This window comes from Lutra lutra, chromosome 2, assembly GCF_902655055.1.
Source record: "Lutra lutra chromosome 2, mLutLut1.2, whole genome shotgun sequence".
In the NCBI taxonomy this organism is placed as follows: domain Eukaryota; kingdom Metazoa; phylum Chordata; class Mammalia; order Carnivora; family Mustelidae; genus Lutra; species Lutra lutra.
The window spans coordinates 46,317,651-46,606,008 of NC_062279.1; the positions used below are offsets into that span (position 1 = coordinate 46,317,651).

The window sequence follows — 288,358 nt, forward strand, 5'->3', positions numbered from 1 at the left end:
AACCCACTGAGCCACCCAGGCGCCCCGCTTTCACCAGATTTTTAACAGTCACATAACATGGAAAGGTTAGGAACCAGAAAGGTTTTCACCAACGCTCACATTTATACAGCAAGAAACTATAGCCAAGTGAGGTTGAATGTAAATGCTCGGCATGCAAGTTTTCAGGGGGAATGTTTGCTGCTTACTATCCAATTTTTTTTTCATATATTTTTTAAAGATTTTTATTTATTTGTTTGACAGAGAGAGATCACAAGTAGGCAGAAAGGCAGGCACAGAGAGAGAGAGGGAAGCAGTTTCCCTGCCGAGGAGACAGCCTGATGCGGGGCTCGATCCCAGGATCCTGAGATCATGACCCGAGCTGAAGGCAGAGGTTTAACCCACTGAGCCACCCAGGTGCCCCCTTACTATCCAATTTAAGTTCCCTTATTTTCTTTTTTTAAAGACTTTTATTTATTTATTAGAGAGAGAGAGAAAACACAAGGGGCCACGTGGGGCAGGGGAGAGAGAAGCAGACTCCCCGATGAGCAGGGAGCCTGATGCAGAGCTCCATTCCTCAGGTTCCAGGATCATGACCTGAGTCGAAGGCAGCCGTTTAATGACTGAGCCACCCAGGTGCCCCGCCCCTAAGTTCCCTTATTGAAGGCACCATTATTATTAATCTTACTGAAGGTAAGTGACACCACATTGACTGTCTGTATCTTTTCTTCTGCAGGGAGCCGGGGGAGCTTGCCCTGCTGGGCTGGGGTTCCTGGTTGGGTGGGAGTGGGGAGCTGGTGGGAGCCGTGGTTCTTACAAAATAGCAACACTGAAGCTTACATGGAAGTGACGTGTCGATTAAGCAATCTGTTGGAGAGACGGGTTGAGAAACTCAAAGCAAAGAGTCGAAATGAGTTGTCAGACCATGCAGAAGGGTTGAAAGCAGATATTAATAGTTTCTATATTTTCTATTATATTAATAGAGCACTTTGCATGTGTTAAGCTACATAACCTTCACACGACCTTGGGAGGGAGGAATTGCAGTGTCCAGTCATGCAAATGAAGAACTCAAGGTTCAGAGAGGACACATAATTTGCCCAAATCCCAAACCAGAACGAAGATTCGAGCTGACATAGTCCTGTCCCAGGGTTGGCATTTCCGGTCACTATCTCAGCCACTATCTCAACAATTGCCTCGTAAGAGTTGGGGTGTAGCGCCCGGGAATGAAGAGCGAGGAAGGGCAGGTGTACATGGGGGAGACTGAGAGATGCCTCCATCAGGAGCTGCTGCCCATGGCTGGCTTTTGTGTGACCCGGTGTGGGGATGCTGGCGGCAGTGGGGCAGGCACAATCTCTTGAGAGTGTGAAAGCAACTCATGTTATGATATTTATTCATCCACGTATGCCCTGTGCCTGGTACTGGGGACCCAAGATACATCTACTGCCTGGTGTTGAAGAAACTTGTAGTTCTTTCCTTTCTGAGTCTGTCCTGCCCCTTGATACCATTCTCCTTTCTCTCCTCCAGGGTCTGGTGCCCTCGTCCTAGGAAAGGGAAACACTTTCAGCCTGAGGTGCCCATCGCCTGGGCGGGCATAAACTATTACCTTTCATGGACGTCCTTTTAAGCTTGTTCTGTCTAGCTGCTCACCTTGAAGCCCTAGGCCTTCCTGAAGAGCCGTGTAGTCAGCACCACGACCACTAAGCCCCAAACACTCCTGCCTTAGTCTCAGCCCGAGTGTGGAGCCTCACCAGCACTGGCCTCTGACTTTTCCTCCTTTTCATGCCCCTACTCCTTTTGGATCTGATGACAGTATTTACCTCCTTGCCACCCCACTACCAGCACTGCCTGGCTGCTCTCCTGTGCCTCCGCTCTCAGCTGGGTCTGGACGAGGCTGGCTGGTTGGGAAGGCAGCTGGGCTGGGCTTGGACAGCTGCTCGGGACTGGGAACAGCCAGGGGTTGAGTGTGACCATTCCTGACGTCCTACCAGCCTCTGGCCTTCACATCCTTTATCTTATTTAATCTTCTCAATAATCCTATGTGGCTGGTATTAGTGACCTCATCTGACAGATGAAGAAACCGAAGATTAGGGAAGTTTAAAATAACTCGCTCATGCACATTTGGCTCGTGAAAGGCAGAGCGGGAGCTCAGCCCTTGTCTGTCTGACAGGCTCTATCTGCAAAACCTCTTGGTGATAGTTCCTTGTCCTAGTGCCATGAAAGCAGAAGCCCACTGTCGATCCAAGGCTGCAAGGAAGGTACTAGAAACGAGATGAAAACTAAAAGGGCATTGAGTGGGCATTGAAATAGAGAAGCCAGAGAAAAACCCCAGCAAGGGTGAGGAAAGAACTAGAAAGTGAGACAATCACAGTGAGTGAAGCTGGAGTGCCTGAAGTGTTTTATGTATTGGCCCTGGGTCTTGTGGTTTACGGAAGGGGTGTGCATGGGCACCCCTCAGCTATGCTTTGACCCTTACTCTCGGACCTGTTCTGCTCATAGTGACCACGTCTGCTCCGGCTCCCAGGACAGTACGCCAGCCTCAGCCGGCAGCCCATGGCTTATCTCAGCCGGTGCAACGTGGTCAGACAAAATGGGACCAAAGACTTGTAAGCCCAGGAGCTGAGCTGGCAGCCGGAGGTTTTAGGCATTCACAGGTTTGTGGGGGAAGGCAGTCTTTTTCCTTCAGGAGGTGATGTCTCAGCATCGCTAAAATCCTGCCGCCTGGTAGGCATCTGCCTATTTTCCATCAGCTTGGGGCTGGCCTCAGAGAGTTATGTAGGTGCTCCTGGCCCCGTGGATGCTCACATTTGGCTTTTCCCTTTTCTTCAGTTCCGTTCTGGGGAGAATGGTATGGCTTCCCTCCCATTCCCTCCCCATCATTATATGCTTCCTGGCTGAGGCGGAATATGGAGTCCACAGGTGGTGTGGAGGAGCCCCAGTGGCTCTGGGCTTGGCTCTTGAGACTGGGAATGGAAGAGTCCAGCGCCGTCCTGAATGGCTGACTAAACTCAGCTCCACTCGTAGGGCTCAGGGTTGCGTTCTTCTCTGTTTCTGGGCTTTAGGCAATGTCTTGAGAACTGCATGACGGAGAGAGGAAACAGGTGGACACCATGTGGGCTGGAGGAAGCCCAGGGTCACCAACTCCCCTTGGGGCCAGGAGGTGATTGCTCCCTTCGCAGGATGGCGTGTTAATCATCGGATGGCTGAGATGTCAGGCTGCAGAGAGAGGGAAGTCAGAGTCGGGCTTGCTGGGTTTGTGATGAGGAGCCCTTTGAGCATCACCTAGAGCCGCTTTCACTTCTTCCCAGCCAGCAGTGAGGCATGGGAAAGGATTGAACACTGTCATTTCTGCGGGCAAATGCACTATTAATGCACGCTTCCGAGGGGCCCTGCTAGCTGGAAGGGGCCGTTGGGCCAGTGCCTGGTGCTTGACTGGCCCTGTCAGTGTTGTCTGAATTGTACTGGGTTTTCCTGAGAGCAAATCTGACCTGCCCAAAGCTGTAGGGACATGGGGCTGGAGGAGGCTGGATTCCCAGGCAAGAGTTGCCCTTTTCCAAGGGCGATGGTATTTGGGACCCCTAAAAACCGGCATAAATCTGATTACCAGAATTAACTGAGTGGAAGGGCAAGTGCCAATAAGAATTTCCTACATTTTGTGTTATTTATTCTCCTCTGGATTTATCTAATTTTAGGGATAATTTATCATAGGTATTGTCTTTAGCACTAAAGAGCATTTAGATTTCTAAGCTTTGCCACGTAGCAGCTCTGCCAGGTTTCATTTATGTTTTGTGTTTTTACCAGTTAATATTCTACAAACTTTACATGCTCTAGGGGTCTCTATATGTGTCGGGGATGCAGCTGGTTTAATGGAAAGACAAGTAAGAAGCAGAGCAGTTCTGGGGTTCGAATCTTGTCTCCACCACTGATTAGATCTGTGATTGCTTGCCGGTTACTTAATCTGGAGGAATTTCTGTTTTCTTATCTGTGAAATGGGAGATACTAAGAACGTATCCAATGGATTACTATGAGGATTAATTGAGATAATATATGCTTAAGATGGCACCCAGCACATCATAAGCCTTCAGTGAAGTTTGTTGATATTAAAAATGTTAAACTGAGTACCCAACATCAATTTTCTTCCACTTACAGGATATTCCATTTTCTGCGCATGGACCTCCCTGCCCCCTATCCCCTAACCATTTTTTGGAATCACCAACTAACCATTGCTCTGTAAAGTTGAGTGTTCTTATATTGGCTCATATAAATGGAAATACACATCTGTATTTTAAATTAGATCACCTGGCGTTTATAGCATCTCTAGGGCATACAAAGGACTTTTATATCAGTTTTGTTCAGTTTTTTATAAGCTCATTAATTCTCACAGCATTCTTATGAGACAGGGATTAGACATATTGCTCATGAATTAATGAAAGGACAGAGAAGTTTTGGCACTTGTCCAACACCACAGAGGGAAATCAGTGACAGCAGGAATAATGTGGACATCTCTAGGCTGCAAACTCGGGGCCAGCTTACTCTCAGTTATGCGTGTCTCCCGTTGTCTGTAGCTGCATGTGGGGGGTGCAGGTGGACAGGGAGCGTCTGTCAGATGCCGGCCCCTGACCATTCCTGCCACCCACCCCCGGGCCAGTTTTACTCATGTGAGAAGGAGGGGGCATCTGGATCTGTGCTGATGAAGGTCTAATGGAGACTATGAAGTGCCTGACTTCTTTTTTTCCCACTTTGCCGTCTACAATGTCTGAGTTTTCTGCCTTTCTGGAGCCAAGTTCTTCCTTTTCACACTCTGATTCTGCGGAAGGAGTTCTCGATTCCTCCCTTCCAGTTGATAGCACTTCAAGGCTCCTCCTTCATAAAAGCCATTAAGTTCTGTTTCACAACCAATGACGTTTCAGGCATTCGTGTGGTGGTTAATACGGAGACCATCAGTGCCATTTCCTGTGTCCTTAAAATCATGCTGTGAGCCAGGGAAACACTCTATCTCTGGTTGAGGGGTGTGGGTTGAAACTGTGGTGTCAGATTCTGGGTTTCCGTTGCCTTGGTCTGAAGGTGGACACAATCCCCTCTGCCTCACTGTAGCAAAAGAGGTCTGGCGCTCAAGGCAACTTTGAGATTGACTCTGTAATGACCAGGTCATCACTGCTCCCATACTTGGTCTCCCTGCTAGCACTGGCCATCTCAAACCCTGGGGTTGACTCATGGACTTTTCCTCCTCAATGTTTTCTGCAAAGCTTTATGACTTTTGTTGCCTTGCCTGCTACTTAGACTTAGAACCAGCCATAGCTCTGTTTTGGCTGCTTTCACTCTGTTTTAATTCCCTTTTTCTAGTTTCCTAGCCTTGTGCCATCTCTGATTTTGCCCTTAAACACCTGTCTTGGTGCTGACTGCTTAGTCTGTCCCTTCTGGCCATAAAGTGACCAGAAAGGGGGTAGCACAGGCTGATGGCCCATACAAGGTCTTCTGTAGAAGGTAGGAACTCAAACTGGGTCTTGAAGTTTGGGTCACATCCCCATAAGTGGGCAGAGTTGGGGAGGGGGCAGAAGGAACAAGGAGTGTAACGATGCAGCATGGTGTTATAGGAAAAAGCATTGTTGGGTGTTGGACAGAACTGGGTTCAAAGTGTGAGTGGACTCTGGTACTTCTGGAACATGGATGCAGGCTTTATGCATGTTGTAATCCCGGGGGTTTTCTTGTAGAATTTGGGTTGAACAAGAGATGGGCACTTAAGAAAATCCACAGGAAATTCTTTTCTCTTTCCCCAAACTCAATACAAGGTGGAGGTTGTGGTGGTGCATGTTTATATATGTACGTATGTGTCCAACTTCTAAAGCCCCTTTTCGTGATCAAAGTAATGGAATTGCCATGTGATTTGTTTTTTACTATGAGAGAAGCAGCTTCTGAAAATGTTGAGCATGAGAATTTGTCAGAGCGCTTGCTTTGGCAGCATGTATACTAAAACTGGAACGATACGGAGATGAGCATGGCCCCTGTGCAAGAGTGACACACAAATTCGTGAAGTGTTCCATATTTTTTCAAAGGCAAAAAAAAAAAAAAAAAAAGAAAAAGAAAAAAAAAAGAGAGAGAGAAAGAAAGAAAAAAAGAAAGAAAGAAAAAACTTGTCACAAATGTTCTTGAACAAATCCTTCATCTTCTCTTGGCTTTCTTATCTGTAAAATGGAGATAACATGACTTATTTCCTAGTGTAATGGGGTCTATTAAGTAGTATGGTAGTGTGGTGCCCTGCTAGGGTCTCAGAGAATGTGGATTTTATGTCATTTCATGCTACCTGCAATGCTGGTTTACTTAATAACGGGCTGGAGAAAGCCACAGAGAGGGAAGAGCTCCGGCGTCTCCTCTCACCTCTTGCCTGGCCATTTGCTCAGCACTGAGCCATGAGAGTACTTCCTCTACTGATGCGTCTGTTCTCCTGGGCTCAGGCTTGAGTATTCTGGTTGCCGGAACTTTCACACACCGGGCTAATGATGAGTTACCTTGCCCTTGTTAAAACTCGGCCTGGGGATATAATGTGATGTCAGCTCCTTCCCCTCCCAAATGTCTGTGTCCCTGTCCTCTTCCCCTGGGATGATGAATTGTGACCATTGGTGGCATTGCACATTGAACACAAAGCCTTGTTATGGAACTCCCGTATGACGCTGAGTTCAGGGAGAAGTGATGTTGGGAGTAGCTTGGGCTCTTAGCGTGTATTCGTCTGTTCTTGTTAATCAGATGTGCTTGTGAGCTTATACGAGCACATCTTGACACAGCTCAAGGACAAGCTGCCTCGGACAAGCCCCTTCCTCAGAAGACCTTGGCACATCACCGTGTCCATCTTGACGCTAAGTACAGTTCTTTCTATATATTTTTTCTTTTTTGCCTGGGTTTTGATCTTTGTTTCAGGATTTCTGTCTTTGGACTTGAACCTTTGCTAAGAAGAGGCAGTCATTGTCTCTGGTCTTTAATTCCTAACTTCTTCCCTTACATTTGATCTAAAAGGCTTGTTGGGCTCCATAGTTTCTCTTTAGGAAGTGGAAGTGCTGATGGTCATATCCAGGTATCAATAGCTAGTAGTGGATATCCTTGGATAGAAGTCTTTTATAGGCCAAATTCAGTCTGATGACATTTATCCATCCATGCTGCCAGAAATGCCTTCCTGGAAGGGCTTCTAGACTCCAGACTAAATCTTAGAAGAGATTCTGGTTCTGGGGGTCAGGAAAGGAGTGGGGATGATGGAGACTAAGGGAGAATGGGGCCTAGACCTGCCTAGGACTCCAGGTGTTTCTTTTCTATACAGGTGGTTCATGGATCATTCACTCTGAGCAACACTGACCAATGTTGAAGTTTCTGGAAGTCTGGCTTTCACATAAAGGGAGATGTTGTCACGTTGGCCAACAGAGGCTTAAAGCCACAGTTTAAACACAGGTACAATTGTTTTTTAAATCAAAGCTTCTTTGGGGACTGAAAACAATTTAAATTTCTAAATAAGTTAAACACTCTCTCCCTAAGTTTGTCTGTCGTAAGCATTTTGCTTGATTAGCTCTTTCTTCAGAAGAAATTCAGCGGTGAATTTCAGGCCACGCTTTGTTCAAATAACTTTAATATTTGAATGTCTTCAAGTCTGTGCTTATAAATGTTGCCTGGCCTTACAAAGTAGACAATGTATTCTCATCAAGTACCATTGTCACTTCCCCCCTCTAGTCCTTGCCCTCAATCTGCCCCATACTCCAGCTGGCTCCCCCCGATGTTAGTTAATGTCTTTCCTATAAGTGCTTCATGGGTGATCTTGCTCTCAGCCATATTTTTGGAGGACGAGATGAAAGGAGACTGAAAAATTAAAATCAAGATAAGCGGTCTCTCCCTTGGAATGTTATTAAGAGGATGTGGTCATTTAAGAGTACTTTTCCCTCTTCTCCTCAGTGTTTGACATCTGAAGTCATGGAAGATGCTATCACACCTTGCTTTATTAACATAGCTAGAGTCACCTGTTTTGAAAAGCCCAGCCACATTAACCTTAAATGAAAAGAAAGTGGAACAAAAGGAAAGATAAAGGGAAACTAGGTTTTGGCAGCAGGAGATGCCAGCTCTCAGCCGGGCCCCTGCAGCGACTTTGTTAAATGGCCCCATGAATTTATTTTACGGGGAGATCATTTCTACTATCTGAGTCTGCCATGGTCCAGATAAGATTCAGGACCCAGTTAAGTTATATAACGAGCTGATCTGCAGGAGAACAAAGAAAGGGGCAGAACGTTAGGGAAGGGACTAGACAGTGGAGATGGTGCGGACTGGCTTCCTTTGGAGCCCAGGGAGACTTGCTGAGAAGGGTCAGAGGGTTCAAGAGAAGCTGAACTGAGGATTATACACTAATGCCACAGCCATTGAGCCCGAGGCCAAGGGCATGTGCTGGCAATGCTGGGCTCTTGCTGGCAAGGTGAGGTGAGGGGGAGCTGGGAATGCTGGCTTGACTGCAGCGGGCAGAAGCTTTGGAGCAAGGCACTGTCTCTAATTCCATTTCTTTGCACTGAGCCCCAGGCTTCTTATTTCTTGTTGTTGGAGATGAAATGTTCCTAAAAGGTGGATGGAGTGGGGGTGGTTGGAGTAGGAGTGGTCTTTTTGGGTGTGGTGAACTTCTAGTCCAGATTTTATGAGACCCGCAGCCTCCCAACGTCTTTCTTCATGGACCTCTTACGTCGATTGTCAAAGCATATGTTCTGCTTTGGGGGTTGAAGACCTCCATATTTGCTTCTCTGACAGTCTGTCACTGAGTGATTGTGCGTCCTGTAAAACTTTACTTCTGGTCTACTACTTCCGTTCTAGAGACCAACGGGACAAGTGATCTTAGTTCATTAGAATAGTAAGATATTTTGTTATTCAATAGAATAATGAGGACTGAGGTATGGGTTTGATAAAAAATGAGACAGTTGATTTTGCTCTGGTTCCTGAACACAGGTAGAAGCTCTCCCCTACAGCAAGCTATGTTGCAAATGGTTGCCTTTGGTCACACAGCCAAGAGAGTGAGGAGGGGGCAAAGATCGGGTATGAATTTATTTTTCCACTTGGGAAAACAGCTCAAACTATTTGTCACCCCAATGGCTTCATCACTGTATAGAAAGGAACCACAAATTTGTAAGCTGGTAGGAAGTGTTTTTTACTCATTAAAAATACCGGAAATGGGGCATCTGGGTGACTCAGTTGGTCAAGCATCTGCCTTTGGCTAAGGTCATGATCCCAGGGTCCTGGGACGGAGCCCTGAATTGGGCTCCCTGCTCAGCGGGGAGTCTGCTCGTCCTCTCCCTCAGCCCCCCTCCCCTGCTTTCTCTCTCTCTCAAATACATAAAGTCTTTAATAAACTTAAAAAAAACACACTGGAACAAATTTTGAGTTATTATTTTATAGGAGTGAAGGGGAATATTAGCCCTGGACCATGATGAATACAGAGCCTGGCACTTAGTAGGAGCTGGGTAATGATGTTGCAGGATATATGAATTGCCTTGACCTTGAGTTGTGTGATTCAGCAGTTTTCTTGGAACAGACATGTATCTCTTAAATACAAAATCATTGGATGTATATACGAACAGCTGTCAGTTAAATATGACAAGGGCATTTGCTACTTTGAAGAGGACATTTATATAAATATATATGGTGAGACCATGTTGTTAATATTTTGGATGCCTTAAGATCAAAATAAATTAGTTTTACAGCAGTAAGTGACTGATTTATTGGAGGTCTGCTTTTTGATTTTGATTCTTTAAAACTTTATTTTTGTCTTATTATAAAAATAACACATTGTAGAAATAAGATAAATAAATAAGTAAATAAAAACCCCACACTGCAAGAGACAAAGCCAAAATGGCAAGCAACTCTTTAAACAAAAACAATTACTGTCAACATTTTATTATTTAATCTTCTATACATATATATGTATATGTATGTATATGTATGTATATATGTATATATACACATACATATACTCATACAAAAATGAGATTACATCTTGGATACATGAGATTACAAATGGATTACATTTGCTAAGCTTTTTATCATTTATATATTTTGAACCTTTTTCTATATCTGTAAATATGCTTTTTATCCTTTTCAATGACTAAATATTATTTCATTACAGTTCTCTTAGTCTATTATTGCATATAGAGATTATTTTTATTTGGTGACAGAAAAGTTTTTGTGGTTATTATCTCCATAGTAAAGTGCTACATATGTATATTTTCTCATGATACATTTTCTTTTACTACATTTCTATCTGTGGAGTTTCTAGATTAAAGGTATAAACTTTTTTAAGACACTGTACAGTTATTGAAAAAATATACCCCAAAAGGTAATGTATTTTGCATTCCCATCAGTAGTATTTGAGAGTTTTGTTTTCTTCAAACACTAACAGCATTGGAACTTATTATTAAAAAAATCTTTTCTAGGGGCACCTGGGTGGCTCAGTCGTTGGGCGTCAGCCTTCGGCTCAGGTCATGATCCCAGGGTCCTGGGATCGAGCCCCGAATCGGGTTCCAACCCCTCGTTGGGCACCCTGCTGTGGAAAGGCTGCTTCTCCATCTTCCACTCCCTCTGCTTGTGTTCCCTCTCTCACTGTGTCTCTCTCTGTCAAATAATAAATTAAAAAAATAATCTTTTCTAGGTATATAGGTGCTAAGTTACAGATCTTGAACTTTTTCATCTTTAAAGGCTAACTGTCTTTGTTCTTTTGGAATTTGCTTTCATTTTTTTGCCACTTTTCCTATCAGAGTGTTTATGATTATAGATGCTAAAAGCAATTTGTATGTCTCATATGTGTCTTGCTATTGTCCAAGAACAAAATCTTCTGGAAAGAGAATGATCATTTTTTAATTAATTTAATTATGCCACAGTCTCATTTCAGTAAATTCAACAAGAGTACCTGTTATATGCCAGATACTGTGCTGGACATAGGCATACAATTTTGAAAAAAAGATACAGACCTGGTTCTCAAATAACATATAGCTAATGAGGGAGGCAAAACAAGTCCATAGGCAATTTAAATTCTCCAATAAGGGGCGCCTGGGTGGCTCAGTGGGTTAAGCCGCTGCCTTCGGCTCAGGTCATGATCTCAGGGTCCTGGGATCGAGTCCCGCATCGGGCTCCCTGATGAGCAGAGAGCCTGCTTCCCTCTCTCTCTCTCTGCCTGCCTCTCTGCCTACTTGTGATCTCTCTCTGTCAAATAAATAAATAAAATCTTTAAAAAAAAAAATTCTCCAATAAGGAAGTAAGCATAAGAAGCTTTGGAAGGAACAGAAAGAGTAGCTGACTCTGTCTTGGTAGTCATACATAAGTTTTCTTGGAGTGAAGGATGATTTCACTGAATTCCAGAGGATGAATAGCAGTTAGCTTGGTATGGAAATGTGTGTGTGTGTGTGTGTGTGTGTGTGTGCGTGTGCGTGCGCGCTGTGTGTGTGTGTAAGATGGAATAGTACTAATTAACATTAACATTGTATTGTTAATACAATGGTATTAACAAAGATCAAGGTGAACTCATGAAACTGCGCATACTACATACATGGCTGGAACTCACAACGAGAAAAGTACAGTGGGTTTGAACTGATTGGCAAGAGATAGTCTGAAAAGCAAGAAGTGGCCCAATTATGTACCATTTTATGTTACAGTCAGTGGGTGCAGTGTGCATCTTTTTCTGATGTTTTAGAGTTGTCATGGATGGTTTCTAAGCAGTGGAGTGACAGACCCAGATTGATTCCCTGCAAAGAGTCTGCTGTCCCCGAAGGAGGAAATGCATTTGGGGGCAAAGGCAGGGCATTCCTGAAAGCTGAGAGAGAATTTAGGAGGCTTCTGAGGATGAAGCCTAAGTCAAGATAGTAGCAATGTGAATGTGGATATGTGGACAGATTAGAAAGACAATTAGAGGGAAATCTATTTGCTAAGGTGGGAAGGGGACAAGAGTCCAAGACAGTATTCAGGTGGATGGAGATGCCATTCAGTCAGTTTGGGAAAACAGATAAGGAGCAAGTCTCTCACAATGAAGGAAGTTTGGAGAATTCAGTTTTGGATATGTTATGTTTTGAGTGCCTATTGTATGTCAGAGAGGAAATATCCGGTTGGATATGTGTTGGATATTGGATCATGTTCAAGGGAAATACTGTTTTGGAGTTATTAACATATAAACAGGAACTGAAATATATGAGTAGATATAGTACCAAAGGAGCATATGTAGGATGAAAAGAGAAGAAGGGCCCGTACAGAAGTCTGAACAACTCCATCATCTCAGAAATGGGAAGAGGAAGTAGAGACTGAGAAGTGTTGTCATGGAGGGCCTTTTACGGAGGACAGAATGTTTATCAGTTCCAGAAGGAGCAGATGAATCACGTAAGATAAGGGTTTTGGATTTAGCAACAGGAGATATTTTGACCTAGTTTAGAGTCATTTCAGGGGACGTATGATGCCAGATTCTAAAGAATCAAAGAGCGAATAGGTGAGGAAATGGAAATGAATGGTGTGGTTATGAGAGACAGAGAGAGAGGGAGGAGGAGGAGGAGGAGAGAGAGGCAGCTGAAAGAAAAGACAGCACTGAGTGGAAGGACGCATAAAGGGAGAGCGGTACCTGAAGGGGGATCTTGCATAACAGGGAAATGGGGTTGGGATCTAGACCTCAGGTGGATTCATTATTCTGGGACAGGAAGAGAGATTCGGTACCTTTCATGTCAGGAAATATATGAAAGGATAGATGTGGATGGCTATGGTGGCAGGGAATTGAGGGACTTCTGTGGTGGTTTCTGTTTTGTCTGTTCAGTGGAAGGCAAGATTTTCTGCTAGGCATTAGTAGAGAGGTGGCTGGGAGGGACTGGAGAAGGTTTCAATCATTGCTATGGAGAGTGGAAAAGGGAGCTGAACAAGGATGGATAAGAAGATTCCCAGGCAGCCCTGAGGGCCCTGTTAAGCTGGAAGCTGATCAGTTTTAAGTGACATCAAATCTGTGCATGGCTTTATGATCTTCTCTAGCCAGGGTTGGGATTTTTCCAGTTGAGTGTGGCAGAGATCGGTGGGGCAAGCTATTGGAGGGCAATACTATAGTGTGGTTGAAGTGATTAACCATGTGTAGAAGGCTGAGCAGGAAGCAGATGGGGATAGGACAGGGGTTAAGGGATCCGGAGAATGTAGAAAGGGAAAGGACCTGAGGTCAGAGCAAGGTTAAAGAATTGATATGGTGCAAATGAATGAAGGGAATGTTGTTGCAGTCAGGAGGGAGAGAATCTGGATTTAAGATTTCTGAATTATACCATTGTCAGGAAAGGGTAATATTCAATAATTAATTAATTTTGGTATGATAAGACCAATCCAAGTAAACCACAGTGATACTTGGGTGAACCTCCTGATTCCAGAGTTTGGATATGAGGTGGAGCTGAGGAAGCACTAAGAATTTGAGCACTGGATGAAGTATTCTCAAGATTATTGAATTTGTTCAGACTGATGATGCGCCTTGAGAGTGAAAAAGACAATCAGGAGCCTGTTACCAATATCATCCATAAATCAGAGGCCGTTCCTCTCAATATCATTCCAGGGTATACTTGGCTTGGGTAATAGTGACAAAGAGAGGAGGAAAGTGGGTTACCCAGATAGCCTATCTCAGTTCTTTGGGACTGCTATAACAGAATCCCATGGACTGGGTGACTTTCAAACACCAGATATTTATTTCTCATAGTTCTAGAGGCTGGAGGTCCAAGATTGAGGCAATGGCAGATGTAATGTCTGGTAAGGGGTCACTTCCTGTGCATGGATGACTGTCTTCCCACTGTGTGCTTACATGGTGGAAGGGCTGAGCAAACTCTTTCAGGTCTCTTTTATCAGGATACTGATCCCATTCATGGGGTTCTACCCTAGTTATCTCTCAAAGGCTCTGCCTCCTAATACCATCACCTTAGGGGTTAAGATTTCAGCTATGAATTTTCAGGGAGACACAAATATTCAGCAGTCTGTCAGCAGTTTTATGGAACAGTGGCAAAATCAGTCTGGAACCACATTGGGACAAAGTGGCCTTTGGGTCCTACTCATCTGTCTTGAGATTTGGAAGAATAACTATTTGGGAAGATGACAAGGGACAGTGGTTTTTGAGGAACCAGGTTTCAGATGAGAAAATGAAGGTGATATTAAAAGAGAAGGTGAAGAATAGTTACCCTGGAAAGGGGAGATTTTAGAAGGAGGACAGTAGTAGGAGGTTGATTCAGGAGAAGGGGAATAAAGCATTAAAAAACATGCAGATATTCAATGGGAAGTTATATGTATTTTTTAAAAGTTGATTTGAGCATTTTTTTAAAACTGAAATTCATCTGTATCCTATACTATTAAGCAATTTGAAAAAAAAAAAGAAAACATGTGGACAGGGGTGCTAAACACTGGGGAGGTTAGATCTTGAGTGGTGACTTTGGATGACCAGGTATAAGGCATGAAGGGATTAGCAAGGTACAGTCTTTTCAAATAGTCCTAGAAGTCTCCTAATGGATAGGGGATGGTGAAGAGACGAACTCAGGCCTGTGTGGAGGGAGTGAGCCATGGCCTGGAGTGATTGTTTTTCTAGGAAATCCCAAGACAAATGAGCAGATTGTCACTGGAATTGGTTCCAAGACTTTGACCAAATGTTGGAAACCCTGATGGTCTCTGTGGACATATACTGTATCTGGCTTAACTAAAGCGGAGTACACTTGCAGTGTGACTTATCTGTGGTAGAGTTGAGAACAGCATCCTGTCCTCAACTGGAAGCCACAAACCCCTTATTACAGAGTGTGGAGCAGAGATGCATTTCATTGGCAAGCAGGGGTCTGAATTAGTGAGTTCTCAGCTTAGTCCACTGCATGCTGCCTCTAGGTACAACATCAAGTAGCACAGAACTGATTACTTATTCAATAATTGGGCATCAGTTAGTTATTTGAAAAGTAGAGTGATGCGCACTGCTCTTCAGACTTTATAGTAGAGTGGTAGGGTGGCCTTAGCCAATGTCTCACTCTGATGGTCAAGTTCTTCTTGGGGTAAGATATCACAGGGACATGGGGAATTCAGTTCCTGGTAGAGTTTGAGTATAGGGCAGAAGAATTAGTGAACTGAGGGGTGCCTGGGTGGCTCAGTGGGTTAAAGCCTCTGCCTTCGGCCCAGGTCATGATCCCAGGGTCCAGGGATCAAGCCCCACATCGGGCTGTCTGCTCTGTGGGGAGCCTGCTTCCTCTTCTCTCTCTCTCTGCCTACTTGTGATCTCTGTCTGTCAAATAAATAAATAAAATCTTTAAAAAAAAGAATTAGTGAACTGAGGGATATGATGAGAATAACTGTATGACAAAATAACTAAAGATATAAGAAAACATGGTGTAGTTTGCCTTGCCAATGGTCATATTCCTCCTGTGTTCTAGTTCTTTAGTATGATGCCTTGCACAAAGTTAGCAAATACCTAAACACGTTTGTTGACGCATCTTTTGGTGCCCAGGTTACTGGGAGAAAGTAACAGTAAGTGTAAACTTTTATCAGGGTTAGTGCTGGAAAGAAAGAAGGGTTACACAATGTTGTTATAAGCTGGCAGACTTAAAGATACCCAAATGGCACCTGGAATTAATTTCTCTACTCACCATGGCAACGTGCCTTGTGTACTCTAGCATATCCTACTATTGCTGCTAAGGCTCAGCATTCTACTGGAGGAAAAGTCATAGATTAGTTGGTGGGTAATGGGATCCTTTCCTTCCTTCCTCTCTCTCTTTCGCTCCTTCCTTCCTTCCTTCCTTCCTTCCTTCCTTCCTTCCTTCCTTCCTTCCTTCTTCTAGTCACAGATGCTTAGCTCATGCCTGCTTTGTGTTAAGCACCAGAACACAAGGATAACTTTTGCAAGCACTCTGCAGTGCAGTTGGCTACAAGCTTGGCCATGCTGGGGAAGACTTCCCAGGTGACACGGGCTTTGGCCGATGCAAAGGAGTTCGGGGAGAGGAATATTTCTTAGAGGGAATGATACATGTGAAGTAATATGTGAAGGTGATGAGGTAGAAAAGGTAATGGTGTCTCTGGGGGAAGAATGAGAAGTTAGCACTAGGAGACTCTAGGGTGCATGTTGAAAAGAGGGGCCCAGATTTTGAGGGGCTTTCGTTTGAAGTCACGATGTTCAGTTGTCCTCTAGGCAATGGGGAGCTGCGAAAGCAAGGATGGGAAATGGTCCCGCTTGCACTTTGGTGACTTCCCTGTAGCAGCCGTGTGGAGGTTTCTCGGACTGAGGAACGACTCCGGTATATTGGGACAGCTGGGAAACTTGCCGTTCAAGGCATCCTTCTGGGAACATCAGTGTCACCTGGGAGCATGTAAGAAATGCAGGCTCTAGGGCATCACTCGGTGGGACTGAATCATCTTAATGAGATTCCCAGGTGACTGGTATGCACCATAAGTCGGAGAAACACTGTTTCAAGACCAACGCTTATGGCTCTCTCGGTGCTCATGCAGGTGCCCTGGGAGGACAACTGGCTCTGTTCTTTCTCTTATTCCACAAATTTCCAGACAGTTCCATGATCTTTTCAACTCCATTTTTAAAAGGCTGATTGGAATTCAAGAAAAAAAAAATTTTTTTTTTTTTTTTGGAATTCAACAAAAATTTTAAGTGTACTTCAATGATTGGAGAAACTCTATTGCTTTAAGCCATGGCTTCTCAAAGCATTTTAGTCATGGACTCTTTTCTTTCTTTTTTTTTTAAAATTTTTTTTTCCTTTTAAAGATTTTATTTTTTAAAGTAATCTCCACATCCATCATGGGACTTGAACTCACAATCCCGAGAACAAGAGTTGTCTGCTCTGCCGACCGAGGCAGCTGGGCACCGCTTGGGCTCTTTATGTGTGAATGGGTTCAGGGGGGCCCACATAAGAGAATATCCTATCTATACTATTCTGTTTCTTAAGCTTGGTGATGGGATACAGATGTTCGTGTATAATCTGCCATTTTGGGTTAAGATCTTGATTAAACAGTAATGTTTAGTGATCTACAAAAGAAAAAGAGTAAGAAACCCAAGTGGTACGTCAAGACTCATGTCAGGGGTGGGTGTAGAGTCTAAATGATGGTGAGAGTATGCACGTAAACAGTGATAGTCCATTTGTTGTGTGAGCAATAAATAGTGTTTGTAGGGGAGCTTGCTATGTGCTCGACACTTTAAGTACTTTATATATAACTCATTTAATGCTCATGGATGACTCTAGGAGGTAAGGCCTACTACTTATCTCTATTTCATAGGGAGATTTTCATAGCTGAAAAAACCCAGGTGTGAAGCTGTCAGACACAAGGGCACAGAGATAGTCGGGGAACTTGGGTTTGCACTTGGATTAAGGGAATCTCAGGTCTCAGTTCTTTCTTTCTTTCTTTTTTTTTTTTAAAGATTTTATTTATTGATTTGACAGACAGAGATCACAAGTAGGCAGAGAGGCAGGCAGAGAGAGAGGGGGAAGCAGGCTGCTGAGCAGAGAGCCCTACGCCGGGCTTTATCCCAGGACTCTGGGATCATGACCTGAGCCGAAGGCAGAGGCTTTAACCCACTGAGCCACCCAGGCGCCCCTCAGGTCTCAGTTCTTAAACACCAATGGATAGTAATCAGAGTCTCTGTATACATGGACGTTGACAGAAGACTGAGGATGAAGGCCCAGAATGAATTCAATGTATTCTTTATCCTGGGCCTGGTCAGAGAAAAGCAAGTGCAATACAAGTTCTAAATATTTGTTAGTTGTCCTGGACCCCTCTGAACATGGGAAAATGCAGTCTGGAGGCAGAAATAATGATACTGAGAAAAAGGTCCCCATGTGAATTTACAATGTAGAGAAAATCCACTAATTAAAATAGAAACAAAAACTATATAAGAACTCTCCTTGAGAAAACTACACCCTGAAGCCCTTCCCTGCTTTTCTGTGATTGCACTTGTAACCATCCTTCGAGACTCCGATAAACGTCACTCTGTTGTGAATCCTCTCCTCGTTTTTTCGAGCAGGGACGTTTCTTCCTTTTGATCTCATCCCCTCACCCTGTCTCCTGGGTGACAATAGGGGTCACTTAGCAAGCAATCCAGTTTGCTGGACACGTAAGCACTTATTTTATCTTCTTGGGAATAGCCCTATGGATAGTTATCACTATCCTCTTGAACAGAGGAAGAAACGGCTGCCTCACGAGATGAAGTCATCTGACATCATGCGGTTAATAAGTGGCCGGGCCAGATCTCAAATCCCAGAAGTCCGACCCTGGATCCAGGTTCTCATCACCAGAGCCCTCTGCCTCCCTTGTCACACTGATTGCCTTTTTTCCCCTCTCTTGAACTCCTTCTAAATCATGCATTAATTTAAAGTATCAAGGATACCCTGCGTCTGGGTGCTTTTGCAGTGCTGAGAGCACATCGGTGACTGAACATGGGTGCTTCCGGTCTGAGCCCAGGGTTGGGGGCAAGGTCTGCTAGAAAGTGAGAACAGTGGAAGTAAAGGCCTGCGAGGGAGAGAGGGCGCAGGCCTTAGCAGAACCCCTGCTTCTAGAGCATGGGGTTCACTGCTTGGAAGGAAAGGGGAGTCCTGAGGCGGGACAGCCGAGTGGTGTCCCAACTGTACAGCTTCTTTGAACTTTGTGAGGAGTTTGGGTTGTGATTTTATCGTGAGGCTAACGGGAGCCACCAAATGGTCTTGAAAGGAAATTTGGAAAGTGTTGACTTAAACTACCTTTGTTTGCATATCAGCACTTAATCTGTGACATTCAAGAAATTGATCCGCCGCTAACTTCATGTTCAGAAAGTCTCATTCAAGAAGTTTTCAAAGAATAACAATGAAAGACATTGGGGAGAAAAAAAAAAACCAATAAAATGTAACACTTTATTTTTATTATTATTATTATTATTTTTATCTTAGAAGGAATTCACCAAAGGCTTCATATTATGCTATGGCATCTTTAATTATAAAAATAAGCAAATAAAATAACTTGCATCTGTCATTACCATGATATGTTTCATAACCTTTATATGCACATGGAGCTTAAAAATGTAATTTAACAATAAATAATGACATATACCAGATATGCTCACTGTTTATTCCAGTACTCAGCCAAAAACCTAAATATCATTTAAATTATAAATACATAATGCAAATATAATGGCACAAAAATGTCTAAAGTGCAACCAAATCACAATAGAAGAATCATGCAAACTGGTCTAGGTCAGCCCCCGAATCACTCTGTGCAGCAAACACAAGACGAAGCTTTGGAAGTTTAGCGGGGAGTTGGAGGGAGTGAGATGGGATGGGGAAAAGAGAAGCAAAAAACTAGCAACATCGTGAGAACTGCTTCTTTCCATATGTGTAGATATATGTATTATAGATACATTTAGAAGTATCATTGTGGGGGAAAAAAGGGGGGTACCACGGTTTGAAGAGGTCACAGCAAAAAAAGAGATTCTACTGGACTGAAGTAAGAGAGAATTTTGCTAGGAATACTCGTGAACTACTTGTCGCATTGGGGTCCTGGCTTCGTGGGTTTGCGAAATGGACACGACACACAAACTTGAATAGCTTTTCTGGTTCGAGAAGTCAGCCTTGCCTGGGGGTGGGGGGCTGGGAAGGGGAGGGAGGGGGAAGGGTCAACTTAGCGTATGATCTACCTGATTTCCAAGAGGCTAAGGCAGTGTCCGTATGTTTGGGGACCTGGGGATGGGACAGTTCTGAGTATAAAAATGCTCGTAACAATCTGATGTCAGCACGCTTAGAGGCTGTGTGGGGACAAAGGCAGCAGCGCGTGTGCTGCCGCTGGGTCTGCTGTGATTGCTGTTGGTCCTTGAGCAGCACATTACTGCTTTTAAAGGCTTTATGGTAAAGTTGTATTGCTTTTCATTTTTTCTGGAGATGTGCCCTCCCTCCTCCCACCAGGATCCCTATCATTCGGTTTGGTCAAATCTTGAGTTTAACCTAGTGAGAGTCAAGCACCAATAGTTTCTACCTAAGCGAGTTTGGAGTGGCCCCTGCAGTCCTACCCCTCCCCCCTTCTCCTCCCTCGACATTGACCTTTGGTGGGCAGTGACACTCTTAAGGGACTGTTGGGTTCAAGGACAGTGACCCTGAGAAACTACTGTTGTTCATAGATAGGTTAATCATTTGGCTTTGGTGGTTGCCATCTTGTAAACATCACGGCAGAAATAATCAAACCACCAGCTCTGTTTCCCTCTTTCTTTCTTTTTTTTTTTTCTTTTTTTTCTTTTTTCGTTTTTTTTCCCCCATTTTTTTTATTTTTTATTTTTTTTTTGTTTTTTATTTTTATTTATTTTATTTTATTTTTTTTTTGTGATCCTACAGAGATGGCCCAGCTGCCAGGACTACTTTGGCAGACAGTGTGCTACAGGACGAAAATGTAAGAGGAGTCTATTAAGGCTGGACAGCCCAGGGTTCTTTACACCACCTCAGCCCCAAGTCCCCGGAACTGAAGACCCAAAGGCTGACTGACTCGTTCCTGACTGATTTAAGGGAAAGTCTCCCACACCATCATTGGTTCACCGATGAAAGATGGCGGGCGAGTCAGGAACTGCCACTTCCCAAGGTAGAGTAAGGACTTATCGAACTGTAAGTGGTCCGAGCCCAAAGGGATGCTCTTTTGGGTTCCTGTAACTCTCGGTTGGACGTGACAGAGCCGTTTCAGGAGAGATCAAAGTCAAGAGTAGCCTCTGGGTTGAGGTGGGCTAGGAGATTAACATTTTACCTGGGGTCCTTCAGACAAACCTGTTGGTTTTTCCTATCTCATACAGGCCCATCTTAAGTTTTGATGTTGAATAAAACTACTTCTACCCCCTTAGTTATAAAAAAGGCCACAAGGAGCATTTATGTGGATATCTGGAAGTGAGATAGTTATTCCATTCCCAGGAAAAGAAAAATAAAGCTAAGTTACAAAACTAAATCTATATGCAATAAAGTTATTATATACTGCTTTGTTTAAGCAGAGTCCTCTGGAATTTATGTACAGTACATTAGTTTTCAGCTATTTATATTCCACAGTTAGACCTTAAGATTCTCTGGTTTTTAAGACAATTGTTAAAGATACTTTTAAAGCTCTGAGCAGTTACAGTACATAAAGATGTTAGCTTTTTGTTTTTCATTAGATGCAAGAAGATGCAGGCTCACACCCCGGTTGAAGAGCCAGGCTTGAGCCATTTGGTAAATGTGTTGGAAAGGAAATTACACACTGAAGGGTCAAGACCATAAGACACTAGCTCATGAGAGATCAAGAATTCAAACACGACATTCATATTCGTCCGTGGCCAGCACAGATTCATCACACGAATTCCGTTGAACACCTTTATGGGCATTTAAGACATGCATTTAAATTAAGTCGCTTCTCATCAGCTAACTCTACTGGGGCAACCATCCTCAAAGGGCTCCACAGCTTCCAATGACAATGACTGGACCTTACGTGAATGCTTTGTATTTGAGAGGAGTTTGAGGGGGGCCTGGGGAAGGAACGTGATCAAAGAGGGTACTTTCTCCTGCCAAGGGGCAGAAAGAGCACACGTGTTCTGTCTGTGGGAATGCTGCCATCGCAGAATGTTGGGATATTGATTACAGAAGCCTCGTTTCATGCAATTTTCTGGAAGGGGAATAGAAAATAGGAACTACTTAAAAAAAAATCAAACCAGGCACAGTACACTCCAAGTCGGTGTGTGAACACCTTTCAAACGAAGCTAGTCTGGAGAGGCTGTGAAGGCCTCTCCCTGCTCACGCGCTCTCATGGGAGGTGCGCTTGATGTGGGAGGGAGAGGCCGCCTCACCTCGGAGGTTCCGGAGGAGGACTTTCAGCTTCTGTGGCTCGCTGGTGCGCCTCCTGTTGAAGTCAGCTCGCTGGTGTGTTTGGGCACAGTGATCTGTCTGCAGGATGTGAAAGAGGCTGGCCATGTTGGGCCCAATTTTCTCCATCAGGCTGTCTCTGATGGTGCTGACTGTGTCTTCGTCACATTCCAGGAGGCTTCGGACAAGCCTGTTATAGTATCTGCATTGGGGAAGGAGAGCACATGCCACAGTTCATCAGGGAGGGCAAGGCAAGGCCGGGCCTTTCATCTGGGCCGCAGCCAACACCCATCCCAAACGGCCCGACCATGCAAATCTGGACCAGTCATCAGCTGAAGATGGCCCTCACCTCTAACTTCTGTGCAGGGACTTCTTAGTTTGAGTGTATATGCGTTTAATGCTCAGGACACTTAGGTCACACTTGGAGAAGAACTGGCTGCCAGGGATTTCTAACAGTTCTAGAAACACCCCAGTCACAGAGCTGGAGGGGATCGCAGAGATCATTCAGTGGCTACATTGCATCACCTCATTTTATAGAGAAGAGACGAAGGTGGGAGAGCTGCAGTGACTTGTCTAAGGTCATACGAAGGGTTAGTGGTAGAAACAGGACTTAGTTAAATATACCAGGAGGTGAGCCCAGCCCTGGCGGGACTGTTAGATGAGCAGTCACTCGCGTGCATTTGCAGGTATTTTGATGGATCTTTGCAATCTGTCTTTTGCTCGGTGGTGTGTGTGCAGGGGTACGGGCACACGAAGGTTTTGGATCAAACTTCTATTTTTAAAGGAGGCTTCTGCCTTCAGTGTCTAGTGCATTTTTCTATTCAATTTAACTTCCCTGCCGTACACTCCGTTAGCCTTGCTAATGGTCATTGACCCATTCTCAGTCTTTCTTCCAAGGGACACTGTAGTCAGAAGGCCAGATGCCAGGCAATGAGAACCCTGAAATGGAAGGACTGGGAGGTTTCTTCTTCAATAATTCCAAAGCCCACTGCTCTAGCTTTTGCTGGCCTCTTCCTCTTTTGAGCATTTTGCGGACAACTGGTTAGGATTCCCTGCTTGACTGTTAACTTACTGAAGGCGGGATTTGTGTCCTTATTCTTTGTAACCCACATATGCCGACATCCCAGGGTTCTGTTGCCTGCTCACTGTCCATCTGATGATTTATTTTGTGGCCACGAAGGAAATGGGGAGTTTGAGAAATAATAATCCTCTTCACTAAGTCAGGATTCCAGGAAGAGAAATTAGAGGTAGGTGTGCTTAAGCTTTACCCAAAAGCCTTGTGTTTGGTATCAATCACATTCATCCAAGGGGCAAGTGCTTTAGGCACACAGAATGCTATGGCTAAGCATTATGGCTCGGGCACAGACTGTCCGACAGCTTACGCATTACTTGTCCTGCTCATCGGGGGGATGGTTCAGGTAATTTTCCAATTTGAGCTGGGATGTGTTTGCTCCATTTTGAGGTGGCATTTGTAAAAACCCATTAGCTCCGTGTTCACTAATAAGAGACTCCTCCGATGACAGTGACCTACGTATTTATGTGGAGAGACTCTCTCCCCAGAGGAGCTTGCGGGTCGCTGGGGCCACAAGCTCTTGCATGAAAAGAAGCCTGTTTATTTTTAACTCACCTCACAGAGCCCAGGATCAAACATCCTTCCAGAATAACTTAACCCCCCAGAGAGGTCCTTTCAAGGATGTACGGTAAACAGAGTGGAACACGGGTAATGAGGCAAAGCCGCCACCCTCCCGTGAGTGAGCAGAAGGAAGGTGGGGGCCACAAGCGAAGAGCTGTTGTCTGGGTCTCGGACACAGTCCTGGCCCTACCCCTCCCACGAGGGAGGATTATATCCAGCTGTTGTTAAAATTGGGATTCTCTGGCACAGAAACACATTTTCCAACCCTTTGGAATTATAAAGCACATGAGTCAAAGCAGATCTCACTTGGATGGGCAAATGGGGAGAAAAATGGTTTTGGAAAAACTGAGAATAAACTACTTTGTACCAACAGCTTCAGATATCCACACACCCACATAGATCCCCAGGCACCTCTTTCCTCTTGGCTCTGCGAGGATATGGGTCCCCTTGATCTCTGTGTCTATTTCACAGGATGATTAGATCTTACAGAATAAGGTTTCTGATCTCTCACCCTCCTGACCCCCAACCAGGACTTTAGAACTTAGAAGTTAACCCTTCCACTTCTAGAAAGAACCATCCACAACAGATTACACCGCTCCCTGCTCCCCGAGGTGAACTGCAGAAGATGGTCTCTCCTTCGCTCAACATTGAAAGTTCTTGCCTGGATGAAGACGTCTAATACTAGTCACGATACTAAGCCTTGACTCTTTAAGGCCACATGTGTCCCTTGGGCCCCACTTTGTCAAAGTGCCTGCTCTCCCTGTCTGAAGGCTTCTATCTTCCCTATTGCTTTCTCTGCTAGCCCAGATAGAACACCTGTTCTTGGTATTTCTGGATGATGGTCTTGCCAGCCTGAGCACCCTAGTGACTCTCCCCAAATCTACCCTTAGCTTCTCTCGTGGAGCTTTGTGAACCCGGCAATGGCAGGCTAAGAGTGCTTGTTGGAATAGAAGATGACCATAGCTCCATTAGCAGCTCCTCCAAGTCTGGGAAACCTGTCAGCCTGTCCAGCTGCCTTGATGTCTGCCTCATTGGCCAGAGCGAGTGACAGTTTAATCCTCCACCTCTCCATTAAGGGCTGGAATACACAGGAAGAGCGCCGACCTCCTGGATTGTGTAGATTAAAAATGAAACAGACCTTTCCTATCTAGAAGTCACCAAGTGAGATTATTTAAGAGACTGTGTCTCCAGCAGAAGTTGACTTGGCAGTTGTCACATATTTAATTGAGAACCATCTTGTACCAACTGTTAATGTCACTGTAGCTGTTGGTAAGATGTGCCTTCTCTTTGAGAAGAGAACGTACACAGATGTAATCTTTGATCACTAAGGGGCACATTTACTCGGTTCTCCTTGGTATTCTTTTTTTTTTTTTTTTCTATTTGTAGTCTACTTGGACTGTGCATATTTCCTATAGGTTCTACTTGTCGCCACTTTTGAAGTAGAAGTCAAATGGCTTGGCTCAAGGCCACCTGTGTTCTAGGCCCATCTCTGTCATTCAATAGCTGCGTGACCTTTAGCGTGTCACTTTCCTCTCTGGGCCTCTGTTCTTTAAATCAGCACAAGGAGGCATTTAGTCTAGATAACCTCTGTGATCATCTCCAGCTATGACATTCTCTGTTTCTAGGGATTTGATATCTATTTTCTCTCTTAATTTAACAAAGATGGGGCGGGTTGCTTCAGGACCATCTTCTGGAGGAAGACTTAGGACTAGTTAAGGAGGTTCTTTCCTTCACCTTTACAGGGGATGGCGGGATGTGCGGCGCGGGACTCAGTAGGTTAAGTGTTCTGACCACCCAGCCTGAAAGGACCTTTTAAAGCACGTTTCTTTTTCCCACTTTGAAAATTCCCTCACGGACTTTTTTTTTCCTGGTAAAGAATACAATCAGATATTCTCCATAGCTACTGCTTCAGCCATGCCTACCCAAATACACACATACTGCTTAGGAACGTTCTGTGTGAGGGTTTATAAATAGTCCTTTGTTTCCCTTGATCAATATTATTCTTCTGTTTCCTGTTCCCTATCCATGCCCTAGAGAGCTGGAAGCTTCGTCAGTTTTCCCACTCTGGATCTGGATTGGTCTGATTTCTTCCCAGGCTTCACACTGCTCCGCTTGCCTGATCCATTTTTGCCTGCTCTCCCTCATGGTTGAGAGAGCGGTTTGCAAATTCAGCCGGGGGGACCTCCAGCTCACCCTTCTCTTTCGAGCGCGCTTCTCTCACGGAAAACATCCCTGTTCTGGCTCCTGGTCCAGTCACAGGCTTTTGGATTCTCCCAGGCCAAATCTCATGCTAGATAAGTCACAGGAAGGTGGAATGAACCTGTAACTACTTCCCTTCACAGTTCTGTGCCAACTGGCACAACTTAGTGTGTATCTGTGGTGGGGCAGAGGCTGGGAAAGCAGGATGTTTCAGAAGAGTGAGGAGCTTAAATAGAGCAAATCAAGCCCAGCAGGGAACCGGAAATCTCTACAGTTCTGAGCAGGAATAATATTAGCCAGTGGGAGTGAAATACTTGAGTAAAGAGCTGCATGGAAGATTCTGGTCTTCAAGCGATGGCCACTTTCTCCCACTTTCCTAATAAGTGTGATTTCCCTGTGACGGAAAAGGAAGATAACAAGACTCCATGCGACCATTTGCTCAAAGAGGTAAAAAGGAGACCCTCCTTAAAAGGGATAGTGGCCTGGATTCAAAACTCCTATTACTGACCTCTTCTTAGATACTTAGGATCACATAGGGCAGATCTATATCGTCTTTTCTGTAAGACCTCTCCCTTCGTAATGGAAGATACGACCTCAGTTGAAACAGAGAGGTTCATAATGCCTTCAGATTGATTATATGCTGTATTATAAGTCACAAATTGTCACGGGATCCTTAAAGTTCTAAACTCATCACAGTGGCGTTGCCAACATTCGCCTGCCCCCCAGTTGTCACACAAATACATACTGATCCTAGCCCCTGTCTACTAAAAATTCCCCCCCACCCCCCATGGTGAAGGGAGTCTCCAACAATTAGCCAGGGTTGGTTTTTTTTTTGTTTGTTGGTTTTTTTTTTTTTTTTTTTTTTTTCAGTCTTCAGATGTAACTTGATTCTTCTTAGGAGAATATTAAGACCAAGGTCAATATCAAGAGATAGGTCATTTGAGATAAATGTTGGATTTGATTTTCTTGTTCTGAGAAAATCAGGTAGGGCCCGTTGTCACTTCCAAGTACCGAACCAACAAACTTATAAATTGACATGAGGTTCTGAAGAGCACTTAATGTGTAGGTAAGTGTGGGTCAGAAATTTTACAAAGTTTTAATGTCAGGAGCCTTAGCGTTTCCCTGAGGAAGAGCTACTTTTCCCGTCCTCCAGTTGCATATACGTGCCTGACTCAATCACTGGTCAGCCCCGGGAGCAGTAGGCTGTTGCCACTGTCAGAAGAAGGGTGGCAGCACCCGGCTAGGAAAGCAATCAGGGAAGTCTGTGTTAGCCCTCAGGTGGTCCAGGTAACATGCAGTAGGACTCATTTTTGTCAGTCTGTGCAGATTTGCCTGGAGTGTCAAAGGATCCTAGTGCGTCAAGACTGGGAGTCAAGTTTTAGGCTGCAAGGCATCATAGTAGGCTGAACTTGTCCTGCCCTCACTGTCCTTGTCCTGCCTCCATGCCAGCCCTATGGACACCTCTCTCAACTTCATCACAGATGGGAACGCCCAGGTCTTGCTGGGAAACCTTGTAGGCCATGGAATGAGGATGTCAGCTTCTCCCAGCTGGTAAAGACAGAGAGCCAGCGGCACAGAGAGGCAGGTGCTCAGATGTGTCTAGTTCAGTGGCTTTGGGTCATGGGACAATATTGAGATGAGAATGTGACTGAGTATTCACCTGAACACCATTCCAGGAAATCTTGGACTACAGAAAGGAATAATATAGACCTAGGAGGGAACATGGGAGTCATCTTGTCCAGCCATTTCACTTTTCACAAAGGAAATCTGAATCCCAGTGAAGTGACATGGCTTACTCTGGGCCATCTGCTGAAATACCAGCTTGGGCTTGGGGCCGACTCAGAACACAGGCAGATTTAAAAGTCTGCATTATGACATTTGATCAGGGTCTTAATAATGGTCAATTTTATGGTGCATAGCCATAATTTCAGTCAAATTTGAGGTCTCACAAGCTTGTTTCCATGAACTTCCCAAATCCCTTCCTGCTTATGGTGAGAAACTGACAAGGAAAATGTACCCAGGGAGGATGCAGATGAAGCTTTCTATTAGCTGCATGGAAAGACTTTTCCTATAATAGTGAGGAAAAAAAAAAATCCAGGCTGCTTAAGCTGTCACAACCAATCGCAAACATATTTTTTCCTGCAAAAGCTGGGAAGGCTGCAAGCTAAAATAAGATCCTGACTGTGGCAATTAACCCCCTTCTATGTCTGGTTCTGCCAACGCCCCGCCTCCCCCTCCCCCAGGCTCCCCCTGCCCCATTGCAAAAAAGCGGACTCATTCAGTACCTATTGGAGAAGTGGTTGGGGAAGCTGGACGACCTCGGTGATGGCTTCAGGGTTCCGCTTGGCGATGCTGCACACGTTTAGCTTGCTGTAGCATTCCTCTTGCACCTCAGCAATCATCCTCTGGAAAGTGGAGCACCTCCGAATGGCAAGGAAGACCTTGGAGGTGACCCCATTGGCGATGCACTTTAAGCTCTCTTTGACAAATGCTTTTCCCTGCCAGGCAAGGGATAGAGGGAGAAGTTTAGCTCAAGCTGGCCAGAGAAGACAGGGCATACCAATGTGGAACTTAAGGGGGTTTGCCATGGCCGCGTCTTGTAGCCATCAATATGTCCTCGCAGTGAGAAAACTGTACACCGTGACCAGGATAAAAAAAAAATGTCCCCATTCTCTTTGCCTACCGACAGAATTGGGCTCCACAGAAATAATGAGACAGGGGAGAAAAAGAGATGAGCCCTAATCCACCACCCTGCAGCTTAACAATAGCCATAAAATGGCTTTGTCTTCTTGGGATTGAGACTTTGATAACCCACAAACTGGTATGCCAGGTCCTACAGTGAAGAGAACTTCTTTGTTCGAAGAACGTTTTTATTTCCTCTTGAAGAGGCAAAGGTTTTTCTGCTCCTCACCTGTCCCTTATAAGACAGCCTCTCTCAGCGAGGTACATTCGTGCATTAGAGTGGGTGGGGAGTGTCATGTACAGAACCGACTTTCTGGCCAAAAACGCGCGTGCGTGTGTGTGCGCACGCTGGAGTTGAGAATTTAGGCTGAGGAGGCTGAGAAGCCGAGCAAGTTGAACACGGTGTTAAAGACAAGCAGCCCGCGGGAGGCATGGGTCAAGGTCTTATTACCTGAGTGTCAAATTTGGCAGCGCTGTACAAGAAGGATTTACAGATGTCATACATCCCATCTGTATCACAGGTGGAGTTTTCCAGGCAGGCAAAGGCCCCGCAGCCGACCTGCAGAGCACTGTTGAGGCAGCGAACCACTTCAGCTGAAAGAGACAAATCCACCCAATCTGGGTCAAACGTGACGGTGACTCAGAGGGGTCGAGGTGGCAAGATTCAAGGACGAGGGGTCGGAAGAACGCCTCTTAGACGTCTGCGATGGGGCCAGTGGAGGGCCCCCTTCAGAGGGGGGTAGGAGTGGGAAGAGTGGGGCGGACAGATCCTTTGGCTTAGGAGACCAAGACCACGTGGAAGGAGAGGGAGGGCGTGAGTGTTCCCTCTTGGTCTCATCATTACATACAGTTTGGGTAGCTGGAGAAGTAAGGTCAGAGTCTGCGGAATGCAGGTGCTTGAAGAGCTCTGCAGCATCAAAGGGCATCCCCTCAGAGCCCGAAAGCACTGGAAGGCAGGAGGCGATGGCTGGCGGTCAGGTTTACGAAGTGGAAGGGCCAGGGAGTCCATTCGGCTCCCGAAAAATGCACTCCAGAGTAATGAGAATGGAATTTTAGCCTAAGTGGCAGAGAAGAATTTGCCAGGAGTTCATCTGGAGACCCTTCCCATCGAGGGCTTTTAATTTACCTTCCTATTGGCAGAAAGGGATCTGGCCCATTCATGTTTGATCCCAACCCCCACCCAGGACAGTGCTTAGAGGTATGCATAATCTCTCTCATATTAAAAGCCATTTCTTTTTTAAAAGAGAAACACAGGTGTGGAATAACAAGGCCAAGGCACCCCTTGTGCAAGACTGGAAGAAAAACCGCAAAGAACTTGCATGAGGCTTTCTACATTTTGGATAAGATCTCCCATAAAAGTAATTTCTCTCCTACAGAAGGGGGGTGTTCTGGCAAGCAGCTCGGCAAGAAATGATCTGCAGCCTTCATACCATAGGATTCTCCTCTGAGATCAAAAGCATGGTTCGGTTAGGCTTCCCCTCCCCCTCCCACCACCCGCAGCCTCTGGGATGTTACAAGTCATTTCCCTAATTATATATTTCCACGGGTTCAAATTATAACTTTGCTTTAAGCAGTTTTAATATGCATTAGGGTTGCTATTGTTTTAGGCAAGCTTGAATTGTGAATCACTGCATTTCTATAGCAACTAAGTACAAAAGGAAGTGAAGCAAAGCCCTCCTCTAGGCAGGGACCTGTGCTCTTCGGAGGGGAGCGTTGTCTGCAGCATTTGGACACCTGCGAGCCCATCTCTGCTGACAGTTGGGGGAGAGGGGCCGGCAATGTTGGAGGAGGAAGCTGGACAAGTGAAGTCAAAAGGCAGAGGTGTTAGTACCGGCTTCCAAAGGATTCTTGTCCTCTAGAGCCAAGATAATACACAATTAACTGCTCTGGGCGTCAGAACCAGAGTGAGACCTTCCCCCTTTAAGAAACTGCTGCTATGTTTCACAAATACTCGCCCTCTGGCCCTGGGCTGCACCGGCAGCTCAATGAAGCACAAGAAAGCCGGGAGGAAGAGAAGGAGCAGTGTCAGGGGTGGGAGTGTAGGGTTTTCTCTGCATCTGCCCGGGATTTGTCAGACTTGAGGGCTTCGGTTCCATAAATCTGTCTGCAGAGGGAGCTTCCCGTGTGCTCTCTGAAGGGGCAAGGAAGTCCAGTTATGGGGTCTAAAGGGTGAAGGAACGGGTGGGGGGCATGGGACAAATCATGTCTCACCTTAAGATCAGCTTCGGCCTCTGGAAAGTATAGAGAGCTCTTTGAAGCATGCCAACATTCAAGCCTTTCCCCGCCCCCTTTCCCCCCCTCCCCCAAGAGGGTACGTGCCAGATTTCAGGCAATCAGGCTAGGCTTATGCAATGAAATACCCTCAGCAGAGCGCCCAGCTTCTTCGTTAGTTGCATGCAATTTATTAAACAAAGGAGCTCCACTTCCTAAGGCTATTGGATTACACTGGCAGTTTATTGCCATCAGGCATGAAGCACATTTATTATCAAGATCAGCCGTCACAGACACAGTTGCAAAAGCGAGAGGCAAATGAGGACAGCTCTTTGGGGGAGAAACCGGTCCTGGGTTTGCCGCTTACCTGAGTTCTGAGCTGCCACCCGGGATTTCCTGGGACTCACAGAATCATTCTGCTCCACCTCATGGGTTGCAGAAGCACTGATCACCAGCACCAGAAGCACTGCTGAGTTTTGGAGCATTCTCTGAGAAGTTTCCGCTAAGTTGCTGGTTTTTTTTTTTTTTTTTTTCCTCTCCTCCCCCCCCCCTTTCCTCTTTCCCTCTCCTGGCTTGAGTGAAGATGTGGATCTGGATACACTGAGGGCCTAGGTGAGGATTTGATCAGGATTTTTTTGTTGCTGCTGATGCTGTTCCTGCTGACGCTTTGCTGCTGCTGCTGCTTGCTGGCTGCTGCTGCTGCAGTGGCGGCTCCTTGCACCTCTGGCTTTTGCAAACTGGGGGCCCAAGAGCTGCACCCAGGGATTTTATAGCCGTTCTTATCGGTCCTTAGGATCAGGGACCAATCAGGTCCCTCAACTGGTCTGGCTAGCCAATCCGAGGGCACGCTCATTGGGCTGGAGCTGTTTGACTTCTTAGAAATATTTTCCAGCAAATTAAAAGTACCTGCTGCCAGTGTTGTACGTGTGTGTGACAATGTGTGCATAGATGTGTGAAAAGCTATTTTTGTGGAATTAAGGGATGACGGTGTATTGATTGAACTAGGGGAAAATCATATGAAAATCTCAACAAGGTGCTTTTGGAAATCCATCTTTTTTTTTTTTTTTTTTTAATGAGCTACTGGTGGGGGTGGGGAAGGGAGGAGTGGGCATCATCAGCAGGATGGGGAATGTGGTCTCTTTGGATTCTAATTTAACCTCTTGATAGCAGTTTTGGTCTGATTTTACCAGCTCGTAGTCTCTGTTGTAAGCTACATGAACAGTGTTGTCCCCATCTCGCTGGTACATATATGTAGGTCTGTGATGCTCTCTGGATGCATCTGGGTGTCCGGAGCTCTCACTCACATATACGAGTCCCCGAGGAGGGACAGATGTGAGTGGAAGGGCTCTGATGGACTGGGATAAGACGGCTCTGAGCTGTGGTCCCAATCGCTCTCTTGACTAGCTCTATGACCGTGGTCAAGTCCTTTTACCTTGTTCTGCCTCTGTTTTCAAATCTGTGAAATCCCCACACTGGAGTCTGGCATTACTTATATCTCTAAAACTATGATTCTCCAGTAACCCATATTAACCTCGAGTCCATCTTTTAAGTCACCAGCATGACTGCAAACAGCGGGAGTGTTGGTAACCCTAGGTACACACATGCACACCTCCACGGCTCAACAGGGAGACCTGGGGAATGCCTGGAAATTAACAAACTGTGTTTTCAAGCCCGGGGACTTCATAATCACATTGAAACAATAAGCTGGCCAAAGCAAGACTAAACCTGTTAGGTAAACCAGTTCATTTCTTGGGGGCAGGTAGGACAGGGAAGGCGTAGGAAAAGACCAGAATGTGTAGGAGAGAAGACTGATAAGCTCTAGGCTTAATGGGGAAATTACAGTGGCATCAGAAATCATGCCCAGTGTAGAAGCTCATATTTCCTTATAAGCTAGCAACACTGAGACATATCCCCAGCTTGTGAAGAAGGATGATGATCCAGGAGAGGATTTATTGGGGTAAAAACAAAACAAAACACCCCCCCAAAAACAAACAAAAAAACCCCTAAAACGTGGGCATTGGATTAAGGGCTGGGGTGAAGTGAAGGGATTAAGCAAGAAAACCTTCACAAAATTTTAGGACATAAATGAGAAAGGGCCCCTGGAGAGTCATAGAGACAGAGTCAAGATGATCTTGCAAAGAAATAGAGCCAGTGGTTTGAGTTTAGATCCTAAAATCTTCAAAGGTTGAAGAAAGGGTGCCAACTCTACTAACCACAAACCAAGACTCAGCTCTGTATGTGTGAGGGGAGTGGGCGTGCCGAGTGAGTCTAGCCCCGCCCTGCTTGCACAAAAGGATTGTTTGGGAAGCATGAAATTTGTTAGAAAAGGGATGGAGGAAATAAAGGATAAAGGAAATACTAAAGGCAAGGGAGGGAATTTTTACATTTTCATTAAGAAATAAGTACATTTCAATTTAGATTAACTGACAGTATCGGCATTTCTCAAGTCCCTTCCCGGCTGGGTGCTGGGGACTGAGCGGGGGAAGGTAACAGAGAAGAGATACACGAGAAGGAAAAATAAGGATTCTTGTTGTTGACCTTGCAGTTGGAAAGGGGGTCAACCTCATCATGTTTCCTGAAGGGTCAGGATGTCAGGACCTTACACAGTAAGAGAAGGGCCTGGTCAAGACTGGGTAGAGATGTGGGGAAGGCTTCATGAAAGGGGCTTCAAGGAAGGGTCTGTCTGGTAAAGATGTGAACTGCTGTTCTCTCTTTATAAGAATTTAGGGAAAAGCTATGACTGTTTCATTTTTTAAAAAAGCTCACATCTGTGAAGCTCAGAGATTGTCTTTTTTTGCTTTAAGCAGGAGAGGTAGATGGATGGAAATGCAATGTGATAGTTCAGTGTTGTGTTCTAGAAGGAGAACAAGAGAACAGATGTGTGTATTTCCTTCCTGAGGATCTTGCTTTCTCTTCCTCAGCATTCTCTACCTCCTTAGGCATTTCCCCCTGTTAAAGGCAGTGCAGTTTGTTTCCCTTGTTGGCTTTCCCCCATGTTGGCCTACTGGCTTTGTAGGCTGTAGAGTGATGATTTCTCCCATCTACATTCTTTCCCCCATTATCTGGTGCTCCCACCAGAACACAATGTCCGACAAGTGCCCGGATGTGTTTTGCATTTTCTCTGATGTTGATTTATTATTGTTCCTTCTTATTTCACTCATTGACTATCACGTGCCTGCAGGCTCATTGCCGGGTGTGCGAAGTGTTTCACAGAGACAGATAAACTGTCCTCTGAAGAAATCCAACACCGGCCAGCCACTTCAGTGTGAACATAATTAGCATGAGCCTCGGTGCACTTGGGAACATCAAAGAAGGGAACTGCGTTCTAAGGAGAAATGCCCGATGAAACCTTTCTTCTGAAAGGAGAAAACTTGTAAAGTTTACGCTGGGCGCTTGTACCTAGACCGCAAGGCAATGCTATCTGAATGTTCACGGTCACTGTGCTCTTAGCTTGGCCTTTGATATAGCAATGATGGAGGAGTCTTGGGAACTCTGGAGGTGATGTCTGGTTCTTTTGCAACTCCCCTGGGTGGTATAAGAGAATATGGAGGAGTCCGAATAGCAGATTTCCAAATTCGAATTGTATCCTGCAAGCAACAGGGAGTCATTAAGCACTCTTGAATAAGAATTCTTAAAGGACTCATTGAAGTTAGTGTTTGGAGAAGATCTTTTGTTCAGACTTATGCTGGTTTAGAGGAAGAAAAGAATGGAGGTTAAAAAAAAAAAAGAACAGAATGAGGTTTTAAGACTAGTAACATCGGTTTGTGACGATAAGGTCCTGGACAATGATGGTAGCAGTAGGAAAGGAAGAGAAGAAAAATATGAGAGCTATTTAAATACAATGGAAATTATCAAGTATTCTAAGAACTACCTTGGGAAAAAAAACAACAAAAACAAAAAAACCTCTTTCTTCTAGTTTTTTTTTTTTTAAAATTTTATTTATTTATTTGACAGACAGAGATCACAAGCAGGCAGAGAAGCAGGCAGAGAGAGGGGGGGAAGCAGGCTCCCCGCTGAGCAGAGAGCCCGATGTGGGGCTCGATCCCAGGACCCTGAGATCACGACCCGAGCCAAAGGCAGAGGCTTAAACCACTGAGCCACCCAGGTGCCCCCCTCTTTCTCCTAGTTTAATGATAATGGAGACATACATATCAGAGCTTTTCTCGCCCCATGTATATGACTTTTATGGTTGACAAGATTAACTGGCATGTCCGTTGGGCAGGCACTTTCTGGCTTCTGTGAAAGTAGTAGGCTTACTTCGCGAAAGGACTTGACTGTACTTCCAGTAGAGGAAGCACCTTCCCCAGCCTAACTGTGTGAGTTGGAGGTGTCCCAGGTGTAGTGGGTGGGAGGGGAGGAGAGGCTTGGCCACTGCCCTGAGCAGGGAAAGTGCAAAGAAGTGGGTGGGAGAATCTGCCAACACCTAAGGCTGGGCGATGGTGCCCTGGCCATGCCCGTGCAAGGCTGGCATGCGTTCAGTGAGAAGATTAAGCCAAAATCTCTGGAGCTTTGTTGGATTTGGCTAGCTTAAAGCTAAGCAGTGAATGGCTCCTTGGCTTTTTGTTGAGAGGAGCCCGGGGAGAATGGTTTCTTGATAAATGTTTCTTTTGTTAACAGAGTACAAGGCCCATCAAGGCTGGTCTGCCATAGTGACCAAGGTTGGAGTGTCACTGATACTCTTCTTTGGGGGTTCTGGGCCTGACTCAACTGTTGATCTGTTGAGTCATGCCTTCGGAACCTCAAGAAAAAGAAGGAGAAAGAAAAGGAGGAAAAAGTATGTTTGGGTGTGTGGGGGGGTTATTTTCGTCCTATAGAAAGATACCAGGTTTTCTGTGTGGACAGTCTCTAATTCCTGAGTGAATCTTTGCCTCTTTATTTGTCTTTGATTGCTTTAAACTCTGCCAAACGGAGAGAGAGAAAGAAAATACATGAAGAGGTCAAACTCTTCTACCCCCAACCCCCCAGTTTATGGAGGGTTACTGAGTGCCTGGCACTAGGTCAGGTGCTGTGGGAAATGCAGAGAAATGTTTGACCTTTTTCTGTTCTTCATGAATTCCCAAGCTAGTTCTTAACGCATGAACGTTGTATTTGAAGAAGAATATCTGTTTTCTGGAAATGTAATACGTCAAGTGGGTTGGAATAGAGTTTATAAGTTTGCATTCAATTAACATTTACTGGGCGCCTATCTACTCTCTGCCAGGCATTTCTGCAGACGCTTCTTATCTGTGAGAAAAGAGCCACTCACTCTCCTCTCTTCCCAGAGAAAGGGCCCAGGACCCAGAGAGAAGAATGGCTTGCCCATGGTCATAGGACGATGGAGCTAGGTCTTCTGAGATTTGCTCATTGTAGGGGTAGCTCTGGGTTCTTCAGATATGTCAGCACCAGCTTGGAGGAGGGGTTTGTGCAGGCTTAGAGCGCCCCCCAGACTGGGTGGGGAGAGGAAAAAGAAATAGGCAGGATGATCTAACCTGTTTAAACTAGAGCAGGCAAGTTGAAATTAGTCTCCACTTCTGTGAACATTGGCTCCCCATTCTTTCAGGTGTAAGTTACGATGTCACTTTATATCCGAGAGGACAGGTTCATAGTCTTAGGGGCAACCTGCAAATCTGCAGTTTCACAAGAGGCACCCGAAACAAGGTGAAACAAGGACGGAGAGGGTATACGTGTCCTTGAATCTGTTACCTGTAGCCTTTGGGAAAGCCTAAAGTGACATTACTCTGTTGAGACACACGAGGGCGCTCGAACCAACCAACAATGAGATTGTTCTTTTAAAATTAAAAAAAAAAAAAAAGAAGTTGTGAATCTTGGTTCTGTTAGATTGGCCATTGTTTCAGACCATCGGGATGTTTTTAAGGGACATAAGTTTATTTTTTTGGTCAATAAGAAAAGCTCACTCTCCTGTAATTTAGTTAATGAGCTTGCAGACTGGCATGGTTGTACATATTTGGAAGTTTTGCAGTTTACACTGTTCTGAATACAATCCTTTCATTGCCTAGCACGGAAATAGGTTGCAGGGAAGTTTTTAAAAAGTGTTCTGCCCCAGTGCTAAGGAAAGGATAATGCCTGTAGCTAACTGTTAAGGGCAGGTGGTAACACACATGAGTTACTTTGAATTCTTTGCTTTAAAAAAGGAAAAAAAAAAAAAAAGAATTCTGTTTCCAGGTGGTAGTGAGCATTGCTCCTTGTCACTGAAGAAAATGTAACTTCTTTGACCCATTTTTCTACTTTGACCCATTTTTCTACTTAGTCTTCTTTCTTCCAGTGGTCTTTAGACAAAGGTCAAGGCTGAATAACTTCACGTTTTTGGTGCCTAGCCTACAGCGGAAATCTTCTAGGGGAACTATGAGAGGTTGATGTGGGGGTCTGAGTGCTCTCCTGCTTCTTGGTCCTGTCCCCAGGCGCCTTGGTAAAGAAGACGTTTGCAGTCTGTTACCTGCAGGGATTGGGGCAGACCTGTCCCACCACATATGTCTGAGAAAGCTTTCTGCCAGGAGCTTAACGCAGACCCCTCCAATTAGAGGTCTTATCACTTCCAGCCAACCAATCCGGCTGTCGGTGCATGTTCTTTAAGGTCTGTGTGTCTGGAACAGTGTTAGCACCGTGAAAGAACAGACAGTGCAGTACGGGGCAAGGCATGGAGGCACGGACCTGGACACATGGCAGTAAATACATGGTGTTAAACCCTGAGCTCCAGAGTGAGATTGTTAGAGGACGCCAATGAGTTTGTGAAGTATAAATTTTAAAAAATCCTCTTCCACAACCTGTGCTGAAGCATCATTCTGACATATTTAGCCTAAAGCCAGCTTGCCATTCGCCAAATGCCATCCTTGTATAAAGAAGTGTCTTGCAGTCATTCCTGAGTGCTAGACAAATCTATCATTACTAGTTTATTGGCTGAAAAAAGGGGATGTGGGGAGGGAGCAGCCTTTATACAAAGTTACCTGGCAAGTCAGCAAAGGGGCCAGACTAGGAGATTATAGATTTCTTTACTTGATGTTTGGAAACCTTGCCAAGAAATTTATTGTGGCAATTCAAATGCATTTTATAATCAAGTTGCATTTAATATGCTTTCAGCTAAGGCACAATTAAGATAAGCCAGTTCCTGGCTCTGGGTGGGTGTCATGGGAGTATCAACATATTCCGACTACTCTATCAGGGTAATAAAGTGCAGAATGCAGAGTGAGAATTTATACTGTAAGGGTTTTATAATGGTAGCAAAAATGGTCACTAAGCGCCATTTCGTTGGCTTTCATGGAACATGGTTTTTGTCAGCTGTTTGGGAAATGAACTCTCTCAGCCCATTTAAAAATTAATTGTAAGGAAATTTAGTGGAATAAATGGAAATCCAAGTGCAAAGGAAACACACTCTGGCCTCAAGGCAAGCATTTTCTTGAACTTGTCATTCCCCACTCTCTAGTGACAATAATAGGAAGGGGGGAGAAAGAGAGAGAGGAAAAAAGTTACAGCTTCGGAGGAAGTGGTGAAATTCTTAAGGGCAAAAATGTCATCAGGGGAGTCCCCGTGCTAAGACAGGGAAATTCAGCTCAAAATAGCATGGAGCAATGGAATATTATTCTTTTCATACAGCAAATTTTAATTATATTCTCACTGCTTGTTCTCATATTTGTATTTATAATGATTTCTTCACATAGTTGTGACTCTTGTCTGTATTGGTCTCTTTGTAGATTAACAAAGGAAGGGAAGTTTCCTGTGTGTGGGGGGGGCACTTTATCCTCCATTTGGTGTTTAAACCACTCACAGCAGAATTTAGAATACAGAAAATAAGGAGAATGAGCTACACTGTTAGAAAAAACTTTGGAAATGAGAAAATATCCTAACATGATATTAAACAGACCTTGAAAAACAGATTGATTCAATGGAAAAGTCAGTATTTTGGGATTTTTAAGTCCTTACTTCTCTCTCTCTCTCTCTTTTTTTTTTTTTTTTTGCCTCCAAAAAAGGTAGAGGAATGGATGGATAGTTTAGATTTATCCCTTGACTCCGGATGTCTTTCCAGATCACAATGCATGGCTGTGGAGTGACTTCTCTCGGGCATGAACTCCTCATGTTAACCCAGGCTGACTGAACGGATTGTGAGGAGACGTCATCACTCCTGCTAACAAGACTCAGAATTTGTGCTTCTTCTTGTGTGTCTCCTTTCAAACAAATGCAGTCTCTTTAGCAAAGATTTAGAAACCATGTTTGTCTTTCAGCTCCTCTCCGACCTCCTCCCCAACTCACTCCTTAAAATGTTGCCCTTTGCCATGAATTGGAAGGAGCCACTGGAAAGCTCCATGTCGCTTTAGAAGCAGTGAGTGCAAAGCCCTCCGCTGTAACATAGGTGCCCCAAAGTGCTTTTCATGGGGAGGGGCTGGTTTCCTGGGAAAGAGCTGTGCCTCGCTGCAGGGTTCTGTGGCTTGTGCCAAAAAGGCTTTGCTCCCCAGTTAAGAACCCAAACCCTACTGAGTATGCTTGGGCATTGTGGGCTGGTAGAAGGTGTGGGGCGGGAGCCTGCCACCTACCTCGCCATGAAGTGACTGAATCCAGCTCCTGTTGTCATGCTAGGAGCTTGGCTTATAATTTTGGTTCTTAATTGGTTGGAACTTCTCCAACTCCTGTGTGTATGTGTGTGTGTGTGTGTGTACAACAGACACTATAATACATGTTTTAAAGGTGTGGGTCTTATTAATGTAACTAATGGCCTTTTAAACTCCAGGCTCTTGTTTGAACAGAGCCCCTGAATCACAACATGGCATGTGTGCTATAATGTACCTCTATTCCATCAAAAGTCGGTTTATATTACATATGATGTGTTAAATAGCAACTGACTAGTGGTGAGATATTGTATTTTATAGATGTTTACTTAAAAATCTGTTTCAAATTTTTGTAGTTTTTTTAAAGATTTTATTTAAAAAAATTTTTTTTTAAAGATTTTATTTATTCATCAACAGAGAGGGAGAGAGAGAGAGAGAAAGAGAGGAAAAATGCACAAGCAGAGGGAGCAGCAGGTGGAGGGAGAAGCAGGCTCCCCCCTGAGCTGAAGGCAGGTGCTTAACCGAATGAGCCACCCAGGCGCCCTCCTGCAATTTTCTTATTGTATTTTTTTTTCCTTTGGAACCAGCAGATTTTCTCTTCAGTAGTTAGTGATCTGTAAGCTTTGAAGAGCTCATAGACACAAGGTACCATCCTCTAGTTCCTAATGAAAAAGTTGCTTCTAAGCCTTTGGTTTAAGAAGAAGTTATCAGACAGGACCCAGACACTCATTAGTGTAAACTGACATTTCTAGAATGTGTTCCCAGAGGTAATGTTCCTATGGAATGCACCAGGGGTTTGCCATGAGAGTCAGCATGTTGCAGTCACCCAGAAATCCTGCAGTAAGAAAGCTTCTACACTGTTTAGTCCAATGTACCCCAAAGGTATTATTCAGAAAGTTTTTACTAGTGAGTAAGACTTACTAACAACTGGCAGGACTGGTGTTCCTTGGAACCAACTTTGGGGAATGTTGGTTGTAAGCCAACCAGCTCCCATTCATCTCCTCTGAGTTTCCCTTGGTCCTGCTCTGGACCAGCTTTGATCCTTGCAGCCTCAAGCTCCTCCTTTACAGCTATACTCTTAATTAGACCTATCTCTCCTTGAGGGTCTACAGGGCTTCAAGATCTCATTTTATCTTCAAAAAATGGCAGAACGCAGGTGTTATTATGCATTACCTACAGGGAAAGTGAAGCTCAAAGAAGCACAGTTATTAAGAAGTAGTGTCTTGATTCAACATTGGGTCTGACTTGAGAGTACATGATTCTAACCAATGGTATGCTACAGGGGAAAACTAAAACAAACAGCTAGAAGTGTGTTTAGGAAGATGGTGAGTGCATTTCCCTTTAGGGCCCTGAACACTGTACGTGCAGCTGAACAAAACTCTTCCCGACCGCCTGTTGGAGCAGAGCAGAGAAGGAACGAGCACAGGCACTCCAGAATGATCTTTCTCTTTCATCTTAAAAAGTCATCTGCTTTTACCAGGGAGTCCGGGGCGTCAGGCCAGGCTGTACCCAGATGTTTAGGAGTCCTGCTCCTTGTGGAATTTCTCTGCTGGGTCTTGCTCCTCACTGGCTGTCTCCCTACTCTGCTTCTTCTAGTGATCACCGCTGAGTTTGCTGCTGGCTACCCGAAATGCTGCAGCAAGACAAAACTCTCTGGGCTACGCTTGTCTGTTTCTTTCACTGTCCCAGTGAAACTGCTCTTGCCTCTTGCTGGGGAATGGCTCAGTCTGATTGAGGGTTATTTTCTTGTCTTGAGAAAAGGGGAGGAGGAACACAATGGCTGCTTTGATGAGTTTGGGAGAGGGCAGTGGTTTCTCGGCTTGCTCTCTACTTAAAGACCTTCAGAGTTACAGCCATTACTGCTTGAGGGGTTCCAAGCTCTCACTCCTCGAAACTGCTGGGGAAACTCTAAGCTTACACCTTACCCCATTCATATGTAGTAGAGTGGGTGTATGCCTGGTAAAGTTTCCAAAGTCTTTTTAAAGCACCCCTTCGGTAGAGGGGCCATCCAAAGAGTTGATTTTCCATTGGCGAGGTCTTTTGTCCATGCCTCTTTGGGAGGAATGAGTATAGAGGGGACAGATGTTTGTACATATCTATTCTCTAGGCTTCATAACTGTATGAAAATGACAAATTTAAAAGGCAATTTATTGGCATAGAAAGCATTATCTGTGTTATTTTATTTTTTCTTTCCCACTATTTCTAAGCCAAGAACATCAGCAGGAATAGAAAGAAAATATGTGTTGTTAAATATTACTTAGGCATTTGACGTGTTATGAGGGGAAAAATCCAATCATGTTCTTATGTATAACATTATGTTCAGTCCTTTATTAATATTACTAGTTTGGCTAAGTGGCAGCTATGGGCTAACATAAACAAATAGTCACGAATGTGCTGAGCCTTCTAGTTCAAACATTCGAGGCAGTAATCAGACTGAACCTGGGTGAGTGGTCAGGGAAGTTTCCTAGAAGAGGAGGTGTTTGAACTGAAATCTGGATAATAACAAGATGTAGTTAGGCAATGGTGGGGACCAGGGGGTTGGGTTGCTCAATCCTAGGGATCACCAACTACAGCCTACCTACTCTGAATATGATGCCCTCTAGTTATTCAACCCTGAAGTGGAAGTGTATGACATTGGAGAGGTGGAGAGGCTTCTTGTAACAAGATGCATGGCCATCCTGAGATGCATTCAGGGTGCATTCAAGGACCTGAAAGATGGAGGGAGAGGAAGAGCAATATTTGATGGGACCAAAGTGACTGGATGGGGCTAGATCAAGCACAATTTTATAGTTTGTGTTAAGATTTGTCAACTCTTGCCTATAGGCAGTGAAAGACCATTAAAGGGGTTTAAGCAATCATCATTGATAAGATTTGCGTTTTAAAAGTATGTATTTCAGGGCACCTGGGTGGCTCAGTGGGTTAAGCCGCTGCCTTCGGCTCGGGTCATGATCTCAGGGTCCTGGGATCGAGTCCCGCATCGGGTTCTCTGCTCGGCAGAGATCCTGCTTCCCTCTCTCTCTCTCTGCCTGCCTCTCCATCTACTTGTGATATCTCTCCGTCAAATAAATAAATAAAAAATCTAAAAAAAAAATAAAAGTATGTATTTCATATCACAGGATAAAGAATGGATTGGTCGAGCACTAAGGTTGGACAGGTGCACTAATAGGAGATGAGTGATGATGAATGGTGTTTGGACTGCAGGGATAGTGGGTTTGGAGAAAAGTGAGAGGATCCAAGAGACACATGGGATATTGGATCGATGGAATCAGGTGATAACGTATGGGATGGGGAACAGTGAAGAGAGAAAAAGAGGGTAGATTCAAAGATAATTTCTGGGTTTCTCTCTTGAACTGGATGGATGGGCTAATATTTACTGAGCTATAGAACACCATGAGGAGAGAGTTTCTCATGTGTTTAAATGCAAAATGATGACCCCACTTTTGAACTGAGTTAAGATGCTAAGCTGCTTCATAGAGATTTTGAGTAAGTGGTTGGGTATATGGATGTGTTGGTCAAGAGGGGAATTAGAGCTAAGGTTACAAATTGGGTGGTAGTTGTCAGGATTTAGAAAACATGGAAGTTGAGATTGTTTAGGAGAATGTATTGGGTTAGAATTAAGGAAGCGCCCACCACTGAAGAGGTTTATGGAAACCAAATATTACGTGGCTGGGTAGAGGAAGGGGAGGTTGCAAGGAAACCTAAAATGCAGGTCCAATGAGATAAGAGGGTGCAATCCCCCAATTAGGGGAAGATGATGTTCCACAAAGAAGGAAATAGTGAAGTGTTACCTGCTGTTGAGGCATCGAGGGTATAAAGTAAGATATCTTCACCTGCAAATAATAGAATCTGACTCAAACTTGCTTAAACAACTGGGGTATGTATTGACTCTTCTACCTTAATGTAAGAAATTTGCAAGCCTTCAGGTTCATCTTGGTCTAATGGGTTTGCCTTCATCACTCTGGATCCCCTTAGGTGTGCACCCTCCTTTGTGGCTTCCCTCTTTAGACTACTTCCCTCATGCAGCCAAGATGGTTGCCTTTGCTTCTGGCTTCACATCAGTACTTCCTGGTGTTCTGAAGTGATCGTTTGACTTCCTCTTGCTCTCCGTTGAGAGCGGATCAACTTATTTTATAGAAGCCCTCACCACGCTCCTTCTGGCTTGTTGCACTGAACCCAGTCACAGGCTTATTCCTGAACTAACCCCTGACCTGAAAACCACCTTGCATTTAATGACTTAAATGTGATTTGCTGACACCATTACTGCGGAGAGCATGGGGATAAATAGACCAATGAGATTCACTGCAGGAAATATGGATGGAGTTGTCTTCTCTTGAGGCACAAAACCGGAGTTGTTTTGGGCATGATCAAGAAGAGAATGATAAAGAAGAGGAGGTTGGGCAACCAGAAAAGACCACTACGTTAACATAAGCAAGAGCTGAGAACTGTTAAGAGTTTGGTGAATGGTCTGCTAGATACGACATCCTATATGATGTTCTCATTCTTTTAAAATTCAAATGGGATTATGTCACGCACATTGCTCCGTATTTTGCTTTTTTTCCTTTAAAAATATTTTTAAATGAAACTTTCACTGAAGCGTAACAAAGATAGACATTATTTTAAAGCTGTTAATGTGCAAAATAGACAGGCAACCCCATAACGGGGGACATTGAGCTTGTTCCAATATTTTCAATATTACAAATGATTCTATGTCATTTGTAAATGCCTTTTGGGGCACAGATAAGCCTTTCTGTAGAATACATTCCTTGCAGTGAAATTTCTGGGCCAAAAGCTAAGCATGTAACACTTTATAGAGCTGAAAAGCATCCTCTTTTATACTACTTTTTTGAGTAGTCTATGAGAATGAGTATTTCATCCGTACACTTACCAATGCTGAATACCAGTAATTGGGAAATACTTGGTGAAATCAAATTGTCATTTTAATTTATTTCCTAGATTAATATGTCTTTCAAAGTGGATCCTCTTCTCTATTTTTTCATTTATTTTCATTTTAGTGTTCTATTTGGATTTTCTCTCTTTTTTGAGTATATATGGCAATTTATGTTTTTCCAAGAAAAAAATTATGCAACAATGTTTTCATTACTTTGGTAATGAATGGTATTCCCATTGAATTGGTAAAAGCTCTTCTGTACCTGTGATTAAGACTTCTTGTTGGAAAAAAAAAAAAAGACTTCTTGTTGGCTTTTAATGTTATTTATACCTTTTTTCTGTTTTGTTTTTTTTTTTTAATCCGACTTGGTAAAGATTTGTTTATTATATTGTTTTCAAAGCACCATTTTTTTTCATTTTATGAAGTCTTCTAGTATTTTATTCTAGATAATTAATTTCCATTTTTAGTTTTATCAACTTATTCTTTCTACTTTTATTTTGCTGTTGGTTTTATCACTTTTTGGATTGGAAGTTTAATCTATTTAAAAAATTTCTTGTTAGATAATACATTAGGCATGCATATTTTTCCTGAAAGATATTTTGACCATATTGTAAAAATTTTGTCATCTAGTACACTTGCACTGGATATTTTTTCCTGCCTTGTTGAAGATTATTTGACCATAGAGTTGCGGATGCATATCTGGGCTCTCTACTCTGTTCCACTGGTCTATGTGTCTGTTTTTATGCCAGTACCATGCAGTCTTGGTGATCACAGCTTTGTAGTAAAGCTTGAAATAAGGCAACGTGATGTCCCCAGTTTTGTTTTTCTTTTGTAACAAAATCTGAAGTAATTCTAAGTAATTTTTTTCTTATATCATGGAGATATATCTCTACTCCTTTTTAGTATCTTGTGTTGCAGGTGAGAATTTTGATGCCTATTTGATTTTCAGTCCAATGATTATAAGCTACTTTTTTCCCACTTTCTGCAAATTTCAGCTTTTTCATTTTTTTAAGAGATATGAAATTTCGTTAAATTTGTCCAGTTGTCAGTTTTTTGTTTTGATTTATTTTGAGTTTAATTTTTTTGTAAAGATAAAACATTAGCATGAGTAAAAATTTAAAAGATATTGAGGGCTATTTGGTAAAAAGTGTCCCTTCCATTCCATTTCTTTTTTTCCATTCCTTCCCCTTTCCTTTCTGGAAGCAACTGATATAATCAATATCTTGTGTATCCTTCCAGAGTTTCCCCCTCCGTCCCCCACCCAGTAGGTAACATATTATACACATTGTTCCATGGTTTTTTCCTTCTTTCATTTAACACCCTGGAGAACAACATATTAGAATATATATAGCATTCACTCTTAACCACGTTCCTCTGCATAAAAATGATCCTTTTTCTCTGGATGATTTTAAGGCACTATCTTTGATACAATTTTATAATGATCTTCCTAAGATTGGTTCTTATCCTGTTCAGAGTTTACTGAGCTTTTTGAATCTGAAAGTCAGTGTTCTTCCTCAAATTTGGGAAAATTTCAGCTGTTACTTCTTCGAAAAAAATTTTTTTTTTGGCCTCCTCTGATTCTATTTTCCTCCTGAAATTCTTACTACACATATGTTAGAACATTTTATGTTTATCTACAGGTCCCTAAGGATGTGTTCACTTTTCTTCAATCTTTTTGTCCTTCAGTCCCATAGATTGACTAATTTCTAGTACTCAGTCTTCAGACAGACTAGGCTAACCATTTTCCAATATGACACATTCTTATGACTAATAGTTGATGCTGGTTGTCAGCTGGAAACTCACTTGGAGTTGTCAAACACAGCACCTACATGTGATCTCTCTATGTATGTTGAACTCCTACCATAGCAGCTACACGAGTGTTCCCACAGACACAGATGGAAGCTGTAGGGCTTCTTATAACCTTGCCCAGGAAGTCCCATGATGTTACTTCTACTGCATTCTGTTGGTCACAGAGTTTTTGTTTTTTTTTTTCCAAATATTTTATTTATTTATTTTACAGAGAGAGATCACAAGTAGGCAGAGAGTCAGGCAGAGAGAGAGGAGGAAGCAGGCTCCTCGTGGAACAGAGAGCCTGATGCGGGGCTCCATCCCAGGACCCCGGAACCATGACCTGAGCCAAAGGCAGAGGCTTAACCCACTGAGCCACCCAGGTGCCCCAGAAGTTCTGGAGTCTTACTCTAGGGTGTCATCCTAACTTCTAAGGCAAGCTTTTGTGCTTATTCAGCCTGATGTTGGGGTATGAATTAGGACTCTCCACCCCATCAGGGTCAGAACTTTCTGGTACTGCTCTTAACTGAGCACAGCCCAAACTCTAGAATCTTGGTTCCATTCTCAACTTTGTAGTACTTGCTATCTGGTAAGTCTTGAATGGAATTGTCCTGGTACAGGTACAGGCTAGGGCTCATCATGGAGGTACCCAACACAGATTTTTAGAGTTCCTCCCTCTGCATATCTTCCCCTCTCTCCTGTGTTTTTCCCTGAAGAATCTGTCATTCCAGCTGCTCTTAACTGATATCTGCCTCTCCACCTTGGCAGGACCGACTGAAGTCTGCTCACCTTCTGAGTTTCCCTTGTCTTAGAAATGGCAGCCTTGTCCTGCCTGTTATCTGAAGACGTTATGAAAGGCTTGCTTTGTCTATGTTGTTCAGGTTTGTAGTTGTTCCTAGTAAAGAGGCTAATGTGGTACCCGTTACTCTATCATGGCCAGAAGCAGAGGTTTTACCCATCTTCTTATTTATGACTTCTCAGTTTTAAGTTATAGTTAGAAAAACTGTGTTTTGAGATTGCAATAAAAAATCCTGTCATTTTTTTTCTAGTACTATTTATGGTTTTAATTTTTAAAGATATTAATCCCTGATCTAAGATTTATTTTGATGATGTATGTTATGAAATATAGAGCCAATTTCATTTTTACCCTCAAGATGGTAGTCTCAAAACCATTATTTAAAGAAATCCTTAATTTTTAACCACTTACTTGAAATGCTTCTTATATAATTTGATGTATTTTAATTCTTCTTGCGGTATGCTTCTTGATTTTCTGGTCTTGTTATATAGGACTCTCTGTTCACAGACTGGTATATCACTGTTTAATTGTAACTTTATGATGCATTTTAATGTATGATAAAGCTATGTCCTCCTCATTAATCTTCTTTTGCACAATTGTGGTAACTCTTCTTGATTATTTTTTCTTTTTTTTTTTTTTAAGATTTTATTTATTTATTTGACAGAGAGATCACAAGCAGGCAGAGAGGCAGGCAGAGAGAGAGGAGGAAGCAGGCTCCCTGCTGAGCAGGGAGCCCGATGTGGGGCTCAATCCCAGGACTCTGAGATCATGACCTGAGCCGAAGGCAGCGGCTTAACCCACTGAGCCACCCAGGCGCCCCAATTCTTGATTATTTTTTCATATCAACTTTAGCATCAACTTATTTTGTTGAAAAGTCTCATTTTGTTCATTCAGTTAGTAAATTAATTTAGGGACAGTTGTTATTTTGTAGTCATTTTATTCTAGAATGCATATCACTGTTTTATTTAGTTAAGTATTCCTTTGTATCCCATAGTAGGACATTTCTTGTTAAATTCACGTCTAGGTACATCTTTATTGGTATTTTTTTGTTTCTCTACTTTTTTTTTTTTAAATTTTATTTTTTATAAACATATATTTTTATCCCCAGGGGTACAGGTCTGCGAATCGCCAGGTTTACACACTTCACAGCACTCACCATAGCACATACCCTCCCCAATGTCCATAACCCCACCCCCTCTCCCAACCCCCTCCCCACATCAACCCTCAGTTTGTTTTGTGATATTAAGAGTCACTTATGGTTTGTCTCCCTCCCAATCCCATCTTGTTTCATTTACTCTTCTCCTACCCCCTTAACCCCCCATGTTGCATCTCCTCTCCCTCATATCAGGGAGATCATATGATAGTTGTCTTTCTCCAATTGACTTATTTCGCTAAGCATGATACCCTCTAGTTCCATCCACGTCGTCGCAAATGGCAAGATTTCATTTCTTTTGATGGCTGCATAGTATTCCATTGTGTATATATACCACATCTTCTTTATCCATTCATCTGTTGATGGACATCTAGGTTCTTTCCATAGTTTGACTATTGTAGACATTGCTGCTATAAACATTCGGGTGCACGTGCCCCTTCGCATCACTACATTTGTATCTTTGGGTAAATACCCAGTAGTGCAATTGCTGGGTCATAGGGTAGTTCTATTTTCAACATTTTGAGGAACCTCCATGCTGTTTTCCAGAGTGGTTGCACCAGCTTGCATTCCCACCAACAGTGTAGGAGGGTTCCCCTTTCTCCGCATCCTCGCCAGCATCTGTCATTTCCTGACTTGTTAATTTTAGCCATTCTGACTGGTGTGAGGTGATATCTCATTGTGGTTTTGATTTGTATTTCCCTGATGCCGAGTGATATGGAGCACTTTTTCATGTGTGTGTTGGCCATCTGGATGTCTTCATTGCAGAAATGTCTGTTCATGTCCTCTGCCCATTACTTGATTGGATTCTTTGTTCTTTGGGTGTTGAATTTGCTAAGTTCTTTATAGATTTTGGACACTAGCCCTTTATCTGATATGTTGTTTGCAAATATCTTCTCCCATTCTGTCAGTTGTCTTTTGGTTTTGTTCACTGTTTCCTTTGCTGTGCAAAAGCTTTTGATCTTGATAAAATCCCAGTAGTTCATTTTTGCCCTTGCTTCCCTTGCCTTTGGTGATGTTCCTAGGAAGATGTTGCTGTGGCTGAGGTCGAAGAGGTTGCTGCCTGTGTTCTCCTCGAGGATTTTGATGGATTCCTTTCTCACATTGAGATCCTTCATCCATTTTGAGTCTATTTTCGTGTGTGATGTAAGGAAATGATCCAATTTCATTTTTCTGCATGTGGCTGTCCAATTTTCCCAACACCATTTATTGAAGAGGCTGTCTTTTTTCCATTGGACATTCTTTCCTGCTTTGTCGAAGATGAGTTGACCATAGAGTTGAGGGTCTATTTCTGGGCTCTCTATTCTGTTCCATTGATCTATGTGTCTGTTTCTGTGCCAGTACCATGCTGTCTTGATGATGACAGCTTTGTAATAGAGCTTGAAGTCCGGAATTGTGATGCCACCAACTTTGGCTTTCTTTTTCAATATTCCTTTGGCTATTCAAGATCTTTTCTGGTTCCATATAAATTTTAGGATTATTTGTTCCATTTCTTTGAAAAAAATGGATGGTACTTTGATAGGAATTGCATTAAATGTGTAGATTGCTTTAGGTAGCATAGACATTTTCACAATATTTATTCTTCCAATGCAAGAGCATGGAACATTTTTCCATTTCTTTGTGTCTTCCTCAAATTCTTTCATGAGTACTTTATAGTTTTCTGTGTATAGATTCTTAGTCTCTTTGGTTAGGTTTATTCCTAGGTATCTTATAGTTTTGGGTGCAATTGTAAAAGGGATTGACTCCTTAATTTCTCTTTCTTCTGTCTTGTTGTTGGTGTAGAGAAATGCAACTGATTTCTGTGCATTGATTTTATATCCTGACACTTTACTGAATTCCTGTACAAGTTCAAGCAGTTTTGGAGTGGAGTCTTTTGGGTTTTCCACATATAGTATCATATCATCTGCGAAGAGTGATAGTTTGACTTCTTCTTTGCCGATTTGGGTGCCTTTAATTTCCTTTTGTTGTCTGATTGCTGAGGCTAGGACTTCTAGTACTATGTTGAATAGCAGTGGTGATAACGGACATCCCTGTCGTGTTCCTGACCTTAGCAGAAAAGCTTTCAGTTTTTCTCCATTGAGAATGATATTTGCGGTGGGTTTTTCATAGATGGCTTTGATAATATTGAGGTATGTGCCGTCTATCCCTACACTTTGAAGAGTTTTGATCAGGAAGGGATGCTGTACTTTGTCAAATGCTTTTTCAGCATCTATGGAGAGTATCATATGGTTCTTGTTCTTTCTTTTATTAATGTGTTGTATCACATTGATTGATTTGTGGATGGTGAACCAACCTTGCAGCCCTGGAATAAATCCCACTTGGTCGTGGTGAATAATCCTTTTAATGTACTGTTGAATCCTATTGGCTAGTATTTTGGCGAGAATTTTTGCATCTGTGTTCATCAAGGATATTGGTCTGTAGTTCTCTTTTTTGATGGGATCCTTGTCTGGTTTTGGGATCAAGGTGATGCTGGTCTCATAAAATGAGTTTGGAAGTTTTCCTTCTATTGCTATTTTTTGGAACAGTTTCAGGAGAATAGGAATTAGTTCTTCTTTAAATGTTTGGTAGAATTCCCCCGGGAAGCCATCTGGCCCTGGGCTTTTGTTTGTTTGGAGATTTTTGATGACTGTTTCAATCTCCTTACTGGTTATGGGTCTGTTCAGGCTTTCCATTTCTTCCTGGTTCAGTTGTGGTAGTTTATATGTCTCTAGGAATGCATCCATTTCTTCCAGATTGTCAAATTTGTTGGCGTAGAGTTGCTCATAGTATGTTCTTATAATTGTCTGTATTTCTTTGGGATTAGTTGTGATCTCTCCTCTTTCATTCATGATTTTATTTATTCAGGTCCTTTCTCTTTTCTTTTTGATAAGTCTGGCCAGGGGTTTATCAATCTTATTAATTCTTTCAAAGAACCAGCTCCTAGTTTCGTTGATTTGTTCTATTGTTTTTTTTGGTTTCTATTTCATTGATTTCTGCTCTGATCTTTATGATTTCTCTTCTCGTGCTGGGTTTAGGGTTCTTTCTTGTTCTTTCTCCAGCTCCTTTAGGTGTAGGGTTAGGTTGTGTACCTGAGACCTTTCTTGTTTCTTGAGAAAGGCTTGTACTGCTATATATTTTCCTCTCAGGACTGCCTTTTTTGTGTCCCACAGATTCTGAACCGTTGTGTTTTCATTATCATTTGTTTCCATAAGTTTTTTTCAATTCTTCTTTAATTTCCTGGTTGACCCATTCATTCTTTAGAAGGATGCTGTTTAGTCTCCATGTATTTGGGTTCTTTCCAAATTTCCTGTTATGATTGAGTTCTAGCTTCAGAGCATTGTGGTCTGAAAATATGCAGGGAATGATCCCAATCTTTTGATACCGGTTGAGACCTGATTTAGGACCGAGGATGTGATCTATTCTGGAGAATGTTCCATGTGCACTAGAGAAGAATGTGTATTCTGTTGCTTTGGGATGAAATGTTCTGAATAGATCTGTGATGTCCATCTGGTCCAGTGTGTCATTTAAGGCCTTTATTTCCTTGTTGATCTTTTGCTTGAATGATCTTTCCATTTCAGTGAGGGGAGTGTTAAAGTCCCCTACTATTATTGTATTATTGTTGATGTGTTTCTTTGATTTTGTTATTAATTGGTTTATATAGTTGGCTGCTCCCACGTTAGGGGCATAAATATTTAAAATTGTTAGATCTGGGGCACCTGGGTGGCTCAGTGGGTTGAGCCTCTGCCTTCGGCTCAGGTCATGATCTCAGGGTCCTGGGATTGAGCCCCGCGTCGGGCTCTCTGCTCAGAAGTGAGCCTGCTTCCTCCTCTCTCTGTCTGCCTCTTTGCCTACTTGTGATCTCTCTCTCTCTCTGTCAAATAAATAAAAAATAAAAAAAAATTGTTAGATCTTCTTGTTGGGCAGATCCTTTGAGTATGATATAGTGTCCTTCCTCATCTCTTATTATAGTCTTTGGCTTAAAATCTAATTGATCTGATATAAGGATTGCCACTCCTGCTTTCTTCTGATGTCCATTAGCATGGTAAATTCTTTTCCACCCCTTCACTTTAAACCTGGAGGTGTCTTCGGGTTTAAGATGAGTTTCTTGTAGGCAACATATAGAAGGGTTTTGTTTTTTTATCCATTCTGATACACTGTGTCTTTTGATTGGGGCATTTAGCCCATTAACATTCAGGGTAACTATCGAGAGATATGAATTTAGTGCCATTGTATTGCCTGTAAGGTGACTGTTCCTGTATATTGTCTCTGTTCCTTTCTGATCTACTACTTTTAGGCTCTCTCTCTGCTTAGAGGACCCCTTTCAATATTTCCTGTAGAGCTGGTTTGGTATTTGCAAATTCTTTCAGTTTTTGTTTGTCCTGGAAGCTTTTAATCTCTCCTTCTATTTTCAATGATAGCCTAGCTGGATATAGTATTCTTGGCTGCATGGTTTTCTCATTTAGTACTCTGAATATATCATGCCAGTTCTTTCTGGCCTGCCAGGTCTCTGTGGATAAGTCTGCTGCCAATCTAATATTTTTACCATTGTACGTTACAGACTTCTTTTCCCGGGCTGCTTTCAGGATCTTTTCTTTGTCACTAAGACTTGTAAATTTTACTATTAGGTGACGGGGTGTGGACCTATTCTTATTGATTTTGAGGGGGGTTCTCTGAACCTCCTGGATTTTGATGCTTGTTCCCTTTGCCATATTGGGGAAATTATCTCCAATAATTCTCTCCAACATACCTTCTGCTTCCCTCTCTGTTTCCTCTTCTTCTGGAATCCCAATTATTCTAATGTTGTTTCGTCTTATGGTGTCACTTATCTCTCGAATTCTCCCCTCGTGGTCCAGTAGCTGTTTGTCCCTCTTTTGCTCAGCTTCTTTATTCTCTGTCATTTGGTCTTCTATATCGCTAATTCTTTCTTCTGCCTCATTTATCCTAGCCGTCAGAGCCTCCATTTTTGATTGCACCTTATTAATAGCTTTTTTTATTTCAACTTGGTTCGATTTTAGTTCTTTTATTTCTCCAGAAAGGGCTTTTATATCTCCCGAGAGGGTTGCTTTAATATCTTCCATGCCTTTTTCAAGCCCGGCTAGAACCTTGAGAATCGTCATTCTGAACTCTATATCAGACATGTTACCAATGTCTGTATTGATTAGGTCCCTAGCCTTTGGTACTGCTTCTTGTTCTTTTTTTTGTTGTGAATTTTTCCGCCTTGTCATTTTGTCCAGATAAGAGTATATGAAGGAGCAAGTAAAATACTAAAAGTGTGGCAACAACCCCAGGAAAATATGCTTTAGCCAAATCAGAAGAGATCCCAAATAGTGAGGGGGGAGAAAGGGGATAAAAAGGGGTTCAGAAAGAAAAGAAAAAAAAAAGAAACTATTAAAAAAAGAAAGCCGATAAAGAAAAAATATAAAAAGGAAAAAAAAAAATATATATATTAGATAAACTATTTAAAAAACGTTAAAAAAGAAAACGGTAAAAGTTAAAAAAATTTAGCAGAAGAAGAGAAAAAAAATTGAAGAAGAAAAAAAAAATTAAATTAACTGCAAGGCTAAAGAATCATGGGGAGAAAGCCATGAGTTCCGTGCTTTGCTTTCTTCTCCTCTGGAATTCCGCTGCTCTCCTTGGTATTGAAACTGCACTCCTGGGTAGGTGAACTTGGTCCTGGCTGGGTTTCTCGTTGATCTTCTGGGGGAGGGGCCTGTTGTAGTGATTCTCAAGCGTCTTTGCCCCAGGCAGAGTTGCACCGCCCTTACCCGGCGCCTGGCTGAGTAATCTGCTCGGGTTTGCTGGGTTTGCTTTCGGGAGCTTTTGTTCCCTGAGCACTTTCTGTAGAGTTCTGGAAGACCGGAATGAAGATGGCGGCCTCCCGGTCTCCGGCCCGGAGGAGCCGAGAGCCGGGGGCCCCACTCCTCAGTGCGCCCTTAGAGAACAGCGCCCAATTACTCCCGTCACCCTGGCCTCCGGCTGCGCTCCAAGCTGACCGAGCCTGCGACCGGTTCAAGGTAACCGCGAGCTGAGACCTCACTCCTCGGCTCTGTCTCTGTAGCTGGCTTCCCTGTTCTAATACCTGTAAGCTCTGCGACACTCAGACACCCCCGATCCTTCTGTGACCTTGTGGGACCTGAGGCCGCACTGACCCCGCCTGGTCTTCACCCCAGTTAAGCCTCTGGAGTGATGTCCCTCAGCGGAACAGACTTTTAAAAGTCCTGATTTTGTGCTCTGTTGCTCCACCGCTCGCCGGAAGCCGGCCCCTCCCCCCGCGGTCTATCTTCCCCTCGCTTTGGATTCACTTCTCCGCCAGTCCTACCTTGCAGAAAGTGGTTGATTTTCTGTTTCTAGAGTTGCTGTTCTTCTTCTCTTCGATCTCCCGTTGGATTTGTAGGTGTTTGCAATCTTTAGATAAGCTATTTAGCTGATCTCCCGCTACCTGAAGTAGTCTCAGCCTGCTACTTCTCCGCCATCTTGACTCCTCCCCCCCCGTTTCTCTACTTTTAACAATAAAATCTGTTTGTTTATCTTTATTGGTATTTGTTTGTTTTCAAAGATTTTATTTATTTGGGAGAGGGAGAGATCATAAGCAGGGGGGGCAAAGAGAGTAGGAGAAGCAGGCTCCCCACTGAGCAGGGAGCCTGATGTGGGGCTTCATGCCAGGACCCATGAATCGTGACCTGAGCTGAAAGCAGATGTTTAACTGACTGAGCCACACAGCTCCCCTGTTGTTATTTTTTTAATATAAGTCATTTTTTCCAAGGTACCTTCTAATCAGTTGCTGTTTGTTTATATGAAAGCCTTTGGCTAAATAAAATCCCATTGTATGTATCACCTTCTTTATCCGGTCATATGTTGAAGAATATTTAGATTATTTGCACATCTTGGCTATAGTGAATAGTGTTACAGTGAACATGGGAGTGCTAATATCTCTTTGAGGTCCTGATTTTTTAAATTCTTTTGGATAAATACCCAAAAGTGGGATTTCCGGATTATACAGTAGTTTATTTTAAACTTTTTGAGGAACCTCACTGCTTTTTATGGTGGCTGTACCATTTTGCACTTCCATCAGCCATGCACAAAGGTTACAATGTGTCCATATCCTTGCCAGTACTTGTATGAAGTTTCAGTTAAGCAAGATGAGTAAGTTCTAGAGACCCGCTGTATGGCATTATACCTATAGCCACCAATATTACATTAAAAAATTAAAATTGTGTTAAGAGGGTAGATCTCATGTTAAGAGTTCTTAACACAATAAAATACAGTTAAAAAAAGAGAAACCTTTTAAAATATGGGTATTGGTATCTCATTTTCAACCACTTTTTAACAGCTCCCTGTGATGTTATAGATGTTATCCTTTTAATCCAGCAATATCACATTTGCAAAAATTAAAAGGAAATCCCAAAACAATAACACATGATATTAATCATAATGTAATCCCTCCACCTACAAATCCCTTCTTAGCTCTTGACACAGAATTTGTGGATGCTTTTCCTCCAAACTTCTCAGTTGATGAGATTGTTGTCATTTGGTTTTTCACCTTTTCTTTCTGGACAATATTCTTTTAAGGGGATTCAAACCAAGAACCTGTTATTTGGAGCTCCAGTCACATGAATAGGTCATCAAGCATTCCAAGATCACGGTGATCTGCCCAGAGATGGAGCGCAGATGGAGGGCATCCAGAATGGTGGGTGTATTTCTTCCATCACGTAACTACATCTGGATCTCTGCGAAATGGCCTATTTGCTTTCATCCTCTCTTTCCTACTCTTCAGTGGAATTGGACCCAGATAGTTCCTATTTCCTCTAGCTACCTGGTCAGCTTAGTAGTGGCCATGATAGTTGAGCTCCCTACACTCCCACCTCTGAGGTCTGGTTTCCTGGGGCTCCCCCCACTTTTATTTCTATCCAGGGAAGGTTAAGGATCTGGTTGCCAGCATTTCTGGAAATACTGAGGAAAAAGGGTTAGAATCTCAGCTTCCTTTCTTTTGTGGGAAATTCTCTAGGGCCCTGTGTCTCTATACAGTCCATTGGGCAGAGAAAAGAGATGATGGTAGGCTTTCCTGTAAGCACTGAGGGTGGTTGGCTGTGGCAATATTATTCCAGGGAGCAAGCTCCTTGTCCCCTAGCCTCTCTGAAGCTAATGATATCAGTGACATAACCTTCTTTAACTACTATACCATTACTGTCATTCTTTTGTCTTCAGATCTGAGAACATGGTGGGTGCTGGGCTGTAGGTTCAGGACCTCGAGTAATTCATGTCCCCGAAGGGAGGAAGTCATCCTGCTGCAGGTCTGGGTGCACTGATCTTCTCCATGTGCTTTGGGCCATCCTCTCTGCTGCCACTGCCAAGTAGTCCATCCCACCCTATGGTCTTCCATATTGCCACCCCACAGTCTCCCACCACTGGGAATGGTGCTTTCTTTCCCCAGTGCTTTTGAAAGGATTTGTGCAGAATTCAAGTGTGAGAAATGGTGGAAGAAAAACATCGTCTCTGGACAGTCCTAGTGAAAATGCTAATATGTTCCTTGGAGGGACCAAAGTTTAATTTTAATTCCCTCCAGTATTCACTAATGAATCTGTAGGTTGCATCAGATTAGCTAGTAATTTTGCATCATGGTATCCGAGTAGATTAACATGGGGCCAGCTGCAGAGTGATGGAGAAGAAAGCTTAGGGTTTATTTAGAATTTATTAATCCTAACAATGAGGTGCTTGTCTTAGTCCATTTGGGTTACTGTAACACAGAGTGGGTGGCTTATCAACAAGAGAAATTTATTTCTCACAAGTCTGGAGGCTGGAAGTCCAAGATCAAGGTGCCAGCACAGCTATGTTTTTGTGAGGGCCCCATTTCTGGTTCCTAACTGGCTCCTTCGGACTGTGTCCTCAATGTGGTAGGGGCTGGGCATCTATCTGGAGCCTCTTTTATGAAGCACTAAACCCACTCATGAGGATTCCATGCTCATGACTTGAGTGCCTCCCAAAGGCTGCACTATTAATACCATCGCTTTGGGTATTAGGAATTCAACATTTCCATTTTGGGGGACAGAAAAACATTGAGACCATGGCACTGTTTAAGAAGGAACTAAGAGAATAGTGGAAGGAAGGGGGCAATCGTCTCTTAATCGACATTTTGCCTTGGGATGGACCTAATTGGAAAAAGATTTCACGACTCTAAGCGTTTACTGTGACTCTAGATAGCCCTTTGCTGGTGAGGCTTGTTTTTATCTCTCCTATCCACTCCTTTCCCCATCTGATTCTCAGGTGGACACGGTGAGCATCAATGTCACTCTCTACTTTTTATTCCTCACAGTGTCCTGTTGGGAACACTGAGTGGGTTCAATCCTGTCATTTCATATTAGAAACTGATTCTATTTATCTCACAGTGACTTTACCAAGATCTCTTCTCTTGCATTGTATGATAGTCATGGCCTCCCTCAGAAGTGTGAAACTCCAGCTTCCTCCCCACGCATGGCAGTGGAGGACAAAGCCCCAGTGTGGGGCTTTTTCTTCTGAGACCAACCTCTGGGAATGGAAACACAATGTTACAAAGGGTGCTGGTGAGCTTCCTTACATGCAGTTTGTTTCTCTTGAACTTGTGGAATTAACTTGAAATAGAACCACAGTAATAGTGACAGCTTTTGGCAGTGACAACCTTGGGTCTAAGTGGACTCAAATTATGTAAAAAGAGAGCTGTTAATGGAAAATGTGAGAAACTGGGCGGTAGTGCCCACAATTTGATGCCAGGCGTGTATGCAAGGGATAGAGGTTATTTGTTTACCTAATATCTCAGAGTGACTCTTGTCTTGAGAAGACGGGTGAGGGGAAGCATACTCTGGAAGGAAGAAGTAGATCTCCGGAGACCGCAACTTAAGAAAGAACTAGAAGTTGGAGTCATGACTTGTTTTCTTCCCCATGACTATTTCTTCTTTCTTCTTTGAATACTAGAAGTCGGTTTAATTTTCCTCTCTCTTTAACAGAGGTCATTTCTGAAGAATTTATGTATGTAGCTATCTACCTATCTGTCTATCCATCATCTAGTATCACACTTGGGGTTGCCAGGAAATTTTTTGCAGGTTTACTTGTTTTGTACATTGTATTGTAATTGTCTCATTATATGTATTTAAAAAAAAAAAAAAAAAAAAAAACTTTAAACACCAGACTGAATTCCTTGAGGAGAGAGTCCATGTCTTATTTGAAATCTGTATCCCTGGGGTCTAGCATCCCATGAGATGAATGAATGAGCTTGTAATATAGAGAATAGAGACTAGACATACTGCCTTTATTTTAAATGAGTGTGTGTGTGCGTGTGTGTGTGTGTGTGTGTGAGTAACAAGTGGTACCGATATAAACTAATTGAAGAATTGAGAAAAGTCATAGTGCAAGAAGGCATTATAGGGATTAGCACTCAGCTGGTCCTCAGAGTGTGCGGAAGAATTGGATTGACAACTACGATGCCAAAGGAAGTTTGAGGAAGGAAAATGAGCTAAGGAGAAGAGTCAGGGAAGTGTAAGGGGCGTGTGGAGAACAGTTTCCGTTGGCATGTTTCCAGTTGTTGCTTTGTGTTGGGGAATGATAGGCAGAAGGTCTAAAATTTGATCTGGCTTGCGAGCATCTTGAATATCTGTAAGAAATTTGTATTTTAACCTTCAAGCACAGATGAGAATATTGGGGTAGGGAGTGGGATGGAAGCGTCCAGCTGCTTTGATGAGAGAACTGTCACAGTGAAAGCAGAGGGGTAAGAAAAAGCTTAAAGTTACCTGATTCACTTAGTCTATTCCTCTAGGCCAGGAACAATGTTAGCTGCTGGGGAAACAATGTTGAACGAGAATCTGTAAGTATACACCGTCAAGAGCTAAAGAAGAGGCCAACAGACATTTCCAACACCTGTGAGAAGTAGGGGATCCATAAGAGATAGTTAGAAGGGGCATCTGACACCTCCTTGGAGGATGGGCAGGGAAGGTTTCTCAGAACTGACATCTCAACAGTTGTAAAGGGTAGTACCAAGTGGCCAAGTAAAGGAAGGTTTTGAAAAGGAAGATCCAGAGTGCTTCTAGAAAGAGCAAGGACACTTTCAGGACATGCCAAATAGTTTGGGCTGGATCAACATGGAGGAAATGAGGATGAAGGGGGAGATACAGTGACCAGGAGGTGGTGACCGAGGCAGTTGGAAAGGTGAGCCCGAAGGGCCTGGATTGCAACCCTAACTTAGAGATTGCATTATTAATATCTAAAGTAGTCTTCTTCCTTCTACCCCTTCTGAGATGTTTATCAGGTCACTCTTGTTTTCATACTGTCTCATCTAAATCCATTGCCCTAAGAGTGAGGGCTTTATTTAGAAATACCCCAAGTCAAAATTAGTGGACTTCTGTCCACCATGTACAGACTCTAGTTTTCTCCATTGATAGTCTAAATTCTATGAATAGATTTCTTTTTTTTTTTAAAGGAAGGTATGCCTTTTTTTGAAAAGATTTTATTTATTTATTGGACAGGAGACAGTGTGTGTGTGTGTGAGAGAGAGAGAGAGAGAGAGTGAGGGAGAGAACACATGCAGGGGGAGCAGCAGAGGGAGAGAGAGAAGCAGGCTCCCCGCTGAGCAGAGAGCCTGATGTGGGTCTCGATCCCAGGACTCTGGGATCATGACCTGAGCTGAAGGCAGACGGTTAACCAGCAGAGCCACCCAGGCGTCCCTATTAATAGATTTCTAATATTATTATTATTCCTGAGTTTGTGGGATAAACTTACGTTATTAAAAACAGATTTTTTCTTGATAATTGGTGGATTCATTTACTGCTACTCTCTTCCAGATTTCTGCTTTTGTATTTTGCTGAAGAGGTTGTTTTGCAGCCCTGTTTTTGAGGGGCCAGATGTTAGAGAGGGTGCGTGTGACATGACCAAATGAATCATCAAGTCACTTCATTGTTCTCTATGGTCTAGTCAATTTTAAACAGTACGGATGTGATCTTTCTCTGACATTTTGAAAGCTTTTTATTGTTTAGTAAGAAAAGTTCCTAATGAAGTATTTAGGATTTTTTTTAATGTATAAAATCATGTCATGTACCATAGAGACTGTTGTAGTTCTTCCTTTCCAGTTCTGATGCCTTTTATTCTTTTTCTGGCTTGACTGAGCTGGTTAGGATTTTCAGTACTCTGTTGAATAGGAGAGATGAGGGTGGGCTCCTTGTTCTGTTTCTCAACTTACAGGAAGAGCTTTCAGCCTTTTACCATGGAGGATGATGTTAGCTGTAGGCTCCTATATGGCCTTTATTATATTGAGGTACACATTCTTTCTATATCTAATTTGTTGAGAACTTTTTCTTTTTATGACCGGATGTTGAATTTTTTCCAAATGTTTTTTCTGTTCTATTGAGATGGTAATATGATTTCTAAATTTTATTCCATTAATGTGATGTATCCCATTTATTAATTTGTGTTTGTGCAGTGTAAGTGTCGACAGTTGGCTTTCTTGATTGTAATGCAAGGGCATAATACAAAGCCTTTTCTTTCCCCAGTTTTATTAAAAAATACTTGACAAACAGCACTGTATAAGTTTAAGGCACAGCATGATGGTTTGATTTGCATATATTGTGAAATGATTACCATAATAGGTTTAGCTAACATCCATCTTCTCATTTGGTTATAATAAAAATAAAGAAAAAGAGAGAAAAAAGGAAAAAAGTGTCCTTGGGATGAGGACTTTTGACATTTACTCTCTTAACTTTTCTATACAGACAGTCCCCGCCTTATGATGATTCACCTTAGGAATTTTTGATCTTACCATGGTGCAAAACAAATACACACTCAATAGAAATGATACCTTTTTGAATTTTGATCTTTTCCTAGTTGGCAATATGCAGTTTGTCACTCTCTCATGATGCAAGGCTGTGAGCCGCAGCTCCCAGTCAGCCAGTCATGACTAACCCATAGGCTTCCAACCGTTCTGTTGCTCACTTTTGGAATGTTATTCAATAAGCAACATGAGATATTCAACACTTTATTATCCAATAGGCTTTGTATTACGTGATTTTGCCCAGCTCTAGGCTAATTTAAGTGTTCTGAGCATGTGTATGGTAGATTAGGCTAAGCTATGATGCTTGGTAGGTTAGGTGTATTAAATGCATTTGGATTTATGCTAGGTTGGTTGATATTTTACCCCATCGCAAGTGGAGGAAGATCTGTATGTCATACAACACAGTTAGCTAGAGTCATCATGTTATACAGTACATCCCCAGCACTGATCTTATAACCAGAAGTTTGTCCCTTTTGACTACCTTCCTCCGATTCCCCATCCTCCCCCCTGAGGCTTTTGATCTTTGAGGCATCCTTTTCTTTTCTTTCTTTTTTTTTTTTTTTAAAGATTATTTATTTATTTATTTGACAGAGATCATAAGTAGGCAGAGAGGCAGGCAGAGAGAGAGAGGAGGAAGCAGGCTCCCTGCTGTGCAGAGAGCCCGATGCCGGGCTCCATCCCAGGACCCTGGGATCATGACCTGAGCCAAAGGCAGAGGCTTTAACCCACTGAGCCACCCAGGCGCCCCGAGGCATCCTTTTCAAAGATAGCTAACTACCTTCAACAAGCCTGTTTCCAGCCACCAGACTAGATAAAGCACTGGCTGCCCCACTCCTGAAGTTTCCTTTGTTTTACAGACTTCTGGTTGGCTTAGATAACTGACCATTTGATTTTTGTTTTTCCTTGTTTTTCCCTTCCTGCACTTTAATTCCTGCTTTTCTATTTCAAATTCAACAATAAACAGTGAACCTGCAATGAGCTAGACACCCCACCCTTGGGCCCAATAAAAGCATAACTCCAAGCACATTCTCTCTCTCTGTGTAGTCTCACTGTGTGGGACCCAGGCATGCCATGTGTCTTCCAAGCTATGTGAGTAATAGACCTTATTTTCCCCCACAAATTTCCCTTATGGTTATTGCTGAAGTGCATCTTACAATCAGTAAGTATCATGTCATTGGTTCTGAAAGGAGAAATGTCTGCATGGGCTTACTGTAGGCCCAGATAAGTACCCCTAGGCATTTCTACTACCCACTACTGATAGGCTGAAACCAGCATGAATGAATATTGAACTATCCTTGCATCCCAGGGATAAATCTCACTTAATCATAGTGAATGATCTTTGTAATGTGATGTTGAATTTGGTTTCCTAGTACTTTACAAAGAATGTTTGCAACTATATTCATCAGGGATATGGCCTGTAGTTTTGCTTTGTGGTTTTTTTTTTTTTTTTTTTTTTTTTTTTTTTAGAGAGAGAGAGAGTGAGCATGAGTAGCAGAGAGAGACAGGGAGAGAGGGAAAGAGAATCTTACCTGACACCGGGCTCAATCTCATGACCCCGAGATCATGATCTGAGCTGAAATCAACAGTCTGATGCTTAACCAACTGAGCCACCCAGGTTCCCCATCTTATAATATCCATATCTGGCTTTTGTATCAGGGTAAGGCTAGCTTTGCAAAATGAATTTGGGAGTATTCTCTTTTCTTTGATTTTTTTTGGAGTTTGAGAAGGATAGACATTAATTCCCCTTTAAATATTTAATAAAATTCACTGGTGAAGCCATCTAGTTATGGGCTTTTCTTTGTTGGGAGATTTTTTTTTTTAAGATTTTATTCATTTATTTGACAGAGAGAGAGAGAGAGAGAGAGATCACAAGTAGGCAGAGAGCTAGGCAGAGAGAGAGGGGAAGCAGGCTCCCTGCTGGCAGAGAGCCCAATGCGGGGCTCGATCCTAGGACCCTAAGATCATGACCTGAGCCGAAGGCAGAGGCTTAACCCACTGAGCCACCCAGGCGCCCCTGTTGGGAGATTTTTGATCACCAATTCAGTTTCCTTACTGGCAATTAACTGGTCTGTTCAGATTTTCAGTTTCTTCATGATTCAGTCTTGATAGGTTGTATGTTTCTAAGAATTTACTCATTTCTTCTAGGTTGTCCAGTTTGTTGGTGAATAATTAATTGTTCATAGTAGTCTCTCATGGTCCTTTGTATTTCTGTGGTATTAGTTGTAATGTTACCTCTTTCATTCATAACTTTGTTGATTTGGGTCCTTACAGAAAATCTTCTAATGGTATGAATTCTCCTCAGAATAACTCTGGCCCCCAAGTTTTGTTGCATTATATAGTACTTGTATTTTATCATTTTTCCAAATAATTTGAGGCTATGGTTTATATTTCCAATTTTATTTAAAAAATTGCTTAAGTCTGTTTTCTACTTTGTAAATTGGTTTCCTTCAGTGAATTAAAATGGTTGGTATGATTATCTTTCTTTTTTAGAAATCCATTGTGACAATAGACTTTGGTTTAGATCGGAAGTCAGCAAATTTCTGTAAAGGCCAGGTAGTATCCTTTATAGGTATATACAGTGTTTGTTTCATCTACTCAACTCTGTCTACTCATCTGTCATTGTAGCTGGAAAGTAGTGATAGATATATTAAAAAAAAAAAAAAAGCTGTGTTCCAATTGGTTATATTCCAGTAAAACTTTACTTACAAAGGCAGGTGGTGGGCTGAATTTTGCCTGTCAGTCATAGTTTGCTGACCCCTAATCTAGATAGCTTTTGATTTCTGCAATTTAGTCACTTAAAAAGATCTTAATGTAAAATTAACCTCCCCCCCACCAATTATTTATTTATTTATTTTAGAGAGGGAGAGAGAGAGCACATCCGGGCAGGGTGGGGGTAAAGAGAGAGAGAATCTCAAGCAGACTCCCTGCAGAGTGCAGAGCTGGACTTGGGACTCGATCCCACAACCCATGAGATCAGGACCTGAGCCAAAACCACGAGTCAGACACCCAGCCACCCCTAAGATTAAATTTTACCAATGTTTTCTGATCTCTTGACAAGAAGGTGTATTTTATATATATATACATATATATATACACATATAAGTAGGTATATTTATACATATACAAATATATAAAAATATAATTTATATAAATTAAATAGAAATATAAATAAAGGTATATTATATATATGATAAAATTTTGATCTCATATCTTATTTGTATATAATTTAGGTCATGTTAGCCTTTTTGGGTTTCACGTTTCTCAGTCTTTGACAAATCAGGTCATTTCTATCAATTACAACAATTTTATTTGACACAAATAAAATTTGTACAAATTGTCTTACAAAAACTTCCAGGACTGTACCAAGATATCTTTCTACAGAAGACTGTGAGCTGGTAACTTGTCCATCCAGCCTACAGTTCTTTTTGATTGGCCTCCACAGTGTGATTGATTGATTGATGTAGCTTGAATTACTCATCTACAGATTGTATATCCCACACTCTATAAAATCTAAGATGCCAAGATTGATTTTAATATGTGCCATTACTTTATATAGCACCAAGGAAGAAAAAAATTCCTGCTGATTAAAATTATCAGATATGTAAAACATATCTCAATTTTACAAACGTAAAATGTGGGAAAAAAAGGTGTGTCTTAGAATCAGTGAATTAGTGTAAAAATCTAAATCTGTGGCTTTCTCTATACACGGACAGTCTAAGATCAGTGGGACTGCATTGTCATTTCACAGTAATGAGGCTGGAGTTGAGTACTAGCTGCTCCTTTTGAAGGCTTGAGCTTTGCATCTTCAACAGTCCCTTCTCACCCACTAATTTATGTAAGTTACATTCAGGTGTGACTCCTGCTCTTAGGTGATAGACCCACTCCTGAGGCACATTCTCCATTCCTCATGGAAACAGAGGGCTCCTTGCAGCCCTGAAGAGGATATCTGAGATCTCATTCTGCTGCATTTGAATTGCAGTGACTTCACCAACATCTGGAGCTTCCTTGACTAAATAAAAAGCACTTTAATAAAGTACATCTATATGACGAAGGAGCACCTCCTGGAACCAAAAGTGTCTTCCCTTTATCTTTCTATAGCACCAACCTTTCAAACAAAGGATCACAGAAAGCACGGTTTTTGGTGTCTCAGGATAGTCGCTTTGTCCCTATTTCCTGCTACTAAATGATGAGAAACATTGAGATCCTTTTTCAGCATAAGGCTGGGAAGATTTCTTTGAGTGATTAAAGAAATTTTTGTCCAGTAGGCTTTATTATTATTTTTTTTTAATTTTTTTTTAAAGATTTTTTATTTATTTATTTGACAGAGAGAGATCACAAGTAGACGGAGAGGCAGGCAGAGAGAAAGAGAGAGGGAAGCAGGCTTCTTGCCGAGCAGAGAGCCCGATGTGGGACTCGATCCCAGGACCCTGAGATCATGACCTGAGCCGAAGGCAGTGGCTTAACCCACTGAGCCACCCAGGCGCCCCCCAGTAGGCTTTATTTTTAAGCTAAAGACAAAAGGCTAAAATATTTTACTGTTCAGTTTAATACAAACACCTCACATGCCATTTACATCTTCATTGTGAACCCTGCCCTTAGCACCGTCACATAGCCCTCTTTGCAATATTCTATGCTTTTGGCTACAAATCCTAATTTGTCTTTCATAAACATAGCTAACCCTAGTTTATTGCTTGCCACTTCCCTGACATATCTTTGCTTATTCTTTTATTTTATTTATTTTATTTTTTTATTCTTTTATTTTAGAACTTTCTGGATACCATTTTAAGTGTGTGCCAGAAACTGACAGAGGGTGGGAGGAAGCAGGACATTTCCCGGCTTACATTGTTTATAGCATTTCTTTGGTCTTTCCCCAGCATATGGTGCTTTAGGCTCAGTCTTGGAAGGCAGTGAACTGTTGCTTTCCTTCTTTCCGCTCACTTATTTCTGTAAGATATCTTTTCCTCCTTGTTTCCAAGAGGGAAGCCTGGTTTTGCCATGAGGAGAAGTCTTGCCTGGGTGTTTCCAGTCTACCCTTCTTTAGTGGAAATTACTAACAGAATGTGATATTACATTGTCCTTAAATCTGAAGCTTTGGGGTAGTAAGTTTTTATAGTTCTCTGTACCCTCCGTGATGTTTTAGTGTAAATTTGGTGGAGATGGCTCCATTTTAATTAAGAAGTTCTAAGGGTTGTTTTTCATCACGAATCCCTCCCCAACTAGAAAGGGAGTTACCAGCTGTGGGTTAGTGTATCTGACTTCAATGTTTTCAATTTTTTTTTTCCGTTCAGCTTGAATAATTTGGGAGAAAACAATTTTTTTTATTTATTTTTTATTTTTTTGCTTAGTATTTCCCTTTCAAGAAACATCAAGTACATTATGACCATTACTTGGAAACAATGCATAGTTTGTTTGGGTCTTGTGTGTTTGGTATGTGTGTGTTTTTTCTAAACAGATGTTGAATAAAATCTTCAGGTCATGTGTGAGGCAGAATACTTAGAAGAATGTTTCAGAGCCCAGCCGACTTTAAACAAATTGTTAAATCCATTGTTTATTAAAGTGAAACAATGGAAAAGAGGAAGTGGTGGAAAGCTGCTTGGTTAATATTAAATGAAAGTCATCCCTCTCCCCCACATAAGACATGTCAAACCACAGTGAATTATAAGCTAAATGAAGTTTTGAGAGCGGGTTTAGAAATCATTGAATCAAACCAAAGCAAAACACAGCTCTAACGGCATGAGTTTCGTGTGAAATGTTTTGCCAGGTTGTTTTCTGCAGACTGGCCGTGAGTCTGTAAGAGGTGGATTCTCAGGGTCAACCTTGGGGCTGCTCAACCAGACAGAAGAGAAGCCATACAAGCCTCAAAAAAGGATGCATTTAGGAAGATGGAAGATTTTCCTGCTGAGACAGAAGATCTGGCCCCCCCTTTTCACTGACTGCTTGTTTTTTTGATGTTTCATCAAGTGAGATCAATCATCCCCTCCAAGCGGGCTGCAGACTCCCCAGGAAGCTGAGCCAGCAGGCAGAGAAGACAGGGTTGGAAGGATAAGAATGATTCCTGGTTTCCCTACTGTGATGGTTAATTTTATGTGTCAACTTCCTTAGGCCACCCACTTGGGTACCAGACTAAATGTCACTGTGAAGGGTATTTTTTAGAGAAGATTCGCATTTAAATTAACAGACCTTGAGTAAAGTAGATCATCCTCCATAATATGGGTGGGCCTTGACTAGTTAGTTGAAGGTCTCAATGGAAAAAAGATTGTGGTCTCCTGAGGAAGAGAGTCTTCAGCCTTCCTGATTGCCTTTGGATTATAGTTGCAACATTAGCTTTTCTCTGGGTCTCCAGCTTGCTGTTCTTCTGTCTTTCTTCTTCAATCCTTCCATTCCTTCAAAGCACAGCTCTAATTCCAATCTCTTCTGACCTTTTCTGTCTGTCAGCTCCACTTGTATCTCATGTCTGCCTCCCTTTTGTTCTCCAATATTGGATACAAGTATGTAGTGTTAACTCAACTCTGGGATCCTGGGAAGAAGTATTTTACTCATTCTGTTCATCCCGTGATGCCACCTAGAGTGCTCAGCACATGAAGGCATCATATAGTACTTGATAATCGATGACTGAGACAATGTCACCTGGGGTTATATAACTTGACCTTATGCTTTCTAGACCCATAGCTACATTGCTAGATTGCAGCCTGCCACATACTTTCTATAAAGAAGAAATGGTCCTGTTCCGATGTGGTTTCAATGTGAATAATGGCTTTCTAGCAGCTAGTGTCCCTGTCACCCATTAATAAATTGCCACTTACTGCCTTGCGAAGATTCCTGGTATAATTCTGTTTTGAGGTGTTGTTTGCTTATCCTGTGCTTTGGTATTTCATCAGTTTATGTTTCAGAGTTAAGGACTTAGTATGCCCCGCAGTGTCTGATGCATAGTAGGCCCTCCATCAACCAAGCTGTGGCATGAAGAGTATGGGGACATGTCCCACACTTTGCTGCAGTGTTCTGCCATTTCATATCTTTATGCTTTTATTTCTATAGCTTCTTTTCCTGGAACATTATTCTTTCTCTTCTCTGTCCACATAATGCATCATATCCTTCAAAGCTCAGCTTGAATTTCACTCTTCTGTGAGGCTCTTTTCACTCAGGCTATGTTAGTTGCTTCTTTCTAGAGGTTCGTAGCTCATAACTCTGTTGTTGAACTTGAATTGTGGTTATCTGCTTCTTTGGATTTCTGTGTCCCAGCCCTCTGTAGGACATCAGGTTCTCGAGGGCAGAACCTGTATCTTATTCATCTCTGAATTCCCAGTCCTTGGCATATAAAAAATAATAAATTCTTGGTGAATGAATGCAGAATGAATGCTAGTTAAAATAGTTGAATAGGCGTGTTTTTGGAGTCTTGGGCATAAAGTGAAATTTCATATGATACAGTTTAAGGAGGTCTTTCTGATTTTCTATATACTTTTTCCAGCTGTCCTATGATTCTTTTTTCGTTGATGGAAGATCATATTTTCCTTTAGGAGAGGGTGTGCAATGACCTTCAGTTTGCTCTTGTAAGAAGACAATATATAATTACTCTCGGGAAAGGTCACTAACTCTTTTTCACCGTGAATGGTTGTATGATTAATACCAGAACTCTTCAGAGAGGAGACTGGTGAATGATGGTGAGGGAACTGGGGTGTAGCATGCTTGAGGATTTGGGTAAGATTCCAAGATGGCCTCATTCAGCCATGCTACGAACTCCTCTGTGGTACTCCACCATCGCTGGGGGAAAGATCTCAGAGCCCCTTGCACATATGGGCTGACTTTTCTTAGTTATACCAGCTCTGCTACATTGTGCTCACAGAATTTCATACAGAGTTTTTAGACCTCACTTTATATATAAACGGGGATTATAATATACAACTCGGAAATGGGATCATGTATAAAAGAAATGATACAACTCTTTGCAAATGGAACATATTAGCGTGTTATTTTGTATTTTTTTCCCCCTAATAACCTAGTATAACCTAGTACCATGCCTGGCATATAATAGGTATAGTTTTTATTTAAAAAATTTTAAAAAGATTTTATTTATGTATTTTAAAGAGAGAGAGAATGAGAGGGAGAAGGAGAGAGAATCCGAAGCAGATTTCTCACGGAGTACGGAGCCCGACGTGGGGCTCAATCCCCAAACCTTGAGATCATGACCTGAGCCAAAACCAAGAGCTGGATGCTTAACCGATTGAGCCACAGGCACCTGGCATAGTTTTTAAATGTCACGTATGTCACATATGCAGTACACAGCTTGTGGCCTTCATTGGGATTCCTGCAGGCCACTTCAGGGTTGAATGGGGACTAACATTTGCAAGCAGAATACCTGAGCCACCTTTTTTTCTCTTCTCCCAATGAGTATATATTTTCCACTTCTGATGACCAACTCAACCCAGGGACCTCCTTTTGTCCTTTTGCACATTAGTATATACACCTTATTTTCTAGAACCCTCTATTGTTACCTGTTGGTTGCAGGAAACTTGGCAATTCTTTTCTCAAGGCCTCTGCCTGATGATAGACCAGGGTGAACTGTGGTTGGGAAGGGCTACTGGGAGCGCGTCCAGCGTATATTTCCATCAGTCTTTAGGAACTGGCGATCTCTTACCACATTGGAGATTCCCCTGACCTGGGGTTGAGCCTGCTTCTGGAGTTCCTTTCCCATTCAGAGGCTGCTCCACTACTCCTGAGCCCATATCATTCATTTTTTAAATACACATCTGATTTTTGAGAAATTGTACCTCATTCTCTGAGCTACAGGAAGAGGGCAGAGTTGAGTATAGGGATAAAGGACTAGTGTTCAAGGATAACAGTGGATTGGGGATGAGGTCAACTTCATCCTTTGCATGAGTCCTTGAACACAACAGAAAGGCTTCCACACTGAAATCAGCCATTGGGTGGTGGGTGTGTGCCATTCTACCTCACCTCCCTGCCGGCCACTCAGAGCTAGTATCTTCTGAATATGTCTTGGGCAATGATAGCTAACAGGCCCATAGTCTGTTGCTGGATCACGCTGAGAAAATTTCTTCAGGTAGGAGGGGAACCTACAAAACAGAAAATGGATTTGTGGTATATATCAGAATGTGTTGGAGTTTTGGTACTTTTTCTCTGTAATGGGACAGTGTGTGAATGTGGTTGGTACCCCTGACGGATGGTTACCTGTCAACTCGGCAAGGCCATGGGATGGCTCAATATTTGGTCAAACATGATTCTGGGTGCTTCTGTGAGAGTGTTTAAACTAACATTTAAATTGGTAGTGAAATAAAAGAGCTTGCCCTCCCTAATGGTCTCATCCAATCAGTTGAGGGCCTACATAGAACAAAAGGGCTGATCATCCTCTGAGTAAGAGAGAAGCCATTCTGTCTGACTGCTTGCAAACTGAGAGAGCAGTTTTTTCCTGCCTTTGCACTCTAACTGAAACATCAGCTCTCATGGATGGTGAGCCTCCTGGCCTTTGACTGGAACTTCATCGTCAGCTTTTCTGGTTCTCAGGCTTTCTAACTGAGATTAGAACTTAACCATTAACTCTCCCTGGTCTCCAGCTTGCCAACTCACCCTGCAGATTCTGGGACTTAACCAGCTTCCAAAACCGTGTGAGCCAGTTCCTCACAATAAATCTCTCTCTCTATGTATGTCCTGTTTCTTCTGTTTCTCTGCAGAGCCCCGGCAGATACACAGCCCAGAGCTCTGCCTGAGCTCTGCGAATTGGCCAGCATGACTGATAAAGACATAAAGGTCACAGAGAGGTTATTGAACCAGCGCTTGTGGCCCTTTCTGGTGCCTGATTACTAATTCCTGTCTTGTGTTTCCAGTTTGGCAAGATCAGAATTTCTGGCACTCAAGCATGGCCTGGCATAGGGCCAGATCCTGCTCTGTCTGTGTTGCCCAGAAGGGGATTTTCCTAGACCACCAGGGAATTGGGGGTCTCTCTGACGAAAGAGCTGGAGAGAGCCTTTGCCTAAAAGACCTGCAATGTGGCATGTAAGGATAAAACCAATAGAATAGCAGGATTTGAAGGGAACCACTACAACAGGTGTAACAGGAGCCTAACCAGATTTTCTGAAGTGCAGTTTTCACCCAGGTACACTTCTTGGTGTATGTTCTTAAAAGACAATAAAATGTTTTTTTTTTTTGGGGGGGGGGGTTTGGTTTGTTTGTTTGTCTGTTTTTAGACTCTAAGACTTGGTATTTTAAGTGTGAAAGTTTCAGAAACTTTTGCTCACTGTGAGTGGGATGAGAATAAGTGGGGAAATAGTGTCATGTTGCCATTTTACTGACTCATGAGGGTACATATTGAGACCAAGACGATGGGAGAATGAGGGTCAGTGGAAGAGTTCCTAATTCTGTTCTACTTTTAACTTGGTGGCTGAACTTGGGAAAGTCATTTAATTGCTCTTGGTCTCTTATGCCCACTTGCCTCTCAAGAAGTGGTCCTTTTAGCAGCTCTTCAGTATACAATACAGTGTTGTTGGCTCTTGTCACCATGCCGTCCATTAGATGCCCTGAACGTATTCATCTTCTAACAGCCTTATTGTAGTTGTCATTTCATGGCATATGTTGTCTTTCTAACCATCGTGTTTATACCTTAAACTTAAACTTACATGATGTTATATGTCAATTATATCTCAATAAGTCTTGAGGGAAAAAAAGAAAAGTGAAAAAGAAAAGGAACAAAAGCGCCAAAAAAAAAAAAAAAAAAAAAAGTAGTCCTCAACCCAGCAGCCTCCACATCACCTGAAAGGTAGTTAGAAATTTAGAATCTCATGCCCTATTCTAGACCTACTGAAACAAGTTTACATTTTAATAAGGCTGCCAAATAATCTGTTTACATTTTAAAGTTTGGCAAGCACTGGTGTGGAGGAGAGAACATAACATGTTCAGCTTACCTAGAAACTACTGTTTGCACGGTCTGGACGCTTGTATGTGACTTTGTTCACGTCACGGAAAATCTGAGCCTCGACCTCCCTATCTGAAAACTGGGTATAAAAATATTTGCCAGGTGCCTGGGTGCCTCAGTGGGTTAGGCCTCTGCCTTCGGCTCGGGTGGTGATCTCAGGGTCCTGGGATCGAGCCCCACATCGGGCTCTCTGCTCAGTGGGGCATCTGCTTCCCCCCCCCCCTCTGCCTGCCTCTCTGCCTACTTATGATCTCTGTCAAATAAATAAATAAAATCTTTAAAAAAAATATTTGCCTACTGACCTAATACAGTTTTCACGAGGATGAAGCTAATTTAAAATGTCCTAGACGCGTATTGAGTGACTTCTCTGTGCCTGGGTCTCTGCGAACCACTGCAGGGTAAGGAAATGAATGAGACACAGTTCTGGTGTCCAGGAACTCAGCCTCTAGCACAATGGGAAAATATGTATGAAAGCACTTTGTAAATGCAAAGGGCTACCTAAATGTTAGCTATTATTAGTATTAATGGAGGTAATAATACTTGCCCTACTTACACTGCATGGTTATTATTAAGCTCAAGTGAGATAAAGCATGTCAGAGCCATTTGAAAAGCTGAAAAGTACTGACGTAAGAACTTATTATTAGTATTATTATTGGCATCACAGAGGGAATGATAATGAAGGCTAGTAGGGGAAAACCTAGATTTAATTATGTTAACTCGGGCCACAGAAGACCTTGGAGTTGAAATACCAAACCTGGGACTCTTAGTTGAACATGCCAGGAGATTCTGGCTTGCTTTTGGCTCCATAAGGGAGTGAAAAATAAGAGTCTGTTAATACTTCTGCTATTTCAGACTATCTGATCCTGGAAGCAAGGATTTCTTTGCAGTTTATTGGCGACTCACTGAAATGCATCGACCTGTGAGGTGGAATGTTCTATCTGATAGGCAGCTGGACAATAGCACCGCCCTGCCGATTAGGACGTGGTCAGGTGGAAAAAAATAGAGGAGGCTCATGGTCTGTAAGGTCCTCTATCTGGGCACACGTGCAGGGGCAATCTTCTGCTCTGTGTGTGACTGTCCTTGGAGCCCAGGCCATCTGGCTCCAGCCCTGGGTGCTCAGTGTCAGGCAAAGGCACGTGGAAATCACCCAGCCTTCTGCAGACGGAGACAATGGCCTACAGAGATGGCCTGCCGTGTGGACCTCACCCTGGAGCACACTCTGTGTTGATGGAGAAGGAACTTGAAAGATCAATTCTCCCAGCTTCGGGTCCAGCGTCCTCTCCCTACATCTTAAAGCCCTGGAGTATGCTTTGTCCTTGTTCTTGGGACTTTGAGTAATACACACGCCAGCAGGGAGACAGGTCTCCTTGGCAGTTCTGTTAGGAATGTGTTTCAGTTCTCTGCCCTTTGTCTTCTCTTCTTAACAGTGGCAATGCACTCTCTGCTTTTCTTCCTTACTGCCTGTCTGCCTGTCGATGTTCTCTCTTAATGCTGCCAGTGACATGACCCGCAGAGATTTTAAAGAGGCAGAGGAAGGGCAGGATTAACATTTCCCTGCCCTGGGGCCCTCGTTGATGTCATTTATTCTTTGGTTAGGTTCCTACAAGGGTCAGCTCTGCTCTTGAGTCATGCCTGTCTGCAGCTACCTTCTCTGTCATTTCATGAGGTCCTGGGGCTCTGGGGGTGGGCAGCCCCACTGCTGAAATCCAGTGTTGTCACTTGGGAGCCCTGTGATCTTGACCAAGTGATGTCTTCACTCCAAGCCTCTGGAAATTGAGAAGCCATTGTGAATGCCGTGCAGAGGGGGAAAATGAAATGGTCCGGGTAAAGTCACTCACCTGCTGTGGTTAGTGCTAACTCCTTCTTTGCTGCCTTCAGGTGGGGTTTGGGGGTGGGTAAGGAGCTGTACCTGATTAACCCCAGCCATCCACTCCCCCCCTCTCCCTCCCACCTACACACTACTCTCATCCAAATAGACTCTCAAAGCAGAAATGGCCTGAGCTCCCAGATTTCCAGATCTTTCAGCTGCTGATGGGGTCACATATTCCGATTATTGGTTCTTTCCCAGGGAGGCTGGGTTGGCTTCTTTACCCAGCCTTACTTATCACTTCCTTTGGTCTTTTGTGACTGACTTTCAGCTCTGATGTCTCTTATCCTTTCCCTGCCAAGCTCACTCCCACTTTGTTTTGAAGGGTGGTGATGATTCATTAAGGAGAAGAATACCGTTTGCTTACCTATGCGTGGAGTAATATGTGCCGAACTGAGAATCACTGGATGGCGCCTGGCTTGGGATGCTTCCCTGGGCCTTGGCTCTTTATTCGTGGTGTGTTTGCAATCATAGTCTTTCTCATCCTGAAGATCACAGCAGGAAGTGAGCTTTTCCTCCTTTGACCTTGCCCAACTAGACTCGATGCATCTAGGCCGGGCCTGCCTTGTATAGCTGGGCGCGCCCCCCCCCCCCCCCCCCCCCGCCATTCCACTGCCATCTCCCTGTCCCGTAAAGCACTTTGCATCTAGCAGAAATGCAATAGAGCTCAGTGGGTTAAGTATCTGCCCTTGGCTCAGGTCCTGATCTCAGGGTCTTGGGATGGGGCAAATGGGTAGGGCTCCTTGCTCAGCGGGGAGCCTGCTGTCCCCTCTCCCTCTGCTTCTGCTCCTGTGCTCTCTCTTGCTCACTCTCTCTCAGATAAATAAATAAAATCTTTAAAAAATCTAAAAAAAAAAAAATGCAATAGAGTTGTTTGGTTCCTGCTTCTTAAACCTGACGCTCCTCCTTAATTAAAAGATATTTCCCCATAGCAGCAGGCATCAGAATTCTTCTGGACTCCCTTCCTAGGAGAATGCTTTCTTAGCCTACTTGGATAGAAATTGAGGCTCCAGGGTCTGGAGGAGCTGTGGGTGCTGAGGTTTCTGAAGGAGAAAGACATTTATATAACAGAGGGAGAAGAGACTCTGCTGGAGAACGAGGCATTCAGGAACGAGGTGGTGAGGAACGAAGAGAGAGAGAATATAGCAGACAGGATGGGCATGATCGGCAGAATGCTGTGTTCTTTGATACCATGACCTTTACCCAGATCCCAAATAACTGGAATAGGAGGCTGGTTCTGCCTGTGAGTGGATGCGATGGCAGACCTCAAGACTGGACAGCTCTGTGGTCTCTAGACCTTAGAAAAGGAGGTCCGATGCCCTGTGTGTAGCGTGTAAGAATTCCAAGTAATCGAAGTCTAGAATACAAGGGGCAGATGACCCCCAGTTGACCTCTGGATTATACTCACGTAAAGCCTGGCACAAAGTCATGCATTTAGAATGATATCCTGCCAGGGTTTTTGTTTCCTTAGAAAGGGATATGGCAGAATTTCAAGGGGAAAGTGTTGATACCAGAAGGCCGCTTTGAGTCACGGACCTCTGCTGTTCTCCTTCCTGCCCTCTGTTTCAGTATATATGGCGGCAGCTACCACTGGGTGTCAGGCAGGTGGCGGATCTTCGTCTCGCTTCTGAACCCCACCACCCCATCTTCCATGGAGAGCTGGGGATCGAGGCTGGCAACAGATCGTGCAAACCGGAAAAGGAGTCGCTAGAGCCTAGAGTTGCTGCTCGATTTTCTTACTTGCATGATCAGGAAGAGAAATGTGGAGCACTTGGGTGGCTCAGTTGGTTGGGTGACTGCCTCCAGCTCAGATCATGATCCTGGAGTCTTGTGATGGAGTCCTGCATCGGGGTGGTGGTGGGGTTTCCCAGCTCAGCAGGGAGTCTTCTTCTCCTTCTGACCCCCCCCCCCTCATGCTCTCATTCTTTCTCTCTCTCAAATAAATAAATAAGATCTTAAAAAAAAGAGAGAGAGAAAAAGAAAGAAGAGAAATATGGTCAAACCTGTGTGTATATTTTAAGAATGAAGGGATGAGGGCGACTGAGTGGCTCAAAGGATTAAGCCTCTGACTTCAGCTCAGGTCATGATCTCAGAGTCCTGGGATCGAGCAACACATCGGGCTCTCTGCTCAGCAGGGAGCCTGCTTCCCCCTCTCCTTCTGCCTGCCTCTCTGCCTACTTGTGATCTCTCTCTGTCAAATAAATAAAATCTTAAAAGAAAAAAAATAATGAAGGGATGAAATTTTTTGATTCTTCCAAATGATCCTTTTCAAGAGCACCTCAGCAGTCTTTCCCATGCTTTTCTGGGGCTGCAGGGAGACAAGACTCTAAGAGATGGATCGATTTTTTTTTCCTTCCAATATGTCTTATCCACAGCTGTTCACATATTTGGTTTCTGCTAATGTTCCTTCTTCAGGACTTAGCCAGACGAGGAGTTTTTGTGAACCATAATGTGGTGTAAATTAAAATGAACCAAAGTTTTACATTAAAATATGACCTTTGAAATACATCTTGGGTTGACAGAGAAATCAAAACTGCAATAATAGACCATTGAGGAAAGCACTAACAGGGAGAATACTATCTGTTACACGCACCCCAGTGTTGTTCTCAAAGGACACTGAATTCTTAAAAGAAGAATTAAACTGAGAAATGAAGAAGTTAGAGAAAAATACACACCCAAGGAGAGCACGGAGAAAAAAATGGGAATTTGATATTATTAAATGAGAATACCTGAAGGTAATCTAATGGATTAATAAATCTAATAATATCTCTTTAAATATACCAAGATAGGACAGACTCTGGCTAATGTAAGTTACAAAGGTAGGAGAGATACAAATATGTAATATGAGAAATAAGAATGGGATTTATATCCTAAAGAAAAAGGCGAGTGAAACCATCAAAGAGATATTATAGACTACTTTGTTAGTCATTCAGAAAATACTACATAAATGAATGATTTCCTTATACCTATATATACATCACCAAGTTGATTCAAGAAAAAATACAAAACCAGAACAGAACAGTGGCCATAAAATAATTAAAAAAAAATTTAAAGAACTATTACTAAAAACAGGTCCTCGTATGTATAGTTCTACTACGTTCTTTTTTCAAATGTTTAAGGAAACCTAGCAATTATAAAATAAAAATGGACAGATTTAGGGACGCCTGGGTAGCTCGGTCAATTAAGTGGCTGCCTTGGGCTCAGGTCGTGATCTCAGGGTCCTGGGATTGAGGCCCACATCAGGCTCCCCGCTCAACGGGGCCTGCTTCTCCCTCTCCTGCTCCCCCTGCTTGTGTTCCCTCTGTGTGTCTCTCTCTGTCAAATGAATAAACAAAATCTTAAAAAGAAATGGATAGATTTGATCTTATAAAACCCAAAAGTTTATTAGGGTACAGGCTAAGAATGAAGTTCCAAGTAAACTATTAATTGAAGAGGAAATATGTGCAAATGTGCAAAAAAGGAATTACTAGTCTTTGTATGCCAAGGGCTCTCAAATATGAATAAGAAAAAAATCATGTCACAAATTAGGTAGAATTTATGAGCCAAACAGGAGAAAAGGAGAGACAATGTGTCGATGATAAGCTGAATGATACATAACCCTACTTGGGGTCAGGGAAAAACAAAACAATAATGAAATACTCTGTTTCAGCCATCAGACGGGCAAACTGAAAGACTTAACCTAAACTATTAAAACGTCCTTTGCTGACAGGGAAGGGACTAGTACTCTAATGCATAGCTGCTGGGATTATAGACAATTACATACTCTCTAAAGAGTACTTGGCAGTGTTTTTTAAAAATGCAAAGTGTGGAGGCACTTGAGTGGCTCAGTTGGTTAAGCATCTTCCTTCGGCTCAGGTCATGATCTCAGGGTCCTGGGATGAGTCCTACACCGGGCTCTCTGCTCAGCAGGGAGCCTGCTTCTCCCTCTGCCTGCTGCTCTATCTGCTTGTGCTCCTCTATCTCTCTGTCAAAAATAAAATCTTAAAAAAAAAAAATACAAAATATGCTTACCTATTGATCCAGAAGCCTATTCTAGGAAACTATTTCTTATAAATAGTTACTAGTTTTTAAAGACAAGTGAGTAAGCATGTTTATTTCACCATTGTCTTAAAATTACCAAACATTCTGGAAACCACCTGAATGTTCAGTAGAGGGGGGATGATTGTACGAATTACAAACATAATTAAACCCAATTAATTTCCCAGGCTCAAATCCCTGGAATCATTTTTTGTGTTGGTTTTTATGTATGTACCATATCCAATTCACCAACAAATTCTGTCTGCTCTCCCTTAAGAGTGATTCCAAATCCGAATGCACTTCTCATTCCATGAACATTCCATGGCATTCCATGGCTACCCCTTGGTCCCAAGCCCTACCGTCTCTGCCCTCAGACTCAACTGTCTACCCTCTGCCACACGGCTGTCTATTACGTACATAGATGCCAGAGCGAGGAGTTGAAGATATAAAATAGGTGTGCCCTTCTGCTCGGAACCTTCTAGTGTCTGCTCCCCACGGCACTTACGGTAATGACCTGAGTCTGACCATGGCTTACAAGGTGTTACTTGATCCTGTACTCAGCCATTGCTCACCCTGATTTCCTCCCCTTTCCCTTTTGCTCACGTCTCTGCCAACAATGGCTTCTTGCTCTTCCTCGAACATCTAATAAGGACCATTGGATTTGATGTTCTGTCTGCTTGGAACCCTTTCCCCCGAGTTATTGGCATAACTTTCTCCTTCACCTCCTTTGTGTCTTTGACTTTACCCTTCTCAGACCATCCTGTTGAAAACAGTAACTCTCCTATGATCTTATCTGTGTGATGGCACATTCTGGGGAAACTCAAGTCCCAAACCTAAAAAAACATTGAAGTATCGTTTGAATCCTTGCTCAGTTCTGTTGAACAGCTCCTCAGGGTGGGTGGCGGTAGTGCTCCCCACACCAGTTTAAGTGCTTAAATGCCAAACACTGTATACAGATTGTCTCCTTCATTTTCTTTGTATTCGTATTACTTATTCACAGAGGATGAGTGAGGTTATACAACTAGCTCATGATTTCCTGAAGATTAAGTGGGGTGGGAGGCAGGATTTGAACCTCAGCCGTGAGGCTGAACACGACCATGCTGTACCACCTCACAAGGCACTAGGCATTTCTTTGCTTCTCGCTCTTGAACTGTCTCATAGGCACAGCAGCTGCCTTTAATCTCATGTTTCACTCTCAAAATTGCCCCAGACTTCTTCCCAAAACCCAACCCACACTGACTTGTTGATTCCCCCTTTTGTCTTCCTTTTGTCCTGCGTCTCTTCCTCCTTGGCCATGTCCAGTGTAAAGCCGTTTGGAATCCTGGTTTCCTGAGCTCTGTAACACAAGCCCCTTTGTCCTCATTTGCACACACACACACACACACACACACACACACACACAGAGCCCAAGAGGGCACCCAGGCATGCCACATTCCCCTACAAACAAGGAAGGATGGTGACATGATCCTTGTCCCACTTATTTTCCAGCTGTTGGGAGATGGCTCTGTAATGATGAATCGGGCACACATTGGCTGGATAACAATCCAAGGGACACAGTTTCACCTCCTTCTCAGTTTCTATAGGACATATTACCAATGCCCTTCATTTCATCCTTGTATTTGACCATATGAGGCAACTGGCAGCTGTGTTGCCTCGATCAAGTTACTTCACCACTTTGTATCTCTGTTTCCTCCTCTGTAAAATGGGTGAAATAATCTCCCCATTTCATGTGCACTGTAGGGTTCAAATAACAAAAGCTACTCAGTGCTACCAGACACACAGCTGACACTTACTAGACGTGAGGGGTTGTGAGTCAGAATCTGGGGGCCGAATAGACATCTTGTCTCACTCTTGCAGTGTTGTGTCATTGTGTTAGTCCTGAGGAAATCTGGAAAAGCAGCCTCACTTTCACAGCAAAGAAAATGATTTGATCAAGATTACGCAGTATATGAAAAACAAAACAGGCAAACGAACAAAATGCACGTAAACATGCTTCTCACTCTCCCGTGCATGACTTCCGGGTCAGACATTTTTTTTTTTTTTTGAAGATTTTATTTATTTATTTGAAAGACAGAGATCACAAGTAGGCAGCGAGGCAGGCAGAGAGAGAGGTGGAGGCAGGCTCCCTGTGGAGCAGAGAGCCTGATGCGGGGCTCGATCCCAGGACCCTGAGATCATGACCTGAGCTGAAGGCAGAGGCTTAACCCACTGAGCCACCCAGGCGCCCCCGGGTCAGACATTTCTAAATGTAGCCTTCCTTTGAGCCTCAGATGCGTATGTGTAGTGATGGGTAAAGCAATGGACCAGACAGGACAGTTGAGTCCTGGTGCCACCTGTCTTTAACCAGCTGTGTGATCCTTCTCCAGGCCCTTCTTTCCTTCGGGTTTTTTTTTTTTTCTTTCTAATAAGAAATACCCCTGAACTGATGAGTCCCACAGCAACGGAAGCCTTCTTTGCTTCACGGGGTGGCTGGGTCAAAACAGATTCTCTATACTAAGATGCTTTGTCTCTCGTATCATACAATAAAATACGAGAGATTATGAGAATAGTTTCAAAGTCTTTCAATTGAAAAAAAAAAATTTAGTTGTAAGTGTTTGCTCCGGAGCTGGGCTGCCAAGCACAGTAGGTGTGAATAACCTCCACTCCTCCTCCTGGGGAGATGCCGCTCTAGGGTCACTGTGCCAGCACCGGGGTTAGGAAGGGCCTGCTCAACAAGTGGATCTTGACCCGCAGCTGATCTCCGTAGGTCATTCGATTGTTCCCTCTGCCTCTGATAGAACTGTGACTCGGCTCTGGGGCCAGGGAGGGGGACAGTGCCTGTTGGCCATGGATTGATCTTTCTCTCTCTCATCTATCCATATCTGTCTGCCCGCTTGTCTGTGTATCATCTCATCTTTTTTTTTTAACCATGCCAGAGTTTCTTGATCCAAATTCCTCTTTTTGCTCTAAAAGCTAAGTTTACTCATTGCCATAAAGTAGGAATGCTCCAGAATGACTGCTGGCCACACAAATATGGACACACATCTCTCTATTGTATCTGTTTCCTTCTGTCTGTCTGTCCATACTCCATCCGCCTCTCCATCTCTCATTCCAGACTTTTGTTCAATCCATCCATCCACTCCTACCCGCTAGAGTTTATCCTTTTTTTCTTTACCTTTTGCCTCTCGTTGGGTCCAACCTGGAATCAGAGCTCTGGCTTCCATCCAGGCAAACTTCATTCAACCTGTTCTCAGCCAAGTGATGGTCTAAATTTGGAACCTCACAAAGTTTTGAGAATGTCTTTCAACCTGTGGGTGATTATCTGAACTTGAGCCAAACCTTCATGCTTGAAGGCTCTGCTATTGTTAATCATGGCTCCCGTTCACTGCTGGTCAATCACCTGGTTATTTTCCTTTTGCCTGGGAACTGACCTTGTACAAATTCTCTGGATTGCTTAAAGCCAGCTGCCTGGCAGAGGCTGGCTGATGATGGGTGAGACGAAGAAGGTTGATAGCATTCAGCTCAGCCTTCCCTGGATCAGGGCCCAAATCTCCAAGCTTTGTATAAACTCAAATGCAATTCACCTGAAGAGCAGCTTTCCCTAACAATTGTTTATGGTACAGACTGAGCCTCAAAAGCCTTATGAGAACCCTGGACTAGAAGGCACGGGGATAGATGGCCAGGGCAGCAGTGGGGGAGGGTAGCTGATTATGGTGTGCAGCCCACCTCCCCCATCACTGGGCTAGCTTTGATTGGACAGTTTGATTTTAGTACATCCCAAATTAGTCCTCTCTACAATGAATTCTAGTTGAGGACTTGAGAAGGAGCTTTTATTTCATTCTTGGCTTAAAAAAAAAAAAAAGGGCAATATGTTCTTTTAAAAGAGAAAACAACAAAACAGGTTTTACAAGGGTTGGATTTTCGGTTCCGGAGTTTCCCACACTATCTATGAAAAGCCTTGGCAAGGGCTATTTAGGGTGAAAAAGATAAAAATAATATCTTACAGTCACGTTAAGCTTTATACTTTAAACGTCTTTTCAAAAATCGTTGATTGCATACCTCATCTCTGCTAGGCCAGGCGCTAGGGGAATAAAGAAAGAAAGCAAGGTCCCTACTCTCAAGGAGCTTGCGGCCTCATAGAAGGAGAGCAACACTGATGTAAACAGATGAAAGAAACCCTGTTCATGCTACCGTACCTTGCCTCTCTGCAGGGGAGAGAGGAGGGAGGAGACGGTTCTGCTGTGTTGAGCATAGGGCCATTTGAAGAGTAAGACAAAAATATTGTAAAATATTGCAGGTTGAGGGGACTTTAGATTTTCTTTAGTCTTACCACTCATTTTAAAGATGAAAGAAATTCCTCCAGCTGTGAGGTGAGATGACTTGCCCGAGGCCATGCTGCTAGGTTCCTGGTGCGGTGTGGGGTGGGGTGAGGAGCTCCCCTTTCAGTTCCCAGGCAGTACTGTTCTTCTCCCCGCCAATATCCTGCAAACTCTGGAAGGGACTAGCATACGATGGCAGACACTGAACTGTACTGGTGGGGACCCACTTCCTCTTCTGTCCTGTTTGCAGAATCAAAGATTCAAGGCCAACAGCAGCCTCCAGGCCCCATTCTCTGCCGGGACTCTTAGCTCTCCCCTGGGCCACCAGAGCTTTGGTGGTCAGGGTCTCTCCAGGAATCACGCACTCCAAGGTGTGTTAACGATTTCATCTTGGAACCTCTCAGAGTACAGCATTCAGTAGAAGGTCTCAGGAAGAGTAGCTAATAGTAGATATTCAGGAATTTACTACTGATATATGTAGGCGGGAGGGGAGTTCACCTGGATCCTCTTAGTCACACCTCACCGAACACCATTTTAGCTTGAGGGGCAGTGAAATTGTTGGGGGGTTGAGTGGGGAACCCTGTCTGTTGTCAGAACCCTCCTTAGCTCAGCCCAGTACGCAGAGAAGACATCACTGTTGCTCACAGGGGGAGCTAGGATGGGGACTGACTGGTAGTTTACAGGAGAAGACCTAAGATGTGAAATGAATGTCAAGGTCGCAGCTGGTACGGGATCTCAGTGCTCACACTGCCTGATGGAATGACGCTTCCTTCTTCCCAGCCCCTGGCTCAGTGCGGACACCCTTGGGTGCCAGGGAGAATGGTGCCCGAGAACCAGATTTGGAGGCACAGGCTCTCTGTGTGACCGTGTGGATCCCTCATTCTGTGAGCTTGCTGTTGTCTCACCGTACTCCCCTGAACTCTGGTCTTGAAACGATAATATTTTATCTTGCCCTGTATTCGACAAACACTTTATGTTGTGGGCCTGTGTTTTGTTGCTTAAGTCCTGGCTGTTTTTTGGCTCTATGTGCAGAATACTAGTTCCTGGGACAGTGGTGTATGTGTGTGGTTTAATCTCTATTTGTGAACACATTAAAACAATGAAGTTCCACAGCTGGATGGGCATCTGAGTCCGGCAGTCTCTGGGTTCTGAAGGTCTGGATCACAGACTACGTAGACTGCAAGTTTTTCAAGTTGTTTAAAGTCATAAAATATTTATGTTAAAAAAAATCCCAGAATTGTGGCTAAGAATTTGTCTATATCTATATCTCTGTCTCTATCCATCATGCTGTCTACACTACTACCGAGTGTAGATAATGCGAGAAAGGAGCCAAGGATGGGGAGTAGGTATTAGCAAGGGGGTAAAGGAGGAAGATATACGTTATAATTTTCCAGGATAGCATGATGGACTTTTTATCTTTTTCTAAATAAAATATTTATTGTATCTAACACAAATATGAACAAACATATACACATATTTAAATATATATATACCTTAAATATATTATGTATATATTTGTAATGTATGTATACATAATGTAATGTAATGTATACATATACATTAAATATATGTATATATTAAATATACCTATACACATATTTAAAAAATCAGCTAATAAAGCAGAATTTATATCCATTTTATGGCAGAGATCCCTGGTCTCTAATGACCAGGTGCTTCAGGGAAGAAGCCCGGCCTCCTGCGCGAGAGTCTGGTTGCCTGCTAAAGCTTCAAGCCAAGTGTTTGGCTTACCAGCCCTGTCAACCTGGGACTATTACTTCCTGTGGGCCTCAGTTTCCTGCTCTTTAAAATCAGGGGAAATGCTGCTATCTCAGATGATTGTGAGAATGAGACAGAATATTAAATTGCTTGGTACATGGCCAGCATTCAATAAATCTTAGTGCCCTGGTAATCTGATAAACCTGTCTGTTTATAAAGCACTTGCATGTTATTATGAACTGAATGCTTCTGTCCCCCCAGAATTCATATGTGGAAGCTCTAAGTCCTCATGTGATGGGATTTGGAGGCTTGGCCTTGGGATATAATTAGGTTTCTATAAGGTCATGAGAGTTGGGCCTCCACGATGAGATTAGTGTCCTTACAAGAATAGATACTGGGGCGCCTGGGTGGCTCAGTAGGTTGGGCCTCTGCCTTTGGCTTGGGTCATGATCCCGGAGTCCTGGGATTGGGCCCGGCGTCAGGCTTTTTGCACGGTGGGGAGCCTGCTTCCCCCCCTCTCTGCCTGCCTCTCTGCCTACTTGTGATTTCTGTCTGTCAAATAAATAAAATCTTTAAAAAAAAAAAAAGGATACCAAAGCTCTCTCTCTGTCCTGTGAGTATTCAGCAAGAAGGCAGCCATCTGCAAGGCAAGGAAAGAGTTCTCACCAGGAACCGAAGTAGTTAGCGTTTCAATCTTGGACTTCACAGCCTCCAGAACTGTGAGAAATAAATGTCTCTTGTTTAAACCACCCAGTCTGTGGTATTTTGTTATAGCATCCCGGGCTGATGAACACACACGATGGTATTTCATTTGTATAACCTTCAATTCTGGGAGGGGGTAGGGTTGGCTCGATACCTACTTTATAGATGGGGAACTAGAAAACTTGGCAAAGTCGTGAAGCCCAATGTTCACAAGAAAGAATCTGATTCAGGATTAGAGCGCACGTCTCTTACTGTCTAATTCGGCATCCTTCAGCGATGCCATGCTGCCTTTCTCTATGATGACGGGGCTGTAATGTCAGAACCAGAACCAGAACCAGGGAGGAGGGCATGGGTTTTAATTTTATTTTGTCGTTTCTGATTCGATTCCTCATTTGGATGGCAGCAGTGCTTCTCAGCCTGGGGTGATTTTAATCCCTCAGGGAATATATGGCAATGTCTACAGGCATGTCTCTTTGTCTCCTTTTCGATTGGACTGAAAGGTGCTACTAGCATCTAGAAGTTAGAGATCAGGAATGTTGACCCTCCCAGTGCCCTGGGCAGCCCTCACAGTGGAGAAGCCCCGGATTCCGGTAGTATATTGGCATGTGTCCTTCATTTAAAGATGACCGTACTTGGACTGTTTTCCTTCTGCCATGGACTTTGCTGAGTTTGGGCACAAAATGTCTTGCTGTAAAGTACAGTATAAAGCTACAAGAGGAAAATACAACCAGTTCTCAGAAATAAAAGTCCACGAACATGTTTAAACAATGTTATGGCATGGACAAAATCATATTAAAATAGTAGGAAATACCTCAGATAAATGATTTCTCAATCCCATTATCTAATTAAATCATCCTCATACATTCCAAGAATTTGAGACATCCAAATCCTAAGCTTATTAGTAAAGATTTACAAGAGTCTAGAAGATGACTCTGTGATCCTGGGGAAATGATAAAACATGTTCTAGAACAGTCCTCCCAAGTCTCTTATCTTTTAAAATTTTCTAAGCATTTTATTTAGTTTTCAGAGAAAGAGAGAGCAAGCAAAATCATGGGAAGCAGCAGGCAGAGGGAGAAGCAGGCTCCTGCTGAGCAAGGAGCTAGATGCAGGACTCAATCCCAGGACCCTGGGATCATGACCTGAGCTGAAGGTAGCCGCCTAACCAAATGAGCCACCCAGGCATCCCCCAAGTCCATTATTAAAGAACTGAAACTTGGGTTAATTGTATCCCTGGGTAAGTGCAACGGCTATCATCTTGGTTAACAGGAAAGATAATAGTGGCAGGGAAAAGGAATTCACGAAGGGATTTAATTGTGCCATTTTCTGAGGTCAGTATAAACTCCCATCCTCCCACCCCACCCGACCCCCATAGCAACGAGCAAAATTTGGTATATGATAGAAATGATACTAAGGCCTTGCAGCACTGGGTTAGCTTGAGCTGATCTAGCCTGACTTTGTCAAGACAAGAAAATAAAATTTGGAGAACACAGAGGAAAGAGGGAGAAATGTTTCAAAATGTTTTCCAGGGGTTCTAAATCAATTGCCTGGAAAATTCAATATACCAGGTGCTCTAGTTAATAGGGTTTTATTGCAAAACACCCTACATACGTGCACGATTGAGCGGTGGGCTTGACAAGGGTGCGATGGGTGTACACTTCAGCACATACATTTTACTAGAGTAAAGTAAAATATTTGGCTAGTGTTAACTGCAAGGAACGCAGACACTGCATCCTCTGCCCAGCATCCTAGGAGGCATTAGACCGGGGGATGTTTGATGACCTTCATGATTTCTTCCCCAAAGCACACACAGATTGTGGCAAAGGAGTTCTGCCTTTTGAGGAGGGGGTCCAGGGAAGTCACGGAAAGTTCTGAGTGGTGGTTTGGCAAATCTCTTGTTTTTAATAATTTTTTTCTTTTAGAAAAATTTGAAATCCGCAGTGGGCGGGGGAAAGAACCATGATAGTGTTTTGAAAACTGTAATGAACACTGTGTACTTTTTACCTAGATTTTCCAACTGCTATCACCACCTCCGTTGTCACTTTCTCTATATAAACCCACTGCCTTTGTGCCAAACCATTCAAACCATCCATAACTAGGCTACACACATCATCTCACTTTACTCCTTAATACTTCAGCCTGTGTCTCCCAGGAAAAAGACAACTCGCGTGCACAATCCCATTATTAACAAACCTAAGGAAATTAACATAAACTTAGTATTATCGCCCTATTGTCCATACTCAAACATTCTTAATTGTCCCAATGGTGCCCTCTCTAACTTTTCGCTGTTTATTGCATGATATGTCCCTTTAGTTTCTTCTATTTTAGAACAACCTTCAAGTGTTTCTCTGTTCTGGATAACACTGAAGCTTTTGAAGGGTATAAGATCGGTTATACCATTTCCTCATGACCTGAATCTTCAGGTCCACCAATTCTGGCAAGAACATCACACACATGATGGTGTGAGTACTCATTGTATCCATAAGGAGGTGTAAGATGTCAGCTGTCTCACTACTGAGGCTGTGAAGCTTGACTATTTGGGGAAGGTGGTGACCACCATATTTCTCCATTTAAAAGCAAATTTATTCTCCACCCCACCTTCCCAATGAATCAGTCACCTGTGGGGTGATACCTTGGGATTTTTTTTTTTAACACACATTGATGATCTTTGCTTGAATCAATTATTACTATTTAACTCTATATGACTTCACAAACAAAATAGTTTTAAAATTACAATGCAGGGCACCTGGCTGGCTCAGTTGGAAGAGCCTGCAACTGGATCTCGGGGCTGTGGGTTTGAGCTCCACGTTGGGTGTAGAGATTACTAAAAAATTAAACTTTAAGACAAACTACAATGCCAATACCACTAAGAAAAGCAAGTCTAATGGGAAATTTCACCCTTTTTTTTCAATCCTTCTTAGACTATATCCCCTTATGTTTAAATTACTTGAAATGATTATTTTTCTGCCTACACATTTGTTTTGGATTTGACATAGTTACGGTCTTTTGTTACTATTTGTATTTTAGAGTTTGCTTTTTACATCATTTGTGAACTTTATCTTTTGGCAATGTAAACCTTAATTATGGTTCTAAAGTCAAAGCTATATAAAAAGACAGATTCCAAGAAATCTCATTCTGTATTCCCTCTACCCCAGTCCCACTACCTTCTACAGGTAAGCATTTTCATTAGTTTCTGATTTCTCATACCAATTTTTCCTGTTCATAAAAAGTAAATGAACATGTAGATATATTCCTATTTTCTCATATTTCTTTTATAGAAGATAGAACACCCTATAACCTCATAAACAGCTTAACGTAATGCATAGCATGTAAAATGCAAGTTACCTTTCTTTTTTTCTCGATGGTGCTCCTACTTTCCCAGAGCTCCTCACTGCCCCCAGTTTGCCATTTGTTTTTCCTCGAAGAGGCATTCTAAGTGTGACAGGCTCTGTTTGGAGAGCGTCTCCAAGCCACGTGATCTGACCCCTCTGGTGCCCTGTAATGCTTAGAGTGCTTTCAGTATTGTCTAAATATTTGGAAGCCTCTGGTGCCTGCGCGGTCCCACATTCAGAAGCCTAGACTGATCCTTAATTTTGACACAGCTTTCCGTTATCTTGCAAATTCAAGACTGATCGGTTAGGGATGCTGGATGAGAGGAAAGTTTGTTAACATGATATTCTCAGTTAGGATGATTTATATACCGTTCCTTCTAGCATGATGGTGGTGGGAAATCACAGAAATTGTGTTTCTCTTCTAACAATGCATGGCTTCCAAGGAGGCTTGTGAGAGTTAATTTTATGGGTCAGTTTAACTGGTGGAGGTGGTGCCCAGATTAAATATTCTATTTGGGTGTGTTTGTGAGAGCGGCCCTCGAGTCGGTGGACTCAGAAGGTAGATGGCCCTCCTGGGTGTGGATGGATCCTCCTCTCCACTGAGGAGATGAATCGAACAAAAGGGAAAGGAATGAGGCACTCACCCCTTTTGCTTCCTACCTGCCTGACTGAGCTGTGATTTCAGTCTACTGCCCTTGGACTGGCATTTATACCTTTGGCTTCCCTGGTCCTCAGGCCTTTGGACTCTTTTCAGCTGAGCTGTGGCAAGAGTGGCTTCCTTAACGCATGGTTTGCTAATGCCTTGGAGAGAAGTACAGGGTCAGGATGACCGCAAAAGGAAGGGGCTGCTTTGTTAGGTTGGAAAATGCCGCATGAAAACATGGCCCTCTCCCCAAGGAGCTCTTAGAGAGGAAATCATAAACACAAGTCTTTGAAGCAGACTCTCCTGGAAAACCATTTATTGCTATAGCTTCATGGGCTTGGCTTTTGGAATCCTGTCTCCAGCACAGCTCTAGTTTCAATTTGTTCTGCCGGACCCAAGCACTTGGATCACACCCCCATCACTGTCTTGGCCACTCAGCTCACATGTAGAGACCAAAACAAGTTACTAGCACATGCCTTTCTTGGTGTCCTTTGTAGAAAATCCATGTCATTTTGAAACACATCTGGATGTCGGCCAGAGTCACCGCATGCCCATCTCAGAATTGTTATTTTGTTCAACAAGGAACCAATTTAACTCTGGGCCCCAGGCTGAATGAAAGCCAGAGGCTTTTTTCCCATAGCATGAATGTTGACCTGAAGACTGAAGATCTCTTGGGGCATCACTTTTATCATCTTCTTCCTCCAAAAAACCAAAAAACAAAAACAGAATTACTTGATGATTATGAAAGGTATGACATAGGGAAAGAGTTTATCTTTTCCCAGGCTCCCTTGTACAGAGGCTAGATATGGTGGCAAGAATTACACTTCCCATTGTAAATGGGGGTTATGGGTCTTCTGTAGACCATGTCCCTATCTTTTCCCAAATCTCTTTGACTTTCTCAGTGCTCTGGAAAGTGGGAATGTGATTCAGGAACATAGATAGTGGGAGAAAGAAGGAGAGGAACTAAAATTTGTTGAGTTGCCCTCTATGTTCTACAATATACTTTCTTTGTAAAAACCTAGCAATAACCCTAGCAATAATTCTTCTCTGTGTTCTGTAGAAGAGGCAACTGAGTCTCTCTTATACTGGATGGCTTGCTCAACGGTAGTGAAGGGTGGAGCCAGACTTTGAACCTCGGTTTGCCAGTGCTTTCCAGTAAACCACACTACCTCTCCACCCTGGTATTACAATAAAAGACCCTTATAGAAGTGAAAACGTTGGGAAAGACAATGCTCAACACTGGGAACAGGAGCAATGAGAGGTACTCCTTTCCTGTCCATTTTGTCTTTCCATTATCACAGGATTAGAGGTGGAGTGTGGGTGGTGGAAGGGGGTACGTCTGCAGCCAGAAGTAAAAGGGAAGCAAATGAAGGACAGTTGAAGGATACATTTGAGACTCTGGGGAGAAGGTCAAAGGGAGTGAGTCCTCCTCTCTCTTCTTTATCTTTTATTAAGACTTAAACCCAGGGTACCTACAGCTCCTAAGACATTTTTGACAGTTGATAGCTAAGAATAGTAGTTCTCAAACTTCTTGGTCTCAAGGTCCTCTTACTTCATAAAAATTAGAAGGAACCCTCCGTGGGTTTGTTTATGCAGGTTACATCATGGATATTTACTAAGGCAGAAATTAAAGTTGAAAAAAGTTTACACTATTTACTAGTTCACTTACTAGTAACAATAGTACAGCTAATACATGTTAACTTAAATAACATAGTAATAAAAAAAGACTATTTAAAAAAACAATGGGGCGTCTTTCAGAGTGGCTTTTTTTTTTTCTTTTTGCAAATCTCTGTCATGTATAGCTTAGAAGATAGTGGCATTCTCATATTTTCTCTTGTATTCAGTCTGTTGCCACATGCTTGAAGTATATAAAGTACACTTGGTGGGAGCTTCAGACAGATAATGTAGTTGGGAAAATAAAGGAATATTTTAATAGCTGTTTCAGATAATTGTTACTATTCTTTGATACTTCACCACAGCTTAACAAGTGGTGGTTTCTTAAAGGTTAGTGCAATGTGGAATGTGAAAGCTTATCAATGAACTTTTTGTGCTTAGTGAAATTGAAATCTATGGTCTACCTTGCGCTCTCAATATATCTTTATTCAGGCATGATTTTGTAATTTTCCTACATTGACTATTTGGAAGATATGAGCTCATTGAGTCATACAAATCTTACAAATGTTGATTGGTTTCATTTTTAAAAATCACATTAATTAATCACTAACCTCATCAGCAAAGTCTCTAAGTACTGGAAAGCTATCAAGCTGATAGTAGCAGATGCAAGTTTTCCAATATTCTTAGTTTTTCTTGAAAGTTCAAATGTTACCATTGGCAACAAATGCTGATGACTGTTTCTTTTCAAATGACAGGCTCACTTTGTTCATGTTCAAGAAAATGTCTGCCAAACACGCAAATCTAACCAACCCTAGTATTGTGGCTAGTCATTCTTTCTGTGAAACAAACAGGTAGTTCAGCTCAAGCCCAAACAATCACACAAGTGGTTTTTCCTGAGACAGCCATTTTGGTTTGTGCCAGAAGGGCTTTACACATACCTGATTTTGTCACACTGAATTCTAACCAAAACAACAACAACAACAACAGCAAAAACCAACATGTGATGATGGATGGTTTCAGCTCAGGTCGTGATCTCAGGGTCTTGGGATTGAGTCCCTCGATGGCTCTGCGTTCAGTGGGGACTCTGCTTGAGGATTCTCTCCCTCTGCCCCTCCCCCAGTTCTCTCTCTCTCTCTCTCCCCCTGTAAAATAAACGGATAAATCTTCAAAAAAAAAAAAAAAAGACAGGCACTTGGAAGTCAAAATTTAATAACATGACTACTTTTTTTCATGCTCTATCAAGGACATCCTAAGGAGAAACTGCCATTTTTGTGTGTGGGGTGAGGAATGAGACTACTAGCAGAGTTCGGTGCCGCTTCCTTGGTTTATGTTAGTCATTAGCAGCTCTCTTCACCATTGCTGTTGTGCCATGACTGAAAATGTCAACATAATTGGTTCAGAATAAAACATGAGACATTTAAAAATTATTCAACACTTTGAGTATTTCAGTACCCCTTGTGTTTGCTGCCAAGCACTCATATAAAACATCTTTGATCATTAGTGGATGCTAATATCAGAAGAATTCAAGCAAAACAAATCTAGCCACACCTATAGGTTCATCAATAACAAAACAAAAATGCAATTTTGCAAATGAGATACTATCTCAATTTTCATGTTTACAGCTAAGCAGTTTGTCAAGTTGCCGCACTTTTGGAAAGTGGTAGTGTCGTGATTTCGTTAACCAACTTTTTATCCAGCAGGCATTCGGCAAGTGTCAAATGTAGAAGCTTTATTAAGGTCTTAGTTATTATGTTTCCTTCTCCAGCCAGGGCTTTAGACACTGAATCTTAAAATGACATCACAATTTAACTAATACCAAAATGGTACTCCACATGTTCTACTGCTTAAGACACAACAGTTTAGGTGGTAAATTACTATCATCTATCAAACTGATGAAAAGATAGCTGTTGTTATATTTTTATTTTTTATTTACAGTTTTCCCCAGTTTCTTTGGAGTAGTTTCTTTTCTTCCTTGAGTCAAAGAAGTTTCTGACTTGAAGTATTATCTTTTTTTAACATTTTTGAGTAGACCTTATGCACAGCTGTGGGTTAATAAGTAGTTCTTCAATCTCCCTTTTTAAGCCAAAAATTGATCCTAAAATATGAGGAAAACACGTTTCAGAAAAATTTTTATTTTAGAATAAATTTTATTAAATTTCAAAATAATATTTTGATAAAACTCAGAAAGTTAAAACAATTTTTTAAAAGTTAATGCAGAGGAAGGCAAAAATGATATTCTTTTTGTTGTTGTGCTTCCATATGGGTGTGAAGAAAAGTTGGGGATTTTAAGATAATGACTTATTGGATGGGAAGGAGGTAACATGGATTTTAGATGGTGTACCTGAAGGCAGCTAGGAATATCTCAGTAGAAGTCTTGAGAACCAACTGAACTAATCTCATATGTTTATATCTTAAAACTACAACTTTAAAAAATTCTGAAAACCCGAAGAATACACAAACACAGATTCATGAGCCATCAGAGCAGTGGCATCAGGATACACCGTGTGGCTGGAGGAGTTACCTCTATGTGTTCATGACAGAATAAAAGTGAAAAGGGTGAAGAACCTCTTAGTGATACAAAAAAAGAGCGTTGACCTTATGGACCCCCAGAAAGAACAGGGGCAGCTGCTTGTTTGAGAACAGCTACATAAGAGGGAACTCATCGAGGATCAGAGAAAAGAAAGAAAAGGTTAATTATTTAGGACAATTTTTGTGATCTAAAGGGACGTGGACTTCTACATGGTTGGCCCAAGTTGGCAAGCAGAGAGGAACTTGGATACAGTGGTCCTGTCAGGAACAGAGGATAATTCAGCTGGAATATAGTTTGTTGCGTGATTCTCAGCTGAGTCTTGTAGAAGATTGGTGGCCTGAGTACGAGTTTCGTGGAGTGTCAGAAACTTGTGACAGTCATCAGTTCGCATGAGAACCTATGTTAAAGGTGAAAAGGGGAGAAAGAAATAGGAAAAAACCTGCATTTGAAAGAGAATGGTCTTCCCCCTCCAGGATCTTTAAATCTCTAGTTCTGACTTGTCTTTTTGAAATAATATTTTTTTAAAAATTGACTATTTATTTCCTTACCAGTGCTCTCTCATCATAGTTTCTGGTTCTCATCCCCACATATCCATTTTATTGTTTAGGGTTTGGAATAGGATTGGCAAGTGGCACAGAAACCATGCTGACCTGAAGTTCAGTAAGGGGAATCTTAGGCCATTTGGGCTGCTATAAGAAAATGCCATAAATTGGGTGACTTACAAATATTTCTCATGGTTCTGGACACTAGGAAGTCCAGGATCATGGAGCCAGTATATTCGGTGTTTGGTGAAGAAGTCATTTTGCTGTGTCCTCATATGGTAGAAGAGGCAAGCTAGCTCTCTGGGGTTTCCTTTATAAGGGCACTAATTCCATTCCTGAGGCTGCACCCTCATGACCTAACCCCCTTCTCAAAGGCCCCACCTTCTAATACTCCTAATACTAATACTCCTAATACTTTGGGGGGTAGGATTTCAACATATGAATTTGGTTGGGGACATAAAACATTTCATCCTGGTCCCCCCAAATCCATATCCTTTCACACACAAAATGCATTCATTCTATCCCAATAGCCCCTAAAGTCTTAACTCGATCTGGCATCAACTTGAAAGCTGAAGTTCACAGTCTGACCTACATATCATCTAAATCAGATATGGATGAGATGACTCATCCTGAGGCAAATTACTGTCCAACTATGAACATGTTTCTGTGCTTCCAAAATATAATAGAGGAATGATAGGCATTCTCATTCCAAAAGGAGGAAATGTAAAGAAGGGAGGCATAACAGGTTCTGAGCAAGTCCAAAAATCTTAAGACCCATTGAGGTGGAGTCTGCTGTCACAGCTCCATTGGGTCTTGCCTTAGTGGGGACTCCCCGCCTGGATGGTGCCTTCCAGCCTCCAGGATTTCCATCCTTTGAAATCTCGGTGGAACGAGTCATGCCCCCTGGTTTCGGTCAACTTAGTGCAGCGGAGATGACTCCTTAAGGATGCTGCTTTGGTTTATCAAAGTGGTGCTACCATGGTTTACCACGTGTGCCCCCAGAGGGGGTGACATCTCAGTCCTTGCTGAATCCTGGGGCAGCCTGGGAGCAAGGCACCAGAATGTAGGGAGCAGAGCCTTGAAATTGTTCTGTCCCATGGGCTCTTGCACTCTGGGCTGGTGATGAGAGGAACAGCTCCGGGAGAGCTGTAAAATGCTTTCAGGGTCATTCTTCTAGTATCTTGAATACTAGGTCCTGGTTTCTGTTTCGAAGTTCCCACTGTCTTGACGAATACCTTCTAGCTTCTGCTGAAGAGGTCGGTCTGTATTACTTTATTAAATTTGGCCACATCCTTTGTGCTGTCTCCCAGATAAACTTGCCAATTTTTTGCAAGACAGATAAACTGAGAATTTTTCCAATTTTTAATTCTGCTTCCCTTTTGGTTAACAGTTACATCTTTAAGGCATTTTTCTATGCCTGTTTTTTACTGTGAGTGTTCATGAGAAACCAAGCCGCTTCTTCAATACTTTGCTTGGAAAATTCCTCAGCCAAATACTCGATTTCATTGCTCAAAAGTTGTACTTTTCACAGAACACAAGGACATGAACACAATTCAGCCAAGCTCTTTGCCACTTTATAGTAAGGATCGCCTTTCCTCTAGTTTCCAATAACACATTCCTCATTTCCATCCAAGACCTCTCAGAATAGCCTTTAACATCCATACGTCTACCAACATTCTGTTCATGACTACTGAGGTATTCCTTAAGAAGACTGAGGGTCTCCCTACAGTTCTCCAGATTTGCCTTCCATAGTCTGTTCATGGCAATTCAGGCTTTTTTTAATGCGCACCTCCGGATTCTTACAGACTATGCCCATTAGCGAGTTCCAAAACTCTTCCAAATTTTTAGACTATTATCACAGTGGCACCCTCATTTCTTAGCACGAGTTTTTTTTGTCTTAGTCCTTTTAAGATGCTATTACAAAATGCTATTGCTTACACTGGTTAGCTTATAAATAGCCAACACTGATTTCTCACAGTCATGGAGGCTACAGTTCACGATTGGAATGCCTGCATGGCTGGGTTCTGGTGAAGACCCCCTTTTGGGCTTTAGATTGTCTTCTCTTTGTGTCTTTATGTGGTTGAAGGGGCAAGCCAGCACTTTAGGGTATTAATTCCAACCATGAAAGTTCTGCCCTCTGACTTAATCACATCCCATATTAGGGACTGCCTCCTAATATCATCGTATTGAGGATTATATTTCAATATGTACATTTTGGGGGTCACGCAGCAGTCAGACCATAGCTAGGTGTGCTGCTGAGTCTTTAGCAGCAGTGATACTGCCCAGAAAGGAATGGTATTGTTTAGAAAGAGCAGGTGCCTTTTTGAATCATTCTTACCCCATCAAATTCTAACTGACCTATTCACAGTTTCCACTGCTTTTTACTTCTTTCTTTTTACACCCTTCATTCCATCAGAGGATTTAAAAAATTTTTTTTATTTAATTATTTGACAGAGTGAGTGAGCAAGCAAGCAAGCAAGCAAGCACAAGCAGGGGGAGCAGTGGGGGAGAGGGAGAAGCAGGCTCCTTGATGAGTAGGGACTCCAATTTGGGGCTTGATCCCAGGATCCCAGGATTGTGACCTGAGCTGAAGGCAAACGCTTAACCAACTGAGACATCCAGGTACCCCTCCATTGGAAGATTTAAGATGAATTAAAAACAAAACAAAAATATGAACAAACAGCAATAAAACTCTACAGCCAGCACAGTTCATTAGAAATTTCTGCCATGGGGCACCTGGGTGGCTCAGTGGGTTAAGCCTCTGCCCTCAGCTCAGGTCATGATCTCAGAGTCCTAAGATCGAGCCCCGCATCGGGCTCTCTGCTCGGTGGGGAGCCTGCTTCCCTCTCTCTCTCTCTGCCTGCCTCTCTGCTTACTTGTGATCTCTGTCTGCCAAATAAATAAATAAAATCTTAAAAAAAAAAGAAAGAAAAAGAAATTTTTGCCATGATGGAAATGTTCAGTATCTGCATTGTCCAATATGGTAGCCACTAGCCACAGTGTCTATTGATTCCATGAAATGGCTAGCACAACTGATTAATTGAATATTTTAATTTAATTTGACTTAAATAGCCACACGTCCTGAATGCCTAACATATCTGATAGCATATTTCTAGAAACCTTTGGCCTCAACCAGTCTTTCCAGTTTTATTTCTTATCTCTGTACTTCTAAGCTTCTTGGTTTTTGTGATATTGTGATTTACCATCGGGTTGAGGAACATGATGGTATTACTTCTTCCCCACATCATCTTCACTTTTCCACCCCCTACCTGATGCAGTGGTCACATGACCAGGGATGCAACTTCAAGGGTCTGGTAGCAGGGATGATTCTTAAGGGTGTGATGGGGCAGGATGGACATTTACCTCATCTGACAAAATTGGGATTAGCAATGAATGCAGCTATATAGCCTGGAAGTAAAGATATCCCACCAGTTCTATACCCCTTTAACTTTACCCTGTGTGAACAGGAGTGGACTGAGGGGGAAGGACTTGCTAGACTAGTATTCCTGCCTGCAATCTAGACTAGCACAGTGCCCCAACCTAATGGTCCTTCTAAAGGTAGAAACATTTGCGTGTAAGTGGAGAGAAGGAAACACAGTAGCTGGATAAATGGCTTATGGAATAGGGAAATCCAGTATTATATCAACACCTTGAAAGAGGCTCAGAACAAGAGATGATATTGTCTTAGTCTGGGTCTATCAGGTGCCTGAAGGGGTGAAACCATATGTTGCTGATATTACTTCTGTTTTTAGAACTTGATAAGACCGAATGGAAGCCTACAAATCTGAGTGATCTTGCCTTGGGAGACATTTTTAGAGGGTGTGAGGATGGAATGAATAATTATTAATGACTGAATGGGATTTTCATAATGTGGCAATATTTTCTTTTTTAGGAGATTTTCCTCTAAAAGACTGTTCAAAGACCAGGGGGTAGACTGTGAAATTATGGTTTACAGTGTTAAAAAAAGAAACAGCAGTCCCCAAATAGAGTCCCTTGTGCTAAGTCCCATGGCCTCAAACTGACTTAATATATAACCTGATTATAGTTTCAACTTCCAGGATTGTAATGTTTTCTTTCCTTCTGTTTCTGTCTTTCTAGATTTATTTATTTATTTGAGAGAGAGAGAGAGAGCGAGAGTGCAAATAGGGGAAGGGGAAGAAGGGGGGGGGGGACAGAATCTCAAGCAGTCTTCCTGCTGAGTGCTGAGCCGAAAGCCGGGCTCGATCTTATGACCCTGACATCATGACCTGAACCGAAATCATGAGGCAGATGTTTCACCTGACTGAGCCACCCAGCTGCCCCTCCCAGGATTGTAATCTTAAACCAGTCAGTCTGGAATTTCCTGGTCAGCAGTGGTGAGGTAATCCACCTGGCAGATCCCTTCTATCCCCCATAGAAAGAGGAGGTAATCTGCTCTTTGTCTCTGCCTTCTCCTGCCTACAGCTCTTTGGAGGTCCTTTCTGTGTACTAGACGGAATGCTGTCTGATTCATGAATTGTTGAATAAAGCCTATTAGAGATTCAAATTTACCCAGTTGAATTTTTTAAAAACAATAATAAGAAATACATACTTAGGCTTTATTCCTGTTTCTGACACATAGCTCTTAAAACACATGGCATTTCCTGAGTGATAAAGGTGTCTTGTTATGTTAGTGAAGTGACTTTAGGACTGCACCTAAAAATGGGACTCATTGTCAGTAGAGCCAGCCATATTATTAAGAGATTGGGTAGAACTTTCAGTCCCAACATCTACCCCTGATCTCTCAGGAGGGAGGGATAGGAGATTAAGTTCAATTCCCAATGCCAATGATTTAATCAGTCATGGCTTTGTAATGAAGCTTCCCTAAAAACCCCAAAGGCCTGGGTTTGGGAAGTTTCTGGTTGGTAAACATATGGAGATTTAGGGAGAGTTGTGCCCTCAGAGAGGGCATGGAAGCTCTGTGCCCTTTCTCCACACCTTGTCCTATGCATCTCTTCCATCTGGCTTTTCTTGAGTCATATCTTTTTATAATTAGTCAGTAATCTGGTAGGTAAATGTTTTTCTGAGTTCTGTAGACCACTCTAGCAAATTAATTGACCCAAGGAGGAAGTGGTGGGAACCTCCAATCTGTAGCCGGTAGATCAGAAACACAGTGGTGGAAGGGGTGGTCTTGAGGGACTGAGATCCTAGCCTATGAGATCTGATGCTCTCTCCAGATAGATAGTCACAGAATTGTTTCGAGTTGTAGGACACCCAGCTCGTGTCGCAGAATTGCTTGACGGTATGGGAACCCATCCCCCAAAACAAACATTGTAATTGGGTGTTAGAATCTTAGAAATAACTTATATTTCCTCTAGCATTTATTCAGCTTGTGTCCTCCATCTGAAATGCCTTTCTGAACTTTTTTGTTTGGTGAAATCTTATTTGTTGCTTAGATTACAATTTTAATGCCATATATTTTGCTAAATTTCTCCAGCCTTTTGAGACATAATTAGTTGTTCCTTACTCTGTCCTCACAGAGTATTTTGTTCATGCTCCCAATATAACACCCGCTAAGTTGTCTTTTTTTTGCAGTTGAAATGTGTTTGTTTCTCTCCCACATATCCACTACAGATGTCAGTGGCTACTTGCGACGACTTACATTTTTTTAATATTTCAAGTTTTTATTTAAATTTTAGTTAGTTAACATATAATGTCATGTTGGTTTCAGCAGTAGAATGTAGTGATTCATCACTTACATATAACACCCGTGATCATCACAACAGTTTTCCTCATAATGCCCATCACCCGTTTAGCTCATTCCCCCCCACCTCTCCTCTAGCAACCCTGTTTGTTCTCTGTAGTTAAGAGTCTCTTATGGGGGAAAAAAAAAGAGTCTCTTGTGGTTTGCCTCCCCCCCCCTCTTTTTTTTTTCCTTTCCTCTATGGTCATCAGTTTTGTTTCTTAAGTTCCACATATGAGTGAAATCATATAGTATTTGTCTTTCTTTGAGTGACTTATTTCCCTCAGCATAATATTCTCTAGCTCCATCCATATCACTGCAAATGGAAAGATTTCATTCTTTTTGATAGCTGAATAATATTCCATTAAATGTATGTGCCTCCTCTTCTCCTCTTCCTCCTCCCTTCTCTTCTCCTTCTCCTTTGCCTCCTCTTCCTTTTTCTTCTTCTTCTCCTCAAGATTTTATTGGGGCACCTGGGTGGCTCAGTCATTAAGTGTCTGCCTTCAGCTCAGGTCATGATCCCAGGGTCCTGGGATTGAACCCTGCATTGGGCTCTCTGCTTGCCGGGAAGCCTGCTTCTCCCTCTCCCACTCCCCCTGCTTGTGTTCCCTCTCTCACTGTGTTTCTCTCTGTCAAATAAATAAAATCTTAAAAAAAAAGATTTTATCTATTTATTTGACAGAGAGAGAGAGCACACACACAACAAAGGGGAGGGTGCCACATCTTCTTGATCCACTTATCAGTTGATGGACATTTGGGCTTTTCCATAGTTTGACTATTGTTGATAATACCACTACAAACATCTACTTAAATTTAAGTTAACTAAAATGAAATGAGATTAAGAATTCATTTAATTAATTGTACCTGCCATTCCAGGTATTTGGTAGCCACATGTTGCTACCTTATTGGATAACACAGATACAGAATTTCATCATTGCAGAGAGACGAATAGTTCTTTGTCCTGAAATAGCTTAGAATTTGAAGAATAATAATGCACTTAAAAACTTACCGCCGAATTAATAGAGTACAAGTTAAATATCAGATGAATGGTATGGACATTAAGTATTAGTATAGTACTAGTGACAATGAGTGATAATAGAGATACTCATCTTTGTATCACTGGGTTGTCACTGTTTAATAAAAGGGAAGAAACGGGTGCCTGGGTGGCTCAGAGTGTTAAGCCTCTGTCTTTTGCTCAGGTCATGATCTCAGGGTCCTGGAATCAAGCCCCGCGTTGGGCTCTCTGCTCAGCAGGGAGCCTGCTTCACCCCCTCTCTGCCTTCTTCTCTGTCAAATAAAGTCTTAAAAAAAAAAAAAGGAAAAAACACTCATCCTATCATGGCTCATATCATGGTGATAAGGCTCATGTGCACATTCAAAGCCAGTATGTGAAAGGTGGAACCAAAAACCGGTTGGTGGGTTGACAAATCAGGGTGTTGGGAAGAGACTGTTCACCAGAGCCTCTTGGGATGGTAATGACTAGGGCCATGACTAAGGAGTTAGATACTGGATGAATTGGCAATTCAGAACCAAAAATTAGAGAAGATTTTTCAGGTAAAATGTGGGCACTAAGGATTTTCTTGGAGTAGTTTCTGCACCTCTGTTAAACATTTAGGAAATTAAAAGTAATTAATTAATTAATTTAAGAGAGAGAGAGCATGCGAGTGAGTGGTGGCGGAGGGGAGAAGCAGAGGGAGAGGGACAAGCGGACGGCACTGAGTGCAGAGACGGACATGAGGCTCAATCCCACACCCCCGAGACCAGATCTGAGCTGAAATCAAGAGTCAGACGCTGAACTGACTGAGCCACCCAGGCGCCCCAGTGATTAGGAATCTTAGAATGGCGTTAAAGGCGTGGTTTCTATCAGATGGCAGACAATGCTCACTAATTGTGAACTAAAACTAAACAAAATGTAAATGTAAGTTACATGTATTTACATATAAAATGGGTAAGTTATAAACCACATATACACTAGGGAGAAATATATAGGGAGAAAGTTCTGGAGTGAACTTTCTGCCAACAGGAAGTTCTCATTATTGATGGTGGAAGTAACAAATAGGCAACCAGATAAAACAATAAAGCCATATTAATATGAATAAAAGATGGAGTCCACTGATGAGTGTCTAATTCTGCTCTTTTTTTTATGGGCACATCCTTCCACATCTGAATCCACCATTTGTACAATGCTGGGAGGGTGCAGAGATATTTGTTGGATAGGGGAATGGGTGACCTCTTAACGAATGAACTTCACTTCTGGTTTTTGTAATCTGAGCCTCACTTCATTACAGCTCAGAAAGATGCTTCCAGCTACTAATTCTAGACCAGTTTCACCCCCGAATCCTGGGAGAACTTTCTTTTCCTCAGCAGAAAATCGTTCAACCGCTGTTTAACGGAGCATCTTTTGGGCACCTTGCCAACTTTTGGGGGCTTTGGGAGGTGACCTGTAGGGCCTTGTCCTCAAATAGCTTAGAATTTGATTAAGAACAACATGCTTAAAATATGGCCGCCAGTCTAATAGAGTGTACATTAAATACCAGATGAACGGTATAGAGATTAAGTACTGGGCCCATTCTGAGGAGCAAGGGATATTTTCCAGCTGGTGTGATCCAGCTGTTGTGATTAATCAGCATGAGGATGCCTAGGGGGATGGTAGCTGGGTCTGTTTTCTGAGACCTTTACTGCTGATTTAGCCATTTCAGGAATAAGGAAACTGACTCCAGTGAAAAAGTCGCAGCCTGGCTGCTGCTGCTTTTCTAGAAAACTGTTGGCAAATGGACTCTCTATTGTAATTCAACGACCAGCAGCTTGACACAACTGTCACAGATTGTCTTTTTTTTTTTTTTTTAAGCTTCTCCTGGATATGAATTAGATCTTTGGGAAGCTGCAAAAATTCCCTTAAGGTCACAAAAGTGCCATTCTGCTGCCTAATTCTTGCATATTACAAAAGGTCCCTTTATTAATTGCGTACTTGGGAAAAACACAGATTCCTATCATTTATTTGTAATTTGTGGTGATGTGAGGCAAGATCTGAATTTGAGTTGTGGTTTTGTCAGTTGCCAGCTGTATGACCTTAGCAAAGTCAATCTCTCTGGTCCTTTCTCATTTTTCTCCCCACAGGTTTCTGCTTTTAATCGTGACTATGTCAGTGTTACGTGACATCACACATGCTTTATCTGGTAGTTACTGGATATAAACACACATGTTTATCTAGTAGGTACCTGACATCACACATGCTTTATCTGGTAGTTACTGGATATAAACACACATGTTTATCTAGTAGGTACCTTTCAGCTTAATAAGGTCCAGGTTCTCTTGTTTATCTATGTTTCTTCTTTTTTTAAATAAGGGGATTTTCTGTTTCTAGCTTCTCTTTGGATATAGATTTCATTATACTATGTCCAATATAATTACCTCTGGAAGGGAGATAATTGGACCTCTGTCAGGAGCCCTACAAATAGGATCTGCACTTTTAAATACTCAGAGGGAAACACCCCTCTTAAGTTTAATGTCTACCATGAATGTGGTATGGCATAGAGACACAGGTTTCGTGAAACTGAAAGATTATCCAAACGAGGGTGGGAAGACTCCTCATTTCTTTCTTCTCCACACTCTTCCTTTTTAGTTACATCAATCTTAGTTTCTCACCAGTGTTATTTCTCGTCTTTCTGAAAATTTTTTTTAAAAACTGTTTTTGTTTTAGAGCAGATTTAGGGTTACAGCAAAATTGAAAGGAGGGTCACCCCCACATCTGCATAGCCTTTCCCACTATCAACATTCCCCAACAAAGGGGCCCATTTTTGGAACTGATAAATCCACACTGACACAACCTTATCACACAAAATCCATAGTTTACATGATTAGGGTTTACTGTTGGTGTTGAACGTTTTGTGGGTTTGGACAAATGTATAATGTTATGTGTCCCTTATTACAGTATCACACAGAATAGTTTCACTGCCTTAAAAATCCTCTGTGCTCTTTACCTGTTGATCCTTCCCCCTGCATCTAGCCTCTGGCACCCACTGATCTTTTTACGGTCTCCATAGTTTTGCTTTTTCCAGAATGTCATCTGGTTGGAATCATACAGTATGTAACCTTTTCAGATGGGCTTCTTTCTCTTAGAAATGTGCATTTAAAATTTCTCCATGTCTTTTCATGACTTGATAGTATATTTCTTTTCAGCACTGAATAATATTCCATTGTCTGGTTATACCACAGTTCATCTCTTCACCCACTGGTGGACATTTCGTTTGCTTCGAAGTTTTGGCAGATATGAATTTGTGTGCAAGGTTTTGTGTGTTCATAACTTTTGAGCTTCTTTGGATAAATAGCAAAGAGTGTGATTGCTGGATCATAGGTAAGAGTATGTTTAGTTTTATAAGAAACTGCCAAACTGTCAAACTGCTTCCGCAAATTGCTGTACCATTTTGCACTCCCACACATTTGTGTTGCCTCACATCCTAGCCCGTATTTGATGTCAGGGTTCTGGTTTTGGTTATTCTAATAGGTGTGTAGTGACATCTTATTGTTCCTTTAATTTACATTTTCCCAATGACAAATGATGTAGAGAACTTCCTTTAATACTTCTTGCAGTGCTAGTCTGCTTGCAATAAATTTCTTCAGCTTTTATCTGAGAAGGTCCTTCTTTCTCCTTCACATTTCAAGGATAATTTTCCTGAGTATAGAATGTCAGGTGGGTCGGATTTTTCTTTCAACACTTATATATTTTACCCAACTTCTTCTTGCTTGCATGGTTTCTGATGAGAATTCTGTCCATTGTAATTCTTATCCTTGTTACTTTATAAGGTAAGGTGTTTTCCTTCACTCTGCTTCTTTAAAGATTTTGGTTTTGTCTTTGGTTTTCTGCAGTTTGAATATAGTATGTCTAGGTATAGATATTACAGATATTTATCCTGCTTGATGTTTTCTGAACTTTCTGGAGCTGCGGTTTGATATATATCATTCATTTTGGAAAACTTTTAGCCAGTATTATTTCAAGCATTTCTTCTGCTCCTGTCTATTTTCTCCCTCTGGTATTCTAATTATCTGTATATTATACTTTTGATACTGTCCCACAGTTTCGGATGTTCTGGTCTTATGTTTTTAATACTTTTTTCTCTTGGATAAAGAGAAAGTTTGAAAGGTTTCTATTTGACCTATCTTCAGGTTCATAGATTCTTTCCTTGGCGATGTCCATCTACCAATGAGCCCGCTGAAGGCATTCTTCGTTTCTGTTACAGTTATTTTTGATTTCTAGCATTTTTCTTTAGATACTTTAGAGTTTCCATCTCTCTGTTTATATTATCCATCTGCTGTTGTATTTTTTTCCCCCCATTGGAGGCCTTAACATATTAATCATAGTTCTTTTAAACTCCTTGCCTGGTAAATCCGAGATTGATGTCACATCTGAGTTTAATTCTGATGCTTACTTTGTCTCTTCAGACTGTTTTTCTTGCTGCTTAGCATGACTTCTAATTATTTTGTTGAAATCTAGACATGATGTATTGGGTAATAGAAGCTGAGGTAAGTTGGCCGTCAGTGTGATATTCTGTTTTAATCTCACCAAGAGTTGGGCTACATATAGCTTTACTGTGGCTCTAGGTTCTGGAGGGTTAAACTCCTCTAATGTCCTTATTTTTGGTCCCCTCCACCCCAAGTTGTCAGTGGGCTTCCCTAAGAACTCCTCAGATAATCTCCATCTCAAAGTTTGTACAGCTATATTCCATTGTTATTCTAATGGAGGCCTACTGGTATTGTGGAAAGGTATGGGGGAGGAGAAGCATTCTATAATCTTATGACTGCCTTTCAGTCTCTTAGTGGACCTAAGAGACTGGGCTGTGAACTTCACCTTCACTAGTGTTTCTTAGCCTTTTTTTTTTTTTTTTCCCACTCCTTAGGTGACACAGGAAAGTGAGGCAGGGGTTAGGTTTGAGAAATGCAGTTTACCCAGGTGGGATAAAGCTGTAAAACAGTATTTCCCCCTGGAGAGTAGGTCTTTGTTATGAAGATTGGTCAGGGTCTATTTCATAATGGTTACTTTTCCTCTCTTCCCACTGGAAACTGGAGGGGATCTTTCTTGGCTCTTAACAGTAAGAACCTAGTGGAATCCCTAAAGATGCAAGTGTATGAACCCCTTTAAAGGTTCATACACTCCCAAGAGTTTCTCACTCTCAAGGTGGTGCATACTCTGCCTTGCACAAGTCATCAAAATTACCATGTAAGTGTTCTTACAAGTATATGGCTCCAACAGCTTCCCCTCCAGATAGGTAGATCTCGGCCATGAGTCTGAATTTGCCTGTCTTTTCAGATTTCAGATGTTAAAGAGTTACACTTTAAATAAAAAAAAATTACTTAGTTAACATATAGTGCAGTATTATTTTCTGGAGTAGAATTCGGTGATTCATCACTTAGGTACAAAACCCAATGCCCATCACAAGTACCCCTTTATTTATTTATTTATTTATTTATTTTTACAGATTTTATTTATATGACACAGAGAGAGGGAACACAAGCAAGGTCAGAGGGAGAGGGAGAAGCAGTCTTTCTGCTGAGCAGGGAGCCCAATGCGACTCTATCCCAGGAGCACAAGGGAGGTCCACCGCAGGACCCCAGGATCACTACCTGAGCCGAAGGAAGACGCTTAACTACTGAACCACGCAGGTGCCCCAAATGCCCTCTTTAATACCCATCACCCACTCAGCCCATCTCCCACTCACCTCCCTTTATCAACCCTCAGTTTTTTCTCTATCATTAAGAGTCTCTTATGGTTTGTTTCCCTCTCTCCTTTTTTTCTTTTCCCCCTTCCCATATGTTCATCTGTTTTCTTTCCTAAATTCCGCATATGAGTGGGATCATATGGTATTTGTCTTTCTCTGACTGACTTATTTCACTTATTTCACTCTAGTTCTGTCCACATCATTGCATGGATAAAGATTTACACTTTGACTTTTGTATTTGAATGGACTCTTGAAGTTAGCTGGGTTTTGCATATGTGTCCTTCTCACATGCAAATCAACCTTGGCTCTAAAATTGCACTTGGTTTTCACGCCTTTTGTTTAGGTTTATTCTAGGGAGACTTTGGGAACAGAAGGAAGGATGTGCTTTGCGTTGTAATTTGCATTTGATGAATTCTTCAGTTTCTGTTTTATTTCTTAGGCTTATGGCAACAAGTTTTTGTAATTACAAAGGGACACCCTGAAAAACGTTACAATTCCTTATGCCTGTAATTCTTAGTTTATGGTTGAGATTAAGAAAATAGGAAGGAAGCTTATGTCGTTTTCTTCCAATAGAAGAGTAGAACCTTTGGCAGTAAAAACTCTCCATTTATTCTGCTGTTTTCCCCATTTTTTTCTGTGGGATGGATTTATTCCAGAGACAGGTAAGTGACTGGCCTATTATCAAATCAGGGTGGAAGGAAGTGAATTGGCTCTCTCTGCTCCGGTCAGTGCCGGCTCCTGAGACTTGCAGGATTTCCTGTCCTTTTCCTCAGGCCATGCAGGTGTTTGCATTGTAGATATTTGTGCTGCCGTTGAATTTGTTAAACTGGATGGTTGTCCTAACTAGTAAAGCCACCCAACCTACAACCAACTGCCACCGTGTATGGTACATCTTAGAAAGTAAATTATTTAAGAATACTTTAAGGATATAAATGATATTTTAATTACTTTCTATTACAAAAAGAGAAAAATAACAAGCCAACTTATTTTGCAATTTCCCCTTTTCCCTTATATTCATTGTACTGCCTTCTTTCTTCCTTTTCTCTCTATTTTTCATATAACTGCATAGTGTAGTTAATGTGACTGATAACAAAGTAAAATTCTGGTCACACTTTGGATGTGTTGCTTTTTTCCCTATACCACCAAGAAATTCTCAGACGCCAGCTGAGTGTCCTGCCATTCAACTAGATTCTGATACTATCTTCCTGGAAAGAGCATCAGATTCTACAAGTGGAGGGCTCAGTCTTGCAAGACTGCCCTCTGCATCGGATTCCAATCCCAAGTCCAGGTTGTTACTTACGCATCTAACAGCTTGGGTATAAATCAGAGCTTCCCACAGCCCCCTCCTTGGGTTTGACCAATTTGCTAGAGTGGCTCACAGAACTCAGGAGATTGGTTACTCACTAGATTATTGGTTTATTACAAAGGATATCAAGGGATATGCATCAACAGCTGAATGAAGAAATAGTATGCTATTCCCCACCGCGTGTGGGGACCCAGCTGTGGTACATGGAAGAGTTCTGGTTCAGCAACTTGGAAGCTCTGGACCCCCTCCTTTTGGATTTTTATGGAGGCTTCGTTACAAAGGCATGACTGATTAAATCGTTGGTCATTGGTGATTGTTTCAACCTCCAGGCCCTCTCCTCTGCCTGGAAGTCAGAGGGTGGGACGGAAAGCCCTAACCATCTATTCAGGTTTGATCTCCCTGACAACCAGCAACCCCATCTTTAGAAAATTTCCTAGAGTCATCTCATTAATATAGACTCAGTTGTAGTTGTGTTCCCCACAAATTTGTATGTTGAAACCCTAAACCCCAACGTGACTATATTTGGAAATAAGACCTTAAAGGAAGCAATTAAGGCTAAACGAGGTTATAAGGCTGACCCTTGATCCAATCAACCTCGTGTCCTTATAGAAGAGGAAGACCTCCAGATCTATCTTTCTTTCTCTCTGTTTCTAGCATGTTCACAGGGGAATGGCCATGTGAAAACATAGTGATCATCTGCAAGCTAGAAAGAGAGGCCTCATTATAAACCAAAACTGATACTGGACTTCTAACCTCTAGAACCATGAGAGAATAAATATCTGTTACTTAAGCCATCTCGTCACTGGTATTTTGTTATGGCAGCCCTAGTTGACTAATACATCTAAGTTGGTGCATAGTCTTTATAATCAATATTTCAATAGCTGTAATATTGGTCACTATATCGGAGTTTCCCAGGAGATTATTGTATAGAATGCTCCTCATGGGAAATGAGATCATGAAATAAACAAAGGAACACATAAATTGTGTTCTGTGGTCAAATAAGTTAAGGAATCACTGGGCTAAACAAAATTAAGTAGTCTTCGTTTTATTATGACATTCTGGAACCTTTACTATACTAATATTCATTGTCGATCTTCAAAAATCTACATTACGTGTAGGATATTTTTTGAGCTAGTGTTCCATGGCACATGTTTCTAAAATTTTGCATTTTGTACATAGCTATTGAATTATTTTTTTATTTGGCATCCAAATTGCTTTTATTAACACATTTATAAAAGAATCAATAGATAAATTCCTTTGATCTCTTTGCAGTGTAAATTTAGGTTGGGCCTGCACTTTAAGTAAGTAAGCTATATGGAGCCCATCTAAAGGTATTTACCCTTAACTGAACTTTGCAAGCTCATCATTGATCGAATTCCCTTTTTTTTTTTTCGAATTTTTTCCCTTCTGATTGTCCATGACCTTAGAAAAGGGCCCAAATAGGGTAAGAAATAAATTTTTAAAACTTCCATGACATAATTTAAAGGCTGGGACAATGTGATTTAGATATGCTGTTTGGGGATCATAAGTCAGAGTAGTATGGGTGTGACCATAGATGGAGAAAACTAGAGTTACTCAACAATCTGAGTCCAAGAGTATGATTGTGCATGTATTTTTTTTTTTTTTTTTGAGAACTTTTGAATGTTTGGAGGTGGATAATGAGGGGTAGAGAAAGGATTATTGTGAGGTCTCTGGGGGTGGTTAAAGTGTTACAGACTTCACTGCCTCTTCCTTAGTCCTCTGTTAGGTGATGGGGCTTAGTAATATCCATACCTTTGAAACTCACAGCACACACGGACCCCAAAAGCTTTCTAAAGTCAGTAATGCACAAGGTACTCTTCTTTTCTAGTTTACCACGTTAGGGTGTTGACCACAGGAGGTGAGTCAGACATCTGCATGATCTGTATCATTTATTTCTGTATCTACAGCTGCATCTAGGTCTTTATCTAGTGCTTTCATTTGGAAGATCATGAAGGAAGCCATGCGATTAACCAAGATGATTCAAGCCACACCATGAAATGAGAACTATAAATATTCTGGTGTACAAGTAGCTTAAACATCACAATACTGTACACATACTAACAATGAGGGGAATGGGTTCTGTTCCTTTTCATTAGGAAACTTTTAATTATAAGTGGCTAAAATATAGTTTCTGTTTTAGTTCTATTCAGTTTCTTATCTTGCATTGCCAAGATTTTGATAATCCTCATTAATGTGAAGAAAATGATCAATAATTAATATGCACAATCAATCAAATTTAACTTTCACTGCCAAGTCTTTTTAATTGACTCCTTCAAGAACACTCTCCATATACCTCGGCTTCTTGTTCATTACTGGGGGGCAGCTCCTTTAATTTTCTCTCCACACACTCCATACTGAACACTTTGTATTGGGGTGTGTATTTGTGACCATCCCCATTCCTTTTATTTCACTGTCTTTGGCAGGAAGAATAACTTCATGGGGATTCTAGCTGGGCAGAAATATGAATCCTATGATTTCTAGCCATATTTTGTAATACTTATCCACCAACACTCTGTTCTAAATGATGCTGATTCATCCCAGACCTGAGGGGCAATGGTCATATTTTGTCCCATTTACACACTTCCAATTACATCTGATTGGGAACATGGCCCAAAGCAACCTGGTGTTTGGTTAGGGTAGAGAAATAATGTGTCCTGAAATTAATTTAAAAATGGGTAATTTACTGAGTGGGTTTTTGTAATGACCTGGCACCCAATAGGAAAAGGGATAAGGCTCATCTGGCTTGCAGACTCAGGGCAGTGGGATTTTTTTCTTTTTTTAAGATTATTTATTTATTTATTTGACAGAGAGAAAGATCACAAGTAGGCAGAGAGAGGTGGGGAAGTAGGCTCCCCGTTGACCAGATAGCCCGATGCGGGGCTTGATCCCAGGACCCGAGATCATGACCTGAGCCAAAGACAGAGGCTTTAACCCACTGAGCCACCCAGGCACCCTGAGTGCAGTGGGATTTTGACAGAATTCTGGGTTAGGTACTTTGCTTCTTTAGCAGTATTTGATATTGTTTGATAATTTCCTTAATGACACCTGAATGCTTTTTATTTTTTAACTTATGGCTGTTATTATGACATTATAAAAGGGTTTACTGAGATGGACTGAACCTACATTCCCTACACAATTAACATATTAACAATAGCATAAAGAGATGTAGATACGACCACAAATAATGTACTACATGAGAATGAAGAAACTTTTCTTTAAGTGTGGCAAAAATAAAAAAAAAAAGGGTCTTTATCCTGGTTCTATATGTATCTTCTTTTTTTCCTTTGCTTCTAGAACATTCTCTTTTCCCTTTCTGGAGCCCATCATAGTCTGGGTCCCAGGTTTACCTGGGGATATTTGTTGCTTTAAATTAGAATTTTTAAAAAAAGATTTTATTTATTAATTTGAGAGAGACAGAGAGAGAAAGAGAGAGAGCATGGGGGGAGGGATAGAGGGAGAAGCAGACTCCCTGCTGAGCAGGGAGCCTGATGTGGGGCTTGATCCCAGAACCCTGCCTGGGATCATGACCCGAGCCAAAGGCAGACACTTAACTGACTGAACCACCCATGTGCCCCAAATTAGAATTTTTATTCAGATCACTTCCTGATATGCAGTTGTTCTAAATTCAAAATTTAAGTGCAAAGATAATTTAAGTTGCAACTTTGACAGACAATCTGACTTTGAATTTTGGACTCTATCATATACAAACTCCATGACCTCGGATATGTTCTATCTTGACATACAAAAAGCTAAACATATTTAATGTACACAATTTAATGAGTTTTGAGATAAATACATATCCATGAAACCATCACCACCGTCTATCCCATAAACATATTCACCAGTTCCAAAAGTTTTTTGCTGTCCACTCTACTATTCTTCTTCTTCGTCTTCGTCTTCGTCTTCGTCTCTGTCTCTGTCTCCTCCTTCTCCTTCTTCTTGGTGATAAGAACACTTAACTGTTGAATGCAGTCATTGAGAGGACATTACCACTGGTTGACCCCTGAGCTAGAACAGGGCAATGGGAGGCTCCTCATCATCTACCCAGTCCTTGGAATGTACACTTTGCCCATTGTTCCCACAATGGGAGCTGTTTCAAGGACATAGCCTTGAAAGCGTAAAGTGGTGCCCAGTTAAGGCCTCTGTACTAACATTTAAGATTCTGGAAATTCATTCGTCTTGCAGCCGCCTAAGACAAGCTTTGTATGTGAGTTCCCTTGTTTATTAAACTTGCCACCTCTGAATCTGAGGTAGCCTGCTTCTGTCTTCGGTCTCTCCTCGTTCTTGGTGTATGGGGGCCTGTTTCACATTTTACCTGGGAAGCTCCCCAGAAGTTTGAGTTTGAGTTTGAGTTTTCCAACCAACATTAACATATAATCTAGTAGAAAGTTTCCTGCCGGGGCTGGGGGAGGTGGAAATGGGGAGGTACAAATCAAAGGGTACAAATTTTAGTGATAGACAATGAGTAAGTCCTATAGATCAACGGTATAGCTCAGTGTCTGTAGCTAACAGTACTGTGTGGTAAACTTACAAATATCCCTAGTGGTCGTGTTTCTCTGGATACATCAGTTTCTTCATTTCTAAAAGGGCCATAAGGATGGTGTAAGAGTGAAGATTCAACAAGACCACCCCATGTTCACCCTCAGTATGATCTCAATAAATGTTGGCTCTTAACACTAATAATGCTAATAGGACTTGTAGACGCTGTGGCCACGCTAAGGCATCTCCCTTGCTCTGGGCAATGGCAGACTCAGAGCTGCTCATTCCTTCTCTAATCTCTGCCAAGTACCTGGTCCGGCTGCCTACACCCAGGAGAAGCTTCTTTCTATATTGTGTTGCATTCTGTGGCATCTCAGCAGGATAATTCTTTTATTCTTCTTGCTTTGGTAGAAAGAAGACATTTTCCGGGTTGAGTAGGAAATGAGAAAGATCCTTTCTCTCCTGCCCTGCCCCATGACCTCACACTGCCATAAGTCGCATTGTTTCCACTCCGTATCGCACCGTCATAAACTCCCGCTTGGATGAGGTAGTGGGATTTCGTTTCCTTGCTGCTTCATGCTATGTTCAGTCTGCAAACAACTATTCATTTTTAAAAATCAAACAGTCCATGTCTCTGTTGAATGACTTGTCTTTTAGCTACCTGCCCCAGGGTTTTTGCAATGAGCCGTATCCAGGCAAAATTATGGAGATGATAAAGCTTGTATGTATCCTTTTCCAGATCCTTTGTCTGAATTTTCCTCTATCCTGCTACATTTCTCCTGAACAGTTTCTAATACATGAGTGTCATTAAAAGGACACACATTTATTTTGGCGGGTATTCTCAAGTTCATCTAAGCTTCTCCAGGTAGACAGTATCCTGGCCAAGGAGAGGAACTGAGTGGTGGGATCATTTACGTCTGAGAGTTAACAGGTTTCTCTTCTTCTTTTTCAGGCCAAATTTCCACAAAATTGAAAGGAAATGGTAATGCTTCATCTGAACAGGAAAGTGACCAAAGAAAGAAGGAAAGCAGGTATCCAGCAGGTGCCCCCTGTGGGAGGGTCAAAGCGCTCGGTAGGCCACCTACATGGTCTCCTTAAGTCTTCTCAGGGAGAAGTGTGATCTGATTGCTTTACAGTCAGGTAGACTAGACTCAGAGAGATGCGGAGACGTGTCCAAGGTTGGCCAGCTAGTGAGGGCTACAGCAGGAATTTTATTTTATTTTATTTTTTTAAAATATTTTTTTAAGATTTTATTTATTTATTTGACAGAGATCACAAGTAGGCAGAGAGGCAGGCAGAGAGAGAGGAGGAAGCAGGGTCCCCGCTGAGCAGAGAACCCGATGTGGGGCTCGATCCCAGGACCCTGGGATCATGACCTGAGCCGAAAGCAGAGGCTTTAACCCACTGTGTCACCCAGGCGCCCCCTACAGCAGGAATTTTAGAAGGAACTTGCCTTTACTGAGAAGTTTGCCCACACCTGACATTCTACCAGCTGGCCAACTGATCCCCTCTGAATACGCACTTGCGTTGGAGCTGGCCATTTCAGGGGGTGTGATCGAAAGGTACCTCTTTGATGTGAAGCTGTGTTTTCTGATGGCAGCTATGTGAGGTGAGATCGGGAAGGGTTAACAGATAGTTTGCAGTTCCTTCAAGAACCCTGCTGACTTTTGTACAGTCAAATAATAAAGTTCCAATTTGGGAGCGAGTTTGCTACTGTGACACCAATACAGCTCCAGGCTATTAGAGGATGAGATGAGCACAAAGCTTTATGAGCCGTCAGCTGTGGCTCTGGAGGGTGATTCAGCATGTCGCTTGCTGGGAGCATAGCTGTTAATTGGGAATGGGGGAGAGAGAAGGAGCCCTGGCTTGGCAGATCAAGTTTAAATGGGTGGATTGTCTGATGGAGACTTTTTCTGTTCTCTTTTGGCTTTGGTTCAATGCTTATAGCCAGACTGTCTTGCTCCCAGCTGGACTTTGCTTGCCTTGAAATGCCTTTTTTTTTTTTTTTTTTTTTTTTTTTTTTTTGGTCAGTTTGTAGCTCTGGATTTTGTAAGGACTCGGGTAAGTGAGAGGCCATGGCAATAGAAGCAGCCTTCATTGTTTGACTCTGAATTCTCCGGCACCCTACTACCTCCTGTGTTGTTCTGTGCTCCTCCCCCGGAATTGTATAGAGCAGGCATTACTGCACGTTTATTTTCAGTGTAGGTAAATTCAGCCACCGTTGCTCAGGTGCTCGTGGGATGGGAGGAGAAGTGGATGTGGTAATCGAAGACCCGAGTTCAAGAACTGCTTTTATCACCCGGATAACTTGATCACACACAGCCTTACCTTTCTCTTTTGCAAAATGGAGATGAGGAAAAAAAATGTTTATCCAGCACGTTGGTCTTTAGTATTTAAGAGACTCCTATGGAACCAAGTAGTGAAAATTCCAAGAAACCGATATTCTCTCCATATGGATGAAACTCCGCCACAACGTCCATAAAGCCTTTTATGTGCCATCAGGCAGAAAGAGTCTCCTCCTGCCGTGAGTTCTTTGCCAAGAGATCTGTTCTGTCTGCACAGTGTAGATAGGTAGAGAGCAGAGCAAAGGCTCTGGGGGCAGACAGACCAAGCAGGGTGCTCTTGGGGAAAGTGATTTCATTTCTCTGAGACTCACTGTCTTTATCTGTCAATTCATACCTGTCTCATAGGTCATCGTGAGGAGTAGAGGGGTCTTCGTGTGATGCTTTCTACAGAGATTTGCTCCTAGAATGGCCCACAATAAATGGCTTCCTCTCTCTTCCCCTCCTTGATTTTTACTCTCCTCACAGTATCCCTCTCTGCTCTGTCCAGAAAGAGAGGTTGACAAAATAACTTCTTGAAAATGGGATGAATTGATCAAGTTTCTTCTCCTTAAGTTTCATAAGTTAATACAGTTTACATTTCATATAGTTCACAGAGCCAGATAGTACTGTAAGTCTTCTAACAAACAGTCCTCTCTGCCTCTCGTTTCCAGTCCCTAAATCAACTTTAGTAACTCTGTCTTCTGATGCACACCCCTTGCATTCATTACAGTTTCCTGATTTTTCCATTTTAAACTAAATCTATTTCTGCTTTTTCCATTTTAGACTAAATCCATTTAGACTAAATCTTCCGACTCTAGGACGTGGGAGTTTATCCTTATTTCATCTCTTTTATTACACTGCATACCCCCTGTATTAGTTTCCTGGGGGTGCTGTAACAAATGACCACAAACTTTGTGGCTTGAACAACAGAAGACATGGATTCTTCCATACCTCGGCAGGCGAAGAGCCTAAAATCAATATTGCTGGGCCCAAATCCAGGTGTTGCCAGCTGAAAAAGTGAAAGGCAGACACTGAGGTAACACAAAGATAGTAACTTAAGAAGCTAACGAGACCAAGAGAGAGAAGGGGCTTAGGAGACTTAGAACCCAGAAACTCCAAGGAGGAGCCTTGTGTTACTGAGCGCCAGACCTCAGAGGAAGACCTGTTACCGGCCAGTGCTGAGATCTCTGAAGGGCAGCTGGAGGTTGGCTCTGGAATGTTCTAGAAAAATAAAATTCTCAAAGCCTGGAGATTGATCTGCTCTCACAGCTAGGGGAAGGGCTGTGATAGAGATGATGTGGAAAGGTCTAGAAGGAAACGGGAGCAAGTGTGTGCTTGTTTCTTGTGCAGACTTCCTATCTCCCTCCGGCCCACCTATTGACGTGTGTGGACTCTGTTCTTTGATCGCTGGGTCTTTCTAGAGGATACACAAAGAAGAATCTGGATAATTCATTGGTCATACAACATCAGTATCTGTAGGTATTTTTGGTCCTCCCCCTCCTTGGGCCTGTCAGGTTCCTCAGAAAGGAGCTTGTTAGTCCTAGGCTGTAAGCCTTGGTGCCACTTTCTGGGAGTTAATGAGGGCGAGGCGGGGGTGTGGTTGCAGTGTGAAGGATTTATGCTGTAAGCACTTCAGAGGCCCCTTCCTGGCTCCCCTTTTTTCACCAAATCTGGACGACAGGCCCGATCCTTGAGCAAGTATGATTTACCTACCTTGTCCTCTCTGGCTTGCTTTAAAGACCTGGCGACTTTCCATCCTCCAGGACGGCCTCCTGACTGTTGGAGTGCATGATTCTGTCTTGCTTTCTGGTCCTAAATGCAGTCCAGCAGAAGTTTTTGCACCTTGTTCTCTGTGGTCATTTATTCATCTTTTAATGTGTTCACCACTTTTGCCCCATGTAAGTGAAGGGTCCTGTGGGGATGGGGCACCGAATCACGCTTGTTCATTTTGCCCTGCACCATGCAGTGTCTTTCTGTGCACACACACTTGCATGCACACTCACACTCATACACCCAACAAAGCTCCTCCCTTTACCTCTGACCTTTCACCTTTACCTTTGGATTGTGGATGAATGCAATTGATGGGAATATTAATATTGCATGTAGAGGGTTCTTTATAATTTATAAAACACCTTCACATACTTTATGCCGCTTAATTTTCACGACTGTTGGAGAGGGGGACGTGTTGCTCCTTTTTGGTAGCTGAGGGCAGTGACTCTGAGAGAGATAAGAAAGCGCGTGGGACTTGCGGCTTACTTGCTGAAGGTCAAATACTCTTTATTTTGCACACAGATATTCATAGCAGCTTTATTTGTAATAGACCCAGACTGGAAGTGACCAAAATATCCATCCATGTCCAGGTGAATGGACCAGCACGTTGTGCTATATCCATCCATACAATGGGAGTTCTAAAATATTAAAATAATTATGCCGAAGGCAAAAAGCCAGACCAAAACAAACAAACAAAAAAGAACTCATACCTTAGGGCTCCACTTGCATAAAATTCGTGGAAATGCAAACTTGTGCAGAGTGACGACATCACGAGGTGGCGGGGGATGGGGGAATGAGAATGAGAGTGCAGTAATCTTAGTGACACACTCTAGCTGACTTTCACAGCAAGGCTGGCTGGTGTGGCGCATGCTCAGACCTGCTCCCAGAGGAGGGGTCTTGCCCACCTCCCCTTCCCAGCAGCACTTACCCTGTAAGTGAGCAGAGCTGTGTGGCAGGGCTGGCCTGGCAGAGGCCAGGTGTCCATTCTCCCAGGCTACTCAGACCCCACTTCCTCTCAGACGAATGTGGGATTGTTTTGTCATAAAAATACAAGTGTAGTCATAAAACATGTCTTTGTGGGGGAAGAAAGTTCCCAGGCCTAAGAATGTGTGTGTGTATATGTAAGACAAGCTAAGACAGGTGTCCCTCCCCCCATCCCTGTTCCCGAGGCCCCATGGCCAGGTGTGATCTCATGCTAACCTACAACATGGGGGGAGCCCTGAAAGGCCAGTGGCATCTGATACCCTCCATATCAGGCTTAGAAGAGTTTTCCAAAAGGCTTTGCATTCCCTGGGTCAAGAGCTCATTTTTTTCCCCAAGAAACATGTGTATTTCAGCAGAAACTTAATCCCTGGGGCTCTAACTCCTTCACACTTACATCAGTTAAAATGGCATTTCTGAAGAGACATGTGATCCTTCGGAAGCCTCCCGAGACTAAGCTTGGCTTGGTATCCCTTCTCATTGCTTGACCTTAAACAAAAAAAAGAGGAAGTCACGTTTCGTTTTTAAAATGATCTTGACAAAGTCTTTTCTTCAAATTGGCCTGGACTGAATCTTTTTCTCTCACGGATTCTTTTGCCACAGTGTCCTGTTGATTTGCATGACGGAAGCAGCTGTCAGAGCTCAGGTTGTGGCCCTGTCCCTGGGTTCAAGCTGGCAGGCTCCACGAAAGAGCTGACCGGAGCGAGGCTGGTCCTCTCCACGGGTCTCAGACCAGTCTTTTGTTCTGGGAAGACCCTAGAAGTTCTCTCTCAATTCCTTGCTCCTCCTTCTAGAGATGGGGAAACAGATGTCCAGGGAGGAGGTGCCTTTGTAGAAGTGTACATATAATGAACAGAATTTTGAGGACCTAAACTGCCGGACATCATGCTAAATGTTCTACATTTATTACCTTATTTATCTGTTCGGCAATTCATGGGTAAGTCATTGTTATCCCCATTTTGCTGAGGAGGCAAATGAGGCCTGGTGGGATTGGGCAACTTGTCTCAGGTCTCGAAGCTTCCATGGCAGGGTGATTAAAACCACAGGCCCATGTTTGTTGCTTTTAATAAGTGTGTTCTTCAGCTTCCGCTGGACATGGAGAGGGTAGCCAGGGGCAAGGGCCCCGGGCTTCCAATGCCCATCCTCTAATACCTTTTGTGATTTTGACCTTAGGGATATTTCATAAAATCACTAGACTTCAGTAGGTATGTCTAGTTCCTAAAAACTCAAATCTTTCTGCCTGATTTTGGTGTTCTGAGAACTAATAGTAGGTGATGTCGTTGCCTTAGCTTTCAACATACTGTTTTCTTTCCGGGTCATCCTAGCCCCTCCACAGTTCTGCTCTCTCTGTCTTCTGTCTCCTGCCAGCACCCAGTTCTCTCTTCCTTTTACAATCAATCGATCGATCATCAAGAAAGGATCTAGATTGGTGATTGATAACTCAGTGTGAACTCAAGCCAGTCGGGAACTTTTGTAGAGATATTTGCCTTATCTCTGAAGATGGAATGGAAGATTTTTAAGAAGAAAAGAAAAAGGCAAGGAAACTACATTCACTGGCATTTTGTGCCCAATATCGTGCTGGATCCTATCACATAACTTTACTTATTAAACGCTCCCCTTATCTGCTCCCCCGTTTCATAGATAAAGACTCTGAAGTTTAGAAAGGCTAAATAACTTGCCCTCAGTTATCGTGTAATGGCTTTAATCTGTGGGATTCTTTCTGCTGTACCATCAAGTTGAAGGGGAGGATTTTGAGGATGATAAGGTCGGGAGGGAGGGGCTTCTTCATGTCTTGAATCAATTGTGAGAGACTGACCTCTACTGGAGCATAGGCACTTGAGTATCAAAAAGAAGAAATCACTTCCTTAGCATCAAATGATCTTTTCTCAAGTTTCGGAGAGGTATCTATTTAACGTAGGTATACCGTGTGCCCACAACCTATGAAATAGCGGACTGAAGGCAAAAGTAAAGTGAATACGCATTGATTGGCCCCTGGACGTCCCAGTAAGGATACCATGCAAGGATCCTGCCCCCTGGGTGGTCAGCTCCATCTGGGAGCTATTTCCAAATAGCAGTAGACAATATCCTAGAAGGACTGGAAGACTCAAGTCTAGCCAAGGGGCAACCCTCCTCCAGGTATTTTCTCCTTATAGCCTATTCCATGTTTGATGATATGCATATCTGCATCGTGTGTCATTATTTTGTCCCATTGCCCATTTTTTTCATGCACCACTGATTCTTTAAACTGCAACCACCGAGAGGCACAAAAAATGGGTCTGACACATAGAGAACCTACTCTTATGAATGTTTTATTTACTTACGTATCATTCTTATCAGCCTTCTCCTCCTGTCTCTGGTTACCTTTTTCACTTTGCTGGCCAACTGACAATTAGATGAAGGATGGAAATAAACTGGCAGATTGCCTCTAGCTGCTAGACAAGGGTTCTTTCTTTCTGTGGTTTAGTTTCACAAAGGGTTCTGTAGGCACTGGAAGTTATAGTACAAAGCAGTTTGGTCTAAAGGTTGTAGCCCAGAAAGGTGAATGTCCCCAAAGGTCAGTGTCCTTGACATCCCACTGATAGTTTTTGATATGACGGAGTCACTTCTGTTGCATATCATCCCTTTCCTGTTCTTGGAAAAATTATTTTGCAATGTAGTAGATTGTTATTTTACATTTTATCTGGAAATAAGTCCCAGCATCCCAGATAATGTGCCTATTGGAGTCATATAGCACACAGCCTGGATGGTACAGTTTAGCAGCTCAGAAACAGGTACAAAATCACTCTGCATATAAGGGAAGCAGTTTTCTATTAATTCACAATGTTTTATTGTGCTTTTCTTATTATAAAAGTATTTCATGCAGAAAATTTGAAAAATATAGATAAGCAACAAAGGAATACATAAAAACCACTTGAATCTTGTCACCCAAAGATACCCACTGATAACATTTGATGTTACTCTTTAGCTTTATAAATGCATATTTTAAGATAAGCAGTATTGTGCCCTTCACAGTATTTTTTTAAATTTCTTTTTCTTTCAGCAGTATATTCAAGCATCTTTTCACGTCATAACAATCTTCTAGAATATCACATTTCATGGTTGCAGAGTATTTTGTCGTAAAGGTATATCACAATTTATTTAATTATTTTGTTTTTTAGGGATATTAATTTATCTCCAACATTCTGTCATTTTTAACTCTTCTGCCCTAAACATTGTTGTTGCTAAGTCTCTGTGCACATTCATAACATTTTTTAGGATTAAAGTTTAAGGGTTTTGATATTTCTTGCCCAACCAACTCTAAGAAGTTGTATTAGTGTACACTTCTGACCATTAAATCATACTGGGGACAAATAGTAGGGTGATAGATTATTTTATAACTTTGCCAATTTGATAGATGGAAATAGTGTCACATATGCATCTAAATTTATTACTAAAATTAAGTAGTTTTTGGAATTTTACAATATACTTATTGATTTTTGTAACTTTTTAAAAAAAGATTTTATTTACTTATTTGACAGAGAGAGATCACAAGAGGCAGAGAGGCAGGCAGAGAGAGGGGGGGAAGTAGGCTCCCTGCTGAGCAGAGAGCCCAGACAGGAGCCTTCATCCCAGGACCCTGGCAGGGGCTTAACTCACTGAGTTAAGGCAGAGGCTTAACTCACTGAGCCATCCAGGCACCCTTCACTTTTGTAACCTTTTAAACTCCTTTGTTTTAATTTATATACACACACACATAAAGGGTGGGCTCTGGAGACAAGCTGCCTGGGGTCTAGCCCAAACTCTGCCGTTTTAGAAAGGCCAACCCCCAAACTACAAGAATATTAACTCCTTTTTTTTTAAACCCCCCCCCCCCCAGGGACTTTTGGGTGTGATTTTCTACATTTAAAAACTTATGTTAGTGGCTGTGTTGTCTACTTCTATTTTCTCCTCCAGGTCCACTCCCTCTCCTTTTACAGCTGCTCTGGACCACAAGAGGCTGCCAGAAAGAGCTCATAGTGGGCTGCTGGCTTCTGGGTTTTGGCTGGATCCAGCCAGTGGGCAGCAGTGAAAGGGAGGAAGGGGAAATTGGAATGATGGATTGCGGAGAGCAGCATGTGCTAGGTCGAAGTTTGGATTGAATTCCATACCTACTGGGAGACTGAAAAAGATTTTAAGTGGGGGAGGAAGATGATTACAGATCCAAGTGGCAAATTAAGACAGTTAATTTGACAGCACTGGACAGGCTAGAGGAGGGCTGAAGGCAGGCAGAGTCCAGTGGGGACGGCTAGAACAGCTGCGATCCCACTGCATTGTGTTGACCACGAAAGAGGATAAGGATCACTGATTTAAGAACCATTTCCAAATAAAGTGGACTGATCTTGGGGATGGATATTTTAAAAAACTGAATATTAGCACTGTTAGTATATAATATTGGCTGCTGCCTTTCTAGAGTGACACCCCATAGGGGTCTTTGCAGGGGGATCCTGCCTGTGGCAAAGTTATCCTGTTACTAAAGCCAAACACTACTGTATTTTCTCTTTGGCTTGATTTCCAGGCCTTAGAATATTAGTGTCTTAAAAATGTATACTTAAAACAAAATGACTAATGTCTTTTTTTTTTCCTTAGCACTTACATATTATCTCATTTAATATTTTTATTCCTGGTTGGCCTAAATGTCATCACGTGATCAGTTGAAAATCCTAGCGGGAGGCAACCTGGAACAGGGGGAAACGTGGGCCACGGGGGCCGGGGATCTTGTTCCAAGCAAAGTGGGGCAGCTATGTGTGTTCTCCTCTTACAGACAACACACAAGTCTGCTTGTGTGTTGTCCTTTGCTAACTTCTTTATCCTCAAAATGGTTTCCTGGGAAATATGATTTCATCTGGGGAAAGCATATAAGAAAGTGGAGGGGAGAGAGAATTAAGCTGGCTTGAGATTTGTGGTAGATTCAGCCTCCTTTCCCATTAGTGCTACTTTTTCTTAGGCATTTACCAAGATAATAGCTTTGGTCTAATAATTTAGCGATGTTAACTGGTATTGACTACTCACCTTGGAAGTGACTTTAGATATTGTAATCCAGTCTCTTTATTCTGCCCACGAGGGAAACAAAACTCACATCCCCTTTCTCTGTCCCCTTGGTCTCCTCAGATGGGAAATTTGGTTTCTGTGAATCAGCTCCATTAAATACTAATGGGAAAACTTGGAGGTGCCTGGTAAAGTGTGACAACTTTTATCATGCGCTCTGGAGCTCTCCTCCAGTCCGTTGGGGATTTCTCCACATTGACAACACCTATTCAGATCTTATATTTGTTTTTATTTCTGAAGGTGTTGATTTTGGTGAGGACTAGAGCGTGTTGGCTCCATGCAGGGAGGCAGTGATCTTTGCTCAGCAGGATTCAATAGGGGAAATGGAGGGGGAAGTTCAACTGTGACCTGTGGGACAAGAAGGCAAGATTTTATCTGGGAAGGCCCCTTTAAGTAACAGAAAGACAGTAGGATTACCTCATTTTCAACAGAAAAAACCTGCAGGACAGCAACGCTTTTCATGTTACTGTGCTTTTAGATTTTATTTGTATAGTTCTTCATTCTCCAAATTTTCAATCATGAATGTCTTACTTTGGTATTCAGAGAAATTGACTTTATCTGCTTGTATCAATATGTATATCACAATTTCTAAAAGAGGAAATGCTTGGGGGGTGTAGCTCTGAAACCCTTGTGGGGGAATTTTCAAGAAGATTGAAAGGAAAACCCTAAAGAGCATTTCCTAACGTGTTCTGTGGGAAGCAATCTTGGAAAAACCATTCCCTGGCCAAATACATTTGGAGTGATGTGCTCCAGCCTCTTCTTGGAGGCCTGTAATGCCCATTACGAGCTCTGGAACTTTCTTCAGGAAAATGAAAACACAAAATTCTGTCTCAATTCTTTGAACTCAGTGTTTCTAAACATATTTGACTGGAAACTGCTTTTTGTGTCTTAATAGTCCAACAAGACCACTATTTTTTGAAACATACTTTGGGAGAGTGCCTGTGAGTTCCACAGAAATCCCCTGGGTCTCAGGATAGGCTTCTGGTGCCTGAGGCAAACAGAACTGTGGTATCTCCTCTGCTTTGTTGGTGTCCAGGTGAATACCAGCTCAAGTGGATATTATTGTGTGCCTCGAAGGAGAAAAGTCCTGAAAGCACGCACGTTGGAGTAGGAAGGGAGGCCTGTCCATGAGGAAGGTTAGACTAATGGCCTGTTGGCAGGAGCTGCCCTTGTATTAGCAGAGCTTGGAGGGCTTTCTCTTCCCTTCTCCTTGGCTGACTTCCTGAGTCGCCGCCCAGGAGCGTGGTTGCAGCCGCTTCCTCAGCCAGGAGGGGGCGCCTCCCTTCTCCGCTGGAAGCCCAGAGAGCGGGAATCTGCAGGAGCTGAGTCCATTCGACCTGTTCCGCACTCTTCTAGGTGTGGTGGGGCTGCGGAAGAGACCACTTCTCTGTTCCCTTACGAAACCAACAATCCGGTTGAGGACATGAGGCCTATATACATATGAGGTGTCGGAACATATCTGATTATGATTGTGTGCTTTGTCGTGTGATCGGATTTTAAGGCATTGTATGCATTTAGAGAAGAAGAGGACCTCAGTGAGCCTGGGGTAATGAGGAAAGACTTCACCCGTGGGGCAGGAAGTAGATCCTGAGAAATGAATAGAACTTGAGAAGGTAGAGAAGAGAGAGAGGGGAAGGCAGTCATGCAGGGGAAAAACCTGGGAGAAACAAGATTTGTCTAGAGGCAACATTACCGAGCACATCAGGAAGCCTCAGGCCACTCTGAAGGGTGCTACACTCAGCAGGATTTTTAATTCGGTTATAGGGGTGACTGTAGAGCTGAGTATACCCTGAGTCTCCCCGAGTTCCTCTGTGACCACCCTTGTCTCTTCTCTGGTGTGGCAGTTAAGCCCAAGTAGCCCATTTGTTATTTCCACTTACTAGCTTGCTCTTAAGTACTGTGAGCGTATCTTGTTTCCCGGGAGGGGGACTATGAGCTCTTTGAAGGCATAAGCAAAATGATCTCATTCTCTGCTTCCCCTTTCCCTTCTACCTGCATATCACACAATGTTTAGCATAGAGTATGCATGGTAAGTGTCTGCCGGTAGACCAGCTGGATTCTGAATAAAACTGGTTGCTTAGATGTATATCTGTGACTCCATTAGGTCATCACTGACTGTTGGTGTCCCCATTCCATTGGAGGTGAAAAGGGAGGAAGGGGAATCAAGACACACTCCAAGGCTGTACAGCGTCAGAGAGCTAGGGAGCCTCACTGAGAATCTAATTCTTTCTCGATTGTCTGCTCAAGTCAGTGTCTTGTCTGAGTCCTGAGTGTGAGTTCAGTCAAGTTTGGTGTGTGTGTGTGTGTATGTGTGTGTGTGTGTACATGTGTGCATGCACGTGTGTGTGTGTGTGTGTGTGTGTGTGTGTAGGCAGGACTGGACGGGCAAGAAGGTGCGAAAACAATTAAGACATAGTCCTACCCTCAAAAGGCTTACACTTTGGTAAGAAGAACCAGGGTGAGAACTATCATCTATAAAGGAATTGCCAGCCAGCCTTTTGGGGTGTAAGGGCAGAAGGGGCCAATTCAGCTACTTGTAGGTAGTGACATGTTCAAGAAAGATGAGTTGGAATCTCTTGTGTTGCTTTCTGTAGAACAACATTTCTCACTGACGCTGACTAGCCCGCAGCCACCTGGGCCTTATGGTTCCTTCCCCTCGTGCCCTGGGACAGTGACAGGAAGGTTCTGCCACTCTGCTTGGCAATTCCAGAGCAGACTGTGTACCTCCAGGCACAGTCCACCAGATGGTGCAAAACAAATGAAACAGATGTCGTTGAGGTCTCTTCAGCTTATCAGACCCAAAATTGGACAGCTGTGGAGAGGACTTTCTGGGAATTTTCCACTTCTGAGTTCATCCAGAATGGTATGAAAATGCACCCTTGAGGCCTGAATAGAAAGTTTAGAGTAGATTTAGGGATTAAAAACTCGTGTATGTGTGTGTGTGTGTGTTTTCTATGTAGGCAGAAAGTACTTCCCTGCATGAGGAGACTAGGAAACTTCTTGTCCTCATCCCAACTCTTCTTACCCTTCCTGGCTCAGGGCTAAACTTCAATGTTGCAAAATTGTAAAACTGTTTAACTGGTAATACCCTAGGGAGAAATAATACTGCCTTATATTATTTAAAGCCTTGCATGTACTTTCTAATTTCTCTCCATCCTTCCTTTCCTTTCTTCCTTCCTCCATCCCACCCTCCCTTCCTTTCCTTTTTCTCCCTCCCTCCCTCCCTCCCTCCCTTCCTTCCTTTTTTTTTTTTTAAAGATTTTATTTATTTATTTGACAGACAGAGATCACAAGTAGGTAGAGAGGCAGGCAGAGAGAGAGGAAGGGAAGCAGGCTCCCTGCTGAGCAGAGAGCCTGACGCGGGACTCGATCCCAGGACCCTGAGATCATGACCTGAGCCGAAGGCAGCGGCTCAACCCACTGAGCCACCCAGGCGCCCTCCTTCCTTATTTTTAATTTTAATTCCAGTGTTGTTAACATACAGTGTTATGTTCATTTCAGGTATATAGAATAATGATTCAGTAATTATTCATATGACTCAATGCTTACCATGATAAGTGTATTCCTTAATCCCCATCACCTATTTCACCCATCCCTCACCCACCCCCCCTTTTGGTAAGCCTCTGTTTGATCTCTATAGTTAAGAGTCTATTTTCTGGTTTGTCTCTCTTTTATTTTAAATTTTCCTTTGTTTGTGTGTTTTATTTCTTAACTTTCACATATAAGTGAAATCATATGTTATTTGTCTTTCTCTGACTGACTTAGTTTGCTTAGCATTATATCCTCTAAATCCATCCATGTTGTTGCAAATGGCAAGATTTCATTTTTTAATGGCTGAGTAATATTCCATTGTATATGTATACCATATCTTCTTTATCCATTCATCTATCAATGGGCAGTTGGGTTGCGTCCATATTTTGGTTATTATAAACAATGTTATAATAAACATAGGGAATGCATATATCTTTACAAATTAGTGTTTTCATATTCTTTGGGTAAATACCCAGTAGTAGAATTACCAGATCATATGGCAATTCTATTTTTAAAATTTTCAGGAATTGGGGCACCTGGGTGGCTCAGTGGGTTAAAGCCTCTGCCTTCAGCTCAGGTCATGATTTCAGAGTCCTGGGATAGAGCCCCACATTGGGCTCTCTGCTCTGTGGGGAGCCTGCTTCCCCTTCTCTCTCTCTGCCTGCCTCTCTGCCTACTTGTGATCTCTGTCAAATAAATAAATAAAATCTAAATTTTTGAGGAATCTCCATACTGTTTTCCACAGTGGCGGTACCAGTTTGTATTCCCACCAATAGTACATGAGGATTCCTATTTTTTCCACATCCTTGCCATCACTGTTGTTTCTTATGGTATTGATTTTAGCCATTCTGCCAGGTGTGAGGTGACATCTCATTGTGGTTTTGATGTGCATTTCCCTGATCACCAGTGATGATGAACATCTTTTCATGAGTCTGTGGCCATCTTTATGTCTTTTTTGGAGACATGTCTGTTCATGTCTTCTGCCCATTTTTAACTGGACTGTTTGTGGTATTTTGGGTGTTGAGTTGTATAAGTTCTTTACATACTTTGGATACTAACTTTTATCAGATATGTCATTGGCAAATATTTTTTCTCATTCTGTAGGTTGCCTTTCAGTTTTGTTGATAGTTTCCTTTGCTGTGCAGAGCCTTTTATTTTGATGTATTAGTCCAAACATACCTCTGATTTCATTAGAACTTCCCAACAACCCTGTGAAGCAGGTGATGCTATAGTCATTTTTTAGATGAGGAAACCAAAGGGTCAGAGATAGATGAGAGTCCCAAGATGATATACTTGGTTAGTGATGGAGCTGCTGGACAAAATGGAGATCTTTAAGTGTTGAATCTCTGCTTCTTTGGACTGAATTCGCTCTTTAAATGATTGGAATCCAATTTTTTAAAAAAAGTAAATGGAGAAGGGAGAAGGAAGAGAAGGCTGGAGGGGGTCAAGCTCTTGATAGAGGAGAGAAAGGATGGTATAAAGAAAGACTAGGGGCCCAGAGACAAATGTGCTTCTACAAGTGTTCTTGGAATGAATGTGTGTGTGTGTGTGTGTGTGTGTGTGTGTGTGTGTGTGAAAGAGAGAGAGAGAAGCATAGTTACATATGTATCCATGAACACAGAATAAGCATTACCTTATGTAGATACCTTTTTACCCAACTTGGTTGTACTGGACTTTGACCATAGCAGTGAAATATACCAAAAAATCAAGTTTCAAACAAGAAATAAAAGAAAATAAACAGATAAAAGCTCCTTCCATGTTAAATCAAGGCTGTACCAATTTCCCAGTGCAGTACAGGGCCAGGCCCAGAAACATGCTTCCCATGCCCTTCCCTATTCTTCTCCCTGAACTGTCTGTGTCCCTCCCTACCAATGCCCCCATGGGGAGCCTGTTGTAAGCCCCTCCTCATACGTGCTCTGCACTTCTCATTCTTGCCTACACCTTGGCAGTACCTGCCAGACGGTCACAGCCCTCAGGGCCAACCAAGTGACCAACAGATCCTTTGGAATAATCTGTGGTAAATACATTAGTGAATGGTAATGATTTAATGAGCCACTCCTTCTGAGTAACACAGAAAAGAAGAATTTATTTCATTCAAAGCATTATGCACAGTTTAAAACAAAGCAATATGGAAATTTTGGGCAGATATTGGCCAGGACTTCAAGGCTCCTGGAGACTTCTCAGAATCCTGCACACCACTCCAACTGTCTGTGCGGCCTGTCCATGGGCTCAGCCTGTGGCCTGCCCACAGAGATGTTTTCTGGCAGGGGGCTGCATTTAACCAGGCAAAAATCCACTCTTGTCTTCCCCTTTCTTAATTGTTTTAGTGCCCTTGGTCTAGTTAAGACTTCCAGGACATCCAGTCTGGATTATTGTAATCTCTGTATTGTGCATTTTATCTCCAGCCTCCTTGTCCTTTTATCCTAGATGTGGCTTCCAGAAAATTTATTGTAAAACAGATAGGATCATTTTACTTTCCCTCTTGGAAATCTTAAATGCCTCCCCATTTCCCTTTTTATTTTTTTAAAGATTTATTTATTCATTTTAGAGAGAGCGAATGTGAGCACAGGGTGGGGGAGGGGCAGAAGGAAAGGAAGAGAAAGTCAAGTGGACTCTGTGCTCAGTGTGCAGCTGGCATGGGGCTCGATCTCACAACCCTGAGATCAGGACCTGAGCTGAAACCAAGAGTCAGATGCTTAACCAACTGCGTGATCCGGGTGTAGCCCATTTCCCCTTTTAAGCAAAAGCTATAATGAGATATAATTCATATGCCAAAAATTCACCCATTTAAATTACACAATTCAGTGGTTTTTAGTATATTCGATGCATCCATCATCACCATTATGGGCTCAACTGTGTGCCCCAAAAACTCATATGTTGATGTCTCAACCTTAGTGATTATATTTGGAGATAGGTCTTTTAATAGTTAATTAAGAAAAGATGAATTCATATGATGGTCCATAATCCAATATGACTGGTGCCCTTATAGGAGGAGGAAATTAGACACAGACCACCCACACACTGAGGGGCCAACAAATGTAGGCACAGAGGCCAAGAAAGTTCTCAGAATAAACCAAACCTGATGACACCTTGATCTTGGACTTCCAGCCTTTAGAACTGCAAAACAATAAATGTGTTGCTTAAGTGCCCCAAGTCTGTGTATTTTGTTATGGCAGCCCTAAAAGACTAATACAACCATATTTAAGTTTAGGATATTTTCCTCATCCCCAAAAGGAAACATACCCCGTGTTGTCCATTCCTCACTTTTCTCTCTCTCTCCTATGCCTAGGTAACCACTGATCTACTTTCTGTCCTATAGATTTGTCTATTCTGGACATTTCACATAAATAAAACCGTACATTGTGTGGTTTTTAAAACAACTGGCTTCTTTCACTTAGCATAAAGTTTTTAGTATTTATCCATGTTGTAGCATGTGTCTATATTCATTTCTTTTTGTTGCTGAATGACATTCCATAGGTACACATACTGTATCTTATGTATCCACTCATCAATTGAGAGGCATTTGGGTTACCTCCACTTTGGGGCTGTGAATAAATCTGTTATAGAACATTCATGTACAGATTTTTTCTTATATGTGGACATATGTTTTAATTTTTCTTCTGAATATATGTTGAGGTAGAAATGCTGGGTCATATGGTAACTTTATGTTTAACATTTTGAGAAACAGCCAAACTGTTTCTTGAAGTGGCCGTACTATTTTGCATTCTTATTAGTCACAAATGAGGTTTCTAATTTCTCCATGTGCCTGACACTATAGCCCTAGTGGGTATGAAGTGATGTCTCTTGGGGTTTTGCTTTATATTTGCCTAATGGCTAATTTTATTTTGAACATTTTTTCATATGTTCATTAGCCATTTTTGTATCTTCTTTGGGGTAATGTCTATTTAGTTCTTAATGGGCTTGTCTTTTTATTATTGAGTAGTAAAGTTTTGTTGTAAATTCTGGAAATATGTACCTTATCAGATACATGATTTACAAATGTTTTTTCCCATCTTGTGGATTTTCTTAGTTTCTTAATGGTATCTCTTGCAGTACAAATGTTTTTAATTTTAATGAGAAAAAATTTTCTTACTTATTTTCTTTCTTTCTTTTTTTCTTTTTTGTTTTGTGTGTGTGTGTATGTGCTTTTGGTGTTCTGTCTTCTAAGAAACCATTGTCTGATCCAAGATCATGAAGATTTACTCCCATGATTTCTCCTAAGAATTTCATAGTTTTATCTTACATTTAGGTTTATGACTTATTTTGAGTTGATACTTCTGTATGGTTTTAGGCAAAGGGTTCTACTTCATTCTGTTGCTTTTAGATATCTATCTATTCCAGAATCATTTGTTGAAAAGACTTTTCTTTCTCCATTGAAATTTTCTGGCATGCTTATTGAAAATAAATGGACTATTTAGTGTAAAAATTTATTTCTGGGTTCTCATTTCCATTCTGTTGATCTATATTTATGCCAGTATCTATCTTTATGCCAGTACCATGCTGTCTTGAGTACTATAATTTTATTTTATTTTTAAAGATTTATGTATTTATTTTAGAGAGAAGTAGAGAAAGAGTATGTGCACACAGGTTTGGGGGTGGAGGGGAGTGGCAGAGAGAGAGAGAGAGAGAGAATCTCAAGCAGACTCTTCACTGAGCACAGAGCCCAAAATGGGGATCCATCTCACAACACTTGAGATCCTAACCTGAGCTGAAATCAAGAGCTGGATGTTTAACTGACTGAGCCACTGAGGTGCCCTTTGATTACTACAACATTAGAGTAAATTTTGAAATAAGGAAGTATAAGTCCTCCAACTTTGTTCTTTTTTTTTTTTTTTAAAGATTTTATTTATTTACCTGACAGAGATCACAAGTAGGCAGAGAGGCAGGCAGAGAGAGAGAGAAGGGGAAGCAGGCTCCCCGCTGCGCAGAGAGCCCGATGTGGGGCTCGATCCCAGGACCCTAGGATCACGACCTGAGCCGAAGGCAGAGGCTTTAACCCACTGAGCCACCCAGGTGCCCCTGTTCTTATTTTTTTTAATATGGTTTTAGCTATTCTAGGTCCTTGTATTTCCACATAAATTTTAGGATCAGTTTGTCACTTTCTACAAAGAAACACCTGGAATTTTGATAGATTTATATTGAATCTGTACAACAGTCTGGGGAGTTCTGCCACTGTAACAATATTGTCTTCTGATCCATGAACATGGGATGCCTTTCCACTTGTTTAGAACTTTTCTAGTTTTTTTCCAGCAATATTATTCTATAGTTTTCAGTGTAAAAGACTTCCATTTCTTTTGTTAACTTTCCCCCCAGTGTTCTATTTTTTTATTCTATCGTATAGGGAATTTAAAAAAAATTTCATTTTTGGATTATTTATGTTAGTTCAGAAGTACAATTGATTTTTGTATATTAATTTGTATCCTGCAGCTTTGCTGAACTTGTTTATTCAAATCATGTTTTTAGTGGATTCCCTAGTGTACAAGATCATGCTATATGTGAATAGAAAAGAGTTTTATTTCTTTTCCTACTGGGATGCTTTATCTTCCTTCCATCCTCCCTCCTTTCCTTTCTTCATTCCTCCCTCCCTCCTTCCCTTCCTTCCTTCCTCCCTTCTTTCCTTCCTTCCTTCCTTCCTTCCTCACTCTTTCTTTCTTCCTTCCTTTTCTCTCCTCTCCTCTCCTGTTCTCTCCTCTCCTCTCCTTTCCTTTCCTCCCTCCCTCCCTCCCTTCCTTCCTTCCCTCCTTCCTCTCTTTTTTTCTTCCTTCCTCTCCTCTCCATCTTCCTCCCTCCCTCCCTCTTCCTTTCTTTCTTTCTTGCTTGCTTGCTTTCTTCCCACTTCCCTTCTTCCTTCCTTCCTTCCTTCCTTCCTCCCTCCCTTCCTTCTTTTTCTTCTTTCTTTTTGTCTAAATACCCAGTATGGATTTGTGTGCATCTGGAAAGTGAATAAGGGTAATACAAAACCCAAAGGAGAAGAAAAGGAGGGATGGCTATTTAACATTTTCTTGGAAAATAGCTTATAAGAGATGGGCCCTTTGAGTTTTCCTTCTAAATCACCCAGCATAGGAAGCTAGAAGGATAGGTAAGGCACTTTTTAAAGAGAAAAATTGCTACTCACTAGGAAGGGTTTGAATTTGACTGGGTTGTGTCTACGTGTTGCTTTGGTCTGCCAACATCTTTTACTTTATTTTCTAATAAAAATACCCCTTTCATTTGGGGGAATATCTCCTCCTCCATTTTTCATGTTCAAGAGAAGCAGTTAATCATAGTACTTACACACCCATCCTCACAGATGTGGGCCTGTTCAGCTCTTCCTTCATAGGCTGTGAATTTTACTGTGTTCATATGGTAAACATCTTTTTCCCTTCCTTAGGTCAAGGTTTGTTTCTGTTGATTGCAATTAAAAAATCCCTAGATACCCAGACACATGTGGTAGGTGTCTCTTTAAAACTTCATCATAGCTGATGGACCACCCTAACATGTTATAGCATTACGAATCAAACACCATTGATAATAAAGCAAAATCTATTTTAAATTCAAGGATAGAAAAAAGAGAAAGATTCTAAATTGAATATAAGAGAGCTTGATACTATTGATCTTTTAAATCCTTAGTATAGAGGAAATATTGAAAGGACACCAGGATGCTAGAATGACTAAATTTAAATTTAACAGGAGACTGGAAGGAGAGTAGAAAGAGGCTAAGCTATTCCTTTAGAGGAAAACAAAGTGCTGACTATAAAGAAGAATTAACTGTATAGAAGAAATCAGTATAAGAAAACCCTGCACACACCACCAAAGCACCTTCTGTGCCCCACTGTTTCTTCTTCAAATCATACCCTGCTGGGATTACAGGTCTTTCCCCCATGCTGTCCGTCCCCCTGCACCCCCTGGCACAATCTGTGCCAGGCCCGATACTACACTTTGTTTGCATCAGGGCCGCAATCTGCCAGTTGGAGCACCTGCTGCTGGTAGGTTCCCCAATGTGCCGTTTCCCCCCACTCCTCAGGGTTTTTCCTTCCCTGACTTTCCTCCTGACCCATCTTTGGGGCCCAGTCTCCCTCTCCAGCCACTGTCTGTCCTCTGTGCTCTGTTTCTGGGCCCTCTGCTGATATGCCAGGGCTCTTCTGTTACTGTCCCCCTTCTGTTCTGTCCCTACTCTAGTCTCTCAGATATGGCAGGACTCTGGATTCCCCTCTGGCAGAAAAGGTAAGTCTTTCAGTACCTCTTCCCACAACCTTCTTCCAACAAAACCAACCTGACCTCCATTCACAAACATGAGTTCTGTTGGTTAGCATTTCCATTCAGTGCCTCTCAGGGCTCAGAAAGCAGAAGATCTCTGGATCAAACACAGGGTCTAATTTTCTAATATCAGGATGAGAAGGGACATACTGAGTAGTCTAACCTTCCATGCAGCAGCTTTGCTGAAGTCCTGTACACTTTCTCATTCCCAGACATCTCAATGGAGGACTCTAACCGACTTCATGCTCTTATGGCTCTAGCTCCATAATATGCTACCACCACCGGAGCATGTGTTCTTCCACCCTCTCTTCCCATTCCTTTTACCCCAATAGCTCCACCTGCCTTAGGTGGAAAATTCCCCTTCCACCTTCAGTAAATTTGCTCTATGGCTCCAGCTGCCCTATCTCCCCATTCTCACCACCCAGATACATGCAGTAACTTGCAGTGACATTGTGGTGGTCTCTCTCATGAGCAACTCTAGGTCATCAGGCTTCCCTATGACAGTATATTTTTTGGGATTTCACATGCTGAGAAGATATATTGACCCTTTTGTGCAGAGTAACTTTGACACATCCCCAACAAATAAATCTATTCATATCAGCAGATTCCTTCAGCTCTAAAGGTAAGTGAGCACAGCAATGCATGACTGATTCCCGGTACCCTTCCTTCAAATATCTACTGCCTGAACTTTGAGAATGACGATCTGTGCACTTCACAAATTCCTCAGAGAAAAGGGGAAGGAGAGAGAGGGCACATGAGTCTGAGAGAATTTAGAAAGGCATCCCAGAGTTTGGGAAATGAATTCCTCATACTTCATTTCATTACTTTAAAAAAATTTTTTTTAAAGATTTTTTTCATTTTATTACTTTTAAACAAAAGATGGAATTCAAGATGACAATGGAAGAAGATGGATATGGACAAAATATGACCAGTTTTAAGAAAGTTTTTTTAATACTGTGAGGCTATCTAAAAGTCCCAACAAAACATGTCACCTTTTTGTCAAGTGAGGGAGGGATTTTTAAACAAAGTGAATAAGGAACATCTTTAAACAAATCAGAATGACTGACACATATATCTTTCATAAGACAAACTGATTCAAGTTTGGAAAGATTCAAGTAGTTTAGATTAAGGTTCAGTTGGTATTTATTAAAAGCTTATTATACGGGCGCCTGGGTGGCTCAGTGGGTTAAGCCGCTGCCTTCGGTTCAGGTCATGATCTCAGGGTCCTGGGATCGAGTCCCGCGTCGGGCTCTCTGCTCAGCAGGGAGCCTGCTTCCCCCTCTCTCTCTCTCTCTCTCTCTGCCTGCCTCTCCATTTACTTGTGATCTCTCTGTCAAATAAAAAAATAAAATCTTTAAAAAAAAAAGCTTATTATACATAAAAGTTTATATCTGAGGATTTCACACATATATAATCTTACTGAATGCCCCAAATAATCTTATAAAATTGTCATCATTATTCCCACTTTACAAATGAGCAAATTGAAGCTTGAGCCAATTAAATTCTTTCTGGCCAAAGTTGAGAGTCAGATGAAATCCTTTCTAATACTTTCTGCCCCTCCCCCCAACTATAATTAGGTTATCATTGACAAATAAAATTGGAAGACATTTAAAGTGTACAAAATGATGATTTGAGGTACATGTACATTGTGACAGAATCCCCCCCCCATCAAATTATTTAACACATCCATCACCCCACATATTTAACTTATTATTTTTTTGGTGAGAATATTTCGATTTTACTCTCTAAGTAAATTTTATTGAAGGATTTATTAATTTATTTTAGAGAGAGAGAGAGTGAGCTTGAGCAGGGGCAGGGACAGTGGGAGGGGGAGACAGAGAATCTCAAGGGGACTCCCTGCTGATCCTAGAGACTGACCCAGGGCTCGATCCCATGATGCTGAAAGCATGACCTGAGCCGAACCAAGAGCTGGTCACTTAACAACCTGAGTCACCCAGGCGCCCCTCTGAGCAAATTTCAATTACAAGTACAAAATACAGTGTTATTAATTATAGTCACTATGTTACACACTAGATCCTCAGCCTTATTCATCCTATTACTGAAATCTGGATCTTTTTACCAATCTCTCCCTATTGCTCCCACCAGCGCCCAGCAACCACCGTTCTACTCTCTATGTCTGAGTGGAACATTTTCTTTCTTCTTTTTTTTTTTTTAGATTCCACATGTAAGTGATACCATCTTCCTAATGTTCATGAGCTGTTGCAAAGCCAGTACAATTACTAAGATCCAACAGAAGCCAAAGGAAGTAACTGACAATGAAAAATGAGCAGAACCCTTTCTCCAGCGAGGAGGAGTACTTGCAGGAAGGCAATTATACCGTTGCCTAGGGGAAAACAGAAACTTTCCTTCAAGGATGGTGCACAGCACTCATTTGCCAAAGCCCTGGGGTTTCAGAGGGGCACTAGATCTAGGCCTGAGCTCATGACCATCCATCAGGCAGAGGCGAGGGCCCTGGGAGAAGGGTGCACGCCCACTCCCTTACAGAGAATGGAATCCATACCTATTGGAAATGTGACAGAACGATTCGTAACACATGAACTCAGCTCATAAATTGTCATGTCTTTCGGTGACCTTGTAAAAGGTACAAAGTTTTTTTTTTTTTTGTCATGTGGAAAATGAAAACAAAGTAAAATTATGCACACTTGTATAACTTGTCTGTGTCTGCCCACCCTGGGGCCTGAACTGAGGTGCTTCAGCCTGTGCTGCAGAGCTCACCTGGATTGGCAGGCAGGGGCCCCCCTCCTCTTTGCTGGCTATCCCTGTCTGGTAAAGTCACCTCAGGGAGATACCCCTCTCTCCACCACACCCTACTCCTTACCACATTAAACTACTTTGAGTGCAGCCCATCCCGAGCCAGACAATTTCTTTATGCTCTGCTTATGCCCCATTCCCGTCCATGGGGGGATGAATCTCTTTACTTCAAAGTAAAGGACACTGCTTTAAAACAATTGTTTTATTAGGGTGCCTCAGTGGCTCAGTCAGTTAAATGTGTGCTTCGGCTCAGGTCATGATCTTGGGGTCCCGGGATCAAGACCCGTGTGGGGCTCTCTGCTCAGCAGGGAGTCTGCTTCTCCCTCTCCCTTTGCCCCTCCCATCACCCCCACTTGTGCTCTCTATCTCTCTCTCAAATAAATAAATAAAATCTTTAAAAAACCCCCCAAGCCCCAATTGTCTTATAGAATGCAGACAGTATAATATCTCAGATTAGAATGAAAATAACTGATGTGCAAGCTCTTTTGATTTGGTCGGAGCCGAGGAAGGTGATCATGATGTACTTTAGTGTAAGAGAACTCTGTGGCCTAGAAGACAGGAGATGGAGATGTCTGGCATTCAGGATTAATGGGTAATTTAGATGAGAGGTGAGTAAAGTCAATCTGTCTGATAGTATTTAATGAGAAGATAGGTAAGATCAAGTGTGTGGAAGCCTTAGGTATGGTGCCAGGCACAAAGAACCTGGAGACACTGGGAAGCTGGGAAGTGGCAGAAAGGGAGGAAGTAGTGAAAAGGGAAGCCACATAGCTGGTGAACCCTCTCACATAATTGGTGGATTTTTCAAGGGTGCCCCGCAGGGGCTCAGAGAAATGGAGACTCTCAATGTGGACTAGTTTCCTTAGTGTTCTTCTTTTGTCAGTTGAGTGGGCTTGATGGCTGTGGATGACACTGATTGTTCCAATGACACAAATGCTTGATTTTTCCAAATGAAAAAATCAGGTAAAGACTGGTTTCTTGCGAAAGTCCCCCTGATAAGGACAGGGGCACCATGCTGTTTCCTTTCAGGCAATGTAGGGTCTTCCTCCAGGCCCCTGGAAGATGGCAGATTACATGGCCTGACTGTCCCAACTGCAGACTTAGGAAAATGTGGTCATCCTCGAGATTACTCAGGTGGAATTTTGGACACATCTAGGAATATCAGGTCAACAGCTGTTACTTGTTGAGCTGTCACTTTCCCTTCTTTAGGACCATCCAGAGGAAGAGAATCCAGTAGTAGAGAAGAATTGCCCAACTGTTAATTCTCTTCATATCAGGCTGTTGGACAGAGTTTTCAAGAAGGAAACGTTTTGTTGTACTCTGTAACATTACTCTGGAAAGTTTAGTTTCTGAGATGATGCACAATTGACTTTTGAAGTAGTGATTGGTTTTACAGCTGCAGGTGTGCTCTTGGACCTTAATTTTGGCAGAGCAAGAGGGCACCTGAAGACTGCAGTCTTGACTCTAGAATTTCTACATTGGCGAGGCCTTGGGTAGCAACCTGCTTGCAAGCATGGTTTAGGGTAAGACAGAAGCTTACCTTGGCTGGGCTTGGGGTGAGTTAGGTTGAGTAGATACACTGCTTTCAGAGAGTATATTTCACTGGGATGGCTTGGAGATCATATTCTTTCTGATTATGCAGGAGGGCACACAGCTCTGTCAGCACTCTCATGGTGTGAACTGTTACAAGATGATGGGATGGAGAAGGGGCAATTGCTTGTTGAAGTGTAATGGACAGTACATTGATCAAGGGAGTTAGGAGATGTGGGTTTCAGTCCTTGCTCTGCTAACAGTCCCCCTTAGACAAATCAGACTCTCCTCTCTTTAAGTGGTAGGTTAGTTATGTTTGAAAGGAGGGAAGTAATCTAGGTCAGCACTGTCACATAGAAATATAATGTGAGAAACATGGAATTAAAAATTTTCTAGCAGGCACAATTTAAAAATCAAAAGAAACAAGTAAATTGATAATCACTTTGACCCCATATATCCAAATTATTACTGTTTCAACAGGTAATCAGTGTAAACATTATTAGTGAGACATTTTACATCCAATTATGTATTAGTTTTTCAAAGTCTGGTGTGTAGTTTACACTTATGACAGGTTGCAATTGGACCAGCATGGTTTGAGTGCATAGTGATCCCATATGGTCAAGGGTTGCCATATTGGACAGCATGAATTTAGATGATGTCTGGGGGTCTATCCAGTTCTAACATTCTATGATTCCATGACAGGCCACCCCTGGACTGCTTTGCCTTTTTCTAAACCATCTTTCTTTTGGGTTCTCATCTCTGAAAGACTCCAGTGTCAACCTGAACAGGAAGAATCATTTGTGACTAGACCCTTCTGCCCCAGAGATGCTGTAGACCTCCCAGGAACAAAGCAATTAACTCTTCTGCTTACCTTGGGAAATCACTTTGAGATCCCGTGTGAAAGAAGATGATACATACAAATGCAAAGTAATTAGTCCTTGAGCATTTCTTCTGACATAGTCATGGACGTAAGTGCAGTCTGTGATGCATGTTCCTGCCCGAAGCCTCAGGAAGTGTAATTAACTATCTCCTGTAAAGAGCTAGGAGATGCTCCAGATGAAAGGTGGCCAGTGAGAGCCAAACATCACCCGGAGCAACATCTGATCATGCCCATCCCCAGTCAGCACCATTACAAGCCCGACTGACGTCATTTCTGCAGTTAGCAGCTCTTCCACCTGTGGAAAGATGTAATAGGGGTGTTGAGGCCCCACCAGGTGATCTTTTGCATTGTTGTAGATTCTAAGAAGCAGACTCCATTTCCCTGAAATTGTTCACATGCTGCCTAATTGAGCTTGCCTCTCCTCAAGCTGAAGTCACTTCTGGTAGTAGATGAGTCAGAAATAGCTATGTGATTTCATTTGCACTTGATACTGGAGACTGGGTGAATTCTTGTACCCCGAGACCGCAATCACCAGCTGGTGCCAGGTCCTTGACTTCCCTGTGAGAAAGAATTCAAGAATGAGTCAGAGTAAAGTATAGCAGAAGAAGCTTCATTGCAAAATGAAAGTACACACTTGAGAGAAGGGAGTCTGGGCACACTCAGATAGAGGATGTTAGTTGCCCCGGGTAGGTGTGGGTCTCTGATCTTTATGGGCAGTTATAATAAAGGGGTGGAATCTTTTTGCAGAGTTGTGAAAACAGGCAGGTCTTCCAAGAACTGTGGATGTTATTACGCATGCTCTATGCTAGTTACTATGCCAAGTGCAGTCTTTTTTTTTTTTTTTTTTTTTTGCATATACTCTGATTGCACAATTAGTCCTCTGGCTCCCTGAATGGAAGGGTGGTCATTTGCAGGCTAACTGGGTCTTTGTGCCCATCTGTGGCATGGGTTGGAGCAACAGGGTTTTTGTAGCCATGAGAAATCACAGGGCTATCACAGGATTTACTCAGTTGTCCCAAATACCCTGTCAGGTTCACCCTGTTCCTGTCCTTTTTCCTCTTGCAGTTACCCTACCTTTCCCTGTTCTACCTGCCTCATCTTCCTCCTTCTGAGAATTCCATTCCTTAATTCTTTAAAAGGTATAGAAAGGAACAGATCTGTCACCTGTAGCTGCTTCCTACTGACTTAGGGGCATTGGCCCCGCCTGATATGGGAATGAAATTTTCTGGCCATCTCTCTCAGGGTTTCATTGGTGTGTCTGCAGGAGGGTCTGTGGTGGAGATGGGTTGACATTCTTGCATGACCATCATCGTAACATGGAACTGTTGTGATCTAGAAGGGACAAACTTTGACAGCTGATTGAATATGCATGGGAAAATGTGCATCAATATGCATCAGTATTAAGATAGTCAAGGGTCCTAGAAAAGGTAAGATGTAAACAAAGATGCTGTGTAAGTAACACCTGAGTGTATTTAATAGCAGATTAGGCTGTATCTAGGATTTTCTGAGAAATGGTGGAGCTTGGGGTGAAGTTGTGAAGCCAGGTAGTTTGTTCCAAGATTTTAGTTGCTCCCATTTCCACCTATCCAGAGACATTAATGTAAAAACAGCAAGAAATATTAGCCAAAGCACATACTATTATGTGCTTTGGCTAATACTATTTGGCACATACTATTATGTGCTTTGGCTAATACTCCTCCTTGTGCAGCCAATAATCAGAGGCAATTCTGTAGTTCATCACCATTGCTACCAAGAAATCTATTGATTGCCCTAAAGGTTTAAAATTTTGTCCTGACTGTTGGGCAATAATGACATAGATCTTGTGATGTTTTTGGCTGTCACACTATTGTAGACTATTTCTCATTGTGCAATGAGGCTTCCTGTGTGTGCCACTGCTTGCAGAACTATTAACACTATCCCCCTCTTTTTTCTGGTTTTAGATGTTTTTGAGGATTTAATGACTCATGGGTTATTGGTAGATATTTGAGTGTGTTCATGTGGGGGGACAGACATATCAAATTGTCCAGCAGTTTGATGATATGTGATTTATGTCTGAACATTGAAAATGTATGTCCAAGCATTGAACTGCTTATCCCTGATTGTTGTGCATACATGAGCTGAAGGAATCCATTTTTTATAGAGGTCAAGGGATCCTCTTGTATGACTTTACCTCCATTCTTGTAATCCCAATAGTCATTATCCTCCTTGTCATCCTGTCACCTGACGACATCCTGGGTAGTCATGTCCCTACTGTAATTTCATATTTAACTTTAGAATTTTCTTCCAGTCTGCACCTGAGTATCTATTGTAGGCCAATCTTAGTTGTCTAGGATCACATCCTGGTAGACAGAAATCAGGGGAATTACATTTGCATGGGACAGGGCCCAGGATGCTGTCTCCTCTAGCAGTGAATAGCATCAGAGCAGTCCATAGGGAGGACAAAGAGTATTTTGTGGCTTATTCATCTGAGGATCTAAATTGGTGTACCAGACAAGTGAGTGCAGGCTCAGACATTTGTGGGTGGGTGTATTAACTAGGTGGGCTGATATTTTTCGGATAGGATTTGGTCCCCATTTAAGTCTTCTGTAAACTGGGTAATTTTGGATTGCTTCCCATGGGCTGGTTGTCCAATGAGTGGGATTTGTTTCATGTCACTGGAGAGTTTAGGGTGACATACCCAACAGTTATTTAAGGAGGTGTTCCAAATGAGGTTTGGAGTAAACTGGACCCAAATATTATTTTCCCATTCAGAGCCCAAAGAAGTTGACACCCTGAAAGCATGATAAGGAGCGTAAGCATATTGGGTATGGCTATACCCAGCAAAGAGGAGAGTTCTTTTCCCCAAGGCACACTAAGACTGTAATAGCACAGTAACATGAAAGAAATAATAAGGCGACTAGGATTCCCAGCAGAAATAGTCACATTACTTATTTTTTAGCTTTGCTTGCAGAACAATAGCTTGAGATCCTTCAGGGTTTCACACGTGTCCTGTTTTGTGTCCTGTGTTGACTGAGAAGGAATGGATTTAACCCTAGATAGGTGAACCCAGGGGGCTATTTCCTGGAGTTGGACTGCAGTTGGTGTCCTCAAGATGACCTGGTATGGGCCCATCCATTTGCACTGGAGTTGATCTATGAAGGAGCCCTCTTTCCAGGTCTTTGAGAAAGACCATATCTCCTGGGAGGAATGAGGAGGTTAAATTTTGGGGGTTGGGAGCCAGGAGGATTTTACTTCCATATTCTGTAAGGCTTTTTTTTTTTTTTTTTTTTTTTAAATTGTCTCAGGTTTATGGTATGTCTGGTTTTTTCTTGAACCTCAGTTTCAATTAGATAAGTTGAGGTAGGTACAGTTCTTTCATACAACATCTCATAGGGACTAAATTGAAGTTTGGATTTGGGGACAGTTTTGACCTGAAGGAGAGCAATGGACAGTAATTTTATCCATGATTCACAAGTTTCTTGGCATAGTTTGGCTGTTGTCTTTTTGAGGTAATGACTAGCTTCTTTCCCTTTTCCAGAGGATTGAGGTCTCCAGGAAGCAGAGAATGATAATTGATTCCAAGGGCTTTAACTAATTTTTGCATGACTTTGGCTGTAGAGGTCAGGGAAGACCAAATTGTGGGATAACTTCCTTAAGTATTACTTTGGAACCTCTGAAGCCCTTCTGTCCTACATGGGAATGCTTCTATTCATCCTGTGAAGGTATCAGTTAGTACTAGGAGCTATTTATAACTTCATGCCTGTGGCATCTGGGTAAAGTCTATTTTTCAGTTTTCACTGGGATACATTCCTCAATGTTGGGCTGCTCTTGGAAGTGGAGGTGGTTTCATTCTGCCTCCTGGTTTATTATGGTGGCCTGAGGACACAGCTTACTAATATCTTTAACTGTTGGATCCACTTTTTGAGAAGGAGATGGGTAACCTGTGATGTTACAGTGTCACTTCCTTTGTGGGTGGGGTCAAGTATTTGGTTAATGACTTTCCATTGGCACTATGTGGGGGGAGTAGTACTTTGTCTTCCCTTATCGACCATCCAATAGGGTCTTCATTAAATCCTTTTTGTTTAGCCCAATCTGTCTCTATTGGAGTATATTTTGGGTTAGTTAGGGGCAGAGAGGCCTGGGGTCATAAGGCCAAGGTATTGGCTTTAATGGTCTTTGTAGCAGCTGCTTTTTTTGTTGTTGTTGCTTGTTTGTTTGTTTGTTTTTGTTTTTGTTGCCTCTAGAGTGTGGCCACTTCTAGAGATTTTTCAATTGCCTTTAGGTGCTGTCTTATCTCAGGTCCATCACGTTTTATAGGAGAGATTTTTTTTTTGCATATAAAAGTCCTCCTTCTCTCCAGATGGTCACATGGGCATGTGGAACCAAAAAGATATTTAGAGTCATAATAAATGTTAATCCTTTTGTCTTTGCCCAGTTGGAGAACTCCATCGAGAGTCACTATTTCAGCTTTTGAGCTGAGGTGTTAGGTGGTAGCGATATGGCCTCTATAATTTGATGGAGGCTAACAATGACATATCCAGTTCTCCTAATTCCATTGTCTACAAAGCTGCTCCCATCTGTAAACCAAACCTTGTCTGCATTTTCTAGGGGTTTGTCCTTTCAATCAGGTCTACTAGAATAGGTTTGTTCAATAGTTTTAGTGCAAGAGTGGGTCAGATTTTTTTTTTCTGCCCCAACAAGTTGTTTGCTTTAGGGTTTAGTGTCTTTAAGGGTTATATCTGGGAAATCCAACAGAAAGACTTGGTACTTATTTAAGCATCTTCCTGTCAACTATTGGTGTCCTCCCTTTATTTCTGGAATTCCTTGTACCTGATAGGATATTAGGACTTTCAGGGATGAGAAAGTGAGGTTAGTAGCTTCCTCAACTAGGATGGCCATGGCTGCTACCACATAGAGGCAGCCTGGCCATCCACTGGTGTTGTTTAGAGAAGCAGATCTCAGGTCTGGGGATTTCTCCTAGTTTTGAGTGAGGATGCCCAGGGCTATTGCATTCTTCAGCTACATATAAGGAGAAAGTCTTTTCTAGGTCTGGAATCCTGAGGGCAGGAGCAGTGGCTAAAAGGTCTTTGATGGCTTGAACAGACTTTTGCTGTTCCCCTGTGCACTTGACAAGCTCATTCTCTGTTTTCTTTAAGGGCCTCATAAAGGTGCTATGTTATGAGCCCCAAATCTGGGATCCAGATGTAGCAAAATCCTGCCATCCTAAGAAAGTCCAGAGTTGTTGTTGTTGTTTTACCTGTCTGTGGAGGGCCTATCTCAGGGACCATGGGCCTGAAAGTGCCTGCCTTTCATTTGTTACTTCCCTCAGTGGGCATAGTTCAGAAGGGTCTGGGTGGTAGAGGTTCCCCTATGTGTCAGCCCGGCAAGACTGCCCTTCCCAGGGAGGAGCAGATATCGGGGTTGACAAGGTGCTGGTGTTGGAGGAGCTGAAGAGATAGAGGCTTTTTGAGCAATATTATCTCTGGAGGAGGAGGTGCAGGTGACAGAGGTGTAGGTACCCTAGGTGGAGGGGAACCTCCCAATAGGGGTTTGTCTACAATGTCAGGTTCTTGGCTAGGAGGACCAGGAGGGATGTGTGCATAATAGATATGGCATTTCCCCCAGAGGTTAGGATTTTTGTGTAATGCCATAAATGTCTATACATAAGGGATTTCTGTCCATTGTTGCTGTTTAAAAGTCGGCCTCATTGTAGTATAGTATTGTAATTTAGGGTTCCCCATTCTTAGGCTAAAATTCTCTTCCCTCTGATTTATATCGAGGCCAGGTGATATTGCAGAAGAAGATCAGTTTCCTTTTCTTTAGGACATCTAGTTTAAAGGTTTACCAACTTTTAGGAATGTAGCCCAGGAGAGAGTCACTGGGCACTGAGAAAGAGTTACCCATAATTCTGTCCTTCATCCTGGAAGAAAGAGGAGAAGGAAAAAGACTAAGTAACTCCAGGTTCACTTTAGGGAGAGGACCCATTTGGCCTGCTGATGCAATCAGGCATCTCTGGCCTCTGGCTAATTCCTGACACCTAGGCATCCCTGGGATCCTCTAGGCTCCCAGGGTGTCCACTCTAGTCAGAAGACCTGTAGCCCACAGCCAAGCATTCACCCTGCCTACTCCAGGGAGTGGATCTTCAACCAGCTGTGTGTCCAAGTGTCTGCAGCCCTTGGGACTTTGGAAAGAAGGGGAAGGCTTTCAGATCCAAGGATTCTACATTGTGGGCTGAATTCTATGAGAGCAGGCAAAATGAGGATCCTAATATCAGCCATATCCAGCTGGATAGTAGTCAGAGTGCTACCCAGCAAACTTTACCTAACTGTAAAGTTAGGCCTTGAAGGGAATGGGTAAAAAGAGACTTCCTTCCATAACCCCTAAAAAGCCTATATAGAAACTTTCCCTTGGATGAGGAGTTGGCCTGTTGCCAGAACCAATGCCAAGAGAGGCCCAGTTTTGCAAAGTGATCCTGATTAAGGAAAAAAGAAGGATTACAAGTAAGACCATGTTTTAAGAAGCAAAGAGAAGAGCAATATGAGTCCCATGGATCCATGAAGTGTCAGTCCATTGACCTTGACTAATCAAGGAAACAACACAGAGACAGTGAGTCCAGTATGATGGGACAGGTGAAGGCCAGCAAGGCAGAAGACTAGTTTTGGAGTGGTTGGCTGAAAGATAGGCACAAGAACCTCTGTCCAGTAGCCACTGATACTGGCTTTCATAGACCAAATAAAGTGGGGGAGGGTGGAGATTATAAAGAGAGTCTCCAGAGATAGCATTAAAGGCAGAGTGAATTGTGGTCCCCAACAATCTGGTGTAGCAGGGGCCAAGGGTTCTATTGATTGCTCAACAGTCTGATGAAAAACCTGAAACCAATAAGACAAGCAATAGTCCCCTTAACCACAATAGCAATGGAGAAATTTTCCAGAACCTAGGCTCAAGTCAGAGTAAAAAAGTAGTCCTCAAGGTAAAAGAAATGGTTATTCAGGATTGCCACAGGGCTGGATATGCATGATTTCAGCGTGCCTTGGTTCATGGACATGCTTAAGGTTAGTGGGTGATCTAAAAGCCATCTAGCTCATTCCATAATCAACTTATCCTCACATGGGAGACTTCTAGAGGGTGGCAATTGCTCTAATGGCTTTTAACTGCTTGACCTGTGCCTGCCATTTGGAGTGGCAATTCCCTAGGACTGTCAAGAATAAGAGAGTCAAAGTCAAGATACAGAAAGTGTGTAATTTTTAAGGTTTTGGGGTGTTAGGATTTGGGAGAGAAGTTTGAAGTGTTTCTGAAAGGGACGGAAGAAATGTCCAATCCTATGGAGGATGGAGAAAATAGGTAGGACTCCAAGAAGAACAATTAGGAGGGTTATCAGTAGCAAAGATCCAAAGGTTTCCATCAGGACAATTTGTTGAGTAGAATAGCCTGTGTGTGGAGGCCAGGTGGCATTTGGAGACACAATGGAAGGGAAAGGGAGATCAGTTAGTATCAGAGTAGGGCGAGTAAAACACCTAAGTATCTCCTGGCTGATTTGCCAAAAATATGATACCAGAGTTTGGGTGAGTTCTCAGGTCCTGAGATCTCAACTACTGGCTGGTGCCAGGTTCTTCTTCTTCTTCTTCTTTTTTTTTTTTAATTTTATTTATTTATTTGATAGAGATCACAAGTAGGCAGAGAGGCAGGCAGAGAGAGAGGGGGAAGCAGGCTGCCGAGCAGAGAGCCCTACGTCGGGCTTTATCCCAGGACTCTGGGATCATGACCTGAGCTGAAGGCAGAGGCTTTAACCCACGGAGCCACCCAGGTACCCCTGGTGCCAGGTTCTCGATTTCCCCCAGAGAAGGAATTCAAGGACAAGTCAGTATAAAGTATAACAGAAGATGCTTTATTGCAAAGCGAAGTACACACTTGAGAGAAGGGAGTGTGGGCACACTCAGATAGAGGACCTGAGTTGCAGTGGGTATATGTGGGTCTCTGATTTTTATGGGCAGTTATAATGCAGGGGTGGAATATTTTTGCAGGGTTCTGGGAATGGGTGGGACTTCCAAGAACTGTGCATATCATGGCACAAGTTCTGTGCTAGTTATATGGACAAGCACCAGCTGCCTTTTCTTGTATATACTCCAAATATACTCTAAATGTACAATTGGTCCTCAAGCTTCCTGAGTGGAGGGATGGAAGCATTATTTTCTGTCATTTGCAGGCTAACTGGGCCTTTGTGCACTGTTAGGCAAAGGCACTGGGCCTTTGCACTGTGGATTTGTGCAACAACAAGATGCTTATGGCCATGAGAAACCCCACAGCTATCATAGGACTTACTCAGTTGTCAGAAACACCCTGTCAGGTGTCATGTTCACCCTGATTCCTGTCCTTTTTCCTCCTACAGACACAATATTTTCCTATCCTACCTGCCTCACTTTCAATACATTTTTTTGTTTTTTGTTTGTTTGTTTTTTCTCTTTTTATCAAGTTGAGTTGGTCTTCAGGACAAATATGAGAACAGTGGAGTCTATCTCTCATACTCACCTGTTTTCTCTTTTCAAGGCCTGTTGCTCTTCCTAAGGACCTGGCCATCTGGCTGGTCACCCCAGCCCTTTTTCCTGTTTCTCATCCCCTCCTGTCATTCTATCATCAAACCGGGTCCTGGACTCATTTTTACTCTCTCTCATCTTTAAAACTGGCTTCTTAAAATTGGTATCTTGTAAAAATTTTACCATGTTCTTCTCTCAGATGTGAAATCCGTGGTGGTTTGTCTCATTTGTTCATTCCTGTATCTATCTATTCATTAACTCAACATTTCTACCTCTGCTTGGTAGACAGAGGACCAGGCTTGTGAGGTAAGATGTGCCTCTTTTGATGATTCCTTTTTTCCCACCTGTCCCTTACATGTTGATGATCCCCTGGCATCCTTCCTCCTCTTTTGCTCACAGAATGTTCTCCATATTCCTCATGCTCTCCTAAGGGCTGCTGCGCTTGGCTGTGAATGTTGTGAATTGCACAACTCCAGGGAACACCAACAAGGGGCTGAGTTCCACAGCAACTGGTCCTGCTTTCCCCGAGAAGGCTCATCAGGTTCTATGCCAGTGAGCCCAGAATCTATATCTCCAAGACCCACTTTACTGTTGAACCCCAGGCCTAGATTTATTTTTCTTCTTTTAATTGAGTTAACATATCCCTATGCTCAAGTGTGCCAAGGGTGCTTTCTTAGTCATTCTGGGCTGTTGTAACAAAAATGCCATTGACTGGGTGGCTTAAACAACAGAAATTTACTTCTCACAGTTCTGGAAGCTTGGCAGCCCGAGATCAAAGTGCTGGCCAACTTGAATTTGGTGGTATGCAGATGGTGCTGTGCTGCCTGTTTGCCTGCAGAGAATGGAGAGGGGGAGAGAGACAGAGAGACACAGAGAAACACAGACAGAGGGAGAGCGAGTTCTTAAATGTCTCTTCTTACAAGGGCACTAATCCCATCATGAGGGCTCTACCCTCCTGACCTAATCACCTCCTGAAGGCCCCACCTCCGAATAGAATCACACCAAGGTTGAGTTCCAGCATAGGAATTTTGAGGAAACACAAAAGTTCACTCCTTAGCAGGCACTAGTCTTAAGTGTCCAGTTAATGGATTTCCATATGTATGTTCTCTATCCAGGTCAAGATACAGAACACGTCCAGCACCCTAGAAGATCCCATTGGACTCCTTCTTAGTACTATTCTTTAGACGGAAACATTTTTTAAACTTTTTGACCATGGATCAGTTTGGCTTGTCCTTGAATATATATACATATATTATATATATATGTATTATATATATAATATAAATTAAATATTTTAAAACATAGAAATACATTTTAATACATTTTATAAAATATAAAATATATTATATTCATATATAATATAAAACATTTAAATAATTTATTATCAATATTAATTTTAATTAATATTTAATAAATATTAAATACTTAAATAAATAAAATATATAAAACATAATTTAATACAAATATATAATACAATGTATATTGTATATTTATACTTAAATATATATATGTATGTATATGTGTGTGTGGGTATATATATATATATATATATCCATATATATATATATAAAACATAGAGTTTGTATTCCTTTCTTGGTCTGGTTTCTTTTATTCAAAAAATATCTGAGATATTTATCCTTGTTATTATATAAATCAACATTCAGTCCCATATTTCTCATAGGATATTCCTACTTGTATATCCTGCTGGGAAATCCAGCGGTATATAAGCACAACCAAATACATTATTTTATATTTTATTTATTTTAATTTTAAAAATTGCTTTATTTTTTTATTTTTATTTTTTAAAGATTTTTTTCATTTATTTGGTAGAGAGAGAGAGCACCAGTAGTGGAGCAGCAGGCAGAGGGAGAAGCAGGCTCCTCGCTGAGTGAAAGCCCGATGTGAGGCTTGAATCCAGGACTCCGGGATCATGACCTGATCTGAAGGCAGACGCATAACTGACTGAGCCACCCAGGCACCTCTTAAAAAGTGTTTTATTTATCACTAACTAGGTTCTACCCCTGAAACATTATTATATATTTTAAAAAAAGGTTGAGTGGCACCCTATCACCAAAAGAATTAATACTGATTGCTGGGAAATTTCAATGAGACAATGTATAGAAAACATACAGTGTAGTTCTCAAGTAGTTAAAAAAAGTTATTTAGAATTGGGAGAGGCGTGACATCCTCGTTGGTCTACTCGTTGGACATCCTTGTTGGACATCTTGTTGGGGAGATGGGCCCTGAGCTATCTGGTATTCATATTGTCTTAAATAAAATTTTAGTCATTAATAGGACTATCTAAAATGATATTTTTGCTCTGGGGATTTAGAAATACATTGAGGTCTACTTATTTGTTCTTTTGAATGTGAGTCAATTTGTTAGGAACTACCGATCAGGCTTTGGGAGTGACTTAATTGACACCTCCATGTAAGAAAAACAATCTAGATGTTTTGTCACCTTTAATCATGGAATGACACTTTTAATCACAGAGAGGATCTTAAGACACATAAAGAAAAATATGAATAAAATAGTAATACCCTTAGAGGTAGCCTTCATTTCCAAGTAAATGTCAGACCCACTGTAATGCAATAGAGTGGTAAATTATTCATTTTGCATAACCTTAAACTTTAAACATAGTGTGAGCCTCAGTGAAGTTCTATCAAACATTATAAATATCTAGACAAAGGAAAGAAGGAAACAAAATTCTGGGAATTTGGAGTACAGACTCAGGGAATCTCCCACCCTGGGAACAAATTCGAGGGACTGGGAAAGCGAATGAACCTCAGATGTCCGGAGTCAGGAAAGAGTTGGGAGTTGCTAAGAATTGCACAAAAGAAGGTTAACGGTTGAGCAGGAACCCGATTTCCACAATTCTCTGAGGCTGTAGTTTTAGTCATTGTGGCTCTATTGCTGTAATACACACTTAACATGTCACAGAATGGGCAAAATTCGAACCCCGTCCACACCAAACATTGTCAGTTTTGGCAAACGGGAAATGTTCATGGTCATAACACATTTTAAAAATAGAATGAAGAGAGAAATAAGATTTCCTTCACACAGATAGCTTCCCAGCCCATTCTTTGGTTACAATTTGAGTCTATAATACAGAAGATGACTACAGTGAAAAAAAAGCAACTGATCTTTTCCTCCCCAAATTCCTTTATTTCTCCATGTCTTCTTTTCATGGTAAAGACAACGCTGGAGAGACACCATGACGGAAATGGAGAGTCTTTAGGTGGCCTTCTGTGCTGCTGAGAATTTGGGGCGGCATCAGACCAGCTGAGCGAGCAGCCACAGGCAGGGGAGGCAGAGCTCCTTCTGAGCAGAGGCTGTGAGGACCCTCAGGATGAAGAGGTAGAACTACCTCTCAGCGAGGCAGTGACTAAGTGTGGGGTAAGCAATTGCCCTAATCTGTCCGGACTTCTGTTCTCACCTCCAAGTTGATGATAGCAGCGGTACCTAGCTCACTAGCTATATTCATGCATTCTTCATTCACTCAGTGGGTATCCTACTTGCTCTGCATGGGACATTGTGCTACGTGTAGAGTAACACAGACCTGAGAAAAACATGGCGACTTCCATGTTATTGCTGCTCCTTCTTTGCCATGAAGATGACTGATTTCATGAGACCAGTTGTTGGGCTGGAGATGGAAGAACCGAGCTTAAGAGCTTTGGGTCATGACTCTGTGGGCAAAAGTCAAGGAGAAAGAACGTGTGATGGAAGAAACACAGCATAGGGGAATCCCAGAAGTGTGACCAGTCGATTAGGGTTTAAATCTCGCTTCTCTACCTTACTAGTATGTGACCTTGGACAAATTACCTGCACTCTTGGGAGCTTCTTTTGAAGAATGGAGATGGTAATACCTACTTCCCAGGACTGAAGGGAAGATTAATGAGGTAATACATGAGCAAGCTGAAAGAGAGGGAAAAAAACCCCTCATAATAATAATTCTATATTATGCAGCCATCAAAACCCCCAAAATCTTGCCATTTGCAATGACATGGATGGAACTAGAGGCTACTATGGTAAACAAAATAAGTCAGTTAGAGAAAGACAATTATCATATGATCTCATTGATATGAGGAATTTGAGGAACAAGACAGAGGATCATAGGGGAAGGGAAGGAAAAATGAAACAAGACAAAACCAGAGAGGGAGACAAACCATAAGAGAACCTTAATCTCAGGAAACAAACTGAGGGTTGCTGGGAAGCAAACTGAGGGGCATGGGAGGGATGGAGTGGCTGGGTAATGGACATTGTGGGGGGTATGTGTTGTTGTAAGCGCTGTGAATTGTGTAAAACTGATGAATCACAGGCCTGGACCCCTGAAACAAATAATACATTATATATTAATAATAATAATAAAACAAGAAACAAACTGAGGAAAAAATAATAATTCTACATCCGTTTACTAAGCAACTACTCAGTGATTTGCTTTTTTCACTTGCTTTGTGTGAGGGCCCAGTGATTCAGCAGAGCTTGGGACAACCCCCTGCAGCACAGAGAAGGTCAAGTCTGCTGTTGTATACGTGGGGGTGGCATGTGGCTCTCCTGGGCCTTGGGTTATAGCTACTTTCCACCTTGATGACCTGTGGTCAGATCTGTGTTGGATTAAAAAATAAGGGCCACCACAAGAATTATCTCTATTCGAATCTCATAAGTTGGCTTATGTATTCCATCATATATCTTTCTTCACCATCAAGAGTATTTTTGGGATGAGTAGTATAAAACAGGGAGGGAGGAAATAACTACTATGTCAGCTTGTACATATCTGTTTAGTTGGCCCTGATATCCTATAAGATCCCATTAGCTTTCAGGGAGGTCTGTATCTCTGCATAAACTTCCAGTGTACAGAGGTCTCATTTTGCACAGCACTGGTTTCCTAAGAAGTAACGTGTAAATTGAGAAAAAGAAGAAAAAAAAAATCTCATTAAACCCACTAGGACAATTGTAGGTTTTATATATGCTTGGGCAGTTCTAAACACATAAAAGTAATCAGTCCCTAATTTATATTAATCTGGTAAAGTTAGAAGATCGAGGCTTGACTTTTCTCAAAGTGAGAGATATCCTTGTATTTAGTAACAAAAGTTAACAGAGACCACGTGGCCTTGCTGGGGGCAGTTAAAAGCAGGTTACTCAGCTCCTGCTTTAGATAAACATGGGATAAGAATGTCAAGTCCCTACGCACCCCTCCCCCCTGTTCCGGGCTCCCCACACACCACCCCAGCTCTCCCAGATGTTTCGGATTCCAAGAACGTTTGCATTGATTAAACACTCTATTTTTTGCTTATTTCCCCATTCCAGACCTTGGAAATGTTGTCTTTACTTTTATTGCTATTTCTGGGCTATTTCTGGAAGGTGTGGGGTTCAGGGAAAAGATCACAGTATGTGCTCCTCCCTCCCCTGGCTCTTTTCTTTCATACAGGTGGAAGCAGACATGACTCAAGGACGGCTGAGAGACTATCCAAAGTCTATCCTTGAAGGATTCTGCTGGAATGTTCCCCAAGTGATGGATAAAGGAGTGTTTATTGTCTTGTTGCAAGTGCACAATTCAGCCATCGTTTTCAGAACCCTGCAATCTTTGCTTAGCAACTTGTGTGTAGACTGGGGCGGGATGTATGCGGGAGGAAGAAGATGGTCACATGCCTGTGTCCTGGGGAGGGAGGTGAAAGGCAACAGTGCTGGGAGGTGTACTTTGGAAAATAAGCCACCATCTCTGGGGATTAGCCTATCAGTCATCTAGCCGTTTCGTTTCAACTGTCATTCACTTCAGTGATTTGGTCCCTAGGTCACTGCCTTTAAGCTATGCTCAGGCCAGAGATTAGAGGCAGCTCTGGGATATAGCACAACACGTTGGACACTTCAAGTCAGGAGACTGGGATAAAATGGGATGCTGCCACTTCCTGATGCTGTAGATGTGGGCAAGTCAGTGAATCCCTCTGAACCTTAGTTTCTTTATCTCTTGAAATGTGGACAACAATATCACAGGATTGGCATTTCAGTGAGATTGGCATTTTTGTGAGAATTAGATGGAGTAATGTCTTAGTCAATTCCAGTCCAGCATTTGACACACAGCGGGTGATTCGAACTTTCAGGACTTTTGAAGTTAATAGGGTTCCTTTCCTGAGGAGGGGTTGCCTTTACTGGGGTGTCTCTGCTCTGGCATCTCCTTAAAATGTCCCTTACCTGTCTGAAAGTGAAACTGGTATGGAGAATTCTGGGTCAAGGTGCTGTCAAAATAAAAGTTTTGTCATGTTTTCTTGTGGTTGTTTTGTGTTGTTTCCTTCACTCCCCATTTTGTGAAATAGGTGGGGTCCTGCATTTAGGAATGATGGGAAGCTTTATTTTCCCCAGTCTGGAGCTTTGGGGGGGGTGGTCCATGGGGTTTGCCTAGGGAACGTGCAGCTGCTCAGGCCTACCACAGACTCGCCACGTATCTGAGGGCAGCATCCGGGAATCCGCATTGAAAGTCAAGTAATTTGGAGGATTCCTGTGCACAGCACGGTGGAGAGCCATTGCTTTAAAGTGGTTATTTAGTACGTAGGCTGACTGTGGAATCTGAGTGCAGATTTGACTGGTGTGAAAGAGCCAGGGAGGAGAGTCAGCACAAGGTCACGTCACTTGAGAGGTGGAAAGTCGCTGTAGGGAATAGCTGAAGGCCAGTTTTGCTGACTTTGTTGACTTGAAGCTAGTTCCTTGCTTCATGAGGAAGGATCACATTCTGGGGACAGAAAGCAGGGCTGATTCCCAAGAATTCAAGCCTGGAGTGAATCAGTAAATTCACTTGGGTTTTTTTTCCTCGAATTTTTGGTTTTGCCGAAAGTTCTGACAGGGTTTGGGTTGCACTTACAGGTACATGCTAGGAGGACTAGGGCACGTACTCTTACCGTGGATTGTGCTGGTGGGAACTTTTCTTCGTCTCTGGTAACTGTTTTGAACCTGAATCTCATGTTTGCTGGCAGCATAAGAAATAGGCATGAATCAGGTTATTGTATTTCCTGAATTTAACTCTGCCTTTGTAAGGCTCAGCCCACATGAATAAGGGATATGTTTTCCTCCCAGTGACACGTCTGCGGTTCCTCCTTCCACCTCCCACCCAAACATCCTTCAAGAAGAGGAAGAGAGCTTTCGTACGAACAGCAATGAGATTTTAGACAATTTAGCAGGCTGTGCTAGGGTTCCTGGAATGGAGTGGAAGGCCCAAAATAGATATCCGGGAAGAAAAGAGGAAATGGCAACAAAGAACTTACTTTAAAATTGCAGGACCCCGCAGGACCTTTTATTGCTACAATTGAGTCACATGAATTTTTGGTCTCTGCCATCAAGAGAGGTGTTCCCACGAACTGACTCATGGTCCTTGTTTCCTTCCTGAAGAAAAGAAAAGAAAACCATTCTGATGAGCTGAGCAATCCCAGCTATTAAAGTAGTAAGAACTCACGGATCTTAGGTTCACACAGAAGTTTCAGTGAAATAATGCAGGCCTTAGAGATTCTGTTCCTGTGAAAATTCATTCACTCAGCAAATGTTCACTGAATGCCTACCTATGTGCCAGGCACCGTGTTAACACTGGGACACAGAGACTGAGAAGACATTGCCCTACCCATTAAGGAGCTCTTTCTCTCTAAGAAAAGACACAAATAAGGAATGCTATAAAATATGAAACTAAAGGACAGACTGCTCTGATTTGTTCTGTGGTTCTTCATCTGGCTCTACTGAGTAGAATTTAACAAGAAGAACTTAACAATTTACTTGCTCTAGTGGATTGCAGAGTGCCCTCCTTACACTCCTGTTCTCCTAGAATCTCAGAATGTGATATTACATGGAAATAGGGTCTTTGTAGGTTTAATTAGGGTAAGATGAGGTTACACAGGATTAGAGAAGGCCTTAAGTCCAGTGCCTGGTGTCCTCATGAAAAGGGGAAAGGGTACACAGAGACACACAGGGAAGAAGGACATGTGAAGATGGAGCAGAGATGGGAATGATATGTCCACAAGCCAATGGACACCGGAGATTGCTGGCAGCTACCAGAAGTTAAGAGAAAGGCATGGAACAAATTGTCCCCCTGAGCCGCCAGAAGGAATCAGCCCTGAATTCAGATTTGTGGCCTTTAGAACTGTGAAAGCACAATTTTCTGTTCCTTTAAAGCACCCAGTTTGTGGTGGGTTTTCATGGCAGCCCAAGGAGAGCGGTAGAGTTGCTTTCTAGAAACTGCGTGTTGTTGTTCATTTCCTTCTTTTGTGCTTGAATCTACTAAACATCACATGCAATGTTCCTCTTGATGTTGGGAAACCGATGGCTACTGATAAAAGGGAGAACTGGTCATGAGACAGATCAGCAATGCAAAAGCTCCCGTGGTTACTTCTTTGCCTCATACTTTGGTATCTTCTGATCAAGTTATTCTGGCTGGTTCTTAACACCTCAGTACTAGTCATTTTCCTTCGCTGTGGTCATCTTCCTCTCCATTCTTACCTGCTGATTTCCCCCACTTGAGCTAGCTCCAACATATTTTCTAGAAAAGTCTTAGTTCCTTATAACACTAGTTAGTACCTAACCACATGGACCTGCTAACTCATGGTCCAGCTGTGATTCCTGGCCTTATCTTGTTAACAAAATCTAGTAAGAAGGTAATGGCTGTGTGAATCAATGAAAATTTTAGCCCTATAGCCTTCTGGTTGTACTTAGAAATGTAAGAATGTTCTTGTTGGGAGAAGTAAATGTAATTACATTTTTTTATCATATTAGTACAGCAGTTGAGGTGAGTGTTGGTGGTTTGTCCAATATCTCATAACTGATCAATGCCAGAGTGGAGATGGAACAAAAGATCCTTGTGTTCCCCTCCCCACTGTGTCAGGCAGGGATGGACTGGCTGTTATTCCACAGATTCCAGTGGCATAGATGCCAGCAAGAAGGATTTCTTGATCAGGTTGGCTTCTCTGGGAAGATTTTAAGAATTCTACTTCTCTTTCCTTTCCCCAGCCTCGTTATTAAGTAGATGCCAGATGGTGAATTGCAGATTGTATTTCAGTTTCTCCATTCACTCCAAAATTTAATGACCTTGGTTTCACTTCCACAGGGAAAAATGTTTCCAAAGAAGCTTGGAAATTATTGAGGGGATTGAATGTCCCTCCAGTAGCCCCCTGGGACACATGTAGGGGTAAACATATCTTTTTAATCTATTCATTTTTCTCATCCATGGGGACTACTGGGTAGACCATTTGGAAAGAAAAAAGTAGGTTAATTTAGTTAAAAAAAAAAAAAAAAGCAGGCCTGAATGATCCCTACTCTCCCTTCTCTCTCCCAAATATGACTGATCATGAACTTTGTTCTAGAAGAGAACCCAGGATTGTTAAAAGGCCAGACCAGCCACCTACCATACTTTTGTTTTACAACCTGAGCATCCATATCACTCTGTTGAATAAAGAATAAGCCAACCAGGGGCGCCCAGGTGGCTCAGTAGTTAAGTGTCTGCCTTTGGCTCAGGTCATGATCCCAGGGTCCTGGGATTGAGCCCCGCATTGTGCTCCCTGCTCACCCGGGAAACCAGCTTCTCTCTCTCCTACTTCCCCTGCTTGTGTTCCTTCTCTTGCTGTTTGTCTCTTTGTCAAATAAATAAATAAAATCTTTGGGGGAAAAAATAAAGAATAGGCCAACTATTTCCCAGCAGCCAGAAGTGGCCATTCTCACCTCCAACCACAGGACAGGCTTCTGAGTGGCATGACTACTTGTCAGAGGTCACTTTGGGAAAGTAAACCAAACTCTCTTGCTTTGGTTTCCTCATTTGTAAAATGGTGATCACGCTCTCCATTTCTCAGGATTATTATGAGGACTAGAGATAAGATACATAAAGCAGCTCTTGGCAAAGAATAAGTGCTTCATAACTGGGAACTATCCTTTTTATTTTTTAAGTTACTATGATCATTTGTGTATTTTTGTGCGCAGCCTGGATCACCCTGAAATCTGAAATAGAAGAAACCTCCCTTAGGCTTATTAATTTATTTAAGAGATAAAATGTTTTTTGAGTCACCTTCAGCCACGTTTTGGCTGGTTCATTTGCTTATTAACGTGTCTGAACTTTCTCAAGGCTTTTGGGAAACTGGCCAGCCTCAGGTGTCCTAGTGCAGGGACTATGTAGGGGAAGTAGGAAGAGGCAGTGAAGGGTGTCCTCTTCATGGGTTATTGTACACCTGGTTGAGTTGCTCCAGCCCCAAAGGGCCCTCACCTTACAGGGGACGTCTCAGAGATGACTGAGAAGAGGAGTTTATATTAAAATAATGGTGGCATCTCATTATGTGGTCTGTCCCCTCGGGGAGAGACAGTGTCTCTGCCCTGCAGCAATCACATCCATTTTTTCTGCAGCCATTTTAGATGCTGCTTGGTCTCCTGCCCTCTCTCTCTGTATCTTCCTGATAAATGAAGGCACTATTTCCCTTCTCATCTGGGAGGAATTATAGTTAGTATCTCTCTGTGCCTAAAGGAAAGTACACAACTGGTGTGCTATTAAGCATGCTGGATCTGAGCATATCTAAGGTTAAAGGAGCGCCTGTTTTAATATCTTCCTTAGGAAATTAGTTTGGACAAAACACAAGGCATCCAACTATCAAAAATTGGGACCAGTGGAGAAGATGGAGGGTTCTAGCCAAACAAATGAAGAACTATCAGTGAAATGGTCATGTCGTCTGCAGGCATATGAATTTCAATCTTAACTTCTGGGCAAGTGTGTTCTACTACACTGGAAATGATCTTGAGTTGTGTTTCAGCTCTGCATCGTAGTGGTGTTCTGACATGGGGCAAAACTTGAGTCTTAGGTCCTCACCAGATATGGGGATAACAATATGTATTCTACCTGACAGACTTGGTTGTGATAATCAAATGAGTTTAATGTCTGTAAAGATGCCCTGTAAAATACAAAAGGCCACATAAGTATTACTATCTTGTTATGGCTCAACAAAAATGGGCTTCACATCTGTTTATATATACTCAGAGTCCAAGCTGATCTTGGTCTCCAAGGAAATTGGGATCAGCTAATGACTTCATATGGAAAAGTAAAGAAAAGTGTCTGCAAAACTGAAATTGCCATGTATGGCAGCTTTTTGTCATTTCCAAATGGATCCAGGAAGAATTAAGCAGCTGAAGCAGTTTCACTGCTTCATTTGGTTTCAAAACCTCAAGTCATTTGGAAAATTACAGGGTTGGAGTGGCTGAGAACGTGAAGCCACCAAGGAGGGCCTTTGTGAAGGGCCCTGTGGCCTGGTGCCCCCAAGGTCTGCTGCAGACACCATGGAGATATCAGCTATTTTCAACGAGAGAGAGGGGCTAGAGAAACTAAATTTTCTGTGTTCAGTCCCAAAAAGCCTGAGGAGAAAGTTAATTTGCTCAAGCTTGCTTAGGGCCTTTCTGGTGCAGTGGGGAAAAAGAAAAAAAAATTTTTCATGAATAGAAGCAGTTGGAAAGTTAGAATTTTCAAGACTCTGCCTGAACTGCAGAAACAAGAAGAATCCAGCAGGAGACATGGAAAAATCAAATGTGTCCCTCCCCTGACTCTTTTCCTTGATCTCCTTCTTGGCAGGATATGCAGAATTTGTCTCACTAATAGAGCTCTTGAAAGATTTCAGCCAACACATGGGCTCATGTAGGAAACACATTTTGAGTGGTTTTCGTTCATTACATGATGGTGGTGGATTTATGTTAGGACAATGAGGTATGTCTTTCTTAGTGTGCCCAGTTGAAGGATGAATGCTAACATGAGTTGTTAAGCTCATAATGGTTCCTAGCCTGGGCTTCAGTGTTGGGGGAGCCAAGAAGTGTTCTCAGTCCTCAAAATTCTTTAAGATTAGGCCTACTTCTTGGAGCAAGAGGAAGGGGGTGACTGGCTCATGGTGAAGAGATAACACGTCCAAAATAATAATAGCTTGATTTATTCATCTCATTTATTCATTGGATTCTGTGCTTTACTCACTGTGTTTTGTCTGTATTTCTTTTCTTTTCTTTTTTAAAGATTTTATTTATTTATCTGACAGACAGAGACCACAAGTAGGCAGAGAGGCAGGCAGAGAGAGAGGAGGAAGCAGGCTTCCTGTGGAGCAGAGAGCCCAATGTGGGGCTCAATCCCAGGACTCTGGGATCATGACCTGAGCCAAAGGCAGAGGCTTTAAACCACTGAGCCACCCAGGCACCCCTATTTCTTTTCTTAATTAATCATCACAACAAATTTATGAGGGAGATTTTACCCCATTTTTTCAGAGGAGAAAAACTAGTGCTGACAGATGTGACATAACTAGCCCAAAGTCACACAGTGCTAGAGAGATGTTAGAACTAGGATTCGAACTCATGTCTGGCTATAGTTGACTGTATTGTCTGAAGTAGACAAAGATTTGTTATGATAATTCCTCAATTCGCAGGGCACCATTGAAGATGCTGTGCTGTCTAACTTTCTGCCTTCAGTGGACTTTTCATCCAGTAAGATAAGCAGGGAACACAAATGGCCAGACATAAGACTCAACAGGGTAGGTGTCTAAGGGATGGGTCATATTCACCAGATTGTAACAATTGGTGGCTGATAAATCAGAACAGGTCTGGCATGAAACAATTGTCCTTCTATACCAGTGAGTACGGGCTGATAAATAATCCTCATATTATTGAATAAATGGTTTGAAAGCCATGTTCACTATCAATAGTCAAAGAGTGATAAGGTGAATCATGGTTATGAGGCCACATCTACAATATAAGTTAAACCTTTTGTAACTCCAATTACAATTTGACAAACATCCACGGCATTAGTATGAGAACTTAGCTCCCCATTCTACCCCAAGTGTCCCCCAAATACTTCTGAGAGTTCCATAGGGTCTTGTTCTCTGGACTCCTAGTCTGGTAGGCACAGCTGTATTTTGGTGACTGTCCCAACTTCTCCCCACCATGGACTCCACAGAGGCACTGCTACTCTTTCTTCACCTGCAATAGACCCCCACCCCCTGCCATCTTAGTTGTAGTTCTTCTCACAAATCATTTAGATGTTTAAATTCTATTTTATTCAATTTTCAGGGATACTTATTCTTTCTTTACTCTTTGGGAGAATGCTAAGAACATGGTTTAACCCTAGTACTGTTCCCTTTGACCAATTTTATAGCTGGCCTGAAGGAGAATTTCACATGATACCATGTGTATCATGGTACACATTGAGCTCTTACTGTTTATCCTGCTGGGTGACGTCAGAGACAAAAAGAGAAAGTATTTTTAACTTTCAAAGAGGTTTTTGTCACGCCCCCTCCCCCAGAAGAAACAAGAAACGAGACTGATGAACACATGGTCTTTGATGGGGACAGAGCATTGAAGAAGGAGAGAAGGTGCTTGGAGATCAGCTCAGCCCTTTCACCCTAGTGTGACCATGCTCAGCCTCCTGTTGAGCCTTCATATCCTCATCTGGAAACAAAAGAATTGGCTTAGAAGATACCTCATTGCCATTCCTGCTCTGCTTTTTTTTTCTTTTTTTTTTTTTTGGACCCCATTAAAACATATGACAACAATGCTAAACAATCTGTAACATACCCTGAAATTAAGAGATGGACTATATGTATATGTTGCAAGAAAAAGAAGAATCATAGTGAGGTAAGGGGGTCCCTGGGAAGACTTCATGGATGAGAGGGTTCTCCTTAGGTATTGAAGAATAATTAGGTTTAGATTAGCAATAAAAAGAAGAATTTTGTCCATTTCTACTGAGGCTATAAATGGATTGAGAAGTTACTATCTAGAGGGAAATTTTAGTCAGCAGAGGTGGTATGTGGATGGGTTCATCAGATATGAACCTTGGATGAATTTGTTATATTTCTGTCCCCAATTTGTTCTCCTAAAACTTAGTTGAATTTCTTGTGCTTCTTTCTTGCCCTCTTACCTAAAAAAGGAGTAGCAGCACATTTTTTTATACATTTCACTACTTCTTGCTCCTGAATCCTAAGGACAAGAAAAGTTTATGTATGTATAATGACTGTCCATTGTCTGTCTTGTTTTTCAAATCTCCTTAGCAATATCTTCAAATTATCCTAGGGGTTCCCCCAGGTAAAAAGAGTACAATGACAATTAGTTTTCAAAGGTGACCCATCCCCGATTCTTTGGTGTCAAAGAATGACACCTAAACTCTTTTTTTTTTTTTTAAAAAGATTTATTTATTTATTTGAGAGGGAAAGCATGAGTGAGCATGAGCAGGACAGGCAGAGGGGAGGGAGAGAATCTCAAGCTGACTTCCTGCTGAGTGAGGACCCCAATGCAGTGCTCGGTCTCACCACCCTGAGATCAGGACCTGCACTGAAACCAAGAGTCAGACTCTAACCAACTCTGCCACCCGGGTGACCCAAATGACAACTAAACTTAATCACACTCTTGTAAAGCCTTCTGTTCTTGAATCTTGACTGTCCCTGAAATTTATTCAGTAGGGAAGTGATGCTGCTTGACTCCCAAGAATAAGTCATAAGAAGCCTGAGTCACTTAGAATGTTCAGTCTTAGAAAACTCCCTGAGGGAAACTAGCCACTGAGGCCATCAGTAAGTTCCCAAAGTCATCTTGAGAAGGTGACATGTCATGTGGAGGCACCAAGATGACTGGCGAATAGGTGAAGAAGCCACCTTGGAAGTAGATTTCTCCAGCCTGGTTGATGCTGTGTGGATCAGAGATAAACCAACAAAATCTTGCTGAAATTTCTGACCCAAAGCCAAGTGGTTGTTTAAGTCACTAAGTATGGGACACAGTATTTAAGTGGCAGTGGATAGCTGGAACAAGTAGCAGCAAACCAAAATACTATTCCAGAAATATTTGTTGCATGAGCTTGGGATATCTGAAAAATGGTGTTAAGGAGTAACGTTGGAAAGAGGATTCAGGCCAGGTTGTATCATTCTAAGATATTTTCATTTTTTCCATTAATAATGGAGATCTATTAAAGTTTCTGATTATGAAAATGACCTATTTGAATAAAAATTTATCTAGAAGTCTGGCCGATGAGGAAAAAAGTCAGAGCTGGAGGACTGAGTTAGGAGGCTCAGGAGCAGAGTAGGTAGGGTGTGAAGTGGGAAGACAGCAAAGGGAATGGAGAGGAGGGAATGAGCAGTGTATGTTGTGGTATTGGTCTCAGGTCTGTACTATCAACTCAATAGGGAATGCAAGGAAGCACAGAGGAGCTCCAAAGAGCCTCAGTGACTTGAAAGGCTTGAGCCATTAATAGAATCAGGGTATTTCAGAGGTGGATTCAGTTTGGAAGTGAGGAAAGAGGGGGAGAAGGAAGGATGATAATTATTTCAGTTTTAAGGTGTTTTATTAGTTATCACTTGTTGTGTAGTAAAGTATCTCAAACCCTACTTAGTCTTAAAACAAAAAGCTTTGTTATATCACATAGTTTCTTAGGTGAGGAACCAGGGAGTGGCTTAGGTGGGAGTTTCCGACACAGGATGTCTCCTGGGTTTCAGTCAAGCTGCCAGTGCAGGGGGCTGCTATCTAGAGATTTGACTGGGTCTGGAGGATCTCCTTCCAAACTCACTCACGTGGCTATTGGCAGTTGTGGTTGCTTGTCACGTAGACTTTTCCACAAAACTGTCACAACATGGGTTCCTTTGAAGCCAGCGATGCCAGAGGCAGGCAGAATGGTGGGCAAGAGGAGATAAGAGAGGGAGAAGGAAGGAGGGAGGAAGGTAGAGACTGAGCCCATAAGAAGTCATAGTCTTTGGTGTGGCCTGAAGCTGTCCCCTCAAAATTCACATATTGAAACTTAACCTCCAAGAGATTAGGAAGTAAGATTAAGCCACGGGATGAAGCCTTCGTGAATGGGGTTAACTGATGCCCTTATAGAAGAGGCTTCAGAGAGTTCCCTCACCCCTTCCACTCTGTGAAGATACAAGTCTGTGACCTAGGAGAGGGCCCTCACCAGACCATGCTTTCACCTTGATCTTGAACTTAGAGGCTCTAGAACTGTGAGCAATTAATTCTGTTGTTTGTAAGATACCCAGTCTGTAGGATTCTGTTGTAGCAGCCCAAATGCACTAAGGCAGTCTTTCCATAATCTAATCTTGGAAGTGGCATCCAACACTCCTGCTGCATTCTGTTGTTAGAAGCAGCAGCTAAATCCAGCCTTTATTCAAAGGAAGGAAAATTAAGCTCCTCCTCTTTTGAAGGGAGGATTTATGGACATATTTTTAAAACCACCGCCGATGTGGTAAATTTTAGCTTCTGAGAGTCTATCCAGGTGAAGACAGAACTTCGGAAATATGCACATGGATCTCATCGTTGAGATTAGAAGGCAAAGCAAGGGTTGATGCATCATTTTTTTTATTCTTTTTAACATGATTTTTCGAGAATCCCCAATGTGCCAGGCACTTTGCCGAGCGAGGGGACTATTGTGGGGAATAGGACAAGAACTTGCCAGGCTTTCTCATACTTACAGCCTAGAGGAGTATCCAGATAAGTCAATAGGAAGTTAAAAAGAGGAAATTATTATACTGTAGCAATAGGAAATGGGGAGCTGAGGGGGTGATGTTTGCAATTAGGTCTGGGGGATGTGTAAGAACCTCCAGGATGAAAGCAGGAGTTGGAAGAGAGACCTAGAGGACAGTGCAGAGAGGATGTGGAGCTCGGGAGAAAAGGATGCTGCAGAGGAGACAGAGGGAGCTGAGGCATTGTTTTCAACGTGGATGCCCAGGAGCAGAATCTGGCCCATAGACTTATTTTATTTGGCCTGCAATCTGTTTTTTTTTTTCTTTTTTTTAAAGCTGAAATAGTTGCCAACATTGAAGAATCTAGGATTTCTATTTTCTCTAGAAATTTGCATTCTCATGTGGCATATCCTGCTGGTGCTGAGATGGGGCTTCAGTCTCTAGCTTGCCCCTCCCTGCCCTCCTCTCCTTTAATGGTGATGCCATTGCTGCTGTGTGCTATCTCATTACACTGTGAGGTTGGCTTGTTTTGTTCACCCCTATTCCCTGCTTTGCTCATCTTGACACTGAAGTTTGCAATCCTAGATTTGATGTTTGTATGCACCATCATTCATGTAAATGCTTAAATCGCCCAGATGAAGGCAGATGTAGGATGGGTAGACCAATTATCCCGTAGAAGAGGGGTTCAGAGGGCAGGACGGAAAGGTCTGGAAGGGGAGCGAGACTTAGCAGAGAGGTCAGAGGAGCAGAAGCTCTTGGCCCTATGAGGATGAAATGCTGGAGAGGACAGAAATCAAGGATGTCTCTGGGGCTGTCATCAAAGATGACGGGAACAGAGCTGAGTACAGTGGGACTCGGTCTCGTTAAAAGAGTACGTCCCAGTGGCCTCCTGAAAGATGATGCAAATAGGAATAGCCAGTTGTTGGGAGCACTTTCTATCTGCCCAGCCATGTTCCAGGGCTTCCCAGGCCTTATCTCAGTTCACCCTCACAACAGCTCTGCAAGGAGGTGGTGGTACTGTAGCAACTTTTTGTAGATGGGGAAACAGAGACAGAAGGGAATAAATTCATAACTAGCAGCCGAACCAGGACTTTATCACTGGCCAGGTGACTCTAGAGCCTGAGTTCTCAAAAGCCAAACTAGGGCAGAGGACTGGTGAAGACCAGGGTGAATCCCATTTATGAGCTATTCCTTGTCTCTGGAGGATGACGGGACACCAGTGTCTCTGGAGCGTGGTAACTTTGTTCTGGATTAATTATCTTGTTCTTGGTTTTAGTTTATTTTTTATTTTGGGACAGGCCCCCCGGGAAGAGGCCTGTTGCTGGCAAGGAGATTCTCAAGACAGGGCAAGGGCACTGGTCTTGTGGGCAAAGGCAGTCCCCGATAGCACCTCGGTGGTCAGATACCTAGTTTCTCAAGGCTGACCTAAGTGCACAACTCAAGCCAGGATTTGTTCAAATCCACATTTATTGTCAGTCACAAGCCTTTCTCAGTGGTGGACCCAACCTTGAACGTAGTCTGTTGGGGTCTTGCATAGTCATATGTGGCTCGGGTATATAGCCAGCAGTGGGGTGCTCGGTGGATGTACGAGCCTCAGAGCGTGCAGCGGGCTCGGTCTTGCCAAAACTACCGGAAATACAATCCTTTCAGCCTACAGAGCTCTGCTTCTGGCTCCAGCTTAGTCATAACTTCCCTCCAGAATGGAAATCTTAACATTCTTATGGCTAAAGCTTCCTCTTTCCTAGACCAGGTTTCTCATAGAAGGGATAATTGAATTAACAGTAACCAATAACTTTAACTATAAACACAGTTTATCAATACGGATCTTTGTAATACAGTTTGGTTTATCTCTTGGCCTGTCTTGAGTCCTGGGGACCTTTTGAAGAACAAACAGGAACTCTCCCAGCTTCTGGTTTTGATAATTACCCTTAGCCCTGGCTGCCAAGATTTCTTTCTAGTCCTGTGGTGCCAGTTTTCTTTCTCATTTTTCCTTCTTCTGCTGAATCAGAATAAGGCTCAGTACAGAGACTTTCTCTGTTGCAACATTTGCCCAACATATGCATCCCAGACTAACTGACAGCAATATTGCTGAGAGATTTGGACTTCCTGGAAATAGCTTTTTCATAGTTAGAGATGTGTTTAAATAATAAAAGTAGGCTGTCAGCCATGGGTTATGGGTGAAGGAGCTATTTATAGATGAGCAAAAAAATCCCCAATGTGATAACTTACATTATTGTACAAGGACAATGGAAAATTCTCCAGAAGACAGATAGCATAAAAGGGATTTAAAATTAACCTCATCATGTTTTATTCATCAAGACCTTAAGTTGACTTTTTTTTTTTTATGAAGGCCAGGCAATTTTGATTCCTTTTACTTCTTTTTTAAAAAATAAAACCACAAGCCATTTAAAATAATTATGCCAGGTCACAAACTGTGGTCCTGTGGGCTTATCTTGCTTGGAGATCTCTTTGTTTTGCTCATTCAATATTTTATAAAATTCCCAGCAAAGTCCTTAGGCTGAGCCCAGGCTCCCTGGTTCACTATAGTCTGCACCACTCCTTACTGTGGGTCTTCTTCAGCTGCCCCCAGGGTGCCATTGGGGTGTGTGACTCTTGCTCTGAGTCTTCCTGGGCCCGTGCAGACCATGTGTATGGTAGGTCCTGGCCTTTGTACATACTGTAGTCCCAACTAACATATCTTCCTTAATCCTTACTTTCAATCCAAATCCTACATTATTTCTAGACAATGCTTTTGAGAAGCCGTTTCAAGCTATTGTGGTCCATACTGACCTCTCTCTTTCCTATCTTCCCAACACATGTAATTCACAAATATGGGGGTGGGCTACTGAGGAAATGTGATCATCAGAAGGTGTTCTAACAATGCTATTAGAAGAGGTAAGATCCAGGAGGGCAGGTACCATGCCAGAAATGCACCCCTCATGTCAAGCTCAGTTTGTGCACCTTGGGGTTCATTTGGGCTGCACTGGATTTCTGGCTTACTTGGCTCATGTGTTTTAACACTTAAAATAATGAACAACCAGGGATTGAGAAAAAGGGAGAGAAAGAAGGGAAGGAAGTGAGGGAGGGAGGGAGGATGGAAGAAAGAAAAGAAAGAAAGAAAAGGGAAGGGAAGGAAAAGAAAGAGAAAAAAAGAAAGGAAAGGAAAGGAAAGGAAAGGAAAGGAAGAAAGAATGAAAGAAGGAAAGAAAGAAAAAAAATAGAAAGAAAAAGAGGGAGGAGAAAGGAATTTGGAGTAATAAAATTCTTAATCACTGACACTGATATTTGACCTTAAAGAACATCTAATGATCCTCTCTCATTTTAGCACTGAGTTGAGGTGACTAATTCAAGGTCACACTGCTCGTTAATGGAAGGGTGGAAGTAGCAATGCAGTCTGCTAATTCCTGTCACAATGTCACTTTTCCCTCTCTCTCCCTCTCCCCCTCCCTCTCCCTAAGCCTGTGTATGAATGAGTGGGTGCATGCGTGTGTGTATGTGTGTGTGTGTCTATGTGTGTGCACACACAGTGATATACATGGAGAATGCTTTGGAAGCTTCTTTATAACAACAGACGGCTGATACATTATAAATCTTTTCATGTCGATGGATGCTAGATGAATTCAAAGCGTAACATTAGGAATTTCTGGCCGATTTGAATGGAGAAAGTCAGAGAATCCAATGATATGTTAGGTAAGTTTTCGCCCGTAAGGGTTAAACAAAAGTTGGTGCTTCGGTGTGTCAAAACCCTTCAGCTAAATGGGAAAAGTGGGACTGTCTAGACCGTCTCCTTCCCCAAAGTTTACAGAGAGTTAAGCTTTCATTGCGTTACCGTTAGTTAGCAAATGTGATGCCTCGGCCCTTCCGAGTCCTTGGAGCCAAGGAGGGAGGCTCTAGGTGGAAGGGGCAGCCTTGTAGCCGGCTGCTCTTGCCTTCCTGCTCCATGTGTTCCTGGGATTGCTGTGCAGCTGTTCTCCAGATGCCCGCTCTTCCCCAGAAGCAGCTGCGTCTCAGCAGGGGCCCTTTCTATCAATGTGACAACCTGCTGAGGGCTTTGGAACGCTTCCAGATGTAAGGCGTGTTGAGGCTATAAAACATAATCATTAGCATTATCTCCATTTTCATTTTCGAGTCTCAGCTGTTAAAGTTTCGTGTACAGATTTAGGGCTTAATTGTTCTCATTTTTCATCATAGGTAGCTTCTTTGAGACAGCCTGGGATCTTCCCTTGGAGCCGGATTTCCTAAAAAGAAAGGAAGGATAGCTCTGAGTGATGTTCCTTACTTCTGGCAGGCTGTGGAGGCTGAGATTAGGGGAGCAGCCTTTTCCCAGCGGCAGTGATATGCACGCCCGGGAGCTGAACAAAATCGTCCATGGCTTTCTTTTGCTGAATCACAGGCTTTCTTTGGCTGAATTTACTGGGAATCAATTTCTTCTTGTTTTTTTTTTTTTTTTTTTTTTTTTCCTCTTCTCCAGTCCCCTCCCTTTGTTAACACAACCCCTGTTTTACAGATTGCCTGGAGAGGATCTCTTGCTACTTCATTCTTCTTGGGATCTACCTATTCAAGAGGGGAAATATATATATATATGTATATATATACACATATATACATACATACATACATACATACATACATATATATGTGTATACACACACACACACACACACACATTTTGGGGGGATGTTACTTGAAAATTAAAAAGCCAGTGTTTCTTTGCGAAAAATAAAGAGATTTCATACTGAAGGTGCCACAAATTAGAAACATGGGGCTTTGAAGGTCTGTGAAAATACTAAGAAAGCATTTGAGAAAATAAGGACTTTGAATAAATTTCCCCTTGGAAATTGATCTTGTTGGTTTCTACTGGAGTCATTTGTCTTGGAAATCCAATTCCTCAGCGCATAATCTCAGAGCCGTACTGAGTTTTGATGACAGGATTAGAAACACTCACTCACCTCCACCCTGATCTTCGCAGGCAAACCATTATGGCACCAGCAGCAGGAAGCTGATGCCAGGAGCTGCTGCGAAGCATTTGTTCACACAGGGAGCTCGGTAACTGGCCAGAAGACGGAGGCTTATGCATATTGATATCTAAATTTCCTGCAACGTTTTACAAGTTTTGAATTCGACATTTGGAAGGTTCCTGTCAGTTTTCCAGACAATTTGCAAAATGCTGAACAGGCTCACAAGGGGTTCTTCTGGCGGACTTCTCAGGTGAGGCTGGGTCCAGGTGGCCTTGAGATCCACCATAAGCCTGTCTTCTCTAGGAAGCGACAGTCTCTGCAAAGAGAGATGTATAGTGGGCACAGTGGGTGCTGAACTTCAAGTCAGAAACCCCTTTTTTACCCACCAACATAAAACTGTATGCATAGTAAGAGCCCACTTAAAAAAAAAGTACACAGATATTTATATCTGTCAACCATGAATTTGGAAGAAAATTGTAAGATATAAAAATCAATCAAATCAAATCAATCAAAAGTATTGATTTTGTCTGTGTAGTGAGATTATAGGTGATCTTTTCCTTTTATTGCAAAGGCAGAGTGCTTTTATATTTGTAAAGTAGCCTTTGGTATTTTCTTTTTAGGATTTTTTTGGTGTTTTCTGATTTTTTTGTTTTTGCAACAAACATGAATTACCTTTGTAATGAGAAAATATCTAAGAATGCATAAAAATGTATGAAATATTTGACATGCAAATAAGCACTAGATTTGGACAGGCTCCAAAATGAGATTCTTGTCTCTACAAATCGCACTGGAATCACATTTACTCAGGAAATCTACTGTGTGTGCCATTAAGGCCAGCCCAAGGAGAAGCTGTATAAAAACCAGATTTACCATTTTGTCCGTAGTGCTGCTGATGGGGGTGTCTGAGGCCCATACTTTTATATCTTGCTTCAGCTGGTACATTCAATTGTTCAAACTGAACATTCTGAAGATGTACATGTCTCAGTGTACGCTAATCAGATATTAATAAAAAAGAAATAAAAATAAAAGAATCAATGTAAGGTAGAATGACATTTTTTTCCAGATCTTTGTGATGTCTCTGAGATTATGCCACAAATTGAGTGAAAGAAAAATCCTGATGGGAACAGAGTATTAGTCTGTTGCTTATATTCTGCCAGACCAAAGTGTGAGATGTTGTTAATTTCCCAAGATGGGAAAATGTGATAATAGCAATATTAGCAAAAACCACTGGGCCATCTCTTCCCCAAGAAACCAAAGTCTAAGAAGTGCTGTCTCCACTCCTGGAAAGACATCAGTGTCAGGGAAGGAGGGCACTGAGCGAAGTCCTTTAGCTTTTGTAATTGGGAGAGTGACAAATGAGAGCAGACCGAGAGATCAAGTGATATGGAAATATTTATAGGATATACAGCATTGTCTGGAATTAAAACACTGAAGAGGATAAAGGAACAAGATGATTTACCTGGGATATCTTTTATTTCATAAGTAAGGAGATAACCTACAAACTGTGATTTTTCTCCTGTGTTTGCTGAGACGCTCATGCTGTGTGGGACATCTCAATAATGAATAACGGGACTTAAATATTCAGTGATGCAAGATGAATAGGAAAATCCATCAATTACATTTGGTTACAAATATTTAGCTAATGAGGTAAATTCAGAAAAAAATTTAAATCATTCCAGTAGTTGTCTTAATCCTCAATCTAGGGTTATGTGTATGGGTACATTACTACATGAATAACAATATTTTGTCATTGAAGGGGGTCTGGAACTTTTTTTCATGGGATCCAAATTTGCTTTTGGTAACCTTTATCTGCCCTGAGCCTCCCTGCTAGACTTGAGATCCTAAGGAGCAGGCCACATGCTAGTTTCACCTGTTCTCTGCTTCTTTTCAGCATGGAGACATTAAAGCAGAACAGCTTAGCTCCCTGGATTTAAGACTTGCCCCCCACCCCCAAATTCCTCAGATATCCTCTCTATTGAGCTCAGACCTGAATCCACAGGTTGAGCAGGGAATTAATATCTGAAGTCAGACACCACACCCTCCCCAGTCCCTGATCTTTCCCTCACCCACCCTGGAAGTCACCTCCACATGCTCAAAATATTCTGACGCAAAAACTTTATATGCAAATAACTTATGGTGGTCACACCTTTCAGTAATCACATAGGCCAGACCTCAGACATATCCAAATCCTACTTTTGGCTCCAGCCAAGAACTCTGCCTCATTATCTAGCTGGAACAACAAGATTAAAATTCATGAAAAGATTAGCAGGAAATACGAGACAGAATGAAATCAAATGCTAGATCAGCTATATGTACTATAAGTTCTGTAGGGCTTCTAGGCCAGAAGATCCCCCTACAGTGTTGTTGAGAAAGACTGAGTGTAAGGAGAAGTTTATTGAACCTTGGAGCAATGGTAGGATTTTCATAGGCAGGACTCTGTGTCACATTAATTCTATTTGAGGGATGTTTGACACACACGTCCTGATAGAGGTCATTTCATGAGTTTTCTCATTTTGGGTTTTAATGGAAACCAACTTACTAGTTCCCCCTGCCCCAGGCATCTGGCACTAGAAAGATAAGCATTTGAGCTCCAAGTCCATGCTTTGATGTATTGAAGTGACCCAGACAAAAGAGATGTGGTTCTTTAGACCAAAGCAGAAGCTACCAAGACAGTAGAGAAGTTACTGGATTTTGGTATTTGCTGATGAATTGGATGTGAATGTAAGGGAAAGAAAGGAGGTGAAGATGATGGCAAAAATTTTTGCCTGATCAGTTGGAAGGATGAAAGTCCCATCAACTGGGATAAGGAAGGCTGTAGGTTGAAGCTGTTTTTGAGGGGAAAAGATTAGGAGTTCCGTTTCAGACACATTTGAATTTGTAATTCAAATGGAGATTAAACCCAGTAGACAGTTATGTGACTCTGGAGTGGAGTAAAAAGGTTTGGGATGGTGACACAAAATTGAAGTCATTGGTTTTCAACCCACCTAGAAAATGGGAGGAGACAAAGAAAAGGCACGGTCCCAGGCTATGGAGCCCTGGGTGAAGGAGGCAATCCAGCATTCTCCATAATCTATATGTATTCTAGAACCTTGAGCTTCCCTCCCCTCCCGGCACCTTCAACCCAGGCTCTGGAGTCCAGTAGCTGCCATGTGGTGTCTGCTGGGCACTGAACAATTTTCTTCTGCAGGACATTCACAAACTCTGGGCCAGGCACCACTGCCATCTGCTGGGCACTTACGGGGCTTCTCCTAAGTACAGCTGCACCCGCTGGATGACACAGTCCTGTGTCCTGCAGCTGTTGATATGCTGGGTGCAGGAGGTCCCAGGGGTGTGTGAAACGATGGTGGTGGGTAAGTGGGGGTTTAGAGGTTGACCAGAGCAGTGCAGCTTATGGCCCCAAATTTAATAGCTAAAAACTCCAAATTCTTCCTCCTGTAGCCACCTACCCCCACTACAACCACAGGATTCAAATTCTAGTGGCAAACACCAGGCAGACCTTAGGATTGTCCCTTCCCCGACCCCATAGGGCATGCTTATCTGTTTGACCTTCTCTTCCCTTGGAATGAATTCTCCTCTGGGAGGTTTCTCCATCCCTCATTCAAATAGGCATTTGGCAAATCTAGTGCACTGGTTTGCCAGACGAGTCTAGATATGTATGCATCGGTCCTAGCAGTGGGGCTTTTAGGAATTTACAGGACCTAAATTCACTTTTTAAGCATCATTTGAGAACACATGTGACCCATTAGTTACACGGAAGTCCAGTGTGGTATAACCGATGTATTGTAACGTGCAGAAAATGGTATCTTTTGATGTGCGAGTATCTCTTCTGTAGCCTCTTTGATCATTAACCTGAAGGAAGCAAACTTCAGTTGGCATGAGCAAAGACAAGGCACTTTTGTGGTGGTTGACAGTCATTTGCTCTTGAGTCAGTTTAGAGGTGAAAGTACTCAGAAGTCTTCTAAATGCTTCAGAGTGTGCGAAAATGGGACTATTCCAGTCAGGTTTGACGTCATTCTATTGTTTTATTATTCTAGTGTTTTATTATGATCATGCTTTCTCTAAATTTAAAGTTTCAGTTTTTAGAAATCATATTACTATTAGGAATTTATGGGTACCTTAGTAAGTACTTATTTTTAAACAGTGGCCGTTCCCATAGAAGACTTTGTGTGCCTACTTTGCTGGTTATACCATTCTCTTCGTCCCCAGACTGTATGGAAATCTGCTGAGACTGACTGGCATTCTGATGGTAAGCACCAGTGTTTATTTTCGGGGCCAGGTGTCCTCTTTGATTAGTCCATACCAACACACATTAGTCAGTAAGTATTTTGAGTATCACCCCTGGTTGTATATAGCTATTAACCCATTGATTATTGGCATTTCATTTTATTTTATTTTATTTATTTTTTAATTTGATAGACAGAGATCACAAGTAGTCAAAGAGGCAGTCAGGGAGAGAGAGGAGGAAGCAGGTTCCCTGCTGAGCAGAGCGCCTGATGCGGGGCTCGATCTCAGGACCCTGGGATCATGACCTGAGCCGAAGGCAGAGGCTTTAACCCACTGAGCCACCCAGGTGCCCCGATTATTGGCATTTTATAGAATGATTCGAAGTATCACATATTATATGGCAAAATTATAATAACCTTATAAGTTAGATGAGGGAGATGTAATATTCTTTGCTTTCATTGGAAAGATAAGAAAGATAAGAAAACTCAAAGTTGCAGATGTCCCAAATATATACCATTAGAAAATATTAACATCATGTTTCAAACTCGGGCCCTCTGATGCCCTCTGATGCCCAGGAAGGTACCCTCTTAGTAGGTAACTCTCCCTTCTCAAGGTTGTTCTGCCCTTTGGGTCATTATCTACGCGGACTTTGATTTGTCTTCAGAGTTATGATAAAAGAGGAAAAGTTGGAAATTTCTTGCTGCTGCATATTTTCCGTGATTTTTTAAAGAGTGACATCTCCTCATTCTGGGTTTGCATGTTTGGGAGGGGTGGCCTACGTAAGTGGGAAAATTCAGTTGTGTATTTATAGGCTGATGTATAGTTTAGAGGAAGGGAGTGTTTTGTTGGTGATGACAGGTGTGTGAGGGATGTGAGGTTGTGAGCAGGTGTGTGAGAGGGTGTGATAGAGTCCAGTGATGTCAGACTGAGTAACATTTCCTCTCCACAGGGTAATTTACTACGGGACACTTGACACAGCAGGAAATGGGGGAGTACATAGTGTAAGAACAGCTGGAACACCTGGAGAAATGTTATACTTGCACAGGACTGTGGATGCAACATCTTCATTTCGTTTGCTACCTGGTATTATTGTTTGTTATCTCTATTTGAACGTGTTAGTTTTCTGTTTCTGTTTTGTTTTGTTTATCCCCCAATGACATGCTCAACTTCCAGAGGGAAGCAATGATATTTGGCCTCATTTTATCCCTTCAATGTCTGGCCAGTGCTAGGAACTGTGTATGTGTTTGGAACCCATTGTTAACTGACTGATTTCTGCCATTCCCTGTGATCATATATCTTATTGCTCTGTAAGCAGTAATTAAAAAAAAATTCACAGGCCACAATAAGGGAAATCAGTTAACAATCAACTGCTTCTCTTAACTCTTCAGGAATTCAAACACAGTAATGCTGTCATGAGGGTTTGCCAATAGTTTTTTTTTTTTTAAGGCAAAAATTTAACACAAATCTGAATAAACATTTTGGGAAGTCTGGTCAGAATAGTCTCTCCGAAGAAGGTTTTGTTTAACTAATGTTAATAATTGGATAGACTTAATAATTTCTTTTCTGAAATTTGCCCTATGATCCATCTCACCCCAAATTTTCATAACTATTATCTGCTTGCAGTAGAAACTCAGTGGCAGGAAGGATAAAAATGTATGCTCCATGAAGGTAAGGACTTGGCATAACAAAGACGCTTGTGGTAGATTTAAAAAATGGCCACAGATTCTTCTTCTCTCTCTTCCATAGCATAGCACCTTGCAATTGACTGCATAGTTTGGAGTATCTTTTTACACTCCTTCCATCTGGCCTGGACTTGATGTTGTCAATGGGACTTGAAAAGAGGTGTTCTTAGGGCCCCTGTGTGTCACAGCTGGTTAAATATCTGACTCTCGATTTCAGCTCAGGTGGTAATCTCAGGGTCATGAGATTGAGCTCCACATAGTGCTCCATGCCCCGCAGGGAGCCTGCTGGAGATTCTCTCTCTCCCTGACCTCTAAAAACAAACAAACAAACAAATAAATAAAATAATATAAAATAAAAAGAAAAGTGTTTTTTCAGTGGGACTTGGCCCCCTTGCTACTCTGGCAATCCCAAGCCCTCATGTGAACAAATGTAGGCTGGCTGACCACATGAGAGCCATGCTCTTTGAGCTGATAGCCAGCCAAGGCCCGGAAGCAGAGACACCTTAGCTGACAGAGACGTAGCTGGCCCCAGGCACATAAGTGAGCCCAAGTGAGACTAGAAGAACCACTCTGCTGAGCCCTTCCCAAGTTGCCACTCTGCCAAATTATGAGCTAAATACATGGTTGGCATTTTAAGGGATGAAGTCTCCACTGAAAAGTCAATCTCTCTCCCACCCCTTTGCATTAAACCACCCAATTTTCCTCCCTAGAGGTACCCACTGTCGAAAGTTTTTTGTTTGCTTGTTGGTTTCGATTTGTTTTATACTTGTATACTTGAGGGCTGCCATGCATTTGGTATTGATGATGGTGAGTGAACTTCAGGGCTTGTTTTTTCCTCCAAATCAGAGAATAGTCAGGCGCCATAAACAAAAAAACCCCAGCATCAAGCCTCCCTCCTAGTCATCTGCTATACTATCTACAAAGCCACACCATTTTGGGAAATGAAAGTTGAGATAGAAGAGAATACTCAAGAATAAACATATATTCTGGGTTATCATAAACCATATCTATTCTAGAAACACTAAGGCAAACTACAGCAACATAAAAACATAAGGGTTTCCCTGGACACTGGCCAAGATGCTTGCCCTCAAATTGTGGGAGAGAAGTCAGTCTTGGATAAGGGGGACAAAGTCAGTGCAATAATAATAACTATAACATTATTTTGTCAAAGTACTTTATCTCACTTTATCTTTCCTATCATAAAAACATGTATATGCCATACAGATTTGAAGTTATTTTTCTCTGTCCAGTAAGCCAAACATTTTTACAAGAACATTTTAGCTTCTTATAAAGATAAAAAAATTTTCTTCATCCTTTCTTTCCCTTTTCTCTGTTTCTCTCTCTCTTTCTTGCTTGCTTGCTTTTCCTTAATACGCTCTCCTCTTATAGCCACCCCTCCACACATGCCTGTTTGTTTGGGCATTTCCTGCCAGAGATCATAAAGGGTCATCCCCCTGACCTGTCTACCACTTTCTTTCATTTAACTTTTTTGTTTGTTTCTGACCTTGTCCACAAAGTTGTTCTATCCTACATTCTTACTCTGCTCCACTAAGCTTTTCACCATCAAAATTCTACAGTTCACCTCTTTTCTGTAAGTGTACTTTAGGTAGGCACTTTTCTCCTCCTTCACAGTGCTGCAAATTTTCATCTGCTGTCGATGCACAGGACACTTGGCCTGCTGTCTAGCATTTCATTATGATAGCCATCATTCAGGACAGGACAGGCTGACTTGGCTCTTGGCAGAGTGCTTTTTCTACCACTAGAACATCTTAGTTTTTTGTGTGGTGGGAGTTTTCTAGGTTCCAGTGAACTTTTCAGGTGTGCCAGGATTTTCTGAAGACAAGAGAGCTGAATTTCTTTCTGTAGGTGTGCCATGGAAACATTTCCATGCATTTGCTCATTCTTGTCTACCCTTTGTCTTGCACAGATATGTCTTCTCGGATGCTAACCAAAGGCATGACATAAGAAATTTCTCCACAACAGAATTGTACTGTAGCACAAAACCAGAAGATCCCTTAGATAGTACATTCTGGAAATTCCACAGGCCTTGGAAGTTAGGGAAGTGGGTAATTTGTTTTCAGTTCTCCCAATAGCTTTTTTCTCAAGATTCTGTTGTGTCTCCTTCCACTTCTCTCGCCAAAGTGCTTTTACTGGTAAAACTGGGACAAACATAGTCAGGAGAAGGTATTAGTATCTTTAGGGATATGATCTTCCAATGATGATTTCTTGGACACAATGGAAGCCAGAAAGGGAGGTATATTTGGGCTGGAAAGGGGCTCCCAGGTGTTCTCCAGCCTTTCTAGTTCATTCTCAACTTCTCTACTTGCTCACAAGATAGTTTGATGGTAATGTTTGTATTTATGCACAGGCTTGAAGGCTGCCTTTGAGCCAGTGCTTCTGTTTAATGATGTCTTCCCTTACCCTCAGCACCACCCCCAGGCTCCACAAGGCTCTGCCATGTTGGCCACCTGCATACAAAGGTTGGGTACCTTGTCTGCATGTTTTTTTCTCTTGCAACCTTGGCTTTCAACTTCCCTGAACTGGAAGAAGAGGAAAGAGAAGAAGAAAAAGCCCCTCCTCATTGAGAATTCATTCCAACAGAATTCCCCAGCACAGAGTGGTGCCTTCCAGGTTCTCTCCCACGCATGCCTCAGGCTTCCAGCCCCCTATCTGCCCAGCCTGGACCCTGTGTCAGCTTTGATAAGAGCCTGGCTGTAATCAGTGTGGCTGCAGTTTTCTGGCTCTGATTTCCCCTTGTGGCTTCTTCATTCCTGTTGATAATTAAAGGAAGCTTTTCTTGCCATGCTGAAGGCTATATAAAATAAGTTAATAAGTAATAAAGCAGCTGGCACAGAACCAGGAACTTGTTCCTTCTGGTATTCTTCCCATCCTTGTGGTATAGTTACTGAGGGGGAAGCTTGGCTCTCAGACTCAGACTTTGGATTTGGATGGGAGAGTAAACTTTGCTTGGCACTCTGTTAAAAATGTAAGATGCATGGAGAACATTCTGTAAGAGTGTTTATAGGGCCTTAGACTTTGAAGGAGAAAGGCCATTATTGTTCTTCTATCTTCCCATCTAGTCTTTTCTTTCAAATCCTAGATTTCTTAATTCTCTCTGTCATTCCTATGCCTGCATCACTGTACAGTCTACTTTTATTTCATTAAGTTTAAAATAAATGCACTGGGGACTTACTCTCCAAATAGTATGTGTACTCAGCCGTCAGCTTCTCTGCCTTTTCAACGTACCTGTACACAGCATTACAGATGAATGCCTCGAAAGAGTGCTGTTTCTGGGGTGCCTGGGTGGCTCAGTGGGTTAATAAGCCTCTGCCTTCGGCTCAGGTCATGATCTCAGGGTCCTGGGATCGAGTCCTGCATTAGGCTCTCTGCTTGGCAGGGAGCCTGCTTTCTCCTCTCTCTCTCTCTCTCTCTGTCTGCCTCTCTGCCTACTTGTGATCTCTCTCTGTCAAATAAATAAATTAAAAAAAAAAAAAAAAAGAAAGAGTGCTGTTTCTTTGGGGGTTACTCTGTGTTCACTTATGCTCTCCTGAAATGGCCATGGGTCATTTTCCTGTTCCTGGAGGCCTTGGATAAACTCTCTGTAATGAGGTTTAGGCTCCATCACAGCCAAGGAAACTTCCAGTTAAGTGTTTGGGCCTGGAGGAGTGGGGGTGGTGGTGAACCTGTTTTGATTAGTCACAGATGCTTTTCTTGCATTCAGTCTGCCTTTGGCACAGAGGGAGAGAATAGTTGAGGCCATTATGCAGGTTATTTGGGTTAAAAAAAAAATCCTTGTACTCAACTTCCCTTTCAAAGAAGAAGGTGATTTTGGTTGTAAATAAGCCAAGGTGTCTGTTTCAATGAATGGGTATAATCGAAGCTGAAGACATATATTTGCTTTTATCAGCTGCCCACATTGTTCTCTGGCAAAACCCCAAAAAACCAAAAACAAAAAAGAAAAACCCAGAACCAACCAATCAACCAACCAAACAAACAAAAACACAGTGCTAGAAAGGGCTGGAAGTGTAGTTCCAGGAGCACCCCATAGCAATGCCTCTGAGACTTCATGGCCCCCAAATCCACTGGCTTCTAAGTACAGCACCCACAAATTACTTATTGAATTCCTAACTTCTGACTCTAAAGTCTATTCTGGAATTATCTATAGCTCATTTCTAGTTTCTGTCCTTAATGTGAAACTTTGGATTTCATATATTTCTCTCCATCCATCTTTTGTCACTGACTTCCTAATTACTTTCAAAACCTTACCCATCCCTTTTTTCCCCTGAATACTGATGTATCATTTTATACTTGCCTTACATATACTATCCCACAGGCATTCTTGTTAGATTCAGAATTCCCCCTTGATTTTCTACCCTAAGTTGGCTCCTGACTCCATCTTTCAAGGTTATTCACTGTGAAACTTGACTACAGGGCAGGTGATGAAGCCGTTACCACCACACATCTATTTGCTGACTCATCCTGGAATCCCAAAGATATAATTATGCTTCCATTGGAGTTAATCAGCCACACAATGCACTAGAGCAGTGCTGTGTGAGAATGTGGATAAAAGACTTGTCCATGTAAATCACTCTCTCCTCAACCCCAATATCCAAAATTAGATTTTAAAAGAGTCTAAAAACAGGCATGGTTAGTGATTTCAAGAATTTTAAGATCACACTTGCTATAATTATCCTATTTATTACTGTCTTCTGTGTCTACACTCTAAATATTGGTGAAGAGCTGCATTTAAGCTGGTCATGTACCATATTGTAAAAACATAAAGTGGGTTATATATGCCCACATTGCTTTCTTCCACATCACCCCAATACATGGAGGCATCTCTATCCCTAGTTTTCTCAGTTGTCCTCAAACTGGAACATACCCTACTATTCAGAGTCTATTCTATTTTGAGTTAGTCAGTCTTCTTCCTAACACATACTGGATCCTGTCCCTTCCTCTTTTTGCCCCAAATATATTTCTGGGCAGATTTCTCTTACTGGATTTCTTTGCTGATAGGCTTCGGCGATTTCGCAGAGTAGTTGTAGTTTCTCAGGTAACTTCTGGAATTCTTTGTTGGAAGGCTGGGAGCGATGGGTTATTTCATTATCAGGACGACCAGGGTTAAACCAAGCTATCATCATATCCTTCCTTGGCAGATATATATGACTTTGGCAAGTACTTTATATCCTTTTATTTATTTACTGTTACCCTAGGAAGATTGGACTGTATAACTCCAGTGAAATCACTGGTCATTAAACATGTTACATAAAGTACTTTGGTACTTTTTGAGTGCCTATTAAGTGCAAAGTTCTGTATTAGAACTATAGTAACAAAAAAGAGAGATGTGGATCAGATGTTCTATCAAAGGAGGCAAATGCTACAATTAAATACAAAATATCTCATTATGGTACTTTTAAAGTACCTCCAAAGAGAAGTATAATAGCCTGTAAGAACTGATAGAAGGGAACTAGCTAATCTTGGGAGCAAGGGAAGATTTCCTTGAGCTGGATTAAAGATTTGAATATAGGGTAAGGATTAATTAGACAGAAAGAGGGGCACCTAGGTGGCTCAACTGGTTAAGCAACTGCCTTCAGCTCAGGTCATGATCCTAGAGTCCCAGGGTGGAGTCTCACATCAGGGTCCCTGCTCAGCAGAGAGTCTGCTTCTCCCGCTGACCAGCTCTCTCCTCTCATGCTCTTCTCTCTCATTCTCTCTCTCTCAAACAAATAAACAAAATCTTTAAAAAAATTAGACAAAGAGATGAAATGATGACAATGAAGGGATTGGGCAGTAGAGGTGAGCTGGCTAAATGGAACTAAATGGTCCAGGTAGAGTCCAAGATATGTCCTGAGGCAGAAAGAAAAATTCCATATTCAAGGAACTGAGTGGCAGGGGTATTGACGCTTTGGGGAAGCATGGTATGGGGTCAGGAGAGGTCAGGTCATGTATGACCTTCTAGATTATGTTAAGGATGTTATCACAAGTCAAGATCCTCAAGAAGCAGACTGTGAGACACGGATTAGCCTGCAGAAAGTTTATTGGTGAGCACTGTAGGACCAATACCTAGGGAGAGTGGATAAAGTAGGACTGGGCAGAGAGATAAGTTGGATTATAAGATAGTCTCAAGAGACTTGTCATTTCATCCTATAAGGAATTGGGAAGGCCCTTCAGAGTTATCATAAGTTTAGGTGACAGAGCTGAGTCTTGTTTTTCTTTTTTTTTTCTTTTTTTTTTTTAAGATTTTATTTATTTATTTGACAGAGAGAAATCACAAGTAGGCAGAGAGGCAAGCAGAGAGAGAGGAGGTAGCAGGCTCCCCGCTGAGCAGAGAGCCCGATGTGGGGCTCGAACCCAGGACCTGGGATCATGACCTGAGCCGAAGGCAGCGGCTCAACCCACTGAGCCACCCAGGCGCCCCTGAGTCTTGTTTTTCAAGAGCCAGTTGACTACTGGTTGAGTGGGAACTTCCCTGAGGAGGAGAGTGTGATCTAGGTTGAGGTGGCTCTTATCTGAGGCCAAGCCAGAGAGATAGATTCAGCTGAGCTCTTCATGCCCAGCAGCTGCGGGAATGTGCGCCTTGGTTCTGAAGGGGGAGACCTGAGTGCACATCATGGCATCTACTACAGATAATATTCTAAGTCTAGTAAGAAACCAGTGGAAGGTTTTCAGCCTGGAAGTGTTATCACATTTGTGTAAAAAGATTGTATTGGTTGTTGCATGGAGGATGGATTGGAAGGTTGACAAGATTGGCTCCAGAGAGACTTGTTATGAGACTGTGGCATGTCTCAGGCAGCTTCAGATAACAGTAGGGCGGACTGGATGATGGCAAAGGAGATGGAGGGGTGCATATATTTGAGTCACAGTAGGTCTGTTATGGGAAAGGGGGTTGACAACAGATGGGTTGGGGGAGATTAATGATGGAGAGGTTCAAGTATAGTCACAGAGTTCCTGGTCCATAGGACAGGATAGATGGTGAGAGGGCATTCATTGGATTTCTTCTATTTTGAGAAAATGAACAGATCTTGAGTTTAATTTAGGTAAGTTAAATTGAGGTGTTTGTGAGATGTTCAAACAGAGAAGGTAGTAGGTATATAATTCTAGAGTCCAGAAAAGATGTCTAGGCTGTGGGTATACATTTTAGAACTGTCATGGTATTTGAGATCATGGTCTTAGATAAAAGATGGCCTGGAAAATGAAAATGTTTGTGAAAATATGGTACAGTGTTTCTACCTTCCTTTTTAGGCAAGGGCTATTTTATGCAAAGTTTTGAATGTGTGGTTGTACATCCTCCTCCTAATTAAAGAAACACTTTATGCTGGTTCAAAAAAGGAAACATTCCCTTTCTATTACATGACATAGTAACGTAATTGGAGAGATCTACTGAGTGCCTACTATGTTCCAACACTCAGCTAAGTGCTATTGGATACACGGAGTCCACAGCAAGGATTTTGCTCTCAAGAAGCTTAAAATCTAATTAAAGAAACATGACCTGCTACTTCATTAGGTAAGAACCAAGATAATGGTACTATGATGTGGCAGCTGAGAGCAAAAATAATGGAATAGGAATGTCAGGAAAGGCATAGGAGGAGATACTGAAGTTTTCACTTGGTTCTGAATGTTGTAAGGTCTGGATGGTAGGGAAAATACTTGTGGTGAAGGATAGGATTTTCAAAAAGGTGGAGAGGGTGATATATATGAGATATATTTAAGATTTTTAACAATTGAAAAATGCATAAATGTGGCAGTACTTAATGTTATTTAAAATAATTATCATATTCTAAATTCTTACCTATTTTACAGCCTTTAAATAGTCTGATATTTGGTTTGCAATATCTTTTGAGGGTCTGAAATTTTCTGATGAAGTATTTTTTATTTGCTTCTCTTTTTTTTTTTTTTTTAAAGATTTTATTTATTTATTTGACAGAGAGATCACAAGCAGGCAGAGAGGCAGGCAGAGAGAGGAGGAAGCAGGCTCCCTGCTGAGCAGAGAGCCCCATGCGGGGCTCGATCCCAGGACTCTGAGATCATGACCTGAGCCGAAGGTAGCGGCTTAACCCACTGAGCCACCCAGGCGCCCCATTATTTGCTTCTCTTTTGAATTTAATTGGTGTGTGCTTTCCTTTGTGGTTTTAAATTTCAGATTGGCTAACGCAGACATCAAGCCCAGAGAGGTTTCCTCTGAAATGCAATATTCTTTTATCTCTACCCCACCCCAAGCAATCATAGCCTGTGCTTTTACTAATGAATTATAGATAAAATTTTGTTTGGTAATGCTTCAGACTCCAGAATGAGTAATTCTTTGAAGAACCTAAAACATTTGCTTGCACTCTTTGCACATTTATTTAGAATTGAAAGACTGTAAAAAAGAAAAAATATGATCAGCACATATATGTTGAAATAGCTAGCAGGCACAGTTCCACAGCATTATTTTTATGAACATCGAACTTATTTATTAAGTGGCAGATTGCTGTCTGGCTTTTTCCCAAACACATGATACTGAGTATTATTTCACGGGTTTATAATCTTCAAACCTAAACTGCTAGAAGATTATCTCTTCATGCCTGCTCTGACTGTGACCTGTTCCAAAACTGAACAGCTCCAGAAAGCACCAATATGCTTTATGTAAATCCCCCCTTTTACCTTTCTTACTTGTGCAGTGCACAGCCTATGCCATATATAGTAAGGCTGCTTGTGAATGGCGTAGCAGGTAAAGGTGATGCCTGGTCTGTGGCCTTACGATAGAGACAATTAGCTTCCCCATAGCCACAGGAGGAGGTGAAAGTCCCAACATCTGACCCTATACAGCATGGGAACAAACCAACATTTACTTACTCCCACACTTGATACATTGATTGGATAAAGGTTTCGAGGTTGAAAGTTATTTTCTCTAAGAATTATAAAGGCTGTGTTCTATTTTCTTCCAACATGCATTATTACTATTTAAAAGGCTGATATTGAGGTGCCTGGATGGTTCAGTGGGTTTAGCGTCTGCCTTGGGCTTAGGTGATGACCCTAGGGTCCTGGAATGGAGACCCTTGTGGGGTTCCCCTCTCAGCAGAGAGTCTGTTTCTCCCTTTGCTCCTCCCCTGACTCATGTTTTCTCTCTCCCTTACTCAAATAAATAAATAAAATCTCTTAAAAAATAAAGTCTGATCTTTTGAGTCCTGATTTCTTTTTGTATGATAAGTTTTAAGTCTTTAGTTGGCTTAGAATCTTCTGTTTGTCTCTGATGCTACCAAGTTTTCTGGATCCCGAGTTACCTTTTTTGGGTATTTCTTTTGTTTTGGCGGAGAGTTTTATTGCTCAGTAGATTGGGAGGTAACATATTATGTGTCTAAAGAAATCTTCATTTTAGTTTCTAGTTTGTATTTTAGCCAGGTATAGAATTCTTTTTTTTTTTAAAGATTTTATTTACTTATTTGACAGAGATCACAAGTAGGCAGAGAGGCAGGCAGAGAGAGAGGAGGAAGCAGGCTCCCTGCTGAGCAGAGAGCCCAATGCGGGGCTCGATCCCAGGACCCTGGGATCATGACCTGAGCCAAAGGCAGAGGCTTAACCCACTGAGTAGAGAATTCTAAGTAAAAATTATTTTCTCTCAGAATTTTGAAGGAATTAATTGACTGCCTCATTAACTTCCAGATCTGCCACCGAGAAGGCCACTGTTATTTTGATTTCTATCCCTTGATGTGATTTGTATTTTTTCTTGGAAAGTGTTCTGGTTATTTTTTTTTTTGAAGGTATTATATTGATGACTTGGTAGACCCTTTTTTAAAAAATTTTAATTTTAATTAAAAAAAACGTATTTATTTATTCAACACCCTTTTAATCTAGAAACTACTAATCTACAGTTTTGTAAAATATTTTGTATTACTACTATATTAATTAACTCTCCTTTTTGGGCTTCAAAATCTTTGGACATTGAACACACTAGTCTAATTCCCCAAATCTCTAGGACTCAATTTCTTCTTATTTTTTAAATCTCTTGCTTTACTCTTTAAAATATTTTATCTCCTTTTCCAGCTTCCTTGTATTGAATGTTTTATTTATGCTCTCATATTTTTAATTTCCAAGAATTTTTCTTATTCTTGGAATGTTCCTCTTTAAAAATAGCTTCGTGTTCTGTTTCATGGATTCAATATCTTTTCTTATCTCTATGAGGACATTAATGATAATTAAAACATTTTTTTCCTTCTCTCTCCTTCAAGGCCTTTCTGTTTATTTGTTTTGGTCCCTGTCCATCATTTTTCAGGCTTTCCTCAGATATCTAGTGATCTATGGCAGCATTTAATATTTGAGAGTGAAATTTGGAAAAGGTAGCCTCTGTGCAAGGCTTGTGGACTGAAGGGCTCACTGTAGGGTGACTGGACCAGGTTGTTTCACTGGGCCAGTCAGTTTATCCAGAAAGGGGTCTTTTAATTTTCTGTTGGGGGCTTATGAATGTGGCTGTTTCTATTCTAGGAATCAGAAAGAGGATGGAGTTGTGTGTCTCACTGTTCAGTGTACAAACTCTTCTGTAATCCCCGTGTGGGACTGGCCCTCTGCTGCTCCTGGCTTTCCTTGAAGCCAGCCTTACTAGACTGTCTAGGAAACAAACATCTAGTCTTCTCCTAGTGGGTGGGGGGAGTGGGGAGAATTATGTATTTCTATATTCTTTCTCCTTACAGATTTATGCCTTTAACAAACTCTTTACCTTGTTTATTTTTCTAGTTTTATTGAGAAATTATTGACAAACCTCACCATATATGTTTAAGGCATGCAACGTGATAGTTTTGTTTACACTGTTGTGAAATGACCATCACAATAGGTTCAGCTGATATCTATCTTCCCATATAGGTACAATAAACAGAAAAGAAAGAAGAAAAGAAAAGAGGGAACAATTATTGTGATCAGAATATTGTGATGATTTGCTTTCAACAACTGAGATGTGAGAGGCATTCAACCTCTGTTGAATAATCTGTTTTTAATCTCCCATATTTAACCTGTAGCCACGGGCATCTTCTTAGAAGCCCAGTGCCTTCAGTACCTCCAGCACTCCCCTGGGGTATGTGAACCTCAGATCCTCATATCATTACAGCCACAGGGGATGCTACTAGAAGGCGATGGTCCCTGAAGTGACCTCTCCTCTCTGTGAAGGGTCTGCTTGCAGACATGGTGGTTTCTCCCTCTTACTGGGATCTCCTCTACATGGTCCCAACATGGCCCCTCACCAGGGTTCTGTCTGGATTTTAGAACATTTGGGGTCTATTGACCAGGTCACACTCTGCAAGGTCGTTATGCCCCTGGCCCTCTGGAAGACTGCCTGCCAGCAGTGAAACCTTGTCCAGCCAGTCCCTTTTTAAGCTCACTCCTCTGCCACTCTTCCCTCTGCTCGCCAGCCTTGTCCTGGACATCAGGATACCAGCAACAAGCTCCTCTTTATCCTTTGTCTCTTCACAGAATCTTTTCCAACACTTTTTCTTCACCTCACTTTACTTAACCATATTTTTAGACTTATGACCCTCCTTTGCAATATTATGTAATTCTTTTGACCCTTTTTGGAGTTTAGTATTCATTGAATACTTTTTTTTAGAGATTTTATTTATTTGACAGAGAGAGAGAGAGAGAGAGAGAGTGTACACACACAAGCAGGGGGAGCAGTGGGAAGGAAGAGAAGAAGGCTCCCTGTGGAGCAGGGATTCCCAATGTGGGACTCATCCCAGGACCCCAGGATCATGACCTAAGCCAGCTGAGCCACCCAGGCTTCCCTCATTTAATTATTTTTGAGTGGTATTTGATAAGTGCTTTCAAATAAAATGTTTTGCTTGTGTCAGTATACTATTAAAGTTCGTATTACAAATTTCACTAAAATATAACTTTTATATTGGATTCTCAAACCAAAAAAGGGAAAAATTAAAATTTTTTTATACAATAAAGATTATTTACACTTACATATACATATTTAAACATTTTTATCATATTGCATTTTAACATTTCCCATTTAAAAAATGAAGCATACTCTTGATTTTACTGTAAATTAAAACTTTTTAAAGAAACTAAATTGAAATTTAATTGTATACTACTTCATCAAGAAAGCAGTTTATGGCCTGATGTTTGAGATTACCTCACTTTGCATCTTAACTAAAAGCTAGCTCTTCTCCTAGGGATGTCTTCTTCTTAAGTTCTCTCTCTTCTTCTTAGAGCTGTCTTGAGTAGAGATAGTTGTTCTCTCAGCTCACAGGGCACAAACATGCTAACCACAATTTCTCCCCTCCCTTTGCCAATCTGACCATTGTTGTCTGACTTTCAAAGCACTCTCCTCCGTTACTCAAGGGTATTCACATCTGACTCAGTCCTCTTCCATCTTCAACCGGACTCTATGTCATGATGGGAGGAGCGCTGTCTTTGGGCTGCGGAGGAGAACATCGTATCACACTTGTCTGACAATACTAGCCTAGACCAATTCTCTGCATTGCCTCTGAAATCATAAACTTTAATAACCAACTCTCTAGGTCTTTTGTCCTTCCTTTCGTCCCCAGTACTCTCAGCTTGGATCTCACTGTGATCTCCAGTCTCTCATTTCTATCCTTTCCCCCAGTCCACAAGACTCCTACTTGGCTTGATTTCTTCCCCATTCTAGCCTAGACCTCCACTGCATTATTTAACTATTACTTTCCCTCACCACTCTCAACACTTTATGAGTAATAACAAAAGATAATGTTTATTAGGCATGTTCTAGACATTTGGTATATTATTAACCACTTCACATATGTAACATTTAATTCTAAAAAAGTTCCATGATTAGATACTATTATTATTGCTAATTGACAGATCAAGAAAATATGAGCATGAAAGGTTTGATATCTTGGTTCAGGTGATGTGGCTGAAAAGAGTTGTACTGAGTTTCTGTCTAGTTCAGAACCCTTACTGTTTTAAATCATTGTACTGGTACCTCAGTAGTTTCATTTTTCTTGTCTTGAAATTGCCCATTGGGTCATTTTTGTCATCCACTTTTCTATTCTTATATCAGGGCTTCTAAGAACTTCTGGAGAAAAATCACCAACTCTACATGGATTAGAACCATGACAAATCATAGTTTCCAGAATCACTTGGACTTTTCTTTGAGTCCAGTTTACCTACATTAGGTGAGAAAACTCTTTCCCTTCTGGCAGTGGCTAGTCTAAAGTTTCAACACAATCCTCATCCTTATTAACCTTCCTCACATCTCATTCATTCTTAGCAATTGACTTTGATTCCTACCTTACTAAGAAAATTGTGACTATCTGGTATAAAGTACCTTTATTTCCAGCCCACACACTGACAAGGTCTTTACATCTGCACTGACTCTAGTCTCTTTTCCTGCACTACAAGAAGATGATGCCTGTGTTCAAGACTAATCCTTATGTTTGTTGACTCTGGGTCTCACACTCTTCCACCTAGTCCAAGATAAGGATCATAACGCCCATTCCCATTTCTTGCCCTTTTTTCTGTGCTTTCTGTCTCCCTATCTTCCTTGGCTCTTTGTCCTCACTTTGGTCCATATCCTCCATTAGCAGGCTACATCTATGCCTTAGCCATGGTCCTCACAGAACACAGGACATTTGAAGAGAGTATTTAATAAAGAGAGTATTTGCAAAGCTCTAAGCAGACTGCAGGGAAACTACAAGCCCAGTAGACATGCAGGACTGAGGGGCAAGAGAATTGAACAGGTACTCTAGCCCAGTAAGAGAGTTAGGTGGGTAGGGCCAACTTAAGAGGAGTTGGTCAAATGACAGAACTTGTTTTAATTGACTATAGGAAGATTTCTGAGAAATAAATACTCCAACTTTATTCTCCTTTCTCCAGTTTCCTGCCAGAGCCTCCCATTGGCCAAACACAACCAGGAGCCAGAGGATGAAAGTATATAATTATACCACATAGAGACCAGCCCCCTAGGGCACAGAACAGGGTGGAGAAGGGTAGAAAGTGGATCTAGACGGGGCAAACAGAAGATAGAAATATTGTATGGGATGACATTTTTTGGGGGGAACATTGGTAGTTTGATTTTCATTAGAACCCCAATTTTAAATAAGAAGTGTCCTTTTAAGATTTTAAGTCATCACTAATTTGCTCCTAGACAATAGAATGAATTTCAAAAAATTATTATTGATTTCTACCGTTCTCTGTTCCATTGCTCAAAGTGCCCATTTACTATGTGTCTTGAGCATAGTAGGTACAAAATAAATGATTGATTGAATTTGTGTTAGTTTTACTACACATCATTCATTCTCTGTTGGCTTGTGTTTCTGTTGCCTGGTAATTTTCAGAGGCTTCATTCCATAAAAAACAAAGGTGAGAGAAAAAGCAAAAACAAAAATATTCAGGATGTTTTCTCCAAGTAGCACAACGTCAAAACAAACAAACCATGGAATGATGTTACACATTGTAGAGAAAGATTAATTTTAAAAGAAGGAAATGATTTTCCCCTCTATGCCTGACTTTGGCTAAGCTATGGTACATCATGGCCAAACTGTATATGGCCTGGCCAGGCCAAAGGGCCAAAGGTCCTTTCAGAATTGGCTGCCCCCACACCTGCACAAACACCCTTTCAGAGAGGGTGCAGTTACATTTGGCGACTGGCCCCCCACTGCTCTTTCATCAGGGCTTTCTCTTGTTTTCCCCCATTTATCCAGCACGTATCCTGACTAGCATATTCCTGAAATTGATATATCTGTGGCTTTCCTGGGAGTGTGATGTTGAAGAGGGTGGGGGTTTGCTTCCTGGGGTTGATCAAAGACTGTCCTGGCTTTCTCAGAAGTACCGAAGCCCCAAGTCTCCCTTGGGACTGTCTGAAGGTTTGCACAGCTGTCTTACGTTCGGGTTAGGGTGGATCATCACCAATTATTTTGTCATCATTATGTCCTAAAATGGTAACATTTTGCCACTTGGGCATATAAAGGAAATATGGAAACACACTAATGGTCATGGACTGGAGAGAGGGTGACATGCAAATCTCAGCTTTATCTTGAAATCAGGCAGATTTTTAAGAAAACGCCATTGTCTTCTGAGGAAATCGGAATCATTTGTGTTTACTTTTCAGACTCTGTTTTCCCATTCAACTTTCTATTTCCTTTTCTAATTCTTTATAAACAATTGGAATCCTTTAGAAAAATGTCTCCTGTCATCAGGCATAAAATAGGACAGGTACATGTCTGGTCACCATCATTTGATGTCTGGACATATGTTCCAGTTTATAGGTTCAGTTTCAAATGAACAGGCAATCCTACAGAAGCTTTTCACTGTTATAAGAAATTATACCTACTCTGTGGTTATATGCCACCAGCGGAAAAATGGAGCTGGAATCAGGTTAAATGCACACCGACTGGAAAATTGAAAAAGGCAGGAATAGTTTTGTTATTAGTATCACTCATTTCCATGTAATTAAACACTGGATATTGCATATACATTTGAATTAAAATAAGACTATTTTCAAATGAGACTTTCATTCTTTATTACTTTGTAGGCATTTCCCCTATGTTTATTCTCCCCACAAATATTTATTGAGGGTTTTTTAAAAAATGTTTTGTTAGTCACCATACAGTGCATCATTAGTAAAAACTAATGATTAATTTTAATCATTAGTTTTTAATCATTAGTTTTTGATGCAGTGTTGCATGATTCATTGTTTGCGTACAACACCCAAATGCTCCATGCAATCTGCACCCTCCTTAATCACCAGGCTTGCCCATCCCACCAGCCCCTTCCCTTCTAAAATCCTCAGTTTGTTTCCCAGGGTCCATAATCTCTCATGGTTCGTCTCCCACTCTGATTCCCCACCCCCCTTCATTTTTCTCTTCCTTTTTCTAATGTTCTCCATGCTATTCTTTGTGTTCCACAAATAAATGAAACCATATGATAATTGACTTTCTCTGCTTGACTTATTTCACTCAGCATAATCTCCTCCAGTCCCATCCATGTTGATGCAAAAGTTGGGTATTCATCCTTTCTGATGGCTGAGTAAGTATTTCATTGTATATATGGACTACATCTTCTTTATCCATTCATCTGTTGAAGGGCATCTTGGGTCTTTCCACAGTTTGGCTATTGTGGACATTGCTGCTATGAACACTGGGTTGCATATGGCCCTTCTTTTCATTACATCTGTATCTTTGGGGTAAATACCCAGTAGTGCAATTGCTGGGTCATAGGGTAGCTCTATTGTTAATTTTTTGAGGAATCTCTACACTGTTTTCCAAAGTGGCTGCACCAACTTGCACTCCTACCAACAGTGTAAGAGGGTTCCCCTTTCTCCACAACTTCTCCAACATTTGTTGTTTCTTGCCTTGTCAATTTTTGCCATCCTAACTGGTGTAAGGTGGTATCTCAATGTGGTTTTGATTTGAATGTCCCTGATGGCTAATGATGATGAACATTTTTTCATGTGTTGTTAGGCATTTGTATGTTTTCTTTGGAGAAGTTTCTGTTCATGTCTTCTATCCAATTTTTGATTTGGTTATCTGTTTTTTAGGTGTTGAGTTTGAGGAGTGCTTTATAGATCTTGGATATCAGCCCTTTGTAGTGTCATTTGCAAATATCTTCTTCCATTCTGTGGGTTGCCTCTTTGTTTTGTTGACTGTTTCTTTGCTGTGCAGAAGCTTTTTATCTTGATGAAGTCCCAAAAATTCATTTTCACTTTTGTTTCCTTTGCCTTTGGAGACATGTCTTCAAAGAAGTTGCTGTGGCTGATGTCAGAGAAGTTACTGCCTGTGTTCTCCTCTAGGATTTTGATGGATTCTTTTCTCACATTAAGGTCTTTCATCCCTTTTGAGTTTATCTTTGTGTATGGTATAAGAATGGTCTAGTTTCATTCTTCTGTATGCAGTTGTTCAATTTTCCCAGTGCCATTTATTGAAGAAACTGTCTTTTGTCCATTGGATATTTTTTTCCTACTTTGTTGAAGATTAGTTGACCATAGAGTTGAGAGTCCATGTCTGGGCTCTCTATTCTGTTCCATTTATCTATGTGTCTGTTTTTGTGTCAGTACCGTGCTGTCTTGGTGATTACAGCTTTATAGTATAGCTTGAAATCGGGCAATGTGATGCCCTCAGACTTGTTTTCCTTTTTCAACTTTTTCTTCGTGATTTGAGGTCTTTTTTGATTCTATACTTATTTTAGGGTTGTTTATTCCACACTTTGAAAAATGCCATTAGTATTTTCATTGGGATGGCATTGAAAGAAAGTATTGATTGCTCTGGGCAACATAGACATTTTTAAAAAGATTTTATTTATTTATTCGTGAGAGACAGAGAGAGAGAGAAGCAGAGGGAGAAGCAGGCTTCCTACTGAGCAGTGACCCCAATGAGAGAGTTGATCCCAGGACCCTAAGATCATGACCTGAGCTGAAGGCAGACACTTAACCATCTGACACTTAACCAGGAGTCCAGCATAGACATATTAACAATGTTTATTCTTCCAATCCATGAGCATGGAATGTTTTTCCATCTTCTTGTGTCTTCTTCAATTTTTTTCACAAGTGTTCTGTAATTCCTAGAGTATAGATCTTTTACCTATTTGGTTAGGTTTATTCCAAGGTATCTTATGGTGTTTGGTGCTATTGTAAATGGAGTTGATTCTCTAATTTCTCTTTCTACAGTTACATCGTTAGTATATAAGAAAGCAACTGATTTCTGCATATTGATTTTGTATCCTGCCACATTACTAAATTGCTGTTTGAGTTCCAGTAATTTGGGGATGGAGTCTTCTGGGTTTCCCACATAAAGTATCATGTCACCTGCAAAGAGAGAGCGTTTGACTTCTTCTTTGTTAATTTGAATACCTTTTATTTCTTTTTGGTGTCTGATTGCTGTTGCTAGGACTTCTAGTACTATGTTGAACAATAGTGGTAGGCGTGGGCATTCTTGTCTTGTTCCTGATCTCAGGGGAAAGGCTTTCAGCTTTTCCCCACTGAGAATGATATTCGCTGTGGGGTTTTCATAGATGGATTTTATGAAGTTGAGGAATGTTCCCTCTATCCCTATACTCTGAAGAGTTTTAATCAGGAAAAGATGCTGTATTTTGTCAAATGCTTTTTCTGTATCAATTGAGAGGATCATGTGGTTCTTGTCTTTTCTCTTACTTATGTGTTCTATCACACTGATTGATTTGAGGATGCTGAACTACCCTTGCATCCCCGGGGGTAAATCCCACCTGGTCGTGGTGGATAATCCTTTTAATATTCTGTTGGATCCTATTAGCTAGGATCTTGTTGAGAATTTTGTCATCCATATTCATCAGGGATATTTCTCTGAAATTGTCCTTTTTGATGGGGTCTTTGCCTGGTTTTGGGATGAAGATAATGCTGGATAAATAGAGTCTGGAGGTTTTCCTTCTGTTTCTGTTTTTTGAAACAGCTTCAGGAGAATAGGAATTGTTTCTTCTTTGAAAGTTTGGTAGAATTCCCCAGGGAACCCATAAGGCCCTGGAATCTTGTTTTTTGGGAGGTTTTTTGATCATTGCTTCAATCTCATTGCTCGTTATTGGTCTATTCAGGTTGTCAGTTTCTTCCTGATTCAGTCTTGGTCGTTCATGATTTCCAGAAATGCATCCATTTATTCCAGGTTGCTTGTCGTATACTGTTGATAATAATTTTTTAAAAAGATTTTATTTATTTATTTAATGGATAGAGATCACAAGTAGGCAGAAAGGCAGGCAGAGAGAGAGGGGAAGCAGGCTCCCTGGTGAGCAGAAAGCCAGATGCGGGGTTCAATCTCAGGACCCTGAGATCATGACCCAAGCTGAAGGCAGAGGCTTAACCCACTGAGCCACCCAGGTCCCCAATAATAATTTCTGATAATTGTATTTATTTCCTTGGTGTTAGTTGTGATCTCTCCTCTTTTGTTCATAATTTTATTAATTCGGGTCCTTTCTCCTTTCTTTTGGATAAGTCTGGCCAGTGGCTTATGGATCCTATTAATCCTTTCAAAGAACCAGCTTCTAGTTTCATTAATGTGTTCCACTGTATTTCTGGTTCCTAATTCATTGATCTATGCTTTAATCTTTATTATTTCCCTTCTCTTGCATGGGTTAGGTTTAATTTGTTGTTGATTTTCCAGATCTTTAATGTGTAAAGATAGTTTGTGTATTGGGGATTTTACGTTTTTTTGAGTGAGGCTTGGATGGCTATGTATTTCCCTCTTAGGACCGTGGCACATCCCAAAAGTTTTGGATTGATGTATCTTCATTCTCATTGGTTTCCATGAGTTGTTTAAGTTCTTCTTTGATTTCATGGTTGACCCAAACATTCTTGAGCAGGATGATCTTTAGCTTCCAAGTGATTGAATTTCTTCCAAACTTTTTCTTGTGATTGAGTTCCACTTTCAGAGAATTGTGGTCTGAGAATATGCAGGGAATAATCTCAATCTTTTGGTATCAGTTGAAACCTGATTTGTGACCCAGTATGTGATCTATTCTAGAGAAAGTTCCATGTGCACTTGAGAAGAATGAGCATTCTATTGTTTTAGGATAGAATGTTCTGTATATATCTGTGAGGTCCATCTGGTCCAGTGTGTCATTCAAAGATCTTTTTATTTCTTGATTTTCTGCTTAGATGATCTGTCTATTGCTGATAATGGAGTGTTGAGTTCTCCTACTATTAATGTATTATTATCAATATGTCTGCTCATTTTGATTAACAGTTGGCTTATGTAGTTGGCTGTTCCCATTTTGGGGGTATAGATTTACAATTGTTGTATCTTCTTCTTGGATAGACCCTTTAAGAATGATATTGAGAGAGAGGGCAGAGGGTCATGGGGGAAGGAATTGAAAACATGAAATGAGATGGGACTGGGGAGGGAGAAAAACCATAAGAGACTCTTAATCTCAGGAAACAAACTGAAGGTTGTTGGTGGGGAGGTGGGTGGAAGGGATGGAGTAGCTGGGTTATAGACATTGGGAAGGGTATGTGCTAAAGTACCCCTGAAGCAAATAATACATCATATGTTATTAAAAAAAAAAAGAATGATATAGTGTCTTTCTGTATCTTTAACTACAGTCTTTAGCTTAAATTTGGATTTGTCTGATAGGAGAATTGCTACCCCAGCTTTCTTTTGTGGTCCACTGGAATGAAAGATAATTCTCCATCCCTTTACTTTCAGTCTGGATGTGTCTTCAGGTTCAAAATGAGTCTCTTGTAGATAGCATATGGATGGATCCTGTCTTTTTATCCAATCTGTAACCCTGTGCTGTTTTATACGAACATTTAGGCCATTCACATGGAGAGTAATTATTGAAAGATAGGATTTTATTGTCATCATGTTGCCTATGAAGTCCTTGCACTTATAGATTGTTTCTGTAATGTAAATTTCTGTTCTATATCACTCTTGGGGTCTTTCTCCTTTTATAGAACCTTCCTTAGTATTTCTTACAGGGCTGGCTTAGTGGTTGCGTATTTTTTCAGTCTCTGCCAGTCCTGGAAGCTCCTTATCTCTCCATTTATTCTGAGTGACAGCTTGGCCAGATAAAGAATTCTTGGCTGCATATTCTTCTCATTTTAGTACTCTGAAGATTACTTGCCCACCCGTGCTGGCTTGCTGGGTCTCTGTGGACAGGTCTGACATTATTCTGATATTCCTCCCTCTGTAGATGAGGAATCTCTTCCCCTTAACTGCCCTTAAGATGGTTTCCTTGGTTCTAAGATTTGTGAATTTTACTATCACATGCCATGGAGTTGGTATGATATCCTTGATCTTGGGAAGGGTCCTCTCTGCTTCTAGGACACGAATGCTGAATTAGGGACATTCTCACTATAATTTGCTCAAATATATCTTCTAGTCCTTTCTCTCCATCCCCTCAGGGATCCCAATAATTCTGACATTGGAAAGTTTCATGGTGTCATTTATTTCTCTAATTCTGTTTTCATGGATTTTAAGCTGTTTGTTCCAAGATTCCTCCTATTCCTTCTTTTCTATCAGTTTGTCTTCAAGATTGCTAATTCGTTCTTCTGCTTCATTTACCTTAACTGTTAGAGTATCTAGATTAGATTGTATCTCATTGATAGCATTTTTAAGTTCTGCCAGATACACTCTCATTTCTGCCCTTAGCAAATCTATGTTGCCATTAATAGTTTTCTCTAGCCTGACTGTTGTCTTCATAACTGCTACCCTGAAGCCTATTTCTGACATCTTGCTTAGATCTATATCCTTTAGATCTGTAGGAGATGCCATTGTTTCTGGGTCTTTTCTTTGTTGGGAGTTTGTCCTCATAGTCATTATGTTGCATTGTGGTTGAGGGGATGTACAGCTAAAAATATCAACCACAATCTGGACAAGGTGCACCCTGGGAAGTTTCAGAGCAATGGGAAGTCAACACCAAAAAAGAAAAAAAAAGAAAAGAAAAGCCACCAAAATGAGACCCAAGAGTAAGATTTATAAAGCACAAAAACAAAAACAAACAAAAATACTGACAAAACCAAAACAAAACAAAAAAGGAACCCAAAATAAAAGGGACTTGTGAGAGGAAGGTGGCTATAACCCCTAGATGTGGGTGAGGTAGGGTATTTCAGTTCTTCCTTGGTGTATTTTGTTCTCTTTGTTAGAGACTTCTACTTCCCAGAGATACAGGGAAATTGAAACTGGTATATATATAAAGGTAGTATTGAATACGGAAAAAAGGCCTATGTTGAGACTTTATATCTCTATATATAAAAAAATGAAAAAGAAAAAAAGTATATTTATGAAAAAATTCAAGTTAAAAAGTTACTATGGAATATGTTGCATTAAACATCCAGTTGAAGTGATAAGTAGGTAAAAGAAAAAAAACAAGAAATATGAGAAAGAATTAAAAAAAGAAGAAAGAAAGAGAAAAGTCATAGCTAAGAAAAATACAGACCATGAGGCACCCCCAGGAGCTTAATATACTGTTTTCTCCTGGTGTTGGAGTTTTACAGCTTTATGGGGACCCTGTGGTTGTTGTCCTCTTGTTCTTTCAGCTTGTCTTCTAAGGACCGGGACTGCCACGTTGTTTTCCAGTCAATCTTGCTTGGACAGAGTTGCCCTGCCTCCTATCAATGGGCTGGGCTCCGTGGTAACTGGCATTTTGGGCTCTTTTTCTCCGGAGACTTTTGTTCTCTGGTGGCTTTTTGCACCTTTCTGGGGGGTCAGAGCAAAGTAAACTGTCTATACCTGAAGATCCTCCTTGGAAAGAAGGCACAGTCTGCTCCTCTCTGAATCTCCCTCTGAATGCACAGACTCCCCCTCTGTAAGTGCAGCTGAAAACTGTAGCCTCCCATAGGCAGTGTTCACCCCAGTGCTCCTTTCAATGGTCAACCCAGGCCCCCATTTGTCTCTGTACTCCTGGGCCACAAAAACTACAAGTGATCCTGGTCCAGGTGAGCCTGGGCCCCAGTGGCTGCCATTCCCGGGATCTTGGGCTCCAGTCCAAGTGGGGTTCTCTTGGGTGTGGACACTGGTGGCAGTAGGGGGCTTGTGTGACAGCCTCCAGCCCCAGAGACCACTGACTCAAATCTGCACTGGGTCCTTTCAGGCATGGGCAGAGAGTAGCTGTGGCTGTACTGGGACTGTGGGCTTAGATCCACCCCTGCAGCTGCTTGGTCCCAGCATTTGCTCCTTAAGTCCCTTTGTTCTGTTTGAGCATTGTTATCAGTCTCTTCCCATCTTATAGCCACTGGTCTCCAAGCTATTGCTGGTCCTCAAATGCAGGGCAGTTTTGGATTGGGGTATTACCTTCCAGTGGGTTGCTTCTGGTGGCTCACTCCTCCTTCCATTTATCCTCCCATATCTGTGTGTGCAATCACAACCCCATCCTTTGTACCTCTCCACTGATGATCCTCTGCCCCCGTAGAGATCCAGATGTGTATAATCTTACATCTCAGGCTGATTTCATCGGTGTTCATATTGGCTTGGTATATTTCTAGCTAAATTCAGGGAACTGGATGAAAAGAAGTCCTCCCACTCCTCCACCATCTTGGGCCCTCTTATTGAGGGCCTTTTAAGTGCCAAGTATGATTTTAGATTCTGAGATTATAAGAGGGAAGAGCAGGCAAAGTACTTGAATTTGTAGAGCTTGTATTTTATTGAGACAGAAGTGCATGCAGGTAGAGTAGCTGGTAGAAATGAGGTCTATAAAGAAGAGTGAAGCAGTATGAAGGGAGCACTTCAGCTAGTCAGAGATGGCCTCTCAGAAGAGAAAACTTTGAGGGGAGAGCTGAGTGATGTGAGGGAGTGAGCCATGAGACCACCTGAGGAAGGAACATTGCACAAAGTGAACTCTACAATCTGTGTGTGGATACATACGGTTGCCCAGTAAAAGCAAGTGGTAAAAGTGCATATGTAGATTATATACTTTATATCATCTGTGAAGGTTCATTTAATATGTCAACCTGACTGGCCATGGGGTGCCCAGATTAAATATTTCTGCATGTTTGTCAGGGTGTTTCCAGATGACAACATTTGAATGGGTAGATTCAGTTAATGAGTTAGCCTTTCCCAAGTGGTAGGTGGGTACACATCACCCAATCTGTTGAGGGTCTGAATAGAACAAGATGTGGAGGAAGGAGGAAGTGCTCCTTCCACTTTCTGCCTCACTCTTGAGTCAGGATGTCTTATCTTCTCCAGGCCTCGGATTGGGGTTTACACCATTGACTTCCCTCATTCTCAGGCTTTCGGACTCAGACTGAAGTACACCACCAGCTGTCCTGGGTCTCCAGCTTGCAGAAGGCAGATCTTGGGACTTCTCAGTTTTTATAATTACATGAGCTAGTTCCTCATAATTAATCTCTATGATACACACACACACACATATATATATATATATATATATATATATATATATATATATACATAGTATTATACATGTTATATATAATATATATTAAATGCACATGGATAAATGCATACATATGTATTATAATACATACATACATATCAAATTCACATTTATAAATGCACATATGAATGTTCTGTTTCTCTGGAAAACCCTGACTAATAGTTTATCCATCTCACTATCTCTCTACTTATTGCTTTCTTTCTCTCTCTCTCTCTCTCTCCCTATTATCCATCAGATGTATCCATGTATTTATCTATCATCTACATACCTCTATATTTATTATCTATCCCTCTATCTACCATCTATCACTCTACCAAAAGTATATTGCCATACTTGTTTGAGTTTCTGTTTTCTGTTTGTTTGAATGCCTGGTGACCTAGATGACCATTCAGCACATGATGGTGCATATATATTCCTAGGATTTATTAGATCATACTCCAGAGACTCAGGAATGATCTGAAGCAGGAACCAGGCCCTGAGAAGCTTCAGCAACCAAGGGAGAGAGGAAAATTACTCTCTGAGCCAGAGCTGGAATGGTTTGAATGGCTAAGGTGCGCAAGTTCAGTGGGTTGGTGGAGCTCACAGCTCTACTGGAAACAGAATATATACTTTACACAGTAGCACTGGGTTTGCTAGTCAGACCTGCAAGCTCTTCAGTGGGCCCTGCACTTGTGTGGTTGGCAATTTGTTCTGGGTCTGAGAGATGCATCCAACAGAAAGGTGGGGAGGTAAGGACATATCTGGAGGTATAGTAAACCAGTTTGACAGGAATAGAGGTTTTGAAGAGAAGGATGAGAGCAAGTATTCGGAATGCAGGTTAAATTGTGGAGGGCCTGAAATACAGTGCTGTAAGCAAGTCTTTACAGATGAGTAAGCCTTAGTTACCTCATCTCTAAAATGGGGATAATAATACACATCTCATGGGTTGAGAATGAGATGACATAGTGCATGTAAGATGTCTAGCATTACATTGTACACATATTAAGTGCTTCATAAAAAGTAACTGCTGCTTTGATAATTAAAGTGATGTTTAAGGATGATTAATGTGGCAACAGTGTGTGGGATTAGTTGGAGGAGGGAAATAGTGGAATAGGGAGCCCAGTTTACAAGGTTGTTTTAACAGTCTAGGCATAAATATGGTACTAATGAGGGTGGGAAAGCAGGGGCCCAGGAGAAACCACCTGCAGAGAGAGGTAAGAGGCCTTAGAGACTGCCTGGGAACATGCCCTAAAGGCGATGGGGAGCTTAGAGACCACGGGGGTTTGGCCTGGGTGCCTCCAGTACCATGGGACTGGTTTTGACTCATGTTGTTAAAGGACAGTTCAGCTGGAAGGAACGGGATGTGGAGGGAGCCCGTGGTTAGAACAGGGGTTACACTAGGGAAAGGAGGATGGGGAGGGTCAAGGAAAAGTTGAGGCATAGAAACAGAATAGTCTGGAGAAGAGCTGCTCTATAGCAAGACCTCCTGGCCAGTGGAGGAATAGTGCCAAGGCCGCCCTGCCTGGTGGGCTGTTAACTGGAGCAGAGAATCTCAAGCATTAAATCAGACTCCTTCCTCCCTGTCCTCTTTTCTTCTTTTCTGCCTTCCCTTCCCTCTTGCTTTTCTTCCCCCCTTCCTCCCTTCTTTCCTTCCTCAGTTAGAGTGGGCTAGGTTCTGTGCCTGGTACTGGGCATGTAAACTTAAACAAATGAGATCCCTGTTCTCAAGAAATTTATTATCCAAAGTGAGTTAGAAAAAAGGTTGATACAAATTTGAGGAGTGGGTTCAAAAAATGAGGTCTCGTTATGCGGAACTGAGAAAGAAAGAACTAACTGGCAAAGTAGAAGTCTTTTCTTCTCTTCCTGAGGATCTGGGAAGTAGTAGATAAGATTTAGGTGCATTTACTTATTTATCATCTCTAGGGAATAGGTTATATGAAAGGATTTTCATCCATGGGTGAGACGAGTGGATTTTGTTCCAGACTTGCTTGTGAAGGTGAGAAATGTGTGGCCTGTGACGACAGAAGGTAATTGTGATTTTCATTTGAAGAATGTTGAAATGATCCATCTCATGATCATAATACATTGCAGAATTGTGTACCTTGCTTTTCTTCCTGAATTAATAGTCCCAACTCCTTTATTTTTCTCTGATGATGAACCGTTAGATCTGTCACTCTCCAAGTACCATCTGTGGACCTGTACAGCAGCAGTAGCACCTGACAATAGGAATGCTTATTCTCAGGTCCTACCCCAGCCCTACTGAAAGAGAAGTTGTGGAGGCAGAGACCAGCCATCCATCATCCAAGTTTTCCAAGTCATCTGAGTGATTTTGAGATCAGCTGAAGTTTGACTGTTGCTGTAGGTTCCTAGCATGGAGCGTTGCATTTAGTGGATAATCAATAACAATTGTTGAATCAAGTTAATATCTGATGCTTTTTCCCCACATCTATGCAAGAGGTGATAACCGGCTTCCAGGGTGAAATACTGTCTAAGGTTCTCATGGAAAGCGGAAGAAACCCAGATTTGTCCCTTCCTTGCCTGGCCTGATTTTCCTTTATTTCTTATCCTCAGCAGCTGTTAAATTAAATTGTTATTCCGTGTGAGATCCAGGTTCGAGTTCGGGGATAGCTGTGCCCTCTGCTTGTTAAGCTACAGAATAACACAGGGTAAAAAAAGAAAGAGAATCATGGGGTAGCTGTTAGCTCCTTCTTCAATCTCTAGGTCTTGTGTGGAATCTGAGAGAGGAGCACTCTTGCTTGGTTTAGACTTTCTTCCCGGTCACATATCAGTATTTGAACCTGTGGGTTAATGTCTCCTCTTTAGAACTTCCCCTCTTAGTTTCCTCCCTGACCTCTTGCTCACTATCTTTTACAACCTTCTTCTGTCCGGGACTCTCCCTCTTTTCTCTTTGTTTGGATTATTTCAACCACTTCCATGGCTCCAATTATTGTTTCTAAGGGAATTTCTCCCAAATGTATCCTTTAGAGCACAGGCCTTCAGCAGAGCACCAGACCTCTCTTTCTAACTGTAATGTCCACATGGACATCCTGCCGGTGACTTAAACTTCACCTGTCTGAACCCAACCACTCAATTTCTTTCACCGTCGGACACTTCCTCCCAAATTCTCTATTTCTGTTCCGGGTGCCATCATCCTCAGAGTCACACTTGAAATGTCAGCCTCATCTGTAATGTGCGGGATCCAGGTGAAGGCAGAATTAAGGAGTGTGCATGCTGGGATATTCCCCAAGGGGGTTCCCTCTAATTTTTGCCCCTTGTTTGCTCACTGCCTGCTTATGTTAGCCTTTCCCCACCTCTCCACTAGGCTACCGCAATAGCCTCTTCCCCGTCTTTCCCTCTGCGCAAGAGACCAGGAGACTGCAAGAAATTGCCCTTAGCTTTTTCTTTCTCATTTTCAAATCCCCAAATCATTGTTAAATATGTGGGGAAAATCATCTTGTTCTGCAGTTGTATAATAAAGCTCTCTGTAGCAGCTTGTTCAGCGTGGGCTTGAGAACATAAACAAATGGAGGTCATCTTGCCTTCTGGGGGGTTATTTTTAATAGCCAAGATTTTTCCGTTCCTGCTCATTTCCCCTGCTCACAGCTAAATCCATCGATAGCTTCCACAAAACATAAATCCCAGAAAGGAATGCATAATTTATTCGTAGGATCTTCAATCAAAACATAGGTGATAATGTATTAGACACATTCTAATAACACATTATCACCTGGCCTTGCACACCGCATGGAAACAGCAAATTAGATTTCTGAAAGGAGAGAGAGTGCTGATAATGCCAGGATTTGCTGACATTAAGAGTGACCTTACCGAATGAGCGAGGGAAAGAAAGGACAAGGATCAATATTTTAAAAAGTATTTTAGATTCATTGTTCAGTTCATCTTGACAACAAGTCTTATTTAACAGACGAGGAAACTGAGACTCAGAGAGGTTTAATAACTCACCCAAGGTCATAGTTCCACAAGGACTAGAGATTCTGCCTTGAGTATTTTGGACCCCTAAAGCCAATTTCCTCTATATCACACCAGGTTTTTCCAAAAAGATTCCATGGGACACGAGTTCAGTGGAACAATAATGCGTATTCTCTGTAAAAGGTCAATCAAATTACACAACGATCTCAGCACTGCTCTTTTGTAGTGAACTCCTCTCTCTCCCGCGACCCCTGTCAACCATTGCTCTCTTCTCTGTTCCTTAAGGTGTGCCTTTTCCAGATGTCATATAAATAGAATCATGTAATATGTAGCCTTTTGGTTTATCTCTCCTTCTTTCTTAGCTAAATGCATTTGAGATTCACCATTTTGTGTGTATGAACAGTTTGTTTCTTTTTACTGCTAGATGGAATGCCGTCCTAACATTACACTTGGAACACATACAGGTTGTTTCTCATTTTTTGCTGATTGTAAATAAAGCTGCTATGAACAATCGCATACAGGTTTGGGAGTAAATAGAAGTTTTCACTTATTTTGAGTGGGATTGCTATACAGTGGAGAAAAGCCTGGAAGTAAATGCAAAGCCCCTTACATCTTTAGCTCCCAGAGATTCTATATTTTCTTGTTAGCCCACACCTGACCTTAACACTGACAATTTTGAATTCATCTTAAACATGTCTGGATGCATCTGCCTCAGGGGAAGTAGGGCTACAGTTCATTCTCTCCTTGCCAATGCCTTTCAAGTGTCTGTATTTTCTTAGATTGCTGGCTAGCTGGTTACCCTAAAACCTCAACCCTCTGATAGGCTCATGAAAAGTTGTGAATTTTCATTTTGTTTGGCATTTTTGTTGTTAGTTTAAATTGCAGCTTTTCACATCTTAAGCTGAAACTAATCCCAAGCTAGAATTCTATTTGCCCACTTAAAAAACATAATCCCAAATATAAACAATGGTTTGGAATAGATCCAAATGATTCTGAAAATGGATGCGGTTAACTTCCAATATTGTTGGTGGCTTGGGTTTACATGCATGTGGAAAATTTCTTCAAATGCAATTTTCTCTTCTGTAAACATGAAGGGTTAATCTACATGGACTCCAGGTTCTCATGTATTTTTAATACCATCTGCATGTACATCCTATAAAGAGAGGCTTTATATCTCCTGGCTACAGTTTCCTTACATCTAACAAATATTAGTTTTAAATTAGTCTCCTTTGTGTATGCGTGTGCAAGAGAGAGAAAGAGGGGAGAGCGAGGAGAGAGAGAGAAGGGAGAGAGAGAGAGAGAAAATGATGGTGGTATATAGGAGTTAACATTTTCTGTCCTCCCCGAGATCATGAAAAAGAAAATACTTTTGGATGCCCATTCCTTCAGGCATACCTTTCTCACTCCCTTATTTTTGCTGTCATCATCCACCAACTTCCCGATCAGTATAGTATGTTCACTGGGGCCATGGAATCATCCAAGTCATCCAATACCCTAGTCTCTGCTGAGTATGAGTCACCAAAATGGTGCCTCTACAAGTACATGATTTCAAACCTGACCTCAGGTTTCAGACCTCCCCTCAGAATCTTTTTTTTTTTTTTTGTGGCTCTAGCCTGCTCATTCTCCTATTAAACTCAGAGAATATTCCAAAAATATCACCTCCCTCTTTAAAAATTTCAGGCTACTGTCCAAATGCTCATTGAGCTGATGACCTCATTGCCTATTGAACAAAGGGACACAGCCATCCAGTGGGATTTGTGACTATTTTTTTCACACTCCTCAGTGTATTTTCAGACATATGTCCTAATATTGTCTTTTTGTTTTAGTTGAAAACCTGTGTCTCCTCCAATCTAAGATTGACATCTCACAATCCAGTGGTTTCCATCTAAAATTTCAAAACAGCTGTCAATTTTGACCACCACCACCAACCTGTTGATATTTTTGATGGGAATTATAGAATCTATGAAGATTCATATCAATTATTCAATTAATGATTATTGACATATCTGATAATATATCCTGTTTGAAGGCTACTTTTCTGGTACTAAAATATTGATCCCAGATTTCTTTTATTAGTATTTGCATCCCTTTTCTCTTCTTTTACTCTTAATCTGGTCACATTTTTATATTTAAAGTGAGAATCTTGGGGCACCAGGGTGGCTCAGTTGGTTGAGCATCTGACTCTTGGTTTCAGCTCAGGTCATGATCTCAGGGTCCTGGGACCAAACCCTTAGTTGGGCTCTGCGCTCAGTGGAGAGTCCGCTTGGGATTCTCTCCCTCTCCCTTTGCCTTCGTCCCTGCTCATGCTCTCTGTCTTTAAAATGAGTAAATAAATCTTTTTCAAAAGAGTGAGATTCTTTCAGACAACATAAAGTTGGATTATCCTTTTTTATTTGGTCTGAAATATCACTGTGTTTAAATTGGAGTGTTGAGGACATTTATATTAATGTGATTGTTGATATATTTGGTTTATATTTAGCATCTTACTCTTTTTTTCTATTTGTTTCATCTGTTTCTTGCCCAGGTCCTCCTTCCTTCCCTTCCTTCAGACTAATTCAGTATTTTAAAAATAAATATATCACTTATTTATTTGTTTATTATTTTAGATAAAGGGAGAGAGAGAGAGAGAGTGAGCACATGCATGTGAGCCAAGGGAGGAGGCAGAGGGAGAGGGAGAAAGAGAATCTTAAGCAGACTCCCTGTTGAGCATGGAGCCTGATATGGGGTTTGATCTCATGACTCTGAGATCAAGTGAGCTGAAACCAAGAGCTGGACACTCAACTGACTGAACCACCAGATGCCCAGGACTAATTCAGTATTTTGTATGATTTTATTTCCTTTATGATATTGACTTTTTAGTCTTATTTCTTGTTTTATTTTTGAGTGATTTTTTTAGGGTTTATGCTATGAATCTTTACCTTACCACAATCTGTTTTTTTTTTTTTTCCATGTGTAACTTAAGACTCTTTCAACATATATTTCCATTTTCTTCATTCTTCCTTTGACTTTTACAAAGTTTAAATCAGGAGTTATTCCTTAGTTCAGGGCCATTTCCACTACACCAATTGGAAAGGTCTTCTATGATGAATTCCAAGGATACTAAGACATAGGCTTCATCCCCCAGGCACTTACTTGAAAATATGGAACATATTTAAATGGCAAGTAATTATAATGGGGCAAAGAAATATATGTGGTAAAAGTCTGATGACCAGAATAGTTACCTAGTACAAAATGAACTAAGGGAAGATCAGCATGGATTGAAGTGGCCGAGAAAAGCCCCATCAAGAGGATGGAACTCAAAACAAGGATTTACCAAAAGAAGAATTTTATTAATTGAACAAGAATGAACAAGATGGTGACTCTGTGATTTGGGAAAAGTAGTCAGGTGAAAATAGCTTGACTGGAATGAGGAATTCAAGCTGCAAACCATAGAATATGAATCTGGAGAGGATGGCATTTTGTGAAGTTAAGCACAATATTTCTTGCGGAATGTTGTTTTATCATTTTACAAATTGTATTTCTATAGCTTTGTCCCTTTATGCCATTCTGTCCCACTCCTTTTTGACAGATAATGGCGGTTTGTTATACAGCTTTCCAAAAGCAGCTTTACTTTCATAAACCTTGTGTCTAATAACTGTTTGTTAATGAGTTACCAAAGTGAGAAAAGTAAGAGGCATAGAATTTAAGTGATGGAGAAGGCAATAATGAGTCTAGCAGAGACCATCACTTTAAGTCTTGAGAAAAATTTGCTTGAATATGGAGGACAGAATATTCTTAGGTTCATTCTCTCTTACCTCAGTCCCCCTGCTTTACCACATGTTAGTGAGATTTACCTCTCTTTCAAACATCTATCTAATTATTTTCTCATGTCACAACTTATACTGCTTCTCACACCTTAATTAATACTTCAGTGACCTACTAAGTGACATCATTTCAGAGTTGTTACCTGAAACCAGAGTGGGGGTGGTCTGCCCCCTCTCTGATGGGGTCACCTGAGTGGCTGTGCAGGTGTTCCAGTCTTCCTTCACTATTTCGTGGCACTTCTCAAAGACAACATGTTACCCAAAGGATCATTCTTATTGATACATAAGGACTGTTTTTCAGTCAGTAGTGTATTACTTCTCTATAGTCAATTATATGTAAACATATTTTTTTAATGAGTACTAACATGGCCTGGTGATACCTCCTGCTCCTACCATCACCTCTGGCAGTATACAGCTGTTGTCACAAAGCGCTACCATCACCGATACTGCTGTGGTCACCATTACCACTATCACTGTTGGCTGTTACACTCAGCCCTAGGCTAGGCATTGTCTCTAGCTCATCTCCAATCATCCAAGATTCCTGCATTGTTGTCCTTATGCTACAAGAGTATGCTGGTTATCAAAAAGATTAAGTCCAAAGTTGTGATCAGTAAAGCCAGGAATTAAACCTAGGTTGTCTGAGTCTAAAGCTAAAGTTTTTTCAACCATCAGAAATAGTCTATCAAGCACCCTCTATTTAACAATTCATTTTGCAGAGCCTGCACTGGATACCCACAGCCTGTGCCTAAAAGCCTATTGTTGATATGTTTGCAAATGTCTTTCTGAATGCCTTAACTTTTTTTTTTACTGTTTTTATTTATTTCCTTTCTTTCTTTCTTCTTTTTTTTTTTTTGTTTCTTCCCTTACACTCCAAGTTAAATGTCCAATCCACGATTTGGAGCCTCTGTGGCTGTTGGTGATCACTCCAGTGAACATTAATTTTGTTTAAAAATGCCTTTTAGGGGTGCTTGGGTGGCTCAGTTGGTTAAGTGTCTGGCTCTTCGTTTTGGCCCAGGTCATGATCTCAGGGTCATGAGATCAAGGCCCGCATTTGGCTTCACACTGGGCATGGAGCTTGATTGAGATTCTCTCTCTGTAACCCCCTACACAAATATTTTTAGGTGCTGTTTAATACCATATTCAATGTGAGATCATATTCTAATAATAAAATCTGGCATCTAAATAGCTTAATATTCTTAGAACTTGATATTTGGCAAATCTAGTTTGAGCCTTTTTTTTTTTTGTGGAAAGGGAGGTGGTGATGGTTCATGACAGTATAGATTGCTAATTTATTTTAAATACAATTACACAGAAACATTCCCTGACCAATAAATTCCCAACAGTGTCTGCTCTCGGGTTATGTCATTTCTGTGTTCCTTATGAAACATAAAAACTGCTGCAGCTGGGGCACCTGGGTGGCTCAGTCAGTTAAGCGTCTACCTCCAGCTCAGGTCATGATCCCACAGTCCTGGGATCAGGGTCCCTGTGTCAGGCTCCCTGCTCAGTGGAGAGCCTGATTCTCCCTCTGCCTGCCACTCCACCTGCTTGTGCTCTCTCTCTCTCTGTCAAATAAATAAAATCTTAAAAATAAATACTGCTGCCGCTCTCTTTAATTATTGCATGCTTTGCCACCATGGCTCCTACTCCATTTATTTATTTTAATATTTATTTTCCATTGTTTCTAACCTCTTGGATTTCCATCTTATTTTGCTATGTTTAAAATTTTTATTCCACCTCCATCAAACAAACAGATACTGTTAGTTTTTATAGGCAGGGCTGCAAGCTTGACTTTATCCCAGTGGGGAGGGGATGAATCTTGATTAATTTTAACCAATCATTGATAATTTCATTGTCCTTGATAGTGAATGATTTAAGCATCAACATTGAATATTGTTTTGGCTAATGAGACATGAGGGGAGGCCTTTGAAGGATTTTTTGGCAAGCTTTTTCTCATTGGTAAGTATTCAGACTAAAACTCTTCCTTTTTCGGGTGCACATGCCCCTTCGGATCACTACGTTTGTATCTTTAGGGTAAATACCCAGCAGTGCAATTGCAGGGTCATAGGGTAGTTCTATTTTCAACATTTTGAGGAACCTCCATGCTGTTTTCCAGAGTGGTTGCACCAGCTTGCATTCCCACCAACAGTGTAGGAGGGTTCCCCTTTCTCCGCATCCTCGCCAGCATCTGTCATTTCCTGACTTGTTAATTTTAGCCATTCTGACTGGTGTGAGGTGATATCTCATGGTGGTTTTGATTTGTATTTCCCTGATGCCGAGTGATATGGAGCACTTTTTCATGTGTCTGTTGGCCATCTGGATGTCTTCTTTGCAGAAATGTCTGTTCATGTCCTCTGCCCATTTCTTGATTGGATTATTTGTTCTTTGGGTGTTGAGTTTGCTAAGTTCTTTATAGATTTTGGACACTAGCCCTTTATCTGATATGTCATTTGCAAATATCTTCTCCCATTCTGTCAGTTGTCTTTTGGTTTTGTTCACTGTTTCCTTTGCTGTGCAAAAGCTTTTGATCTTGATAAAATCCCAAAAGTTCATTTTTGCCCTTGCTTCCCTTGCCTTTGGTGATGTTCCTAGGAAGATGTTGCTGCGGCTGACGTCGAAGAGGTTGCTGCCTGTGTTCTCCTCGAGGATTTTGATGGATTCCTTTCTCACATTGAGATCCTTCATCCATTTTGAGTCTATTTTCATGTGTGGTGTAAGGAAATGATCCAATTTCATTTTTCTGCATGTGGCTGTCCAATTTTCCCAACACCATTTATTGAAGAGACTGTCTTTTTTTCCCGAATGTTTATAGCAGCAATATCTACAATAGCCAAACTATGGAAAGAACCTAGATGTCCATCTACAGACGAATGGATAAAGAAGATGTGGTATATATACACAATGGAATACTATGCAGCCATCAAAAGAAATGAAATCTTGCCATTTGCGACGACGTGGATGGAACTAGAGGGTATCATGCTTAGCGAAATAAGTCAATCGGAGAAAGACAACTATCATATGATCTCCCTGATATGAGGGAGAGGAGATGCAACATGGGGGGTTGAGGGGGTAGGAGAAGAGTAAATGAAACAAGATGGGATTGGGAGGGAGACAAACCATAAATGACTCTTAATCTCACAAAACAAACTGAGGGTTGACGCGGGGAGGGGGTTGGGAGAGGGGGTGGGGTTATGGATATTGGGGAGGGTATGTGCTATGGTGAGTGTTGTGAAGTGTGTAAACCTGGCGATTCGCAGATCTGTACCCCTGGGGATAAAAATATATGTTTATAAAGCTGTAAAAAAAAAAAAAAAAAAAAGAAAAAAGAAAAAAAAAGAAAGGATGAATACCCAAGTTTTGTAGCAACATGGACGGGACTGGAAGAGATTATGCTGAGTGAAATAAGTCAAGCAGAGAGAGTCAATTATCATATGGTTTCACTTATTTGTGGAGCATAACAAATAGCATGGAGGACAAGGGGAGATGGAGAGGAGAAGGGAGTTGAGGGAAATTGGAAGGGGAGGTGAACCATGAGCGACTATGGACTCTGAAAAAAGATCTGAGAATTTTGAAGGGGTGGGGGGTGGGAGGTTGGGGGCACCAGGTGGTGGGTATTGTAGAGGGCACGGATTGCATGGAGCACTGGGTGTGGTGCAAAAATAATGAATACTGTTATGCTGAAAAAATAAAAAAAATATTAAAAAAAAAAAACTCTTCCTTTTTCTTCCAACCCCCAATATTTTGGTGACTTCTGTGATGCATGGAGCAGCCATCTTGTGATGATAAGGAACAAGTATAAGGCTGAAAGGAAGCAAATCGAGGATGTAATGCTGCAAGCTGGGAAGAACTGGTGCTCCACAGTAACATTTTTGAGCTACTGAATAATAAATTTCAAAGCTGAACTTTAATACTTAATATGAGACAATAATGCCAGGTGTGAAATTTGTTGGTGTTATTAAGCTACCAAACTTTGAGAAGTGGTCAGTTTTTTTATTTTTTCGTTTTCCATAGCAGCACTTGTCAGAGATTGAAAAACCTATAGATAAGTGAGGAAGAGGTTCCTTAAATGGGAAGAGGTGGAAAAACTATTTCATAGTAATTAGTATCAAATATCAGCAGTCTTTTTGTTGTTGTTCTCACTAGGCTGAGGTTCTAATGCATTCATTACTATTGAGTGTGATTTAATTATTCTGGTCTTTATTCTCATGAGTATAGAAATTTCTAGAAGGAAAACTGGTGATAAAGTTTTCTTTTTCTGTGAAGTACTTTAGACTACAAGCACATCAACTTAACCACATCAACTCAGCTTTATCTGCTTTTTCAAAGGAAGTCATCGTAAGAGGCACAGTTAAAACATTGATTATACAAACCTTGGTGACAAAATTCCACATTTAGATTGAAGTTATTTTGGAGATAATAAGAACGGGATATATGTCACTGACTTACAGAATTTTAAGAAATAAATAAACTGACATTAAATGATAATAATAGTCAATAACTAAAATCATTAATAGACAAATTTTATCCTTTTTTAAGGGAACATACCAGCCACTCCTTTTGTTCTCTAGTATTGTCTTCAGGATCAAACTTTCTCAAGAACTCTGGGTCTGTAACTTCCTTCTCTTTTTGTTAAATAATCTGGCAAAAATATACAAGATCATCTTAATGGAAATCAGAAGATCTAGGTGCTAGGGGCGCCTGGGTGGCTCAGTGGGTTAAGCCGCTGCCTTCGGCTCAGGTCATGATCCCAGGTCCTGGGTTCGAGCCCCGCATCGGGCTTTCTGCTCAGCAGGGAGCCTGCTTCCTCCTCTCTCTCTGCCTGCCTCTCTGCCTACTTGTGATTTCTCTCTGTCAAATAAAAAAAAAAATCTTTAAAAAAAAAAAAAGAAGATCTAGGTGCTAGATTCAGGGTCATCATTGACTAATCAGATAATTGTAGACATGTTAGGTAAATTTTCTTTATCTGTTTTCCAAATGACATAACCCAAAGCCAAATTGAACTGATTTTGTGAGAAACACAGCATCCTCTGGTAATAATGAATCACTGAGAGTTGACTGTAAACTCAAACTTGTCTTGCCTACTATATTGTGCAAATCTGGTACTATTTTCTCACCATAGATTGTAAAGGCCCTTGACCTTCATTGCTAATATTACACAGTCATAGATAATCAAGATATGGTCTGGATCCCTGGAGTTAAGTAAATCTTTTTGTCTCACATGGACACATGACATTGTACTTGTTATCCCTAAACCTCCACCAGCTGTGTTTATTGGCCTTGTTGTGTATCTACTTGTTATGGGAATCCGTGCCAGAAATTGTTGAGATGGTTGCAAGATACTGAACAAAAGCATAAATACCATTAATGAATAAATCTGCTATTGATGGTGAGCTATAGAGCTGATTACATGCTGCATGCCCTTTCTAGGTTAAATGCTGACTTTGAAGATGGCAACAGATCCAAGCTGTCTGCCCTGCTTTTCCATAGTTGATTTATAACCTATTGTCAAATGATAATTTGATGAGATTAAATTATGTTTTCTAGAGAAGTAAGCCTCTATTGCCACACTTGAGAAATTTTTATGTCACACTTGTATTCTGGACACCTCACATAAAAATCAAACCTGCATATGCTAAGCCTTTATTATTTATTGACAAAGCCTCCATTGATTTCCTTTAGACAGCTCCCAAACAAAAGTTTTCATGTCAAGTTCAGACCAGCACAATAGGATGTCTATTTTAAAGGATAATCCAAACCTGCTCACTTACCAAGAAAGGGGAGAATTAGAAAACCAAGGGGGAGAGAGCAGAATGAAAGACAGGGAAAAGTCAGAACAGATGTAACTATTATGAAAATTTGTCCTGCATAAAGTGAGAGGGAGGAATTGTCTTTTTAAGTATTAATAGATAATGATGTCCTATACTTTTTAACATTTCTTATTTATTCTGGTCCTGCTCTTTGGTGTACAAGGCCAGATAAGTTCATGTGTTGAATTCAAGTATCTCAAGGTCAAGGAAACACTAAAATATAGACATTCTTGAGATTCAGAGTGCAGGGTTTTTGTCTTTGTTGTTACTTTTGCACCTGTGGTTGTACTGTGTTTGAGGCTCTTTTTCTGGATACTCAGTTTCACTTAGAAACACTAGGTGTTTGTAAAGATGATGTGAGGTGGTGGGGTAGAGAGGAGAGAGAGAGAGAGAGAGAGAGAGAGAGAGACTGTTCTTATTATTGCTGTTCAAACCAATTAGCATGACAATTTGAGTGAACAGAGTTTTGTAGAGAAGATGTAATTGGAGGTGTGTTCATTGAACCACAGCATGATGGAGCAGGAGTGTGGGCTATCTTTTTCCTTTTATAGACAAAAAAATTGAAGATGAAAAAGATGCAATGATTTGTTTAAGACCATATAAAAATTTAGTGTCAGAGTCACTAGGATATTAGGGAGATCAAATACCAGTGGGTGTGGATGTGTTGGTTTCGGAACTGAACTCTTGGAGCTAAAACCATGGTTCTGCCACTCACTAGCTATATATCCTTACATAAGTTGCCTAATTTCCCTGGGCCTCATCCTTCATATATATAACATGGAGATATTACCTGCTGCATGGGTTTGTTTTATCTACCATGTAAGGTGATTATATATCAGAATGTATGTAAAGTTATCTGTATATGTGATATAAAAAAATATATGCCTTATCTACCTTGTGAGGTGATTATGTCTCATAAGGTATATAAAGTTATCTATATATGTGAAGTAAATAAGCATATGCTTAGGCAATACCTAGTAAGTGCTCAGTAAACATTAGCTACTATTAGTTATCATTACAGCAGCTAACATTTCATATTTACTCCAATGTTGATAACAGGAAAGATGATTCAAGGTTAAAAGATCACGTGATATCATTTCTGACTATAAGAAGGTTATGGTCTGATTCAGAAGTCAAGGAATGATGCCTGAATACCCAATTAGTAGTAAAAGTTAGTAATATAAGCTGTCTATCCATAATAGCCGGCTTGCAAATTTAGGCAAATGGGAGCATTTGGGATGATGCAGCTATAGAAGTGAAGGTGGCCTCTCAGGGAGCTTTTTAAAAAATCTGGTCTGTAGCAATAGGTCCTAGGAATAGCCAGTAATTGAGTATAAGCATTGGAGTGAAGGTATCACAGAAAACCCCAAGCAAACAGGAAACCCCAAGTCTCACAGGAAAAAGATTCAGATTCAATTATCTGCTGGCCAAAGGTAGTTTATGACAGTGCAAGTCAAGTAACAATGTTTTTGTTCACTTCTTTTCTCTTTTTTCTTCAGCAGAGGGGTTCAGAATTAACAGCTAGTGTGTGAGGGATTAAAATGAGGGAGAAAGAGAAAAGTTACCTGCTCTCTCTTTCCTCTTCCTGTAAAATAACACAATTATGGGCAAAACAACCAAAATCAATAAACTAAAAAAAAAAAAGAAAAAAAAGAAAAATTTGTCAATAATCCAAGCCATAGAACAAACTGAAGACCATCTATTGAAGAGAAACTATTGAAACTCAGTAAGACAGTGATGTCTCTGACATTTTAACTTGGACCCATTTTCTTTCCTTCTCCCTCCCTAGTTCGATTGCCTAGTAGCCAAAAGCTGGCAGTGTTGCAGATAATGGAAAAATCTGACTGCTTTTTGGGATTGTTTAAAAGTACTATTCCCAGAGCACAGTCAATACCATTCAATGTGAAATACTGTGGGAAATCTCTATTTTCAGAGTGTAGTAGCTATTTGATTTGACTAGAACCCAGCTCAGTGTGTGTGTGTCTGTGTGTGTGTAGAGGAAGCATACCCTGGACATTACCAACATAATAATAGCAAACTGCTGGCAAAATGTCAGTTGCCTAAGGCTGTGATCTCAGTTGGGCAAGCAAGAAAATGGCTGAAGAATTTAAAGGGAAATTCTGGAGAGCTGGAGAATCAGAGCAAACTCAGACATATTGCTGGGGATCTAAATGACTGCACATGTGCAAATGCCCAGGAAAGACCTGAGAAAAGAAAAGACACAAGTTGCTTACCTCTGGGTGAAGCTGAGGCCTTGAACAAGTAGAAAGTAAAAGCTAATACTGTCTAATAAACTCCCTGAAGTTTTAGCGCTTTTTTTCCTACACAGAACCCCCGTGGCAAAGGATGGAAGTTTTAAAAACAAAGCATGTAATGAAATTTTTGAACCAACTATTTGCTGACTGCTAAATTATACTGAACCAGGTAACACTTTCAGGAAGTAAGGTTTAAAAATAAAAAACAATAACTTAAAAAAGGCTAGCAGAGAATTCAGAGGCCACACATTTCAGAGGATACACAACTGCTAAACAAATATTCAGTGGCAAAAAAAACAAGAATAACAAGAAAACTTGAGGGTGGGTGGAGAAAACTGATTTCACAGATGTTATATTATTTAGAAAGCTGAATTTACAATAAGAAACTAAGTCTTTTTCTAGAAACTCCCTGAGGAAACCAGATGTTTGACTTACTAGACAAAGATTTTGAATGAGCTATTTTAAATAAACTCAAGAACTAAAGGAAACTATGTCTAAAGTATTAAAGGAAATGATGACAATAATGTCTCATTAAATAGCAAAAGTTATTAAAGAGTTAGTATAAAAAAGAACAGAGAGAAATTCTAAAGTTGAAAACTACAAAAACAGAAGAGAAAAATTAACTATAGGAGTATAACAAATGTTATAGGAGTAATATATTTGAGCTGGCAGAAGAGAAGCAATGAACTTCAAGAAAGGTTAATAGAAACTGCCAGAATGGATTTAAGAAAGAAAATATGATCCAACAATATGCTGTATACAAGCACCACACTTTATATTCAAAGACAGAAATTGGCTGCAAGTAAAAGGATAGAAAAAGACATGCCATGTAAATAGCAGTCAAAAAGGAGTTGGAACATTTATAATAATACCATTCAAGGTAGACTTTAAGACAAAAAGTGTTATTAGAGACAAAAATGAACAGTTTTATGATGAGTGCAATCCTTGAGGAAGATGTAATGATAATGGCTATAAATGTGCATCCTCCCCCTCACCAAAAGCCTCTAAATACAGGGAGCAAAAGCTGGCAGAATTAAAGGGAAACATAGAAGAGAGAAGATCAACATGGAAATCAAAGATCTGAACAATTAGATCTAACAGATGTCTATAGAAAATGTCACCTTACAATGGCAGAATCACTTTCTTTTCAAGTGTGCACAGAACATTCTTTAGGATAGATCCTATTTTAGGCCATAAAACAAGCCTCAAAAGATTTGAAATCATAGAAAATATCTTTACCAACTAAATAGAATTAAAGTAGAAATAACAGAAAAGCATTTGGAAAATTTAAACATAGTGGAAATTCAACAACACCCTTCTAAATAATTAATGGATCAAAGAAGAAATTCCAATGGATATTAGAAAAACACTTTGAGACAAATGAAAACAAAATACCAAAGCATATGGATAGCAGTTAAACAGTGCTTGGAAAAAATTTGTAGTTGTTAACAAATATATTTTTAAAAAAGAAAGATCTCAAAACAAAAACTAAACCATTCATCTTAAGTAGAACAACAAAACCACCAACTCAAAGGAAACAGAAAGAAATAATAAATAGTAGAACAGAAATAGAGAGATAGAGAATAGAAATAGAGAGATAGAAGGGTACCTGGGTGGCTCAGTTAGTTAAGCAGCTGCCTTTGGTTTGGGTCATGATCCCAGGGTCCTGGGATTGAGCTTCCTGCCTGGCGGGGAGCCTGCTTCTCCCTCTCCCTCTACCTGCTGCTCTGTCTATTTGTGCTATCTCTCTATCAAATAAATAAATAAAATCTTTAAAAAAAAGAAATAGAAAGAGACTAGAAAAACAATAAAGAAAATAAAAGAAATCAAAAGTTGGTTCTTTGTAAAGGCCAATATAATTGACAAACTTCTAAAAAGACTGAACAAAAAAAGAGAAAAAAGATTGAAATTATTAAATCAGGAATGAAAGAGAAGCCATTACTACTGACCTTTCAGAAATAAAAAAGACTATAAGAAAATGCTATAAGTAGCTGTGTGCCAACAAATTGTAGAATTTAGGTAAAGGAGATAATTTTTAAAAGATTTTATTTATTTATTTGACAGAGAAGATCACAAGTAGGCAGAGAGGCAGGCAGAGAGAGAGAGAGAGGAGGAGGAAGCAGGTTCCTTGCCGAGTAGAGAGCCTGATGTGGGACCCAATCCCAGGACCCTGAGATCATGACCTGAGCTGAAGGCAGAGGTTTAATCCACTGAGCCACCCAGGTGCCGTAAAAGGGATACATTTTTAAAATGACACAAACTGTTGAAAACTGATTCAAGGATAAATAAAACTCTGAGTAGACCTGTAACAAAAAAGAGTTCACTTGGTAATTAAAAGCAGTTGCAACAAAGAAAAGGCCAGGCACCAAATGACTTAAATTGTGAATTTCCTCAAACATTTAAAGAATAATTAATGCCAATCATTTGCAAACATTTCCAAAAAATGATAAGAATAATAAAAGGAGGTAATGCTTTTCAATCATTCTAAAAGACCAGCATTACTGTTTCACTAGAGCTAGACAATCACATTAAAACTATATACTAATATCCATTATGAATGTCAATGCAAAAATCCTAAATAAAATACTAGCAAACCAAACTCAACAACATATGGAAAGTATATACCAAGACCAAAGAGTATTTATTCTAGAAATGCAGGAGATTTTCAACATTTGAAAACCAATCAGTGAATAGACTGAATTCATAGAAAATAGGACAAAGGTCATCTTAATAAATGCAGAAAGAGCATTTGATACAATCCAAAACTTTTTCATGATTTAAAAAAAAAACAAAACTAAAAAAACTAGGAATTGGGATGCCTGGGTGGCTAAATTGGTTAAGCGTCTGCCTTTGGCTCAGGTCATGATCTTGGTGTCCTGGGATGGAGCCCTACGTTGGGCTCTCTGTTCAGCAGGGAGTCAACTTCTCCTTCTTGCTCTCCCTCTGTCCTTTCCCTCTCTCTCTCTTTCTCTCCAAAATAAATAAAATATATTAAAAAAAAAGCCAGGAATAGAAGAACTTCGACCTGATAGATATCTATAGAAGACCCACAACTAACATACTTATTGGTGAAAAATGCAATACCTTTCTTCTAAGATCAAGAACAAGACACAAAGGAAGCTTAGATGGAGAGGGTTCTAGATGATGGTATAGGACGATCCTGAACTCATCTCCTCCTACAGACACAACAAATCTCCAACTACATACAAAATTTCCTCTGAGAGGAACCTAGAACATAAGTGCATGTGTAGCCAAGATATAGAAGCAACTAAATATCCATTGGTAGATGAATGGATAAAGAAGATATAGTATATATACACAAAGGAATATAAGTAAACTATAAAAAAAGAATGAAATGTCATTTCCAACAACATGGATGGACCTACAGGATATTATGCCAAGTGAAATAAGTCAGACAGAGACAGACAAAAACCATGTGATTCCACTTATTGTGGAATCTAAAAAATAAGAACAAAGCAACACAAAAACAGAAACAGACTCATAGATATAGTGAACAAGATGATGGTGCCAGAGGAGAGGGGTATGGAAGGATGGATGAAATAGGTAAATGGACAAAATAAGATTAAGAGGCACAGTCTTCCAGTTACAAAATAAATAAGATATCAAGATCCAACATACCACATGGGGAAAATAGTTAATTATATTGTAATAGTTTTGTATGGTAATAGATGATAACTGGGCTTATTGTGTTCACCATTTGGTAATGTACAAAATATTGAATCACTATTTTGCACACCCAAAAGGAATTCAATATTGTATGTAACTTATTCTTCAATAATAATAATAATTTTTTAAAAAGAGAGACACAAAAAAATGCTGCTCTTGCCATTTCTATTAAACCACGTACTGGATGTTTTGAGCGGGCAATAAGGCAAGAAAAAGAAATAACAAGCATCCAATCTGGAAAGGAAGTACAATGATTTGCATTGGAAAATGATTCTTTATATAGTTTCATATATAGAAATTCATAAGAAATCCACTAAAAGTACTTGAACTAATAAAGTTTTATAAACAATGTGTCAGGATACATGATCAATATACACAAATTTGTTTATACACATTAATGAAGAACAATTTAAAAACAAATTTAAAAATAATTCCATTTACAGGACCATCAAAAAGAAAGAGAAAATATCTAGCAAGAAATTTAATAGAAAAAAGTTCAAGACTTGTATCCTGAAAACTACATTGTCTGCAATAATTAAGGAAGAACTAAGTTAATGGAGATATCTGTGTTCATGTACTTAAAGATTTAACATAGTTAAGACAACACTCCCCAACTGACCTATAGATTCAACAAAACCTTGTTAAAATCCCAGGGTTTTTTTTTTTTTTTCCCAGAAGTTGACAAGCTGATCCTAAAGTTCATATGGAAATGCAAGGGACCTAGAATAGTCAAAGCAATCTTGAAAAAGAACAAATTTGGAGAACTCATGCTTTGCTACTTCAAAACCTACAACAAAAACTTATAGTAATCAAGACAGTATGGTACTAGCATAAGGATAGAACTATTCATCAGTGAAATAGTATTGAAGGTCCATAGATAAGTCCTTACACTTACAGAAAATTTATTTTTGACAAGGGCACCAGGAAATTGAGAGGCAGAATACTCTTTTTTCCCACCACATATCATTTTATTATTAATTTATTATTATTTTTTTTAGTATGTTAGGTTACCATACAGTACATCATTAGTTTTTGATGTAGTGTTCCATGATCCATTGTTTACATATAACACTCAGTGCTCCATGCAATATGTGCCCTCCTTAATACCCCAAAATGCAAAAATCCTAAATAAAATACTAGCAAACCAAATGCAATATGTGCCTTCCTTAATATGTGCCCAGGCTCACCTATCCCCCCATCCCCCTCCCTTCTAAAACCCTCAGTTGTTTCCTGGAGTCCATAGTCTCTCATGGTTTATCTCCCACTCTGATTTTCCCCCTTCATTTTTCCCTTCCTTCTCCTTTTGTTCCACAAATAAGTGAAACCATATCATCATTGACTTTCTCTGCTTGTCTTATTTCACTTAGCATAATCTCCTCCAGTCCCATCCATGTTGGTGCAAAAGTTGGGTATTCATCCTTTCTGATGGCTGAGTAAGTATTCCATTGTATATATGGACCACATCTTCTTTATCCATTCACCTGTTGGAGGGCAACTTGGCTCTTTCCACCCTTTGGCTATTGTGGACATTGCTGCTATGAACATCGGGGTGCATATGGCCCTTCTTTTCTGTATCTTTGGGGTAAATACCCACTAGTGCAATTACTGGGTCATAGAGTAGCTCTATTTTTAATTTTTTGAGGAACCTCCACACTGTTTTTTAAAATGGCTGCACCAACTTGCACTCCCACCAACAGTGTAAGAGGGTTCCCCTTCCTCCACAACTTCTCCAACTTTTGTTGTTTCAAGCCTTGTCAATTTTTTGCCATTCTAATTAGTGTAAGGTGGAATCTCAATGTGGTTTTGATTTGAATTTTCCTATGGCTAATGATGATGAACATTTTTTCATGAGTCTGTTAGGCATTTGTATATATTCTCTGGAGAAGTGTCTGTTCATGTCTTCTGCCCATTTTTTGACTTGGTTATTTGTTTTGGGGTGTTGCATTTGAGAAGTTCTTTATAGATATCTGATATCTTGGATATCAGCCCTTTGTAGTGTCATTTGCAAATAATTTCTCCCATTGTGTGGGTTGTGTGAGGCAGAATACTCTTCAACAAATGGTGTTTAGACAACTGGATATGCACATACAAAGGAATGACTTTTGTTCCCTGTTTCACATTGTATTCACAGATATTATTCAAAATATATTATAAATGTAAATTAGGAGCTAAGGCCTACTAGAAGAAAAAAACAATCACAAATCTATGTGACTTTCTGATAATAGTTTTGTAGATATGATACTGAAGGCAGATATGAAAAAAATTATAAATTTGACTTCACCAAGATGGAAACTTTTGGGATTCAGATACTATTAAGAAAGTGAAGAGATAATACACAAAATGGGAGAAACTCTCTATAATCATGTATAATCATTATACATGTATAAATCATGTATACCTGTATACATTATAAATCATGTATAAATCAGTATAAATCATGTATCTGATAAGGCATTTGTATCCAAATACACAAAGAACCCATAACTCAACAGTAAGAAAACATACCACCAAATTAAAAAATGGACAAAAGATTTAAATAAACACTTCTCCAAAGAAGTTTTGTAAATTGTCAAAAAAATAGTCACACCTTTAATTGTTAGGAGAATGTAAACCAAATCATGATGAGATATCATTTCATACTTATGATTTCCAAAATGAAATTTAAAAAAAAATGGAAAACAATGTGTTGATAAGAGTGAAGGAATCAGAATATCACACACTACTGGTGGGAATGTAAAACCGTGAAGCCACTTTGGAAAACAACTTTACTCTTCTCCAAAATACTAAGCAAAAGGTTTTTTTACATATTCCGGGAATTCCAGGAATGAAAGTATATGCTCATAAAAACTTATATGTGGGGTGCCTGGGTGGCTCAGTGGGTTAAGCCTCTGCCTTCGGCTCAGGTCATGATCTCAGGGTCCTGGGATCAAGTCCCGCATCAGGTGTTCTGCTCGGCAGGGAGCCTGCTTCCCCCCAGCCCCAACTGCCTACTTGTGATCTCTCTCTGTCAAGTAAATAAATAAAATCTTTAAAAAAAAAACAAAACTTATATGTGAGGGGTGGCTTGGTGGCTCCATTGGTTAAGCAACTGCCTTTGGCTCAGGTCATGATTCCAGGATCCTGGGATAAAGTCCCACATCAGGCTCCCTGCTCAACGGGAGCCTGCTTCTCCCTCTCCCTCTCCCACTTCCCCTGCTTATGCACTCTTGCTCTCTCTCTGTCAACTAAATAAATAAAATATTTAAAAAAACCTTATATGTGAATATTCACAGCAGATTTATTCTAGATAACCAAAAAGCAGAAACACCTAAATATCCATCCACAGATGAATGGATAAACAAAATATGCATATTTGCATAATGGAGTTATTTTCTGCAATAAAAAAAGAATAAAATAGTGATACATGTTACAACATGCTGAACCTCGAAAACATCTTCCTAAGTGAAAGAAGACAATTACAAAAAATCACCCATTGTATGATTTCATTAACATAAAATGTCTAGAATTGGCAAATACATAGAGACAGAAAGTGGATATATGGTTGCCTAGGGTTGGAGTAGGGTCGGGAGTAGGAATAAGGTGTGAGTATTAATGTGTATGTGGTTTCTTTTTGTACTGCTGAAAAAGTTCCAGAGTAAGAATGTGGTTATGGTTGCATAACTCTGTCAATATACTAAAAACTACTCAACTGTATACTTTAAGTGGGTAAATTTTATAGTATATGAAATATATTTCAAAAAAAACCCTAAAAAAATGACCTAGAATCTCAATTCCTCTTTTTATGTGTATAGTGAACCTTTGTGAAATTAAATGGCTTATTCAATATTCCATATACAGGATATGGCAGATTCAGACCAGAGACTAAATCTGCCTAACTTTGGAATTTGTGCTCTTAACTCTACCTAGATCTTTACATAGGTGAAAAGATCTTACCTAATGGAGATAAATAATCATTTCATCCAGAATTGCAAAACACTAGATGGTTTAGAAAGAGCTTTTGGTATCTATCACATATTATGCTAATAATTAAAGGAAATTGATATAATTATAAATCAAGTCTATTTTTAAAAAACCTAGGTTTTCATTTTCCTTGCCTATATGATTTACATTCTCTGTTCCACATTCTTTTCCACATTCATAATGAGAGTTTGACTCAAAAAGTTAAAAAAATTTAAAAGACTCTATAATAAAGATTTCTAACTAGATATTGGCAAGGGTGTCTGCATGCCTGGGTTGTGAAATGTGGGCTTGTATCTGTTTTTAAACTCCTATCACATTCAGGGGTGCCTGGGTGGCTCAGTTGATTCAGTGTCTGCCTTTGGCTCAGGTCATGATCTCTGGGTCCTGGGATCAAGCCTCACATAGGGTTTTCTGCTTAACAGGGAGTCTGCTTCTCTCTTTCTCTCTCTCTCCCTCTCTCCTTCTGCCCTTCCCCACTGCTCATTCTCTCTCTCAAACAAAATCTTAAAAAAAAACAAAACCTGTCACATTCAGTAGAGTATTATATACATGAAGAAGCATCCATAGCCCCTCTTGCTTGTACAATCAAGACCACATTTGTTGACCTAGTATTTCAGGTTCTCTATTAGCTCATCAATCATTTAATCTACATATCCTATCAATGCCCTTCATATAACACATGTTATGTGGGTGGTTCTTTGATCACACCTGGAGTTTTAAGGGTTCTGACCACGGGATGACCTTGGACAATGTTTCAGTAAGGATGGAGAAAGTGAAGGAGAAAGAGAAGGAGCCTCAGAGGCAGGGGTACCCTGAGAGGCAGACCACAGGTACTTACTGAAGGCCTACAATGTGCTCACCCTGGTAGTGTAATAGAAAAAGAAACATAAAGAATGCAGGGGAAGACAGGTAATTCAATGTGGAAAGATACTTTAATTTGGGATGAATGAATGATTTTGGGGGCAGCCATTCCAGTAGAGATGAAAAACACAGACCTATCAGTGTGCATTGTGAGTCCTAGAAACAAAGAATATATGAATTTATGAAAGGAAATAGATCTCACAGCTAAAAGAGGGACAGGATATTCTGGGAAGGGTTTTTTAAGCTATGACCACAAAGTGTGTTTAAGCAAAATAGAAGGAGAAAGTAAAAAAAATTAAGATTGCAGATTCTGGTTGTGGCCTGTTTGGAGGATATTGTTAACAAGGCCATGGTCAAGGGTTCAGTTGTCATCCAGGCCAGTTAGTCTTATATAATGAATGCTTGTTTTTTTGGACACAGCTGCACCTCTGACCTTGGGCAACCATTTAATAATCACATAATTTCTGGCACAAGGAAATTGAGGCCAGCAAATTCTATGAATGTCTTGATGCAGACCCATCTCAACACCTGAAAAGGAAACTTGGACTTATACACCAGAGAACTAGCACTGGTAAAGTGCATTAACAATCCCACTAGACTTGTATTAGAAAACTTGGATTGCATCCTCTGTCACTTATTTCCCTTATATTACTAGAACATTTCAGAATATGTCAGTGTTGTGATTATCTTATATAGCTGGAAGTCACATAAAAATCCTCATTAAGATAATCTACTCTGTCTTTTAATAAAAAAAAATACAGTCACTCTACAATTGTGGCATGACAAAGAAGATGTAGTCATCCTGGTTCATTCATTTTATTCATTTAACAACTATTTATTGAGTGCCTATTATCTACCAGACACTGGGCTAGTAGATAAGGGGCACAGAAGTTAAGAAGATAGACAAAGTCCCACAAAAACAAATAAAAAAGACAATAAATAAACATGACTTTTAGGGATTGTGATAAGTTTCCTGAAGGAAATAAAATAGTAATAAATTTGAGTAACTGAGGTGTTGTCCTCCATAGAGAGAGTGGCCATGAAAGGCCCCTCTCTTAGATTGGTTACTCCAGAAATATATTCTAATGCAAGAATTCCAGCACATTAATTTATTTAAAAGGGAATCCCAGGAATCACAAGAAGAGTGGTGGGTAAGTGAAGCAGGAGGTTAAAGATCAATCAAGGGTGCTTTATCAACCATGCTGTCACTTGGGCAACTGTAGGTGAATCCTCCTGGGGAACTCTTGGAAATGGTGTTGAACATGGCCTCTGAGTTATTTCATCTGAGGGAAGCAGGAACTCTGGTAATTATAAAACACGGTCAGTTATTGGTTGAGAGTTCCTAGGGATGGGGGGCATTAAGGAGGGCATTCTTTGGCATTTCTACTGCACATGTGACTAGAGAAGAAAACCTCAGGTAAAGAAATGTAGATGTAAGCAGTTGGAAGTCAAGCCAACAAGGTAGGAAGGGCTGGGGCAAGGGTGGGGGACTATAGGGGAGAATGATGGAGTCTGCCAAAGCTTCTAGAAGACAAAGGATGAGAATGATGCCATCACTGAAAGAACTAGGAGAGAGGCATTCCTGGGAGAGGAAACCACAAATGGAAAGGTCAAGAGGTAGGAAAGGAGTGATGTCTTTAGGACTGAAGGATAGGACAGTATAACTATGTATCATTGTGCCCTCATCACTCTTGCTCAGAGCCTTTACACATACATGCCCTCTGCCCATTCACTCCCCCCCCCACCCGCCCCATCTTGCTACTGAGCTCTCTTCCTGGGCGTGCTCTGCTTCAGCTTGAATGTTCCTTTCTCAGAGAGAGGTTTGTGATTCTGCAGTCTGGTGTAAGCTCCCTCCCAGAATAGACTCCCATAACATTAGTGATTTCTTCACAATCAGTATTTAGTGTCTGTTCTTTCCTCATGAATTTCATTAGGTATAATCTGAAGACATCCTGGATCATTTGGGATTTTTATTTTAAAAAATCGGATTTTGGAATCTTAGCTCTAGAAGTACTCCACCAGAATCTCTGGGAATGGAGAAGGTGAAATACCATTTTTAGCTAGCTCTCCAGGTGCTGCTTATGCCTTGCAAGTTGGAAAACCTCTGCCCCTGTCAGCAACACCTGGAGTGCTAGGATCTGTGTAGTTCACAGTCCCTGTGCATCTCCAAAGCCCATTATGGTGCCTGTAGGTGCCAATAAATATTGAAGAAATAAGTTCCTTGATCTTACCACCTAAGTGATAGAGATGAGCAAAGCTTTTTTCTAAGTAATAAGGTTAAGAAATCAGATCAGGATACATGAAAAGAGGGTCAGAATTATTAGTGGTGCTTGATAAAGAAATCAGTGAAGGCTCTTCAGTTCTGAGTGATAGAAACCAAATAGGCTGAACCTGGAGATTTTGTTGGATCACATAGCTAAAAATTCAGGTGTGTATTTGGATTTAAGCATAAATGGATTCATAGGCTCAAAAGATGTCACTATTAGAACTCGGTCATCCACTTTTCTCACTCTAGATTAAAGTTCAATTTCCTATTTGGTACAGATTCTACCTTCTTGGTGACAAAATGGTTACTAGAAGCTCTAGGCTTGCACCATTCACCTCAGCAGTCTTAGCAGAAGAAGACCTTAGCCGTCTTAGCAGCAGAAGAAGCACACCTAAGTGTGAACTCAGAAAAAGTCCCCAGATTGAGTCTATCTGACCCATGTGATTATTTAACTATTCCTATATTGGTCATGGTATTGATGAATGGAATTTATTGGCCAGACCAGAAACATGTACTCATTGCTTCAATGGTGGAGTGTAGAGACGTTGCAGCCATATCTAACTTGATCTATGTGGATTGAGGGAAGGGTGGGTTTTCAAAGGAAAATTAGGATGTATCAAATCTCTGTTATTTGAAATTCATCCATACAACCATCATTGTTAATCCCCATGCTGTGTGCCGGATTGTTTTATGCACTAAGCATAGAGCAGGGAACAAGCCAAACCACAGCCCTAAGTTAGTGTTCTTATGAAGCTTATAGTCTGTCCAGGAAGGCAGACAATTCCATTATAATTACAGTAAAATTGGGTGAGTTTTGTAATAGAGGATTAATATGGTATATTTATAGAGAGAGTTTATTTAGGTTACAGAAGCAGGGAAGTTGTCTTGGAAAGATTGCAGTTTAAGCAGTCTCCTGGATATTGATTGTGAGATAGCTAGATTAATCAGAGTAGAAGACTTATTAGGCATAGAAATTAGTCCAGAGAAGAGAGATCATAACACTTCTGAGGACTTGAAATAAGTGCCATAGGAAGGAGAGGAATGTCTTCTCTATTGCTGTGGTGTGAACTACCACTAGACTCTTTTCTTGTGTTTCCAGCTTCCCCCGACAGCCTTGGCTTATGGGTTCTGACAATACTTTCTCTGCCCTTGAATGCCTCCAGCCCTTGAAGTAGTATAACTTCTGAATAACTTCTGACTGTAGTTAAATGTCCAGATTGTGGCATCATCCCTCCTTTGGCTTTTAAGCTTTTTCAACACCGTGTAACCAGTTTCCCATATTAAATGCTCTCAGTTTGAAATACCTAGGGTGGCTTCTATTTCTTTATTGGACCATGGTAGCATTAAAAGCCATGAATAGTTAGTTTGTTTCAGTGTTGATTTGGGAGCAAAAACCTTATTAGAGTAGATTTAAGACAATAAGAAGATTTCTTTATGTGGTTTTGCCTAGTTTGGGTTTTTCAAAGTGTTTCCTCATTGATTGCTAGAGTTTGTTAAATGGCGATACCTGATATTAATCTTTTGTCCATTATACATGATGCAAATATTTTTTTCAAGGTGTTGTTGACTTTTTATTCCTTGTTCATATTTTTTGATCTTCTGAAGTTTTTAAGTTTTAAATATGTAAATAAACCATGTTATTTTATGTCATCAATCTAAAAAACAATGAGAGTATGTATTCATTTAACAGGGTTTTTTTTCCCCTTTTTCTTTCTCTATTCCTTAATCTCTTTTTTGCTTTCTTTTAGTTTAATCTTTGACACATCTAGAATATTTTAGGTTAGATGGAGTGAGATAGAGAATAACACCCCCCCCATCAAAGAGTGAGTTAAAATTACCTATCCACACTCTATTCTTGGTCTACTACTGTACATTTGGATCACATTTCTTTATGTAAGTTCCCTAAGGTTGACGTTTATTAAATGTCAGAAGAATATTTTATGGAATGGTTTTTATATCTTTAGGAAGACTAGCTGAAGATATTATATATAAATCATATTAGTAGTTATCAAGTATTTTCTTGAATGTAATTAAATGTTTATGTATCTAATGATATTTTCTGGAGATTGATTGGAATGGATTCTTTTCTGGAATCTATTTCAGGATATAGAAATCATGTAGTATGGTATATTATTTGATCAGAAAATGAACATATTTAGCTCTATATTATCTGACATCTAAATATTTAAGTCTCTCCCTTTAGAAGCCTAAAAAATATTCCTTCTGTTTCTTTAAGAAAGACTTGGTTCAGGTTATTCTTAGTTGTTATGATTAATCTGCAAACATCCCTCAAATGAACTAAATTTGAGGGACACAAATATTAGCAGTAACTAAGTCTTTTTTTTTAAGATTTTATTTATTTATTTGACAGACAAAGATCACAAGTAGGCAGAGAGGCAGGCAGAGAGAGGAGGAAGCAGGTTCCCTGGGGAGCAGAGACCCTGATGCTGACCTCAATCCCAGAACCCTGGGATCATGACCTGAGCTGAAGGCAGAGGCTTTAACCCACTGAGCCATCCAGGCACCCAAGTAACTACGTCTTTTAAGATACCACTTTCGCCATAGGGCATGCTTTGAAAACTTAGAGAGAGGCAATTTTTACAAATATATAAGTGAGTAGAAGTTTGTTTAGCTTGCCTTTTATATAAAGATTTCAATGCTAAAGTAATCCATGGGAGTAATCCATGAACTCATTATCAGTCAACTCAAATTAACAACTTTAAACATCTAGAATGCATTAATTCTCTCAATTAACAAGTCAATCAATGACTTTTATGCTAAAATTATCAGTCAGGTCTAGGAATTCAAGAGTGAATTAGGTATATATGGTCCTTGCCTTCAAGTAATTTCTGGTCTGGTGGGACACACAGCACATTATCAGTGTGATGCGAGTAATTAGTGATTGTTACTTACACACACACATGCAAAGCACAGTTTATCTATTTTTTTTTAAAATTTATTTATTTATTTGACAGAGAGATAGAGAGAGAGAGCGCAAGTAGATAGAGTGGCAGGCAGAGGGAGAGGGAGAAGCAGGCTTTCTACTGAGCAGGGAGTCCGATGTGGGACTTGATCTCACAACATTTGGAATCATGACCTGAGCCGAAGGCTCATGACCCACTTAACCGACTGAGCCACCCAGGTGCCCCATATCTAGTTTTGATATATCAGGGAATTTTGTTTCAGGAGAAGCTTGCCTGGAAATCTGAAGGACAAAGTAATGATGAGTGGGATACGCACATTCTGACCAAAAAAAAAAAAACACAAAAAAACACAAAAAAAACACACACACACACACAAAACCCAGCACCTATTAAGGCCCCATAAGAAAGCTCCTGGGGTATTAAGAGAAAACTTCAAGTAGTGAGTACATCTTGGAGAGAGAGGATGATGAAGCTGAAGGTAGTGAGTATGGTTTGATGAGATAGCATGATGAGCATGAAACCCTGTAAGTCAAATAAAACATTTGTCCTGAGGGTAGTATGGAGCCACTGAAGGGTTATAACCACAGGGGAAGACACAATCAGATTTTCTTTTTACAAATCTCATGTAGATCCAGCTGAAGAATACATTGGAGAGGGAAGGCAAGAAGGGAGGCACGGTGACAAGACAAGAAGAGAGGCAAGTCAGGAGGCACTTTATTAGGATTTCTGCATGGCCAAATAAAGGGAAGTGGACACATTCAAAAGAGCATGGTGACACACTGGAGATGGGAAAAACTTTGGATGACTTCATTTTCAGCATTGAGACAATGAGTGAATAATGGTGCAGTTTACTGATGTGGTGATGCGCTCCAGGAAGAAGGTGGTGAGTTTGGGCAGATTAAATCTGACATGGTGGGACACCAAGTAGAGCTGTCTGTAGAATAGGTTGGGTGGATCCTGAACTTAAGGACCTAAGTGGAGATTCAGGGATCAGCAGTGTATGAGTGGAGAATGGCATCATGGAAATAACTGAGGTTATGTGTTATTGTACAACTGATTATGTCCACTATGGAGGTCAGGAAAGACCCCAAGCAAATGGAACTAAGCCTTGCCAACTGTGTGTTTGGTTCTGAAGCATGGCTGGTTTAGTGGCATTCCCACCTGAACAATTTCACCTGTGAATTTTTAACAGACAAGTGCAAAGCTGCGGTCCTTTTGCTCCATGACGTATTTGCAAAAATATAAATTTAAATATATTGTTAAGGAAAGAAAAAATTTTTAAAAATCTGTTTTGTCCAGTGACAGTCCCCAAAACTAGAAGACTGCCTGGCATATAGTAGGCCCTTAATGAATATTTCATGACTAAATGAATGTTTCCAGTTTCTACCCAAAGAAATATAGTATTGTATCAGCACAGAATGATCTTCAGGCTTTTAATGTTATTAAAATTCAGTAAATGACTTACTGAGTATTTATTAAAATTTAAAAATGTCTAAAATTTATATCTAAAAAGTGAATTTTATAAGTCAATGGGAGAAAGACAACTATCATATGATCTCCCTGATATGAGGAAGTGGAGATGCAACATGGGGGGCTTGGGGGGTAGGAAAAGAATAAATGAAACAAGATGGGCTATGGAGGGAGACAAACCATGAGAGACTCTTAATGTCACAAAACAAACTGAGGGTGGTGGGGGGAGGGGGGTAGGGAGAGGGTGGTGGGGTTATGGACATTGGGGAGGGTATGTGCTATGGTGAGTGCTGTGAAGTGTGTAAACCTGATGATTCACAGACCTGTACCCCTGGGGCTAATAATACATTATATGTTTATAAAAAATTAAAAAAAACCTGAATTTTAATAAAAGTTTCAAAGCCTAAGGCACAGAACCCTAAATTGCAGAGCCGATTCTTATATCAAATCTTGTTCGCACTGGTCCTCAGCATCCCTTCCGTGATGATAAGATCTAGTGAAGGGGAAAACAGATTATGTTGTTTTCCCACAAACTCATCCTGAGTTTCTGCTCTGTTTTCCCACCTAGCCAGTCCTTCCGATTCCATCCTTTGTACTCTCTGCTTCCACCTCTCCTGCTTAATGGTCAAGGAAAATAGTTCTTTACCATATAAACTTTAGATTAGGACTTTTATACGAGTTAGTCCAGCTAAAATGTTTCCCAAACCTGTTATAACCACCTGCCCTTTGTTTGAAAAGAGTGAAACAACAGGACTTTACTTTTTGCCCTTTGAGCATTCATGAGGGAGACGGAGGAGAGAGGCAGCGAGGAAGCCTGGGAGAGCCATGGGGGTAAACTTCTGTCATAGTTTGAGCCTCTAAAAGGGCAAGCTTGTTGCTAAGGAAACTGCTGCTCGGGGGAGGGCTAAACACACAGGGAAATCGCAGGGAAAGAAAGGCACAAACAAGTCAGATGCTCAGGGGGAGGGGTGGTGTGGAGCCTCCGCAGAACTTGTAAATCTTTATCGCGGAGAGTACATCAAAGGCTGGCTTGGGGGTGGAGGTGGGGTTCAAGCATCCATAGCCCTTCCTAGAAAATTACTAGCTGGAGTTTAAAGGGATCCTAGACTTTCCCGTGAGTTCCAGCACACAAGCAGGAAGACAAAGTGGCTGTTAATTTTCCATTAATCTTCAGGAAGTTTATGGCAGTTTTTGCAAGTTTAATCACCTTCAATTGTAAGATGCAGTATCATCAGTACCGTTTCACAGTGCTCAAAAGCATCTTGATTTCTTTCGCAGCCGGTGCTCCCTGTTAATGGGATAAAATAACTATGGATGTAGTTAGTCATTTTGCAAATTGTGTGATATGCTTTTTTAAAGATCGCATAAATCTCCACCTTCTGTAGAATAGTTATGTTTTTACTTAGAGAATGATGTTTGACACTTATTTTCTGTTACTCATGTCTAACACAATGAGTTTTGAACTACTGAAGTGAATAAATCCGTTCAATTAAGAAATACTGGAAAGATTATTTTTAACTTTCTAGTACAAAAGTAAGGAATATACTTCAAAGGCATTTCCTATTGTTACAGAACAAGTCTCCTTTTTAACCAATGAAAAGTTGATTTTTTTTCATATGCAATGAGTTGGCACAACATCTAACATGGACAATCTTTAGTCTTTCCCTTGCCCATGCTTGTAAAAAGACTTGCTTGCATCAATAAACATATCCTTCCCTTCTATCCTTTCCTCTCCCATAGTAAAATAAGTCATCAGTTCAGAGATAGGCTATCTAGATTACTACATTATTGAAGCTAGATTGTTGCTTGGAGATCATGTAATCTAAGCTTTTCCTTTAACATACGACTATATCTAAATGCAACTTTTGTTTCTTGTTGCTGGGGGCATTTCCAAACACATTAATGAATAGGTGTCCACAAAATTCCAACTTTAAGTTCATATGGGTACATCTAAAATTTGGGCATAGAAAATATCTACCTTTTTGTTAATGTCAACGGGAGCTGCAAAGATTTTCATCTCAAGGCATGTTTTACCAAAATAAACATGTGCCACAGAGTCATAAGAATTTTTAATAAGGAGATGGTTTTGTAAGTAATAAAAAATTAAGTTGAACTGTACAGAATTAAATGAGAACATAGCAAAAGTGTCAAGAAGCATTCCCCCAACATGTGTTTACCATCATATGTATAGATGATGCATGGGCAGTGTGTGTGTGTGTGTGTGTGTGTGTAGAATGAATGAGAAATCAAAGCTATAAATTTAGTTTTGTTGGAACCCGGAAACCAACAAGGTTACTTGGAAGGACACCAGCTCATCAACGAGTGTTTGAATTTCATAGGTATTTACTTCAAGAGATATTCAAGTAAACCTCAAGTGTCTACTTTGATGAACACAGCATATCAGGTGCTAAATCCTTGTCCTAATCTGCCTTGACCAGACTTCATTGTCCATAAGGTCAGTATTTGACTTCATGACATAGATGAAATATATTTTATGGCAAAAGGATGTCTGTTTTCTTTTAAATTGATGCTCACTTTCTAAGTCAATATTTTCTTGGTGATATTTTGAAAGAAGATCTTGAATTCTTAGTGATATTACTGAGCAGTCCTAAGAAAATCAAAACAGACAAAATCCTAAATAGTTCTAACCAGTTTTAAGTTAATTGTGAAAATGGTAAGGGCAGGAATGACTTAAAAGAAAAAGGCAGAATGGAGAGTGATTTTTGAAAAAGGTGGAGTTAGAAAGATACCTGAGAATTTGTAGATTAAGAGAGTGAAAGGCGACTGAAGTGGTTCATTTATTTTTTAGAAGAATTTGTTTATTTGTTTATTTACTTTTGAGAGAAAGAGAGAAGGGAGGGGCGGAGGGAGTGAAAATCTCAAGCAGGCTCCAAGCCCAGCACAGAGCCAATGCAGCCCTGAGATCATGGACTGAGGTGAAATCAAGAATCTCATGTTTAACCGACTGATCCACCCAGACATCCTTTATTTATTTATTTTTTTCATTCCTTTATTCATCATCAAACAATTACTAAGATCTAAGTGAATTCCAGGCACTTAGGTACTATGTAGAAACATGATATTAGTAAAATATAGTTCCTTTCTTAAAATAGTCACACTTTATTGAAATATAGACAGAATTTATGGTGGTAATAACATAACTTTCTATGGAACTTATTTTCCACTTTATAACATTTAATTACAGAGAAGTATTAGAGATCCTCTGTCATAATTCATTTAAGGAAAGATTAAGATAATATTTGTTGATTAAAATGAAAATCTGTTCTCCAGTTCTCCTTTGGTCAATTATGGATTTAAAACATATGCAACAACAAAAATGTACATTAACAAGGTTTTAGAATATACAAAATACGACTACGTGCATTATCCTGCCTGATTTGCACAACGTCAGGGTAGAATTTACTATGTCATTGCATGGACACAGAAATTGAGACAAAGAAATTTAGTGGTTTTCTTAAAGTCACTTTGCCAGTAAAAACTAGCTGTAGAGTCTCTTTGGACCATGAATGCTCTTCTTTCTGTAATATCCACTGCCTCCTGGAACTGTGTGTATAGTTTATTTTTCTTTCTTTTTCTTTTCTTTTTTTTTTAATCCATTTTAATATATTTAATTTGAAAGAAGTTACTCTATTACTTCTGGAACTTTTCACTGGTTGCTTGCACCTAAGTGTAGCTTAACTGATATATTTTCTCCAGATTGGCCATGAGTTATCCTATTCTTAAACACATTTTTACGGTATTCTAATTACTTTTTAAAAAAAATTTTAAATTAACATATATTGTATTATTAGCCCCAGGAGTACAGGTCTGTGAGGTCTGTGAATCGTCAAGCTTACACACTTCACAGCACTCACCATAGCACATACCCTCCCCAATGTCCATAACCCAACCACCCTCTACTTACCCCTCTACCCCCAGCAACCCTCAGTTTGTTTTGTGAGATTAAGAGTCTCTTATGGTTTGTCTCCCTCCCGATCCCATCTTGTTTCATTTTTTCCTTCCCTACCCCCCAAGCCCCCTACTTTGCTTCTCAAATTCCTCATATCGGGGAGATCATATGATAATTGTCTTTCTCTGATTGACTTATTTTTCTCAGCATAATACTCTCTAGTTCCATCCACATCATCGCAAATGGCAAGATTTCATTTCTTTTGATGGCTGCATAGTATCCATTGTATATATATACCACATCTTCTTTATCCATTCAACTGTTGATGGACATCTGTGTTTTTTCCATAGTTTGGCTATTGTGGACATTGCTGCTATAAACATTCAGGTGCAAATGCCCCTTCAGATCACTACATTTGTATCTTTAGGGTAAATACCCAGCAGTGAAATTGCTGGGTCATAGGGTAGCTCTATTTTCAACTTTTGGAGGAACCTCCATGCTATTTTCCAGAGTGGCTGCACCAGCTTGCATTCCCGCCAACAGTGTAGGACAGTTCCCCTTTCTCCACATCCTCACCAGCACTTGTTGATTCCTGACTTGTTAATTTTAGCCATTCTGACTGGTGTGAGGTGGTATCTCATTGTGATTTTGATTTGTATTTCCCTGATGCTGAGTGATGTGGAGCACTTTTTCAAGTGTCTGTTGGTCATTTGGATTTCTTCTTTGCAGGAATGTCTGTTCATGTCTTCTGCCCATTTCTTGATTGGATTATTCATTCTTTGGGTGTTGAGTTTGATAAGTTCTTTATAGATTTTGGATACTAGCCCTTTATCTGATATGTCATTTGCAAATAAATATCTTCTCCCATTCTGTCAGTTGCCTTTTGGTTTTGTTGACTGTTTCCTTTGCTGTGCAAAAGCTTTTGATCTTGATGAAGTCCCAATAGTTCACTTTTGCCCTTGCTTCCCTTGCCTTTGGCAAAATATTTAGGAAGAAGTTGCTGTAGCTGAGGTCAAAGAGGTTGCTGTCTGTGCTCTCCTCAAGGATTTTGATGGATTCCTTTCTCACATTGAGTTCTTTTGTCCACTTGAGTCTGTTTTTGCATGTGGTGTAAGGAAGTAGTACAGTCTCATTTTTCTGCATGTGGCTGTCCAATTTTCCCAATACCATTTGTTGAAGAGACTGTCTTTTTTCCATTAGATAATCTTTCCTGCTTTGTCAAAGATTAGTTGACCATAGATTTGAGGGTCTGTTTCTGTTCCATTGATCTTTATGTCTGTTTCTGCACCAGTACCATACTGTCTTGATGAGGACAGCTTTGTAATAGAGCTTGAAGTCTGGAATTGTGATGGCACCAACTTTCGCTTTCTTTTCCAATATTCCTCTGGCTATTCGAGGTCTTTTCTGGTTCCATATAAATTTTAGGGTTATTTGTTCCATTTCTTTGAAAAAAATTGATGGTATTTTGATAGGGATTGCATTAAATGTGTAGATTGCTTTAGGTAGCATAGACATTTTCACAATATTTGTTCTTCCAATCTAGGAGCATGGAATATTTTTCCATTTCTTTGTGTCTTCCTCAATTTCTTTCATGATTATTTTAGAGTTTCTGAGTATAGATTCTTTGCCCATTAGTTAGGTTTATTCCTAGGTATCTTATGTTTTGGGGTGCAATTGTAAATGGGATTGACTCCTTAATTTCTCTTTTCTGTCTTGTTGTTGGTGTAAAGAAATGCAACTGATTTCTGTGCATTTATTTTATATCCTGACACTTTACTGAATTCCTGATGAGTTCTAGGAGTTTTGGAGTGGAGTCTTTTGGGTTTTCCACATAAGTATCATATCATCCACAATGAGTGATAGTTTGACTTCTTCTTTGCTGATTTGGATGCCTTTAATTTCTTTTTGTTGTCTGATTGCTGAGGCTAGGACTTCTAGTACTGTGTTGAATAGCAGTGGTGATAATGGACATCCCTGCAGTGTTCCTCACCTTACCGGTAAAGCTCTCTGGTTTTCTCCATTGAGAATGATATTTGCTGTGGGTTTTCATAGATGACTTTGATGATATTGAGGTATGTACCCTCTCTCCCTACACTTTGAAGAGTTTTGATCAAGAAAGGATGCTGTACTTTGTCAAATACCTTTTAAGAATCTGTAGAAAGGATCATATATTTCTTGTTCTTTCTCTTATTACTGTATTGTATCACATTGATTGATTTGAGGATGTTGAACCAACTTTGCAGCCCTGGAATAAATCCTACTTGGTCGTGGTGAATGATCCTTTTAATGTACTCTTTGGTCCTATTGGCTAGTATTTTGGTGAGAATTTTCGCATCTGTGTTCCTCAAGGATATTGGTCTGTAATTCCCTTTTTGATGGGTTCTTTGTCTGGTTTTGGGATCAAGGTAATGCTGGCCTCATAAAATGAACTTGGAAGTTTTCCTTCCATTTCTATTTTTTGGAACAGTTCAGGAGAATAGGAATTAATTTTTCCTTAAATGTTTGGTAGAATTCCCCTGGGAAGCCATCTGGCCCTGGGCTCTGTTTTTTTGGGAGATTTTTGATGACTGTTTCAATCTTCTTACTGGTTATGGGTCTGTTCAGGTTTTCTATTTCTTCCTGGTTCAGTTTTGGTAGTTTATAGTCTCTAGGAATGCATCCATCTCTTGCAGATTGTCAAATTTGCTGGTGTATAGTTGCTCATAATATGTTCTTCTCACTGTTTGTATTTCTTTGGTGTTGGTTGTGATCTCTCCTCTTTCATTCATGATTTTATTTATTTGGGTCCTTTCTCTTTTCTTTTTGATAAGTCTGGCCAGGAACTTGTCAATCTCATTAATTCTTCCAAAGAAACAGCTCTTAATTTCATTGATTTCTTCTACTATTCTTTTGGTTTGTATTTCATTGATTTCTGCTCTGATTTTTATGATATCTCTTCTCCTGCTGGGTTTAGGCTTTCTTTGCTGTTCATTCTCCAGCTCCTTTAGGTGTAGGGGTAGGTGTGTATTTGAGACCTTTCTTGTTTCCTGATAAAGGCTTGTACCATTATATACTTTCCTCTCAGAACTGCCTTTGCTGTTCCCCAATGATTTTGAACATTCGTGTTTTCATTATCATTTGTTTTCATGAATTTTTTGAATTCTTCTTTAATTTCCTGGTTGACCCATTCATTCTTTAGCCTCCGTGTATTTGAATTCTGTCCAACTCTCCTCTTGTGATTGAGTTCTACCTTCAGAGCATTGAGTCTGAAAATATGCAGAGAATGATCCCAATCTTTCAGTACCAGTTGAGACCTGATTTGTGACCCAGGATGTGATCTATTCTGGAGAGTATTCTATGTGCAGTAGAGAAGAATGTGTATTCAGTTGCTTTGGAATGGAATGTTCTGAATATATCTATGATGTCCATCTGGTCCAAGGTGTCATTTCAGGCCTTTATTTCCTTGCTGATCTTTTGCTTGGATTATCTGTCTATTTCAGTGAGGGGAGTGTTAAAGTCCCCTACTATTGTATTATTGTTGATGTGTTTCTTTGATTTTGTTATTAATTGGTTTATATAGTTGGCTGCTCCCATGTAAGGGGCATAGATATTTAAAATTGTTAGATCTTCCTGTTTGATGAAACTTTAAGTATGATATAGTGTCCTTCCTCATCTCGTCTTATAGTCTTTGGCTTAAAATCTAATTGATCTGATATAAGGATTGCCACCCCAGCTTTCTTTTGATGTCCATTAGCATGGTAAATTGTTTTCCACCCCCTCACTTTAAATTTGGAGGTGTCTTTGTGTCTAAATGAGTTTCATGTAGACAACATATTGATGGGTTTTGTTTTTTTATCCATTCTGATACCCTGTGTCTTTTGATTGGGGCATTTAGCCCATTTACATTCAGGGTAACTATCAAGAGAGATGAATTTAGTGCCATTGTATTGCCTGTAAGGTGACTGCTACTGTAGATTGTCTCTGTTCCTTTCTGGTCTACTACTTTTAGGGTCTCTCTTTGCTTAGAGGACCCCTTTCAATATTTCCTGTAGGGCTGGTTTGGTGTTTGCAAATTCTTTTAGTTTTTGTTTGTCCTGGAAGCTTTTAATCTCTCCTTCTAATTTCAATGACAGCTGAGCTGGATATAGTATTCTTGGCTGCATATTTTTCTCATTTAGTACTCTGAATATAATATGCCAGTTCTTTCTGGCCTGCCAAATTTTGTGGATAAGCCTGCTGCCAATCTAATATTTCTACCATTGTATGTTACAGACTTCTTGTCCTAGGCTGCTTTCAGGATTTTCTCTTTGTCATTAAGACTTGTAAATTTTACTATTAGATTTTGGGGTTTGGACCTATTTTTCTTGATTTTGAGTGGGGTTCTCTGTGCCTCCTGGATTTTGATACTTGTTCCCTTTGCTGTATTAGGGAAATTCTCTACAATAATGTACTCCAGTATACCTTCTGCTCCCCTCTCTCTTTCTTCTTCTTCTGGAATCCCAATTATTCTAATATTGTTTCATCTTATGGTATCACTTACCTCTCAAGTTCTCCCCTCATGGTCCAGTAGTCGCTTGTCTCTCTTTTGCTCAGCTTCTTTATTCTCCATCATTTGGTCTTCTATACCACTAATTCTCCCTTCTGCCCCATTTATCTTAGTAGTAAGAGCCTCCATTTTTTTATTGCACTTGATTAATAGCTTTTTTGATTTCAGCTTGGTTAAATTTTAGTTCTTTTATTTCTCCAGAAAGGGCTTTTATTTCTCCAAACAAGTTTTCTCTAATATCTTCCATGCCTTTTTCAAGCCCAGCTAGCACCTTGAGAATCACGTCATTCTGAACTCTAGATCTGTCATATTACCAATGTCCATATTTATTAGGTCCCTAGCCTTCAGTACTGCATCTTGTTCTTTTTTTTTTTTTTTTTGCAATTTTTTCCATGTTGTCATTTTATCCAGATAAGAATATATAAACGAGAATATAAAACATTAAAAGGGTGGTAAAGACCCCTGAAAAATGTACACTAACCAGATCAGAAGAGACCACAAATCAGGGGGAGAAGGTAAAAGAAATTAAAAAAAAATAAAGAAAAATATATTAGATTGGTGAATAGAACAGAGCCACCCACCTGATTTTGGGTGTATTTTGGTCTCTTAAAGAAACTACCTCCCAAAACTTTAAAAAAGGAATATATATATATATATATATATATATATATATATATATGGGTAAACATGATGAAGGGCTGGAATATAACTGTAAAGATGAAAATTTTAAAAAAATTCTTAAAAAGGAATCGATAAATTGGAAAAAGAAAGAAATAGAAAGTGGAGAGAATTTGCTCAGGTTGGGGACTAGAACAAGGCCTTGTGTAGATTTAGGGTATATTTTGATCTATTAGAAGAAGTTGTATCCCAAAATTTTTTTAGAAGAATAAACCCTATATGTGTACAAAAAATAAAGTTAGATATAATGAAGGATAATATATGACTATAATAATGAAGGTTTAGAAATATTTTTTTTTAAAGAAAGGTATTGTTAAGATAAACTAGTTAAAAAATGTTAAAAGAGGAAAGAGGAAAAGTTATACAAATTAGAATAAGAAAAAATAAAATTAAAAAAATTAATTAACTCTGCAAGACTAAAGAATCATGGGGAGAAACTCATAATTCCATGCTTTACTTTTCCCTCCTTTGGAATTCTGCTATTCTCCTTGTTCAGTGAGCTTGGTCTTGGCTGGATGTTTTTGCTCATCTTCTGGGGGAGGGGCCTGTTGTGATTCTCAAATGTTTTTGCCTGAGGCAGAATTGCACTGCTCTTGCCAGGGGCCCCACTGACTAATCTGCTCGGGTTTGCTCTCAGGAGCTTTTGTAGATCTCTGCAGGATGGGAATGAAAATGGCTGCCTCCCAATCTCCAGCCTAGAGCAGCCAAGAGCTTGGGGCCCCACTCCTCAGTGCGCCCTCAGAGAAAAGCTCTCAATCACTCCCATCTCCCTGGTCTCTCGCCATGCTCCGAGCTCACCTGGCCTGTGACTGAGTGTTTCTCTCTCTGCCACACAGTCCCATTTGGAGTCTCCAAACCCAGCAGATTTCTGCTGCTCTGCTTTTCTGGTGGATGAAGTTGGGTCTCCCCAGATCTGCCACTTGTGGGGTCCCTGCTCAAAGAGCAGTGGTCCAATTGTGCCACTGATCACAGTTTAAGGTAACCCTGAGCTGAGCATTCACTCCTCAGCTCTGTCTCTGTACCTGGCTTCCCTGCTCTGATACCTGCGAGGTCTGCTACACTCAGACACCTCTGATCCTTCTGTGACCCTGTGGGACCTGAGACTATGCTGTCCCCACGAGGGCTCCACCCCTGCTTAGCTTCTGGAGTGATGTCCCTCAATGGAGCAGACTTCTAAAAGTTCGGATTTTGTGCTCCATTACTCCACCGCTTGTCAGGAGCTGGCCCCTCCCCACCCCCCCATGTTCTATCTTCCCATCATTTTGGATTCACATCTTCGCATGTCCTACCTTTCAGAAAGTGGTAGATTTTCTGTTTCTAGAATTGCTGCTCTTCCTCTCTTTGATCTCCTCTTGGGTTTGTAGGTGTTTGAGTGGTTTGCTAACTATCTAGCTGAACTCCTGCGACCTGATGTCATCTCAGTCTGCTACTCCTCTGCAGTTTATTTTTCTAAAGAATAATTTAAAAAGTATTACACTGTGTACATTTTAGAGTGAAAATAAGAAGTATTATTTTATTATTGACTTTTATGTTAGAGTCTAACATGCATACCATACAGTATATAAAGTACACAAACTTGCAAGTGTACAGATAACTGATGTTTTAGGTATATCTGGTAACTATCCTCCAAATTAAAGTACAGAATACTTCCACAGTGCAGAAAGTTCCATCATATACCAAGTGAGGTGATAATTCCTATTATCCTCCTATACCAATCCTTATGAAGTACCTCTATATGATAAGCCTTAGCTTTCATTGAAATTTTGGCAATACTTACTTGTTGAATTCATGGGACTAGTGCCTTTCATACTTGTTGATTGGTTGACTTTTTAATAAGCCTTGTTGATGTATAATTACATACTAAGAATAGATATATTTTGTAAAATTTGATAGCTGTAACCATGACCACCATCAACATACAGAACATTTCCCACATGTCAAAAGGAGCCTTGTGCCTATTCCCAGAAAGTTCTTTGACATCTCTGGCTCCAGGTAACCAATGATCCAGTTTATACCAATATTGATCTGATTTGTTGTTCTAAGAGATTTATATAAATGGAATAATACAGTATTACTCTTTTGCATTTGGTCTGGTTACATTTCACTGCTTAGTAGGATTCCATTGTATAGATAAATCAACATTTGTCTATTCATCTATTCCAGTTTTGGGCCATTTTAAATAAAGCTATGATGGATAGCCATGTATAAGTCTTTGTGTGGATATGTGTTTTCATTATTCTTGGGTGATTATCTAGGAGTAGACATGTTGGGTCATATAGAAAGTGTATCATGAACTTGATAAGAGATTGTCAACCACTGTGTTTCCTGAAGTGGTTATACTTTTATTATCCTATCAACAATGAATGAGAGTTTTAGTAACTTCTATCACATTATGGTTTCAACTTAATCTTCCCTGATGTCTAATAATTTTTGTGTGATTATTAGCAATTTATACACCTTTTGTAAACCATCTGTTCAAATCTTTGCCCGTTTAAAATATTGGGACTTTATTTTCTTTTTATTGATCTGTAAGACCTTTTTTTATTTCTGGACAAAGTTTTTTCTTTTTTCTTTTTTTGTCAGATACATGCATTACCAAATTTTTGTACAAATCTCTGGTTTGTTTCATTTTCTTAACAATATGTTTGAAAATGCAGATATTTTAAATTTTGATAAATTCATTTAATCACTTTCTTCATTTGAAATATGGCCTTTTCATAACCTATATAAAATCTTTGTCTAGTTCTAGTGTTGCAAAGATTTTCATCTATATTTTCTCCTAGAAATTCTATAATTTTATTATTTACATATGACACTGTGATCCATTTCAAGCTAATTTCTAGATATGGAGTAAAGGAAGGGTCAAAGTTTTTCATCCATTTTGTTTTCATTTACATATTCATTTGTTCCAGCATACATTTGTTAAAAATTCTTTTCTTTCCAGGTTGAATTGGCTTTTTTGCCATAAATAACGTGCCCAAATATACATGGATTTGTATCTGCACCACCTAACCTATTCCCTTGATTTAAGTATCTATCCTTTTCTATTATCACACTGTCTTCATCACCTAACTTTATAGTAAGTCTTAAAATCAGGTAGCATAAGTCTTCCCTCTTTGTTCTTTTTCAAAATTTATTTATACATTCTAAGTTGTTTACATTTCCAAGTAAATCTTAGAATCTATTTATCACTATAAAAAATTTGCAGGAATTTTGATTGAGATTATTAATTTGGATACATCTGTGTCTTAAAGATACTGTGCTTTATGAACCATGGGCATAGGGTATCTCCTTTCATTTAGGTCTTTAATTTCTTTTATAAACATTTTATAATTTTTAGTATATAGGTTTTGTGCTTATTTTGTTAAATTTATAACTGTTTCATACCTTTTATGCTGTTATGAAAGATACTGTTTAAACTTTCAATTTCCAGTTCACTGTCAGCTTAGAAATACAACTGAATTTTCATTGATTTTACATCCTGGGATCTTCCTAACTTCATTTATTAATTCTAGTAGAATTTTTAGAATAAATTCTTTGGGACTTCCTGTGCATGTAATTATGTCTTCCACAAATAAAGGCACCTTGCTTCTTTCTTTTACCTCTGTATGCTCTCACATAGTTTTTCTTGCCTTATTGCAAGGTTCAGACTCTTAGTTAATTACTAAGTAATAATAGCAAGAGTGACCATTCCTCCTTTTTACTGATTTTAGGAGAAAATCAATATTTTGCCATTCAGTTAGCTGTTTTTTCTTTTCTTTTTTCTTTTTTTTTGGATATGTCCTTTACCAAAGTGAGCAAGTTCACTTTTATTGCTATATTGCTGAAAGTTTTAGCCATGAATGGTTGTTGAACTTTATCACACACTTTTTTTGTTTTAAAAGTGGTTGATATATATGACTATATATCTTACATATATGATTACATATGTGTATTATAATTCTATGTGATGAATTATAATGATTAAGCATTGAATGTTAAACCAACTTTACATTCTTGATAAGCCTCACTTGCTCATGTTGTATTATCTTTCTATTTATGGCTTTAGTTTGCTAATGTTTTGACAAAGATTATTATGTTTATGTTTACAAGTGATATTATTGGTCTATTGTTTTCTTTTTCTTAGATTATCTATCGTCTTATCTGGTTTGTTTCATTTTATGTATTTATTTATTTATTTTTGAAATAATATTCATGTATTATGAAACTGAAAGAGGTCAAACATGTAGAAAACTTAACTCCAAGTGTAGAAGAAGAAATCTTATATCTATTATTAATATCACATTAACCCATTAAGAGCATCTTCTAACTATGAAAACTCTCTGCTACCCTTTTTATTTATTTATTTATTTAGGTTTAAACTCGGTTAACATATAGTGTATTATTAATTTCAGAGGTAGAGTTCAGTGATTCAGCAGTCTTATATAACACTCACTGCACATTACATCACATGCCCTCCTTAATGCCTATCACTCAGTTACCCCATCTCCTTACCCTATATCCTCCAGCAACCCTCAGTTTCTTTCCTATGATTAAGACTTTTAGCTTGTTGCCCTCTCTGATTTTGTATTGTTTTATTTTTCCTCCTTTTTCCTATGATTCTCAGTTTTGTTTCTTAAATTCCACATAGGTGTGAAATCATACGATAACTGTCTTTTTCTGATTGATTTATTTTGCTTAGCATAATACACTCTAGTTCCATGTTTAATTTTATTAAATTAGGGTAATATTCTTCATAAAATAATTAGGGTTTCTTAAAGAGTTTGTGTAGAAACGAATTGGTATTAACTCACCCCCTCCCCCTGCAAAATCCTTGAACACAATTCAATGGTGAAGATATTTAGGCCTGGATTTTATTATAGAAAAGTTTTAATTAAAAATTCAAGTTAATTATAAGATCTTCAATTTTCTATTTCTTTTCTTTCTTTTTTTTAAGATTATAAGACTCTTCATATATTTTTTTAAGATTTTGTTTGTTTATTTGACAGAGAGAAAGACAGTGAGAGCAGGAACACAAGTAAGAGGTATGGGAGAGGGAGAAGCAGACATCCCGCAGAGCAGGGAGCCTGATGTGGGGCTCCGATCCCAGGACCCTGGCATCAGGATCTGAGCCAAAGACAGACACTTAATGACTGAGCCACCTAGGTGTCCCTATATTTTCTATTTCTTGTCTCAGGGAATTTTCCCATTTTATCTTACTCAATAAATGGCAAAAAGTTTTTCTTAATATTACTTTATCATCTTTTATAGGATATAAGTTCAGTAGTGATTCCTTTTATTTCTAGTATTCCTAATTTTATGAAATATCTTTTTATTTTTTTTTTACTTTCAATCAATGTAGAGTTTATCAATTTTACTGATGTTTTCAAAGAACTGTTTTTTTATTTCAATGATTTTCTCTATTCTTTCTGTTTTTAATTTAACTGGTCTCTGCTCTATTTTTTTTATTTGTATTATTCTGCTTGCCTTAGCTTGTTATTTTCTTCTTTTTCCTGTTTCTTATGGTGGAAGCTTATTTCATTTATTTTAGTTTTTTCTTCATGGTTAATATATGCATTCAATGATACAAATTTCTCTCTAAGCACTGCTTTACTGAATTACATGTTTTGCTAGTTGCTTTTTAATTTTGCTCTAAAATTTTAAGATTTCTCTTGAGATTTATTCCACACATCTGTTATTTAGAAGTATGTGCATGGAGCACTGGGTGTGGTGCATAAACAATGAATCTGGGAACACTGAAAAAAATAAAATAAAATTCAAAAAGAAAAAAAAGAATTATGTGGTTTAGTTTCCAAATATCTGGGGAATTTCCAGCTATCTTTTTCTTAGAGATTTCTAGTTTTATCTACTGTAGTCTGAGAACATAGTCTGTATGATTTTGTTTTATTTATTCTTGTTTTAAATTTGTGAAGGTATGCTTCCTGGCCCAGAATGTGGTCTGTTTGTGCAGGTGAAGCCTAATAAAAATGTCTATTCTGTTGTTGTTGGATAGAATATTCTACAAATGTCAAATTAGAACAAGTTGATTGATAGGTCTTTCAGTTCTTTCAGGTTTGGCCTAATGTATTTTGATGCTAAGTTGTTAGTGTTAGGTACTCACATATTTAAGATTGTTACAATGTCTTTGAAAATTGAACTTTTTATCGTTATATAACTTTTGTTCGTCTCTGACAATCCTACTTGTGGTGAAGCATGCTTTGTCTAAAATTAATACAGCTACCCCAGAGTTCTATTCATTACTATTACTTGGTATATCTTTCTTAATCCCTTTACCTTTAATTTATCTGAGTTTTTATGTCAAAAAATTTTTATTGTAGACAACAGTTGTCTTTTTAATCCACTCTGACAGTCTCTGTATTTTAATTGATGTATTTTAGATTATTCACATTCACATTCATGTAGTTTACTTTGTATCTACCATGTTTGTAATGTTTTTATTTACTGCATTTGTTCTTTATTCGTTCCTATTTCTTTCTGCCTTCTCTGCTACTAATTGAATACTTTGTGATTTCATTTTATGTTTTTTCTTAGTATATCATTTATAGTTCTTAAATTTTTTTTTACCCATACCCTAGGGATGTTTTTTCTTTAGAGTTTACAATCTGTATCTTTAACTAATCTAACTTCTTTTTTAGAAAATATTGTATTGTTTCATTTGTAGTATAGGTACCTTATAACAGAGTAGTCACAGTTCCTTCTATCCTTTATGATATTACTGTCATGTATTTCATCTATCATCTATCTATATGTTGTAATCACCCAGTGCATTATTACAATCATTGACTTATTAGTTTTTGAGATATAATTTATGTATAACATTGTATAAGTTTAAGGTGTGCAAGATATTGATTTGATACATTTATATATTATAATATGATTACCAACATAGCTTTATATAACACCTCTGTCACATCACATAATAATCATTTCTTTTTTGTGGTGAAAATATTTAAGAAATAGTTTCCTAGCAATTTTGAAGTAAATAATACAATGTTTTAGACTATAATTACAATGCTGAACATTAGATCTTCAAAATTTATTCATTCTCTAGTTGTAAATTTATCTCCTTTAAATAAATCTCCCCAATTCCTCCCACCTCTTAGCCCCCAGTAACCATCATTCTATTCTCTGCTTCTTTGAGTTTGGCTTTTTTAACTTCAACATATAAGTGATACAATATGTCGTCTTCTGTCTGGCTTATCTCACTGAGCATAATGGCCTCAAGTTCTATCTATGTTACTGCAAATGGCAAGATTTCTTTTTTTTTCCCCTCATGGCTGAATAATATTCCATTGTGTATGTGTGCATGTGTGTACGTGTGTGTCTGCATATATACATATATATATATCCTCTTTATCTATTTATCTGTTCATGGGCACTCAGGTTGGTGATTTTATATATCTATATCTATATCTATATCTATATCTATATCTATATCTATATCATCTATGCACACACACGTGTGTGTGTGTATACATATAAGATCATATATATATATGACCTTATTTCATATATATTTCATGAATATTTCATATTCATATATATATGAACTTATTTCATATATATTTCATGAATATTTCATATTCATATATATATATATATATATGAACTTATTTATTGTGAATAATCTGCAATAAACATGGGACTGCAGATTTTTTTTTGATAACCTGGTTTCATTTTCATGATATATACATGGAAGTGGGATTGCTGGATCATATTACCATATGTGTGTATACCATATGTGTGTATATACGTATACGATCATATATATACATATATGATCTTATTTATTGTGAATAATCTGCAATAAACATGGGACTGCAGATTTTTTTTTGATAACCTGGTTTCATTTTCATGATATATACATGGAAGTGGGATTGCTGGATCATATTACCATATGTGTGTATACCATATGTGTGTATATACGTATACGATCATATATATACATATATGATCTTATCTATTGTGAATAATCTGCAATAAACATGGGACTGCAGATTTTTTTTTTGATAACCTGGTTTCATTTTCATGATATATACATGGAGGTGGGATTGCTGGATCATATTACCATATGATTTTTAAAATTAATTTTAATAAATTTTAATTTAAAATTAACATATAATGTATTATTTGCTTCAGGGGTACAGGTCTGTGAATCATCAGTCTTATACAACTCACAACACATTCAATAGCACATACCCTCCCCTGTGTCCATAACCCAGGCACCCCATCCCTCCCTTCCCACCCCCTAAGTTTCTTTCCTGAGATTAAGAGTCTCTTATAGTTTGTCTCATCCCATGGTCCCATCTTGTTTCATTTTTACCTCCCTACCCCCCAACGCCTCCCACCCTGCTTCTCAAATTCCTCATATCAGAGAGATATATAATAATTGTGTTTCTCTGACTGACTTATTTGGATTAGCATAATACCCTCTAGTTCCATCCACATCATTGCAAATGGCAAATTTCTTTTTTTTTTTTTTGATGGCTGCATAGTATTCTATTGTACACAGATACCACATCTTCCTTTTCCATTCATCTGTTGAACATCTAGGCTCTTTCCATAGTTTGGCTATTGCTGTTATAAACATTCAGGTGTACGTGCCCCTTCAGATCACGACATTTTTATCTTTAGGGTAAATACTCAGTAGTGCAATTGCTGGGTTGTAGGGTAGCTCTATTTTCAACTTTTTTGAGGAACTTCCATACTGTTTTCTAGAGTAGCTGCACCAGTTTGCATTCCCACTAGCAGTGTAGGAGGGTTTCCCTTTCTCTGCATCCTTGCCAACATCTGCTGTTTCATGACTGGTTAATTTTAGTCATTCTGACTGGTGTGAGGTGGTATCTCATTGTGGTTTTGATTTGTATTTCCCTGATGCTGAGTGATGTGGAGCACTTTTTCCTGTGTCTGTTGGCCATCTGGATGTCTTTTTCGCAGAAATGTCTGTTGATGTCTTCTGCCCACTTCTTGATTGGATTATTTGTTATTTGGATGTTGAGTTTGATAAATTCTTTATAGATTTTGGACACTAGCCCTTCATCTGATATGTCATTTGCAAATATCTTCTCCCTTTCTGTCGGTTGTCTTTTGGTTTTGTTGACTGTTTCCTTTGCTGTACAAAAGCTTTTGATCTTGATGAAGTCCCAATAGTTCACTTTTGCCCTTGCTTTCCTTGCCTTTGGTGATATTTCTAGGAAGAAGTAGCTGTGGCTGAGGTTGGAGAGGTTGCTGTCTGTGCTCTCCTCAAGGATTTAATGGGTCCCTGTCTCACATTGAGTTCTTTCATACATTTTGAGTCTATTTTTGTGTGTGGTGTAAGAAAATGGTCCAGTTTCATTCTTCTGCATGTGGCTATCCAATTTTCCCAACACCATTTGTTGAAGAGACTGTCTTTTTTCTGTTGGACATTCTTTCCTGCTTTGTCAAAGATTAGTTGACCATAGAGTTGAGGTTCTATTTCTGGGCTCTCTATTCTGTTCCATTGATCTATGTGTCTGTTTTTGTGTGAGTACCATAATGTCTTTTTTTTTTTAAATTTTATTTATTTACTTGACAGACAGAGATCACAAGTAGGGAGAGAGGCAGGCGGGGTGGGGGGACGCAGGCTCCCTGCTGAGCAGAGAGCCTGACATAGGGCTGGATCCCAGGACCCCAGGACTGAGATCATGACCTGAGCTGAAGGCAGATGCTTAATCTACTGAGCCACCCAGGTGCCCCTGTACTGTACTGTCTTGATGATTACAGCTTTGTAATAGAGCTTGAAGTCTGGAATTGTGATACTGCCAACTTTGGTTTTCTTTTTCAACATTCCTCTGGCTATTTGGGGTCTTTTCTCATTCTATATAAATTTTAGGATTATTTGTTCCATTTCTTTGAAAAAAATTTATGTACTTTGATAGGGATGGCATTAAATGCACAGATTACTTTAGGTAGAACAGACACTTTCACAATATTTGTTCTTCTAATCCATGAACATGGAACATTTTTCCATTTTTTTGTGTCTTCCTCGATTTCTTTCATGAGTACTTTATAGTTTTCTGAGTATAGATTCTGAGTATAGGCAAAGAATCTATACTCAGAAAACCTAACCTCTTTGGTTAGGTTTATTCCTAGGTATCTTATGGTTTTGGTGCAGTTGAAAATGGGATCAACTCCTTAATTTCTCTTTCCTCTGCCTTGCTATGGTGTATAGAAATGCAACTGTTTTTGTGCATTGATTTTATATCCTGACACTTTACTGAATTCCTGTATGAGTTCTAGCAGTTTTGGAGTGGACTCTTTTGGGTTTTCTGCATAAAGTATCCTATCATCTGCAATGAGTGAGAGTTTGACTTCTTTGCCAATTCAAATATCTTTTGTTTCTTTTTGTTTTCTGATCACTGAGGCTAGGACTTCTAGTATTATGTTGAATAGTAGTGGTGATAGTGGACATCCCTGCCATCTTCCTGACCTTATGGGAAAAGCTCTCAATTTTTCCCCATTGAGGATGACATTCACTATGGGTGTCTCATAGATGGTTTTTATGATATTGAGGTATGTACCCTCTATCCATAAACTGTGAAGAGTTTTGATCAAGGCAGGGGGCTGTACTTTGTCAAATGCTTTTTCAGCATCTATTGAGTCATATGGTTCTTGTTCTTTCTTTTATTACTGTATTGTATCATATTGATTGATTTGCAGATGTTGAACCAAACTTGCAGTCCAGGAATAAATCCCACTTGGTCATGGTGAATGATCCTTTTAATGTACTGTTGGGTCCTATTGGCTAGTATTTTGGTGAGAATTTTCACATCTGTGTTCCTCAAGGATATTGGTCTGTAATTCCCTTTTTGATGGGGTCTTTTTCTGGTTTTAGGATCAAGGTAATGCTGGCCTCATAAAATGCGTTTGGAAGTTTTCCTTCCTATCTATTTTTTTGGAACAGTTTCAGAAGAATAGGTATTAATTCTTCTTTAAATGTGTGGTATAATTCCCCTGGGAAGCCATCTGGCCCTGGGCTCTTGTTCGTTGGGAGATTTTTGGTGACTGCTTCAATCTCCTTACTGGTTGTGGGTCTGTTCAGGTTTTCTATTTCTTCCTGGTTCAGTTTTGGTAGTTTATAGTCTCTAGGAATGCATCCATCTCTTGCAGATTGTCAAATTTGCTGGTGTATAGTTGCTCATAATATGTTCTTCTAACTGTTTGTATTTCTTTGGTGTTGGTTGTGATCTCTCCTTTTTCATTCATGATTTTATTAATTCGGGTCCTTTCTCTTTTGTTTTTGGTAAGTCTGGCCAGGAGTTTATCAATCTTATTAATTCTTTCAAAGAACAAGCATCTAGTTTCATTGAATTCTTCTGAACTCTACTTCTGACATCTTGTAAGATTTGATTAGGTCCCTAGTTGTCAGTACCGTCTCTTGTTCTTTTTTTTTTTTTTTTTTTTGAGGTGAGTTTTCCCACATTATCATTTTATCCAGATTAAGTGCAGATAATTGAGAGAACAAAATGCTAAAAGGGTGGCAACAACCTTAGAAAAAATATACAGTAACCAAATTTGAAGAGACCTGAAACTAGGGGGAGTAGAAAGAAGGAAAAAATATATTTATATATCTATATTTCTATCTATATCTATATATCTATATCACCTATAATCTATCTATCTATCTATCTATCTATCATCTATATATATTAGGCTAATGAATAGAACAGAGCCACACACTTGATTTTGGGTGTATTTTGGTCCATTAGAAGAAACTGCCTCCCAAAATTTTAATGAAAAAAAAAAACATATATATATATATATAAATCAGGGTAAACATGATGGAGAGATGGAATATGACTGTAAAGATGAAAATTTAAAAAGAGTCTAAAAAAGGAATTGATAAAATAAGAAGTTAATTGAAAAAAGAAAAAAAAAAGAGGAGAGAATGTGATCAGGCTGGAGACTAGAACAAAGCCATGTGCTAGATTCAGGGTATATTTTGATCTGTTAGAAGAAACAATATCCTAAAATTTTAAAGAAAGGAAAACCTATATGTATACAAAAAATAAGGTTATGTACAATGAAGGGATAGAATATAACAATGAGAATTTAAAAAAAGATTTTTAAAAAAGGTATTGATAAGATAAAATAGTTAAAAATGCTAAAATAGGAAAGAGGAAAAAATTTTAAAATAGAATAAGAAAAAAATAAAATTAAAAAATTTAACTTTGAAAGACTAAAGAATCATGGGAAAAATCCATGAATTCTATGTGTTGTATTCTCCTACCTTTGGAGTTCTGCAGTTCTCTTTGATCAGTGAACTTGGTCTTGGCTAGATGTTCTTGCTGATCTTCTGCGGTTGGGGCCTGTTGCAGTGATTCACAAGTGTCTTTGCCCAAGGTGGAATTGCACCCCCCTTGCCAGGGGCCAGGGTAAGTAATCTGTGCAGTTTTGGTCTCAGGAGCTTTTGTTCCCCAAATGCTTTCCATAGAACTTTGGAGAATGGGAATGAAAATGGCGGCCTCCCAGTCTCCAACCCATAGGGGCTGAGAGCTTAGGGCCCCACTCCTCAATGTGCCCTCAGAGAAAAGCTGTCAATCCCTCCCAATTTCCTGGTCTCGGGCCATACTCTGTGCTCACTGGGCCTGTGACTGAGCATTTGTATCTCTGGTGCATGCCCTGTTTGGAGTCTCCAAACCCAGTAGATTCCTGCCGTGTGTTCCCACCACTCCTTCCAGAGGAGGAAGGATCTGCCACTTGTGGGGTCCCTGCTCAAAGAGCGGTGGTCCAAATGTGCCTCAGATCAGGGTTTAAGGTAACCCCAAGCTGAGAGCCCACTGCTCAGCTCTGTCTCTACAGCTGGCTTTCCCGCTCTGATACATGGGAGCTCTGCCACACTTAGGCACCCTGGTCTTTCTGTGTCCCCACTGGTCCTGATACCACACTGTCCCTACAAAGACTGCACATTCCCCCCACCCCACCCCCCTACCCTCCACTCTGGAACAACGTCCCTCAGTGGAGGAGACTTCTAAAAGTTCCAATTTTGTGCTCTGCTGCTCTACCACTTGCTGGGAGCCAGCCCCTCCCCCCACAGTGTCTCTTCCAGTATGTTGCCTTAGATTCATTTCTCCACATGTCCTACCTTCCAGAAAGTGGTCACATTTCTGTTCTTAGGATTGCTGCTCTTCTTCTCTTCCATCTCTTGTTGAGTTTGCAGCTATTCAGAATGGTTTGATAACTACCTAGTTGAACTCCTGGGATCCAATGATATTTAAGTCTCTTACTCCTTTGCCATCTTGCTCTTCCCCCCTTTTTAATGTTCTTATCTGCCTCTTTTCCAGTCTCCTCCATCTTCCCAGTCACAGAGTTCCCACCTCAGTACTCTGGGTGTTGTTGGAGAGAAGTGGGTTTCTTTAGCTGTGTCCTGCACAGGTCAGGTAGCAAGACCCTCACTCACCACTCTTCTTTCCCCTTCTGGAGAGGTTGCTGCTGGCCAGTTCGTCCTCTCTGTGTCACCTTGAGGGGAGAAGCAGTGATGGCAAAATTCATCTTATCCTATCCAATGTGTGTGTATGTGTGTGCGCATGGGTATGTATTCCCCGCCCCCCACCCCCCAACAACATGGTGAAATTTTCCCTCAAGAAGGCTGGATTTCTATAAAGTCTCTCTTACTGTGGGTGTCTTCCTAAGTCACTGTTCTCCACGTTTTCTTTAACTATGGCTGAGAGGGGTTGGGAAAGGTTCGTCTGTTCCTGCTGGTTCCATAGCACATAGATAGACAATTCAAGGTCTGTCTGCCAATTATTGGATGCACAGGTGTGCAAGAGTCTTCTCAGGTCCCTTGGTATATGATGTTGGATTATACAACTCCTAGAGAGACCCTTCTATTCATGAAAGAATGCCTAATTAGTTGTTACAAATGGGAACAATAAGGAAGGATAGCTTACTCCATCACGTCACTGACATTGCTGAGAATCTGATTGTTACTTTAATTATCTTTTAGATAGGTTAACAACAAGACAAATGAAATTTTTATTTTACTCTCATTTATTCTTTCTGCAATGCTCTTCCTTTCTTTCTGAAGCCCCAATATTTGGCCTTTATTCTTTTCCTTCTGGACCCCAGATTTGTTAGTATTTCTGGCAGGACAGATGTGAGAGTGATGAATTACCTCAGATTTTGTTTGTCTGAAAAAAAATTTTTTCCTTCTACTTTTGATGGGTAATTTTGCTGGATATAGAAGTGTTTTTTGTTTTTTAATATTTAAATTAAAAAATTCCATTTTCTTCTTGCATGGTTTCTGATAAGAAGCCCACTTTAATTCTCCCTCTTCCTCTATAGATAAGTTGTTTGGTGTCTGTCATTAATTTTGGGAAACTCTCAGCCATTATTTTCCCTTCTTAGATGCGACATTCAGATCTATTTCCTTGAAGCCCTGTTGCAGGTTAACTCTGTTTTTTCCACTTATGTGAGACAGGAATTCCTGAGGGGCTAGAGCAGGAGGAATGCCTCTCTTCCATCTGGGAAAAGGCTCTGAAAAAGTCTTTTCACCTGGAGAGTAAAACTATGTTATGTAGAAAGGTCTTCCCTTCTCCTTGTTAGAACCACAAGGAAATCCTTCTGGTGCTCTTCCTCATAGTGCAACCCATGAGATACTGAGAGATCTCCTAATACTTCATTCTCCAGTAGTTTCCTTACTCTCACACTAGCCCACATTCAGACTCCAGAAATTTGTCAAAATTACTATTAAGTGTTCCTGCTAGTATATGGCTCCATCATTTTCTTCTATAGGTAAGCTGATCTCAGATATGATTCTCTTGATGCACTTCTCTCTCAAAATTTTGAGGTGATGATTTTCCCTGCAACTTCAAATCTCAGATGAGTTCAAGAAAAGTCATCAGTTTTTATTTTGCCCAACGTGTTCTTATTGTACAAATAGGAGTGATGAATTTTAAGGTCTTTACTTATGGAAATTGGACCATCGATACTGTGAGCAAATGGTTCCACTGCTTAACATAGATGAAGAGGGGGATGAGATTTCCTTTTTCTTGAGTGACTCATATAATTTTTATGTTTATCCTTTTCCTGTTAAAGATAATCACAAATTTTCCTTTAATTCATAGTATAATTCCTGTAATAGTTTTTAATTGTCTCAATCTTACATTCAAAATTGCTCTTAATTTTTTTAATTTCCAAAAAATATACTTCTTGATCTCATAATTTTTTATTTTAACCATTTTTTCTGTCTACTAAGAACTTTAATACTTTATTGAATTTCATTAAAAATAAAAATTAAGGGTATTCTACAAGTTCTCTTTCTTTAAAAGCAACTATTTAGTAAAAGAAATAGTTCTAATTTTTTAGAGTGGCCCCTTAGTTGAAAATATAACATATTTTTCTTTGACTCCTGACAAAGGGGTCAAAGTTGGTCCAGTCACATATTGAGAGAGTTTTGTCAGAGATTATGTGATTTATTATTGGAATCTGTCAGATAAACTTTGCTTTTGCTGGAATATAGTTTCAACTATGGTTATGGAATAAAGGGGGTGCTATAATTAGCAATATCTAAGTCAAAAATTTTGTGTTTGGGGAAGAGTATTTCTTTAATGTGTTTGTGATGTCAACTTCCTTTAATTGCCAGGTTTGCTCTTGTGATGAGATAGCCATGTTAGATCCCTCTCATATTCAGCAGGCAGTCCACCCATATCTAGGATAAACTAGAAGTCATCCCTAGAGTAGGAAATTTGCTTTGTCAAAACTCTAATTTCCCTGAGACTTCTCTAAGATCTTAGAAATACATTTCTCTCAAACAACACCCTATAAATTCAGCACTCTAAATTAGGATAGCCAAGACATTATGTTGGGAGATTACCCCATTTATTTTCCCTATGGATGTTCAACCTTCACCCATGATTAATCTGAGGTTGGTTAACCCTCCAACTCTGCTCTTGTTTGGTCTACACTCCTTATGTTCTGTAAGCATATAGATTCCCATTATAATTTATTATTCATTATTATATTTCCTTTTATCTTTGGTAGAAAAATAGAAAGTGAATAGAGTAAGTGATGGTTTTTAATCCTGTGGGCACTGATTCCCATCTTGATCCTTAAGTCTTCTCTTTTTTCTCCCAGTCCCTAAACTAAATCCCAGGTTTGGGTCTTTTCAAGTTACTTGATGAATATTATACTTTAAGTGTATTTCAAAATTTTAGGAATTAACAAAGCAGCCCCATCAGTATTAGTTAGAGCAAAGCAGTGAATTTCAGTTTGTCTACATCTGCTTGTCTTCTTACCTGCAAATTGACATGTATCTTATGAAAAGTTCTGTGTTTTGTGACCATTACATACACTGAGACAGTCTGTCAAGAAGAACCTGAATATTTGATAATCATGATTAGAAATGCAAATGTGGTAGAGTGTTCTCCATGTGTCAAACTTTACAGTAGTCCTTTGCATGTAATCTCACCTTAAAATGAAATCTTTCATGACACACAGCTCTGAAATTTCAAATTCTGCTATTTCAAAAGCTCTTAAGGTTAGAGAGTTTATACCTAAAATTATACATTTTATGTTTTTCCAGGCTGACCCATTGTCAGCCTGGAAAACTTGTTATCAGAAAAAATTAGAAATAGCTTCACAGACCAAATTAAGAATGGAATTTGGCAATATATTTTGGTTGCCTGCCCAATACTTAATATTACTTGAGAGGATGTCTGCTTTTAATGAAAAATAGATTTGTGAAACAAAAGAAAATTTCAATTTTTCCTTTGATCAAAATTAAGGATATAGATAAAGGATAAGGCTGCCGTTTGCATATATATTTTCTCTGAAGCCAACACATTCTATGTCTTGAAAAGGAGTCCAGCCTATCCAAGACTGGCCCTTGGATAATGAAACTGTGAAGTGGCTGAAAGTTGTTTTCAACTCCTCTACTAAGGCATATAATGCCTCTAGGGTCCGGGAGAGCACTAAGTAAATCTCTCTGAGCTCCAGCTCCTCATCTCTAAAATGAAGATAATATTACTTAATTCTAGGATTTTTGAGAAGTTTACATGAGATAATATAAGCAAAACACCCAATATTGTTCTATTTACTGAGTGGTAGCTCAATAAATGACAGTTTTTACTGTGTTTATCATATTTATTAATAAATACAACTTCCTTTACCCCATTATTATTCCTTTAGTGCCCAAAAATGTAACAAGAAGAAACAAGTGAAAAGAAAGGAAAAAGTTTAGGAATAACAAGAGACTGGCTGTTTTAACTTTAGACTGATGAAAAGGCAGAGAATCCTGGATCTGTGTCTCCGTTAAGCAATTTTTTGTTTCTACACAAAACAAAGCAAACCACAGCAAACAAACCAACAAACAGAAATACACAGAAACAGCTTTGTAGCATGCCAGAATAGTCAATGGTAATAACCAGTAAATTTGTGTCATAGTCGACACGATAAAATAAATTTCCATGATTCCAAATGGAAAGGGCATCTTAATTTTAATTCCAATAATTTTAGAAATTTTGAAGGCCAGATTTCTTTTCATTCTTTGTTGTCATCATGGTGATGGTGGTGGTGGTGGATCTTTATCTATGTGGGTGCCTGAATGCACGCATCAGCTACAGCACGGTCCTTTTTAATAGGACTGAACCTTTTTCTGAGCACGTGCCAGCATGAGGTGCAGGCTAAAGAAAGAGGCCAGCTTTTGCAAAGCTGGTCATTGGATTTGGTTCATTGCATTCCACCCATTTTCTCCATTTTTTGGATCAGAGCTGTAGTTTGGATTGAGTTCAGAGGGAGAGGTTTTTCAGAAGTTGTATTGTTTATATGATTTCAGGAATTTGTGTAAACCCATGCGCTGTTTGCTGCAGCCTCCTTTTATTCACACTCCTTTTAGACGAAAGTCCAAGTCCTTTTAATGTGGCCCATCAGGCCTCTTCTCTGTTTGTAGTGGCATCACTCACCATCTTCCCCCTGGAGCCATGTGACTAGGCACTTCTCAACTTCTTTCAGTTCTTTGAACCTGTTATATCCTCTCCCCCATCTAGGCACATGCTCTTCCCTCTGCTGGGAAAACATTTCTCCATCTTCTTGGCTTACCTTGGCCACTCATCTTTCTGGCTTCAGCTTACTAGTCACTTCCTCCAGGAAGCTTTCTCTAACCATCAAGTCAGGATCAGATCCTCTTCCCTGTGTGCACACAATTACATTATAAAACATAACAGACTGGGCTGCTATTTGTTGTCCTTAGGTAGTGAGCAAAATAAATCTCTCATGTCAAGTAGGAGCCTGTGTCAAGCAATGAGGCAAGCAGTTAAAGGTACTGTAGCTGGTGATATCCCGGGGACCAGCATCAGTTGACCTCCCAGAACTGATAATGAGCAGAACCAGAGGAGATCTGTGGGGACCTGAAACTGATTAAAACCCTTTAAAAGGGAAGTTATTTTGGCAACAATCTGTTAGGCGCTTCAGACCTGTCCCCCTCTATGTCTGACCACTTAAAAAAGGCAACCACCAAAAAAAAAAAAAGAAAAAGAAAGAAAGAAAAAGGCAACCACCACCCAACACTGCCTGACTGATCTCTGACCAGAAACAAAATCCTTCACAGCTGGAACATAAGAAGTACCCAGAGCTTACCTGGACCAGACCGAGGCCTTAACTCAACTGTAAAGCCACAGGATGACTTTGCATTTGCTTCCTTAACTTCCTGCCCCCTTCTGTTATCTTTGTTGTGAGGCTTGTCTTCTGTCCTGCTCTGTGTACTGTGGAAAAAGCCAAGTGTAATCACATGGTGAAATGTCATTGAGTTTGGAATCCTCAACCTGCTTTGTAATTGTGATTTAACTTTGCTTTATGACTGAATAAAGCTGACATTGCAGAAAGACACAACTCGTGTGTGTACACATGTGTATGCGTTTTCATAGTGTGCTAATGGCATGTTCATTTTTGTGTCTTTGTTGCCAAAAATAGCATCTTAACATAGGAGAAACTCAATAAATGTTTTGTTAAATCAATGCACTTGATCCATATTTCAAAGAATAAACAGGAAGAGTTTGTGGGGGTAATGCTGGGCCAAAGTTTCATTTGCCCCTTAGCTATTCTTACTCCTTTCTTCCCACAACTCTAGTACATCTTGTTCTGAAATGTGGGTTTTAAGTAAAAGGTTAAGGACCTTCACAGACAGGTCTGCTTATTGGTATTGTTAGCTTAAGTTTATAATGTATACGATGAAAAGGCAAAATAATGTCAATGTTAAGTGTCAGATTTGGAGGTAGATGAATCTGTCTTTAAATCTACCCTTACAGGTGGTGATTCTCAGGAATTTACCTTATCTATGCAAGACTTTGTTTCATCCTCTATAAAGTCAGAATGATAACGCATAACTCATGGGATTTCATGACAATTTCATGAAATGCCTTATGTGTAATTGATTTACTGAACATCGTAGGCTCAGTAGTGCATGAACGGAAAGCCACTTAATTTCTCTTTTTCTTTCACAATTCCTTTAAAATTGTGTCATGGAACACTACATCAAAAATTAACGATGTACTGTATGGTGACTAATAAAATAAAATAAGAATAAAATTGTTCTGTTGAGTCCTTCATTTCCCCTGGATGAACTCTCAAGGCATAACCACAGGTTTTCTGAGCATTCTTAAGTGTTAATATATAGTCTTAGTATTCAGGTATTAAAAAGTCCAGTCCATTTTAATTTCAACACTTGCATTTCTCATTTAATCCTGAGCTTTTCCTTTGCCCAGCTTAAGGTTGCCGCAGGTTAGAAGACCATGGTCAGGAGGAGGTTCTGGTGAACTTGCCTAGTATTGTCCCGTGTTTATCTTTTCCTCCCCTTGCCCTCATTGACCACACTGCTTCTGCTTTTGCAGGGTGGAGCCTGGGCAAGGGAAGACAGTGAAAGAAGAGTGCTTTCTTACTAGCATGGTTTATCTAATATTGGTGCCTTGCTGACGTGGTAGAAGAAAATATTGGCCTTTTCTTTTTTGGTTTTTTTTTGTTTGTTTTTTGTTTTTCAGGGGATCTTGTTTCTTGATATCTTCCATCTGCTATTCCCTGAGTCTTCATAGCTGGCTCATAAGGAGCTCTCTCAGCCCATTTCTGTCTACTCCAAACACCTTTTTTGCAGACATTTTTATGCCTCCAAGCTTACCTTTGGACAGGATTCCATTCAAATTGACTCTTGTGTGGGTCCTCTCCTTAGTGCCTACATTTTTCCTTGTCCTTGAAATGCTAGAAATTATCAGAATGCAAGATGTTCTTAACATAACGTCATCTTTTCTCTGTCATGCTGTGCTGTTTCAGACAACATCTAACCTTCAGATTTTTGGGGGTGGTGGTGGATGTAAGTTAGATACCAGACCAAAGTCTCCCCCAAACGTTAGAGGATACATGTCAAGATTTCTGAAACCTAGTTTACTTGAATGGAGTCAGGGAAAGGAAGATATAACATCTTGAGATGCTCTTGCTAACATCACCATCTGGTTTCAGACTTCTGGCAGCAGTCCAAATTAACATGATGGGAAAACATCCCATTTGATATCCTGTTGCACATGTAAAGTTTACAAGTAATATGGTTAATTAATAAGTGGTGTAGTAATTATCTTGTTATTAAAGCAAATCAGATGTGTCAGCATCTGTCATACTGAGTCATTCTCCTTTTTAAGGGTAGTGGGAAGATTTAAGAGCTGGACGTTAAATAAAATGAAAGATGAAAGAGAACTATGTCTACTATGCCATAAACACCAACCTAATATCTTCCCACTCTTGTTAGAGAAGAAGGTAGCTGGAAAGGATTTCCGTGTCCTTCATTATGTTGGGATTTAATACCACATGCTATTTCTTTGGCCTGGAATCCCTTCCACCTACTTTTTTGTCCATTTGCCTAGAAAATTGCTATTTATTTTTTAAGATATAGCAAATGTTTTGCCATATTTTGAAGCTTTTCTCATTTTACATTTTTGGTCTTGCTTCATACTCATAATGCTCCATGCAGACCTTAAATTGTCACTTGGCAGAATGTATTATACATTTTGTATTTGTGAGATTCTTTTTTTTTTTAAGATTTTATTTATTTGACAGATAGATCACAAGTAGGCAGAGAGGCAGGCAGAGAGAGAGAGAGGAGGAAGCAGGCTCCCCACCGAGCAGAGAGCCCGATGTGGGGCTCGATCCCAGGACCCTGAGATCATGACCTGAGCCGAAGGCAGAGCTTTAACCCACTCAGCCACCCAGGTGCCCCTGTATTTGTGAGATTCTTAAGATTAAGTACTACACCTTATCAGTTTCTCAGGTTTCTAGTATAGTAGAGAGGACCCAAGTTGGCTTTCAATTAATATTTATAGAATAAAACATATCACAGCTAATTTGCTTATGTCAAGTCTCTAAAAATCAGAATGTTAAATACAAGTTGGAGTATATAATAGAGTTTTGACCAATGTAATATTGGTGGAAATTTCATGGTTAGACTGAAATCTACTATAAGTGGTATTTATTTGGTGTCTCTGATATAATCGTACTTTCTATCTTTCTTACTGAGAAGCATTTCAGCCCATCCCAAACTTAGGAACCATTTCAGGCATGCCAGCAGTGCTTTTCAAAAAGCAGAGCTAGGATATGAAGACCTTGTTTTACACAACAGATAACTTAGAGAGAGATGTTTTCTATTTTTAATAGAGTATTTGTAACATAGTTTATTTATATTATGACCATTATTATTTAGATCAATGTAAATAATAAACTTAACTTTCTCAAAAAATGCTGCTGTTTACAAAAACACTGTTATAGTCATTAATTCACTTAGTTCTTTTTACCATATAAGGTAGTGAGTTTATCATCCTCATTATGGGAAAGTTGAAGCACAGAGAGTTTAATTACTTGCCCAACGTCACATAAGTAAGAAGCAATTCATAGGTTCAAATCAATTTTACTGACTCAAGGTCTCATGTTCTTTTCATTTTCTATGGCTCAATTAGTAAGTTATCCAATTAATAACAATAGAAATATGTACATGTGATTTAATGGGAACAGACTTACTGCATATATCTAATTACATGTACCCTTACCAGGCAACCAAAAATCAATACAAGAAGTAGTGTTAAAATAATTTTTAAACATTATATCAGAATTTTCATAGTTATATAGCACTGAGTACTTTTTTATTGACTCTATTTCCTATGCTGTACTTTTCATCTCTGTGACTTATTTATTTTATAACTGGAAACACTTAGTACTTTTAAAGTACTTCAATTTTTCAACTACTTCTCACAATAATCTAAACTCTCAGGCTTATTCTTTCCTCATTATTTAATTAACTCATAAATATTCTAAAAATAGACATAAATTCAAGTATTTCATGACATTTCCTAATACAGAAACTTGATTGCAAGGTTCTGAGAACTTGACACCATAAATTCTAATGCCATTTATAGCTTAGAGACAGAGACATTCTGGTGGTAAAGCTATCATCCATCCAACCATTCTCTAATTAATTGTATTTCTTCCATAGTTCAGGAACAGATTACAGACCATAGAGAAGACATGAAAACTGACAAAGCTTGTTTGCTTTCCAGTGTTTTATATTTGAAATTAAAATATATATGACATAAACATATATAATACAAGTATTTAGTAAGAAAAGGTTAAATGCTAAAGAAGTATTGAAGTTTTGGGGGAAATCAGTAATACTGCCTCAGGGAATTAAGAAAGACTTCAGGGGAGAGAAGGTTTTGGGATGGGACCTGAATGATACAGGCAAGTGAAAACAAAGTAGAAGAATCTTTTAATCTCATTAAACAATAAGATCAAAGGCAAAATAGGAAAGCCCAGGCCGAGTTTCAGAAATGATTGGTTGGATTATGGAATGTATTAAAAGGAATAGAGCGAAATAGGTCTTACAAAGTATTTGAGGCCAGATAGTGAAAGGCCATGCACATCAAGTATGGAGGTAGATTTTGTTCGGTGTGTACAGTGAGGAGCTACTGGAGAATTTTGGTTAAGAGAGCATCAAATTGGGAGCTGTAATTTGTAAATTTTTGACTTTTATAAAGAGTGGAAGAGGTATCAATCTGAGTGATCATAATTATGATTCTGATAATGCTTCTTATGTGTTTCAATGGTTTTCTATGATCTTTGCTAAAAAGTAAAGACTTCTTAGCATTCCTGGGACGATTCCGTGTTCTTCATCTTTGCTACCTTTCCACATGCTCTTTACTTATTCCAAGATTCCTGGCTCTCTCACTCAAGACAACTTCACTTAGGCTATTTTCTCTGCCAGGAAAATGCTTCCTCTGTCTTCTAACTTGACCAATTTCAAGAATATGTGTAAACTGTATTACTTTAGGGAGGGTTTTTTATCCTCTGCTAAAATCCCCCTTTTATATGTCCCTATAGCATCATGAACTTCTGCTCTGATGCTTATTGCATTTTATTGTAATTAGTTGTTTCACTGTGTGCCTTTCCAGTTAGACTGTAAGTTCTGTGGGAGCAGAAACAGTGTCTGTCTTTTTGAATCATGTGCCCCTAGCACAGTGCTTGGTTCACAGAGGTTACTTTAAAACTATGTGTGGAATAAATGTGTGTGTGTATGTATGCCACATATGAAAGGTTAAAGATGCTAATAGCAAAAAAAAATTTTTTTACAAGTTACCTGGATATGTTCTTCCTTATATAGATTAAAATTCGCAAGATTTTCGGTTGACCAGTCAGAGCATATATTCTTCTGTCCATGGTGCTAAATATTAATATTTTACTCCTGAGAACTGTTATTTCTCTGGGAATTACAACAGGAAACGTGCGCCTTTTCTCTTCTGCGTGAATTTACGTATATGTGCCTCCTTTTATCATCACCATCATTTCTATCATCACATCACCATCATATCACCATCATCACCTTCATTATCACCACCACTACCATTATCATCGTCACCACTGCTTTCATTTTCTAAGCACCTGCAATATGCCAGTTTCTTTGCTACAAGTTTATCTGTCTTATTTCACTTAATTTGAACAGTATGAGATAGTCCCTGTTTTATGTAATATTATAGATTAAAAAATGACACATTACAGAGATTAAGTAGCTTCCTCAAGATCACAGCTGATAAATGGCAAAGCTGGAATTGAAATGGAGGTCTGAAACTGCTCTTAAACACTGTGTAATATGGCTTCCATCAATGCAGTCATTTATCAGCTCAACACCACAACTTGGCTCTTCCTGGTAATTTTCCTATTCTGAATTCCCACGACATTCTTTACTATGTCTGTCAATTTTCACAGTTTATAAATCACTTTCACATACTTGATTTCATAGACTAACCAGTGTGTATAATTAGTATGGTTGATGGCCCTATTCACATCTTATATATAAGCAAAACATAGGTCAGAAGTTAGATGTCCAAGATCACACAGTAATTGACAGATAATCCAGATGCCCACATTCTTGGACAGGTTTATTTTTTCCACTAAGTTTTCTACATGTTTGTTTAGGTAAATTTGTCTCCATATAGTTTAATGGATACAAAAATTATATGGAGAAGCATTAGCTTCATGAACATTTTCTTTTTCACTCCACTAATACAACAGAACTGATTTATTTATCTTGTATTTCCCTCAGTTTGTATATGAGGCAGCAGCTATTAATTTCTGACTTAATATCATTTCTACCCTCACCTTTATTAATAGAGATCAGAGTTTTATTGCGTGGGGGCAGCATGACATTTATAAAGTCCATATTTAAACCTTCCTTGTAGACATGGGTAGACAATGCATATGAGCTAGCAAATTGGGAAAAAATATTGTTTTGTTTAATATATCACATGGGCTGTGCCAAACAGTGATAATTGCCATTTTTTTTTATGACAAGATGTATGTGAGATGATTATTTTCTGATTTTGAAATTGTTAAAATTGAGGCTCGGAGAAGTCAAAATATTTGCTGTAGGTCATGTAGCTTTGTAGGGAAGCTAGGACTTAGATTATTAACCCTAAACCTATTCCAGTTATATTTCCTTTCATTTTCTGTTTCTCCATCTGTCTCCATCTCTTTCTGTCTCTCTGTCTCTGTCTCTCTCTTTATACTTTTGGTACTTTTAAAGAAAGATTATAGGAACTCTAAATTGACATTGGTTTAGAATTTAATTTTCACAGGGTCTGTAGAATTATTTCTTCAGCACTATCTGTACTCAATTATATGCCTCTGTAGCCATATCTGTGAATACCATTGGCTATTAGAAAATGGTTTTGGGGGTGCCTGGGTGGCTCAGTTAACTAAGCATCCAACTCTTGATTTTGGCTCAGATCATGGTCTCAGTCACGAGGTTGAGCCTTGTGTTGGGCTCTATGCTCAGCATGGAGACTGCTTGAGATTTTCTTTTTCCCTCTGCCCTTCCCTCTGCTCTTTCTCTCTCTCAAAATGAATAAAAATCTTTAAAAAAGGGAAGAAAATGGTTTTATAATTTTTTTTCTATAGAAAGATAGAAAAATCATTTAGTGGGGGAGCCTGGGTAGCTCAGTGGGTTAAGTCTCTGCCTTTGGCTCAGGTCATGATCTCAGGCTCTTGGGATCTAGCCCTGGTCAGGCCCTCTGCTCAACAGGGAGCCTGCTTCCCCCTCTCTCTCTGCCTGCCTACTTGTCATCTCTCTCTCTCTCTCTCTGTGCCAAATGAATAAATAAAAGCCTTAAAAAGAAGAAAGAAAAATCATTTAGTGTTTCCTCTGGCATGGTTGATCAAAATTCATTTTTTATAATTGGTAGTTTAGAAAGTTCACATTAGCTATATAACTCATTATTGGCACAGCCACCTGTGCAACTTCCTTCACATTTTCTTACTTAGAGACAAATCCTGGCAGCACTTCAGCTTTTTTTAAAAAAAATTATTTAGTTTTACTTAAATTCAATTAACATATAATGTATTATTGGTTTCAGAGGTAAAGTTCAGTGATTCATCAGTCTTATGTACTACCCAGTGTTCATTACATCACATACCCTCCTTAATATCCATCACCCAGTTAACCAATCCCCTACCCTTCTCCCCTCTAGCAGCCCAGCTTATTTGTATCCCTGTGCATGATTCCTGCCACAGAAGCTGGTTCACACTATTCAGGTCCCTTTCCCTTCCCTCTGCCTGTTCAAAGTCTCTTCTGTTGTCAAGATAGTGTGAGGTTGCTGTTCAGTGATTCCTACTGATTCCTTCAGCAATTACTTTGAGGGGTAATATAGATGATCTGGTCACTTGGCTGATGTCCAACAGAGAGAGCTTGTGGGTGGAAGTAGAGAGGATGTGGAATTGGTACTGACCAACTAGGTACACTATCAAGGCACAGAGAGTAACCCCCAGCAGGCTTTGGTGCCAAGCTGTGATTGCTGCTTCCTCCCCATGTCCATGAAATAAAAGAAAGCCAGTCTTGGAAAGGGCCATGCAAGTGAGGCTTTTTTTCATCAACTTCAGGGGAAATTCATCTCCATAAGGAATCCAGAAGGGTGACATACTGCATTCATGTTTAATGACTCAATTTACCTTTAGCAGTACATACCGAGGACATTTTGGATGGGGAATTGATAGTGTTTCTCTATCTCATCACCTCCTTCCATACCTTTCCTACTAGCAGTTCACTCTTCTTTCCAGAAGTGAAGCCTCTAATCTGTGGGATTCCCTTCCTCCAAGCCGTCTGTTTCTTTCTATCCTCATTCCCTCCCAGGTCTAAATTGAGCCTCTTTGCTTCTTGACCTGAGGCCTTCGTGCCCTCAGATCAATGAGGCTGAATAAGGGTATGAAGAAAAACAAACCCCCTTGATCAGGGCCAGAATCAAGCATCAGAACTCCTTAAGGTATCTTGTCTTTCTTTCACTTTTATAAAAACCATGTAAAATGGACAGAAGGTGAAGGTGTAATTCCACTAGACTGGCATGAAGAGTGAGGGAGAACTCAAGTTCATAAGGAGAGAGGGGCAGAACCTGGTAGGGACAAGAAAGGACCATGGTCCTCAAGTAGAAAAGAGATGAATAGGGGCGCCTGGGTGGCTCAGTGGGTTAAGCCGCTGCCTTCGGCTCAGGTCATGATCTCAGGGTCCTGGGATCGAGCCCCGCATCGGGCTCTCTGCTCCGCAGGGAGCCTGCTTCCTCCTCTCTCTCTCTGCCTGCCTCTCTGCCTGCTTGTGATCTCTCTCTGTCAAATAAATGAATAAAAAAATCTTTAAAAAAAAAAAAGAAAAGAGATGAATAGATGGGTATTGGAACAGGGACTTGCAGGGATGGCTAAGACTAAAGCCTAATGAAGTGAACTGGAGCATGCTGTCATGGTAAATGGCAAGGGACCCGAGGATACTCTGGGAACCAGGAAGAGGCTGAACTTTTTGGTGGAAGGTACATATCCAGTGCAGTGAGAAACGGGAAACAGCAGAGAATGAAATCAGGCAAAATTACTACCTTCATTGAAATAAACTTTGTCTCTCTAACTCCTAATTGAAATGTTTTGAAGCTTAAATTAGATGCTAGATGCAGGGGCAGGGACATTTATGAATATTTTACTTTGCTTGATCCTCAGAACAATTACAGATGATGCTGTTGCCCCCATTCTTTCAGATGAAAAAAACCACAGTTTGGGATTCTTGATTTCAGCCAGAAAGTGCTATGTTAAAGTAACATGTGATGAGGCAACAGTTTCCTTTCTTCCCTGATCATTTTAGATATAAATACTGTCACTATCTTTCCGAGATTTCATAAGTAACCAGCATTCTTAGAAGAAAAAATCCAGCCCAGTCACTATCTGATGCTTGGAAGTAGTTTTTCTTTAACACTATGCCAGAGAAGATTTTTGTTCAATGAGCTGTTGCTATGCTAGCCTTAGCTCCAAGATCAAACGCTTTACATGTGTTGGCTCTGGGAGGATGCCCATACACTCAAATGTTTGGTTTACTAAAAGCTAGTGTTTGAACTCAATGATGGGGTTATCTGCTTGATCATAGTTAAGATTAACATAGACTGGGGATGAGACCAAGAATTCACGACTCCCTTACATTCTCTATCCTAAAAATTGGGTATTAAGAGATGAATATGGGTTGTTCCTTAGAATAAATCTATGCAGTGAACAAAGTTTTTGGTTGGTCTATGGCCTGATCCTTTGGAAAATTATAAAAACTTGAATAGCAGAATTGAAACATTTGGAAGACAGAGAGATTATGAAAATCTTGAGGTTTTCTCATCCATCTGCCCATTTCTTCATAGTCATATTATCAGGGGACTGAATGTCACAAATGTCAAATTTTTTTTTTCTTGGTAGATTTCTTTTTCTCTTGAGCTGAAAATAATTTTGTCAGGATGCCTAACGTGTTGATGGATGAAAATTGCTAGATTACAATATGCACCCCTGTGCAACAAATTGTACTGCATCATAATGTCACTCATGTAATGAGGGAGGAACTCAATGGAAAATTTCAAACACTAATAGCTCTGTTGTCAAGCTCCATCAGAAGCTGTTTGCCTCCAGTCAGTAATTTGGGGTGTTTAATAGTAAGCAGCAAAGGAACTTAATCAGTACACTAACATGTCTTTATTCTTGGACTGTATTTTTCTCCTACTTAGAAAAATAGCTCCTTCAAGATTAGAATAATGAGCCAGAACTGTGTGGTAATGTAAAAGGGTCATGGAGTAGGTCGGATCTTTAAAAAATGTCTCTGAACTGCAAGACTTGGTTTTATAATTTCTAAACTCTGGAAGCAGTGTGTTGAATATATTATGCTATTCAGAGCTCCCAGTGACAGATTTTTTTTTTTTTTAAACGGGGGAGTTAAATGATTACTTTATAGCCTGGGAATATTTTCCCCATCACAATCATAATTGAAAAGTTGTAATGATGTTAGAAGACAGTGGATAAATATCTGAGATGAGGGAAAGGAAGGGTTAATAGAATGTTACATACATAAATCATCTTAAACTCAAGCTATTCTAGAAGCTTGCTGTTGATCACTGGAAGGAAAAGAAAAATAAAATAGGTAGAGAAAGGGCAGGGACATTTATAAGGTTATAGTAATGGCCTCTAAAGTTATTCATCTTTGTCCAATATAGAGTCAACTCAGCATCATGACAAATGGGTACTTTTATTCTAGCCGGAGTAGGTATCCAAGGCGGCACAATCTAAAAGTAGATATATGACTATAAGACATTTATGATAGGGGCGCCTGGGTGGCTCAGTGGGTTAAGCCGCTGCCTTCGGCTCAGGTCATGATCTCAGGGTCCTGGGATCGAGTCCCGCATCGGGCTCTCTGCTTGGCAGGGAGCCTGCTTTCCTCTCTCTCTCTCTCTCTCTCTCTGCCTGCCTCTCTGTCTACTTGTGATCTCTCTCTGTCAAATAAATAAATAAAATCTTAAAAAAAAAGACATTTATGATATTAGTAATACTTGTATTTGACTATATGGCAGCATTGGTTTCCAGGTGCTTAGAATGCTTGGAGTAGCATCAGAGAGAAACCAAAAGTTTGGGAAGCAGGTACCCATTTTCTGGAGAGACGTACCTTTAAGACACCTTAGTAGAGAGTCTAAGTGTAATATTCAACCCAGCTGGAAATGAAGGTAGATCTCCAGGCTCAGCAGTGATCATAAGTGCCAGGTAGGAACCATAAAGCCAAAATCTAGTTAGAAGCATTGAACCAAGGAAGAGAAAAAACTTCCACAACTAGAGAAACTATCCAGTACAGTAGGAACACAATGAATTCTTGAATTTCCCTTGCTGCTGAGGCTCAAGTTTTTAAGACTCCTGGGCCTGAAAGAAGTCTTGTTTGTGAAAGGTTTTAGGACTTGAAATTAATGTCTTTCAAAATTTATTTTAAAAGGTCCTCTACCATTGTCTCCTATTCACCTTCTCTTCCTACTTTCTAAAGGAGCTTATTCTCCCCTCCCAAAAATAAATAAAAAAACAAAGGGGCTTCTTCCCTATATTTTCTTGTAGAGGTTTTATAGTTCTAAGTTGTATGTTGAAGCTTAATCTATTTTGAGTTACCTTTTGTGCATGGTATAAGATAAGGTTTCAGTTTCTTTCTTCTGTGTGTGATTATCCATTTATCCCAGCATCATTTGTAAAAGAGATTATCCTTTCACCACTGAGTAGTCTTGGCTCTCTTATCAAATATTAGTTGACTGTATATACGTGAGGGTTTATTTTTGGGATCTTGATTCTGTTAAATCGCTGTCTCTTTTTATGTCAGTACCACACTATTTTGGTTACTGTAGCTTTGTAGTATAGTTTGAAATCAGGATGTATAACACCTCTGGCTTTGTACTTCTTTCTTAGCATTGCTTTGTTTATTCAGGCTCTTTTAGGGTTCCATGGAAACTCTAGGATTGTTTTTCTATTTTTTAAAAAAAGTGTCATTGGAATTTTGACAGGGATTTCTTTGAACCTGTAGATGGCTTTGTGTGTTATGTACATGTAAAAAATATTAATTCTTCTGATCCATGAACAGGAGGTACTTCTTCATTAATTAGTATCTTCTTTAATTTTTTTCATCAAAGTTTACAGTTTTTGGTGTACAGATCTTTCACCTCCTTGGTATATATATTCCTAATTATTTTATTGTTTTTGACATTATTGTGAATAGAATTCTTTTCTTTTTTTTTTTTTAGATACTTTATTGTTAGTCTGTAGAAATGCAACTGATTTCTGTATGGTGATTTTGCATACTGCTAGTTTGTTAAATTTATTGTAGTTCTAACAACTTTTTAGTTTTTTGGTGGAGTCTTTAGTATTTTTCTATAAATAAGATTGTATCTACAAACAAAGATGATTTTACTTCTTTCTGGTTTGGAAAGAAATTTTTAGTTATTTTTCTTGATTAATTGCCCAGGTTAGTATTTCCAATACTATGTTCAATAGGAATGGTGAGAGTGGACACTCTTGCCTTGCTCCTGATCTTAGAAAAAAAGTTTTCAAAGTTTTATAATTGAGTGTAATGTTAGCGGTAGTCTTGTCATATGCACACTTTATTATAGAGAGGTGATTCCTTCTATACTCAATTTTTTGAGAGGTTTTATATGAAAAAATGTATTTTATAAAATTTGAGGGGCAAACTACTGTGAATCATATGATTTTCATCTTCCTTCTATTAATGTGATGTATCACATTGATCTGTGTATGTTAAATTATCCTTGCATTCCAGTGATAAATCCAGCCTGATCATGGTGTATGAACACTTTAATGTGCTATTAAATTCAATTTGTTAGTATTTTGTTGAAAATTTTTGCATTTATATTTATCAGGGTTATTGGCTTTTAGTTTTCTTTCTTTCTTTTCCTCCTCCTCCTCCTCCTCTTCCTCCTTCTTCTTCTTCTTCCTTTCTTCTTCTTTCTTCTTCTTCTTCTTTTTTGTAGTGCCCTTATCTGGATTTGATATCAAGGTAATGTTGGTCTCATAAAGTAAGTTTGGGAGTATCCCTCCTTTTCAATTTTTTGGAAGAGTTTGAGAAGGTTTATAGTTCTTTATATGCTTGGTAGAATTCACCGAGGAAATTATCTGTTTCTGGGTTTTTCTTTGTTGGGAGATTTTTGATCATTGATTCAATCTCCTTTCTCATGATGGTTCTGTTTAGTATTATGTTTCTTTCTGATTCAGTGTTGGTGGGTTTTATGTTCTAGGACTTTATCCAGTCCTTCCTGGTTCTCCAATTTGTTGGTGTAAAATTGATCATAGTGTCTCCTCTGATCCTTTGTTTTTCTGTGGTATTAGTCACAATGTCTTCTCTTTCATTTCTGATGTGTGCCCTCTCTCTCTCTCTCAGTTTGGTTAGTCTTAGCTAAACATTGGTCTAGTTCGTTATTCTCCCCACCAAAAAAACCCCACAAGCTCTTAGTTTTGTTGATGTTTTCTATTGTTTTCCTTGTCTCTATTTCATTTATTTCTGCTCTACTCTTTATTATTTCCTTTCTTCTGCTAACTTTAGGCAGTTTGTTCTTTTTTTCCCCTCCACTTCCTTGAGATATAAAGTTAGGGTTTTTTTTTTTTTAACTTTTTTTTTTCTTTTTTGAATGCAGGCATCTATACTTATCAACTTCCCTGTAAATCTGATCTTGTTGCGTCACATTTGTTTTGGTATGTGTGTTTCCATTTTCATTTGTTTTGTAATTTTTAAAAAATTTCCTTTTGATTTCTTTGTTGGCTCATTACTTGTTCAGGAGTTTGCTTGTTAATCTCTACATATTTGTGAATTTTCCAGCTTTCTTCCTGTTATTAATTTTTAGTTTCATACCATTGTGATTGTAAAAGATACTTGGCATGACCTCAGTTTTCTTAAACTTGTGAAGGTTTGTTTCATGAATTAACATATCATCTATCCTGGGGAAATATGTGCCTAAGAGGAATATGTATTCTGCTGCTATTGAATGGAATGTTCTACATATGTCTGTTAGATCCGTTTGGTTTAAAGTATAGTTCAAGATTTTCATTTCCATATTGATTTTCTGTGTGGATGATCTATCCATTGTTGAAAATGGGGTTTTGAAGTTTCCTACTCCTTTTGTATTGTTGTCTATTTCTCCCTGCAGATCTGTTACTTTTTGCTTAATATATTTAAGTTCTCTGATGTTGGATGCTTATATATTTATAATTGTTATATCTTCATAATTAATTATGCTATAATAACTTAAAATTAAAGAACTCTTTATGTTATAATAATCTTATTGGTCTCTTGTTGCATTTTTTTTAACCTAAAGTCTATTTTGCTTAATATAAATATAGTTGCCCCTACTTTCTTTTTAGTTCTGTTTGCATGGATCATCTTTTTTTCATCCCTTCCCTTTGAGCCTATGTGGACCCCAAAAGCTGAAGTGGGTTTCTTGTAGGCTGGATATAAAATTTTTAAAAATTTATCCAGCCAGTCTATATCCTTTGATTGGAGAACTTAATCCATTCACATTTAAAGTAAGTATTGATAGTAGGGACTTATTAATACCCTCTTACTGATTGTTTTCTGTTTTATAATTTCTTTGTTCCTTTCTTTCTCTCCTGTTGCCTTTCTTAGTGATTTGATTTTCTCAGTGATATACTTTGATTTCTTTTTCTACCTTTTGTAAATCTACCATGGTTTTTTGCTTTGTTGTCATGGAACTTACATAAACAATTTATAGTTATACTAGTTTATTTTAAACTGGTAACCACTTAACTTTGATTGCATACAAAAATTCTACTCTTTTTTTTTTAAGATTTTATTTATTTATTCGACAGACAGAGATCACAAGTAGGCAGAGAGGCAGGCAGAGAGAGAGAGGAGGAAGCAGTCTCCCTGCGGAGCAGAGAGCCCGATGTGGGGTTTAATCCCAGGCCCTTGGGATCATGACCTGAGCCGAAGGCAGAGGCTTTAACCCACTGAGCCACCCAGGCACCCCCAAAATTATACTCTTTTACTCCTCCATTGACATTTTGTTTTGATGTAATAATTTATATCTTTTAATATTGTACATGTAATAAACAAATTATTGAGGCTATAGCTATTTTTAAAAAAAATATTTTATTTGTTCATTTGAGAGAGAGAGCAGTAGAGAGAGGAAGAGAGAATCTGAAACAGACTCTGCACTGAGCACAGAGCCTGATGTGGGGCTCGATCCACAATTGTGAGATCATGACCTGACCTGAACCCAAGAGTCAGCCACCTAACTGACTAAGCCACCCAGGTGTCCAGAGTTATAGCTATTTTTAATATTTTTGTTCTTTATACTAGAGTTAAGTGACTAACATACCATCATATTACAGTATTGGAATATTCTGAATTCGACCACATACTTACCTTTATTAGGATGTTTCATATTTTCATATGCTTTCGTGTTACTATAGCATCCTTTAATTTTAACATGAAGAACTCCTTTTAGCGTTTCTTATAAGGCAGGTCTAAACTCCCTCACTTTTTGTTTTGGAAAACCTTATCTCTCCTTCATTTTTCAAGGGAAGTTTTGCCGGGTGAAGTAAGTATTCTTGGTTGGTAGGGTTGTTGTTGTTTCTTTTAAGCACTTTGAATATATCATTCTAATCTCTCTTCAGTTGCAAGACTTCTGCTGAGAATTCTGATTGTTTATGGGGGTTTCCTGTATGTGAGGATTTTTTTTTCTCTTCCTGTTTTAAAAATTCTTTCTGTGTCTTTGATTTTAGACTTTTATTAAAATGTGACTTGAAAAAGATCTTTTGCTGTTGAAATTTTTAGGGATCTGTGAATCAGTGAGTCATGAATGTGGATATCTAGAATTTTCCTCACTTTGGGACATTCTTAGCCATTCTATACTTAAATAAGCTCATCCCCACACCCCTTGTCATTTTCTTTTCCTTCTGGCACTCTGATACTGTGGAGATTATTTCTCTTAATATTATCCATAATTTATATAGGCGTTATTCACATTTTTAAAATTTCTTTTTCCTCTCCTCTCTGGATAATTTCAAATAACTTATCTTTAAATTTGTTGATTTTTTTTCCTTTTGTTTGTTCAAATCTCTTGTTGAAATTTTCTATTGAATTCTTCGGTTCTGTCATTGTATCCCTTAGCTCTGAGATTGGCTTTTTTAAAAATTTATTTAATGGTTTTTCTTTCTTTTTTGAACTCATACTATTCATGCATTGTTTTCCTAATTTTGTTCAGTAGTCAATCTGTTTTTAATGTATTTCCTGAATTTCTTTAAGATAATTATTTTTTGTCTGATAGTTCATAGACCCAGTTACTGGAGCTTTGAGTTTTCTTTAGTGATGTCACATTTACTTGATTCTTTGTGATCCTTGTATCTTTAGTATCTGCACACTTGAGGAAGGGGTTTTGTCTTCTAGGGTTTTTCAGTGGCTGGTTGGGGTTGCTGACTTGTGTCTCCTATTGCCTCTGGCTAGGCTTCCTGGTTTGGCAAAGCTGGAGGATATATTCAGTACTGAGTGGAGCCACTGATTTGTTTCCCTATCCAGGTGGGGCTCTAGAATGGACTATGTATGGCCAGGATGGCCTGTCAGCCAGAGCCCCAAATTGAGCAGTACAAACAATCAAGCGTGGTAGTATGCTGGCCTGGGGGAAGGGTGATATGGTCAAAATGAACCTGTTCCTCTTTTCCTTCTTAGTTTGTTTTCTTGGTTTTTGTGTTCCATGGAGGTCTTCTGCTTCACCTCTGGGTTTTAGAATCTTCATAAATGCATTTTCTCTGTGGATAGTTGCTAGTTCTTTCTGTGAGGGAGACTAATGTTAGTACCACCTATTTTGCTATCTTGCTGAAGTCTGCAATCTCTTGGTCATTTTAAATAATTCCCTCAGTAAATTATTTAAATTATCCTTATTTTATAGATAGACAAAAAGGTATAGAAATGTAAATCATTCAGTATAAAATCCAAAGGAATAAATTGTATTTTTGTGTTAGTTTGTGATCCTCTAGACTGTCCCTTGTCATCTGCCATTGAGTCAGAGGTCATACATAGTTTGAGAATCACTAGTAAGATGAATAAGACTGAGCAAAACAAGTGCTAATAGAGTAAGACCATCTACCCCCTCAAATCAGGAGCTTCTATGGCTATTCTAGGATCCCATGATGCTAATTAATTTGGAAATGTCTTCAAATTTTAATACAAGAGTCTCATTATCAATACTCCTCATTTAGTACTTACCTGTCAATACTTAAGATTTCTGTGATAATTATGTATCTATTATTTCTTAACTCCAAATTTACCCTTCTCTAATATGCTCTATTGATGTTGTTGTTGTTGCAGCAAATTACATTCCTTTTATTACTTTTTTAGCTAACTTGTTAGTTCCTGCCAATAAAACACAGTAGAGGAAGATGTTAAGTAGAACTAGGGAAAGGGACTATCTTTCTTTATTTCTGCTAATCTCATGACTGTAGCCCTAATAGTGGCACATCTACTCAGCAGTAGGCCTGGGCTTCAACCATCAGCATCTTTAGGAATTTCCAGAACAAGCATCAGTGAAACTCTCCAGAGATACCCTCAGCAGTTTGGCTGCACCCTTCCTAGTCCACTGATGTCAGGGTACCATCTCAGCACATCCTTAGATTACCAGCTTCTTTTTTGTTTCCCTAACCCTAGAAGTAGGAGTGGATTCTTGGAAGTTGTTATCTCTGTTGTAGTTTCCATTGTTTTGAAAAGGGTGATAATTTACATTAGCATTTAGTTGACTTCTGGATTAGAGATTTAAGAAGGACATTTTGTCAACAATTATCTCTAGTCCAGGGAGCTGTGGTTCCATATACCTGGTTTATACATTACTCTATTTCTCTGCTTTATATGTTTTACTGATATTCACAAACATGTAATGAATTGTTAGCAAAGTATCCAGTTGGACTCAGACTCATGGTACTTACCTGTAGGAAAGATCTTAGACTTATCTTATAGCTGTAATTCAGTGACAAATGAATTCAGATAATTTACAGTCTGTTATTTCTGTTCTTCAAGAAATTACCCTCATGAATAAGTTCAGAACTCCATTCCATGACACAGTAGATCCTAGTCAGAGACTATGGTTCAGGTTAGGTTGGCCAAAAGTCTTTGGAAGGGTTAATAAGGATCTTTAATTTTAAAAAACACCTTTTTCTTAGTTCCATTGGATAAATATGGAGCAAGGTAAACTTTGATGGGAGGGACCAACTTGAACAAACTTGAAGAATGCTGTTTCCAATCACCGTTAATATCCTGAATAACTAAGAAGCAATGACCACTTGCAGAGATGTATAGCTCTGCCACATTCTCATTGCTTGGTTTTCTCTCTACTTGAATTTCCTAGGAATGAGTTTCAAACTTTAAAAAGGGTATTTTTTTTTTTAAACCTACTTTGATTCCCTTATGTACCTTTAAAAAAACATCTTGATTGAGGTATAACTAATATCTAATAAACTATATTGTAATTTGATGATTTTCAGCATGTTTATATACCTACAAAACTATCAGCACAGTTAATAAAAAAAGCATTTCTATGAAGTCCGAAAGTTTCCTGGTGCTCCTTTATAGTTCAACTCTTCCATCACCCCATCCCCTAACATTCACCCACTTACCGTCATTATATCTTTTTAAAAAATTTTTAATTTTTTATAAACATATAATATATTTTTATCCCCAGGAGTAAAGGTCTGTGAATCACCAGGTTTACACACTTCACAGCACTCACCATAGCACATACCCTCCCCAATGTCCATAATCCCACCCCCCCCAACCCGCCTTCCCCCATCAACCCTCAGTTTGTTTTGTGAGATTAAGAGTCACTTATGGTTTGTCTTCCTCCCAATCCCATCTTGTTTCATTTACTCTTCTCCTACCCCCTTAACCCCCCATGTTGCATCTCCTCTCCCTCATATCAGGGAGATCATATGATAGTTGTCTTTCTCCGATTGACTTATTTTGCTAAGCATGATACCCTCTAGTTCCATCCACGTCGTCGCAAATGGCAAGATTTCATTTCTTTTGATGGCTGCATAGTATTCCATTGTGTATATATACCACATCTTCTTTATCCATTCGTCTGTTGATGGACATCTAGGTTCTTTCCATAGTTTGGCTATTGTAGACATTGCTGCTATAAACATTCAGGTGCACGTGCCCCTTCGGATCACTACGTTTGTATCTTTAGGGTAAATACCCAGCAGTGCAATTGCTGGGTCATAGGGTAGTTCTATTTTCAACATTTTGAGGAACCTCCATGCTGTTTTCCAGAGTGGTTGCACCAGCTTGCATTCCCACCAACAGTGTAGGAGGGTTCCCCTTTCTCCGCATCCTCGCCAGCATCTGTCATTTCCTGACTTGTTAATTTTAGCCATTCTGACTGGTGTGAGGTGATATCTCATTGTGGTTTTGATTTGTATTTCCCTGATGCCGAGTGATATGGAGCACTTTTTCATGTGTCTGTTGGCCATCTGGATGTCTTCTTTGCAGAAATGTCTGTTCATGTCCTCTGCCCATTTCTTGATTGGATTATTTGTTCTTTTGGTGTTGAGTTTGCTAAGTTCTTTATAGATTTTGGATACTAGCCCTTTATCTGATATGTCATTTGCAAATATCTTCTCCCATTCTGTCAGTTGTCTTTTGGTTTTGTTAACTGTTTCCTTTGCTGTGCAAAAGCTTTTGATCTTGATGAAGAAGTCCCAATAGTTCATTTTTGCCCTTCCTTCTGTTGTCTTTGATGATGTTCCTAGGAAGATGTTGCTGCGGTTGAGGTCAAAGAGGTTGCTGCCTGTGTTCTCTTCAAGGATTTGGATGGATTCCTTTCTCACATTGAGGTCCTTCATCCATTTTGATTCTATTTTTGTGTGTGGTGTAAGGAAATAGTCCAATTTCATTTTTCTGCATGTGGCTGTCTAATTTTCCCAGCACCATTTGTTGAAAAGGCTGCCTTTTTTCCATTGGACATCCCTTCCTGCTTTGTCAAAGATTAGTTGACATTGGAGTTGAGGGTCTATTTCTGGGATCTCTATTCTGTTCCATTGATCTATGTGTCTGTTTTTGTGCCAGTACCATGCTGTCTTGATGATGACAGCTTTGTAATAGAGTTTGAAGTCCTGAATTGTGATGCCACCAACCTTGGCTTTCTTTTTCAATATTCCTTTGGCTATTTGAGGTCTTTTCTGGTTCCATATAAATTTTAGGATTGTTTTTCTATTTCTTTGAAAAAAATGGATGGGATTTTGATAGAGATGGCATTAAATGTGTAGATTGCTTTAGGTAGCATAGACATTTTCACCATATTTATTCTTCCAATCCATGAGCATGGAACATTTTTCCATTTCTTTGTGTCTTCCTCAGTTTCTTTCATGAGTACTTTATAGTTTTCTGAGTATAGATTCTTTGCCTCTTTGGTTAGGTTTATTCCTAGGTATCTTATGGTTTTGGGTGCAATTGTAAATGGGACGGACTCCTTAATTTCTCTTTCTTCTGTCTTGTTGTTAGTGTAGAGAAATGCAACTGATTTCTGTGCATTGACTTTATATCCTGACACTTTGCTGAATTCCTGTACAAGTTCTAGCAGTTTTGGAGTGGAGTCTTTTGTTCCCTTTGCCATATTAGAGAAATTCTCTACAATAATTCTCTCCAATATACCTTCTGCTCCCCTCTTTCTTCTTCTGGAATCCTAATTATTCTTTTTTTTTTTCTTTCTTGTAAAGATTTTATCTAGCCACTTCACGGACAGAAATCACAAGTAGGCAGAGAAGCAGGCACGGAGAGAGGGTGAGGCAGGCTCCCTGCCGAGCAGAAAACCCATTGCGGGGCTCAATCCCAGGACCCTGGGACCATGACCCGAGCCGAAGGCAGAGGCCCCAACCCACTGAGCCACCCAGGTGCCCCAGGAATCCTAATTATTCTAATGTTTTGTCATCTTATGGTGTCACTTATCTCTCGAATTCTCTCCTCGTGGTCCAGTATTTGTTTGTCTCTCTTTTGTTCAGCTTCTTTATTCTCTGTCATTTGGTCTTCTATGTCACTAATTCTTTCTTCTGCCTCATTTATCCTAGCAGTAAGAGCTTCCATTTTTGATTGCACCTCATTAATAGCTTTTTTAATTTCAACTTGGTTAGATATTAGTTCTTTTATTTCTCCAGAAAGGGCTTTTATCTCTCCAGAGAAGGTTTCTCTAATATCTTCTATGCCTTTTTTGAGCCCGGCTAGAACCTTGAGAATCATCATTCTGAACTCTAGATCTGTCATATTACCAATGTCTGTATTGATTAGGTCCCCAGTCTTCAGTACTGCCTCTTGCTCTTTTTTTTGTGGTGAGTTTTTCCGCCTTGTCATTTTGTCCAAATAAGATTTGCTTTCTCTTCCTCTGGAATTCCACTGTTCTCCTTGGTGAGTGAAGTTGGTCTTGGCTGGGTTTCTTGTTGATCTTCTGGGGGAGGGGCCTGTTGTAGTGATTCTCAAGTGTCTTTGCCCCAGGCGGAATTGCACCACCCTTACCAGGGGCTGGGCTAAGTAATCCGCTTGGGTTTGCTTTTGGGAGCTTTTTGTTCCCTGAAAGCTTTCCATAGAGTTCTGGAGAATGGGAATGAAGATGGCGGCCTCCCAATCTCTGGCCTGGAGGAGCCAAGAGCTCGGGGTCCCACTCCTCCATGCACCCTCAGAGAAAAGCGCCCAGTCGCTCCCGTCTCCCTGGCTTCTGGTTGCGCTTGGAGGAATGCTCCCAGTCGCTTCCATCTCCGTGGCTTCTGGCCACGCTCTGAGCTCACCCAGCCTGTGACAGGTTCAAGGTAAGCCCAAGTTGAGAGCTCACTGCTCGGCTTTGTCTCTGTAGCCGGCTTTCCCGCTCTAATACCTGTGAGCTCTGCGACACTCAGACACCCCTGGTCCTTCTGTGTCCCCGTGGGACCTGGGGTTACGCTTACCCCATGTGGGCTTTTCCCTGATTTAGCCTCTGGAGCGATGACCCTCCGTGGAGCAGACTTTTAAAAGTTCTGATTTAGTGCTCCATTGCTCCTCCGCTTGCTGGGAGCCAGCCCCTCCCACCATGGTCTATCTTCCTGTCACTTTGGATTCACTTCTCCATAGGTCCTACCTTTCAGAAAACGATCAATTTTCTGTTTCTAGAATTGTTGCTCTTCTCTTTGATTTCCCGTTGGATTTGTAGGTGTTCACAATGGTTAGATGAGCTATCTAGCTGATCTCCTACTACCTGATGTCGTCTTAGCCTGCTACTTCTCCACCATCTTGACTCCTCCCCCCTATTTATTGTCATTTTATTACTTGTTTTGTAGTTGTTTCTGGAGATTTTCTCTGATACTTGTCTTTTTCTCTTTTACGATTTGATGGTTTCTTTTAGTGGTATATTTGATTCTTTTTGTTTATTCTTTGCATATTTATTAGTGATTTTTGATTTGTGGTTGTCTTTAGGTTTGCATGTAACATCTTCTGCATAAAGCAGTCTATATTAAGTTGATGGTTGTTTAAATTTGAACCCATTTTTTACACGTCTCCTCCCCATATTTTACATCTGTTTATTTTGTGAGTTCTTTAACTGGTCTTTTACAAAAATACTTATTTTTACTGCTTTTGTGTTACTTACCTTCATATATCATATTTTGTTTTTTCCTTTCCACTCAAAGTATCCCATTTAATATTTCTTTCTTTTTTTCAAAGATTTTATTTATTTATTTGACAAATACAGATCACAAGTAGGCAGAGAGGCAGGGAGAGAGAAAGAGGAAGAAGCAGGCTCCCTGATGGGCAGGGAGCCCGATGTGGGGCTCGATCCCAGGACCCTGGAATCATGACCCGAGCTGAAGGCAGAGGCTTTAACCTACTGAGTCACCCAGGCGCCCCCCCATTTAATATTTCTTGCTGGGTTGGTTTAGGAGTTATGAACTCTTTAGTTATTGTTTGTTTGGGAAGCTCTTTATCTCTCCTCTTCTGAATGCTTGACTAGCTAGATAGACTATTCTTGCCTGTGAGTATATCATGTCACTCACTTCTGACTTGGAAAGCTTCTGCTGAAAAATCCCCAGATAGCCTCTGGGTTTCCCTTTTATGTAATTGTCTTATTTAGTCTTGCTGCTTTTAAAAATTTTTCTTTCTCATTATATTTTGCCATTCTAATTATAATATGTCTTGGTGTGGATTTGCTTTTGTTGATTTTGTTGGGGGTTCTCTGTGCCTACTGGATTTGGATATCTGTTTCCTTCCCTGGATTAGGGAAGTTTTCAGCTATTATTCCTTCAAATAAATTTTCTGTCCCTTTTCCTCTCTCTTTTTTTTCTAGGTCTCCTGTACTATAAGTGTTATTATGTTTGATGAAGTCACTGACTTCCCTAAGTCTATCCTAGTTTTTCATAATTCTTTTTTCTCTCGTTTGTTCACTTTGATTATTTTCCATTACTCTGTTTTATAGGTCATTAATTTGTTCCTCTGCTTTTTTCAACCCTTTGTTCATTCCATCAAGTGTGTTTCTTACTTCATTTATTGAGCCCTTTATCTGTGCTTTATTATTTCTTATCTCTGTCTTAAAGGTCTCACTCATGTCTTCCACTCTTTTTTTAAGTCCAGTGAGTATCTTTATGATCATTATTTTAAATTCTCTATCAGGCACGCTACTTATATCTGTTTCACTTAGATGTCTGGCCTTAGCCTTTCCTGTTATTTCATTTGGGACAAATTCATCTGTCTTCTTATTTTGTCTAAGTCTTGTGTCTACTTCTCTATGTTAGGAAAGTCAGTTACTTCTGTTCTTGAGGATAGAACAGAAGAAGAAACCTGGGGTTGGAGGATGTGGTGTTGGCAGGGGTTTGGGTCAGTCCTCTGGGAGTGGGGTCCTGCTGCACTGGGACTGAGGCAACTAATTATCTATTACTATTTAATACTTTAATTATTACTTGTATCCTAATAATATTAGTTTTGAAACTTAAATTGCCAGTTTTTATTAGTGCATAGAAACAAATTAGGGTTTTAAAATGGCCTTATACCCTCCAACTTTGTTTTTTTAATGAATTTCTTATGCATTTCTACCTATGCAATTATGTCATGTGCAAATAAAGATATTTTTACTTCTTCCTTTTTAAGTTGCATGGTTTTTACTTATTTTTCTTGACTTTTGCACTGGTTAGGATCTACAATGCAGTGATTAATTGAAATGTGAGAGTAAGTAGATATACTTGCCTTATTCATGATCTTAGAAGGAAGCCATTCAAGTCTTATTATGAAGTATCATCCTAATTGTAGGTTTTTCAAAGTTCACTACATTAGTTTGAGGAAGTTTCCTTCTATTTTGAGTTTACTGATAATTTTTACTGTGGATAGATATTGAATTTGTTGAATTTTTTTCCATTTATAGAGCCAGTTATATGGGTTTATTTATTCCATCTTAATATGGTGAATTACATTGGTTGACTTTTGAATGTTGAATTAGTTGTGTATTTCTGAAATGTACCTCACTTGGTTGTGATTTATTGTTCATTTTTATATATTGCTGGATTAATTTGCTAATATTTATTTTGGATTTTTGCAAATATTTTCATGTAGGCTATTGATTTGTAGTTTTTCTCTTCTTTTTTGGAGTATCTGTCTTGTTTTGGCATTAAAGTAATTCTGGTAAAAAATGAGTTGAGAAATGTTCTTTTCCTTTATTTTCTGAGTGTGTACAATTGGCATTGTATCTTTTAATTGCTTGGTAGAATTTGCCAGTGAAAAGATTTGGCTCTATGGTTTTCTTACATGGAATGTTTTTAACTACACATGGTTCAATGGTTTTAATAGACACTACAGATTCATGGGCTATATAAGTTATCTATTCCTTCTTTAGTGAGGTTTGGTAGTTTTTCTTTTCAAGGAATTGATCCATTTCACTTATGTTTTGGAATTTATGGTCATAAAGTTGTTAGAAAATCCTTTATTATCTTTGTAATATCTGTGGGATCAGTAGTTATGTTCTTTTTTTCTTATTATACTAGTAATGCATTTCTTTCTTTCTTTCTTTCTTTTTTATTTCTCTCTCTCTCTTTTTTCTTTCATCAGTCTGATTAGAAGTTTAGCAATTTTGCTGATATTAAAACAACAACAACAACAAACCAGGTCTTAGTTTTGTGAATTTTCTTTGTTGTTTTTACCTGTACAATTTTATTGATTTCTGCTTAATCTTTATTTCTTTCCTTCTGCCTGCACTGGGTTAATTTGTTATTCTTATTCCAATTTATTATATGTAAACCTACATCATTGTAGGTTTGTACAACTTTGTACAACTTTTCTAACATATGAATTTGTTGCTTTGGATTTCTCTCTAAACATTGTTTTTCCTTAATTCCACATATTTTTAATGTTTCATGTTTCTTTTCATTGAGTTTGCAGTATTTTCTAATTTTCCTTGTGGTAACTGAAGTATTAAGTATCCAAATATGTAACTAGTTTAGCTTTCTTTATGCTGTGGGTTTCAATTTGTGTTCAATTATATTTGTAATATTTTAATAATAAAATTTTACATTTATTGAGGCTTACTTTGTAACCCAGAATGTGGTCTGTCTTGGAAATTATTTCAGGTGGTTGTGTGTGTGTGTGTTTTAAAAGAATGTATATTCTTCAGATTGTGGAAGTAGAATGATCTATAAACATCAATTAAGTCAAGCTGCTTGATAGTATTGTCCAGTTTTTCTGTAACCTTCCTGGCTTTTCCTTTTCTTCTTCCTATCAATTATCAACAGGAAGAATTTGAAATCTCTAACAGTTATTGTGGATTTAAAGAAATTTTTTCCTTTTAGTACATTCAGGTTTGACATATTTCAAAGCCATGTTAATAAGTGAATACATTTTTGGGGCGCCTGGGTGGCTCAGTGGGTTAAAGCCTCTGCCTTCAGCTCAGGTCATGATCCCAGGGTCCTGGGATCGAGCCCTACATTGGGCTCTCTGCTTGGCGGGGAGCCTGCTTCCCCCTCTCTCTGTCTGCCTCTCTGCCTACTTGTGATCTCTCTCTCTCTGTCAAATAAATAAATAAAATCTTTAAAAAAAGTGAATACATTTTTAAGGTGTTTATTTCTTTTTGATAATTTTCTTTTTATCACTATGCAATAACGTGTAATTTTTTTTCTCTGACCATACTTTGATATTATTGTAGCTACTTCTGTTTGTGTGTGTATGTATGTGTATATATGCATGGTATATTTTATATTTCTTACCTATATGTGTTTTTATATTTAATACCATTCTTATAGATAGAATCTATAGATAGAATATAGTTTGGTCCTCTATTTCTTACAGATAGAATATAGTTTGGTCATATATTTTCATCTAATCTAACTCTTTTTAATTGATATATATATTTTTTTTATTTATTTGTCAGAGAGAGAGTGAGCAAGCGGGAGAACACAAGCAGGCAGAGCTACAGGCAGAGGCAGAGAGAGAAGCAGGCTCCCCACTGAGCAAGGAGCCCGATGCAGGACTCGATCCCAGGACCCTGGGATCACGACCTGAGCCGAAGGCAGCGGCTTAACCAACTGAGCCACCCAGGGGTCCCTTTAATTGATATTTTTATACCATTTGCAATTAATGTGATTGTATGCATGGGTTTAAATCTATCATCTTAACTATGAGAGACTATGGACTCTGAAAAACAATCTGAGGGTTTTGGTGGGGCGGGGGGTGGGAGGTTGGGGGAGCCAGGTGGTGGGTATTATGGAGGGCATGTATTGCATGGAGCACGGGGTGTGGTGCATAAACAATGAATTCTGTTACACTGAAAAGAAATAAATAAAAAATAAAAGTAAATTTTAAAAAAATCTATCATCTTGTTATTTGTTTTCCATTTGTTCCATGTGTTCTTTAGTCTTTTGTCTTTCTCCTTTTCTGCTTTCTTTCAGATCAATTGAATATTTTTTCATGACTTGAATTTTATTTCCTTCATTGCTTTCTTTGTCGGGGCTTAACTATATGTATAGTCTAACTTGTAACAGTCTACATTCTATTTGTAGTATACCACTTCATGTGTATCCTAAGATAATGAGATATTTTGCTGGGTATAGAATTTTATATTAACTCTGTTCTAGTTTTCTAGTACTTTAACAGTGTTGCCTTGCTTACTTTGCTTACTTGTGTTGTTTACTCACATGTGTTGTTTCTTCTTAGAAGTCTGCCATCATTCTTACCCTGTTGTTTTGTGTGAAATGCATCTTCTTTCAGTGACTGCTTTTAAGATTTTCTTTCTATCACTGTTTGGCAACACTTGGGTTATGATGTGTCTTCTTGTGGTTTTATTCATATTTCTTTTAGTTGGTTTTTTTTTTTTTTTTGAGCTTTTGGAATATATGGGATTAGAGAGTCCTTTAAATTTTGAACTTTCAGCAATTATTTCTTCAAAAATCTTTTGTTCCATTCTTAGTCCTTTTCTTCTAGGATTCCAATTATATATTTTTACATTGTTTGAAATTGCCCAAAGCTCAGTGTTGCTTTGTTTATTTTTAAGTCTTCTTCTTTTTTTTTTTTTTTTTTTTTGGTCTTTGTGTTTCATTTTGGAAAGTTTCTCAGGCTATGTCTCTAAGGGGTATGTGTGTGTGTGTGTGTGTTTTCCTTCTGTAAAGTTCAGTTTATCATTCAGGATGCTTTTCATGTCAGAATTTACATTTTAATTTTTAGAAGTTCAATTTGTGCCTTTTAAAATATTCTATTAATCTTTTTATCATGTTCATTCTTTCTTCCACCTTCTTGAACACATTAAGTTATATATATATAATAGCTATTTTAACAACCTTATCCACTAATTCTATCATGTATTCTTTCTGGGTCTGCCCCTCTTGATTAAGTCTCCTTGTTAATACTGATTTTTTAAATTTTTTGTTTCTTTTCATAGCTAGCTAAGCATAGTTAAGTTCCTGGTATTGTAGATCTTATGTTCTTGGATTCTAGGTTTTCTTTTATTTCTTAAAATGTTTTTGGTCTATAATCTGAGACATAGGTAAGTTACTTAGAAGTTTGTTTTTAAGCTTTCTTATGTGCATTAAGAACAGCTATTAGTTTAGTGCTAATTTGATCCAACTACTAAGGCAATACACTTTTTAGGATTCTACTCCAAAAGTTGGCAAACACTTTCTTCTCAAGGGCCAGATATAAATATTTTATACCACATGGAACAAGTGGTCTTTGTTTCAAATACTTAATTCTATCATTGTAGAATAGATAACATGCAATAGCCATAGATAATATGTAAATAAGTTAGCATGGCTGTGTGCTAATAAAATTTTACCAAAAAAAAAAAAAAGCCACCAAAAAACCCAAAACAAGATGGCAGGCCAAATTTGGCTTGTTTCTGTATTTTACTGGCTCCTCCTATAGTTAATGTCAAGAAATCTTTCTGTTATGGCTATTGAGAACTTGAACTACTCCCATCATTTTGTGAGCTCTACAAAATATTCCCCCTGCTCTGTTCTAGTGATTTCCTCTTTAGCTCTAGCAGTTATTTTAAATGCATGCAAGATCAGTACTCAGCAAACAAGTCTTGAGGGAAAACTTCTGATGGTCTGTGATGCTTACTCTCTCCTCTCTGGTGTCTGCCTCATAAATTTGAGAATGCATGAACTCCTTGAATTCAGACCTCTTCTTCAAACTCAGGCAACTGCCAGGTTTGGCTTGGACTTACTCATGTTATGCTGCAAATTTTTCCAGGTGTAAGCTGGGGTGATCAGAGTGCTCTTTTAGTTTGGTTCAGCAGTTTGACTCTTTTTTGAATCATTTTTGTGATTTCACTTGTTGTCCAATATCTAAAGGCCACTGTTTCCTATATTTTGTCTGTTTTGTAAGTCAAATGTATAAATCTGGTTCCTATTACTCCATCATAACAGGGAGCAGAAGTCATTTCCTTAAGTACTTTTTACTTACAAAGTCTCAACAGTTTACATATTCTCTTTATATCAGATTCCAAAGGAAAGGATTCTAACCTTTAAAAAATAAGTTTTGCTAGGGGTGCCTCAGTGACTCAGTCATTAAGCATCTGTCTTCAGCTCAGGTCATGATCCCAGGGTCCTGGGATCAAGTCCCTCATCGAGCCCCACATGGAACCCCACATCAACCCCCTCATCAGGCTCTCCTCTCGGTGGGAAGCCTGCTTCTTCCTCTCCCACTCCCTCTGCTTGTGTTCCCTCTCTCTCTGTCAAATAAATAAATAAAATCTTAAAAAAATAGGATTTGCTCATTTTATTTTCTTTATGTACAATTTTACTTACAAGTTGAAATATGGGGAGTCATTATGCACTATGGCAAGCATTTATTAAAGTTTATGAATCTCTCAACATTATTTTCTCTAAGCTCATAAAAACTTTTGAATGTAAGTGGAAATTTGCCTTGTTTCCACCTCTCAATTTTTCTCACAAGCATATCTTAAAAGTTATTCTGCTAAAACTACTCTTGATACCAACCCTTTTATATTCATATTAATGGATTTTGATTGCAATCTATCCTGTTATATCCACCCTGATTTTCACAAGAAGTAGTTTCTTGTCAATTCCTAGCTTTAGGCTAAGAGGGAGGGATCTTGAGAGGATTTTGGCACAACTTAGACCTTGTAATATAACTTCAAAATTAAAATAAAAGAGTGGCAATGGGTAGGTACTTAAGAGACAGACAAGAAGGCAAGCCAGGTTGACATTGTAAAGTGGGGTTGCACACAGGGATGAAAGTAATTAGAGAGTGTGGGCAAATAAATAACAAGATGTCCTTGGCTGGAGAGCAGAAAAAAGTTGTGACTGGGCTGTTGGTTTCAGTCCGATCCTTTTTGTACTATATCTAGTAGGACATTGATAATTGTGAATAGGGATTATAATTTGATGTTCACAGTTCTGATGGCCTTGTCCTTATTTTTTCATCCCTTTGTTTATTTTAGCCTAGATATGAAAGTCATATCTAGAGCTAAAAGGAAGAGTGTGGGTAGGGTCTGCACCTCAAGGGAAAAATAGAAAGAGCAATTCTGATCCAATTCAAAACCTTATGGGGTTACATAGTATAAGATATTTCAGCTGCTGTGTCAATTAAACATTGTCAACCAATATGTACTGAGTACTTGTTATTTGATAGGCACTGCACTAAATATAAGGATGATGAATATAAGGATGAGGATGAATATATTCATCCTTATAAGGATATAAGGATATATATATATATATATATATATATATATATATATATATGGATGAATATTACATATCCACTATCTTTGTGAATGTCAGTTTCTCATTGGGAATATAGACATGTTAATAATTAACTGTATTATTATCGCTAGTACTAGGGGTATATGTAAATTGGCCAGGAATCCAGTAGGGCAATTAGCAATCCCTAGAGAATACATTGACTGTAATGCTAGAAGTCTTTATCACACAATGTACCATAATACTCCGATTTTGACTGATTACTCATTATTTGTATTTTACTAACAGAAAATGACACAGTGCTAATTTCTTCCATGGACTACCAATTTTCTTCATCCTTTTTATTATTCAACATTATGGAGTAAATCATTATTTTGTTTTTCCTTCACTTTGATCTAAATACATTTTAGAAGTAGCACTTTTTAAATATAAATTTTAATATCTTACTTTTTGAGTAGCCAGGAAAAATATTTCCAGTTATACTTAGCAATGGAGGACTGTCATTTTTAGCACCTTTGTGGAATGAGAGAGATTTCCCATATTTAATTACTAGTCATCTAAAACAGACATATGTTGACTTTGTAAGAAAAGATCACCAGGTAATTTCAGGACTAGTTTCAGGCAGTTTTTTCTGTTGTCAACTTATGAACTCATATGAACCCTTTTTCCTTCCCCTCTTTTCTTTTTCTTCTTTTGGGCACATTAGATTAAGTAGATCTGTCTTCCAAGGCACAGTAATGAGAAAGCTAATTGTATGAGTCTTATGATAGAATTTATATGAGAGCATTAGGATATTTGAGAATAGTTTCTAACAGAGAATAATACATCAAGAAGCTTATGTTTGAAGATGTCTTTGGAACTCCGTTATAGTATAAATTTGTGGGCAAAAGAATAAGCTCACATTTCTTCTAGAGTGGTAGTTGTAGGGTGTAGAACAACAGCATCTGAATTAAAAATCACTTTGTGAGATGGAGTCTATTTTACCAAAAGAACACATGAATTGCTGCTATAAATCAGATTTCTCATTTATCCATCCTGACATTTGTTCTTTAATAACCTCCTGAAATGCATCCTGTGATGTCATTCCTCACAGCATGTTCAGATGGTATGCATGCTAGGGAGTGTACAGTCAGACCAATGAAAGAAGCAACAGAAAAAACCATGCTGCTGGCACCACATGAGCAGTCAGGAAATCCAATGTTAAGTGGCCAGGCATACTTTAAACAGTATCAGCAGACATCCATATTTAAGAAAGCTTAATCCGGGACTAGCATTAAAGTCCAGGGGACAGGGAGTATCTGAAGTTGGATGGTCTGTAACTCCCTTTGAAGGGAGTAAAAGAATCTCAAGCTAAATATCTAAGATTGGATCAATGCAGTATGGACTAAGGATAGGGGAAGGCTCTTTGTGTATCAGTGGGACTGAGGGAAGGAAAGAATACACAAATATGACTAGAAATCCTCAGACATATTAGATATTATTTTATGAGAGTGAGACAACTTTCAGTGGCTACTGCTGATATATTCTCTCTCCATTCTGTGATAGGCTTAGAAACTAACCAGGGCTGGGCCGGCAAATGAGGAAGTGAAACAGCCAGAAATGGACTCTTAGTGCTCATGCCAAAAGAAAAAAAAAGGGGTCCTACTGCATCTCTGATTTTGGTCATATTTACTATCCTCATTCCCTTTAAATCTTTATATTTACTACTTTCTGCTTTGATTACATTTTTTTGGCAACGATTTCCTGTGAAAAGTAAAACTTCTTTTTATCTACATTACAGAAGAGTTAAATTAATAAATATCAGCAAATGTCTTCTAGTTCTAAACATCTATGATCTGGGATCTCTCTCTCACTGTATACGTACGTCCCATAGATGCACATATGTGTACATATATAGAAAGAGTCAGAGGAGATGTTGTACTGCATACATTATATATATATATATATATATATATATATATATATATGTCTATATTATATATAGAGAGAGAGTGAGAGAGATCTAGAATTAGATCTAGAACTAGGAGAACTCTTACTGATCTACTGATATCTGTTAATTTCATAAATATATTTCAAAAAAGTTATATATATCTTTATACATTAATATATATGTGTGAAAAATACATATGGAAAGAGAATGATTACATTATTTAAAAAATGTATTTTAAATCATCTTACTCCATAGTAGGTATTTATGTCAGCAAACATTAACATTGTCAATTTGTCCATCCCTAGCCTAGCTGGTCAATGTCATTCATTTATTTTTTTCATTCAACAATGTGACTAAGTACCTACTACATTGTCAGCACAGAACCAGGCTCTGGAATGCAAAGAGAAATAAGATATGGTCATGATTGAAGTCTTACAACTAATAGACACAAACGTTTGACTTGTCTCTGTGTCTACACCAGATGGACCTCCTTAATCTATAATTAAAGCATCTGCTGATGTTACCAATGTTGCCAGACAACCAGCAGCCTTTGTTGCCTAATCCTGGGCTAGTCCTTTCAATAAGCCCAGTAGATGCTTATTCCAGATAAGATTCATGTTTGGTTGATTTGGACAGATGATCTTTTCCTGGATGAGGACAAGCCTTCTTTTCTATTCAATGTGTCCTGGTTTCACCTAAAACTAGTCCCAGCTTGCTCTCTCCTTTTGGCTGGAAGTACCCACCATGCCATGTGGTTTTTAGTAAGAGCTATATTAATTTAAAAAAAGATAAAATTTTATTTCTAGGCTATGAAAGGAGAAGGAACATGTCATTTTACAATGGCTAAACTCATTTTCATTCATACATATTATTTCTTTTTTTGGTATTTGATTATTACCTTCCTCTTTTCAGTTTGAAGACTAAGACATAATGTGTCAGTTTGGGTTCATTAAAAGAAGTAGAGTTATGAGTGATAAAAAGTAAGAGATTTGTTACAAGATTTAAACCTTACGCAATGGTGGGAACTGATGGGGAAATTTTTACAATGCTGGTATGAACCTCGGTTGATCTTGAAACCATTATGGTTCAACTAGACTGAAATGTAGGTTGGAAATTTGGACATGTGTAGGAGCAAGGAAAACTGGAACCAGAAAGGTTGAACCCATCAGAACAAACTGAAGGCTGTTTGGCTGTCATTACTTGGAGTTGTTCCTATGGATGACCTTCAGAAAATTCTGCACCTGGTGCCTTAGGCTGTGCATGTTCTTGTTACAAGTCTCAGAGCAACAAAAGAAGATCAGGCAGGATTAAGATTTGCTGTGGATTCAGGTGCTGCCACATACCAAAAAGGTGATCAATGACAGTGTATATCGTTGGTAAAGTAAA

The 288,358-nt window shown here is 40.3% G+C and overlaps 1 protein-coding gene, 2 long non-coding RNA genes and 1 pseudogene across 4 annotated transcripts; 3 read left to right on the plus strand and 1 right to left on the minus strand.

The window, feature by feature from the left end:
- Positions 1-5,920: 5,920 nt before the first annotated feature.
- On the plus strand, positions 5,921-6,020 carry LOC125094542 (uncharacterized; annotated as a pseudogene).
- Positions 6,021-7,283: 1,263 nt separating this feature from the next.
- On the plus strand, positions 7,284-135,947 carry LOC125092880 (uncharacterized). Of its 2 annotated transcripts, XR_007125087.1 has the most exons (6): positions 7,284-7,407; positions 111,769-111,847; positions 130,857-130,915; positions 133,899-134,324; positions 134,923-135,102; positions 135,701-135,947. It is a non-coding gene; the product is annotated as an uncharacterized LOC125092880 (long non-coding RNA). The 2 variants fall into 2 exon arrangements; XR_007125088.1 differs by lacking the exon at positions 130,857-130,915.
- Positions 20,222-31,239, minus strand: STC1 (stanniocalcin 1). Its single transcript, XM_047717372.1, is given in 5 exon segments — positions 20,222-21,972; positions 27,888-27,907; positions 27,909-28,100; positions 28,736-28,878; positions 30,863-31,239. Coding segments are annotated over 5 exon segments (744 nt in total). The 5' UTR covers positions 30,981-31,239; the 3' UTR covers positions 20,222-21,701.
- A 29,025-nt stretch (positions 135,948-164,972) lies between the features above and the next one.
- On the plus strand, positions 164,973-167,814 carry LOC125092881 (uncharacterized). Its single transcript, XR_007125089.1, has 2 exons — positions 164,973-165,510; positions 166,012-167,814. It is a non-coding gene; the product is annotated as an uncharacterized LOC125092881 (long non-coding RNA).
- Positions 167,815-288,358: the final 120,544 nt, after the last annotated feature.